This window comes from Thalassophryne amazonica, chromosome 17 (assembly GCF_902500255.1).
Source record: "Thalassophryne amazonica chromosome 17, fThaAma1.1, whole genome shotgun sequence".
Taxonomy (NCBI): Eukaryota; Metazoa; Chordata; class Actinopteri; order Batrachoidiformes; family Batrachoididae; genus Thalassophryne; species Thalassophryne amazonica.
Window position 1 is genome coordinate 9,632,780 of NC_047119.1, and position 288,358 is coordinate 9,921,137.

The following is a 288,358-nucleotide window of genomic DNA, read 5'->3' on the forward strand; positions in this document are numbered from 1 at the left end:
TCCATTCCTCTTTGCAGCATCTCAAGCTTCATCAGGTTGGATAGGGAGCATCGGTGCTCAGACATTTTCAGATCTCTCCAGAGATGTTCAGTCGGATTCAGGTCTGGGCTCTGGCTGGGCCACTCAAGAACATTCACAGAGTTGTCCTGAAGCCACTCCTTTGATATCTTGGCTGTGTGCTTAGGGTCATTGTCCTGCTGAAAGATGAACCGTCGCCCCAGTCTGAGGTCAAGAGCTCTCTGGAGCAGGTTTTTATCCAGGTTGTCTCTGTACATTGCTGCATTCATCTTTCCCTCAATCCTGACTAGTCTCCCAGTTCCTGCTGCTGAAAAACATCATCACAGCATGATGCTGCCACCACCATGCTTCACTGTAGGGGTGGTGCATGGTTTCCTCCAAACATGACGTCTGGCGTTCACACCAAAGATTTCAATCTTTGTCTCATTAGACCAAAGAATTTTGTTTCTCATGGTCCGAGAGTCCTTCAGGTGTGCTTTGGCAAACTCCAGACAGGCTGCCATGTGCCTTTTACTAAGGAGTGGCTTCCGTCTGGCCACTCTGCCATACAGGCCTGATTGGTGGATTGCTGCAGAGATAGTTCTCCTTCTGGTAGGTTCTCCTCTCTCCACAGAGGAATGCTGGAGCTCTGACAGAGCAACCATCGGGTTCTTCCATTTACAGATGATGGAGGCCACTGTGCTCATTTGGGACCTTCAAAGCAGCAGAAATGTTTCTGTACCCTTCCCCATATTTGTGCCTCGAGACAATTCTGTCTCTGAGGTCTACAGACAATTCCTTTGACTTCATGCTTGGTTTGTGCTCTGACATACACTGTCAACTGTGGGACCTTATATGTAGACAGGTGTGTGTCTTTCCAGCTCATGTCCAATCAGCTGAATTTACCCCATGTGCTGTCCAATTAAGCTGTAGAAACATCTCAAGGATGATCAATGAAAACAGGATGCACCTGAGCTCAATTTTGAACTTCATGGCAAAAGCTGTGAATACTTATGTACATGTGATTTCTTTGTTTTAATTTTTAATAAAGTTGCAAAAATCTCAAAAGAAACTTTTTTCACATTGTTGTTATGGGGTATTTATATGTAGAATTTCGAGGAAATAATTATTTCATCCATTGTTGAATAAGGCTGTGTTGCAGATATATTGTAAAACAATGTTTAATTAAATATTAAATTTAATTACATACATCAAAAGGGCACCACCTGCATACCACAGGAACCTGATCATGTTATAATCGATATTAACTAGTCTTTGATCTGAAAGTCATAAGCTCTGGATACAACTGATTAAACATCTGTCTTCAACTGGACACAAGATTGTTTAGCACAGGCTTCAAACTGAAATAGAACCCACACAACTGATTCCAATCAGATAAAGAATTTATTGCCAAAAGTAACGGAGGTTAGGTGGATTGGAATCTTTAAATTGGCCATAGGTGTGCGTGCGGGTGTGAATGTGTTTGTTTGTGTATATGTGGCCCTGCGACAGACTGGCGTCCTGTCCAGGGTGGACCCCGCCTCACGTCCTATAAGTGCTGGGATTGGCTCCCGCCCTCCTCGACCCTCAATTGGAGTAAGCGGTTGAAGATGAGTGAGTGAGTGAGTTTTATTACTGAGACAGTGTGTTGATGATGAGATGTGAAATCCAAGATAATTAAAAGAATGAAATATAGCACAAAATATAGAAATTAATAGGAATGGTTGTAATTTAACAGTAAATTTTGGGTTAAGGTATTGTTAGTTTAAGAAAGTTACGGAACAAAAAGAAACACAATGAAACAAAAGCCACGAACTACGACTAAGGTCTTAGAGAGGATTGAAGAGAGTGTAAAAGCATGGAAGAGAGAGAGAGCCCCAGAGAAAAAAAGAGTTTCTCAGGGTCATTTTAAAGAGGCTATGCACATGGTCATAAGCGCTGCCCACTTGGTGTCAGGTTTCCCCCCAAAAGAAAATTATTTGAAAAACATATATGTTTTTCAAATAATTCAGAGGACGCTGTATCTGATAGATCAGATACAACGTCATTTTAACAAGAACCAAGAGTTATAAAAGGAATACTCATAATGTCACATGAAAGAAATGTGTAACCAAATAAATTGGAATATAAATTTTGTTTTTGGTTAACTATAACAACAAGTAAAGGAATTAGAATTTCTTTCTTTTGTTAAAAGAAGGTATATTCACATATTGAAGGGTCCGTGTTCTTCCTCATGGTGTCACTGTGGTTCCTTTCCAATGTTGGTCATCTTTATGACCTTTGATCTTTTGTCATCTGGCTGGTTGGAATTGTAGGTTTATTAAGCTGTTATTTGTAGGGAGAACCCTGTTGGTGTCTGGATGTCCTCTAAATTTGGACAGGTTTCAATAAACTGAATGTAGGCCACAAATGGGCCCATTGCTTACCCTAAAATACGAGGTCTGTCCATAAAGTATCGTACCTTTTTATTTTTTTTAAAACTATATGGATTTGATTCATATGTTTTCACGTCAGACAAGCTTGAACCCTTGTACGCATGCGTGAGTTTTTCCACGCCTGTCGGTGACGTCATTCGCCTGTGAGCACACCTTGTGGAAGGAGTGGTCCCGCCCCGTCATTGGATTTTCATTGTCTGGAAATGGCGGAATGATTTGGGGTTTTTTTCCATCAGAATTTTTTCAGAAGCTGTTAGAGACTGGCACCTGGAAACTATTCGAAAAATTTATCTGGCTTTCGGTGAAAATTTTACGGGCTTCACAGAGAATAAGGTCTGTTAGTACAGCTTTATGGACCCCTTTAAGGACGCTCAGTGCACCGCACTCCGAGCTGCGACGACACGGCACAAGCCACCAGACCGTTTCTGAGCTGATGGCTCTGTGGATACGAGACCGTCGTGTGCTCTTTCTCTGGTTATCACAAGAGCTGGACATCAGCCATTTTCCGGCAGATTTCACTTTTAACAAGAGATTTTGTCATGGAAAGCTGCGCGGAGGCTTTGCGCGTCACGACCAATTCGCTTTGGAAGCGAGACAAAGGAACACCTCCGTTTCGGCGTGTCAGAGGACAAGTTTGGACATGTCTATCTCGGCTTTCAATGCTTACCAGTCCAGTAAGTATCAGTGAAATTGTGGAGAGCTGGACATGTCCAAACTGTCCAACTGACATGTCCATAAAGCTGTACTAACAGACCTTATTCTCTGTGAAGCCCGTAAAATTTTCACCGAAAGCCAGATACATTTTTCGAATAGTTTCCAGGTGCCAGGCTCTAACAGCTTCTGAAAAAATTCTGATGGAAAAAAAACCCAAATCATTCCGCCATTTCCAGACAATGAAAATCCGACGACGGGGCGGGACCACTCCTTCCACAAGGCGTGCTCACAGGCAAATGATGTCACCGACAGGCGTGGAAAAACTCACGCATGCGCACGAGGGTTCAAGCTTGTCTGACGTAAAAACATATTAATCAAATCCATATAGTTTAAAAAAAAATAAAAAGGTACGATACTTTATGGACAGACCTCGTAAACCTTCTTAGTTAAACCTTTTGGTACCCTTGATAAAGGATACCAAGTTTCTTAGCTTTAGTTTCCTAATCTGGTCAGGTTCCAAGATAAAGGAACCCAAAAACCTCTGCCTCAGTCTACCCCATGCTGGACACTGGCCCAATAAATGGAGCGACATCTCAGTTGGAAAAGTGCTATAGAAAGTCCATTTGCCATTTTTATCAGGATTATTCTGAAAACAAAACTTTTTCCAGAGGATGATACATAAACATTTTCAAGTCACATTTTCAAAATCATTACATATGTCTTTGACTTCATTTACATAAATCATTAAGAAAAACATACAATATGACACTATATGGTGAATCTGTCTGGAGTAGGAACTTCTCAAAAAGGTCCAAGAAGGAGGTGAGGGAAGCCATCAAGACACAAGCATGGCAACTCTGAAGGAGTTATAGATGTCAGTGGCTGTGACTGGAGAAACTGTGTACAATGCAACTTTTGCCTGTTACACCACCAGCTATAGCTTCATGGTGGAGAGGCACAGACAAGGGTTGTCATACAAGAAAACAGGTCAGTTCTATAGTCTTGAGTTTCCCATGTGCCTTAAGTGGGGCTTGAATTTCAAATATTCTTTAAAAAAAATGAGCACAAAAAAATACATCATGCATGCTACTCTACCATGATGCTGAATATTGGTAATACAACAGGCAATAGTTGCACTGTGAATTGTTTCTCGTCAAAGCCCCTTCAGAGTTGTCATGGGTGTCTTGATGACTTCCCTCACTGCTTTCCATCTTTCATTGTCATTGGAGAACTGACTACTCCAGAGAGATTTATCATACAGTACCATACTGTTTGTATTTCTTGATGAAATAAATGGACTGATGAAATAAAGTCCAACACATTCAGTGACGGAAATGTTTGCTTATTCATCCCCTGACATTTGCAAAGAAAACTGGCCGTAATACTTCCTATATTTAGTTTGTCCAATTACTATAAGGACCATAAAAAGGACTCCATGAAAGTTCAAAAATCCCAAACACATTTGATCTCATGTATCATGAATTTATAGACGACTTCAGGGTCCCACGATCCTTTGCCCACATGGAAGGGTTCTGGTTGCGCGGTAACATGGTATCGTAAGGAGATCCATTGTTTCCTCGTGGTTATCTGGAAATTAAGAACCTTCTGGAAAGGGAATATCAATAGCATGTAACCTGGATGTGATTCATCCTGGGATTTGAAAAAAACAAACAAACCAAAACTATATATACATGAAGGTACATTTGAGTTCCTTTGGTGACCACAGTTCATGCTGGTTTGCATTTCTTTTCATGATGAGCAGTGATGCTATTTTTGTTATTTACAACTGGCTAGTGCAGCTGGAACCACTCCAGGCGCACCGATGATTATGGGACCCTGAAAGACTCTATTGATCAAATTGATAGTGATCATAGAGTTATCTATATATTAAAAACCAAGTGGCCTCTGTGTACATGTGTGCGTGTGTATGGCTCCAATCACAGAGAAACTGGGGAGAGCTGACAGTTGCCATTTGGTATGGTTATGTATTTTGGGTCAAGGATGAATGCCACCAAAACTGACGTTGATAAGGCTTATGTTTTTGGAGAAGCTACGGATATTAGCTAACAACAGTGAACAATGGACGTTGATTATTACAATCTGAATTTACACGCCATTCCAACTCATTATAAAACCTTTGCATAATTTATTCTAATCCAATTACATTTGTTCCAGAAATCTGATTGGTTGATCATGTGAGATTTCTGACCATAAAATATCACATTGACGGTAGCAAAATATTCGACCGTTTCACATTTCATGTATTACTCGGAGCCCTGACCAAGTTGCTACGCAGATGTCAGTAATGCCGCTGTCAGTTGAGAGCGAGAGAAACTAGTGCAGCAATGACGATGCTGAAATGGGTGAATTTAATCTGTCATAGGAAAATACGAGTATTGATGTGGATTCTGGTACAGAATTACTCAATGCAGTTGACGAGATGGAGAAATCTGTGGGTCTGCTCACAGAATTTCCAGTTTGGCATGAAGATGCTGTTGCTACGGTAAGATTTTATGAGCCGACTACACTGTTTGACGATTCGAAAAGTGGCCAGGTGGAGAGGCATCTCGTCCATGCTGAAATACTTAAAAGAAAAATAAACTGTGCAAATGATGGAACTGGATTAGAATGCAAATATCCGTCGCAAATATCCATTTTACCGGCGACGCGTTAGCCGGTAAAACTCAATTTGCGACCGTAAAAATCCAGCATTAACGTGCGCAAATCATCAGACACAACAGGGTTACTCCATAATTACCACCCTTGAAAAATATCAGCTACCTACTTTATAAACACTACCCATTCTGGAGCCCGTGGATGATACTAGTGCACTGGCCGCTTTTTCCTTAAAGTCTGCACTCGGGGCAAAATGAACCTCGCGCTTTACACTTACGTCACTTCCGCCCTCCTCTCTCTCTCGCTTCCATTTTGCACTCGCATGTGTCCGCTGTTAGTTTACAGGTCAGTGAGGAGCTTTAAATACGTTCTTCTCTTCACTGTTTTCTTCGATCCGACGGCAAGAGGTAAACGAAAGCTTTTTGAGACTAGATGGCCGAACTGTGGCGGGATTTGAAGCTAACAGTACTGACGGAGCATGAGAGTCTGCGAGTGACAGGCCGTCCAGTCTCTTAGCACAGGAGCTAAAGTTAGCCTCCGAGTGTCGGTACAAAAAGAAAAGAAAAAACACAAACCGCACCTTGTTTGGTTTGGCAGAATTAACCGACGGACGGTAACTTAACTTATACTAACGTGGCGTTACTGTTATGGCTTTATCTAAATTTTTGTTTCATTTGTGACGTCACTTGAGTCGGTTTGTGCCTCTTGTTGAAAACGAACACAAACTTGCAGGTTGGAATTCCTGTTCAATGACTCGGGAAAGCGTTCACAACTCCAGCTCTTACACCGTAAACGCTATCCAGCATGTCACGCTGAGGTTTAAAAAATAAAAAGACTTTGAGATATAATGGTAAATTGTGATTTAATTGGCAGCATGCTGGCTTCGTGGTTAGCACTGTTGCCTCACAGCAAGACGGTCATGGGATCGATCCCCACCTGTGGAGTTTGCATGTTCTCTCTGTGTTTGCGTGGGTTTTCTCTGGGTGCTCCGGCTTCCTCCCACATCCAAAGACATGCAGGTTAAACTTGGTTCACATGGCAGGATTTTAGAATTGTCTGTAGGTTTCCAAAACCTGAGAGACCATACACGTGGAGATAAAAAAAAAAAAAAAAATCATAGATCTAACAGGTTTGGTCATACAGTGTGTGGTGTGCAGCCACACGGTAAAAACAAAACACCACACACGAACAGATTTCACACACGAACATTCCCGGGTCAGACAGGAAATCTCACAAAATCTCTTCAGATTAAATGTGACTTCAGAGTAAACAAGTGGAGATACTTTGTGGATTATTTACAACAGAGAGAAAAAAAAATACAAAAAGAAAAGGTGTTCTTTAAAAGGAGTGAAGTCAGCGCAACAACCAGACTTCTGGTAAGCCATAACAGCTGTTTTGATTTTAGATTTCACTCCATGCGTCCGTCACCTCGCTTTCTGATTGGCTACACGCCACATTCAGCAAGTGGTGTTCTTGTTTGTAGTCGGGAGACGCCACACACACTGCGATATCGGGCCAAGACAATCCAACATGTTGAATATCCCTGATTTGTGATCGGAGTGCTCCTGACGTCCTTCCGAGCAGATCAGAGTGCTCTTAACGCACCACCCATGGCAGGAATATCTGATAAGATTATCTTTAGCGTCATCACGATTGTCAGGGTGTCCTTAAGATTGTCGGAAGGGGAAGACCGGGTCCGATATCGGCCTAATTATCTTGCTGCGTGAACCAGGCTTTAGGTGAATTGGAAACTTTATAATAGGAGGTTGCGGGCTTTACCCGAGTGCCCTCAGGTGGCCATTTTTGGCTGCTGAAAACATTGACGAACTCGATACAAATGCATGCAATTTGGTCACTTTTCAATAGAATCAGACTTGTCAGTAAAGTCAGTTTAATGTACAATGGTTCATGTTAGCTTGATCTATATATGTCATTGTTCCAGGCAATGATAGCTAATAGCTGGCTGTGAGAAGCAAGTTAGAGACAAAACCAAACCAGCTGATTGTAGTCGACAATCAATACCGCCCGAGCATGTTTTCGGCAGCCAGACGGTAGCGGAAATACGAATTCTCCCCTTCGGATTTGCCATTTTGCCGGAACTGATGTGTACCCACGCCCGTCTATTGTTCAGGTGTCCCTTGTAAAAGAGATCTCGATCTTAGTGGGACTAACCTGGTTGAAATAAAGGTTACGTTAAAAACAATTAAATGTAACTACCCACTTGTGAGACATTGAATGCAGGGTAAAAGGTCATCGATATAAAAGCTATGTGACAGCAGGCAGTTTTCTATTTAAAAAAAAAACATTGCACAATTTGAAGTAGTCAGTTGAAGATATGCTTAATGGAAATGCATGTATTTTGCAAAAAGTTGTAAATCTTGCCAAATACGTTTTTGGGCATTTTGGTACTGTGATGAAATATGGGTGTTGATTTAATATATTACACTAGACTGTTTGGTAGCAGGGGTGGTGGCCAAGTGGTTAATGTGCTTGGTTTCAGTTCAGAAGGTTCCGGGTTCAAATCCCACCCCTGCCACATTTCTCCATGTAATGTGGAGTTGTGTCAGGAAGGGCATCCGGCGTAAAACTTGTGCCAATTCAACATGCAGATCCACCTTGGATTTGCTGTGGCGACCCCAAGTGCAAACAAGGGAGCAGCCGAAGGGACTTACTTACACTAGACTGTTTGGTGGACGCACATTGAATACTCTGCAAGTCGCTCATGTAGAACACGCCTTGGGAGAGCAAAGCGTTTTAATGTGGACATGCTTGCTCTGTGTAACTACATGGACATGGCTGAATATATGGATAACGCTGCAGCACGTTTCTAAAGGTGCTTTGACGCTTTCATGAATTTGATCCACACATCTGCTGTGCCTGAGAGTAAACTCAGGCACAGTTGAATAATACTGTAAATATCTTTTAAAAAAATGCACATCAAATTTTCTGATTTTGTTTTTCCAAGTGCATCATGCAGCTGCATATTTGATAAATAAATACCATTGTATTATTGTAATAATAAGTAAAGGGCTGCATAAACCTAATTTTAAAATGTGGCATCCATCTGTTGCTCCTCATCAGTTAGTGCCATCATAAAATAAAGTTTTGATAATGAAAGCTTCACAGCAGAGATGTGAGCCTATTTTTCACTGTGCTACATGGAAGAAGGTATTTGCAGAAAAAAATTAGAAAATTTAATTTTGATGTGTTTTGCATTCTCTGAAATGGTTTTATTCACTGTCCTATCCAGGCTTCATTAGCTTGTGGCTGCTTGAGGTTGTTTGGCTAATAGGGTTGCCACAAACGTCTATTTTGATAGTCGACTAGTCAACGATTATTTTTGCAATTAGTCGACTAGTCGGATCATACGTAATTTCCTAAATTTAAGGCCTGCAGCATTTTCCGAGAAACGTCAGGGGATGAAAACATGAACATTTCCAAATCAGTGACTATTTCTTAGACTTCATTTACATCAACCATTCAGAAATACAAACAGTGTGGTACTTTATAGGAAATCTGTGTCAGGTAGGCAGTTCTCAAAAACTGAATGTCCATTCTGGAAGGAGACAAGTGAGGGAAGCCACCAAGACACAACTCTGGAAGAACTTTTGGCTTCTGTGAGTGGAGAAACTGGTAATAGTGCAACATTTTAATTTTATCTTCATTTTACATATAGTCTCAGCTTTTTCTGATTTGTGGTTGTTTCTGTTGCATTTCTAAAATTACAGAACTGCTTTAAAGAAAAGTGTGAACATTTTATTGTGTTTTAACTTTGTGGAGCAAATGCAAACACCAAACTCTTAGAAAGAAGGAAAAAAATACACAGATGTGCAGGCAAACTTTGATATAAACTGAACAGAACAATGTAGGCTGATTTGACTCCCCATATTTTTTGTATAAATAAGTCAGAATAAAATAAGAGGTAACTCACTTTGAAATAATTAAAACATATAGCTGCAGCTTATAATAACTTGAAAAATAACAAAAATCAGCAGCTTGTATTTTTATTCTGACTCCAGTTCATTTAAGTGTGATGAAGTCATTTTTAAAAGTAATGTTTTTCTCCTTATCAGTCATGTGTTGTGCTTGAACACTACATTAAGCTTAAGATTGAACAAATAAATAGCTTTGGAAAATAACAGCTGTTAAAGTTCAGAGTTCTCACCTGCTTTATGTGATCTGTGCATCTGAACATCACTGCAGCTTCTCCACAGCAGGGTTTTTTACCCGTGTATGTGTAATTTTTGCTCCGTTCATGTAAGGATATTTAACTGTTTATTTCATCTCATGATCTCATAAATTCAGTGTACGATGCGTACATGGTGTGAACAGGACGGTGCCATCAGAACCGCACGAGTAGAGAAAGTGCAGAGAAACGTAAAGGCAGCTCCACGGTTTGGCTCGGTATTTTTTATTTTTTTAAACATGTTCACTTGGGTTAAAATCCTCTTTCTCTGCTCCGCGCTCGCTGTCTCACGTGCACTGATGGTTCTCAGCAGAATGTAATGTCTCGTGCCTCAGTTCAGGAATCTTCCTCGCTCCCTCGCAGTCTACAATCAGTTGACTCCGCGCGCGCACACACACACACACACACACCCCGACAGCTCCTCCGGTAAACTGCGCATTTTAAACAGCTTTGAACAAGACGGCCACTGTTTTAATTGGCCGTCTTATCCAAATTTGAATGTCCAAATGACGGCAGGACGGCTCGCTGCCCAAAACTATGAATGGAGAGAAAAACAAAGACTTAAATAAAATAAACGACTCGTTGACTACTAAATTAGTTAGATGGTTTCAGTAGTCCACGTAGTCGTGACTAGTCAACTGGTTGTGGCAGCCCTATTGGCTAATTACATTTTCAACTGTGGATGGTTCAGCCTCATTGGTGGCATTATCACAATACAACACCTCTCTACGTGGCAAAGTTTACACACCAGTTCAGTTGTAGCTAAAGCCGCGTTCACAGATATGCATCTTATGCCTGGTTTACACGGCAAGATAATTACGCCGATTTTGGACCCGGTCTTCCCCTTCCGACAATCTTAAGGAAGCCCCAACTATCATGATGGCTTTAAAGATAATCTTATCAAATATTTTTGCCGTGTGCGGTGTGTTAAGAGTGCTCTAGTCTGCTCGGAAGGATGTCGGGGCCGCTCAGACTGCAAATTGTGGATATTCAGCATGTTGGATTGTCTTGGCCCGATATCCCAGCGTGTGTGGTCTCCCCCGACTGCAAACAAGCACGCAGCCTGCTGAATGTGATGTGTAGCCAATCAGAAAGCAAGGTGACGGATGCACCGAGCAGAATCCAAAATCAAAACGGCTGTTATGGCTTACCAGAAAGTCCATTGGTCGCGCTGTCTCAACTCCTTTAAACAACTCTTTTCTTTTTGTATTGTTTTTTTTTTCTCCATCAGAAATAGTCCACAAACTATTTCCGTTGTGTCTGTCCACCATGTTTGTTTACTCTGAAGACGCATTTAATCTCGAGAGATTTTGCAAGATTTCCTGTCTGACCTGGCGATGTTCGTGTGTAAAATTTGTGTAAATTTGTGTGTGGTATGTTGTCTTTGCTGTGTAGCTGCACATCACATACTGTACGACCAAAACTGTCAGATGTATTATTATTATTTTTTTTTTTAATCTCCGTATGTGGCCTCTCAGGTATTGGAAACCTACAGGCAATTTTAAAATCTTGCCATGTGAACCAGGCTTTAGTAACTCATCAGCAGTAAGCCTGAAGTAAGCAAAGTTTAATGATGTAATAAGCTGGTTTAGTGAATAGTGTTATGATCCCCGGGCGCCAAAAAAAGGCGACCTCTGCTCCTAACTGGCAATTAGGATGGGTAAAAATGCAGTGAACACATTTCATTGTGCAGGGAACATGTTCCTATGTGCATATGACAATAAACTTCTTTTAAATCCTTGAATCCTTGAATGATGGGATGCACCAGGTTTATAGTATACGACGTGCAAAAGTAATCATAGCACAACAGACACTTGACGTAATGGACACCTTAGCGCAAGTGGAAGTCCTCCAGGTGACATTATGGCACATGCAATAGTAATGTTACAGGCTGTCCAGAAATGCAAGGGATTACCAAATTAGGTCAAAGGTCATGATGGGGGTGTGGGGATGGTAACCTTTTTTAAAATTCAGTCATAGTTGAAAAGACTTGAAAGACTATGGCACAGTGAAGCAGTATTTCTGTTCACCGCAGACGCCCAGTGACACATGACCAAGAAATGCCGTGTAAAGCATGTAGTGACATGCATCCTGGGAGATCTTCATGAGAATAGCTTTTACACATGACCAGGAAATGCAGAGTAAAGACACAAAGTGTTTCCATCTTTTAGATTTAAAAAATGAGGGTGCAGGCTGTAACACTGTAGTCGTCCATCCATGATTGTTTTCTTGCGTTGGTTTCAATTAAATCACTTGAGATTGAGTCGAGAAAAAAAAAATGCATTGCACCCTCACCCTCTGCTGGACTAAAAATGGCAACATTTTCTCACCTTGCTTTTTAACAGTTGTCATTCTTTGCACACAGTCCATATGTTCTTGTTTTGTACCCTTCCTTTGCATTTGATTTTCCAACAGCATGAGATTGGAGTGTCTCATTACCATATTAAAAGTGTCCCTTAGACTAAATGTGACATTTGCTATAAACCATGAGCCTGACGTGGTTGAGTGTTAGACATCAGCAGTCCAGCTCACACCATCATCTGCTCTCAGCTGTTGATACATCACAGTTTGTGTTAAGATGGAATATTGTAGCTTTGCTGTTGTGTATAACTTTTAGTTATTATTACAGCAGAGTTCTCGATCATATTTTGGAATGCATTATTTTACTTTGTTGACTCAACAAAAATATAAACGCAACACTTTTGGTTTTGCTCCCATTTTGTATGAGATGAACTCAAAGATCTAAATCTTTTTTCCACATACACAATATCACCATTTCTCTCAAATATTGTTCACAAACCAGTCTAAATCTGTGATAGTGAGCACTTCTCCTTTGCTGAGATAATCCATCCCACCTCACAGGTGTGCCATATCAAGATGCTGATTAGACACCATGATTAGTGCACAGGTGTGCCTTAGACTGCCCACAATAAAAGGCCACTCTGAAAGGTGCAGTTTTATCACACAGCACAATGCCACAGATGTCGCAAGATTTGAGGGAGCGTGCAATTGGCATGCTGACAGCAGGAATGTCAACCAGAGCTGTTGCTCGTGTATTGAATGTTCATGTCTCTACCATAAGCCGTCTCCAAAGTCGTTTCAGAGAATTTGGCAGTACATCCAACCAGCCTCACAACCGCAGACCACGTGTAACCACACCAGCCCAGGACCTCCACATCCAGCATGTTCACCTCCAAGATCGTCTGAGACCAGCCACTCGGACAGCTGCTGAAACAATCGGTTTGCATAACCAAAGAATTTCTGCACAAACTGTCAGAAACCATCTCAGGGAAGCTCATCTGCATGCTCGTCGTCCTCATCGGGGTCTCGACCTGACTCCAGTTCGTCGTCGTAACCGACTTGAGTGGGCAAATGCTCACATTCACTGGCGTTTGGCACATTGGAGAGGTGTTCTCTTCACGGATGATGTGAAGGAGATGTGTTGCACTGCATGAGGCAAATGGTGGTCACACTAGATACTGACTGGTATCCCCCCCCAATAAAACAAAACTGCACCTTTCAGAGTGGCCTTTTATTGTGGGCAGTCTAAGGCACACCTGTGCACTAATCATGGTGTCTAATCAGCATCTTGATATGGCACACCTGTGAGGTGGGATGGATTATCTCAGCAAAGGAGAAGTGCTCACTATCACAGATTTAGACTGGTTTGTGAACAATATTTGAGGGAAATGGTGATATTGTGTATGTGGAAAAAGTTTTAGATCTTTGAGTTCATCTCATACAAAATGGGAGCAAAACCAAAAGTGTTGCGTTTATATTTTTGTTGAGTATAATACTGTTTTTAGAACTGGTGTGTTGCAGTTGCTTATAATCCCTTATTATACAGGGTTATAGACTTTTTCAATAGTGCTGACTAAATTGTACAGTATACCTAAGATGACAATCCAGTTTCTTTCTAGTTTCCACTCCTATACTGAATATGTCTTGCATGATAATGTTTAGTTTGTGAAAGTGTATATTATAGTGTCACCGGATTTTTAAAAGGGCTATTCTTGTATAATATTTGTCTTGATTGCGCTTGTACAAAAGCATTATCGTAAAACAGTTCTATGCTTTAAAATACCCCAAAATGTGACAAAATGGATCTAATTTTTCAGACAATTACCCCTCCCTGGACCCCTCTCTTACGTTGGATGCTCAGTCCTCAGATGAATGCTTGGTGACCATGTTGACCCATCCACCTTGTGCCAACCACTAAAATGTTCAGTCAAAAATATTTGTTTACACCAGCACCCATGACAAAGCTGTTCACTTCAGGTGAACTGGGACACAGCTGCTTTGGTCTTTAACGGCTTTAGAAGTTTTAATATTTACGCGTACAAGTTCCTTAAGTTCAACATGACTGTCATTAACCATACGATCATCGTAGTTACATATGGTGTTTTGATTTCTTTATTTATTTTTTTGGTCTGAGTTCAGTCAGTAAACTGGTAAGCATAGACATCACAAACAACAATTTTGCTACTTGATTTAAAGTCCTGTGTTCACAGCACAGCTGTCCCATTGAGGCCGCTAACCCGCCACAGTGTCCTCTCCAGCCTTCATTGGCATACTCATTTAAAAACTGGACGCGATAGAGAGAATTCACCTTTTAATCTGTTTTCAGATATACTGAAATAAAATGGTTGGTGAGAAGTATTATCTTATTATTTCAACGGTAAATGTGTGTGTAAAAGATTAGAATGTGCTAAATCCAGAGTCTGATTGTCAGTGATATCAGTTGTACCTGTGACAGTCTTAATGTGTGTTGTCTATTTCTTTTCTTTTTCCCCCCAGATGAAAGAGATAACTATGAATCAGGAAAAACTTGCTAAGCTACAGGCACAAGTCCGCATCGGTGGAAAGGTAAATGACACAATCACTGCATTAGTGCTGCATGATGGAACACCTTTGTGATGTGTGCATGTGCAATAGTCTGATGCACGGTCAAGACACATTAAATTACACGTCTTCCTATATTTTTTGTTTACAAAAAAACAAACTTGCACAGTTCTTCTGTCATTCTATGAGAGGTCTGATAAAACCTAATTTACTTGGACAAAAGTGTTGGATATATGCGGTTTGTTTCTAGTGAGTGATGTAAACCACAAGCAGTGTATTCAGATGCTTGTCTCTGCCTGTTAGTGGTAAACTCTGGGGAAACAGGTTTCTGGAAACAGGACTTGTATGCCAACCAGTCCACACCATTAACTTCAAAAGTATAATCTCGTAAGCTGTTTTACTAAGTTGTCCCCAAGTTCCTGCATGATAGTGGTATATGTTTTGGACTTTTATTGTGAAAAATTAGAATGATGGTTGTCCTTTTCAGTTGCTCCCGATTTTGGTTTGAGATCGCCAGAGTGGATACAGCCAGATCCGCATTGGTATTTGGCACAAGTTTTACGATGGATGTCCTTCTTGACACAAGTCTAGTTTTACCTGGAGAAACACACACAGCCCCTGGTGTTCCAAAGAGGTCTCCCATCCAAGTACTCACCAGGACCCACCCTGCTTTGTTTCTGAAATCTGACAGGATCAGGCTTACACAGAGCAGACTGGCTGCAGTGAAAGATCAGAATGGAAGGAGTGTATATTTTCTTTGCAGTGTATATACAGTGCATCCAGAAAGTATTCACAGCACTTCACTTTGTCCACGTTTTATGTTACAGCCTTATTACAAAACGGAGTAAATTAATTTTTTCCCCTCAAAATTCTACATACAATACCCCATAATGACAACATGAAAAAGGTGTTTTTTTATGGAAAAAAGAAATCGCATGTACATAAGTATTCACACCCTTTGCTCAATACTTTGTTGATGCAGCAATTAATTCAAGTCTTCTTGAATATGACGCCTCAAGCTTGGTGCACCTATCTTTGGGCAGTTTGGTCCATTCCTCTTTGCAGCACCTCTCAAGCTTCATCAGGTTGGATGGGACGTGTCGGTGCACAGACATTTTCAGATCTCTCCAGAGATGTTCAATCAGATTCAGGTCTGGGCTCTGGCTGGGTCACTCAAGAACATTCACAGAGTTGTCCTGAAGCCACTCCTTTGATATCTTGGCTGTGTGCTTACGGTCATTGTCTTGCTGAAAGATGAACTGTCGCCCCAGTCTGAGGTTAAGAGCGCTCTGGTGGAGCAGGTTTTCATCCAGGATGTCTCTGCACATTGCTGTATTCATCTTTCCCTCAATCCTGACTAGTCTCCCAGTTCCTGCTGCTGAAAAACATCCCCATAGCATGATGTTGCCACCACCATGCTTCACTGTAGGGATGGTGCCTGGTTTCCTCCAAACATGACGCCTGGCATTCACACCAAAGAGTTCAATCTTTGTGTCATCAGACCAGAGAATTTTATTTCTCATGGTCTGAGAGTCCTTCAGGTGCCTTTTGTCAAACTCCAGGTGGGCTGCCATGCGCCTTTTACTAAGGAGTGACTTCTGTCTGGTCACTCTACCATACAGGCCTGACTGGTGGATTGCTGCAGAGATGGTTGTCCTCTCTCCACAGAGGAATGCTGGAGCTCTGACAGAGTGACCATCGGGTTCTTGGTCACCTCCCTGACTAAGGTCCTTCTCACCAGATCGCTCAGTTTCGACGGGTGGCCAGCTCTGGGAAGAGTCCTGGTGGATCTGAATGTCTTCCATTTACAGATGATGGAGGCCACTGTTCCTGTTGAGACCTTCACAGCAGCAGAAATGGTTTTGTACCCTTCCCCAGATTTATACCTCGAGACATTCCTGTCTCAGAGGTCTACAGACAACATGGTTGTTTGTGCTCTGACTGTCAGCTGTGGGACCTTATATGTAGACAGGTGTGTGTGTGTGTGTGTGTGTGTGTGTGTGTGTGTGTGTGTGTGTGTGTGTGTGTGTGTGTGTGTGTGTGTGTGTGTGTGTGTGTCTTTCCAGATCATGTCCACTCAACTGAATTTACCCCAGGTGGACTCCAATTAAGCTGTAGAAACATCTCAAGGGTGATCAGTGGACACAGGATGCACCCGAGTATGAGTTTTATTGAGATTTATTTTTTAACAACTCTCATGCTCACAGTAATAAAACACAACTACCATGGGAAAATTACACATCTGTCCATAGTTTTACTTTATATTTGCTGTAATTTTTCTGTACCACATGGAAGAATCAGCTTTTGGCCCATTTAAACACTTTTGTCAGGTTATTCTAGTGAGCTGGATAAAGAAAATTATGCTTTACAAGAAACTGGTCTTCAACAGATCCATCTTTATTTCTCTTACAGGGAACTGCTCGTAGAAAGAAGAAGGTTGTACACAGAACGTCGAGTGCAGACGACAAGAAACTCCAGTTCTCCTTAAAGAAACTCGGCGTCAACAATATCTCCGGTATTGAAGAGGTAGGCAAAGACTTTTGTCATACTTATTTCCTGTGTTGATGCAGTGACAGTTGTTTTCTGGATTTTGAGTGTGTTTTGTCCTGGAAAGATGACGTGGTCGTGCATTTAATCAACGCCACCTGTAAATCCCACACACCTATATTCATGTCGGCTTTGTGTGAGGTTTTCATGCTCACAATGTTCGAGGATAAGAAAAAGATCTGCCCTGCTTCATTGTTGATGGAGAAGATGGTGGCCTTCATGCATTGCCATGTTTTAGAAGAGTAGCTGATCGATTTGATCATCCCTCCAAACACACTGTGGTCACATGGAGAATGCTGTCAGAATAGTGCTGAGTGCAAGTCACTTTGACAGCTGGTGAGCAGTCACAGACAGGAGCTCTGAGTCTGGTCAGTGTTTCACTTTTCGAACTTAGAAGATAATTTGTTAATAAAAGCTGTGAAACGTTAACTCCAGCAGCTGCTCTTATCACTGTGTGATGCTAATGTTGGCTTGTTTAGGCTGTGTGTGTGTGAAGCTCAGAGTTATGTGCAATATTGTTGAACATCTTGTGCAGATGTTTCGGTACTCTGGCAAGATAATTTCCTTCGGGATGAATAAAGTTGATCTTATTCATGTGATGTAGTAATTCTACTTCCGGGGACAGCCCCATTATCACCCAGTCACCCGTCTGTCCCCATCAGAAACACGGCGCTTTGAGTTTTTGGGTCAATTACACAGCAAACAAAGCAAAAATGCAAAGAAAAAGTGAAGATTTGGTGGAAAGTAGATGTGTTGTGGTTTGATTACGACCCAGAGCTCAAACATGTTGAGGCAATTGTGCAACCGTCAGTGAGAGACCTCAGCTACTCTGTCAAGGTGTGTATGTATCTCTTAACACTTACTGACACAACCTCTTCCATTTACTTCGTCTTCTCTTCTCCACCGGGAACTGAAAAAAATTTTCACTTTTTGCGACTGCTTCGGTGATTGCAGCCGAAAATAAAACGGTACACCATTTTTCTGTTAGAAGTGATAGTGTTTGTGCAGGCTGTCCCCGGAAGTGGTCAAATCCTGTGATATCACGCAGGGGTTCAAACAAGACTGCGCTGCCCCATTACTGTGGTAAATTGTTTTTCCTCCAGTACTGCATGTTATTTTCAGCTTGTGCTCTGTTACAGGTTAATATGTTTACAAATCAAGGGACAGTGATCCACTTCAACAATCCCAAAGTGCAGGCCTCCCTCGCAGCCAACACCTTCACCATAACCGGCCACGCCGAGACCAAGCAGCTAACCGAGATGCTGCCAGGCATTCTGAACCAGCTGGGAGCCGACAGCCTGACGAGCCTCAGGAGACTCGCCGAGGCGTTGCCCAAACAGGGTCGGTCACTTATATCACATGTTGCGAGAACACAATAGATTGTCTGCATTTTCTGTTTAGCAAATTTTTTGGGGGGGGGGACTTGAGTTTCCAGGATGTGGCATTGATCGAATCATTTATTTACAAGAACTAGATGTCTAAACTGCTCTTGTAGCTTCTCACAGACCATTTCTGCTCCTGCAGCCATAGATGGAAAAGCTCCAATTGCAGCAGTAGAAGAGGAAGATGACGATGTTCCAGGTGAGTCTCATTTACCCTTAAATCCAACTGTCCATGCTGACCTATTTGAATTAGAATCCGTTTCCGATGTTCATTATATCAGATTCGTTGGCAGTCTTTTGAGTGGAAACATGCTTTTTTTGTAGCTCTTCATTTAACAAACCACAAGCATCTTTGTTCACACACGTGCCTCAGCAGCCTACATGTATAAGTCAACATTGCATTAGACTCTGAAATCGGAATGCACCTGGGAAGAGCTAAAGGAGTGATGAAGTTGTTGGACGTTTCCAAGTCTTTGGCGTCCTCGTGGTTCCTGTCCTGTATTGTTGTGAGAATTGGATGGTAACGAGTGACCGAAGGTGGCGACTGGGTGTCTTTGGTACTCGGTCTCTTTAGAGGATCCTTGGGTACCACTGGAATGACTTTGTATGAAAGGAGAGCTTATTTAGGGAGTATTACACGCATTGTGAGGGTAACGTCAGCTTTGTCATTTTGGCCGTGTGGCTCATGTCCTTGGATGTGATCCAGCACGTAGATGCCTGAGTGTTGAGGATCGTAGTGAGTGAGTGCAGGATAAATATGGTGTCATGCAAGCATTCATGTCAGTGGCTCCACCCTTTTTGCTTGAGGGGGGTACAGTGAGCTGGATCTGATTGGACAAACGTTTTACACCAAATGCCCTTTCTGAAGCAACTCCAGGTGTGTATGGAGGATGGGGCACAGGTGCTCTTGAACCAGGAACTTGTTGTGGAAGCATAGACTCGAGCTACTTGCAGTTCCATTAAAAGCCAGTATATTCACCTTTACATGAGAATGGTTCTTTACATCTGCCCTACATTTGGGCATGAAATTGGACAAATGTGTTTAATTTGGGGTTTTCCCAGGATTTCAGTGCCTGAACCTTCAGGTTTCACTAATGTAGCAAAATGACTACATACGTACTCAGCGTGACCTGATGACACAGAGTGAGCAGCCGTTGCCATCATGTTGTTGTTGGCGTTAAGTTTCCCTTTTGTCCTCCTACTGAAGGAACATGTTTATCCAGTCCTTTTGGATTGTTTCCATTTTAACCCTTGAGCCTTTGAGGCAAAATTTTGGAAGGCAGATTTCTCGCATTTCATGGAGTAATTGAAACCATCTTTTGATGTTCTCCACCATCATTTTGACAGCTGCTTTCAGTGGTTGAAAGGGTCCTCAATGTCAAGCACCTCTCAGATTTTGTGGGAGTGGGAAAGATGAGCAAAGACTTTAGATTGCACCTGGTATCACATTCCAGATAAACACACTTTTCCTGAACTGTGCTCTGGCACTTCAGAGGGTCATTTGTGCAGATGGTCGTGTTTTTCTCCCCTACTCAATCTGTTGACTCTTACTTATGTCTTTTGTTGTTGCAGATCTGGTGGAGAATTTTGATGAAGCCTCGAAGGATGAGGCTAACTAAAGGAAATGGGACTGACGCGTCAAAACTTGACAGGACCATGTGGGCCACAAGATGGTTCTTCGTCAACTTAGAAATTGCAGAAACTTGCAACAAACTCAAAGTACCCGAGAAGACGAATACTCATTCAATCACATTTTGGCTGTGACCATCTTCTAATATCTGTGACATCTAGACGAAGTATTTGCACATCAGTGATTTAACTCATTTTCTGTACAACTCTTGTACTAATAATTAGGGAAGCCGCTTTATTATTAAGTAGGGTGTTCATTCCAGCACGTTTGTCACCAGGCTCTGCAAATGCTCTTTGTGCTCTGTATGACTAGTTAGGGAGTGTGCAAAATGTGTTTATTGCTACTGTTGTGCATCTGTTGCCATGTTACTGAACCCAAGACCTTGTGGCCTCGCTGAACCCACCGTATCTGGAATAAACCTTTGCTACTGTTAAGAAGTTGTTGGAATGTAACTTCTTCAACCTTAAAAGTTGCCCCTTTAGATTTTTATCCATCTGCATGGAATTAAATGTATCTTGGTGTTCCAGATAGAAGCTGTAGGGTTAAGTATTGTTAGTAGTACTCTTAGGTTCTTCAGCAAAAATACTTGTTACTGGTTGAAGATGTCTTTATAAGTTTAGGCCTTGGCTTGTGTGTATAAAAGAAATGGGCCCTCCCATTCCACTTACAACTCAACCATGAATGGTATTACCTTGTAAAAACCCAACTAAAAAGGGCATGTAATGAGGAAAAACTGAATGTAAAACTTGCCTAAATTTGCATCAGATCATTTTGGGTGGCAAAAAAGCAAAAAAAAAATTGTCAATGCAATGTAGTAGAGTTGGAACAACTGATTGTAATTGTGCTGTGACAAGCTAGTACCCGACAACTTGACTGATTGTCGTAGTCGATTAGCCTGTTAATTCAAATGGTGTACATTCCCACAGTTTAAGGGTAAGTCTAACAAAAGTACTAATTCAAGTACCTATTTTTATTGCTTTAATGTTCAGTTTAGATACTAATAATTTCCAGTGGTTGATATACAATACCCCCTGATTTCATCATAATTTGGTTGTTTTTGCTACTGCACTTGAGGACATTTTCAAAGTTATTGAGTGACCATGTCTTGAATTAATGGTGTATGGTGTAGCGGCTGTTCTCCCTCTCCAATCTGCATTGTTTCTGTTGTGACTCCCACTCGTTATCCTCAAGATGCAAACACATGATCTTCGGCGTGGGAGGCAGATGCTTTGACCAGTGGGCGCTGGTGTTGAGTGGTCACCTGATTTTTCAGTAAATGGTGCACCACAGTACAAGTCATAGGGCCTCCCAAACTAGTAAAAAAAAAAAAAAAAAACTCATACTCTTCAATGTCACAGCAGTCTCCCTGAGGTGAGGAAAATTCTTTTGGTTGATATATACGGACAGAATCCTGGGCGTGGGTTTGTTTAATGTGGGAATGTCATTACACTCCAACAAACAGGTGGCTCTGGACAGATACTTAGCCAGGTCTGATGGCTGGGAAATCCCAGACGATGGGGGTCTGAGGACCTGCTGCAGCCTTCATGTACCTTCACAGCGGTTGGGTTACAAGCCATCACCTCCTCTGCCTGATATGCTGTTGGACTTCTTGTTTCACCAGAGGCCCGTTAGCTGTCTCTTGTTCAGGGTTCCTGTTGGGCCTTTGTGGCTACTAGAGCAGCCATAGTGCACACAAGGTCCCCAATATATTTCACCCCAACAGGCGATCCTCTACTTGATCTGTTACTCAGGTGCCACGATGTGAACGAGGGGTTGGATTTTGTCACCCTCTGGAAAATACTGTACTCTTGCTTAATGGAATCCATGACTAATGAAAACCAACTAGCTAAGTACCATTAGTTATCATCCATTACCAGGTGTACGACTCAGTAAGCCTACTGTGATGGTCAGAGTCAGCTTGACTGCAGTTCCGACTGATTATTCTTCATAGATTTACACAAACTGCAAAACATTACATACAGTCTAGACAAGCATTTTCTGTCTGCAGCAGCTAGAAAAACCTTTAATCCTTTCACACAGATGAACTGGAGAAAAAAAATGCTTCATTTGCAATTATAAACAGTTTGTCATTTTCAGTTTATAATCACAAATTCTGTACGCAGCAATAATCATTGATACTGAGGTTGACAAGTTATTACAAGATGGTATAAAACACAAGCACCCTTGTACAGTGGCAAACTACACATCGTAAAACATTTGAGATCTTTAAATTAAAAAAACACGACATGAAAATCACAAAGAAAACTGTGTCCACGAAATATTAAAGATCTGTCAAAGTAAATGAGCAGCTTTGTTGGCATAAGGAAAAAAAAAAAGATTCAGTCTCTAGTCACGTTTTACTTTGCCGACTGCACTGCACATGACTGAGGCTTAGAAATGTTAACTACAAAATGTTTTACCGACCTCAACTCCTACATTTCTGACCAACTGCTAAAATACAATCTAGATGTAATCTTGCCAGATAATGTTCCAATGGGAATCTTAAGGATAGTTTGCCAGACTTTAATTTTAAAAGATTACTTTTTGCAGTAAAACAAATGACTACAAATGTCATTCTTTTTATGCTTCTTACATTGAGGTCATATACTTTAAAGAAAGGCAAACATACAGTCGGCATTGTACATCAGGTGGAGTGCAAAATGGGTTTTTAGCAAGTGTCAGTTTCAGCCAAATTACAATTACTGTCAAACAAATTGACGTGGATAACTTTCATGCTTTACTCTCATTCTTAAAACAAAGCAAAACTGCTTAAAAGAGCACAATGAACATTAAAATTCACACAGTTTAACACTTTCTTAGCATCTTGACCACGAACGTAGGTAAGGTGCGCCGCTGAATGGGAGATAATGCTTTAGTGGGCAGGCCACATGACCGTCCGGAGCCCAGACTCCAGTGGGTTTGAGCTCACTCTCTGATTCCCATTAGTAACTTCAGTAAGTGTGCCTCCATCACCTGTTGAACTAAAAAAAAACAAAACAGCAATTTAATGGGGAAAGTCTGATGGCTGAGCGGTCCAGTCTCTCATCATACCATGCTGTAATAATCAGATAAAAAGACTTAGCACTGATTTCACTCTGAGGTCCAAAGATGTGTTGGTGACAGTGAAGGAGCAGTGGTGTGGCCAGATCTATTTGACTAAAAACAAAACAACCTTTAAGTTGAAGGCTGATGAGCTATAAGTTGTCAAGAGTGATGATAAAATCAGCCTCTTTCTAAGGAGGCTAAGTGGATAACCAAAATGACATCATGACTTGCACCTTTAAGACTCCGCAAATAGCCAGCCAGTTTACAATACTGAGGGTGGCACATCAGTTTCAGGGGAGGCCCGTGCCATCCTGTAAAAATATAATTTCCACTATTTGAATGTGATGTATTGTGCTTCTTCTGAAATAATATCTAAATTTGTAATGTGTCTTTTACCTTTATTGAAAAGATTGTTTTGTGTGCATGTTCACTGGTTTAAAATAAAAACAATTACATGGCTGAAAAATATGTTTTTACAACACTACTGAAAAGTGTTCCTTTAAGATTTAAAAACAAAAAAGAGCAGAAGGAGCAACAGCTGACATACTGGATGAGGCAGTGCTCTGAGAAGTAGACTGTAGCACTTCTTGTTATTCTGGTACTTGTATTTACTGTTGTACTCAAAATAGCAGTGTGTTTAAAAAAGTAAGTAAAGCTCAAAATCTTTACAATAGCTTTTATTTTCATACATGTAAAGGCATTGGGGACACTGCACAGTCTACTCCAAATCAGAACATGGAGAACAGTTGATTAAATGTGTTACGACTCTACAGAATGTGAAGAATAGCAGTCTACATTTTAATTTACAAACTTTTACTATATGAAGTGAAAAATGCTTTTAAGATTTATCTTTCCTGTGAATCAGTGAACTAATATTTACGTAGTTGTATAACCAGTGTTTCTAAGAACTGCTTCATATCTGTGGTGCATTTTACAACTGCTCTCCATTTTTTGGTTTCACTCCACACGTTTTCTACTGGATTAAGGTTTGAGGATTGGGCTTGCCACTCCATAACGTTAATCTTGTTGGTCTGGAATCAAGATTCTCCTCACTTCCTGGTGTGTTTTGCGGTCGTCTTGTTGAAACACCCATTTCAAGGGCATTTCCTCTTCGGCATAAGGCAGCATGAATTCTTCAAATATTTTGACATATTCAAACTGATCCATGATCCCTGGTATGTGATAAATAGGTCCAACACCACAGTGTGAGAAACATCCCCATATCCTGATGTTTGCGCCACCATGCTTCATAGTGTACTGTGACTCGAATTCACTTTTGGGGGGTCATCTGACAAACTCTGCAGCCTCTAGACCCAAAAAGAACAATCTTGCTTTCATCAGTCCACAAAATGTTGTGCCATTTCTCTTTAGGCCAGTCAACGTGTTCTTTGGCAAATTCTAATCTCTTCAGCACACTGTTTTTTCAACAATAGGACTTTGTGGGGGCTTCTTGCCGATAGTTTGGCTTCACATAGGCATCTTCTAATTGTTACAGTACTCACAGGTAACTTTAAACCTCCTTTGATCACCCTGGAGCTGATCATTGACTGAGTACTGCCATTCTGGTTCTTCTTCGATCCATTTGAACAGTGGTTTTCCATTTTCTTCCACATTCTTCTAGTTTTTCTTGCCATTTTAAAGCATTTGAGATCATTTTAGCTGAGCAGCCTATCACTTACTGCAGTTCTTTATGTTTTCGCCTCCCAGTTGACTTTATAATCAAGGTACGCTGTTCTTCAGAACAATGTCTGGAACGACCCATTTTACTCCGATTTTCAGAAAGAAATGCACAACAACCAGCATGTACAACATTTTCTGCCTTCGTCCTTAAATAAGGGCCACTTGTTATGGTCACTGAAAGAAAAATGCAGACACTGCTTTTTTTTTTTTTTTTTAAGTACTGCCTAATATTCCTTTTTCTTCACTTTCTATAAACTAATAACAAATTTGATTAAATTTTCTTCATGTTCTGATTTGGAATAGTGTTCCCAACGCATTTGCGTGTATGAAAATAACAGCTATTATAAGGACGTAAAGTTTTTACTCACTTATTTAAACACACTGCAATTAATTTGAACACAGCGGTACATTTATGCATTTACCAGGAGCACCGTGGAACTGCAGATCGGACCTTCAGTCAGGATGCTATTTGAAACTAATGGAATTCACCTACAATGAAAATCCTACCTCTTAAATTTATTCAAAAATTGTATTTGTAACAACAATCTGTTTCTTCACCATATATGTAAGTTTATTTATACACACCATTCCGATGGCCCATAGCCACAGCCATGTCCATCGCATTGAAGCCAGAATCTGACTCAATGGTCGGGTCAGCCCCGTTTTCTGTGAGGGTAGATATTTGTATTAGACAAATGCATAATATTGCTTGAATCATTACATACACACTGTAATTTTACCTCAAGATTTGAACAAAAGATACGGCCTCACCTAATAAAATTTCAACACAGCGTACGTGGTTCCCATGGACAGCGTAGAGTAAAGGCGCTCCCCCATTCTGAAAACCACAAGGGGAGCAATATAAGAGGCCACATAGTAGAAACCAAAGCCTGTATGTCTTCACCCAATACCAAGACCAATGGTGCACTTCCAGTTAAAGACCTTCTGTTCTTACCCAGTCATATTCATTGACATCCACACCACAATCAATGAGCATCTTCACAATATCCGTGTACCCCTTACTGCAGGCCAGTGACAGCGCACTTTCCCTGCCCTTGGCCAGGAGGTTGGGGTCAGCACCCTAAAAAGAATGATGTTGAATACCATGAAGATAATAAAGAGCGTGTTTAAAGAGATCTGACTTAAAAGCTTGACTTAATATTTATTCCTACATTTTGGAGCAGAAACTCAACAATGGCTATTTGTCCATGTGCAGCTGCCCACATCAAGGGGGTAAAGCCTTCTTCATCTTGAAGATTGATCACAGTCTCTATGACATATAAAAAGAAAAGTCAGTCATTGCTTAGATCAGCAACTAAAGCAGCCAACAAAATTAAAAACTGAATACCATTTGATGTAGAATTTGTTTCAGCACATGAATCAAGTAGAGCAAATTTACTTCACCAACTGATCAATTATTTGATCAACAACAAAATAATGAACTCTTTATAACTGGAAAATCACTTGTAAAAAATTTAAGAAAAATGGCATTGGTCGAGCAAAATGTAGAACATTAAACCGTCAGCTTTGGCTTTAGAAAATTCCAAGGATAGTTTTTGATTAAACATTTTTAGACATTTAATAGATGATGTGGTAACATTTACAGCAGGGGTGCACTGATTGACAGTGAGTTAACCGTTTAGTCATCATTTGTTAATGTGTTCATATTAATAAGGTAATAAGCATTAACTAACAGTGAATTAAGATTTAACAGTTTAGTAATCATTTGTTAAAGTGTTCATGTTATTTAATACAGTAATAAGCATGAACAAACAGTGAATTACAAGTTAACTGTTTAGTCATAATTGTTAACATGTTCATGTTATTTAATGCAGTAATAAGCATTAACCAACAGTGAAATAAGAGTTTACTGTGTTCAGTAAATATTTATTAATGCTATTCAGTATCTTTACAAATAAGTAAATAATGTATAAATTAATACCTTTGTTAACACACCATTAATAAATGTTTACCCAGCAGGTAACTCTCAGCTAACTCTCCCCTGCCTCCATGTCAGCTCCATTAAGGACAGACAGACAGAGGGCCCTTGGGTGTCTTGGGTCTCTGACTGATTCCATACGTTACATTCACCAGTGAGGTGATGATGTCCTTCCAGCTTGTCTGTCAGTGGGACATTTCAAAAGGACAAGAGCAGTTCTTAATGAAATTTGGTGGAGAAGTAGGCCTTGGGTCAAGGTAGAGTTAATATATTTTTTTGAGTCGGCTCAGATGTTTAAGGGTCTTTATCTCCTAGTTGCTCCTGGTGTGCAGTAGAGCACCAGTTCATGGCAGCACTCTGCCATCTGTGTGAGTGTGTTTGTGAATGAGTGAGCATTACTGTAGTTTTTTGACTGTCTGCTTCTAACGGAAAAGCACTATATAAATGCAGTATCAATAATCAGGTATTGACCTTTAATCCTGATCACAGAACTAATCTGTAATCCTGATTAAAGGATCAAAGAAAAACAGACAGACCCATGGACCCAGTAGAGGTTCAAAGATTTCAGAGCAGGATCATAGATTTGATGAAAGATGAGGGCACAGCATCAAAGATCAGTTATCAGGAACAAAGCTCAGGATCAAAGATAAGGATTGGTTTCATGGGTCAGTAATCAGAAACAAAGGTGAGTGATCACCTTTGACCATGTTAACAGCTGGATCTTGACTGAGATATGCACTCTTCTACCTTTGGGTTTTAGACAAGGCTCTGGGAAATTATGATGAACATTTTTTAATAGTTATAACAATCAACTAAAATTCATATTTTGAGTTGCTTTACTAAAACATGACAATAACAATTACTCATTACCTGGAAAAGTTGCCTACCTTGTTCGATCCTGCTAGCTAGAAACACCATTTCTCCTTGGGCTGCTAGTTGGTGAATTGACAGTGCTGAAAAGGAAAACATGACTCTTTCAACAAATCCAGTGAACGAATGACGCCAAAACATTTTAATTTCAAACATCTATGGTACTTACAGTGCACCAGAAGGGGTGTGGAGGAAACCTCGTTGCCTCTGTGTTTATTGGTGAGTGTGGTGGACTGCTTGATGGGGGAGAAATGTTTGGTGGTAGATGGGGTGTAGACATGGCGCACCTGTATACCAGGTGAGGGCGAGGTCTGGATATTACACTCAGCTGAAAGAGAAACGGTGGTATGAACGCTCTTATCTTCTTAGTTACACCATCATAAGTAATTACCTCAGTACAACATCATAATGGAGTTGGAACACTGAAGATGTGCTCATAGTGTCGACTTTCAGATTTAATTCTGGAGTTTTACAAAAATATCTCAATCTGTATTAGTCTTTTTTATTCACAGTATCTCCATTTTTAGAGCTCATACGTAACTGGACAAATCAAATATAATGATTATTCATATAAATAGTCACTTTTACATCCAGTTCTTGTTAAACAGAAGGATTTCCAAATCACTGAATACATTTTGGACTTTATTTACATCAATTCTTGAGAAATACAAATAATATTGTACTATATGGTAAATCTCTGGAGGAGGGAGTTCTCAACTATTTCAAAAAGAGAATAGTGAGGAAGCCACCAAGACACTGAGACAACGGTGATAAAAAGCCTCCATGGCTGTGACTGGAGAAATTGTACATTGTGCATCTTTTGTATGTTGCATCACCAGTTATGAAGCTTCATAGTGGAGTGATTTTCTTAAAAAAAAAAAAAAAGAAGACATGAAATTTCAGCCATAGCACACAGAAGACTCGAGCCTAGATTCAATCCATTTTCTTGAATGAAAGTTCTTCTCCATGTATGAAGCTGTGACTGGTGATGCAACAGACAAAAGTTGTATGATGCAAAATTTCCTCTGATTATAGCCACAGAGGCCTGCCACTCCTTCACATCTGTCATGGCGTTTTGGTGGCTTCCCTCACTCATCTCCTTCTTGCATGGTCAGTGAACCTTTGTTTACTGTCTACTGGAGACAGACTTACCATGAAGTACCATACTGTTGGGCTGGAATGATACATCATATATCGTGATAATCGTATAGTGGGTCTTGTTTTGAACTGAATCCTTTTTTGAAGTGAGTTTCGTGATACCACGAAAAGTCCAGTACTGCATTCACCCTACTGAGGTTTCAAATCCCGCAAAATTTAAGAGTTCGCCGCTCTGGGAGATCTCAATAACATTGAGAAATGCATTGAGTCGGTCTGTTAAGGCTGCACTTTAACCGCTGCACATAGACAACAGCATTAACATCGCAACATAAAACTCTGTATATTGTGCCTAAAACTCTCTTGAATATATTATCTGGGTTTTTAGATGTTGTTGTGTTTGTTTATGTAAACATGCGAGAAGCCCAGGTTGTTTTTCCGTTACTTTCAATGGGAATCGCTGTGAGCAGCAATCGCTTCCTGTTCATGTCATTCTGGGGGAAAGTGAAGTTTGCTCTTTAACGCCCTGCTTATTGTCCTTTACAACACTATTTGTCCTGTTTGTTCCAGAGTAATATATATGTCTGAAATTTGGTTAAACGCAAGTTTAATGCAGCAGACGTGGAATATGTGGAATATTTGTTTTACCAAGTTTTCAGGGTCTCATACATTCAGTCTCTTATAAATGTTATGAAAGGCATAAAACAATTACATTTTGGTAGTATAATGTTTGCAATTGTTGTCATGTGGTTTCCCCATGTTGTTTAGACTGCAGCGACTCTGTGGTGTGCAAGGGATTATGGGATATCTCAATAAAGGGTTTTCAATCACGTGACCGATTTGCTGCAGGACGGGTGCTGTCTCCATTCTGGATTACAAGGAGGCTGGCGCGTGACAGAAAAATGGAGAGAATGTACGGTTATTACGATATTACTATTTATCATGACAGATGTGTAGCAGTTGGTTCAGTGGATCCGTATCTTATACCAGATAGTGAATTTAGTGGTGATGTAACGAACTGGCCGACAGTGTCACACTGCAATATTGTGAACTAGGAAGCTGCCGACCAGGTCAGCCTTGCCGGCCTCCTGCAGAGCATCACAGCGGAGCTCTGAAAGCGGAGGTCGTCTTGAAGTCCTGAGCGATTTCTCTCACCAGGCGCTAGAAGGGCAGCTTGCAGATCAGCATCTCGGTGCTCGGGGACCACAATATAAATAAACATCCGTATTGGAAGCATTCTTGTGTTATCCTCGGCTGTATTTTTATGTATTCTTATATCATTTTATTGCCGAATAAAATAAAATAAAATTCTGGTAGCAGTGGATTTCTGTTAGCAGCGGCTCTCTCTCAGCGCCACGGTGCTGTGAGGCTTCTTCACACCGACGTTGAAGCTTCTGCAATTGTTCACCAAATGCACGTAGCATATCACAGCGGCCACCGCGTCGTAATCCAGAATGAGTGCGGGACACAAAATGACGTGACTGATACGTCACATGAAAACCCTCTATAGGGCGAATGGAAGAAGTAATGATGTCTTGCAGAAAAATCATCAATGATTTATATAATACACAAACAGGAAACAGACAACAGGTTTGTTTCTTTAAAGTCAAACATTCACTACAGATTACTTTCTACATAATTATTGTGAACAGCCAGCGATGTAATTATGTATCATGATACGAGGGCTGTCAATAAAGTAACGGTCCTTTTTATTTTTTTCAAAAACTATATGGATTTCATTCATATGTTTTTACGTCAGACATGCTTGAACCCTCGTGCGCATGCGTGAGTTTTTCCACGCCTGTCGGTGACGTCATTCGCCTGTGAGCACTCCTTGTGGGAGGAGTCGTCTAGCCCCTCGTCAGAATTCCTTTGTCTGAGAAGTTGCTGAGAGACTGGCGCTTTGTTTGATGAAAATTTTTTCTAAACCTGTGAGACACATCGAAGTGGACACGGTTCGAAAAATTAAGCTGGTTTTCAGTGAAAATTTTAACGGCTGATGAGAGATTTTGAGGTGATTCTGTCGCTTTAAGGACTTCCCACGGTGCGAGACGTCGCTCAGCGCTCTCAGCCGCCGTCGTCAGCCTGTTCAAGCTGAAAACCTCCACATTTCAGACTCTATTGATCCAGGACGTCGTGAGAGAACAGAGAAGTTTCAGAAGAAGTCGGTTTCAGCATTTTATCCGGATATTCCACTGTTAAAGGAGATTTTTTTAATGAAAGACGTGCGGATGGGTCCGCGCGTCGGGACGCAGCCACCGCGACGCTCCGCCACAGGAAAAACACCTCTGTTGGAAGCCTTAAGGACAAGTTGGAACATGTCCTGCTGTTAAACAATTTCTCATATACTCACTCAACTGAAAGCCACCAAAAGCCGCCTGGATTTTACAAATGGTTATCAACACGGAGGTGTTTTTTTTTCCTGTGCCGTCCGCACGTCTTTCATTAAAAAAATCTCCTTTAACAGTGGAATATCCGGATAAAATGCTGAAACCGACTTCTTCTGAAACTTCAATAGAGCCTGAAATGTGGAGGTTTTCAGCTTGAACAGGCTGACGACGGCGGCTGAGAGCGCTGAGCGACGTCTCGCACCGTGGGAAGTCCTTAAAGCAACAGAATCACCTCAAAATCTCTCATCAGCCGTTAAAATTTTCACTGAAAACCAGCTTAATTTTTCGAACCGTGTCCACTTCGATGTGTCTCACAGGTTTAGAAAAAATTTTGATCAAACAACACGCCAGTCTCTCAGCAACTTCTCAGACAAAGGAATTCCGACGAGGGGCTGGACGACTCCTCCCACAAGGAGTGCTCACAGGCGAATGACGTCACCGACAGGCGTGGAAAAACTCACGCATGCGCACGAGGGTTCAAGCATGTCTGACGTAAAAACATATGAATGAAATCCATATAGTTTTTGAAAAAAATAAAAAGGCCCGTTACTTTATTGACAGCCCTCGTAAGTATCACATCATGGAGCTAGTGTATCATTTCCACCCTTGTGGTGGTTTGTCACTATCCAGACACTTAGGGATATGACCGTAGGTCTCCTCACCTTTGAACAAAACAGAAGCCACCTCCAGATCAGAGTTGACCTGGTCTTGGATGTTCTTGCTGTCCTCCTCGTTGAGCGATTTGACAAATCTTGAGCAAACATTCATGTCAAAGCGGTTGGGGAGGATGAACTTGATGCCCATGGCCACATTTTGAGCAGTTGCATCCTCCGGGTTGGCACCGACTGCCTGCTCGGTCTTGATGGCACTGATGTCAGACATGACACAGATCCTGTTCATGTCCTCAGAGACCAGGGTACAGTCTCCTGTCCTGTCTGAAGCCGAGTCCATCCTGCTCACCCAGCTGCCACACTCACATTAAACTGCACTCACACAACGGCCGAGCGAGAGGAATTATTTTTAGATGACAACGTCACAAATAAACCTTCACTTCATATATCATATTACCGACCTTACCTACGGCTAACAGCCACTTAGCAGGCTAGCTGTGTTAGCTTACACGGCGAGGTCAGCAAGAGATACTAACAAAACGGAGTTAATACATACATACATTATTCCGAAACAAAACGGCAAACGTCTTTCTCGAAAAGGCATTTTAACCCCGTTAAGTTATATCATCATACACACATCTCCCCTTTTTTTTTTTGCGGTGTTTTGCTACATTTGCGCACGCGCAGCTTGAAAACGGTCTTCAAAGCGTTCCGTCTCCCAAGAACGTCCCCAAGTTTAGGTCCGGAACCATTAATAATAATAATAATAATAATAATAATAATAATAATAATAATAATAATAATAATAATAATAAAGTATACACGGCGTTTATTAATTAACAAAAGTGATCCAAAAAAATTGTAATCTTTTTTTTAAGTCTCATAAACAAAATTACATACTTTTAAAACAATTATTATTACAGGCGGGAAAAAAAATGTATTTTCTGATTTTTTTTTTTTTTAATTTTCTGAAGTAATGAAAGTATTCCAACAAAATCTTTATGTTGAAGAAAAAAATGTTTATCCACAGTATGAATTAATTGGAGATTATTGTAAACAACGTCAACAGCAACAATAATAACAATAATTTAACTTGTATAGCACCTTTACAACATAAGTGCTGCACAGTATATATTCAGTAAAACAAGAATAAATAAGCAAATACTTAAAATAATTAAAAGAACAACAACGCTAATAATAATGGTCCAAGGTAATTATAATAATAAATGGTCCAAGGAGAAACCTTTGTGGAACACCACAAAGTACTTGATCTTCACATCAAGTCTGGGAGCATGCGCTGGTGCTGCGCTTTGATGCATCCACCCCATGGAACCACCTTGGATCCTGGATGGCAACCACTCAAGCAGACAATCAGTCCATTCCCACACCTCTAAAATAAGCAACTATCAGCCACAGCCAGGTGAAAAGTGGGTATCCCCTTTGACATCTCCAACTACTGTGGTCCTCAACACTCAGGCACCTGCATGCTGGTTCATGCACAGAGAATCAGGCCATGTGGATAAAGTGTTGTTGCTGATGCTCCCTCACAATGCAAGTGAAACTCCTCATCCTAGTCTCCCTTATTAGCCACCTGTTTGATACAAAGTCATTACAGCAGCACTCAAGGATCCCTCAAAGACTCCTTGTACTAAAGACATCCAGTCATTGCCTTCGGTCACTGTTAGCATCCAAGTCTCACAACCATACAGCAAGACAGGCAGCACCAGGAGCCTAAAGACTTGCACCTTTGTCCGCCTGCAAATATATTGGTATTGCCAGTCACCTGTGTCCAGTGACCTCATGACTCCATAAGCTCTTTCCAGATGTCTCTCGATCTCAAAGACCAAAGACCAAGAGACATGTATGTCACTGCGGAGATAAGCGAATCTCTCTACAAGTTCAACTCTTTCACCACATACAGATACACTTTTGATGGCTGAGTCCAGTCATTAAAAGCCTGAATCTTAGTCTCGATCCAGGACAATCTCAAACCCAGACAATCTGACTCCTCACTCAGCTTCTCAAGTGCTGCTATCAGAGCATACATTGATTCTGCAAACATCACAGCATTGTCTGTGAAGTCAAGGTCAGTAAACCTTTCCTGGCCAACAAAAGCACCCAAGTCACTGGATTCCACAACCCTACTTAACACCTAGTACCCAGTTCATGCAAGCACTGAACAGTGTAGGAGCCAGAACAGAGAACACCCCCCGATGAATACCACTTTTCACTGGGAAAAACTCAGAGTCACTGCCTCCACTCTGCACAGCACTCACAGTATCTGTGTATGCTAGCTATGATGTCCAGTAGCTTTGTTGGGCATCCCACAACTTCTCAGAATGTCAACAGTTCACTTCTTGGGTGTGAAGCTGGACTGTTCCAGTCACTGAGCTGCAAGTAGGTGAAACTGAATCCTATTAATAATGATCCTTGCAAGCACCTTCCCTGGCACAGACAGCAGATACCCCTATACTTGTTACAACCCATATGATCACCCTTTCCTTTTCAGAATAGGGCAACAAGTCCTAGTTCCAATCTGTAGAGATGATACCTCTCTCCCAGATTAAAACAAAACTTGTTTGCAATGCCAGGAGGAGAACAGTATCTCCATCCGCCTGGAGGAGCTCAGCTCCAGTGCCACAAATCCCTGGGGCTTTCCTCACCCTCAATTGGTTCACCAAGGTTTATGTGGTTCACAATTCATTGAAGAATCAGCCACAAGAACCCTGGTGCCAGAAATGTCAAACATCCCAACAGGAGGATCAGCTTTGCGCAACTGTTCAAAGTAGGTGGACCAATGTGACAGTACAGCAGAGGCATCCGTCAGCACTGAACCATCTCCTGCCATAACCTCAGTGGGATGAGGTGTAGGTGTGGAGGAACAAAGTGCTTTGATTCCTCTGTAAGCAGGTCGAGGGTCACTAGACCACAGATGGTGTGTCACCTGATCTCAGATTTCTCTAACAAATGCCCCCTTGTCCATTCTCAGGACCATCACAGCCCACTTTGTCAGCTCCCTGTACATCCTAAGATTTCCATCAAGCCGTACACTACAACTTCTCCTGGTGATATTTTGAGTGTCCTCAGAAATGAAACACCTCCTCCTGTGGACACTGGCAGCTCCAATACAATCTTCAGCAACTTGCAAGAAATCCCACAATTTATTCGGATCAACGGTTGTTTCCATGTCTGACACTCATCCAGCCAAAATGCTTCTATGCCACTTTTTGTGGACGTGTAGATAATGCCAGATACAATACAAAAACAGTATTGCAACATTTAAAAAAAAAGGCTACAAAACTGAAACATTTTGATGTGGTTTTTCTTCCGTTTACCAAATTAATGTCACATTATTCATGAAGCTGTTAACGTCATTGTTCAGTTGCAACACATGAAGTTAATTGGATTTAGAGTTTACTGCAAATAATTCCTTGCAATCTGCTAAATCCCTCATTTGAAAGGCATAAACATTTGTCTTTTTGTTTCATTGATTTGTTGTTTTCTTTCTCACCATCGCTTTTATGGCCTTCAGAAACAATTAGAAGTTACATCAATGCATGCATGCATATATATATATATCTATATGGTAAAATTTAACACATCACATTTTTCTCACTATAGAGGTGCTATTGTTGTGAAATTTTCATTAGATGTTGTTAACAACCCAAGTAATCCACACATACAAAATAAATAAATAAATAAATAAATCAAACCATAGATGTCCATAAATTATGTGTAATATTGTGAAATGACACAAGGGAAAAGTGTTTAACACCTGAAAAAAGGAGGTGCAAAAAGACATGGAAAACCAAGACACCAAAGAAGTAAAGATCAGAGTCATAGAAGAGGTCCACGGAACCATCAAGATGTGAAGACTGTTTGTGGAGAAGAATGGACCAAAATCACACCTGAGCAATGCATGTGACTAGTTTCTCCATACAGGAGTCATCTTCAAGTTGTCATTACCAACAAAGGTTTTTGTACAAAGTATTAAATAATTTACAGTAAGCATGTTCAATATTTTTTCCTGTGTCATTTCGCATTATTACACATAACTTAGTTTCTCTACATATTTGTTTTGATGACTTTGCATGTGTGGATTATGCGGGTTGTTACTGACATCTGGTGAAAATTTCATGTCAATAGCACCTTTAGAAATATATTGACTGAGAAAAATGGTGATATGTTCAATGCTTATTTTACCTGCTGTATATAATGTGTTGGTGCATGCGGTGTTTTTAGTTCACTGTAAATTAAATGCTGCAGCAAGTGTCACTTTTGCATGAAATGTGAAGCGTGTTGTTGGTTGTTGTGGAGTTTGTGCAAAAAGCTTTACTAATGTGCTTCGGTGCACATTTTAAAGCACAATGTGGTAAGACTTTGGAAAAAGTGGACAAGTTTTGACTGCAAAAAACAACCCCCTCCCAAACAACTGTAATATGTCATAAGACAAGAGGAGGAAGTACTGAGAACTGGGCATTTTGTGAGAAGAAAAATAATCCATCAATAAAGAACATCAACAGAATTTAAAGTGTTCCTTTGTGCGAATGCATAGGAGTTGTGCTCTAAAATTTAAACCCCTCTGTGTGAATTTACAGCTGCTTTTCTGTGTTCATTTGAAAGGTTATGCTTTCTAAGGCCAGTTTGTTCAAGTAAAAATTACGACACTGCCATTCAGAAGCTGTTGTTTTTGGACCATGTGCGGAATGTCTTTCCAGGACCAGACCAAAGCCGTCTGAAAGGGTCGGAGGTTGGCTGTGGTGAAACAAAGCCACATTGAGCTAAACCCTTCTCGCTGCAGAATAATGGCGCTTTATCTGTGATTTGTGCGTTTCGTCATTTTGTGCTCCATCACACCGCCGGGCAGTGAGATAATAGTGTTTGTTCACTCAGCATTACATTTTGAGTCTGTAAGGGTCGTGACCCAGCCGGGGTGTTTCAGGGGGAAAGAAGCTCCAAGGCCGGTCGCCTTTCTAGATCATGTGGAACCGTATCATTGGACGCTTTTGTTTAAATTGCAACTCAAATGTGTGATGAGATTGTCCTCAGCACAAAACACAGCTGGATCACATCTATACTGCACATTCGATAAGGAAATATTAGACTAAACCAATTTCCTTCCTGATGAGGGTACTGCGTCTTCCTTCCTTGGCCACCAGGTGGCACTATACGCTCACTTTATTGTTCATGTAATTTGGGCCTTTGTTGATATTTTCAACATAACATAACATAACACTGTCCTTTCCACGGAAACCAAACTACATTTAACTCCAAAGTGCTGGCTGCCTTCAAGTAAGCTGAATTCACACTTTTAACCTTTTGCTCATTAGCAGTTGCAGAAAGAGTGGAAAAATCCTCATTTAACATCCGAGAACTGACACATTTTTTTAAAAAATTTTAAATCCACCAGCAAAACATTAGCACATCCAAACACATGTTTGCCAAAGTGACAATTAATATTTCATGGCAGATACTATCTACTTTAAAAAAGTAATTTACACTTGACACTTTCTTAGAAATAGAAGAACTTTACCACAGGCTATAAAATAACTACATTACCAGAAATTGTGATGCAGAAATCTCAAATAATTCATCACTATGTTGCAAAATGCTGCAAATTTTTATTTGTGTTGTGGAAATACTCACTGTTATTGAGTTACACAGTGACGCATTATGACGTCACTCGTGAAGGAAGTAAAAAAAAAAACTCATGGGACATAGAGTCGGAATATTTTCTACTTTTTTGTATGAATGACGTTGAAATAATAATAATAATAATTATATATATATATATATATATATATATATATATGTGTGTGTGTGTGTGTGTGTGTGTGTGTCTGCATTTTGGAAATTTCTTTTTTACATATATAAATGTAGATGCAAACACAACAAAGATATAATATGAATATTTTAAAATATTCCGTTTTTACAGTATGTTTTTGTAAAAAACAAAAACAAATTGTTTTCAGTATATTCTGATCAAAACAGTCAGTTTTACAACACATTTAAATTATTTATGACCCTTTGCAAAATAAATAAATGAATAAAATAAAGCCATGAATTATTTATATTTATCAGTGAACAATATACAGAGATTGCAACTAGAAAAAAATGTTTAAATGATGTGCACTGTAAAATAATATATTCACATTTTTGTTATTTTAGCATATTATTATAAATCATAACACAAAAAATACTCCACTTTAGCAAAACTGTAATTACATAAGAAATGATAAATTGAAAATCCACATCCAACTGAATTAGTAATGTTTGACAACTTGAATTTGGAGGCCGTGTGTGGATTAAAACAGGCGCATTCTTATGTTTCTGTGTCTGCTGTTGAAGGGCATCTTGGGAATTGGCGATCATCAATGACAGGTTCGCTGGCTACGCAATCAGATTTGTCTCAACATATTCAAACAAAATTAGCATTTAAATAAACTACACTGAGTTCATTCAATGCGCCAGTTTCGTTTGAAGTAATATTTTGTCGTGTCTGTGTTTTTGTTGATGTAACATAAAATTTAAAAGCAGCTGTTAACGTTACATTTTTAAGTTCACACAACAAGTTTTATTTTAGTGTGCTCAACCTTTGCTGCAGCGTCTGTTCTCCCACTCCAGCCCACTCTCACGACAGCTCGTGATGCTTTACAAAAATTACATTAATCCATGGGTTAGTGACGGGGGCATGAAACGTGGGCGCTTTTCGTGAAGGGGGCAAGAAATGCATGGTGACGGGTGGGGGGATGTCTGGGGGGGTTATGGAGTTAGGAGAAGAGGGAGGATTATAAAGTAAAATACAAAAAACCCACATCATGAAAATGGGGTGCTTTTCGTGATGGGGGCACGAATCGAAAGTGTGAGACTGGGTTGTCCCAGTCACACGTGTGCATTCTTTGTTCAGGAATTCAGCTGGAAATTTGTTCCAAACATCTTGAAGCACTCACCACAGTTCTGCAAATTTAGGTTGTCTCACTTGCTTCTGTCTGTTCGGGAAAATTCCAGACCGACTTATTGATGTCCACACTGGTTCTGTGTTGTTGCTGCACAGTGAATTTGAGGTCAATCAGATGCCTCCCTGCACTTCTCAGCACCGAGAAGACCTTATAATTATGACATAATCCTCAAATCTGTTTGCACATATTCAACCATAATCTGCAAGGAACGGTTGTCTGCAGACACTCGTCTTTTTCTGCAGTGAGTCTAATAAGTGTTTGGGGCCAATTTCCCCCAAATGTGTGTGCATGTAGGGTGACTCCAGAATTGGCCCTGAGGTGTTTCTGTTTGAAAAGGTCAAAATCATTGAGGTTGAAGGTCTAATTTTGGTTTATCTCTCTGTTTGCTCCCCTACTCCTCTCATGTCCTTCAAATGTGGATGATGGTCAACCCCAGAACTGACCTTGAAGGGTTTATTTAAGCAAAGGTCAAACTTATTGGGATCCAAGGTCAACATTATGATTTCTCAAAACTTGGCCGACATACTGTATATACAGAAGGTAAGTTCAAACTTACCAAAGGTCGGTTATCATAAGGAGATCAATTTGATCAAAGGTAAAAATTTAATAAAATTTCACTCCAATTTGCACCAAATGTGGGACACACATAAAAGTAGGTTCTGGAAGTGCCTAGGCAAGATCAGATTTACCTAAGGTAAATGGATGTTTGCCAGCAGTTTCACAGACAAAATATCAAGAAGGCTCCAGGACCTGATGGTGTCTCTCCCTCATGTGTGAGAGCCTATACTGACCAGTTGACCCCCATCTTCACCTGGATTTTCAACAGATCTCTGGAGCTGTGCGTGGTCCCCTCCTGCTTTAAACGCTCCACTATTATCCCAGTCGCCTCCAAAACAGGACTAAATGACTACAGGCCCATCACCCTGACATCTGTAGTCATGAAGTCTTTTGAATGGGTGGTGCTGAGCCACCTGAAGAACATCACAGGACCCCTGCTGGATCCCCTGTAGTTTGCCTACCGAGCAAATTGAAACAAACAGTTGAGGATGCAGTCAACATGGGACTGCATTACATCTTGCAGCACCTGGTCTCTGCAGGATCCTGTTTGTGGACTTGAGCTCAGTGTTCAACACAATCATCCCCAACATTCTTTACCAAAATCTCTCCAACCTCTCTGTGCCAGCTCCCACCTGTCAGTCGATCTCCAACTTCATGACTGACAGGACACAACAGGTGAAGTTGGCGAGCATCACATCCAGCGCATGGACAATCATAGCGCCCCACAGGGGTGTTTGCTCTCCCCACTGCTCTTCTACCTCTATACAAACGACTGCATCTCAGGGGACCCCGCTGTTAAACTCCTTAAGTTTGTGGACAACAACACCATCACTGGTCTCATTCACGATGGTGATGAGGCAGGTGGAACAGTTGGTCCTCTGGTGTGGTCAGAACAACCTGGAGCTGAACCCGGTCAAGACTGTGAAGATGACAGTAGATGTCAGGAGAAACCCCTATCACTCCCCGCTCCTCTCAACACTGTGTCTACTGTGGACACTTTCCAGTTCCTGGAATCCACCATCTCCCAAGATCTGAAGTGGATCTCCCACATAGACTCCATCAGGAAAAAGGCACAGCAGAGGATGTACTTCCTCAGACCGCTCAGGAAGTTCACCCTGCACCAGGAACTGCTCATCATCTTTTACACATCCATCATCCAGTCTGTCCTGAGGGAAGCCACCAAGATGTCCATGACAATTCTGAAGGAATTATCAGCTTCTGTGGCTGTGATTGGAGATGCTGCACGTCTTATTTCTGTCGCACCAGCAGTCAAAACTTCAGAGTAGGGTGGAGCATAGAAAAAAAAAACAAAAACAAAAAAACAACAGATTAAATCTAGGCTTGTGTCTCCCTGGCAAACTTTAGATGAAACTTCACATCTTTTTATGAAAATCCTTCTCTGTTCCAAGTTGTATTATTGGTGATGGCCACAGACAAAATGTTGCACCAGGCAGTTTTGAACATTTTGGTGGCTCCCTTCACCAGGTGGCTTCCTGCACTCGGACTCATGTTTTTTTTTTTTGAGAACCAGCCACTCAAAACAGCTTTACCCCACAGTTTATGATTGATATAAATCAAGTTTTTTAAAATTATTATCGATGTCCTTCCATGTTTTTTTTTTTTCTTGTCGTCGTGCTCGTGCAGCCCGGCGTGCGCGTGAGGAGGCTGGACGGAGCAGGAGGCAGCGACACCTGCAAACTACCGCCCACAAACACCACAAACACACACACACACACACACGGCCGAGCGTCCGTTGAAGCCAAAAACATTCAGCAACTTTTACCGCGGAAAGGAAGCAAACGTGGATTTTTGTGTTGAGGACAGACGGCTAACCAGACGACAGCAGGTAATGGCAGCTTGTTAGCAAAGAGAACTTCTTCAAATTACGTGATGAAAAACACGTTATGATTATTATTATTATTATTATTATTATATTAAAAAAAAAGACTGGACAGCGACAGTCTTGTTATCGCAACAGACGATATAAATTCTTCATTTGAAAGACGAAAATAGTGGTGCGTTCACGTGTAAAACGTAAAAACGGATCGTCACTTTGCGTCTCTTAGTGAAACTCATTTCATTCTCCATTCTGTTGCCATCTTTACTGTTTATCAAATTGCATTTTTTTTCTCCCCTGCTGCATTTATTTACATTTTATATGCAGTTGTTTTATTTCCCAGTGAAATTATTAGGGGAGACCAGGACTGTTGTAACGCGTTCTACAGCACAACTGCTGATAAAAAAAAAAAAAAAAAAAAAAGTTCCAGTGCCCCATTAAAATAAATAAATAAAATTCCACAACATATATTGAGAGACAGAGAGGAAGACAGACAATTCTGCTTTGGTTACATTCATACAAAATCTTTCTGCAGGGTTGCGTTGATGTGTGATCATGTTATTTGAGTTCACTGTGAAACCATCAGAAGATAACCGTTTATTTGTTTGATTTCGGAAATTTCGGAAAAGATTTCCCCCACTGCGTACCCAGCTCCACCATTTTTCACTCTCTTTATCTGTGCAGCTAAATTCATAGGACACCCCCCCCCCCCCCCCCCACTGAGTCATGTGAAGGTATGATCGTGTTATTGGAATGTAAGAGCATAACCACTGTAAAAATAAAAAAATGAACAGTTTACATCTCTGATTTGGGTCATTTCTATTCAGAAACTGGTCTGTCACTCTCACCGACAACCACACATCCACTAAACATCCAGCAGGTGGCACACATGTTAGTGCACTGTTAGGTAGGTAAAACAAACATGGTTTTTCAGTTGATCTGGTGCATTAAGGTTCACCATATGTGAAGGAGTTTGTCCTCAATATATAACCTTTCAATCCGGTGAGTTGCAAGATGTTGACATTGATTGTTTTTGAGTTACCTGATAAACACACGGAAGGGGATGGACTCATTTATCTAAATATACACTCACTGCACTCTGGAGGGTATTCATTATACAAATAATGAATGTTTATGAGTTCAGTGGTATGAATATTTAATGAGGTGAAAGCTGGAACATACCATTCAATGAGGTGAAGCCGAGTTGAATGGTTTGTTCCAGGTTTCACCTCATTAAATATTTGTTCCATTGAAAGAATATGAAAATATTCATTATTTGTTTTATATAACAGCTAAAATAGATCCTTGTCATTTAATATTTTATTAATTTGTAAACAACAGAAAAAGGACTTACATTTTGGTGTTCCACTGCTGCTAAAGTCCAAATTGTGACGTGTCGTCTGGTGATGCAGTGCACTGACTTTAGACTTCAATAAAAAAAAAAGACTGTTCCTCAGTCCAGCCAAAAATCACATCAGCTTTTCATCTGAACAGCTCTTCATGCATACAAACGGCTTACAGCGGAGTGGATTTTGTGTGTATGTGTGTGTTACAAGAATAAGCAGCGTCAGTTGGCTCAGTCAAATCATCGTCTTGATAGAATCATCCCCCGCGCACACATGCAACCAGGTCGGGGCTTGTGCACACGTGTACTACCAAAAAAACTGTATACATCCTCAGTGCAATAAAAAAAAAATCACATCAGAAATTAGTCCAGCTTTTCATTCTGACTTCCTGCTAACATCCTCCAGACAGTGCAGTGGATTTGTTTTGTGTGTGCATTGTGTGTGTGTGTGTGTGTGCGCGCGCGCGCGTGTGCAGAGTGCAATGGTACCAAACATATGGAACCAAATTTGCACTCTAAATGGAACCAAACTGCACTGTAAATGCAATGCAACACAAATGGGACAAATAATCCATGTCATGTGACATTCAAAGCACCAATCAAGTGACAAGGATCCATTCAGCCATTATATAATTGTAAATAAAAGATTATCTTCCTATCTGAATAAATTCAGCCTTGGTAGATCTCTAGACTACAGTGAATGTTCTTTATTTTTAATTTTGCACTCTAGAATCAGCTTTACTCATGTTTAATTGTGCCCCACCAAACATTTATGTCCCTGCTAAGTGTCCATGGCCCACACTTTGAAAAACCACTTTCTTGTACTAACACTGATGTGCAATATAGCAGTCTACATCTGAGCAGTGTTGAAAATCCATTCAAAATGTATCTTCAGTATGAAAAAATGACTTTTTATTGCAAATCTGCTTGCAGAAACAAGCTAACAAAAGTGCACATGTCATATAGTTCATAGCTCGATGGCTTGTCATGTGTGAGAAATGAAATTATTCAATCATGCATCACCTAAAAAACCAAAGGACAACAGGATCAGCATGTTCACATCTTAAAATATTTGTGTCACATGCACAGATGCCAAAATGAGTTCCCAAATGCTTCTGACAGCATGCGTTCTCTCATTACGTCTAATCTCTGTTTCTCACGCTCTGTTCAGCATACGTGGCCGTCATCCAGGGCAGGTTTCTTATTCGCACAAACCTCGGACATGTCGGAGTCTAAGTCAGGCGGAGCACAACAAAAACTCAGCAAGACGAGAAAATCTTTCTCCCATCTACAAATTTGACACCCGTCCTTTACTACTGTGATATTTTATTCTCTTTTGAATGAATTTGTGGATTTTTTAAAAGGTACTTACCCCGGTCAGATCTTGATCTTTTCTATGTGTGGCTTCAGAATTTGTCAGCAATCGTAAGTATAGATTTATAGCCACATTTTAAACCCAATGAGGTGCATGCTGCACGCATAATTAACTCTGTTTTTTTTCTGATTGTGGTGGTGTAGACCCACATATGAGCAGGATTTCAAAACAAACACACGCCCAGCCCAGGCCTGTGGCATCGTGTTCTTCCTATTGATAAGCTGTCCCATGGACACATTATTACAAACACGCAAAGGTAATAGCGATATTATTGTTTGACAAACCCTAAGGACATCATTCAGTGTGTAATAATGGACTGGACCTGCTGTTTAGACACTGAATATTTGTTGTAGTTTTCTGCTGTGTCATTTTTACAGGCTTATTTTCTAGCATATAAATCTTGGTTTCAGCCTAAATTCACTGGTCCCGGTCACCTGGAGCTACTAGAATCTTAAAAGAAACCAGCTCTCTGCCACAGCCAGGTGAAGCGGACATCCCCTTGGTCTTCTCCAGCCAGTGATGCACCTGCCTATTGGATCATACACAGAGAAAGCGCCACATGGCCTAAATGTGGGAGCTGATGTGCCCTCACCATGCAAGAGATATCTAATAGTCCTACTTCAGCCACTGGTTAGCAACCAAGTCTCACAGCAAGTACTGAAACCCTGAAGACTTGGACCTTTTGATCTTCTGCAAACCATCCTGCAGATGTATGGACTATGGTCAATCTGCTGTCTGTTTATTATCCCATTTCATTTATAGAAAGTAGTGCCAGAGGATGTAGTTAACACACCCATCTGCCAGTGGATGCAAACTGACCAGACTTGACACATGGGATGGTCCCATTGGGGGGAAACAAACACCATAGCAACAAGGATCTGATTTGCATATTAATTAGGCTGCAGTGTTGCGATAGTCCCATAGAGACTATATTACCTGAGGTAGGCACACAAAATTGTGACACAGCCTGCAACTAATTCCAAAACACCTGATGGTACCACATGACCTTATGATTTATGTCATGAGGTCATCTAGTGAAGAATTTCATTCCAAGCTGTTTGTACAATTTGCTGGTTCATGACTTTATGGTTGTATCTGGAACAAACTGCAAACTGGAAAATGATTTGCTGATTGCATTTTTTTAACATGGAAACAGTGGTTTAGTAATGTTGAAAGCAACCCAACGCAGATGTTTTGATGCAGCCTGAAACATTTGAGGCCATTATTTAGTATCTGTAGACCAATTTAAAGCTCTAATTCTAAGAAGGAAAAGTTGAGAGGAATATTTCTGGACATTTTAATTGCTATACACAAATTATTCACATTTACTTCTTTAAAACTGGGTGACTCAGTCTGTCTTTCCTCTTTGTTAAAAATTAAACACCCAGTTTGTACTTTTTCCTGCGGTAAGCACCAAAAGTTGAAATTTTCCAACTCAGTGGTACAACTTTGCTGTGCTCACAGCCAGAAGTGGGACAATTTTTCCGTCAACCTCTTACTGAAAACAATGAAACATTTATTATCTTCTTCTTATAGAGAGCATGTGAATGCAGCATGACCTTTTACTTTGAACAAATTAGGCCACAAGCAAAATTAATAATTGGCAAATTGATATCATTGGTTTTATTGGGTTTTTAGATCAATTAGTACCCAAAATATGGCAACGTTTTTATTTATTTACAGTTCAGGCAAACATACTTTTCTGCCACTTGCCCAAACTATCATGTGTCTAGCTCCATGTGGATTTTTTTCAATATACTGTAGCTTGACACAGTGCCCTCCAAAAGTATTGGAATACTTGGCATTTCAGACATTTTAATTTGTTTGTGTCATTTCAAATACAAAAATAAAAAATTCTAAAATTATCTTCCTTAAACTCAAACTGAAAGCAAATCTCTACAACTTGATATAAATGAATTAACACCTGAGGTAAGACTGCTGTTTATAACAGCCTGTTTATAATAACATCACCTGAAATATATGTTGTAAAGTAATAAAATATATAATGTAATGTAATAAAATGCACATTAACAGTAGTGGTGTAACGGGCGATACTTCAGGGATTTTCCGTGGACTAATTGGAAAGTTTACATCATACTATGAAATACAGATTTATTGTCGGCAAAAAATAAATACATAAATTAATAAATATGAAGTAATATTGCATAAATCTTGCTGCCATTATGTGTTACATGATTTGAAGTATGTTAAAACACTGCGGGATCCCACATGGAAGAATCCCTCAGGAATATCAGGAGCTGAGAATGGTGTCTGCGCTGTGTTATCCCAGTGCCTCCCTGAAAAAACCCCACTTGACGTAAAAGTAAAACCGTGATCCGATCAAACCATGAATTTTGTGATCTGTTGTACCCCTAATAACATGCAGTTTTGAGGCTCCCAGAAACACACTTGAATAAATGTATGTATTTATTTATTTGTTGCTACCCATGTAATAACAATTTTTTGAAAACACGATTGATCGCACACGACCCAGCAGTCAAAGATGTGTGGAGCACTCAGGGGCTTGAATATGAACAATCATTAAAAATGACTAAAGCTGGACATACACCTGGAGATTTGAGTCCCATTTAAAGCCAAATTCTGAGCCACACAACACTCCCCCCATCCAATTTTCAAATTCAGATTTCAATTTTGTCATGTGTTTTGTCATGCAGTGTACAGGGGATAATGAGAGGAGATTAACTCCATCGGCACTCAGATGGTCAGAATTTCGGACAACCTTGAGAGTATTGCACAGTTGAAGCAGAGCCATGACCCGATTAGTCTTTTTTCTTCTGACGCTGCATGAAGGGAAAAAAGAACTGAAAACACGGCTACACAGCATTTGGATTGGACAGAAGTGAGGGAGTCTAGGGGTGAAAGTAAGATTTGGTTCTTACCTCGACGCTCTTTTCTGACTTTGATATTCTTAATTCTGTGCAAGTCCTTGAGTGCATGATGTATGATGTTAGGCACGTAACATAATTTATGGCAAAAACATTTATTGTCAGGTAAAGTGCAAATATCATTTTTTGGGGGGAAATAACATTGGAACAACCGACCGCAACAGAACAACTTCAACATTATTGAACAATGCAATAATCTATTTTTATGAAAATAACAGGAGAAAGGGAAAATGCTCTGCCCCCTGCTGGTGGCACAGAGTAATGCTAGTGCAGGATTTTGATTGCTTCTGGGGTCCTGCAGCCAGCGCACTAAAATCTACTTCTTCAACACATCACGGGCGCACATTCTGTTTCTGATTTTCACGTATTCATCAAATTTGCCCTTACTTTGGATAAATTTGCATGAAAATGAAAAGGTCGGGTGTTGTTGTGCAGGGGTGAAAGTTGCTCTTCTGAGGCATAGAGGATGACAGGTGTCACAGTCTCAGTGCTCCCCAGTCTGAGTGATCCCATTTACAAGTGCATATGGTGTACCGCTGCATTCCAGCTGCAGAAGACTGTACATTTCTTCCTCGTATGGTTTACCGCTGGGTTCCGGCCTACTTCACCCCAGGCTGGTTGACCTGTAGCAGCAGCATGCAAGCCTCTTCAGTGGGTCCTCTGTAGCCTATCATGACAGAAATGCTGGAGAAAAAAGTTAATGATTTTGTTCAGATTACCTGAAGTTTTATATCTTGTAAATTAGTGTGTCCTGTGAAATTTCTACACAGTTCAGGGGGCACAACATGTTTATTTCACATGTACAGTGAGTAAAATAAGTATCTGAACACCCTGCGGTTTTGCAAGTTCTCCCACTTAGAAATCATGGAGGGGTCTGAAATTTTCATCTTCGGTGCATGTCCACTGTGAGAGACATAATCTAAAAAAAAAAAAATCTGGAAATCACAGTGTATGATTTTTTTTTTTATAATTTATTTGTATGTTACTGCTGCAAATAAGTATTTGAACACCTACCAACCAGCAAGAATTCTGGCTCACACAGACCTGTTAATTTTTCTTTAAGAAGCCCTCTTATCTGCACTCTTTACCTGTATTAATTGCACCTGTTTGAACTTGTTACCTGTATAAAAGACACCTGTTCACACACTCAATCAGTCACACTCCAACCTGTCCACCATAGCCAAGACCAAAGAGCTGTCTAAGGACACAGGGACAAAACTGTAGACCTGCACAAGGCTGGGATGGACTACAGGACAACAGGCAAGCAGCTTGGTAGAAGACAAAAACTGTTATGATTATTTATTAGAAAGTGGAAGAAACACAAGATGACTCATCTCCCTCGGTCTGGATTCCATGCAAGATCTCACTTTGTGGGGTAAGGATGATTCTGAGAAAGCTCAGATCTACACAGGAGGACCTGGTCAATGACCTGAAGAGAGCTGGGACCACAGTCACAAAGATTACATTAGTAACACATGATGCTGTCATGGTTTAAAATCCTGCAGGGCAGCAAGGTCCCCTGCTCAAGTCAGCACATGTCCAGGCCCGTTTGAAGTTCACCAGTGACCATCTGGATGATCCAGAGGAGGCATGGGAGAAGGTCATGTGTCGGATGAGAACCAGACTAGAGTTTTTTGGAATCAACTCCACTTACCATGTTTAGAGGATGATAACCCCAAGAAAACCATCCCAACCATGAAGCATGGGGTGGAAACATCATACTCTGGGGGTGCTCTTCTGCAAAGGGACAGGACGACTGCACCATATTGAAGGGAGGATGGATGGGGTCATGTATTGCGAGAGTTTGGTAAACAACCTCCTTCCCTCAGTAAGAACATTGAAGATGGGTCGCGGCTGGGTCTTCCAGCATGACAATGACCCCAAACCACAGCAGGGCAACTAAGGAGGGGCTCCGTAAGAAGTATTTCAAGTTCCTGGAGTGGCCTGGCCAGTCTCCAGACTTGAACTCAATACAAATCTTTGAAGGGAGCTGAAAACTCCAAACCTGAAAGATATGGAGAAGATCTGTATGGAGGAGTGGACCAAAATCCCTGCTGCAGTGTGGTGCAACCTGGTGAAAAACTACAGGAAACGTTTGACCTCTGTAATGCAAACAAAGGCTACTGTACCAAATATTAACATTGATTTCACAGGTGTTCAAATACTTATTGGCAGCAGTAACACACAAATAAATTATTAAAAAATCATACATTATATTTCCGGATTTTTTTTTTTTTTTTTTAGATTATGTCTCTCACAGTGGACATGCAGCTAAGATGAAAATTTCAGATCCCTCCATGATTTCTAAGTGAGAGAACTTGCAAAATTGCAGGGTGTTCAAATACTTATTTTCCTCACGACCGTCACAACCGTAACCGTACAAGCTTTGGTTTTCCATGACGTGATTTACGCTTACATTTAGAGTAGTAATTTAAACAAAAAAATGCTGAAATTGCACAGCATATACCCAGTTTAAAGTCATAAAAAAGTGAATTTGTCCCTTAATCTCAGTGCTCTGCAGTCTTTGAGCAGAGCGGCCGGTGTTGCTGCCAGTTATCGGTTGTATGTGACAGTGTTGTTCTGTGCAGCATCACATTGTTCCTCTTGTCTCTGCCACACAGCATGATGTTCAGTTTGAAGACAAACTGTCCCGTACTTCACGGACAGCTCATTTCTGTTGTATGCTCCAAACACGGCAGTAACATGACGAATCTCTCCCCAGGTGTCAGTTGGATGGGTGTGAAAATGGAGGATAGCAGACGAGAGGCGCCTCTATACGTAAGTGTTTTGTGCGATTTGCTGTAATCTTGTGTGTCTGGTGTCTTGGTGGTCTGGTAAAGGGCAGTTTTGGTATTTTTTTCAGGGAGTGGCTTGTTTCATCCGTGAGCTCAGGAGTCTCCCACGTTTCATCTTTTTGTCACCTAAACTTGAGTACTTTAATCTGAGCCCCCCTTTTACGGCCTCCTCCAGCCACACCTTTCCTCTTTCAGTCTCTCTGTGTGCAGTTGTGCTCTGGGAGCTTTGTGTCAATATCGCAGGTGAAATCCAAGCCAGGTGGGTATCGGTCCTCAGGGAAACCAGGCCTGCTGACCAAATGGCACTCTGAAAGCATGGCTTCCACAGTCAGTCATGGCAGCCAGAAGGAACTCGAGAATATTCCAACTTGTTTTTTGGGGCTGGAAGAACTGCATGTGCACACACTGTGGCCCTAATCTTTCACCCAGGAACACAAGTGTCATCCAAGAGTCGTTTACACTAAGTTCCAACCTCCGGTACTGAAAAATGAAGCCAACACGGAAGTGCCAAATCTTGCAGTACCCTCTATGGCTACTTGAGTCAGGAATGTGGTCAGTTCCCATAGAAATCCCACATTAAATTCTCTAATTTTACAAAAACAAAAAACAAACAAAAAAAACATGGTTTTGTTCTCCAAAGCTTGTTCATGACTAACACAAAACGGAATTGAAAAAGTAAATTAATGAAACTAAAAACTAAGGAAAAATATAAAAATTTATAACTTTAATAAATTTAACAACTTACTGTAAGTTGGCTGGTGGACAGCACCAACAAATCAACCTGAACAGGATGATGTTCAGTTTGTACATGGGGCCTAGACTTTAAACTGGTTTGAAATGAAAGCCTAGAATGCTGATAATACATTAAGAAGGATAACAACTCCGTACTTTTATACAAAAACACAGTACACGCACGAATCACATTCGAAATGAAAAAAGGAACCTCGCTCACTTCCATGTCTGCATCAGGGCACAGTGCAGACAACACAGAATTTTCCATTTAATCAGAGTGTACAGTTTTTAATCTTACCTTTGAAAATGCTGCAGGCGGCACATCTTGGTGTGGAATCTTCATTCATTTACCAGTTTGTATGTGAGGACCCTCTCAGAAGCACCTAAGTGTATGGCGCATGGACTGATGGTGGTCAGTAAAGCATTCTGCAATATTGAGAATGAATTTTCACACATGGCAGTGAATGCAACAAGTGTTAATCCAAGTGTCATTGCAGTCACAATACTTGGCATGTCTTCTATATGATATTTTGGTTGAGAGTTTTTGTGATAGCCACTGCTACTGTGTCTGCTCATGTGCTTTGTGGGTGCAAATTAATTTCTTAAACAGAAAACCTCTCACTTCTGAGTGCATCCTTTGAATAGCAATGTGGGATGGACATTAAAGGGGGTGGGTTGTATCGGGTTGTGTCTAAAACACACCCTTGATTAGATAGTTGACTGAAACCAGTAGGGATGAGCGAATACACTACTATCTGTATTTGTATCTGTTCAACCATCTAAATGATCTGGATCCATATCTGTACTCGTAGTGCGGGCCTAAACCGGAAGTGGGTGTAGTTTAACCCGGAATGGGTGGGGCTTAAATGAGTACATTATTTTAAGTCTGAAATTGATATGGATTGATCAGAAGTTGCTATATTTATTGTTTATTTGAAAACTATTTACAGAACAGCCTCAAAATTGAGTTTCAAATCAATATTTTTGATCACAAAAGTAAGAGAACTATTTACAGAACAAGTTTTTATGAACTCAGAACAGGAATATTCTTAAGTGTATGAATGAATATTTACAGAACAGCCTCAGACTTGAGATTCAATGTTTTTGGTCACAATAGTAAAGGAACTATTTTACAGAACAAGTTTTTTATAACTCAGAACACGAATGTTCTTAAGTGTATGAATGAATAACAGAACAGCCTCAGAATTGACATTCAGTGTTGTAGGAAATTATGAACTACTAAGTATGCATGAACAACAGTTGTCATACTTAACACAAATTTCTTTTTTTTTTAATTTTTGATCAAACTTGTTTTTTCCAATTATTTATTTATTTTTACTACCTAACGTTCATGGCATTTTTTCACACAAAGTTAAACAATATTGATTAAGGTGTGTGTGTCTGTGTGTGCATGTGTGTGTGACTGTGTGAGAGGTTGATAGAGAGGTTGTTAAACTGACCAATTTTATTTTTATGAACTGCGGTGAGAAAGTGTCAGATACTGCATGCAGCCATATTCAATAAAAATATTAATATAGTCTGCTTTGTGTGTTCAGCTATATGTGTGTAAGTGGTCTGTTTAGACTGTTTATTTTTTAATGATCTGTGTGAACTTGGTGATTCATGCAAACATTCAGTGATGGCAAACAGGGAAATAATATGTCAGCCTTGTTCACTGTATTCTCAAAAGCACCGCGTTCAGTACGAGCAAAGTTTTCCAACTGACTTTATATCACCAGCCAAACTCAGAGCAAACAAACGGTAAAAAAAAAAAAACCCCGACCAGAGTGAAGGCAGTGACTGACGCGGCACAAGCCGTTTTCAGCTCTGTGTTGTCAAATGCAAAGCGTACGATACAAAACAAGTTCACCAAATAACTTTAAATATCATACAAACCGAAAACGTGGCGAGCTGAAAAAACTTAAGGAGTACTGAGAGAGCAACGTGAGGTAGAATCAAGCCAAGCAGAGAGAGATGTGGCGTAGACCATGTGCAAGCAATTCTTAAGTCCCATGGCCTCCAACATGCTCTAAACCCCAAGTCTAACATGTCTAATATGCATTTAAAATGTGATATTTTTCAATTTATTTTCATTTATATAGTACCAAATCACAACAAAGTTGCCACAAGGTGTTTCACACAAGTAAGGTCTAACCTTACCAACCCCTAGAAATGACCGGAAGGTAGCCTGGGCAGCCTGACTACCTTCAGGAAGTCCAGCCCACCATGCTACAAGTCCTTTCTGTATGAGTATGACATTGGTGGGACAGGCCCAGCCAAAATCGCAAAAGTAGCCCCAACTCCCCTGCTAATGCCAGCAGCATGTGAGCCACCTTAACCCCCAGGAAGACACACCTGGCAGTGCTCCTCTGATTGCTAGGAGAGCCCACAGTAAACAATTCAACACTGCAGGCGGGAATCCAGTGGAATCTCTACCACTCCGCACCCCCCAGTGGTTCATGGGAGCCCTGCCAGGGATCAGACAGGAGAGGCAGGGAGACAATGCAACCAGTTAAACCATCCAGCTCCCATCCAACCAGCATAACCCCCATACAGGCAAACAGAACCTTGCTCACAGACGTATGTGCCCAACACTGACCGCCAGACAGCGCAGCCCTGACATCAGTGTTATACCCTGCAAGAATAACAGCGGCACATAGAAGCGATCCAAGCCCAGCTCTTATCCACGTTGCCAGTGGGACACAAGCATTACCCATCGTTTCAAACCAGTAGCCCCAGTCTGATAACGCACCTGTGGTGTGGTGCCTGGTCAAGAACAAACAAAGAGGGGCCATGCTGCAGACCCTGGGGGACCCTCATTCCTACCAGTAAATTACTTTAAATATTCTAATCAGTTTTCTGTTCATGTTGTTAAGTTAACTGAGTAACTGATTAATTGTTTCAGCATTGAAATGCAGATTTTGTGTTGGAAGCACATTGGTGTGCAGATACATTTACTGCTGCCACCATCTGATGTCCTCTCTGTTGTATCATATCCACCATCTCACCAACTCTCTTGCTCCTGTTCTCAGTATATTTTCTATGCTTGGATGGGCCAGTCGCTGAAGTGTTGCCAGATTATTTTTTTTTCAGTAAGCAGAGTGTCTGCTTGTTCTGCTGTGTCACCACATTCAGAGGGGCGAGGGGGCTTGTTGAAAAATCTAAACCTGTCTTGCTACAGAGCCTGATTGAGGACCAATGTTAAACCCAGCTATGTGAATCATTACAGGCCCTTACACTTACACATTAAAAGGAAGTGCAGTCTCCACCCACGAAGGTCACAACTCGACATGAGCAGCTCTCACTGCTGAATGAGATCCAGATTTCAATGCTGGGCTTTGTGAAGCCGAGCTGCAGCACGCTGCTGTGATATAAAGCCCGTTATTAACACGCCTAGTAAAGTTTTATTGCAGACCTCCACGCATACAACAGTGTCAGGCTAAACCACGAACTGCAGGTCTGCTCGGTGGATAAATGGGTGCATTTAGGTGCAGGCAACGAGATCAGGACTTTGTGTTTTAGATTTTCTTAACTGGATCCCACATAAACAGAGAAGAGTGCGTGGCCATGATTTGGACCAGCTTGAATGTGGGAAATCCAAATCGATAATAAAATGTGTTTTTGTATTTTGCTTGATTGTAGCTCTTATCTCGACACATTTCCAAGTTTTTGCAAATGGACATTGATTAGTGATAACCGTACTGCACTGTTTATCCAATAACCAGTACAGTGTGAGAGTGCTGCTTATCAAGGTGCTGTTTGTTATCTTTAATGTGAGGTAGATGTGTTTACTATGCTTTTTACATGTCAAACCAACAGAAACCTTCACCTTGCATTTCTTTTGTTATGCATGATAAAACAGTGAACAAAAAAATCTTTGAAATATGACAGCTCACTCAGATATTACCGTCCTCAAATATTAACATAAAACCAAAGCAGAGTCTCAGTGAGAAGGACACCTGGCAATGCCCAATGGGCCAATTTCTCTGTTAGTCCCACTAATAGTCTATCTGGTGATGTCCTAGTATTTGAGGGTATGGTCATAGTTAAAAAAAATCATGTTAAAATTATAAAACGATTATTGTATGAAAATGGGCATAAAAAATTATCTTATTGTTGGTGGTTGTTACATCCAAGTTACTGGTTTTCATGTTCCCCCCCACATACTTTTTGTTCTCCAAATACATTTTGTCTTCCATTATAGGTTGAATTAAAACAAGTAAATTGCATATAAGGGGAAGGGACACAGCTGTAAGTTGATTTTTGGCTGTCAGTCCATCTTATTTTCACCAAGGTTTTTCAAATCAGTCAGTCACAGTCAGTCAGAGCTGCGTGTCGTCAGAGCGAGCTGCAAAAAGTTTGTACCTGAGTTTTCAGAGGTGGTGTTTGTAGTTGCCATCTGCCAGAGGGGCTGGACGACTCCTCCCCAAGGAGTGCTCACAGGCGAATGACGTCCCGACAGGCGTGGAAAAAACTCACGCATGCGCACGAGGGTTCAAGCATGTCTGACGTAAAAACATATGAATGAAATCCATATAGTTTTGAAAAAAATAAAAAGGCCCGTTACTTTTGACAGCCTCGTAAGTATCACATCATGGAGCTAGTGTATCATTTCCACCCTTGTGGTGGTTTGTCACTATCCAGACACTTAGGGATATGACCGTAGGTCTCCTCACCTTTGAACAAAACAGAAGCCACCTCCAGATCAGAGTTGACCTGGTCTTGGATGTTCTTGCTGTCCTCCTCGTTGAGCGATTTGACAAATCTTGAGCAAACATTCATGTCAAAGCGGTTGGGGAGGATGAACTTGATGCCCATGGCCACATTTTGAGCAGTTGCATCCTCCGGGTTGGCACCGACTGCCTGCTCGGTCTTGATGGCACTGATGTCAGACATGACACAGATCCTGTTCATGTCCTCAGAGACCAGGGTACAGTCTCCTGTCCTGTCTGAAGCCGAGTCCATCCTGCTCACCCAGCTGCCACACTCACATTAAACTGCACTCACACAACGGCCGAGCGAGAGGAATTATTTTAGATGACAACGTCACAAATAAACCTTCACTTCATATATCATATACCGACCTTACCTACGGCTAACAGCCACTTAGCAGGCTAGCTGGTTAGCTTACACGGCGAGGTCAGCAAGAGATACTAACAAAACGGAGTTAATACATCATACATTATTCCGAAACAAAACGGCAAACGTCTTTCTCGAAAAGGCATTTTAACCCCGTTAAGTTATATCATCATACACACATCTCCCCTTTTTTTTTTTGCGGTGTTTTGCTACATTTGCGCACGCGCAGCTTGAAAACGGTCTTCAAGCGTTCCGTCTCCCAAGAACGTCCCCAAGTTTAGGTCCGGAACCATTAATAATAATAATAATAATAATAATAATAATAATAATAATAATAATAATAATAATTAATAAAGTATACACGGCGTTTATTAATTAACAAAAGTGATCCAAAAAAATTGTAATCTTTTTTTTAAGTCTCATAAACAAAATTACATACTTTTAAAACAATTATTATACAGGCGGGAAAAAAATGTATTTTCTGATTTTTTTTTTTTTTTAATTTTCTGAAGTAATGAAGTATTCCAACAAAATCTTTATGTTGAAGAAAAAAATGTTTATCCACGTATGAATTAATTGGAGATTATTGTAAACAACGTCAACAGCAACTAATAACAATAATTTAACTTGTATAGCACCTTTACAACATAAGTGCTGCACAGTATATATTCAGTAAAACAAGAATAAATAAGCAAATACTTAAATAATTAAAAGAACACAACGCTAATAATAATGGTCCAAGGTAATTATAATAATAAATGGTCCAAGAGAAACCTTGTGGAACACCACAAAGTACTTGATCTTCACATCAAGTCTGGGAGCATGCGCTGGTGCTGCGCTTTGATGCATCCACCCCATGGAACCACCTTGGATCCTGGATGGCAACCACTCAAGCAGACAATCAGTCCATTCCCACACCTCTAAAATAAGCAACTATCAGCCCAGCCAGGTGAAAAGTGGGTATCCCCTTTGACATCTCCAACTACTGTGGTCCTCAACACTCAGGCACCTGCATGCTGGTTCATGCACAGAGAATCAGGCCATGTGGATAAAGTGTTGTTGCTGATGCTCCCTCACAATGCAAGTGAAACTCCTCATCCTAGTCTCCCTTATTAGCCACCTGTTTGATACAAAGTCATTACAGCAGCACTCAAGGATCCCTCAAAACTCCTTGTACTAAAGACATCCAGTCATTGCCTTCGGTCACTGTTAGCATCCAAGTCTCACAACCATACAGCAAGACAGGCAGCACCAGGAGCCTAAAGACTTGCACCTTTGTCCGCCTGCAAATATATTGGTATTGCCAGTCACCTGTGTCCAGTGACCTCATGACTCCATAAGCTCTTTCCAGATGTCTCTCGATCTCAAAGACCAAAGACCAAGAGACATGTATGTCACTGCGGAGATAAGCGAATCTCTCTACAAGTTCAACTCTTTCACCACAGATACACTTTTGATGGCTGAGTCCAGTCATTAAAAGCCTGAATCTTAGTCTCGATCCAGGACAATCTCAAACCCAGACAATCTGACTCCTCACTCAGCTTCTCAAGTGCTGCTATCAGAGCATACATTGATTCTGCAAACATCACAGCATTGTCTGTGAAGTCAAGGTCAGTAAACCTTTCCTGGCCAACAAAAGCACCCAAGTCACTGGATTCCACAACCCTACTTAACACCTAGTACCCAGTTCATGCAAGCACTGAACAGTGTAGGAGCCAGAACAGAGAACACCCCCCGATGAATACCACTTTTCACTGGGAAAAACTCAGAGTCACTGCCTCCACTCTGCACAGCACTCACAGTATCTGTGTATGCTAGCTATGATGTCCAGTAGCTTTGTGGCATCCCACAACTTCTCAGAATGTCAACAGTTCACTTCTTGGGTGTGAAGCTGGACTGTTCCAGTCACTGAGCTGCAAGTAGGTGAACTGAATCCTATTAATAATGATCCTTGCAAGCACCTTCCCTGGCACAGACAGCAGATACCCCTATACTTGTTACAACCCATATGATCACCCTTTCCTTTTCAGAATAGGGCAACAAGTCCTAGTTCCAATCTGTAGAGATGATACCTCTCTCCCAGATTAAAACAAAACTTGTTTGCAATGCCAGGAGGAGAACAGTATCTCCATCCGCCTGGAGGAGCTCAGCTCCAGTGCCACAAATCCCTGGGGCTTTCCTCACCCTCAATTGGTTCACCAAGGTTATGTGGTTCACAATTCATTGAAGAATCAGCCACAAGACCCTGGTGCCAGAAATGTCAAACATCCCAACAGGAGGATCAGCTTTGCGCAACTGTTCAAAGTAGGTGGACCAATGTGACAGTACAGCAAGGCATCCGTCAGCACTGAACCATCTCCTGCCATAACCTCAGTGGGATGAGGTGTAGGTGTGGAGGAACAAAGTGCTTTGATTCCTCTGTAAGCAGGTCGAGGGTCACTAGACCACAGATGGTGTGTCACCTGATCTCAGATTTCTCTAACAAATGCCCCCTTGTCCATTCTCAGGACCATCACAGCCCACTTTGTCAGCTCCCTGTACATCCTAAGATTTCCATCAAGCCGTACACTACAACTTCTCCTGGTGATATTTTGAGTGTCCTCAGAAATGAAACACCTCCTCCTGTGGACACTGGCAGCTCCAATACAATCTTCAGCAACTTGCAAGAAATCCCACAATTTATTCGGATCAACGGTTGTTTCCATGTCTGACACTCATCCAGCCAAAATGCTTCTATGCCACTTTTTGTGGACGTGTAGATAATGCCAGATACAATACAAAAACAGTATTGCAACATTTAAAAAAAAAGGCTACAAAACTGAAACATTTTGATGTGGTTTTTCTTCCGTTTACCAAATTATGTCACATTATTCATGAAGCTGTTAACGTCATTGTTCAGTTGCAACACATGAAGTTAATTGGATTTAGAGTTTACTGCAAATACCTTGCAATCTGCTAAATCCCTCATTTGAAAGGCATAAACATTTGTCTTTTTGTTTCATTGATTTGTTGTTTTCTTTCTCACCATCGCTTTTATGGCCTTCAGAAACAGTTAGAAGTTACATCAATGCAGCATGCATATATATATATATCTATATGGTAAAATTTAACACATCACATTTTTCTCACTATAGAGGTGCTATTGTTGTGAAATTTTCATTAGATGTTGTTAACAACCCAAGTAATCCACACACAAAATAAATAAATAAATAAATCAAACCATAGATGTCCATAAATTATGTGTAATATTGTGAAATGACACAAGGGAAAAGTGTTTAACACCTGAAAAAAGGAGGTGCAAAAAGACATGGAAAACCAAGACACCAAAGAAGTAAAGATCAGAGTCATAGAAGAGGTCCACGGAACCATCGATGTGAAGACTGTTTGTGGAGAAGAATGGACCAAAATCACACCTGAGCAATGCATGTGACTAGTTTCTCCATACAGGAGTCATCTTCAAGTTGTCATTACCAACAAAGGTTTTTGTACAAAGTATTAAATAATTTACAGTAAGCATGTTCAATATTTTTTCCTGTGTCATTTCGCATTATTACACATAACTTAGGTTCTCTACATATTTGTTTTGATGACTTTGCATGTGTGGATTATGCGGGTTGTTACTGACATCTGGTGAAAATTTCATGTCAATAGCACCTTTAGAATATATTGACTGAGAAAAATGGTGATATGTTCAATGCTTATTTACCTGCTGTATATAATGTGTTGGTGCATGCGGTGTTTTTAGTTCACTGTAAATTAAATGCTGCAGCAAGTGTCACTTTTGCATGAAATGTGAAGCGTGTTGTTGGTTGTTGTGGAGTTTGTGCAAAAAGCTTTACTAATGTGCTTCGGTGCACATTTTAAAGCACAATGTGGTAGACTTTGGAAAAAGTGGACAAGTTTTGACTGCAAAAAACCCCCCTCCCAAACACTGTAATATGTCATAAGACAAGAGGAGGAAGTACTGAGAACTGGGCATTTTGTGAGAAGAAAAATAATCCATCAATAAAGAACATCAACAGAATTTAAAGTGTTCCTTTGTGCGAATGCATAGGAGTTGTGCTCTAAAATTTAAACCCCTCTGTGTGAATTTACAGCTGCTTTTCTGTGTTCATTTGAAAGGTTATGCTTTCTAAGGCCAGTTTGTTCAAGTAAAAATTACGACACTGCCATTCAGAAGCTGTTGTTTTTGGACCATGTGCGGAATGTCTTTCCAGGACCAGACCAAAGCCGTCTGAAAGGGTCGGAGGTTGGCTGTGGTGAAACAAAGCCACATTGAGCTAAACCCTTCTCGCTGCAGAATAATGGCGCTTTATCTGTGATTTGTGCGTTTCGTCATTTTGTGCTCCATCACACCGCCGGGCAGTGAGATAATAGTTTGTTCACTCAGCATTACATTTTGAGTCTGTAAGGGTCGTGACCCAGCCGGGTGTTTCAGGGGGAAAGAAGCTCCAAGGCCGGTCGCCTTTCTAGATCATGTGGAACGTATCATTGGACGCTTTTGTTTAAATTGCAACTCAAATGTGTTATGAGATTGTCCTCAGCACAAAACACAGCTGGATCACATCTATACTGCACATTCGATAAGGAAATATAGACTAAACCAATTTCCTTCCTGATGAGGGTACTGCGTCTTCCTTCCTTGGCCACCAGGTGGCACATACGCTCACTTTATTGTTCATGTAATTTGGGCCTTTGTTGATATTTTCAACATAACATAACATAACACTGTCCTTTCCACAGGAAACCAAACTACATTTAACTCCAAAGTGCTGGCTGCCTTCAAGTAAGCTGAATTCACACTTTTAACCTTTTGCTCATTAGCAGTTGCGAAAGAGTGGAAAATCCTCATTTAACATCCGAGAACTGACACATTTTTTAAAAAATTTTAAATCCACCAGCAAACATTAGCACATCCAAAACACATGTTTGCCAAAGTGACAATTAATATTTCATGGCAGATACTATCTACTTTAAAAAGTAATTTACACTTGACACTTTCTTAGAAATAGAAGAACTTTACCACAGGCTATAAAATAACTACATTACCAGAAATTGTGATGCAGAAAATCTCAAATAATTCATCACTATGTTGCAAAATGCTGCAAATTTTTATTTGTGTTGTGGAAATACTCACTGTTATTGAGTTACACAGTGACGCATTATGACGTCACTCGTGAAGGAAGTAAAAAAAAAAACTCATGGGACATAGAGTCGGAATATTTTCTACTTTTTTGTAGGAATGACGTTGAAATAATAATAATAATAATTATATATATATATATATATATATATATATTATGTGTGGTGTTGTGTGTGTTGTGTGTGTCTGCATTTTGGAAATTTCTTTTTTACATATATAATGTAGTGCAAACACAACAAAGATATAATATGAATATTTAAAATATTCCGTTTTTACAGTATGTTTTTGTTAAAAAACAAAACAAATTGTTTTCAGTATATTCTGATCAAAACAGTCAGTTTTACAACACATTTAAATTATTTATGACCCTTTGCAAAATAAATAAATGAATAAAAATAAAGCCATGAATTATTTATATTTATCAGTGACAATATACAGAGATTGCAACTAGAAAAAATGTTTAAATGATGTGCACTGTAAATAATATATTCACATTTTTTGTTATTTTAGCATATTATATAAATCATAACACAAAAAATACTCCACTTTAGCAAAAACTGTAATTACATAAGAAATGATAAATTGAAAATCCACATCCAACTGAATTAGTAATGTTTGACAACTTGAATTGGAGGCCGTGTGTGGATTAAAACAGGCGCATTCTTATGTTCTTGTGTCTGCTGTTGAAGGGCATCTTGGGAATTGGCGATCATCAATGACAGGTTCGCTGGCTACGCAATCAGATTTGTCTCAACATATTCAAACAAAATTAGCATTTAAATAAACTACACTGAGTTCATTCAATGCGCCAGTTTCGTTTGAAGTAATATTTTGTCGTGTCTGTGTTTTGTTGATGTAACATAAAATTTAAAAGCAGCTGTTAACGTTACATTTTTAAGTTCACACAACAAGTTTTATTTTAGTGTGCTCAACCTTTGCTGCAGCGTCTGTTCTCCCACTCCAGCCCACTCTCACGACAGCTCGTGATGCTTTACAAAAATTACATTAATCCATGGGTTAGTGACGGGGGCATGAAACGTGGGCGCTTTTCGTGAAGGGGGCACGAAATGCATGGTGACGGGTGGGGGGATGTCTGGGGGGGTTATGGAGTTAGGAGAAGAGGAGGATTATAAAGTAAAATACAAAAAACCCACATCATGAAAATGGGGTGCTTTTCGTGATGGGGGCACGAATCGAAGTGTGAGACTGGGTTGTCCCAGTCACACGTGTGCATTCTTTGTTCAGGAATTCAGCTGGAAATTGTTCCAAACATCTTGAAGCACTCACCACAGTTCTGCAAATTTAGGTTGTCTCACTTGCTTCTGTCTGTTCGGGAAAATTCCAGACCGACTTATTGATGTCCACACTGGTTCTGTGTTGTTGCTGCACAGTGAATTTGAGGTCAATCAGATGCCTCCCTGCACTTCTCAGCACCGAGAAGACCTTATAATTATGACATAATCCTCAAATCTGTTTGCACATATTCAACCATAATCTGCAAGGAACGGTTGTCTGCAGACACTCGTCTTTTCTGCAGTGAGTCTAATAAGTGTTTGGGGCCAATTTCCCCCAAATGTGTGTGCATGTAGGGTGACTCCAGAATTGGCCCTGAGGTGTTTCTGTTTGAAAAGGTCAAAATCATTGAGGTTGAAGGTCTAATTTTGGTTTATCTCTCTGTTTGCTCCCCTACTCCTCTCATGTCCTTCAAATGTGGATGATGGTCAACCCCAGAACTGACCTTGAAGGGTTTATTTAAGCAAAGGTCAAACTTATTGGGATCCAAGGTCAACATTATGATTTCTCAAAACTTGGCCGACATACTGTATATACAGAAGGTAAGTTCAAACTTACCAAAGGTCGGTTATCATAAGGAGATCAATTTGATCAAAGGTAAAAATTTAATAAAATTTCACTCCAATTTGCACCAAATGTGGGACACACATAAAAGTAGGTTCTGGAAGTGCCTAGGCAAGATCAGATTTACCTAAGGTAAATGGATGTTTGCCAGCAGTTTCACAGACAAAATATCAAGAAGGCTCCAGGACCTGATGGTGTCTCTCCCTCATGTGTGAGAGCCTGTACTGACCAGTTGACCCCCATCTTCACCTGGATTTTCAACAGATCTCTGGAGCTGTGCGTGGTCCCCTCCTGCTTTAAACGCTCCACTATTATCCCAGTCGCCTCCAAAACAGGACTAAATGACTACAGGCCCATCACCCTGACATCTGTAGTCATGAAGTCTTTTGAATGGGTGGTGCTGAGCCACCTGAAGAACATCACAGGACCCCTGCTGGATCCCCTGTAGTTTGCCTACCGAGCAAATTGAAACAAACAGTTGAGGATGCAGTCAACATGGGACTGCATTACATCTTGCAGCACCTGGTCTCTGCAGGATCCTGTTTGTGGACTTGAGCTCAGTGTTCAACACAATCATCCCCAACATTCTTTACCAAAATCTCTCCAACCTCTCTGTGCCAGCTCCCACCTGTCAGTCGATCTCCAACTTCATGACTGACAGGACACAACAGGTGAAGTTGGCGAGCATCACATCCAGCGCATGGACAATCATAGCGCCCCACAGGGGTGTTTGCTCTCCCCACTGCTCTTCTACCTCTATACAAACGACTGCATCTCAGGGGACCCCGCTGTTAAACTCCTTAAGTTTGTGGACAACAACACCATCACTGGTCTCATTCACGATGGTGATGAGGCAGGTGGAACAGTTGGTCCTCTGGTGTGGTCAGAACAACCTGGAGCTGAACCCGGTCAAGACTGTGAAGATGACAGTAGATGTCAGGAGAAACCCCTATCACTCCCCGCTCCTCTCAACACTGTGTCTACTGTGGACACTTTCCAGTTCCTGGAATCCACCATCTCCCAAGATCTGAAGTGGATCTCCCACATAGACTCCATCAGGAAAAAGGCACAGCAGAGGATGTACTTCCTCAGACCGCTCAGGAAGTTCACCCTGCACCAGGAACTGCTCATCATCTTTTACACATCCATCATCCAGTCTGTCCTGAGGGAAGCCACCAAGATGTCCATGACAATTCTGAAGGAATTATCAGCTTCTGTGGCTGTGATTGGAGATGCTGCACGTCTTATTTCTGTCGCACCAGCAGTCAAAACTTCAGAGTAGGGTGGAGCATAGAAAAAAAAACAAAAACAAAAAAACAACAGATTAAATCTAGGCTTGTGTCTCCCTGGCAAACTTTAGATGAAACTTCACATCTTTTTATGAAAATCCTTCTCTGTTCCAAGTTGTATTATTGGTGATGGCCACAGACAAAATGTTGCACCAGGCAGTTTTGAACATTTTGGTGGCTCCCTTCACCAGGTGGCTTCCTGCACTCGGACTCATGTTTTTTTTTTTTTGAGAACCAGCCACTCAAAACAGCTTTACCCCACAGTTTATGATTGATATAAATCAAGTTTTTTAAAATTATTATCGATGTCCTTCCATGTTTTTTTTTTTCTTGTCGTCGTGCTCGTGCAGCCCGGCGTGCGCGTGAGGAGGCTGGACGGAGCAGGAGGCAGCGACACCTGCAAACTACCGCCCACAAACACCACAAACACACACACACACACACACACACGGCCGAGCGTCCGTTGAAGCCAAAAACATTCAGCAACTTTTACCGCGGAAAGGAAGCAAACGTGGATTTTTGTGTTGAGGACAGACGGCTAACCAGACGACAGCAGGTAATGGCAGCTTGTTAGCAAAGAGAACTTCTTCAAATTACGTGATGAAAAACACGTTATGATTATTATTATTATTATTATTATTATTATATTAAAAAAAAAGACTGGACAGCGACAGTCTTGTTATCGCAACAGACGATATAAATTCTTCATTTGAAAGACGAAAATAGTGGTGCGTTCACGTGTAAAACGTAAAAACGGATCGTCACTTTGCGTCTCTTAGTGAAACTCATTTCATTCTCCATTCTGTTGCCATCTTTACTGTTTATCAAATTGCATTTTTTTCTCCCCTGCTGCATTTATTTACATTTTATATGCAGTTGTTTTATTTCCCAGTGAAATTATTAGGGGAGACCAGGACTGTTGTAACGCGTTCTACAGCACAACTGCTGATAAAAAAAAAAAAAAAAAAAAAAAGTTCCAGTGCCCCATTAAAATAAATAAATAAAATTCCACAACATATATTGAGAGACAGAGAGGAAGACAGACAATTCTGCTTTGGTTACATTCATACAAAATCTTTCTGCAGGGTTGCGTTGATGTGTGATCATGTTATTTGAGTTCACTGTGAAACCATCAGAAGATAACCGTTTATTTGTTTGATTTCGGAAATTTCGGAAAAGATTTCCCCCACTGCGTACCCAGCTCCACCATTTTTCACTCTCTTTATCTGTGCAGCTAAATTCATAGGACACCCCCCCCCCCCCCCCCCCACTGAGTCATGTGAAGGTATGATCGTGTTATTGGAATGTAAGAGCATAACCACTGTAAAAATAAAAAAAATGAACAGTTTACATCTCTGATTTGGGTCATTTCTATTCAGAACTGGTCTGTCACTCTCACCGACAACCACACATCCACTAAACATCCAGCAGGTGGCACACATGTTAGTGCACTGTTAGGTAGGTAAAACAAACATGGTTTTTCAGTTGATCTGGTGCATTAAGGTTCACCATATGTGAAGGAGTTTGTCCTCAATATATAACCTTTCAATCCGGTGAGTTGCAAGATGTTGACATTGATTGTTTTTGAGTTACCTGATAAACACACGGAAGGGGATGGACTCATTTATCTAAATATACACTCACTGCACTCTGGAGGGTATTCATTATACAAATAATGAATGTTTATGAGTTCAGTGGTATGAATATTTAATGAGGTGAAAGCTGGAACATACCATTCAATGAGGTGAAGCCGAGTTGAATGGTTTGTTCCAGGTTTCACCTCATTAAATATTTGTTCCATTGAAAGAATATGAAAATATTCATTATTTGTTTTATATAACAGCTAAAATAGATCCTTGTCATTTAATATTTTATTAATTTGTAAACAACAGAAAAAGGACTTACATTTTGGTGTTCCACTGCTGCTAAAGTCCAAATTGTGACGTGTCGTCTGGTGATGCAGTGCACTGACTTTAGACTTCAATAAAAAAAAAAGACTGTTCCTCAGTCCAGCCAAAAATCACATCAGCTTTTCATCTGAACAGCTCTTCATGCATACAAACGGCTTACAGCGGAGTGGATTTTGTGTGTATGTGTGTGTTACAAGAATAAGCAGCGTCAGTTGGCTCAGTCAAATCATCGTCTTGATAGAATCATCCCCCGCGCACACATGCAACCAGGTCGGGGCTTGTGCACACGTGTACTACCAAAAAAAACTGTATACATCCTCAGTGCAATAAAAAAAAAATCACATCAGAAATTAGTCCAGCTTTTCATTCTGACTTCCTGCTAACATCCTCCAGACAGTGCAGTGGATTTGTTTTGTGTGTGCATTGTGTGTGTGTGTGTGTGTGCGCGCGCGCGCGTGTGCAGAGTGCAATGGTACCAAACATATGGAACCAAATTTGCACTCTAAATGGAACCAAACTGCACTGTAAATGCAATGCAACACAAATGGGACAAATAATCCATGTCATGTGACATTCAAAGCACCAATCAAGTGACAAGGATCCATTCAGCCATTATATAATTGTAAATAAAAGATTATCTTCCTATCTGAATAAATTCAGCCTTGGTAGATCTCTAGACTACAGTGAATGTTCTTTATTTTAATTTTGCACTCTAGAATCAGCTTTACTCATGTTTAATTGTGCCCCACCAAACATTTATGTCCCTGCTAAGTGTCCATGGCCCACACTTTGAAAAACCACTTTCTTGTACTAACACTGATGTGCAATATAGCAGTCTACATCTGAGCAGTGTTGAAAATCCATTCAAAATGTATCTTCAGTATGAAAAAATGACTTTTTATTGCAAATCTGCTTGCAGAAACAAGCTAACAAAAGTGCACATGTCATATAGTTCATAGCTCGATGGCTTGTCATGTGTGAGAAATGAAATTATTCAATCATGCATCACCTAAAAAACCAAAGGACAACAGGATCAGCATGTTCACATCTTAAAATATTTGTGTCACATGCACAGATGCCAAAATGAGTTTCCCAAATGCTTCTGACAGCATGCGTTCTCTCATTACGTCTAATCTCTTTTCTCACGCTCTGTTCAGCATACGTGGCCGTCATCCAGGGCAGGTTTCTTATTCGCACAAACCTCGGACATGTCGGAGTCTAAAGTCAGGCGGAGCACAACAAAAACTCAGCAAAGACGAGAAAATCTTTCTCCCATCTACAAATTTGACACCCGTCCTTTACTACTGTGATATTTTATTCTCTTTTGAATGAATTTTGTGGATTTTTTAAAAGGTACTTACCCCGGTCGATCTTGATCTTTTCTATGTGTGGCTTCAGAATTTGTCAGCAATCGTAAGTATAGATTTATAGCCACATTTTAACCCAATGAGGTGCATGCTGCACGCATAATTAACTCTGTTTTTTTTTCTGATTGTGGTGGTGTAGACCCACATATGAGCAGGATTTCAAAACAAACACACGCCCAGCCCAGGCCTGTGGCATCGTGTTCTCCTATTGATAAGCTGTCCCATGGACACATTATTACAAACACGCAAAGGTAATAGCGATATTATTGTTTGACAAACCCTAAGGACATCATTCAGTGTGTAATAATGGGACTGGACCTGCTGTTTAGACACTGAATCTTTGTTGTAGTTTTTCTGCTGTGTCATTTTACAGGCTTATTTTCTAGCATATAATAATCTTGGTTTCAGCCTAAATTCACTGGTCACGGTCACCTGGAGCTACTAGAATCTTAAAAGAAACCAGCTCTCTGCCACAGCCAGGTGAAGCGGAACATCCCCTTGGTCTTCTCCAGCCAGTGAGGCACCTGCCTATTGGATCATACACAGAGAAATGCGCCACATGGCCTAAATGTGGGAGCTGATGTGCCCTCACCATGCAAGAGATATCTAATAGTCTACTTCAGCCACTGGTTAGCAACCAAGTCTCACAGCAAGTACTGAAACCCTGAAGACTTGGACCTTTGATCTTCTGCAAACATCCTGCAGATGTATGGACTATGGTCAATCTGCTGTCTGTTTATTATCCCATTTTCATTTATAGAAAGTAGTGCCAGAGGATGTAGTTAACACACCCATCTGCCAGTGGATGCAAACTGACCAGACTTGACACATGGGATGGTCCCATTGGGGGGAAACAAACACCATAGCAACAAGGATCTGATTTGCATATTAATTAGGCTGCAGTGTTGCGATAGTCCCATAGAGACTATATTACCTGAGGTAGGCACACAAAATTGTGACACAGCCTGCAACTAATTCCAAAACACCTGATGGTACCACATGACCTTATGATTTATGTCATGAGGTCATCTAGTGAAGAATTTCATTCCAAGCTGTTTGTACAATTTGCTGGTTCATGACTTTATGGTTGTATCTGGAACACAACTGCAAACTGGAAAATGATTTTGCTGATTGCATTTTTTTAACATGGAAACAGTGGTTTAGTAATGTTGAAAGCAACCCAACGCAGATGTTTTGATGCAGCCTGAAACATTTGAGGCCATTTATTTAGTAGCTGTAGACCAATTTAAAGCTCTAATTCTAAGAAGGAAAAGTTTGAGAGGAAATATTTCTGGACATTTTAATTGCTATACACAAATTATTCACATTTACTTCTTTAAAACTGGGTGACTCAGTCTGTCTTTCCTCTTTGTTAAAAATTAAACACCCAGTTTGTACTTTTTCCTGCGGTAAGCACCAAAAGTTGAAATTTTCCAACTCAGTGGTACAACTTTGCTGTGCTCACAGCCAGAAGTGGGACAATTTTTCCGTCAACCTCTTACTGAAAACAATGAAACATTTATTATCTTCTTCTTATAGAGAGCATGTGAATGCAGCATGACCTTTTACTTTGAACAAATTAGGCCACAAGCAAAATTAATAATTGGCAAATTGATATCATTGGTTTTAATTGGGTTTTTAGATCAATTAGTACCCAAAATATGGCAACGTTTTTATTTATTTACAGTTCAGGCAAACATACTTTTCTGCCACTTGCCCAAACTATCATGTGTCTAGCTCCATGTGGATTTTTTTCAATATACTGTAGCTTGACACAGTGCCCTCCAAAAGTATTGGAATACTTGGCATTTCAGACATTTTAATTTGTTTGTGTCATTTCAAATACAAAAAATAAAAAATTCTAAAATTATCTTCCTTAAACTCAAACTGAAAGCAAATCTCTACAACTTGATATAAATGAATTAACACCTGAGGTAAGACTGCTGTTTATAACAGCCTGTTTATAATAACATCACCTGAAATATATGTTGTAAGTAATAAAATATATAATGTAATGTAATAAAATGCACATTAACAAGTAGTGGTGTAACGGGCGATACTTTCAGGGATTTTCCGTGGACTAATTGGAAAGTTTACATCATACTATGAAATACAGATTTATTGTCGGCAAAAAATAAATACATAAATTAATAAATATGAAGTAATAATTGCATAAATCTTGCTGCCATTATGTGTTCACATGATTTGAAGTATGTTAAAACACTGCGGGATCCCAACATGGAAAGAATCCCTCAGGAATATCAGGAGCTGAGAATGGTGTCTGCGCTGTGTTATCCCAGTGCCTCCCTGAAAAAACCCCACTTGACGTAAAAGTAAAACCGTGATCCGATCAAAACCATGAATTTTGTGATCTGTTGTACCCCTAATAACATGCAGTTTTGAGGCTCCCAGAAACACACTTGAATAAATGTATGTATTTATTTATTTGTTGCTACCCATGTAATAACAATTTTTTGAAAACACGATTGATCGCACACGACCCAGCAGTCAAAGATGTGTGGAGCACTCAGGGGCTTGAATATGAACAATCATTAAAAATGACTAAAGCTGGACATACACCTGGAGATTTGAGTCCCATTTAAAGCCAAATTCTGAGCCACACAACACTCCCCCCATCCAATTTTTCAAATTCAGATTTCAATTTTGTCATGTGTTTTGTCATGCAGTGTACAGGGGATAATGAGAGGAGATTAACTCCATCGGCACTCAGATGGTCAGAATTTCGGACAACCTTGAGAGTATTGCACAGTTGAAGCAGAGCCATGACCCGATTAGTCTTTTTTCTTCTGACGCTGCATGAAGGGAAAAAAGAACTGAAAACACGGCTACACAGCATTTGGATTGGACAGAAGTGAGGGAGTCTAGGGGTGAAAGTAAGATTTGGTTCTTACCTCGACTGCTCTTTTCTGACTTTGATATTCTTAAATTCTGTGCAAGTCCTTGAGTGCATGATGTATGATGTTAGGCACGTAACATAATTTATGGCAAAACATTTATTGTCAGGTAAAGTGCAAATATCATTTTTTGGGGGGAAATAACATTGGAACAACCGACCGCAACAGAACAACTTCAACATTATTGAACAATGCAATAATCTATTTTTTATGAAAATAACAGAGAAAGGGAAAATGCTCTGCCCCCTGCTGGTGGCACAGAGTAATGCTAGTGCAGGATTTTGATTGCTTCTGGGGTCCTGCAGCCAGCGCACTAAAATCTACTTCTTCAACACATCACGGGCGGCACATTCTGTTTCTGATTTTCACGTATTCATCAAATTTGCCCTTACTTTGGATAAATTTGCATGAAAATGAAAAGGTCGGGTGTTGTGTGCAGGGGTGAAAGTTGCTCTTCTGAGGCATAGAGGATGACAGGTGTCACAGTCTCAGTGCTCCCCCAGTCTGAGTGATCCCATTTACAAGTGCATATGGTGTACCGCTGCATTCCAGCTGCAGAAGACTGTACATTTCTTCCTCGTATGGTTTACCGCTGGGTTCCGGCCTACTTTCACCCCAGGCTGGTTGACCTGTAGCAGCAGCATGCAAGCCTCTTCAGTGGGTCCTCTGTAGCCTATCATGACAGAAATGCTGGAGAAAAAAGTTAATGATTTTGTTCAGATTACCTGAAGTTTTATATCTTGTAAATTAGTGTGTCCTGTGAAATTTCTACACAGTTCAGGGGGCACAACATGTTTATTTCACATGTACAGTGAGTAAAATAAGTATCTGAACACCCTGCGGTTTTGCAAGTTCTCCCACTTAGAAATCATGGAGGGGTCTGAAATTTTCATCTTCGGTGCATGTCCACTGTGAGAGACATAATCTAAAAAAAAAAAAAATCTGGAAATCACAGTGTATGATTTTTTTTTTATAATTTATTTGTATGTTACTGCTGCAAATAAGTATTTGAACACCTACCAACCAGCAAGAATTCTGGCTCACACAGACCTGTTAATTTTTCTTTAAGAAGCCCTCTTATTCTGCACTCTTTACCTGTATTAATTGCACCTGTTTGAACTTGTTACCTGTATAAAAGACACCTGTTCACACACTCAATCAGTCACACTCCAACCTGTCCACCATAGCCAAGACCAAAGAGCTGTCTAAGGACACCAGGGACAAAACTGTAGACCTGCACAAGGCTGGGATGGACTACAGGACAACAGGCAAGCAGCTTGGTAGAAGACAAAAACTGTTATGATTATTTATTAGAAAGTGGAAGAAACACAAGATGACTCAATCTCCCTCGGTCTGGGATTCCATGCAAGATCTCACTTTGTGGGGTAAGGATGATTCTGAGAAAGCTCAGATCTACACAGGAGGACCTGGTCAATGACCTGAAGAGAGCTGGGACCACAGTCACAAAGATTACATTAGTAACACATGATGCTGTCATGGTTTAAAATCCTGCAGGGCAGCAAGGTCCCCCTGCTCAAGTCAGCACATGTCCAGGCCCGTTTGAAGTTCACCAGTGACCATCTGGATGATCCAGAGGAGGCATGGGAGAAGGTCATGTGGTCGGATGAGACCAGACTAGAGTTTTTTGGAATCAACTCCACTTACCATGTTTAGAGGATGATAACCCCAAGAAAACCATCCCAACCATGAAGCATGGGGGTGGAAACATCATACTCTGGGGGTGCTCTTCTGCAAAGGGGACAGGACGACTGCACCATATTGAAGGGAGGATGGATGGGGTCATGTATTGCGAGAGTTTGGTAAACAACCTCCTTCCCTCAGTAAGAACATTGAAGATGGGTCGCGGCTGGGTCTTCCAGCATGACAATGACCCCAAACACACAGCCAGGGCAACTAAGGAGGGGCTCCGTAAGAAGTATTTCAAGGTCCTGGAGTGGCCTGGCCAGTCTCCAGACTTGAACTCAATACAAAATCTTTGAAGGGAGCTGAAACTCCAAACCTGAAAGATATGGAGAAGATCTGTATGGAGGAGTGGACCAAAATCCCTGCTGCAGTGTGTGCAAACCTGGTGAAAAACTACAGGAAACGTTTGACCTCTGTAATTGCAAACAAAGGCTACTGTACCAAATATTAACATTGATTTTCACAGGTGTTCAAATACTTATTTGCAGCAGTAACACACAAATAAATTATTAAAAAATCATACATTATGATTTCCGGATTTTTTTTTTTTTTTTTTTAGATTATGTCTCTCACAGTGGACATGCAGCTAAGATGAAAATTTCAGATCCCTCCATGATTTCTAAGTGAGAGAACTTGCAAAATTGCAGGGTGTTCAAATACTTATTTTCCTCACGACCGTCACACCGTAACCGTACAAGCTTTGGTTTTCCATGACGTGATTTACGCTTACATTTAGAGTAGTAATTTAACAAAAAAAATGCTGAAATTGCACAGCATATACCCAGTTTAAAGTCATAAAAAAGTGAATTTGTCCCTTAATCTCAGTGCTCTGCAGTCTTTGAGCAGAGCGGCCGGTGTTGCTGCCAGTTATCGGTTGTATGTGACAGTTTGTTCTGTGCAGCATCACATTGTTCCTCTTGTCTCTGCCACACAGCAGGATGTTCAGTTTGAAGACAAAACTGTCCCGTACTTCACGGACAGCTCATTTCTGTTGTATTCTCCAAACACGGCAGTAACATGACGAATCTCTCCCCAGGTGTCAGTTGGATGGGTGTGAAAATGGAGGAGAGCAGACGAGAGGCGCCTCTATACGTAAGTGTTTGTGCGATTTGCTGTAATCTGTGTGTGTCTGGTGTCTTGGTGGTCTGGTAAAGGGGCAGTTTTGGTATTTTTTTCAGGGAGTGGCTTGTTCATCCGTGAGCTCAGGAGTCTCCCACGTTCATCTTTTTGTCACCTAAACTTGAGTACTTTAATCTGAGCCCCCCTTTTACGGCCTCCTCCAGCCACACCTTTCCTCTTTCAGTCTCTCTGTGTGCAGTTGTGCTCTGGGAGCTTTGTGTCAATATCGCAGGTGAAATCCAAGCCAGGTGGGTATCGGTCCTCAGGGAAACCAGGCCTGCTGACCAAATGGCACTCTGAAAGCATGGCTTCCACAGTCAGCATGGCAGCCAGAAGGAAATCGAGAATATTCCAACTTGTTTTTTGGGGCTGGAAGAACTGCATGTGCACACACTGTGGCCCTAATCTTTCACCCAGGAACACAAGTGTCATCCAAGAGTCGTTTACACTAAGTTCCAACCTCCGGTACTGAAAAATGAAGCCAACACGGAAGTGCCAAATCTTGCAGTACCCTCTATGGCTACTTGAGTCAGAATGTGTCAGTTCCCATAGAAATCCCACATTAAATTCTCTAATTTTACAAAACAAAAAACAAACAAAAAAAACATGGTTTTGTTCTCCAAAGCTTGTTCATGACTAACACAAAACGGAATTGAAAAAAGTAAATTAATGAAACTAAAAACTAAGGAAAAATATAAAAATTTAATAACTTTAATAAATTTAACAACTTACTGTAAGTTGGCTGGTGGACAGCACCAACAAATCAACCTGAACAGGATGATGTTCAGTTTGTACATGGGGCCTAGACTTTAAACATGGTTTGAAATGAAAGCCTAGAATGCTGATAATACATTAAGAAGGATAACAACTCCGTACTTTTATACAAAACACAGTACACGCACGAATCACATTCGAAATGAAAAAAGGAACCTCGCTCACTCCATGTCTGCATCAGGGCACAGTGCAGACAACACAGAATTTTCCATTTAATCAGAGTGTACAGTTTTTATCTTACCTTTGAAAATGCTGCAGGCGGCACATCTTGGTGTGGAATCTTTCATTCATTTACCAGTTTGTATGTGAGGACCCTCTCAGAAGCACCTAAAGTGTATGGCGCATGGACTGATGGTGGTCAGTAAAGACATTCTGCAATATTGAGAATGAATTTTCACACATGGCAGTGAATGCAACAAGTGTTAATCCAAGTGTCATTGCAGTCACAATACTTGGCATGTCTTCTATATGATATTTTGGTTGGAGTTTTTGTGATAGCCACTGCCTACTGTGTCTGCTCATGTGCTTTGTGGGTGCAAATTAATTTCTTAAACAGAAAACCTCTCACTTCTGAGTGCATCCTTTGAATAGCAATGCTGGGATGACATTAAAGGGGGTGGGGTTGTATCGTGTTGTGTCTAAAACACACCCTTGATTAGATAGTTGACTGAAACCAGTAGGGATGAGCGAATACACTACTATCTGTATTTGTATCTGTTCAACCATCTAAATGATCTGTATCCATATCTGTACTCGTAGTGCGGGGCCTAAACCGGAAGTGGGTGTAGTTTAACCCGGAATGGGTGGGGCTTAAATGAGTACATTATTTTAAGTCTGAAATTGATATGGATTGATCAGAAGTTGCTATATTTATTGTTTATTTGAAAACTATTTACAGAACAGCCTCAAAATTGAGTTTCAAATCAATATTTTTGATCACAAAAGTAAGAGAACTATTTACAGAACAAGTTTTTTATGAACTCAGAACAGGAATATTCTTAAGTGTATGAATGAATATTTACAGAACAGCCTCAGACTTGAGATTCAATGTTTTTGGTCACAATAGTAAAGGAACTATTTTACAGAACAAGTTTTTTATAACTCAGAACACGAATGTTCTTAAGTGTATGAATGAATAACAGAACAGCCTCAGAATTGACATTCAGTGTTGTAGGAAATTATGAACTACTAAGTATGCATGAACAACAGTTGTCATACTTAACACAAATTTCTTTTTTTTTTAATTTTATGATCAAACTTGTTTTTTCCAATTATTTATTTATTTTTACTACCTAACGTTCATGGCATTTTTTTCACACAAAGTTAAACAATATTGATTAAGGTGTGTGTGTCTGTGTGTGCATGTGTGTGTGACTGTGTGAGAGGTTGATAGAGAGGTTGTTAAACTGACCAATTTTATTTTTATGAACTGCGGTGAGAAAGTGTCAGATACTGCATGCAGCCATATTCAATAAAAATATTAATATAGTCTGCTTTGTGTGTTCAGCTATATGTGTGTAAGTGGTCTGTTTAGACTGTTTATTTTTTAATGATCTGTGTGAACTTGGTGATTCATGCAAACATTCAGTGATGGCAAACAGGGAAATAATATGTCAGCCTTGTTCACTGTATTCTCAAAAGCACCGCGTTCAGTACGAGCAAAGTTTTCCAACTGACTTTATATCACCAGCCAAACTCAGAGCAAACAAACGGTAAAAAAAAAAAAACCCCGACCAGAGTGAAGGCAGTGACTGACGCGGCACAAGCCGTTTTCAGCTCTGTGTTGTCAAATGCAAAGCGTACGATACAAAACAAGTTCACCAAATAACTTTAAATATCATACAAACCGAAAACGTGGCGAGCTGAAGAAAACTTAAGGAGTACTGAGAGAGCAACGTGAGGTAGAATCAAGCCAAGCAGAGAGAGAGATGTGGCGTAGACCATGTGCAAGCAATTCTTAAGTCCCATGGCCTCCAACATGCTCTAAACCCCAAGTCTAACATGTCTAATATGCATTTAAAATGTGATATTTTTCAATTTATTTTCATTTATATAGTACCAAATCACAACAAAGTTGCCACAAGGTGTTTCACACAAGTAAGGTCTAACCTTACCAACCCCTAGAAATGACCGGAAGGTAGCCTGGGCAGCCTGACTACCTTCAGGAAGTCCAGCCCACCATGCTACAAGTCCTTTCTGTATGAGTATGACATTGGTGGGACAGGCCCAGCCAAAATCGCAAAAGTAGCCCCAACTCCCCTGCTAATGCCAGCAGCATGTGAGCCACCTTAACCCCCAGGAAGACACACCTGGCAGTGCTCCTCTGATTGCTAGGAGAGCCCACAGTAAACAATTCAACACTGCAGGCGGGAATCCAGTGGAATCTCTACCACTCCGCACCCCCCAGTGGTTCATGGGAGCCCTGCCAGGGATCAGACAGGAGAGGCAGGGAGACAATGCAACCAGTTAAACCATCCAGCTCCCATCCAACCAGCATAACCCCCATACAGGCAAACAGAACCTTGCTCACAGACGTATGTGCCCAACACTGACCGCCAGACAGCGCAGCCCTGACATCAGTGTTATACCCTGCAAGAATAACAGCGGCACATAGAAGCGATCCAAGCCCAGCTCTTATCCACGTTGCCCAGTGGGACACAAGCATTACCCATCGTTTCAAACCAGTAGCCCCAGTCTGATAACGCACCTGTGGTGTGGTGCCTGGTCAAGAACAAACAAAGAGGGGCCATGCTGCAGACCCTGGGGGCACCCTCATTCCTACCAGTAAATTACTTTAAATATTCTAATCAGTTTTCTGTTCATGTTGTTAAGTTAACTGAGTAACTGATTAATTGTTTCAGCATTGAAATGCAGATTTTGTGTTGGAAGCACATTGGTGTGCAGATACATTTACTGCTGCCACCATCTGATGTCCTCTCTGTTGTATCATATCCACCATCTCACCAACTCTCTTGCTCCTGTTCTCAGTATATGTTTCTATGCTTGGATGGGCCAGTCGCTGAAGTGTTGCCAGATTATTTTTTTTTTCAGTAAGCAGAGTGTCTGCTTGTTCTGCTGTGTCACCACATTCAGAGGGGCGAGGGGGCTTGTTGAAAAATCTAAACCTGTCTTGCTACAGAGCCTGATTGAGGACCAATGTTAAACCCAGCTATGTGAATCATTACAGGCCCTTACACTTACACATTAAAAGGAAGTGCAGTCTCCACCCACGAAGGTCACAACTCGACATGAGCAGCTCTCACTGCTGAATGAGATCCAGATTTCAATGCTGGGCTTTGTGAAGCCGAGCTGCAGCACGCTGCTGTGATATAAAGCCCGTTATTGTAACACGCCTAGTAAAGTTTTATTGCAGACCTCCACGCATACAACAGTGTCAGGCTAAACCACGAACTGCAGGTCTGCTCGGTGGATAAATGGGTGCATTTAGGTGCAGGCAACGAGATCAGGACTTTGTGTTTTAGATTTTCTTAACTGGATCCCACATAAACAGAGAAGAGTGCGTGGCCATGATTTGGACCAGCTTGAATGTGGGAAATCCAAATCGATAATAAAATGTGTTTTTGTATTTTGCTTGATTGTAGCTCTTATCTCGACACATTTCCAAGTTTTTGCAAATGGACATTGATTAGTGATAACCGTACTGCACTGTTTATCCAATAACCAGTACAGTGTGAGAGTGCTGCTTATCAAGGTGCTGTTTGTTATCTTTAATGTGAGGTAGATGTGTTTACTATGCTTTTTACATGTCAAACCAACAGAAACCTTCACCTTGCATTTCTTTTGTTATGCATGATAAAACAGTGAACAAAAAAATCTTTGAAATATGACAGCTCACTCAGATATTACCGTCCTCAAATATTAACATAAAACCAAAGCAGAGTCTCAGTGAGAAGGACACCTGGCAATGCCCAATGGGCCAATTTATCTCTGTTAGTCCCACTAATAGTCTATCTGGTGATGTCCTAGTATTTGAGGGTATGGTCATAGTTAAAAAAAATCATGTTAAAATTATAAAACGATTATTGTATGAAAATGGGCATAAAAAATTATTCTTATTGTTGGTGGTTGTTACATCCAAGTTACTGGTTTTCATGTTCCCCCCCACATACTTTTTGTTCTCCAAATACATTTTGTCTTCCATTATAGGTTGAATTAAAACAAGTAAATTGCATATAAGGGGAAGGGACACAGCTGTAAGTTGATTTTTGGCTGTCAGTCCATCTTATTTTCACCAAAGGTTTTTCAAATCAGTCAGTCACAGTCAGTCAGAGCTGCGTGTCGTCAGAGCGAGCTGCAAAAAGTTTGTACCTGAGTTTTCAGAGGTGGTGTTTGTAGTTGCCATCTGCCACGCCGGTGTTTGCCAACCCGGACAGTGGGAATACCACCTCAACCGGCAACTTAGCCCCGCGACTGGACAGCAACAACGTCCGAGGCCCAACGTGGTGAATTCACTGAGGCCGCGCGCTGCGTCATTAGAGCCGCGCGTCACGAGTGCCGCTTCCCCGAGGCCTCGTGCAGCCACCGCGCATCCATCAGCGCGGAAACACCGAGGCCGCGCGGCACCAGCGCAGTGCAGATCCATCCCGGTGACAAACAACGCAGGCTGTTAACATCGGCGATCGACAAGCTGCTCATAAGCCGACCATGGGGCCTAAGAAGGTTCTGACAGCGGAGGAAGGTGACGATATTAAAAAATCTCTGGACTTTTTATCAGAGGAGATTTCTGTTGTGAAGCAGCAACAGAAATCAATCATGGATCTGGTGGAGGAGGTGAAGGCATTACGGCTCCAGAATGCCGAGAAAGACCGGCATCTGGTGCAGCTGGAAAATAGAGTGGCTGAATTGGAGCAGTACACCAGAATCAACGACGTCATCATCACAGGTCTTCACATCAAACCACGGTCCTACGCACGGGCGGTAACAGATGAGAGCGGAGGGGAGCCCAGTGAACAGGAGGTCAGCTCTGTGGAAAAACAGGTTGCTGATTTCCTCCTATCTAAAGGTATAGAAATGGATTTAAATAACATTGAAGCGTGCCACCCTCTGCCCCGGAGAAATGACGGTGATAAACGAACCGTCATCATGAGATTCATCAACAGAAAACACAAAACAGCACTGTTAAAACAAGGAAGAAAACTGAAAGGGACAAACGTATTCATCAATGAACATCTCACCAAACGGAATGCCGACATCGCCAGGAAAGCACGCTTCTTGAAGAAACAGGGAAAAATCCAGCACACATGGACTTCAAACTGTAAAATATTCATCAAACTGAACGGATCACCAGAACAAGCAAAAGTCATGGCAATAAGGAACATCGAGGAGCTGGACAAATATGAACAATAGTGTTTCTTAAAGCGAGGATCTGGACAGATATGACCAATAAGGTATGAGGACACAAACACATCACAACACCATGACACAGACCAGAGGAACCTATTCATCTACTACCTATTCATCTACATCTGGAGACAAGAAGGATATAACTCAAAGGATTGCTGATCATGGAAAAGTAGAACTGAGAACATTTAAATACACAGACCACAATGTACTGGACTTGGAGCACGATATAGACCCGGACAATAATTTCTTCTCAAATATCAATGACAGTTGTTGCTATTATACAGATGAACAGTTTAATCGGATCATTAAAACGGATAACAAATTATCAATAATCCATTTCAACAGCAGAAGTCTATATGCAAACTTTAACAACATTAAAGAATATTTAAGTCAGTTTAAAAAAATATTTAACATAATTGCTATATCAGAAACATGGATCAATGAAGATAAAGGAATGGATTTTGAACTGGATGGATATGAATTTAATTGTGTAAACAGAAAAAATAAGAGTGGAGGAGGAGTGGCTGTGTATGTGGATAAGAACATGGATTATAAAATAGTAGACAATATGACAACTGTGATTGATAACTTATTAGAATGTATAACTATTGAAATATGTGAAGAAAAAAGCAAAAATGTATTAGTCAGCTGTATATATAGAGCACCAGGATCTAGTATTGAAACATTCACTGACTGTATGGGAAAAATGTTCTCAAAAACTAATCAAAAAACTGTGTTCATTTGTGGTGACTTAAATATTGATCTGCTCAATCCAAATAAGCATAAAATAACAGATGAATTTATCAGTATAATGTACAGTATGAGTTTATATCCAAAAATCACCAGGCCAAGCAGAATTACATCCCATAGTGCCACCTTAATTGATAATATATTCAGCAATGATATTGAGAATAACACTGTGAGTGGATTATTAATCAATGACATTAGTGATCATCTACCAGTTTTCATCGTTTATAATAGAAACCATCGGCGGAATCAGCCAGAGGAGAAAATAAAATACAGGCGAGTGCGGACAGAGGAAAACATGAACACACTAAAGAAGGATTTACAGGAGCAAAACTGGGAAAAGGTATACAGTGAAAGTGATGTTGATAGTGCATATGAAACTTTTTTACAAATATTTACATCATTATATGATAAAAATTGTCCAATTAAACAAGACTACAGAAAACAAAAAATCCAAGCTCGACCATGGATGACGAAAGGGTTACGAAATGCATGTAATAAGAAAAATACACTGTATAGAGAATTCATAAAACTAAAGACTAAAGAGGCAGAAAATAGATATAAGAAATACAAAAATAGATTAACTAATATTATACGGGTATGTAGGAAGGAATATTATAGTAACATATTATATAATAACAAAAACAATATTAAAGGAATATGGGATATATTAAATAGCATTATCAAAAATGGTAATAAAAAACAGAGTTACCCTCAGTATTTCATTGATAATAATGTCAAGAAGGAAAATAAGGATGAGGTAGTCAACGGTTTTAATAATTTTTTTGTAAATATTGGACCAAGCTTGGCAGAAAAAATTCCCGATTCCCAACCTGAGGATTGGGATAATAATCTCATAGAAAGAAATCCCTGTTCAATGTTCCTCACAGCAGTGGATGGAAATGAAATTATAGACATTGTGAATAATTGTAAATATAAAACATCTACCGATTTAAATGAAATTGATATGGTGGTGGTAAAACAGGTCATTGAATGGATTGTAGAACCATTAACATACATCTGTAACTTATCATTTCAAACCGGTAAATTTCCCAATCAAATGAAAATAGCTAAGGTTGTGCCGCTGTATAAGACTGGGGATAGACACCACTTCACAAATTATAGACCTGTTTCTTTGCTTCCACAATTTTCCAAATTATTAGAAAAGTTATTCAATAATAGATTAGACAAATTCATAAATAAACATAAATTACTTACTGATAGTCAATATGGATTCAGAGCACATAGTTCAACATCACTTGCATTAATAGAATCAGTTGAGGAGATTACAAACGCCATAGACCACAAATTACATTCAGTTGGAATATTTATAGACCTTAAAAGGCTTTTGATACAATCAATCATGACATATTAATCAGTAAACTTGAACAGTATGGGATTAGGGGGTTGGTGTTGCACTGGGTGAGAAGCTACTTAAGTAACAGAAAACAGTTTGTGAAGTTGGGGGAATATACATCATCATGCTTGGACAATGCTTGTGGCGTCCCACAGGGGTCAGTATTGGGTCCAAAACTGTTTCTAATTTATATAAATGATATTGTCAATGTTTCCAAAATATTAAAATTAGTATTATTTGCAGATGACACAAGCATTTTTTGTTCAGGGGGGGATTTGCAGGAGTTATTGAGGAGGATCAGTATAGAAATGGGAAAATTGAAAATATGGTTTGACAGAAATAAATTATCATTAAACTTAAGTAAAACAAAATACATGTTATTTGGCTATTGTAATACAGACATACAGGTTCAGTTACAAGTCGAGGGGGTAGATATTGAAAGGGTACATGAAAATAAGTTTCTGGGGGTGATAATAGATGATAAGATAAACTGGAAGACTCATATAAAACATATACAAAGTAAACTGTCAAGAAGCATTTCAGTTCTAAACAAAGCGAAACATATTCTGGACCACAACTCACTCCGCATTCTTTACTGCTCACTGGTTTTACCATATTTACAGTACTGTGCAGAGGTATGGGGTAATACTTATAAAGGTACAACACAATCACTATCAGTAATGCAGAAAAGAGCTATAAGAATTATTCATAATACTGGCTATAGAGATCATACAAATCCACTATTTTTACAATCCAAATTATTAAAATTCACAGACTTGGTTCATTTTCAAACAGTACAAATTGTGTATAAAGCAATAAACAATTTACTTCCAGCAAATATTAAAAATATGTTTTTTAACAGATCAGGGGATTACAGTCTGAGGGGGAAATTTAATTTAAAGCATCAGTGGGCACGAACAACATTAAAAGGTTTCTGTATTTCTGTCTGTGGGGTGAGGATGTGGAACAGATTGGGAGTGGGGCTCAAGCAATGTCCAAGCATGAACCAGTTCAAACAGCGGTACAAAAATATGTTTTTTTCTGGGTATAGGGAGGAGGAAGGGTAATGAGGGTTAGGGTGTTTTTGTTGTTTGCTTCGGCTTGTAAATATATAGTATTTTGTATGTAAGTAGGTATGTGTAGGTGTATATTTATGTTTGTGTATATATACGTGTATATACGTGTATGTGTATATATGTGTATGTTGATGTGTATATGTATGTGTGTGTATATATATGTATATATATATATATTGATATCGGTTTAGGTGTGTAGGAATTTATGTGTATATGTGGCAAAGGGTATTACTGGTTGTGGGGAAGAAGGGGTAGGGATAAATAAGCTGATGCTTCACCCTACCCCTTTTCGGACATGTTGGGTACACAGTAGGAACTTTTTTGTTGTTGTCTTTACTGATCTATCTTGTAATTGTTGTTGTATCAAATGTTCGAAATAAACAGTTTAAAAAAAAAAAAAAAAAAAAAAAAAAAGAAAATACGCACACCGGTAAAGCCCCCAAAATCTTTAATTGACCAAAAGCAACGTTTCGACCCTGAGGTCTTCTTCAAATCAAATCAAATCAATTTTATTTATATAGCACCAAATCACAACAAACAGTTGCCCCAAGGCGCCTTATATTGTAAGGCAAGGCCATACAATAATTACTGAAAAACCCCAACGGTCAAAACGACCCCCTGTGAGCAAGCATTTGGCAACAGTGGGAAGGAAAAACTCCCTTTTAACAGGAAGAAACCTCCAGCAGAACCAGGCTCAGGGAGGGGCAGTCTTCTGGTGGGACTGGTTGGGGCTGAGGGAGAGAACCAGGAAAAAGACATGCTGTGGAGGGGAGCAGAGATCAATCACTAATGATTAAAAGCAGAGTGGTGCATACAGAGCAAAAAGAGAAAGAAACACTCAGTGCATCATGGGAACCCCCCAGCAGTCTAAGTCTATAGCAGCATAACTAAGGGATGGTTCAGGGTCACCTGATCCAGCCCTAACTATAAGCTTTAGCAAAAAGGAAAGTTTTAAGCCTAATCTTAAAAGTAGAGAGGGTGTCTGTCTCCCTGATCTGAATTGGGAGCTGGTTCCACAGGAGAGGAGCCTGAAAGCTGAAGGCTCTGCCTCCCATTGTACTCTTACAAACCCTAGGAACTACAAGTAAGCCTGCAGTCTGAGAGCGAAGCGCTCTATTGGGGTGATATGGTACTATGAGGTCCCTAAGATAAGATGGGACCTGATTATTCAAAACCTTATAAGAAGAAGAAGAATTTTAAATTCTATTCTAGAATTAACAGGAAGCCAATGAAGAGAGGCCAATATGGGCAACTAGTTGTTAGTTGATAGTTGACTGACTCATATGACTGACAACGCAACCAGGAAGTGGGCTTTACTCTCACGAACTGAAATGAAATAATGTGTTGGAACGCATTTAAATGCGTAGTGACAGGCACTTGCATACTCTGACTCTGATCAAACCATACTTACGTCGCATTTCTTAATTATGTTGTTTTATTAATATTAATAATAATTAATATTAATATTTTGAGGGGGTGGCACCTTACTACCCTGTGAGAAACTGTCTAAAAATCCAGCAGCAGCACTAATGGGCCTCAGAACCTGTATAGGATGTATTTCTGCTTCGTGAGTAATCCTGGTGACAATGCAGCCAACCAGCATGGATGAAAACATTACCTCTATGACAGGTGTAATAATCATTTTGCACTAATCCAGTCACATCTGTATCATTATGCAACAAGGAATCCTTACTTTGGGGTCGCCATTCTTTGAAGTGTTTCTGGTACTGTGTCAGTTCTGCTGACAGCCTTTCTGACATTCAGCCTCATTATTAGGGTCTCATTTGCACACCAGATTTAATCAGAGGTATGTGCTTCAGATGAGTATGAGAAAACATCTACTGTGGCTGTCACCCTCAAGACTCCCGTGAGATTTTGAAGTAGTTCAGATGTGCACAGATATGTCACTGTGGGATTATGTGACTGGGAAAAATGTTAACTATTTTCACATTTTTACATTGTGTTGAGTTCATAAAAGAGGCTTGCTTAATGTCACAAGTTTAAATATTAAGTAAAGAGATGTTGGTGCAATGGTCTAAATTGGTGTTTTTCCTTGGTAAGTCCTCTGTTGGTATCAGAGCAAGGCAAAATCACTGAGAAATTATGTTTTTATACATTTTTACAAACTTCAGTGTGAACAAATGTGCGGTTGTACTTTTTTCACCTGACAAAATGAGTATTTGCTGTGTGGCTAATCCCGTGTCATCTTTTCATCGACATGTAAATTGTCCCTAACGGTAAGAGACACAACTATAAATTGATTTTTGGCTGTCATCCTATCTTATTTTCACCAAACATTAACTTCTCAAATTAATAAACAAGCAGCTTTTGTCGCCATCTAGTGGGCAATGGGAACATTTCAAGGCTTCTGCTCCATTTCTTACTTGAATCCCAAAATTCAGTATATAAAAAAAGAGGCATTTATAAATGTCAGAAATGCATAATTTTTTTTGGCAGGTAGAGCGTTCATCTCCCACTATTAATGAATAAAATGTTGATTTTTGAGAGTTTTACAATTCTTGAGTTTAGGACATGGAAAGTTTTGTAGCATGGACGGAAGGACAGCAATTTCTCTTGTGAAAAAGGACTTCTGACATGATTTTGGGTTAACCTTTTCACTCAGAACAAAAGGATTTTAATCAGTCCAGTGTTTAGTTTTAACGTTAAAACCGTCACAGGCTACACAAGTATACAGTGTAAGTGTGCAAGCCAAGCTGAAAACATCCAGAAAAACACTCCTCGTCACCACCGAATGCCATAAAATATTACATATGCTGGGAAGCAGGAAGTGGATCCTTACAGCGTGTTACGTCAGTAAATGTAAAGAACATTTTTAAAACTTTTTTAAGGTTTTACTGTTGACTTATAAAATTGTTCACGGATTGGCACCTTGCTACCTGGCCGATTTGGTGAAACCCTACGTACTGGCCCGGGCTCTGGGTTCACAAGGTGCAGGACTACTTTATGTTCTTAGGGTGAAGAAAAAGTCAGCGGGTTAAAGAGCTTTCTCTTATCATGCCCCTGCTCTGTGGAACAGTCTCCCTGTGTCAGTGAGTTAGTCAGATTCTGTGGACACTTTTAAGTCTCAACTCAAAATGCATTTATTCTTCCATGCCTATGAATAGCATTTTATGGCATTATTTTTATTGTGTTAATTGCTTTTTATTTCTTTATTTTTTATTTTAAATTGTGATTTTTAATATTTTAATTCATTTTAATTTGTTTTTGAATTGTTTTTGTGTGAGGCACCTTGAGACAACGTTGTTGTGAGTCGGCGCGATATAAATTGAATAAATTGAAATTAAACAGATATGAAATGCAGCTACTTAGCATTCTTCTGTAGTGAAGTTTGTTTACAAAGACGTGACGACTGATTGAGATCATTTTGAACGTACGGAAGAGCCATTTGAATTTGATGGCTGTCCATATTTATTTGAACTTGATACGGACAAACAGCTGAACAAGTACATTGTTGTCTTCAGGTAACATGCAGATTTTAGTCTGTTGTTAAAGTCATTAATAGCATGCAATATGCAGTTTGCCACTCATTTTTTTTACAACCTAAATATGAAAGAATTTAAAGAATTAATTGCTATCTTTTTACAGCAGAAAGAGACCATTAGTAATATAAAGAAAACATGTTTCCCCATTATTTCGTTTTCTGAACTTGGGGTAGCACATTACAACATGTACCTCTGGGTATTATATACCAGTAATTACGGTAAATAATAAATAATAAATATCACAGTGGCTTAGTGGTTAGTACTGGTGCCTCACAGCAAGAAGGTCGTGGGATCACTTCCTGCCCTTTCTGTGTGGAGTTTGCATGTTCTCCCCGTGTCTGTGTGGGTTTCCTCTGGTTTGTTCCCGCAATCAAAAACATGTTAATTTAGGGTCTGCTCCTTTCTCTACCCCCTGACCAAGGCAGCGTCTCTACATCTGGAGTTGGTCCCCGAGCGCCGGACTGTAGCTGCTCACTGCTCCTAGTGGTTGTGTCTAATTGTAAAAAGAAACAGAGGACTAATTTTGTTGTCCATATGTACAATGACAATATAGGCTCTATTCTATTCTAAAATCTTGTGTAAGAGAACTATCACTTATTTTGACTGTTGTTCTTGTTTTAAAGTTCCAACTAAACCCTGGATTAATTAAAACAGTCTTTGTTCCAAGTGAAAACTAGAACCCAAAAACATTTAACCACAGGCCTCAGGTTAGAAAATGTTGAGTTTCCCTTTAAGAGAGCGGTCTGCTACTGGAGGTGTTATTGTTGTTGCAGTAGGTAACTTGGTCCCTTGACGTCACCTACGTGTTGCACACAGGAGATCATGGCAAAGAGCTGAAGTGTTGATGACTGCTGGTTTCCTGGCGACCACACGTGATGTTCTCCACTGACTGGGCAACATGTGTGGATTATAAAGCCTTGTTTACTGCTAGTGGTTTGTCATGACATTTGGTGTTATTATTATAACCACTACTATTGTCCACTAATATTTCAGCCATAGTAATCCTACACAGCACAGCTGCCGTTTAGATTTTTACAGTGCATGTGTATATTCCACAATTAAAAAGTTATGACTGACCTGAGACCTGCCCATATGGGACGCATGAGGTGAAACTTCAAGGTGTTGAATATTTTATTGTCACAGGATCAGGTTGTGTCAGAGACATTCTGTCAGAGGCCATAGATCACATCGTTGCAATGTTTTCTCACCGCCCAGACGTCTTGCTTCTGTTACCCGAGGCAGACGACACACACAGAGATACAGTTAGGATCAAACAAATTTTGCCTGATCAAATTGTTCCTGTGGAAAGCAATATTTCTGCTACTGCTGCTGCTGATGGTGGTTATTACAATCACAGCAGGAACCGCATCCACTGTGCAGAAGTGAAAATAGACCTAAAGGATATTATGAGTAACTGTTCACATCTGTTCTTGTGTCTCCCTTAAATCTTTAAATCAAATAGCTGGAAGATCATATAAAAAAAATCATCAAACTAAGTCAAACACCAAAGAAAGACAAGTTACATGTATTACATGTAACGTGAAAATGTGTTTCACCTGAAAGTCTGTGGCATTTATAGGTTGGCTGAGCATGGTGGAGCATGGGGAAGTATGATGAACCAAACCCGGATAACCCCCCCTCCCCCCAATCTTGCTTTTTACCAAAAAACCCTTTGTTTTATTAACCCTCTGGGGCCGACGCCGTTGTATACGACGGCTAAGACCAAGCTTTACTAAATTATAAATAACTTTTTAATGATATGAGATAGAAACTTACTTTTTTTTTGCTGAAAAGTTAACTCCGCAGACTTTCCAGCCAGCCATCGGTCATCTTTGTACTCCTCATAGAAGCTGTGTGATGATGTGCGCAATGTGAGTGTCCAATCGGAATTGGTTCACTGTCACATGGTTTTCCAAAATCCAATTGTAGGGCAGATTTACCTCACGTGAAAAGCCAAAGATCGTTTTCAGGTGTGATATGTTACTAGTTGGCCTGGTTGAATAGCCCCCTGGGTGCTCCAATTAATACATACTATTCGAGTGCACCCTGCACCATTACGCAGAGCGAAAGTGAAAGCAGACGGAGCAGACGGAGAGCCTCTGATGACAATCTCACGTGCTCAAACAAAGAAAGTGTAGCCATCAGGATTGCTCCACTCGTTTGCATGTGAATGTTACTGGATAACTCTGTTGCTTTCTCTGCGTAAAGCACTGTTTACCATATCAAAATAACAAAACGCATAGATCATTTTGTATATATTGCTCAAAATGTGCATTTGTATTTATTGTTTGAACTTTTTTGTTGTACAGTCTTTCACACAAGACCTCAAATCACCTTTATAAAGTGTCAAAACAGTTGTTTATTAGATTTTGCTGTGTGTTTTGAATATATGTGTGTGGAAAATTATTTTTTGCTTTATTTTTTCATTTCTTTTTCTGATTTTAAACCTTTATTACACTTATAAAACACAACAAAAACATATATGTTCTCAAAGCACAGGTTGTCCTGAAAAAAGAGACATAAAACTTGATTGAGGGATGCAGGGAGAGCTGTTAACAGCAATAATAAAACATTTATGCCAGGCGAGTGAACTGTCCAAAAAATGCCCTCGGACCCCAGAGGGTTAATGCATATTGTTGTGGACTGGGTGGTGGTTTCATATTGGGTGGTTTAGGTGTGTACAAAGGTTGGTTGACATCCTGACTCAGTAACTGTTCCACTATTAGTGAAGCTAATATCACCAAGCTACCTGCTAATTAGGGCTATCTTACAAATTCAATGATAGGAAATTTTCACATTGACGGTTGTCAAAATGCAGTCAAGTTCACCATAGTGTGGGTCCCCAGCTATTGGGGCCTCAAATCATCTTGCAAGCACCCACTACCTGTCACTCAGAGCTTCCACTTATTCATACCTTTGTGGTTTAAAATTGCTTAAACTGATGAGTTATTTAAAAAATGGGCAAACTAGCTTAAAGTGATAAAAAACATTTTTTGTACGTGTTTATTTCTGCTGTAAAATTGGGGATTTTAACATTGTATTATATGGGGAATGACTCGTTTTGCTAGCCACCAAGTGGCACATCAAGGAACTGCAAGATTTGGCAGTTGGCTTCATTTTGTAGCACTGGAGGTTGTTACTTGCTAAATTTGAATGAATGAAATTCCCATTTTCCTGTGTAGTGCATGGGACTGGAAACTGGACCTTGACATTTTGATTGGTGACTGATCTCAATCACAATCAAATCGCTTCTTCCCATCTGTAGGCTCATTGTTTCTGCAAGACTGGATAAAATCAGATTATGCACATTTTTATCTTGTGAGCATAGATGCATCCGTACAAACACAGGTACATACAGTACAAACATACTTAAAAAACAGACCAAAGCAGTCACAAGAGTGCATGTCTACAGCAGTGTCACTAAAAATAATAAAACTTCTGGATTTGCATTTGGATACTTTGGAGTTGGATGAGTTTGCATCCAGAGGTTTGAGGTCACCTTACAGAGGCTGCAGTTGCAGATGGTGCAGTCGTCATGTTGATAGTGAGTTTTGTTGTACACAAACACAAAATCCCGGCATTACATTTGGTTTAGTTATTAACCACTGATGCCCGCTTAGAGCACCTTTGTGAGAAATCAGGAAGACCGAATTAACCACGAGCTGAGATCTTATCTTTTTGTGGGAAAACAAACAGTGATAACAGTAACAGTGGTAGCTATGTACTAACCTTGTGGAGCAAACCTGTTAGCGCACACAAGGAGTCACACCTCTATTATCAGCCTAAACCGAATGAAGTGAGATTCGGCATTTTTTAAATTTCCTCCCGTATCCAAAGACGTGCAAGTTAGGTGAATTGGAAACCTTTAAATTGACTGTAGGTGTGAATGTGTTTGTTTATATGTGGCCCTGCGACAGACTGGAGCCCTGTCCAGGGTGCACCCCGCCTCACACCCTATACCTTCCCATGCCCTTTCCATCAAATGTGGAATGGTTTGTTTTGGAAAAGATCAAGGTTGTTGTGGTCAAAGGTCAATTTATATTTTCACTCTTATGCCCACCAAGCTTGGATCACAGATGTAGGTGGATTCTGAAACGGAAGGGCAAGGTCATATTTGGCAAACGGCAATCGTAGGGGCCAAGTCTTATCTGTCTGTCTGTTTGTTCCAGGTCCTTTTACTAATTTTTACCAAATGTGGTATGCCAAGTGTACTGTGTGTGTGTGTGTATATATAGTAAAACGTGCCTAAACTGTCATCATATGTACTGGATATTAGCACTCACCGGACAAAAGCAAAAGTCCCAATGCTTTTGTATGGTTTTCTATGTAATAAACACCATAATGGATTTTGTATAACGGAATTTCACTCACATTGGACAAAACGTCCTGTACCATCACAGTGCATTTTCAGTTAAAAACCCTTCTCATGTACCGGACAGTGCAGTCTGGATGTGCCCAGTAACAGAGGTATGAAATTAAGTTACGCATTGACACGAGCCGATTATAGGAAAGTGAGCACTGTAATTCCGTGATTAAAAGTCCGGCCGTATATTTTTTCAAACTGCTCAGACAGGGGACCTAAACGAGGAAGGCTGTAATTCAAGGCCGGTGATTATTAACAAAATGCTGCTTGTTGCCTGTACTGAAATATGGTGTTAAATTTCACACACATCCCTGGGTGTGACAAACCAAAATGCTTTAGATCAGAGCCCTCTGTGGGGCTGCGAACCTGTGCACCTGCTGAATCGGAGACCACAAAGGGCTGCGATATGTCACTTTTACATTTTTCCTCTCCCATCATATTTTAAAAGCTTTTACAGTTCGCACGCTGATTACATATCGATCATGGATCAAATGCATTTGGCAGAAAAGTCCGCAAATATGACCAAGTTTACAACATGGAGTCAGAAAAAGATGGTCAAATGACCCGCAATTCATGGAGGAAATTGTACATACCTTACTGTTGGTTGTTAAGTTGATTGTATAAAGAAGTAAAGCTTGTTGAGGGACAAATTAATCCAGAAAAAGCCACTGTTCCTGTGGCAAATTGACACGACAGAGAACTTTAAAAGGGTTACGTGCGCATCGATGTCACTGCATGGCCACACAGAGTTGCAGAAGCATAAATCAGGCTTAGCGGACTTAGAAAAAAGAGTGACTTATGCAAATATAATCTTTTTAATGCACGTAATGTCCGGCGCTTATTTTTTTTAGATGAAGTTTTGACCCGGTTATTTAATGAGGCAGTTCCCATTTGGGACCTGCCTCAGGATTCATTTGGCGCCTCCTGACTGTAACTAATCTGTTACATACATATTTATATGTATAAAGGATTTTGTAAATTTTCTGCATGTAATGGATTTTGTCCGTTTTATACGTATAACTGATTTCCATTATAACGGACAAAATTCTCTGGTCCACCTGAATTCATTATATGCGAGTTTTAGTGTGTGTGTTTGTGTGTGTGTGTGTGTGTGTGTGTGTGTGTGTGTGTGTGTGTATGTATATATATATATATATATATATATATATATATATATATATCACATCATCATCAGTTAAATAACACTGTTATAACCACAAGTGAATAGATTTATCTTTTCTCATTCCAGGGACAAGTGGAGTCTCGAAAAATGTTACAAGCTGGAGACCACACTCCTGAAGATGCAGAGTTTTATGTAGTTGTACAAGGTTCAAGACTTACACATGTGACTACAGCAAACAGAGGAAGTGATGGACGCACTCTTTGTTTCACTGTTCCTGGTAGGTCCTTCAGTCAAACTTTAACCTCATTTGAAATTCTGTTATTGGGGCAGTTTTGTGATTATGAGTTCCGCTGTTTGCATTTACCTTTACTATAGTCTAGCAATGGAGGAAATCATTAGCAGCATTAGTGGGAAATATGATATGATCACTTTTATAATCCACACCGGCTGCAGAATTTGGGTAATGTGTATTTGGGAAGTTGTCGCTTAATTGATCATTAATGAGATGAACGGGCACTTTACCTTCACCCAGCCCTTTTGGAAATGGCTGTAGGTACGTGACTAAAAAAAAGCAAGTGTGCTTATGAATCCTTACATACAGTATAACTTTGTTCAGGCTGTCACTTCAAATCAGATTTATTGCATATCTGATTGAAATCTGATCTCACTGAATGACTGTCCACGTTATATAGCAAGTAACCAGATCTGATCTGTGTCCATGTGCTAATCCACATTTTCTGTCTTACTCACTTTGCTTGCAATAGTGACAAATTAACGTCCAGCAGAGCACGTAGGCGGAGTGTGGAGCAGCATGTTCGTGGGGAAAAAGTGGCAGTGGCTGTGGGGGGAGAGAAGAGTTCTCCCATACAGCTCCCCCCTGAGGGTGGTGTGAAAAGTCACAGATGTACACAACACACCCAGAATCTGATCTGAGTGTTCAGACCAAAGTGGATTTGCAAAAATGCAGTTTGAATCATTTTTCAAACCACCTACAACTGAGGCTTGAAACAATTAAGAAAGAACTAGCGTGTTGCCCGTGGAGATCCACGGGCTCGAGATTGGGTAGTGTTTATATCATAGTTAGCTGACATTTTTCAAAAGTGGTAATAAATTAAGCAAAGCTTGTATAATGAGTTGGAATGGCTTGTGAGTCCAGAATGCTTTTAGAACCTTAGACCTCAACAATTTTTATAAGAGGAACTAAACCCTTTTATTTCCTATTAATTATGTAATTTTTTTAGTGTTAATTTACTGTCTTAATGTAGTTATAAATTGGGTTCTTGTTATCATATACACACTATTTTTATATTATTATTATTATTATTATTATAATATTTTATTTTTACTTCTGTTTTGTCATTTGATTTTTAAATGGCCCACAATGGAAATAAGTGTTTTCACTTTCTTGTGTTATCCATGTATTTTTAACATATTTACAATTACATTATGTACTTACATTGAACTTACTAAATAACATTACGCAGGCATGCTTTTAATATAAAAATGATTTACCGGCCCTTGCTGGAATGGCATGTTAGGCCAGAATGTAATTAGCAACTTTAGCTAATATCTGTAGTTTCTCCAAAAATATTAGTCCAGTCAGTGTTCCATTTTGGTGCTGTTCATGCTTGACCCAATACTTAAGCATACCAAACGGCAAATGTCAGCTCACCCCAGTCACACGTATGCAGAGGTTTTTTTTTTTCTGCATTCTGCTGCAAGCAGGTGCTTTTAATTTTTACACACACCCAAACAGAGACCTGGTGGAAGACATCAAAAGCAGTACTCTTTTCACTCATGGTAACGACAACATGACACATAACTAAACTGACGAAACCAACTGAACTACAAAAACACAATAAATCAATAACAGTAACAACACTGTTAAACTAAAATGAACCACAATAACAACATTTAAAACCCCCAAACCCCAAACTCCCATGGTTCATTGCAGCACAGTGTCCATTGTTTACTGGTTAGCTACAATTGCTAAAATATTAGTTCTGTCAACTTTCTGTTTTTGCAGTTTTCATCCTTGACCCAAAATACATAACCATACCAAACAGCAAATCTCGACTCTACCATTTCTGTGTGATTAAAGCCGCACGCATACACGCACATGCGCACCAAGAGGCCACTTGGCTATTATAAGATTAGATGTATATCATGCGGAGTTTACATGTTCACACCGTGTTTTTTTGTGGGTTCCCTCTGGGTGCTCTGGCTTCCTCTCACATCCAAAGAGACGCAGATTAAGTAGGGGGATTGAAAACTTTAAATTGTCCGTAGATGTGAGTGCGAGTGTGAATGTGTCTGTTTATCTATATGTTGCCCTGCGTCAGACTGGTGCCTTGTCCAGGGTGTATGCCACCTTACGCCCTTATGACTGTTGGGACAGGCTCCAGCCCCTTGCAACCCGATCTTGGATAAGCGGTTAAAGATGAGTGTGTGTGTGTGTGCATATTATGCGATTTTTGACCATTCAGATTTGCAACATAGAATCAGATTAAATTGGATATTCACATAAATTAGATTTTTACTGGCAGTCTGAGCAAGGCCAAAGACCTACAAGAACTCTTCAAGTTTCCTTCTTTGCCTGACATTATAAACAGTAGTTCTCTTCACATCCTGAGCCAAGACATGATTTTCTTTGCTTCCCACAGGTCATGATCGTGCAGAAGTTGTTGCTGTTACTTCCTACTTCCACACAGAGGACCAAATTGTGTCATGCGGGATTGAAGAATCTCTTGAGTATATCAGAGATGTTGCCCAGGAAGCAGCAGAGTACCTGAGTGTAAACAGCGACCAGTTTGGCCCCAAGAGCTACCTAGAAGTCCTGAAGAGGTTTTCCACATGTATACAGGAAACAGATGATGAGCTTTCTGGTGGACACTTTGATGGTGATGAGGATGAGCAGCTCAGACTAAAGGCCAGAGACAAGACTGGTCTCAGGCATCTGGATGAGAAGATTACTCAGGCAGTGGCAAACATGGATTACCCTCAGCAGTGGAAAACGACTGATAATCAGTCTAGAGAAGGTAGGAAGTGAGAGGTTTTACAGGGCCACAGGATTTGTGTACACAAATGCTTGCTTCCTTTATTCTGGGGCCATTCTAACAGTCCTGCTTCTGCACATTGTGTTGTAGTAAGTAGGAATACAGCTTTAAAACTTCAAGAAATAAACCAGCTGAAACACATCAGCAGAATAAACAAGAGCCATTTATATAAATTTCATTTAGTAATACAGAATTGTTAAGAATGTTTTGACACAAATCCAAAAGGTTTTTGTCAACTCTGCTCAGGCAAAACATTAGAGGATTGGAGAAAACCTCACAGAAACAGAGAATGTCTGCAGCTTGTCAAGTTCAGGGCAATTCATTTGTTTAATACATTTTTATTGTTGCAGTTCAATGCAAGCAAGAGATAGACTCTCATAGCTTAACAGCGTACTGTGGGTTCATATCAGTTTATGTTCTGTATGTCAGGCCAGGTTTGGGAACATGTACTGATGCTGTGCAATGGCATATCCACTGCACTACATAACCACTGCCCAAGTAGAGATCTGCTTCATTCTCAGCTTGTGAACGTTGACATTTATCCGGTGCAACCAGGTGATATGTGCCATCCCTTTGGCCTCTTGCAGTTGCTGTGGTCCTCAACAATGAGGCACCTGCATGCTGGATAATGCCCAGAGAAACGGACCACGTGGCCAAAATGTTGTAGGAAACTTTCCCTCATGATGCAAGTAGTACATCTCATCTGAGTCTCCCTAAGTAACCATATGTTTGACACAAAATTATTCCAGCGGTACTCAGCAGTTTTCTCTGAAGAAACCTGGTGTCAAATGTGTCCATCATTGCCATCATTGGCTGTATGGTTGTGAGTTTCCAAAGCTCACAACCATAGTCAGTCTAGAAGCTACACGACCCTGAAGACTTGGACATTTATTTTGGAAGATATTGGCATCACCAAACAGCTGTGTCCAGTGGCGTCATGAGTCTATAAGCTCTAGTACAGGGGTATTAAACTCCAGTCACAGATGTACACTGGTCCTGCAACTTTTAGATGTGTCTCTGCTTCAACACACCTGAGGTCAATTAATGAGGTCATTAGCACCACTCTGGAGAACTTGACTGCATACTGAGGAGGTAATTCAGCCAGTTTCTTCCGGTGTGTTGGAGCAGGGACATCTAAAAGTTGCAGGACACCGGCCCTTTGGGACTGGAGTTGAATACCCCTGCTCTAGTAGGTTTCAAACCAAATAAGCTACACGACCTTGAAGACTTGGACATTTATTTTGGAAGATATTGGCATCGCCAAACAGTTGTGTCCAGTGACGTCATGAGTCCATAAGCTCTAGTACAGGGGTATTCAACTGCAGTCACAGATGTACACTGGTCCTGCAACTTTTATATGTGTCTCTACTTCAACACACCTGAGGTCAATTAATGAGGTCATTAGCAGCACTTTGGAGAACTTGACTGCATACTGAGGAGGTAATTCAGCCAGTTTATTCAGGTGTGTTGGAGCAGGGACATGTAAAAGTTGCAGGACATCAGCCCTTGGGGACTGGAGTTGAATACCCCTGCTCTAGTAGGTTTCAAACCAAATAAGCTACACGACCTTGAAGACTTGGACATTTATTTTGGAAGATATTGGCATCGCCAGACAGTTGTGTCCAGTGACGTCATGAGTCCATAAGCTCTAGTACAGGGGTATTCAACTGCAGTCACAGATGTACACTGGTCCTGCAACTTTTATATGTGTCTCTGCTTCAACACACCTGAGGTCAATTAATGAGGTCATTAGCAGCACTTTGGAGAACTTGACTGCATACTGAGGAGGTAATTCAGCCAGTTTATTCAGGTGTGTTGGACCGGGGACATCTAAAAGTTGCAGGACACCGGCCCTTGGGGACTGGAGTTGAATATCCCTGCTCTACTATAAGATAGACCTCGCATGATCTGCAGAATCATCCAACCTGCCGGGCAGAGTCGCTGGGCTCTAAAGCTGAAGCAGTTAATGCTGTTATACCTCTTCAGTCAGTTTAGAGTCGTCACGCAGATCTGTGTATCTATTAAATCACTTCCCACAATCCTCCTCTTCAGCACACTCCTACTTCTTTTTACAACAGCTGTGTTTGAGTTGTTTCTGGCATCCCACCTCAGATCTTCTTGAGGATTTTTCTTCATTTCAAAATTGTGCAATCAAGAAATTAGATACATTTTCATGTTTCCAGTGAGATGAATTAGGAATTCATCACACACTTCGTTGTCACTTGACATTTCCAGATTTTGTTCTGCTTTGAAATTACTCAAAAAGGGAACCAAGACATATTGGCGAGCGCAACAAATTCACATCCTGTTCAACATTTTTTTGTCAGTCACCTACCACCTGAGTTTGAAAGTATTATGTGTGTACATGTGTACCACTTTGAAAAGGGAAATATTCATGCAAAACATGAGTGGATACAAATGCAAAACAGTTGTCCCCATTCCTGAGAAATATGACAAGGGCATTCTTGTCTGTTGAGCTTTGCATGAAAAATATGTTCTTTATTCACTCTTAGTAACTGGGTCATAATTAACGGTGCCATTGTGGAGCTGACGGAGTGTTTCAGTTCAACTCAGAATGCCTGCAGCAAATTGGAGGGAAAAGAGAAAATAACAGTTGAATTCTTCTGCACATTGTTTTCAGACTGGAGAGATGGTACCATGGCAACTTTCAGCTCTCACCCACACTTACAGAGTAGGCCTGAAGGTAGAGTAGATCCGATCTGCTATGAAACAGTCTTTCATCTGGTGCTTACAAAACATCCACCTGTTGGATGTGCCAAGACGATACTAAGATGTTCCCACATACTGGGACTCGACTCTTAGGTCTTTTGTGCATATGAACGCAACATTCAAAGCCACAGGCAGCCGTGAGTTAAGACTAGCAAGGAATTGTTTTGAGTCGTTCGTACTTCTTGTTTATACTGTCTTCTGCTTGAGTACACATGAGGCAGGATGCATCAACAGTCCTTGGCAGGTGTTGGCGCAGTGAGAAATCCTGTTTTTCGAGATAATATTTTGATATACAACAGGATATAATGTAATAGTGGATGTAATTCTTTCATTCGTGTGTATGTTGTGTGCATACAAGTACAGTAGTTTGTCTGTAGGGAGGCACATACAACACATGTGGATCAAAGGATGAATGCTTTCATACAGTGAATGTAAAGAAAATGTTACTGTTGTTTTTAATGTGAAACTGCACTCACTGATGTGGTCCTAAATAGGCCTGTCATGGTAGTTTCTATATCAAATTATTGTACATTTTGTGGACATGACGTGAGAATTTTTGTCTGTTGTGTTTACACATGTGTACGTAAAAATACCATCACCACAATTCCAGAATAAATAGCACGGTTTTCACATACTGTATGCTAATCTAAATCTGAGCAGGTGGAGCAGGAGCTGGGCCTGCCAATCTGTAGATTAGATTAGATTAGATAGAATTTTAGGAATCCCTTGGGAAGACTCCCTCAGGGAAATTGAGTTTCCAGCAGCATTGTATAGCAGCACACAGGGTAAGAAGCACACAGAGTATCAAAAGTGAAAGTAAAAAACAATTTATAAATATAAATACCAGAAATACTGCTTGTGCAGTCAGATCTCAGAAGCTAAGCATTGCGGGGCGTGGTTAGTACTTGCATGCGAGACCTCTTTGGAACACCAGCTGTGTGTGTTTCTCCAGGTTGCACTGGAGTTGTATCATGAAGGGCATCCGGCGTAAAACTTGTGCCAACTACCAATGCGGATCTGACTGTATCCGCTGTGGTGACCACAAACACAAAACAGGAGCACCTGAATGGACAACAGTAACCAGACATACTGCTTGCTAGTGGTTTACTGGCTACTACTGTTCCTCTCCTTCCCGTCCTCTGTCTTCCTGTTACTTACTTACTCCTCCCAATGAGTGAGGAGTTGTACAGTCTGATGGCCTGAGGGACAAATGAGTTTTTCAATCTGTTGGTCCTGCACTTGGGAAGGAGCAGTCTGTGGCTGAAGAGGCTCCTCTGGTTGCTGATGACAGTGTGCAGACTGGCATCGTCCATAATGTCCAGCAGTTTGTCCAGTGTTCTCTTCTCTGCCACCGTTACCAGAGAGTCCAGCTTGTAGCGCTGTGTTTGAATCCTGGTCATGCTATCTGTCTGTGTCCTTAGACAAGACACTTAATCTGCAATCTGCATTGCTGGGGAAGTAACCTGCATCAGACTGGCATCCTATCCAGGGGGAGTCACAGGCTATGGGATCCAGGGATCCAGAGCATAGGCACTGATGGGCCTCTTGGCCTATACAGGACTCATTTAATCTAATCTGAATGGAAAACTAACCTTACATGGAGACATCTCTGTCATTTTGGCCGTGCTGTTACTGTTGTTGTCTTTTCTCTGTGTCTGAGTTTCACAGCAAATAGTTACACGCACAGAGTTACAGTGAAGCAGGTGAAGATAATGAAGTCTTACTTTGAAATTGTGTAATTAAATCATTGGTTGCGTAAAACACTCTTAAAATGGCGATAATCACTTTTATCGAAATTAATTAAATAGTTACTGTGATCTGTTTCTTCTTAAAATGGGCTCGCCAGGAGATAACGTGTTAGTTGTACATGATGACAAGGACGGTGTTCATTTCAGTCAGTAACACAGCAGCATTATATATCTTTAACCAGTGATGCCGGTAACGCATTACTCTAATGTAACCACTTTTTTCAGTAACAAACAATCTAACGCATTAATCTTTCCAAATCAGTAATCAGATTAAAGTTACTTCTCCAAGTCACTGTGCGTTACTATTGTTTTTGCATTGCGGGTCGATAGCAGCATTAAACTTGGTCCGTGGGCAGGGGGTCGGGGTTCGACTGAACTGCCCACTTTAAGCGAGCTGTGAGCTTTTCATCCGCGGTTTTCTGCAGTAGCTCGTCCTCACCTCTTAAAGCGCGGTGACAACAGCACACCTGCACTGAGCTTTACAAAGACATTTTTATGCTTTTTTTTCTCCTTTATTTGGAATTCTGAGCTGAGCTGCTCCATATCTGCTGCTAAAAACAGCTGATCCTCCGCGACGTGTCAACAACTAACACTATTTTCCACTCAAATGCACCTAAACTCTCTTTCTGAGGACCACATGATGTGAAAACGCAATAAAACTTTCTTACCTGTAAATCTGGTCCTGTTTTCTGCATAAATAAATGTTATCCATTCTTTGTGCTCAATCGCCAAAGCAGGGGCGAATCCAGATGGAATGGGGGCGTGGGGCAAGGATGTGCCCCCCCACAACACCCCTAGATTAAAGGTCCAGTTTTGAAGCCTTTTTTTTTACTACAACTACTAATACTACTTATAATAATAATAATTTTGACAAGTAAAATGTTTAGAGAGAATTTAAATGTTAGAAAAATGTTAGAAAGAATTTATTAGTTACATTCATAAACAATGTAGGTTAGAAATTGCAAGTTTTACTGTTACAGTGCTGTCAACAGTTAAATATGAGGTCAAGAAAGAGGTCTTTATTTTACTTTTTATAAAAAAAAGTATTTATTTTCATTGAAGTCAAGAAAGCGTGACTATAAAGTGATTTTTGGCACAACAAGTATCACTGTCATGTTGAGGTGGCAGAGGGTTGTCGGCAGCTGGGGAACGTAACTAAAAAAGTAACTAGTAATCTACGTTTACAGTTGAGTAATCAGTAAAGTAACTAAGTTACTTTTTCAAGGAGTAATCAGTAATTGGATTACTTTTTCAAAGTAACTGTGGCAACACTGTCTTTAACAAAACAAGACATTAAGTAGAAAGGAACACACAGCACATTTAGCACAGTGGTGACCAATATTGGATCTCCACAAGTAGGGCCTGTCCCGTCCCCCCCACCCCCCCACCCCCCCACCTTTATTTGTACCCTGTAGATCCTGGACTTCAAGTACCTGTTACCTACAGAAGTTCTGCAATGACTGTGGTTGTTGGAGGCAGCAGAGGTCAATGTCAGCTTTATTTATATAGCACATATACACAGCCAAAGGTGTCCCAAAGTGGTTCACAGTAAAATAGGCGCAACAATAAAAACAATAAAATCAACAACAATAATACAGTGGAATGAAACTGATAAAAGACCTAATAAAAGTGGTTTTACTCAGCCAAAGGCCAAGGTGAACAGGTGAGACTTAAGAAGCTTTTTAAAATGGGAAAGGCTATTGGCAGTCCGTAGCATGAAAGGTAGTGCGTTCCACAATGTCGGAGCCACTCGATCTCCTCTAGTTTTTAGGACGGAACATCGATAAGCGTCCATCTGATTCACCGATCAAAGGTGAGGATGTGTCACTGTAGAAGGTGGTGCACAGGTTTGTGGACTGCTGGGAGTGGAACCACCTGCAGCTCAGTACCAGCAAAGTGAAACACCTAGTGGTGAACTTTAGGAAATCCAGAACTCCAGCTACTTGGCTTCCATCCAGGGGGAGACGGTGAAACTAGTGCAAGATACAGATACCTGGTAGTTTATTTGAGCATTAAATTGGGCTGGACCAAATCTCTGCTGCTGTGTAATGAAAGGGAGAAGTCGCTGTTTTTCCTGTTCAGGCTCTTTTTCATGTTCAGGATCTGTGGTTCCATGGTACAGATATCTTATGAGTCGGTGGTGGCCACTGCCATTATCTACTAGCCTGATGACAATGGACACCAAGAACCTTAATAAACTCATTCAAAACACGATTCACTCCCAGGGATGTAGCTGGACTTTCTAAATGTAGTTGTGGGTAGGAAGATGTTGTCAAAACTCCTCCCTCTTGTGGACAACACTTTTCTACCCTGTACATAATGTTCTGGCTGGACAGACGAGCATGTTTAGCCAGAGACTCAGAATGATTAAGTGTTCCACTAACACCACAGGAGGTCTTTCCTTCCTGCAGCCAACCAGTTATATTTCCCTCATCCTTCACTTTCTGTTGGATTGAACAATTTTTACAAGTTCTAATCACTGCCATGACTAAGAAGTGACATAAATGCAGAACATAAATATTCTCAGTCATTATTTTCCAAATTTAATGTCTGTTTTCCTTTATATCTTCACTGTAGCTGCTGATCATCAACCCAAAGAGACTCTCCTTCATCTTGCGGTGCGTTTGGGTTTGGTCCATCTGTCTCGTTTTCTAATACATCAACCAAAAGGGCAACGGGACTTGACCTTAACCAATCAAGAGGGAAATACACCACTGCAGCTTGCTTTAAAATATGGAGAACTTGGAATCTTCAGGCTTCTGGCAACGTGAGATTTTATGTTCTGGTTAATGTTTTAGTCAAATAAATTTTTAACTTGTGAGTCTGCTTCTAGTAATCATTCCTAAGCAGGTACACATAACCTGTAGAATAATGTGAACATGGGAATAGTTTCACTATAAAACACTGTACTGAAGTTCTGTTAAAAGTACAGGTTGATCCAAAAAAAAAGACACAGAACCCATAAAAATTGTATTAAATCCTACAACAGTCCAGTAAATTCCTTGAAATTTGCTGCAGATCTTGCAGGAGTCCCATTGTTGGTAATCTGCACACAACATAATGAAACACTTTTTGGGTTACCGGCCGCTAAACCTATGTCATGGTGCAGCGGCCGTTGTAGTCATCAGCATTGCCGTCTATTGTGATATCTCAAAAACTGATACAACCCCTGGCAAAAATTATGGAATCACCTGCCTCGGAGGATGTTCATTCAGTTGTTTAATTTTGTAGAAAAAAAGCAGATCACAGACATGACACAAACCTAAAGTAATTTCAAATGGCAACTTTCTGGCTTTAAGAAACACTATAAGAAATCAAGAAAAAAAATTGTGGCAGTCAGTAACGGTTACTTTTTTAGACCAAGCAGAGGGAAAAAAATATGGACTCACTCAATTCTGAGGAATAAATTATGTAATCACCCTGTAAATTTTCATCCCCAAAACTAATACCTGCATCAAATCAGATCTGCTCGTTAGTTTGCATCTAAAAAGGAGTGATCACACCTTGGAGAGCTGTTGCACCAAGTGGACTGACATGAATCATGGCTCCAACACGAGAGATGTCAATTGAAACAAAGGAGAGGATTATCAAACTCTTAAAAGAGGGTAAATCATCACGCAATGTTGCAAAAGATGTTGGTTGTTCACAGTCAGCTGTGTCTAAACTCTGGACCAAATACAAACAACATGGGAAGGTTGTTAAAGGCAAACATACTGGTAGACCAAGGAAGACATCAAAGCGTCAAGACATAAAACTTAAAGCAGTATGTCTCAAAAATCGAAAATGCACAACAAAACAAATGATGAACGAATGGGAGGAAACTGGAGTCAACGTCTGTGACCGAACTGTAAGAAACCGCCTAAAGGAAATGGGATTTACATACAGAAAAGCTAAACGAAAGCCATCGTTAACACCTAAACAGAAAAAAACTGTTATGTGTCGAACGCGGTCGGACCACCGACCCAGCGTTTGACAGGACCCAGCATGAAATAAGCAGAGCACGGTTCAAAAGATAACAGAATTTAATAATTATAATGAGTGCAGTGATAAACAACCAAAAATGTCCACGGTCTGGTGAGGTGAAAACACGGCGCGCTCTCAGCAGCGCAAACGGTCCGGAGCCACAGCAGTTCCGACCCAGGGACCCCGCCGACACCCCCCAGGTGGCCGCGACAAACCGAGTCTCAGGAAGTGTGCTGAAGAGCGTGAGACCTCACCCAATCCTCCTTCACAGACTGTGGCGTCAAACCTGGAGCGGTCTCTGCGTCCGTAATGGTGAGATTGTTCTCCTGACGTCGATCTCACACGTCTGCTCACAAGGTCGAGTCTCTGGCAATCACACACTGTGCATTCAAGGTTTAAGTGCAGCAATCTCTGATCAAGACAGAATACACCACAGCTGTGAGCCCTGATGACCTGCATGTGAAAACAAGCCTCAGGTGTTCAGGGTGAGGTCCTAATACTCAGCCACTCAGTCCTGAATGCATACCACCTGGTGGGAGAAACAGAAAACAAAAACCAAGCCAGCCAAACACCCCAGCACACAACAAAAACAAGGTTACAATGGGCTAAGGAAAAGCAATCGTGGACTGTGGATGACTGGATGAAAGTCATAGTCAGTGATGAATCTCAAATCTGCATTGGGCAAGGTGATGATGCTGGAACTTTTGTTTGGTGCCGTTCCAATGAGATTTATAAAGATGACTGCCTGAAGAGAACATGTAAATTTCCACAGTCATTGATGATATGGGGCTGCATGTCAGGTAAAGGCACTGGGGAGATGGCTGTCATTACATCATCAATAAATGCACAAGTTTACGTTGATATTTTGGACACTTTTCTTATCCCATCAATTGAAAGGATGTTTTGGGATGATGAAATCATTTTTCAAGATGATAATGCATCTTGCCATAGAGCAAAAACTGTGAAAACATTCCTTGCAAAAAGACACATAGGGTCAATGTCATGGCCTGCAAATAGTCCGGATCTTAATCCAATTGAAAATCTTTGGTGGAAGTTGAAGAAAATGGTCCATGACAAGGCTCCAACCTGCAAAGCTGATCTGGCAACAGCAATCAGAGAAAGTTGGAGCCAGATTGATGAAGAGTACTGTTTGTCACTCATTAAGTCCATGCCTCAGAGCAGGGGTGGGCAACCTGTTCCAGAAAGAGCCATGAGGGTGCAGGTTTTCTTTGCAGCCACTGACTCCACCAGGTGATTTCACTGATTAACTGATTCCATCTGCTCAAAGTGATATTAATCAGTAAAATCACCTGGTGGAGTCAGTGGCTGCAAAGAAAACCTGCACCCTCATGGCTCTTTCTGGAACAGGTTGCCCACCCCTGCCTCAGAGACTGCAAGCTGTTATAAAAGCCAGAGGTGGTGCAACAAAATACTAGTGATGTGTTGGAGCGTTCTTTTGTTTTTCATGATTCCATAATGTTTTCCTCAGAATTGAGTGATTCCATATTTTTTTCCCTCTGCTTTGTCTAAAAAAGTAACCGTTACTGACTGCCACAATTTTTTTTCCTGATTTCTTATAGTGTTTCTTAAAGCCAGAAAGTTGCCATTTGAAATGACTTTAGTTTTGTGTCATGTCTGTGATCTGCTTTTTTTCTACAAAATTAAAACAACTGAATGAACATCCTCCGAGGCCGGTGATTCCATCATTTTTGCCAGGGGTTGTAAGTTTTTTTCTAATTTGGCAGGGATGTAATACGGGTCATTGACATTGTTCCCATTTAAAAATCATATTCATAGATCGTTTGGAAATGGTGGCCCTTTTTATAATGAAAATAGCCATTTTGAGCACTTAAAGGCAATTTTCTGGAAAACTGATTTGTCAAGGGCATAATATGGGTCCTTGACATATTTCTGGTCAAAACATTATAGTCATAGAGTCACTTGTTTGGAAATGGCGACCATTTTTATGCTGAAAACAGCCAATCTGGGTATTTGGACTCAATTTTCTCAAAAACTGTCATAACTTTTCTTTTAATTTAATAAGGGCACAATATTGTTCATTGACATTGTTCTTGTCTCAAAATTATTTGGCTAGATTCGTTCATTTGCAAACAGCAGCCATTTTTGCCACAAAAATGGCCATTTTTGCCTTGGGTTTAATTGAGTCGGTTACCCACAAGGCCCTTGGCACTCTAGTTTTAGAAGCTGCTGAGAACTGCTTCCATATATATGATTAACCATTATTTGTAAGGAAAAGCCACTTAAACTAATAGTATATTGTTTAGAGACTCAAACTGTGTTTGTGTTAGAGTTCGTCTTAAAGATGCACGTTAATAAAACACATCCATAAATCAAATTAAAAAATCAAAGAAAGTGACCACAAATGACAATCATCAGGCTTAAGAGATCATATTTCACACTTAAATACATGGATATTTTTGCCAAATGCTCTTGCATACAGTTACATGCAAATGTTTGATACAGATTAATTTAAAAATTAAGCACAAAGCTTAAGCTTAATTTAAAACTTAAAACACAACCAAATCAGCATTTACTTCCAATGTATATGTGCATTGCAGCTAAAGTATGCACAGACTGAGCCTGAGAACGTCACAGAAAATACAAGAGAAAGGGGCAGACAAAGCACACAAATGACTTAAGAAAAAATAATCATGATGAGTGATGATAACGCTGAATCACTCCTTTCTGCCCTCATTAAATTTGCTCTACGTTGACATTTCACATCCTCTATGATTTATTTTTGCACTCTGCTTCAGTCCTCCAGGTCTCACAGCTGGTCCGGTTCCATGCGTGTGGTCCAACACTTCCCACATGCTGAGATTTTGTCCTGGGACGGACTCCCTGACCCTCACGCTGCAGCAGGCTCCCGGCGGCAACCCTCAGGACAGCATCACGGTCTTGCGAGACAAACTAAGAGACATTAGCATCGTCAAATTGGTGAGCGCAGACAACCAGTGATATCTTGAGTGCAAATCTTTATTATTATGGTGTCTGTCGCTGAAGGCCAGACATGCTTAAGAAATATTCCCATATATCTCTGTTTGTGATGTAATGTGTTGTTGCTGTCACGATAAGGGCCATTTACAGGTTTTGCCTGGGCTTGTATAAACATGAAACCCTTAACTCTCACACGCTCAACATGATAAGAGTCGGGCAAGTAACAGTCAGAGGGCATGCAGGCTAGACATAAAAAAGGCATGCTGCTCAAATTCTAAACTTGCATGATGCTGTTGCATCACTGCACTTTTATTTGCTGTAAGATAAAATAATTTCATCTCCCGCTGTAAGTTGTTTGGATGTTCTAATGTGCCATTAATACTCACAAAAGAATGCAACCCATTTTTTTCATGCATTTTGCCAAGATAATCCATCCACATGGCTGGTGTGGCACATCCCTTAATGAAGGGAAATAAATATTTCTTTTATGGGCTACATTTCCGCAGTTAACGAGCCACCTGCATGCTCCCTTACAACCTGTGACATCCTTGATTCTGATTGGCACTTTCATGATTTGCCCTGAGTTGTGACACTGCTTTCATAGATTACATGTGCTCCAATTAGTGCAGCGCATAACTGAATAAATCGTTCAAATGGTGATGCAAGCACCGAATTTGGCAGAAATACACCTTAAACATTACCATTTTGAAAAAACAGAGTGTCCACTTGAATTTTTAATAGGCAGCCAGGTAGGGGTCAATTAAAGAATTACACAGGGGTCAAAATTAAAAGATGCTCCAATCATATTGACAACTATCCCACATTATTTGTCTGATCTCAGAGATTCCGAAAAGGTATAGTTTGGACTATCTGTGACTGAATGCAATGAAGTTATGGGGTAAAAACAGTGAGAATGGAGAAAAAGGTCAATTTCAGTTTGTACAGGGGTCAAAGGTTAAAGTTCCTTATGTCTGTCAGGTCAAGTATAAAAGTGTTGGGAAAATTCAAACAGTTTTATTTGCATGTATACAGAACAAAATAATGGCAATAAGTGGAGAAATAACTAAATGACTGACTGTGGAAATATAAAGTGCAAGAACTGAATAAATTATGTAGAAGGGTGCTCAGGGGACGTAGACCCATGTAAAGGCAAATAGTCCTTTCTGTTATGATATTCCTTTCTAGGCCTATTTTTCACAGTGAAGTGACTGAATTAAGATATTACGAAACAAAAATGAGAGAGGGGAGACTGACATTGTTTCGGTATATGCAGAGGAGGGATGTGGGGTATATAGGGAGAAGGATATTGACGATGAAGCTGCAACGCAGGAGGAGAAGATGCCCAAGGAGGTTTATGGATGTGTTGAGAGAGGACATGCAGGTGGTTGGGGTGGCAGAGAAAACACAAATTTACTCTCTCCACCCAAGTTCATAATTTATTATTAATTTCAGTTATTTATACGAGGGTAGGCTGAAAAGTTCTAAGGCTCACTATGATGCAGTTAATGCATTACTCCTTCATGGGGAGCCTTAGAACTTTTCAGCCTACCCTCGTACCCTGTTGTGATGACTATTGACTATGACTGTTGTGTGACTGAGCTTTATTTTTTCAGATCACTATGCTCAGAGCTGATACTGAAGTATTAAAGGGTGACGATGAAAACATCTTACTTGATGAAGGTAAGATGAGTCACACAACAAACATTAAATACGAGTACTTTAGCTAACATTCATGCTAATAGCGCCTGATGTATTCCATTACAATGGCTGGAAGTACTTTTTTCCTGATGTTGCTTAAATTACAAGAGTGTGTTTACCCACAATATGACGTGATGAAGAGATTAGCTCCGTCCTGACGGCTGCATCAGCCGTGTTTTGTGTCTTTGTCATGCGGCCGCGTGAGCGCAGTGTGTTACATGAACCGGGAAAAACAAAACGTCACACACACGCAAAGAAATGAGTGTAAACACACAGGCAGCAGAGGTGGACACAGGATCACATGCGCTTTGGACAAATCTGCATGTGCACAGATGCGTGTGTCATCGCTGACAGGAAGAGCTCAGTGTTTACGGTTTGTGCAAAATAAGCCGACATAAAATCACTCAGCAAACATGTGAGCGGTCAAACATTTGTTACTTGCGACAGCTGAACTTTCTTGATTACTGCCATCGTTTCCTCCTTCTCTCTCGCTCACACTCATTATTTATCTCTCACTTAACCTGTTTACGGTAACCATAGAGACGGCAGGCGATATCGACTCGGAGCAGGAAGTGTACCTCAGTATTGACCTTAACTCCGTCCTAACTTCAGCAAACGTCTGTTAAGCTTCTCAAAATAACAACCTCACAGTAGGGAGAATGTGCTCCTCCTCTTGCTGTGGACGTGCACATCATCTCACTGGCCAGCTTCCCATTCCTGGATAGCAAAGTCATATCTGAAAGACCTGATTTCATGCCATCGAGATGACTCTTCCTGTGAGCCTGATGGTGTTTGCGCATCACACAGCATCTTCTAGTTAAGTATTTTTACTTTGTGCAGGCTTGAGCATGGAGCTCAGTGGAGAAGAGCACACGTTGTTGGACAATGTGAGTACACGCAAATGCATGTTTGAGTGTGTTACAGTGAATGTGTGGTGTGAGCATTTATGTTTTAGGGATGTACCATGTCATGTTTTCATGAAAATTTAGTAAGGTATGTCTTCGATAATACATTCTAATTCTAAGGTAGAACTCTACTAGTGCATACGAAGGTATATATCAAAAAAAGAAGAGTAGAATAGAAGAGTAGAATAGAGTAGAGTGAAGCCACTTAGGTGCCTGGTTTTGAGAACCAGGGATGGTTATGTCCAATATAATACCGATACTGGACTCTTCAGTATCTGCCGATACTGATACAATATGGTTCTTCCTATCTTAAAACAACTACGTAGTCTGTTAAAAAAAAAAAATAATAATTTGTCTGGATATACTTTGCTAACTTAGATATGTAACAAAACATCAACTCAGACTGTGAAACAAATATCCTCCTTCCCTAAAAGAAAAAGTGATTCAAATGTGCAATGGAATCAGATAGGATTTTTTTAATTTCTGATATCCAATCCAGAATTTTGGCGAATATCAGACAAATACCGGTCCAAAATATCAGATTGGTGCACTCTAAATATTTTTGCCCATTTAGCTTGTTGCTGTTTCTTGTGCACACATCTTTCAGTCTTTGTTGTTTGTATCTGGACAGTGATGCAATTTGTTTTTTTTTACATCACCACAGTGGAGTTGAAATGAAAGAACCAAGATGTGCTGATGTAGACTGCTAGTTTTAATTCAAGAATTCAAAAAAAAAAATGCATTGGTCAATTACAATGGTTATTACAACCAGTTGTACACACAGTCCTTCCATTGTAATAAGTAATTGAACAAAGTAAATATGAGGATGATTGTTACTAGGGTTGAGTCGGATACTCTTTCAGACGAGTATCTGGTACGGATAAAGCATTTTTGATGAGTATGAGCATGATCCGAATAAAACTCATCAATATCTGTGCTCGTGCTGAAGGAAAATTCTCATTGGCTAACTGGCTGTCTTCACGCTCTGTGATTGGCCAATCACACACAGGGACCGCCCTTCCCTACACAGACATGTCTGTCTGCAGCTTCTCTCTCACACACAAACACACACAGACAGGATCTCTCTCTGTGCTTGGCTTGATTTTACCTAAGTTTTCTTCAGCTCACCTCTTTTTTGGCTTGTATGGTGAACTTGTTTCGTATCGTATGTGGTGCATTTGACAAGACAGAGCTGAAAACGGCTCGAGTTGCGTCGGTCACTGCCTCCACTGCGGTCGGGTTTTTTTTTTTTGTAAGCATTTGTTTGCTCTTAGTTTGGCTGGTGATATGAAGTCAGTTGGAAAACTTTGCTCGTACTGAACGTGGTGCTTTTGAGAAGAATACAGTGAACAAGGCTGACATATTATTTCCCTGTTTACCATCACTGGATGTTTGCATGAATCACCAAGTTTACACAGATCATTAAAAAATAAACAGTCTTACAGACCACTTACACACATACACACATATAGCTGAACACACAAAGTAGCCTATATTAATATTTTTTATTGAATATGGCTGCATGCAGTATCTGACACTTTCTCACTGCAGTTCATAAAAATAAATTTGTCTGTCGAACAACCTCTCTCACACACACACACACACACACACACACACACACACACACACACACACACACACACACACACACACACACACACACACACACACACACACACACACACGCCTTAATCAATATTGTGTAACTGTGTGAAAAAATGCCAAGAACATTAGGTAGTAAAAATAAATAAATCATTGAAAGAAAAAATCAGTTTGATCAAAAAAAATAAATAAATAAATAAATAAATTAAAAGTTGTGTTGATTATGACAACTCTTGTTCATGTATAACTCTTAAACAAGTTCTGAGTTTATATAAAAAAACTTGTTCTGTAAAATAGTTCCTTTACTATTGTGTTCAAAAACATTGAATCTCAATTCTGAGACTGTTCTATAAATATTCATTCATAGACTTAAGAATATTCATGTTCTGAGTTCGTAAAAACTTGTTCTGTAAATAGTTCTCTTACATTTGTGATCAAAAACAATGTTCTGATTAAAGGCTGTTTTGTAAATAGTTTTCAAATAAACAATAAATATAGCAACTTCTGATCAATCCATATCAATTTCAGACTAAATTTCAGGCTTAAAATAATGCACTGATTTAAGCCCTAGCCATTTCGGGGTAAACCACGCCCACTTTCAGTTTAGACCACGCTCACTACGAGCACAGATACGGATACAGATCATTTAGATGGTTGAACAGATACAGATACAGATAGTGGTGTACTCACTCATCCCTAATTGTTACCAGAAGTCATCCTGAGTTTTCAAAAACAGAGTTCCACCAGGTAAGTCTTTTATTGTATGATCAAGTCTTTGGGTAATTTGGGACTTTTGTAGTGTACTTTTATTATCGGCATTTATTATTTTATGATTGAAGTTTTGCTTATTGTTGTGATTCTTGGGAAAGCCCTATATACATAGTTATAAATATTATTGTTAATAACAAATGTGTGATTTCCATTCTATAATTGGCACCATAAATTTAAATCACAGGGCCTCCTAAACTAGTAAAAAAAAAACCTTGACTTGTACTCTGGAAAATACGGTATGTCTTGGACTGCATTTACATCAGTCATTAATAAATACAAACATGGCAGTGTATGGTAAATATAGTACTCCTGGAATAGGCAGTTCTCAAATCTGAATAACCCTGAAAGAACGAGATCAGTGAGGGAAGCCACCAAGACACCCATTACAACTCTGTAGTTTTTATCTGTTGCATCACTAGTTATACAGCTTCAGGGTGGAGTGGCACAGAGAAGGATTTTTTTAAGAAGATGTCCTCCAGAAAGCACATGAGATACTCAAACCTACAGTCGAGTAGATCTGTTTGCTTGTATGAAAATGCTTCTCGTTCTCTCCAGTATCTTCAATCATAGCCACATAACATTATAACTCCTTCAGAGTTGTCATGGATGTCTTGGTGGCTTCTCTCACAAGTCTTCTTCTTGCATGACTTTAGCAAGGAATTGTTTTAATCTGCCTTACGTACCAGATATTGGACATATGCAGGCTCCCAGTATAAATAGGATTAACAGTAAGCCTTATATTTAGTTTGTTCAGTTACCAAAAGTCTCTGACAGTCAAAGGCCTACGTACAAAAATGGCTGTAATTCCAAAATGGTGTGATATATTTGTTAACCCTCTTGAATTAATGCTGAAAATCTACACTACAAGCACCACTTGATTATTTAATTCTGGTTCCACTGCAGTTGTGTACAGAAGCAAAATTGACAAAATTGTGTTTCTGCCCATGTACTTCTGTACTGACTGTATAAATGGTAAACACGTTTAACTAAAAGCTTAAGGTTTTTCCTTGTTTGTTTTAAGGTTCTTGAAGAACAGCTTGTTCTCTCTTTGGATGAAGACGAAGAAGAACACTCATCCTCCACTGGTAATTCTCTTCATGATCATTCTCATCTATCTTGAGGTTTCCAGTTATTTGCTTCAGATACTGGCTCAGTAATCACAAGAGCACTTTATCCATGAAAAACCTTTTTTTCCAATTTTATTACATTAGGCCAATAATGCTCTGGAATATAATGCAGAAACAAAAACACAGAGCACATGTGTGGCTGCACGGAGCAGTGCTGAATAAACCTTCAGGAGTGGCAGAGCTCTGGGGGAATTTCTCCTGTTCTGCTTATCCTGACACAGAGTTGGATTTTCCCTTCCTTCAGACTTTCAAGACTTTTTTCACTTCAAAAGGTGGGCTGAAGAGCTTCACCCTTTCTGTTTCATGACTGAGGTCAAATACTCTGATCATACCAGATTCCATGAACAGCAGCGGTGGAGTTTGTTTCATTGCAGACCTACCTTCACACACAGTACATTTTCTGCCTCATCTTCTCCCCCACCTGGCACGCACCAGCGCACAACACAGCAAGTGTCATTGCTAGTTTCCAACTAACGTTTTTCCTTACCACTGTTGCCTGTGTTCTTGCTCTGGGGGTTAGTAAGGTTAGACCTTACTTGTGTGAAGCGCCTTGAGGCATCTGTGTTGTGATTTGGCGCTATATAAATGAAAATAATTTGAAATTTAAATTGTTTTGTGTTGCAAAACCTGTGCAATAACCCTGCATGTTTTGTGACATGATAGTGAAATACACAATTACACTGAACAACAACTTGCAGTGATTTATGGTATATTATCCCAAGTAAGGTGTGAGAAGGTTATATTTTTGTCAGTCACATAAAAAGAGAGGAGGGGAGCTTGTTTTCCGTGTGGGTAATTCCCAATCCAAGGCCAACTCTATCCATTCACCATGTAATGTGGAGTTGCACCAGGACGGGCATCCAGCTTTGAATTTGTGCCAAATCAACATTCAGATCCACTTTGGATCTGCTGTGGTGACCCCGAGTGAAACAAGGGAGAAACTGAAGGAACTTACTTACTTACATAAAAAGACAGAAGGTGAAAATCGGCTTATGATAGCCTATGCTATCATGTCATGATAGCATAGGTTAGGGTACTCACTGGAAAAATAAAAATGTGGAGACCTGATATCTACTGTAAATGAACCACTGACATAGCATTAAAAACCTACTAAGTTCCATATTCCTCTTTTGTCCATGTTTTGGGGAGTTGTTGTACTTAGTACCACTCGGCCTGAAAAAAAATTAAAAGGGAATCACTGGAATCATATCAGCAGTGGTGGTGATTCATGTATGATGGCTGATGTGCAGCCCTTTAAGAGGCAGGGTTGCTCCCTTTTTGTGCCAGTCACACTGTGCAGAGCTCTGTTCCTAATCACATTGTAGGAAATCAATGCACTTATTGGTACACAGATGCAGAAAAGGATTCACATCTGCCTAAGCTTCAGGTGCCAATTTCTTTGATCTCCTGGGTATATCATTGTCTTGATGTCTGTCTTTGGGCAGTGTGGTACAGTTTTTACCCACTACCTCCCACAATGACCTAGTCTGTCCAGAAACCTGCCCTCTCACTGGAACAAAGACAAGAATGGGGTCAGGCTTGTCCCACTCGAACCCTTTCTGAGCTGGGAGATGCTCCCCTCTTGTTGTCCCTTTGCTGCCTCCTCCCTTGCCTCCTCTTTGTACAGTCACTGGATCTCTGTACTCAAATTTAGAGAGGGAATGTTAACAAGTTCAAAAGTTGTAGGCTTGCCAAAGCTGAAATTTTGGGTCAGCCATATCCTGCAAACGTAGTGTACTGCTTCGCAAATACAAGGAGTCACTGCTAGTAAACACTTTGAGGAGGATGCTAAAATGTTTCCTTAGTTGCCATAGTCACTGTGACTGCTGCTTTCCTGTGTGGTGTTGTGGAAGAAACTAACGTTTGTTGTAAACTCCACACAGACTGGACTCTTGTGTATGTAGCCCATAAAATTTGACCGTAAACTGTAGTGTTTACACATGATAACAGGAGTGAGAGTGAATCCAGTGATAATCAATGGCACAGTTCCAATAATTGTTAAATTTCTCAGGTTTCACTGCTATGACTCAGGAGTTTACATGTTGTTGTACAAATCATCATCTTCATGCTGTTCAATCAGCGACCAGGCCTGATTAATAGACGCTGACAATTGCAAAATGAAACAAGTTGTGAGAAGACCGGCAGAGTCAAAAAGAAAACCAGTGAAATCCAAAGAGTGGACATGAGTAGTTGGCTTTGTAAGTCTGAGTTCTGTGGTTATGTCGCTGTGTGAGAGCAGCAGAGAGGAAATGCCTCTGTGATGCCCAGGATTTCCCTTACATTAGTGTAGGCATGGCTGCTCCAGACTTCAAAGTCTGGGTGGAAAATCTGCAGAATGCTCTGTAAATGGCACATAATAAGGAAGGCAGTTTTTCCAAACTGGAAATTCCATCCTCTTGTATAGCAAAAGTAAAACAATTGTACAGTGAGTAAAATAAGTATGTAACACATTACCATTTTCTTAGTAAATATATTTCTAAGAGGTTCTATTGACATGAAATTTTCATCAGATGTCATTAACAACCCAAGTAATTCACACTTACAAAGAAATCAAACCATATATGTCCAGAAATTAAATTATGTGTAATAATGGGAAATGACACAGGGAAAAAGTGTTTAAACCAAGGAGGTGAAAAATATATGGAAAACCAAGACACCAGCTGAAATCTATTAGTAATTAGAAAGCAATCCTGCCACTTATCAGTGCAAATTAATATCTGCTAACTGGTGGCTTATAAAAAGCTGTCTCACAAGATGTCACACAAGAAACATCTCATGAGGAGTAAAAGCAAAGAGGTCTCTCAAGATCTTTGCAACCTTATTGTTGCAAAACATACTGAAGGATACAGAAGGATTCCTAAACTTCTGAATGTTCCAGTGAGTGCTGTTAAGACCATAATCTGAAAGTGGAAAGAACATCATTTCACCATAAACTGGCCATGACCAACAATAGCTCCTCGCAGGATTTCTGAGAGAGGGGTGAAAATAATTATGAGAAGAGTTGTCTAAGAGCTAACGACCACTTGTGGAGAGTTTCATAAAGACCTGGAATTAGCACAGTTGTTTCAAAGAAAGCAATAAGTAATGCACTTAACCACCATGGCCTGTCTACACGGTAACCATGCAAGACTCCATTGCTAAAGAAAAAGCATGTTGAAGCTTGTTTAAAGTTTGCTGGACAACATTTAGACAAGCCTGTGAAATACTGAGAGAATATAGTCGGGCCAGATGAGATCAAAACTGAACTCTTTGGATGCCATAATACACACCATAAATGGCACTGCCCATCAGCCTAAAAACACCACACCAACAGTGAAGTTTGGAGGTGGGGGCATCATGGTGTGGGGCTGTTTTTCAGCATACGGCACTGGCAAACTTCATATAATTGAAGGACCGATGAATTAAAAATGTGCAGAGACATTTTTGATAAAAATTCCAGGATACCAGAATGATGAAGATGAAATGAGGCTGGACATTTCAGCACGACAGTCATCCCAAACACACTGCCAAGGAACCTCTCGGTTGGTTTCAGAGAAAGAAGATAAAGCTGCTAGAATGGCCCAACCAATCACCTGACTTGAATCCAATAATCTATAGAAAGAAGTAAAGATCAGAGTTCATAGAAGAGGTCCACCGAACCTTCATGATTCGAAGGCTTGTTTGTGTAGAAGAATGGACCTGAATCATACTTGAACAATGCATGTGACTACTTTCTCCATACAGGAGGCATCTTGAAACCATCATTAACCAACAAAGCTTTTGTATGAAGTATAAAATAAATTTCAGTAATTTCTGGGCTTATTCGTTTTGGTTTCTTTGCATCTATGGATTACTTGGGTTGTTATAGGCATCTGGTGAAAATTTCATGTCAATAGCACCTTTAGAAATATACAGTGCATCCCGAAAACATTCAATCAATCAATTTTATTTATATAGCGCCAAATCACAACAAACAGTTGCCCCAAGGCGCTTTATATTGTAAGGCAAGGCCATACAATAATTACGTAAAAACCCCAACGGTCAAGCCCGTGCTTGTGTGAAGCGCATTGAGGCAGCTTTGTTGTGATTTGGCGCTATATAAATTAAATTAATTAAATTAAATTAAACCTGCTCCAGAGCACTCTTAACCTCAGACTGGGGCGATGGTTCATCTTTCACCAGAACAGTGACCTGAAGCACACAGCCAAGATATCAAAGGAGTGGCTTCAGGACAGCTCTGTGAATGTCCTTGAGTGGTCCAGCCAGAGTCTAGACTGAATCTGATTGAACATCTGTGGAGAGATCTGAAAATGCACTTATTGCTCCCCATCCAGCCTGATGGAGCTTGAGAGGTGCTGCAAAGAGGAATGGACCAAACTGCCCAAAGATACGTGCACCAACCCTGTGGCATCATATTCAAGAAGACTTGAGGCAGCAATTGCTGCCAAAGGTGCATCAACAAAGTATTGCACACTTTTTACATGTGATTTCTTAGTTTTTTAGTTTTTATAAATTTGCAAAAAAAAAAAATCTATTGTTTTCTTTATGTTGTCATTATGGAGTATTGTGAGTAGAATTTTGAGAGAAAAAATGGAGAAAAAGTGAAAGGCTGTGAATACTTTCTGGATGCACTGTATGCGTATACAACCCCTGGCAATAATTATGGAATCACCGGCCTCGGAGGATGTTCATTCAGTTGTTTAATTTTTTAGAAAAAAAGCAGATCACAGACATGACACAAAACTAAAGTCATTTCAAATGGCAACTTTCTGGCTCTAAGAAACACTATAAGAAATCATGAAAAAAAAATTGTGGCAGTCAGTAAGTAACTGTTACTTTTTTAGACCAAGCAGAGGGAAACAAATATGGACTCACTCAATTCTGAGGAAAAAATTATGGAATCACCCTGTAAATTTTCATCCCCAAAACTAACACCTGCATCAAATCAGATCTGCTCGTTAGTCTACATCTAAAAAGGAGTGATCACACCTTGGAGAGCTGTTGCACCAAGTGGACTGACATGAATCATGGCTCCAACATGAGAGATGTCAATTGAAACAAAGGAGAGGATTATCAAACTCTTAAAAGAGGGTAAATCATCACGCAATGTTGCAAAAGATGTTGGTTGTTCACAGTCAGCTGTGTCTAAACTCTGGACCAAATACAAACAACATGGGAAGGTTGTTAAAGGCAAACATACTGGTAGACCAAGGAAGACATCAAAGCGTCAAGACAGAAAACTTAAAGCAATGTCTCAAAAATCGAAAATGCACAACAAAACAAATGAACGAATGGGAGGAAACTAGAGTCAACGTCTGTGACCGAACTGTAAGAAACCGCCTAAAGGAAATGGGATTTACATACAGAAAAGCTAAACGAAAGCCATCATTAACACCTAAACAGAAAAAACAAGGTTACAATGGGCTAAGGAAAAGCAATTGTGGACTGTGGATGACTGGATGAAAGTCATATTCAGTGATGAATCTCGAATCTGCATTGGGCAAGGTGATGATGCTGGATCTTTTGTTTGGTGCCGTTCCAATGAGATTTATAAAGATGACTGCCTGAAGAGAACATGTAAATTTCCACAGTCATTGATGATATGGGGCTGCATGTCAGGTAAAGGCACTGGGGAGATGGCTGTCATTACATCATCAATAAGTGCACAAGTTTACATTGATATTTTGGACACTTTTCTTATCCCATCAATTGAAAGGATGTTTGGGGATGATGAAATCATTTTTCAAAATGATAATGCATCTTGCCATAGAGCAAAAACTGTGAAAACATTCCTTGCAAAAAGACACATAGGGTCAATGTCATGGCCTGCAAATAGTCGGATCTTAATCCAATTGAAAATCTTCGGTGGAAGTTGAAGAAAATGGTCCATGACAAGGCTCCAACCTGCAAAGCTGATCTGGCAACAGCAATCAGAGAAAGTTGGAGCCAGATTGATGAAGAGTACTGTTTGTCACTCATTAAGTCCATGCCTCAGAGACTGCAAGCTGTTATAAAAGCCAGAGGTGGTGCAACACAATACTAGTGATGTGTTGGAGCGTTCTTTTGTTTTTCATGATTCCATAATTTTTTCCTCAGAATTGAGTGATTCCATATTTTTTCCCTCTGCTTGGTCTAAAAAAGTAACCGTTACTGCCTGCCACAATTTTTTTTCCTGATTTCTTATAGTGTTTCTTAAAGCCAGAAAGTTATCATTTGAAATGACTTTAGTTTTGTGTCATGTCTGTGATCTGCTTTTTTTCTACAAAATTAAACAACTGAATGAACATCCTCAGAGGCCGGTGATTCCATAATTTTTGCCAGGGGTTGTATATATAATATGTGTGTGGATGTATATCTTCTAAAATGATCTGCTTGTACACTGTTATTTTTGCACATACGAGGTCTGTCCGTAAAGTATCGTACCTTTTTATTTTTTTCAAAAACTATATGGATTTCATTCATATGTTTTTACGTCAGACATGCTTGAACCCTTGTGCGCATGCGTGAGTTTTTCCACGCCTGTCGGTGACGTCATTCGCCTGTGAGCACGCCTTGTGGAAGGAGTGGTCCCGCCCCCTCATCGGCGTGTTAGAGGACAAGTTGGGACATGTCTATCTCGGCTTTCAGTGCTTACCAGTCAAGTGAGTATAAAAGAACTTGCGGAGAGCTGGACATGTCCCAACTTGTCCTCTAACACGCCGAAACGGAGGTGTTCCTTTGTCTCGCTTCATCAGCGAATCGGTCGTGACGCGCGAAGCCTCCGCGCGGCTTTCCATGACAAAATCTCTTGTTAAAAGTGAAATCTGCCGGAAAATGGCTGATGTCCAGCTCTTGTGATAACCAGAGAAAGAGCACACGACGGTCTCATATCCACAGAGCCATCAGTTTAGAAATGATCCAGTGGTTTGTGCCGCATCGTCGCAGCTCGCAGCGCGGCGCACCGACCGTCCTTTAAAGGGGTCCTTAAACCTGTAGTTAAAGTCCTTATTCTCTGTGAAGCCCGTAAAATTTTCACTGAAAGCCAGATAAATTTTTCGAATGGTTTCCAGGTGCCAGTCTCTAACAGCTTCTGAAAAAATTCTGATGGAAAAAAAGTCCTTTTCATTCCGCCATTTCCAGACAATGAAAATCTGACGAGGGGGCGGGATCACTCCTTCCACAAGGCGTGCTCACAGGCGAATGACGTCACCGACAGGCGTGGAAAAACTCACGCATGCGCACGAGGGTTCAAGCATGTCTGACGTAAAAACATATGAATGAAATCCATATAGTTTTTGAAAAAAATGAAAAGGTACGATACTTTACGGACAGACCTCGTACAGTAGATCCATTTTCTTGTAAAAAAAAAAAAAAAAAAAAGGTCAGTCAGGCAGTGCTCGGGTGAAGCATTCCCGGCTCTGTAAGTGACAGATGACAGTCTGATTGGTTTAATTTACATTTTGCCCAGTGCACACCTGTGAATAACAGTCTCAATAGAACCTCTTCCTGACCAGATTACATCCTGTGTAAAAAAAAAAAAAGCCAAGGTAAAAAGCCACGCGGAACTGCATATGCCCCAAATGCACTTGTATGGGCTTTAGACCATTCTTAATGTAAGCCTATTGATGTTTTTGCCTGCTCTGTCTTTTCAAATACTTTATTTAGTTTACTTTTTTCTCCATTTAATTTCATCCTGTTGATAGTTTGCTTCACTAGCAATGATAAAATTCGAGCTGCAAATGTAACATTTCACATCAGTGTGGACCTTCCATCTGTTACCTATAAATTAAACTAGTGTGTTGTCCATGGGGATGCACATGCTGTAGATTGGGTAGTATTTATAAAATAGATAGCTGCCCTGTCATTAGGAGGTTGCTTACTAGAGCACAATAGGTGCTAATTAGAGCTATTGTTTAGTCACTAGCCTATAGCAGTCGGCTTCTCGGTAGGAGGGGTCTGGTTAGGTTTAAAAACTCCAGCTTTTGTTGGCTTCTGATTATTCTTCTCTACAAGAGTCAAGACAGAAGTCAGACTACCAGAGCAAGAATTTTAGCTGAGGAAGCTTCTGTGATTTGAAGTGAAACGTCCTCACGTCAAGCAACCCAGTCCAGTCGAAGATTCAAGCTTCTCTACTATTGTTAACTGTTGTTAGCGATTATTGCTGATTTCTCCAAAAATATTAGTCCTATCAACTTTCCATTTTTGCAGCGTTCATCCTTGACCCAAAATACTTAAGCATACAAAATGGGAAAATATCAGCTCTCCCCAGTTTCTCCATGATTGAAGCCGCACGCACACTGAGGCCATTTGGCTGTTATAATATAGGCGATAAGGGAGTAGCAAACACATGGTTAACAGAACAGCAGCCAGTAATTCACTTACTTTTGGACCGTTAAAAATGGGTGGCCAGCCCCCCTCCTTCCAAAAAAAGAACAAAAAAGATAAATCAAGCAAATATCCTCAAATAAAAGCTGACAATTCTGTATTTGTGCTCATATTCATTCAACTATAGACTAAATACTGCTTTACTAGTGTCCAAATATTTATGGTCTGTGTATATTAGGATTCTAAATAACAGGGTATTTGCTTATGATACTCACCATTTTGAGAGTTTAAAAAAAATTCTGTGTGGCTGCGTTTATGATGAATATCCATATACAGGCATAGTCATTGACATTTTGTGACTAAATTTAAGACAGAAAGTCAGTGTTTTTCCAGGAAACAGATGGCCCATCCTGTAAGAATTGTATGTGAAGGTCTGTGTGAAAACAAACCTTTAAAGGTCAAACAGGGAGTAGGTATGCAGTGTCTCATCACATTTTCCTTTCTTCAGTCTAAGCCTTGACATTTAAGTGCTGAAAGATCAATGAATTACACCCTGGGTGGAGCACAGCAGACAGCCTGTCAAAGCTAAATTAAATACAACTGAATGTTCTGATCAAATGACATGCTCTGTATTTACTTCTCTTTTGCAGCACAGTATATCGACTGGCTGTTTACTGATGTTAACAGATGTGCTTTGGTTATGCTGTGTCAAACAGTGAAATTGTTTTTTTTTAAATCCTTAGTTGATGGATGTCTTTTGTATTTCTGTTCCTGGGAACAGAGAGAGAAGACCCAATGGAAAAAGCCTGTTTACATTATTTAATGCTCTATTGCATTTATGATTGTTTGTTCATATATGATCAATCTATCTTTATTAGTTGGCTATGTACCACAGGCTTTTAAGGTGGCAGTAATTAAACCATTACTTAAAAAGCCATCACTTGATCCAGCTATCTTAGCTAATTATAGGCCAATCTCCAACCTTCCTTTTCTCTCAAAAATTCTTGAAAGGGTAGTTGTAAAACAGCTAACTGATCATCTGCAGAGGAATGGTCTCTTTGAAGAGTTTCAGTCAGGTTTTAGAATTCATCATAGTACAGAAACAGCATTAGTGAAGGTTACAAATGATCTTCTTATGGCCTCAGACATTGGACTCATCTCTGTGCTTGTTCTGTTAGACCTCAGTGCTGCTTTTGATACTGTTGACCATAAAATTTTATTACAGAGATTAGAGCATGCCATAGGTATTAAAGGCACTGCGCTGCGGTGGTTTGAATCATATTTATCTAATAGATTACAATTTGTTCATGTAAATGGGGAATCTTCTTCACAGACTAAGGTTAATTATGGAGTTCCACAAGGTTCTGTGCTAGGACCAATTTTATTCACTTTATACATGCTTCCCTTAGGCAGTATTATTAGAAAGCTTTGCTTTAATTTTCATTGTTACGCAGATGATACCCAGCTTTATCTATCCATGAAGCCAGAGGACACACACCAATTAGTTAAACTTCAGGAATGTCTTACAGACATAAAGACATGGATGACCTCTAATTTCCTGCTTTTAAATTCAGATAAAACTGAAGTTATTGTACTTGGCCCCCCAAATCTTAGAAACATGGTGTCTTACCAGATCCTTGGACATGCACTGTCAACTGTGGGACCTTATAAGTGGACAGGTGTGCACCTTTCCAAATCATGTCCACCAAACTGAATTTACTCCAATTAAGCTGTAGAAACATCTCAAGGATAACTGTGTAAACAGGATGCAGCTGAGTTCAGTTTTGAGCTTCATGGCAACGGCTGTGAATACTTATGTGCATGTTGTTTCTTAGTTTTAAATTTTTAATAGATTTGCAAACATCTCAAAACTTTTTCACATTGTCATTATTTCATCCATTTTGCAATAAGGCTGTAACATAACAAAATGTGGAAAAAGCGTTAATGTGAAAAGTGTTAAACCGTTGTTAAACTGAAAAGCCTTCAGTTAATTCAAAATGCTGCAGCTAGAGTACTAACGGGGACTAGAAGGAGAGAGCATATTTCACCCATATTGGCCTCTCTTCATTGGCTTCCTGTTAATTCTAGAATAGAATTTAAAATTCTTCTTCTTACTTATAAGGTTTTGAATAATCAGGTCCCATCTTATCTTAGGGACCTCATAGTACCATATCACCCCAATAGAGCGCTTCGCTCTCAGACTGCAGGCTTACTTGTAGTTCCTAGGGTTTGTAAGAGTAGAATGGGAGGCAGAGCCTTCAGCTTTCAGGCTCCTCTCCTGTGGAACCAGCTCCCAATTCAGATCAGGGAGACAGACACCCTCTCTACTTTTAAGATTAGGCTTAAAACTTTCCTTTTTGCTAAAGCTTATAGTTAGGGCTGGATCAGGTGACCCTGAACCATCCCTTAGTTATGCTGCTATAGACTTAGACTGCTGGGGGGTTCCCATGATGCACTGAGTGTTTCTTTCTCTTTTTGCTCTGTATGCACCACTCTGCATTTAATCATTAGTGATGGATCTCTGCTCCCCTCCACAGCATGTCTTTTTCCTGATTCTCTCCCTTCAGCCCCAACCAGTCCCAGCAGAAGACTGCCCCTCCCTGAGCCTGGTTCTGCTGGAGGTTTCTTCCTGTTAAAAGGGAGTTTTTCCTTCCCACTGTCGCCAAGTGCTTGCTCACAGGGGGTCGTTTTGACCGTTGGGGTTTTTCTGTAATTATTGTATGGCTTTTGCCTTGCAGTATAGAGCGCCTTGGGGCAACTGTTGTTGTGATTTGGCGCTATATAAATAAAATTGATTTGATTTGATTTGATTTGAGTTGAGTTGAAGTGGCTGGTTGTGTATTGAAGCTTTTCTTGGACCTAAAGGATTACTTTGTCAGATGAATTTTATCTACCGATATATGTCAGGTTCAGCTAATGAGGAGCAACTGAACAGAACTCTGAGCATTGATTGATATGAGTTGAACTTGACTTTGCAGATGATGTGTGATTTTCTGGTATCAGTTGATGCCCTGATTGCACCAATTGAGAAGCCGAATACGGAATCAAAACATCTGGGTTTGCGATTATCTTGGATTAAGTCTAAGATCCAGGCTTTCAGTGAGTTCCTGGACTCTGCCATCAGAGGTTTATCAGTATGTGGTGAAATTGTATCACTTGCATTGTGAAGAAATGTAAGGTACAACATTGTGGCCATGTGGTGTGTTTCTGATTTGTTTGTATAGCCATAGCACATGGCCACAATACTGTAAAAACTGATATCTAAGAAAGTAAAGAAAAGACTTGTTTAAAGAAAATTTGACTTAATTTTTGTTTAAAGAGAAAAAATAATCTTGTCAAGTATTTTTGCATAACAAAAAATGTCTTATTTTGGGAAAATGTATCTTACTTTTTCTTAATAAGTTTTTTCCAGCTCATATCAAGCTGTATTTAACCAGTAACAAGGAAAGACAAATCATCCAAGCAAAGGAACAAGATTGTTTTCCTTATTTTAAGACAGAGAATAATCTTTAAAATAAGTATTCTGTCTAGTTTTAGGCACATTTTGATTATTCAGTGCATAGATATTTTGCTTGTTTTGAGAATTCTAATCAAGTAATTTTTTTTTTACCACATTGGCAGATTTCTTTTTTTTTTTTCTTTTTTTTTTTGCTCAATGCAAGACAATTTGGCTAGATTTTGGATTATTTGTCTTATGTTGAGAGGGAGAGTTTTTTCCAGTGAAGTTTGAGGTTATTACCTATAATCAAAAAAATGCTCATTTTTTCTATACTGCTCTGAGACTGTACTGTGTTTTTGTCATAGTAAATGGACGTTTCATGTCATCCAGCATCAACCAAAACCACGTCACCCATCGCCCTGGTCTGTGCTCCATGATCCACAGCGATGATCAAACCGTCCCACAGCAGGCACAGGTTGTGGCTCCACTCGCTTCAAACAAAGAATTATCATTTAATAATTTTGACTTCATAGTTGCTAGTATTTTCTTTTTTTTTTGCTTCTATCTCTATTTGCTGTGTTTTTGTATCAGGTGGATGATATTGACATGATGTGCAGCATCTGGGGAGTGACGACTGACAGCACAGGGACAGAGAGCGGGTTATGGGACACTGTAGACTCTCTGGATCTCCTCCCGGCCACTGACACACCGCCGCCTTATTCAGGAAATTCTGAAGCCTCCTTCCTCCCGTGTTCACCTGCTGACCAGGCTCTCACCAGGCTAAGCCACCCCATCTCCTCTGAGCTGATGAATCAGAGAGACAGCCCACCCATAGAGGAATATGACCTCAGGTATTAACATTTATAGTCTGAAACAACTAAAAGGCAGGGATCTTGGTGCCAGTGTGTGTTTGTGGGTAACTTGTTAATTGCTACAGTCCCAGTCTGGTGGCCCTGGAAATGGACAGTGAGGAGGACAGCCCTGATCCGCAGTCATCAATTTCAACCAAATCACCAGATAGTGATAAAAATGAAGAAAAAATGGAAAACTTTGGTTCTTCTCTTGACCTTACCTGCACCCGCAGCCAGTCTACCTCATCAGCCTGTGACCCCACCCTAAAGGTAAGTAACCATCAATGATTTGTAAATGGTTCCACTTCACTTTATGATTATGATTATGTTTTTGATTTCAATGATTTTTTTTTCGTCTAGGAATTGGGTGACCCTGGGATACGACTTCGCTCCTACTCCTACTCCACACCCAAAATCAGTTTTCGTCCTCGTTTTTCCAGGGAAAATGCAACTCCTGATATCAGCACTGGTTGGTAACTCTGGACCTGTCGGCCTCTTCACACTGACAGGAAAAAATCTATTCTATCTAATGCAAAACTAACATGTTTTTTTTTCTAATATTTATTTCATTCATTTAAAAGAAGAAAACAGTAAAGCAGAAATAACAAAACATTACAAACCACTGAATGAAAAGGAGCAGATTGGAAGAACAAGTCTTATAATTTTCTGCCCCTTTTTTTACAATACAATCTTGCAATATCAAGCATCATTAATCGACATAATTTTAACAGATTACATTTCTATGACTTTGTCACATGCCACCGACTTATTTCATAATCTTAACCTTTATGTAGAAGATTACATCCCTAACAGATTACATTTTAAACTTCAAACATTCTAAACATTATTAACAGATTACATTTTTGGCTTTGTCACAGCCCATTGACTTATTTCATAGTTTCATACTTACTAAATACATCTAGTTTAATACGTTTTTTAAATAATTTAAGCGACCTTGATTCTTTGATTTCTTTATTGAGCTTGTTCCAATAAAATAATGTTTTAGAATATTACCTCTGCCAGGATGATTATGTTTTAGGTGCAGGTTTGATTGAAGGTACTATTTTCCTAATGGATTGCAGAGCTGCTTAATTGTTAAGTAGAAGTATACAGTACAAGTATAAAATACACGTCTTATGTATTGGAAGCTAAACAATATCAAATCACTCCGATTGGACTTGCGGCCTAAAAAAAAAACCCTTAATCAAGACATCCCTAATGTATAATTCTTATTATTACAAGAGAGGATGTGTTATCATAAGTTGTTTTCACAAAACATGCTGAAAACATTGGACTTTGTTTGGAATATGATGGGTGAATCTGAATAATCTGACGCAATGTTTTCAGAAATATGGATGAAATGCTTGAGTTTCACCTGAAATCGAAACTTGTTTTAGGGTGAATCAGAAAAAAAACAGCAGTGATCTTATTATTGTTATTTATTTATTTATTTATTTATTTTTCAACGTGGGAATGTTTTGGGACTTGGTAGAGGCAATACACTCTAATAATCAAATTTGATTAGTGTGTCACTATATCTAATAGGGGAAAGATTGGCTGGTGTAATAGCATATTGTTTTTACATTCTGTTCATTTTAAACTGGCTTCCTCTGTAACAAGTCTTTCTACTAATATACAGTACATTCAACTCCCACCGAGCTCACGCATTGTGTTTAAAATTTGGAAGATTTTGTTGCCATTTTCATGCAGTCATAATGAACCTGTAAAATGATGCGTTTTGTGGCATTTTTCTACAGCGCTCTGAGGTTGGAGTTGACTGTATGTAGAGATACTTTGCACCCTCTGTAGTTGATGTGTTCACTGTGCCCTGTAGATGCCGCCCTCCAGAGCATCAGCTACAGCCGATCTCTCCTTCAGGCCCTCTCTCTGTCTAAATCTCTGTCTCTGCTTCACCCTGGTAGTAAGTACTGGACACATGCAGCCGTCACACAAGACCCAGCATCGCTGGCATGTTCCTGTCAGTGCATGTGTGTGCCAAGGTTATTATTGGCAATGGCAATTCCAAATTGATGCAAAGAATAAAACAACATTATTGCTTTTAGAATAGCAGGGTTTGCCCAAATACAGTGGGGTAAAAAAGTATTTATTCAGTCCCTGATTGTGTAAGTTCTCCTACTTAGAAAGATGATGAGAGAGGTCTGTAATTTTCATCATAGGTACACTTCAACTGTGAGAGACAAAATGAGGAAAAAAAATCTAGGAAATCACATTGTAGGATTTTTAAAGAATTTACTTGTAAATTATGGTGGAAAATAAGTATTTGGTCAATCACAAACAAGCAAGATTTCTGGCTCTCACAGACCTGTAACTTCTTCTTTAAGAAGTTCTTTTGTCCTCCACCTGTTACCTGTATTAATGGCATCTGTTGGAACTCGTTATCTGTATAAAAGACACCTGTGCACAGCCTCAAACAGTCAGACTCCAAACTCAACCATGGCCAAGACCAAAGAGCTGTCAAAGGACACCAGGAAGAAAACTGGACAATAAAGGACAATAGTCAAGCAGGTTGGTGTGAATAATTCAACTGTGGGAGCAACTGTAAGAAAATGGAAGACATACAAGACCATTGATAATCTCCCTCGATCTGGGGCTCCACGCAAGATGTCATCCCGTGGGGTTAAAATGATCATGAGAACGGTGAACAAAAATCCAAGAACTACACAGAGGGACCTGATGAATGACCTGCAGAGAGCTGGGACCAAAGTAACAAAGGCTACACACTACGCAGAGAGGGACTCAAATCCTGCAGTGCTAGGCGTGTCCCCCTGCTTAAGCCAGTACGTGTCCAGGCCCGTCTGAAGTTTGCCAGAGAGCATATGTACGATCCAGAAGAGGATTGGGAGAATATCATGTGGTCAGATGAAACCAAAATAGAACATTTTGGTAAAAACTCAACTAGTCATGTTTGGAGAAAGAAGAATGCTGAGTTGCATTCCAAGAACACCATATCTACTGTGAAGCATGCGGGTGGAAACATCATGCTTTGGGGCTGTTTTTCTGCAAAGGGGACAGGACAACTGATCTGTGTTAAGGGAAGAATGAACGGTGGTTCATTCACTGGTGGTTGGCTCTCACTGCGGTATTGTATCACTTCCTGTTCCGGAGCACAGCGGTGTTTTTCTGTATCTGTTAGCTGTTTAATCTGCGCAGTTAGATTGATCTAGTTATCTAGATTACGATTTGTTTCCCAGTGTAATCTTTACGTGCCTTAACTAAAGCACTCCTTCTGCTGAATCACCTCTAAATTATTTACACATTATTCACTTTGCGTGTTTTTAGGAATCCGCTAGCTTAGCGTAGCTACTAGCTCTTAGCCGGTTTAGCATGGCGGCTTCTCCTGTCTCTCCCGCACTTTTCTGCTCTGGGTGTGAAATGTTTAGTTATTCCTCGGCCTCCTTTAGCAGTAACGGTACTTGTAATAAGTGTAGCTTATTCGTAGCTTTGGAGGCCAGGCTGGGCGAATTGGAGACTCGGCTCCGCACCGTGGAAAATTCTACAGCTAGCCAGGCCCCTGTAGTCGGTGCGGACCAAGGTAGCTTAGCCGCCGTTAGTTACCCCCTGGCAGATCCCGAGCAGCCGGGAAAGCAGGCTGACTGGGTGACTGTGAGGAGGAAGCGTAGCCCTAAACAGAAGCCCCGTGTACACCGCCAACCCGTTCACATCACTAACCGTTTTTCCCCACTCGACGACACACCCGCCGAGGATCAAACTCTGGTTATTGGCGACTCTGTTTTGAGAAATGTGAAGTTAGCGACACCAGCAACCATAGTCAATTGTCTTCCGGGGGCCAGAGCAGGCGACATTGAAGGAAATTTGAAACTGCTGGCTAAGGCTAAGCGTAAATTTGGTAAGATTGTAATTCACGTCGGCAGTAATGACACCCGGTTACGCCAATCGGAGGTCACTAAAATTAACATTAAATCGGTGTGTAACTTTGCAAAAACAATGTCGGACTCTGTAGTTTTCTCTGGGCCCCTCCCCAATCAGACCGGGAGTGACATATTTAGCCGCATGTTCTCCTTGAATTGCTGGCTGTCTGAGTGGTGTCCAAAAAATGAGGTGGGCTTCATAGATAATTGGCAAAGCTTCTGGGGAAAACCTGGTCTTGTTAGGAGAGACGGCATCCATCCCACTTTGGATGGAGCAGCTCTCATTTCTAGAAATCTGGCCAATTTTCTTAAATCCTCCAAACCGTGACTATCCAGGGTTGGGACCAGGAAGCAGAGTTGTAGTCTTACACACCTCTCTGCAGCTTCTCTCCCCCTGCCATCCCCTCATTACCCCATCCCCGTAGAGACGGTGCCTGCTCCCAGACTACCAATAACCAGCAAAAATCTATTTAAGCATAAAAATTCAAAAAGAAAAAATAATATAGCACCTTCAACTGCACCACAGACTAAAACAGTTAAATGTGGTCTATTAAACATTAGGTCTCTCTCTTCTAAGTCCCTGTTGGTAAATGATATAATAATTGATCAACATATTGATTTATTCTGCCTTACAGAAACCTGGTTACAGCAGGATGAATATGTTAGTTTAAATGAGTCAACACCCCCGAGTCACACTAACTGTCAGAATGCTTGTAGCACGGGCCGGGGCGGAGGATTAGCAGCAATCTTCCATTCCAGCTTATTAATTAATCAAAAACCCAGACAGAGCTTTAATTCATTTGAAAGCTTGACTCTTAGTCTTGTCCATCCAAATTGGAAGTCCCAAAAACCAGTTTTATTTGTTATTATCTATCGTCCACCTGGTCATTACTGTGAGTTTCTCTGTGAATTTTCAGACCTTTTGTCTGACTTAGTGCTTAGGTCAAATAAGATAATTATAGTGGGCGATTTTAACATCCACACAGATGCTGAGAATGACAGCCTCAACACTGCATTTAATCTATTGTTAGACTCTATTGGCTTTGCTCAAAAAGTAAATGAGTCCACCCACCACTTTAATCATATCTTAGATCTTGTTCTGACTTATGGTATGGAAATAGAAGACTTAACAGTATTCCCTGAAAACTCCCTTCTGTCTGATCATTTCTTAATAACATTTACATTTACTCTGATGGACTACCCAGCAGTGGGGAATAAGTTTCATTACACTAGAAGTCTTTCAGAAAGCGCTGTAACTAGGTTTAAGGATATGATTCCTTCTTTATGTTCTCTAATGCCATATACCAACACAGTGCAGAGTAGCTACCTAAACTCTGTAAGTGAGATAGAGTATCTCGTCAATAGTTTTACATCCGCATTGAAGACAACTTTGGATGCTGTAGCTCCTCTAAAAAAGAGAGCTTTAAATCAGAAGTGCCTGACTCCGTGGTATAACTCACAAACTCGTAGCTTAAAGCAGATAACCCGTAAGTTGGAGAGGAAATGGCGTCTCACTAATTTAGAAGATCTTCACTTAGCCTGGAAAAAGAGTCTGTTGCTCTATAAAAAAGCCCTCCGTAAAGCTAGGACATCTTTCTACTCATCACTAATTGAAGAAAATAAGAACAACCCCAGGTTTCTTTTCAGCACTGTAGCCAGGCTGACAAAGAGTCAGAGCTCTATTGAGCTGAGTATTCCATTAACTTTAACTAGTAATGACTTCATGACTTTCTTTGCTAACAAAATTTTAACTATTAGAGAAAAAATTACTCATAACCATCCCAAAGACGTATCGTTATCTTTGGCTGCTTTCAGTGATGCCTGTATTTGGTTAGACTCTTTCTCTCCGATTGTTCTGTCTGAGTTATTTTCATTAGTTACTTCATCCAAACCATCAACATGTTTATTAGACCCCATTCCTACCAGGCTGCTCAAGGAAGCCCTACCATTATTTAATGCTTCGATCTTAAATATGATCAATCTATCTTTGTTAGTTGGCTATGTACCACAGGCTTTTAAGGTGGCAGTAATTAAACCATTACTTAAAAAGCCATCACTTGACCCAGCTATCTTAGCTAATTATAGGCCAATCTCCAACCTTCCTTTTCTCTCAAAAATTCTTGAAAGGGTAGTTGTAAAACAGCTAACTGATCATCTGCAGAGGAATGGTCTATTTGAAGAGTTTCAGTCAGGTTTTAGAATTCATCATAGTACAGAAACAGCATTAGTGAAGGTTACAAATGATCTTCTTATGGCCTTGGACAGTGGACTCATCTCTGTGCTTGTTCTGTTAGACCTCAGTGCTGCTTTTGATACTGTTGACCATAAAATTTTATTACAGAGATTAGAGCATGCCATAGGTATTAAAGGTACTGCGCTGCGGTGGTTTGAATCATATTTGTCTAATAGATTACAATTTGTTCATGTAAATGGGGAATCTTCTTCACAGACTAAAGTTAATTATGGAGTTCCACAAGGTTCTGTGCTAGGACCAATTTTATTCACTTTATACATGCTTCCCTTAGGCAGTATTATTAGACGGTATTGCTTAAATTTTCATTGTTACGCAGATGATACCCAGCTTTATCTATCCATGAAGCCAGAGGACACACACCAATTAGCTAAACTGCAGGATTGTCTTACAGACATAAAGACATGGATGACCTCTAATTTCCTGCTTTTAAACTCAGATAAAACTGAAGTTATTGTACTTGGCCCCACAAATCTTAGAAACATGGTGTCTAACCAGATCCTTACTGTGGATGGCATTACCCTGACCTCTAGTAATACTGTGAGAAATCTTGGAGTCATTTTTGATCAGGATATGTCATTCAAAGCGCATATTAAACAAATATGTAGGACTGCTTTTTTGCATTTACGCAATATCTCTAAAATCAGAAAGGTCTTGTCTCAGAGTGATGCTGAAAAACTAATTCATGCATTTATTTCCTCTAGGCTGGACTATTGTAATTCATTATTATCAGGTTGTCCTAAAAGTTCCCTAAAAAGCCTTCAGTTAATTCAAAATGCTGCAGCTAGAGTACTGACGGGGACTAGAAGGAGAGAGCATATCTCACCCATATTGGCCTCTCTTCATTGGCTTCCTGTTAATTCTAGAATAGAATTTAAAATTCTTCTTCTTACTTATAAGGTTTTGAATAATCAGGTCCCATCTTATCTTAGGGACCTTGTAGTACCATATCACCCCAATAGAGCGCTTCGCTCTCAGACTGCAGGCTTACTTGTAGTTCCTAGGGTTTGTAAGAGTAGAATGGGAGGCAGAGCCTTCAGCTTTCAGGCTCCTCTCCTGTGGAACCAGCTCCCAATTCAGATCAGGGAGACAGACACCCTCTCTACTTTTAAGATTAGGCTTAAAACTTTCCTTTTTGCTAAAGCTTATAGTTAGGGCTGGATCAGGTGACCCTGAACCATCCCTTAGTTATGCTGCTATAGACGTAGACTGCTGGGGGGTTCCCATGATGCACTGTTTCTTTCTCTTTTTGCTCTGTATGCACCACTCTGCATTTAATCATTAGTGATCGATCTCTGCTCCCCTCCACAGCATGTCTTTTTCCTGGTTCTCTCCCTCAGCCCCAACCAGTCCCAGCAGAAGACTGCCCCTCCCTGAGCCTGGTTCTGCTGGAGGTTTCTTCCTGTTAAAAGGGAGTTTTTCCTTCCCACTGTAGCCAAGTGCTTGCTCACAGGGGGTCGTTTTGACCGTTGGGGTTTTACATAATTATTGTATGGCCTTGCCTTACAATATAAAGCGCCTTGGGGCAACTGTTTGTTGTGATTTGGCGCTATATAAAAAAATTGATTGATTGATTGATTGAACGGGGCCATGTATCGTGAGATTTTAAGCCAAAACCTCCTTCCATCAGTGAGAGCATTGAAGATGCAATATGGCTGGGTCTTCCAGCATGACAATGATCCCAAACACACCACTCGGGCAACGAAGGAGTGGCTCCATAGAAAACATTTCAAGGTCCTGGAGTGGCCTAGCCAGTCTCCAGACCTCAACCCCATAGAAAATTTGTTGAGGGAGTTGAAAGTCCATGTTGCCCAGCGACAGCCCCAAAACATCACTGCTCTAGAGGAGATCTACATGGAGGAATGGGCCAAAATACCAGCTACAGTGTGTGCAAACCTGGTGAAGACTTACAGGAAATGTTTGACCTCTGTCATTGCCAACAAAGATTATGTTACAAAGTATTGAGTTAAAGTTTTGTTATTGACCAAATACTTATTTTCCACCATAATTTACAAATACATTATTTAAAAAAATCCTACAATGTGATTTCCTGGATTTTTTTTCTCATTTTGTCTCTCATAGTTGAAGAGTACCTATGATGAAAATGAGACCTCTCTCATCTTTCTATGTAGGAGAACTTGCACAATCAAGGGACTGACTAAATACTTTTTTACCCCACTGTACAAAGTATTACAAATGAAATGTGGTGCTGTAATAATGTTGGTCACCACCTGCTTCACCTTAACGGGAAATTACCCAAAGAAAAATTATTACATCATTTGCACTGAATTAGAAACTATACACTAAAATGATAAAACTGTGATAACCCTACTTTGATGTGTGTTGCATGTGTCTTGTGCACGAGCTTGGCAAACTTTCTTGGTTTTTAACAACGTGCAAGTGTCTGCTTGCGATCCATCATAGACTAGAAATGGGTTCTGCCTGAAAGTTCTGGGGTTGTATTCAAAGCAGTACCTTGTCTAACCACTAGGGGTTCTGTGAATTTACACTGAAGCTGCAGAGAGTGTTTTTTAATCAGGAAAAGAGGGAACACTGAGGCAAATTTTTCTTCCTTATTATGTCTTCTTTTATGTATGTTATGCTGCACTTCTAAGTTTCAGTATTTTTTTGTGATTTGGCATTATTTGTGAATGTGTTTGTTTACCTGTTGTAATAGTTGAGTAATGTTGAGAGACATGCATTCTCTGCAGTTGAATTGTAGCCTCTGTCTTCTTCCCAGTGTAGCTGGGCATTTGTTAGGGATGCATTGTGTTCTACTCCTGTTTAATGCTTGTGTAGAATGGGTGACAGGTAAGGTGCAGTCCAGCAGCTATGGTGCCTTTGTTGGTGAGGAACAGTTTACTGACCTTGACTTTGTGGAAGATGCTGTGATTGATGCAGAATCAATGGTCACCACGTCGTCTCCACGACTCACAATGTGCACAGCACGTGAGACAACTTGTGAGGAGTTGACACACACTTTTCATTTTGTATGATTGGAGATGAATAGCTCTTCTGGAAGCAGCTGAACACTCCAGCAGCCTCCAGCCATCCCTGCTCTGCAGCCGGCTGGCACTCATCCGGCGTGCACACGTGTGAGTGAGCGGGGTTTGCCCTGTCCACCCACAGACGAGCTGCGTGGAGTAGATTTATTGTGTTTATTTATTTATTTATTTTTCTGAGGAAAGAAGTGGATTTATGTTTAATTCTCCTGCTCTGCACACACCTCACGTGCATGGGGCTAGACACGACCTGTCCAGCCTTGAACGACCTGTACAAACCGAATTTATTGTTTATTTATTTATTATTCCGAGGACAGAAGTGGATTTAAGTTTAATGCTCCCGGTCAGCACACACTTGCTGTGCACGCGTGCACACTGTTCTGGAAGGACAAAGTCAGCACTCTGACTTTGTTCTTTTATTTTACCTTATCAGAGCACTTCCACCTGTCCTGCCACAGCAGAGCTGTGTCATCTAATGGAACTCAGTTTTATGCGTGGCCCGGCTGTGAACACAGTCGGGCTACACAGGCACGCTTTACGCATCGTGCCCGGCCAAGAACCACATTTTCTTTTTATTTATTTATTTTTCGGAGGACTGTAGTCTAATGCTGAGGGCTGGGGCATGGATAGTGGACTTCACCAGTGTGGAGAAAATGGACACCACGATCCAGATTTATTGTTTTATTTTCAGTGACTGTGTTCAGTGGAACCTGAAATACTCAGTTCAGTGGACATCAGCTGACATTTTTTTGTAATCCTAACCTTAATTTAAAAAAAACAGTCCTCATTTACTAATACAAATAATAATAGAAGGGAAACTCTGTTTGATCCTTCTCCTCTCCATGTCCATGATCCTTCCATTTTCTGAAATATTTCAGCAAGCTCATCTATAGGCATGTGAGAGGCAAATAAAGAAAAGTGCTTAAAATGGCTGGAGGTCAAGAGGGCCTTGGTTGGGGGTCTGGAGGGGCGAAGCCCCCAGAAGTTGAAGGGTTTTAGTCATGCTAATGCTTCCCAGAACCATTTTCTGCAGTGAATTTGCAAAGATAGTGAGGGAGGATGGAGGCAGCTGTTTATCCAACTCTTTACAAGCTCTGGACAAAATCTGGCATATGATATTTTTTTTTCCTCTCACTTGAAAGCAGTTAATGTATTCTTTTTTATAGACAATAAAAGGATAATGTTAAAATTTGGTAACTCAAAACCATATTTTTCACCATACCAGTTTTTCATAAAGTTTTAATTAGCTGTTAAGAATATTATTTAACTAATTTATTTACGAAACAAATACATTTAAAGGAAAATTTCTCAAAGTCATGCAATTGGGGGGGGGGGGGGGGTGATTGGGATAAGCTTATGGAAGCACTTGGGTTACAGTTGTCTTCATATGCTAGCGGCTTCTGTGCCGTGTGAATCTTCTCCAAAACTGGAGAAAAGGAACAGACTCGAGCCTAACACCACTAAAACGATCTTGTTTTTAATATTAAATTTGATCAAATGCTTCAAACACTGAACCATTTCAATACAATTGCTTCATATTGATTCAGTGGTTCAAAATGCTTCAGTTTCTCTGTCAATAATAATTATCAATAAAATGCATCAGCAACCAGACGTTTTCAGCGCATGTGCACATATAGACTTACAATCATGAATACTTGCTAGCCAGGACATTAAATAATGCATGATATGTCCTTTAAATTATCTAGTTTGCAACTAGTTGAAGTCTGTAGACTACGGTCTCAACACACAAGTCAACTGATTAGGCTACGTCTGTATTGACAAGGGACCCAATTTTATTAGACAATAGATTATTCAATTTGTTAGGCTAGTTATCGGCTTACTATGTCATCCAAAAAGTGTCCGACTCAAAAATAAGATCTGAAGCTATGCTCGAACTCTCTGAACTCGCGCAGCTGACATTTCAGGTGACGAGTTTTCAACGAATCAGCGATCAGAGAATTCTGCAGTGAGAACATTGTAAGTCTTATCTAGTCATCAACAAAATGCGTGAGAGTTGGCAACCCTGCCTAAATTCATGGGAATTTTCACATAATAACTATGTAGTAGTCCAGATCCATCCTGAGCACTGTGTGCGCAAACGTGTGGTCATCTTAGTCATGGAAGTGACACTAAACATCCCTGATAGTGCCGCGTAGTATTCACACACAAATCCTTGCACCATGCACCTGCAAAGGCCGCACCAGTGCAGCTCAACTTTTGTGTGCGTGCTGCGCGGCATGTCAGTGGCTCTCAAGTGGTATGTATATCCAGACAGCATTCAGTGGCCACCATGCACGCACGTGTCGGGAGGACCAATTCAGTGAGATTCCACATGAGAAAGTTATTGCTTTTTCACCTGTTTTCACTAGATGTTGTATCTCCGCCTCCGCTCCACCAGTCGTGTGTCAATGAGATATTACACCTAAGAGTCTGTGTAGTCATGAAGTCCCTGGACAAAGGTATTTGGCAATGTAGATACCTTTATACAAGAACAAAGGTCCAAGTCTTTTGGGTCCCTGTACGTCCTGACTTACTGTATGGTTGGGTGACTTGGCCACTAATCAGTAAAAAATGGCAACAACTAATTGTCATTGGTTTTATTAAAATATTGATCTGCCCTGTTCACTGTGCCACCATGAAAATGAATCCAAATAAAGAAGTCATTAACTTATTACAGTTTTGTTTTTCTAAAACTGTGACAAAATACTTGATTAGATGCTGCAAACATGACTGATCTTGAGCAGGTCTTTGTGACGTCAGAGTCCTTTGTTACGTCATACGTCTTACAAAAGTAAATTTCACTTACTTTGTGAGTTTCTTTGAGGAGCTAAACGACTGGAATATTGATGCAAGGATTGACACGCCTTCTCTTTTTGGAGTGTCTCCTAAATCGGTGTAGAAATAAAAAAAAAATTTCAACCGAAGCTCTATATTAAGAGATTTTGGGGGGATCATCTTTTCACTTAAGTCCAAGCTGAAATTAATCAGCGTGCTGGGCTAACCGACTGATTAATCTCAAGCTAAAAACACCCTGTAAACCTCTTCCTGTTGCCAATGAATATGCAAAAATGTCATTAGAAAGTGTCTGGTAGCACAAAAAGGATCCCTGCTGAGGTAAACCTCCATATTTACCTAACTAAAAGTTTTTAAGATAACCAATTAAACAGCTAGTCACTTAATGTAGCCTGGCTGTCTTTTACATGGCACTGCTGTTCTCAATTAAAAAATTAGTAGTCAATGATGGACAAGTTATGCAAGACACATGAACAATACACGTGAACAATAACGAACCACATTAATCTGCACTTTTCAAAGTTTCTTGTGCAATATCTGTACCCATGTGCTGTATTTTCCAGTGCAATATCATTCCACAGTTGTACATAATTTCTCGTTTTACATTTTATATTTTGTCCACATTTTATTTTTATATATTTAGATAATTTATTTTGTTAAATTTTATTATCTTTTATTTGGCTAATAATTACTTGCACCTTGTATAAGCACCTTTGGAGTTGCACTCGAATCTTGTTGCAATGTAAATTATAATCAATCAATCAATCAACTTTTTTCTTATATAGCGCCAAATCACAACAAACAGTTGCCCCAAGGCGCTTTATATTGTAAGGCAAGGCCATACAATAATTATGAAAAACCCCAACGGTCAAAACGACCCCCTATGAGCAAGCACTTGGCTACAGTGGGAAGGAAAAACTCCCTTTTAACAGGAAGAAACCTCCAGCAGAACCAGGCTCAGGGAGGGGCAGTCTTCTGCTGAGACTGGTTGGGGCTGAGGGAAAGAACCAGGAAAAAGACATGCTGTGAAGGGGGGCAGAGATCGATCACTAATGATTAAATGCAGAGTGATGCATACGGAGCAAAAAGAGAAAGAAACAGTGCATCATGGGAACCCCCCCACAGTCTACGTCTAAAGCAGCATAACCAAGGGATGGTCCAGGGTCACCTAATCCAGCCCTAACTATAAGCCTTAGCGAAAAGGAAAGTTTTAAGCCTAATCTTAAAAGTAGAGAGGGTATCTGTCTCCCTGATCTGAATTGGGAGCTGGTTCCACAGGAGAGGAGCCTGAAAGCTGAAGGCTCTGCCTCCCATTCTACTCTTACAAACCCTAGGAACTACAAGTAAGCCTGCAGTCTGAGAGCAAAGCGCTCTAATGGGGTAATATGGTACTACGAGGTCCCTAAGATAAGATGGGACCTGATTATTCAAAACCTTATAAGTAAGAAGAAGAATTTTTAATTCTATTCTAGAATTAACAGGAAGCCAATGAAGAGAGGCCAACACGGGTGAGATATGCTCTCTCCTGCTAGTCCCCGTCAGTACTCTAGCTGCAGCATTCTGAACCAACTGAAGGCTTTTTAGGGAACTTTTAGGACAACCTGATAATAATGAATTACAATAGTCCAGCCTAGAGGAAATAAATGCATGAATTAATTTTTCAGCATCACTCTGAGACAAGACCTTTCTGATTTTAGAGATATTGCGTAAATGCAAAAAGGCAGTCCTACATATTTGTTTAATATGCGCTTTGAATGACATATCCTGATCAAAAATGACTCCAAGATTTCTCACAGTATTACTAGAGATCAGGGAAATGCCATCCAGAGTAACGATCTGGTTAGACACCATGCTTCTAAGATTTGTGGGGCCAAGTACAATAACTTCAGTTTTATCTGAGTTTAAAAGCAGGAAATTAGAGGTCATCCATGTCTTTATGTCTGTAAGACAATCCTGCAGTTTAGCTAATTGGTGTGTATCCTCTGGCTTCATGGATAGATAAAGCTGGGTATCATCTGCGTAACAATGAAAATTTAAGCAATACCGTCTAATAATACCGCCTAAGGGAAGCATGTATAAAGTGAATAAAATTGGTCCTAGCACAGAACCTTGTGGAACTCCATAATTAACTTTAGTCTGTGAAGAAGATTCCCCATTTACATGAACAAACTGTAATCTATTAGACAAATATGATTCAAACCACCGCAGGGCAGTGCCTTTAATACCTATGACATGCTCTAATCTCTGTAATAAAATTTTATGGTCAACAGTATCAAAAGCAGCACTGAGGTCCAACAAAACAAGCACAGAGATAAGTCCACTGTCCGAAGCCATAAGAAGATAATTTGTAACCTTCACTAATGCTGTTTCTGTACTATGATGAATTCTAAAACCTGACTGAAACTCTTCAAATAGACCATTCCTCTGCAGATGATCAGTTAGCTAACAAAGATAGATTGATCATATTTAAGATTGAAGCATTGAATAATGGTAGGACTTCCTTGAGCAGCCTGGCAGGAATGGGGTCTAATAAACATGTTGATGGTTTGGATGAAGTAACTAATGAAAATAACTCAGACAGAACAATCGGAGAGAAAGAGTCTAACCAAATACCGGCATCACTGAAAGCAGCCAAAGATAACGATACATCTTTGGGATGGTTATGAGTAATTTTTTCTCTAATAGTCAAAATTTTGTTAGCAAAGAAAGTCATGAAGTCATTACTAGTTAAAGTTAATGGAATACTCAGCTCAATAGAGCTCTGACTCTTTGTCAGCCTGGCTACAGTGCTGAAAAGAAACCTGGGGTTGTTCTTATTTTCTTCAATTAGTGATGAGTAGAAAGATGTCCTAGCTTTACGGAGGGCTTTTTTATAGAGCAACAAACTCTTTTTCCAGGCTAAGTGAAGATCTTCTAAATTAGTGAGACGCCATTTCCTCTCCAACTTACGGGTTATCTGCTTTAAGCTACGAGTTTGTGAGTTATACCACGGAGTCAGACACTTCTGATTTAAAGCTCTCTTTTTCAGAGGAGCTACATCATCCAAGGTTGTCTTCAATGAGGATGTAAAACTATTGACGAGATACTCTAACTCCCTTACAGAGTTTAGGTAGCTACTCTGCTCTGTGTTGGTATATGACATTAGAGAACATAAAGAAGGAATCATATCCTTAAACCTAGTTACAGCGCTTTCTGAAAGACTTCTAGTGTAATGAAACTTATTCCCCACTGCAGGGTAGTCCATCAGGGTAAATGTAAATGTTATTAAAAAATGATCAGACAGAAGGGAGTTTTCAGGGAATACTGTTAAGTCTTCTATTTCCATACCATAAGTCAGAACAAGATCTAAGATATGATTAAAGTGGTGGGTGGACTCATTTACTTTTTGAGCAAAGCCAATAGAGTCTAATAATAGATTAAATGCAGTGTTGAGGCTGTCATTCTCAGCATCTGTGTGGATGTTAAAATCGCCCACTATAATTATCTTATCTGAGCTAAGCACTAAGTCAGACAAAAGGTCTGAAAATTCACAGAGAAACTCACAGTAACGACCAGGTGGACGATAGATAATAACAAATAAAACTGGTTTTTGAGACTTCCAATTTGGATGGACAAGACTAAGAGACAAGCTTTCAAATGAATTAAAGCTCTGTCTGGGTTTTTGATTAATTAATAAGCTGGAATGGAAGATTGCTGCTAATCCTCCGCCTCGGCCCGTGCTGCAAGCATTCTGACAGTTAGTGTGACTCGGGGGTGTTGACTCATTTAAACTAACATATTCATCCTGCTGTAACCAGGTTTCTGTAAGGCAGAATAAATCAATACGTTGATCAATTATTATATCATTTACCAACAGGGACTTAGAAGAGAGAGACCTAATGTTTAATAGACCACATTTAACTGTTTTAGTCTGTGGTGCAATTGAAGGTGCTATATTATTTTTTCTTTTTGAATTTTTATGCTTAAATAGATTTTTGCTGATTATTGGAGGCCTGGGAGCAGGCCTTTATTGTCATAATGACAATAAAGGCGATTCTGATTGTGATTCTGACACATCCCTTCTTTGGTACCAGTTTAGGCAAAACTGTACCAGGATTAAAGCTGTTCAGTAACTTACACAATAAAAAATTGCAATGCCTTTTTTTACTTCTCTGCTTCCGTTTCCTGCTAATCATCATTTCCTGCAGCCTGATTTGAAATCCCTGGCTTAACATTTCTTTCTGTGCTTCAAATCCTGATCACAGCAGAGAGTGATCAGGATTTGATCTGTGATTGCTTTGCAGCCTGGTGATAGGAATGAAGAGTGAGTCAGTTTTCTGTCTGCATTTTGAATTAGGGTTTTTTCTTTTAAACCAGGATTATGTCCGTCACTTTGAGTGTCACTCACAGATTGATTCATATTGTTTCATATGAATCTGTTCAGACGCTGAGAACTTCCTCTGGTGTCAATCAAATTGAAATGGTTGACAGCTAAGAATTAAATGCTTAAAAGTAATATATATGTGTGTGTGTGTGTGTGTGTGTGTGTGTGTGTGTGTGTGTGTGTGTGTGTGTGTGTGTGTGTGTGTGTGTGTGTGTGTGTGTGTGAGAGTGTGAATTTACTACATGCACATATCAGTATAATTAGTTCAGCAGCTTGTCCTTGTTCTTTATGTTCACAGAGCAAAGAGCCACCAGCGTATCAGAGCACTCGTATGAGAAAAGGTATTCACTCTTTACATTTGGCCTAATTCTCAAACTTTTGTATTCATCAAGCCTGTTTCTGTCAAATACACATCATTGGTTCTCTGTCTTCATCGCAGATTTGATCAACATGTTGTAACCATGATTACCATGTTGCCTGATGCCACGAGGCAGTGAACTTTGTTCTTTACATATGATCTGATGCCTTTTTGAAACACAGCTTATATGTTTGTTTTTTGTTGTTGTTTTTATCGTTTTTGTTCTTTGTCCCTTGTGTCTTATGTCCATCTACATTCACAGTGACATAATGTCATCGTGTTTGCATCTATCTGTGTCTTTTTCTCTGTGGTTGGACATTGCTGTCAACATGATAACTTTTTAATAGTACTTAAATCTCTTCCCTTCATATTTTTAGCACAGGTACCTCTTGGAGTGTAGATAAGCTGATTCAATTTTGGAAATATCTCAGCATAAACCAGTCCCAGCAGAAGACTGCCCCTCCCTGAACCTGGTTCTGCTGGAGGTTTCTTCCTGTTAAAAGGGAGTTTTTCCTTCCCACTGTCGCCAAGTGCTTGCTCATAGGGGGTCGTTTTGACCGTTGGGGTTTTTCTGTAATTATTGTATGGCTTTTGCCTTACAATATAAAGTGCCTTGGGGCAACTGTTTGTTGTGATTTGGCGCTATATAAATAAAATTGATTTGATTTGATAAATTTAACGAGGATCAAGTGATTTCTCTTGTGATTACAATAAATAAAAAACAAATCATGCTCTGCACATCATAATTGTCAGGCCTCTATTTAATTTAGGGGCACTCAGTGCATACATTTGCATATTTGTGACAACAAAACCATTCCTCTTGTGAAAATGCCAGCTGATTAACACTTCTGACTTGCCTGATCATTTCTTCATAATTGCCCCCTAGAAGGTAGATATGCCAATTCCGTTTTAATTTTGATTGAGTTATATATCCGCATATGAATGAGGATGAGGCAATTTGTCTTGTAAACATTGCAACACTAAAGACACTTTGTAGACACTTTATACTTACACCATTGATAGTCTCTGGGAGTTTATAAACTGATTATTGACATAATGTAATGCACCTAAAAGTATTGTATACATTATGTTAGCCATGCAGATGTTATATCTTTCCTAGATATATTAGTTGCAAGTTGCTAAATGGTGGTGGGACCTGAGACAATTCAAGTGCTTGTTGTTTCCAGTGACAGCAGCATCAATCACTGGTTGAATAACAGAGTTAGCAAGGGTTCCCTGTACCGCTGTCTTGGCTTGGTGGCCTGATGGGCTCAAGCTGGGCAAAAAAAACTTTCAAAAGTAAAATTTCAAAATGGATAAAACTAAACGATGGATAAGATGGATGAAATTAAACGAAGAGCCACTGTGCGTTGTTTGTTTTGCTGCAGAGGGGAAGTGAAATGCGTAAAGCTCAATGTTGATATCTCAAACATTGAAGAGTCATCCTTTGTTTTTATGGGCCAAGGCCATTGAATGGTTTGCTTCACATGTTAATGGTAGAAAACCATCATTCTGGACTTCAGCAGCTGCAGGAAGCAGATGGTGAAGTGACAGTATTTTTTTTTCTTCAGTATTTATGAGATAGTCACTAACTTATTTAAAGCTAGAGTGTGTAGATTGAGAGGTATTTAATAGCAGAAATAGGATATAACATTATACAAATAATGAATGTTTTTGAGTGCAGTGTAAAGAATATTTCATGAGGTGAAAGATGGAATCGCCTCTTTGAATAGACCATTCCATCTTTCACCAAATGGAGTTGGAGGTTCTGAAGGTTATGGAGGAGGATCTGTGTGTATTGATGACCTTACAATGAGCCCTTTGCATCAACATGGAAGCAGGCCGCCTCATGGAGGCTGCCATTTTGAGGCACCATGGTGATACGGTAGCCCAAAATGGACATATTAAAAACAGGAATCAGTGGTCGCTCCCTGATACACAGTCTGCTGGTTACTCATGCAGACTACAAGGTTGGAAATAGAATTGTGAAATGGAGGATCATACACTTTTCTTATCACAATAGAAGGCAGTCGAGTATCAATCCTCATGCCTAATGCAGTCTGCAATGGCACCACTAGATGGCACTAAATTCTACACACTGGGTTTTTAACTGAAAGATCCAACAGTTTTCTCATTTTGTACCCTATAGTTTAGCAAGGCATTTGAACGCTGAGGGTTGCTTAAAAGTTTTTTAGTGAGATTACAGCTTAATTTCTCTCTATAATACACAAATAAATCACATTTTTACATGATTAAAACCACTGGATAGGCCGCCTCTCGCTGCATGTTGTTCACCATCGTTCAAAATAAAACAATATCCGGTTTGTCCTTGTTGTTGCGGTTGAGTTGAAAATTTTAAGCTTTTGATGGTAAATCCTGTTGTGGTTTGTTGATGTCACGCTCACAGTCATCTGTGGAGGAATTTTCCATCATCCTCTTACTGAAAGCAGCGGAACATCCAGCAAATGCAGCATGAGACTGTATTTTCTAAAATCATGCAGCATATTTTAAACGGTTGCTTTGATCTAATGTGTATCTATAATTTTATTTCACCCGTTTCCTAATTTTTGCACAAGTTGTTGCATAACTTCTGTGATAGAAATACTGCAGAGAATACACTGTGGAAAATTTCAGACAGACTGATATTTTAGAACTGTGGGACCTGTAATTGAACTGAGCAATTTGAACTTTATTTTCAGATGAAGGCTGTGTCCCTGAACTTTATTTTCTTCTTATCAAAGTAAAAAATAAATAAAAAAATGAGTGTGTCCTTCTTGTTTTGTTTCAGGGAGATTAGTCTCCTTAAGCGCACACAGTCTGCTGATGATGAGGAAAGTGTCGATCTGACAGAGTCCCTCCAGCATCTCACTTTGTCCGAGTTCCTCAAAGAGTATGTGGAGGGTTGATGTCCATTTGCCTGTTTGAGTTTCTTTAAACACCCAGTACAAACTAAATAACCCTAAAAATCCTACAGTTAATCAACCAAAATGCAGTAAACCACACTGATCCGTAACTTTCCTTCCCTCCTACTTATTGCCATTTAACAAGAACTATTTTTTGCATGTCAAGCATGACATTTATACTAACTTTGATTCACCTTCACAGATTTGCACAGTAGGAAGGATCTCCGACCAGAACCTGAATAATAACTTTCCTTAACCAACATTCTTTTTAAGTAAAATTACAAACTACGACCGTTTGAATTAGCATGAACCGTGTATGACAAACGTACAGCCGTTCATTTCGTCTTCACTAACATGAGCTTCTTCTTTGTGTTGCCTGCGGGCGCCGAAGAAAGTCCAGAAAAGACAACTAACTACAAACCAACGCTGAATAAACAAACCAGCGCTGAATAACTTTAAATGCAAAATGTTCAACGGTCAAATTATGTTAACAGCTGGCATTATTTCAACATTTCTTCTACAGAATTGAAGAAGAAGAGCTGGATAAGTATAATATACCAACTAAGGTGGAGTCGGATAAATACAAAGTCATTCGGACCTTCAGTTTCCTGAAGAGCAGAATGTCAAGTACACGCAACAAGACAAAGGTAAACCACTAACACTGCCCGCATCTGCTGTCAAACTCATTAAAAAGTAGAAGGGCGCTCAGGGAGTGTAACACTCGCACCGTGTTTAAGACCAGCCCATTCTTTGTGATTCAGTCTTAACACAATACGAGTTCTGCGTGAGTTTGATGTTTGATCACTTTCTGAGTGTCCATTTGGAGATTGCTGAAATGCAAGTCTGTTGACACACACACACACACACACACACACACACACACACACACACACACACACACACACACACACACACACACACACACACACACACACACACACACACACACACACACACACACACACACACACACACACACACACACACACACACACACACACACACATATGATATAGTGTGGCATGTACGTTCCTCAAGGTCAGGTCCTCTACCAGAGGCCTGGGAGTTTGAGAGTTGGCTTTTCCTAGAACTGCACTCTTGATGTTTTGCCTGGAATCTGCTGGAGTCACTCTTCCAGTTTGGGGTGTACATCTCCTAACGTTCCTCTTATCACTTTGTACTTTACCTTCCACATCTACTTCAGTTGTTCTTTCAGCCCTTGGTACTTCTTGATTTTCTCATGCTCCTTCTTTCTGATGTTGCTGTTGGCTGGGATTGCCACATCAATCACAACTACAGTCTGCTTTCCCTTGTTACCAGCTGGAATAGGCTCCCCCCATGATTGTTGATTGGAGTAAGCAGATATTGAAAATGAACCGGGTTGGACCCCCTTTTGTCTTCAGACCTGCTTTAATTCTTCATGGCATAGATTCAACACCGTATTGGAAACGTTCCTCAGAGATGTTGCTCCATACTGACATGATAGCATCACACAGTTCAACCAGCCTGCCCATTCTCCTCTGACCTCTGACATCAACAAAGCATTTTCATCCACACACTCCCCGGATATCTTCTCTTTTTCAGAAGATTTTCTGTAAAACCTAGAGATGGTTGAGTGAAAATTCCAGTAGATCAGCAGTTTTGGAATTATTCAAACCAGCCCTTCTGGCGCCAACAACTTTGGCACATTCAAAGTCACTTGAATCCTCTTTCTTCCCCATTCTGATGCTCGGTTTGAACTTCAGCAAGTCGTCTGCACCACGTCTAGATGCCTAAATGCATTGAGTTGCTGCCATGTGATTGGCTGGTTAGGTAGTATTTGTGTTAACAAGCAATTGAAGAGGTTGACCTTGGGCTGATCACTTACTCACACACAGAGACAGAGAAGGTCTCTAAGAAGGCCCCCACATGCAAAACTGTTAGTTACACAAGGGTTCTGTTAAACACTAAAACTGGGAAATTTGGAAAGTTAACTTAAGTCAGAATCCTCATTGCACCTTCTGCACATCCAAGTTAGTCATACAAACAGCCAACTGAGAAATTTATGGCGTTCTATAGTAATACAGCAGCTTTCAACTCTGTAAGATGGCCATGGCCTTCATAGCCTCCGTTTTTCTGCTCTGTGGGAGACACAACCATAAAATGTTTCTGTAAATAATTCAAGGTCAGTGTGACAGACCAGGCTTGCTTTTCTTTTACTGATTAATCCCTTCTTGGTGAGTCAGCACACAGAGTGGAAACCCTTCCTCCCCTTGCCTCGGTTGTTTACGCTACGCTCCATTTCCTTGTCAGTGGACGTTTTTATAGTTTGGAAAAAGATGGGCATTTCACCTCACTGAATAAATGGACTGAAATGTTAGCATGTGCAATCTGTAAATAAAATCTGGACAGGAATTTTTTAATTCAGCTTTTTAAAGCACTTGTTTTGCACACCTGTCATATTTTGTGTCTGTATAGTGTTTGTTGTTCTTACGCTTACCTGGTTTTCCAAGGGAAAAGGGAAGGACAGGGAGACGAAGGACAGGGAGACAAAGGACAGGCAGGTGAACGGGCATCGCTTTTCTACAGGCTCCTGTTTGGGTTCCACCGTGTGTGGGGTGTGTGATAAACCTGCATCTGGAAAGGACCTTCTGCATTGCTCATGTAAGTAGCACATCTTTAACCACAACTAAATATACTGTATCGCTTCAGTTTAAGAAGCTAGCACGGATGTCCTGACCACATTCTCTCTGCCCTCCCACTTAATGCTGAGTCTCAACTGATACTGATCCCGATACCAATAGTTTATTTGAATTTTTTTTAATGTGATATATTTTAATTGTTTTTCTTGGTTTGCATGACAGACATCCACACCCGTTAAAATCACAGTGTACTGATTTAAATATGTTGCACTGTTGAGTAATATCAGCGTAAAAAATATAATATCACATTGGGTTAGTTTTATGGTTTCCACTCAAGATTCCTCTTGACGTGTATTATGAAGGTTTTTACACATTAAATCACTTTTTAATCCCTACACGTGAAAGGGTTGCAATGTCACCCAAAAAATGAGGTATTTGCAGACTTCCTCAGTTATCTATAACCTGTGTACTGTTCTCACTGTAAAGGAACTAGGTTGGATTTTGAGGGAAAATCTTTTTGCTTGCAAAATCTGTGAATTTAAAATTACATTATCTTCATTCATTAATTAACATTAATTCATTGGCTCACATTTATGCACTCTCCTGAGTATCTTGTCCTGGACATCTTAGCCGGAGAGGATTGTTATATGTATTCTGGACAGCTGGTCCATTCGCATGTCTTGAAAGTAACCATCTATCTGCTCCAGCTTGGTCAAACGGTTTACTGACCTTCACTTCATAGACGACGCATTGATCTTTGCAGAATCAATGGCTACCCTGATTGCAGCACTTGAGAAGCTGAGTGAGGAATTGTATTTGGGTTGGATGGATCCAAACTAATGGCCACGCTTTTAGTGGTTTCCTGAACTCCACTATCAGAAATGTACCTGTATGAGGTGATGGTGCCGAACTTGCAGAGACGTACTTTTTTCTCAGAAGAGACATTCAAGTCTCTAGATCCTCAGAATTGAGGTTAAGAGATGTCTGGTAAAAGCTTATGAAGTCATGCGGTTGCTGGACAGAAGATGTATTTAGTGATCCTGATACCTTTCCAGGGCAACTGAGGCTTAAAAAACAAAACTAGGGGAGGTGATGGTCTAGTGGTTAAGGTGTTGGGCTTGAGTCCAGAAGATCATGGGTTCAAATCCCCACCTGACTGGAAAATCACTAAGGGCCCTTGGGCAAGGCCTTTAATCCCCTATTGCTCCCGGTGTGTAGTGAGCGCCTTGTATGGCAGCACCCTGACATCGGAGTGAATGTGAGGCATTATTGTAAAGTGCTTTGAGCGTCTGATGCAGATGGAAAAGCGCTATATAAATGCAGTCCATTTACCAAAACAAAACTTTTTATATGTTGAAGCCTGTTAGGCCAAATGAGAATAAGTTCAGCATTGCTGGAAAACACATCAACATGGGCAAGGCGTTTGTGAAAAATGGAGGGAACTACATTTGGTTTGGTGGATCAAAATCTACCCCAACTTGGCTTTCATCCTACTGGATAGGTAAGCTAACATTACTGAAAAGCATCAGTATAGTGTGAAATTGTGTGTCCATTGGGTCCTCTTAGATAACATTGGTAGGTTGTTTGTTGTGCTGCATTGCTCGCTAATGCCAAGCAGTTGCTAACCAGTTTGGTAGGTTAGCAACTGCGTGTCTTATGTTGTACATCTTAGCCAGTCAGCCTTGCTTGTCTTCAATATTTAACATCTCTATTCCAGCTATGTAAAAATGCTCATTCAATCATGAGTGCACGTGCCTTGGAGCTCGCTTGGAAAGGGACGGGTGAAGCTTGGTTGCAATCTTTGAAACCTCACTGCAAGATGTGGCTGAAAATTCTATAATGCACCTTTAATTTTTTCGCAAAGGATTTTTGCCTCTATCCAAATTTAAACAAAACTCAGCTTCCAAAGCTTCCCAAAGAGCCTGACAGTGTTCTTTTGATCTGAAATGAAAGCGGCGGCAGTAACACGGCTGACTTACTGCATCTGACTTACTGGTGAGTTGTGTGAAAGAGCAGAGAAGAGATGAAACAAGTGGTTTATGAATGGTGGATTAAATAGAAGAATGTTGATCAAGATTTATTGAACCAATCGCGATCATTCATGAAATGTCGTGGTTTGGGCCTGTCTAAAAGTTGGCATTTGTGCCTAGAGTAAAAAAAAACTAATAACAAGATTGGTCTTTTTTTGTATACATTTCTCTTTCTCAGGTTGCACTGTAATCATTCATAAGAGCTGTAAGGAGTCTGCCCCTCCATGTTTGAAGGTAGGCCTCACTCATCTGCTGATTTCACTGGCACATGTATCATATATTCCAGACTATAACTCACAACTGGAGTATTAGTCGTAGCTGTCCAAAAATATGTCACAAAGAGAAAAAAAAGGGTCTTTAAGTCGCATTTTAAATTTTTAAAAACCGGTGCTATCGCTTCATGCATGAAAAAGCAAAATGAATTTAATGGGCGCATTATATGTTTATAAAGCAAGCACTGCAATAGCAAGTAGATGCTAACAAGCTAATTGATGTTATTGTACGAGGCACAAAACGTGAGTAAAGTGCTTCATGTCGCCACTGAACAGATAATCATAGGTGAGGGAAGCATGCTATGAAATGAAATGTTTGAAAACTTGGCACATTATTTATAACACAAACACTGTTAGCGATCAGAGGCTTGCATGATAATTAATGTTATTGTGTTATACGCAAAGAACTTGAGTAAACTGCTCTGTTTGGCCACTGAATAGACAGTCATAGGATGAGGCAAACGTGCAATGTAATGAAGTGTTTGAAAACCCAGCTCATTATTTATTTATAATGCAAATAATTACCTTAGATTTGGCTTGTTGACCTGCCATTCTTGTTGTTTCACATTCACCAAATACGTATGTAAAAGTATGCAAAAGTTTGGGCACCCCTGATGATTTCCATGATTTTCCTTTATAAATCATTGGTTGTTTGGATCAGCAATTTCAGTTAAATATATCATATAGCAGACAAACACAGTGATACTTGAGAAGTGAAATGAAGTTTGTAGGATTTACAGAAAGTGTGCAATAATTCTTTAAACAAAATTTAAACTGAAATTTCTAATCCAGACAACCAGTGATTTATCAGGGGTGCCCAAACTTTTGCATGAAACTGTAAGTGTTGTTCCAGTAAGTATTAAAGTCATATTCTCTCGTTGCATTTCAGAATGTGCTCTTTCAGTTTGAGAGTATTTGTTCTCTAAGTCACAGAATGTCTCTTTCATTCAGATCGTTGTCTTCTTCTTGTTTTACAGCAAATGGTGCGTTACAGTATACATAGCAGCCTGCCATGCGTGTAGATGCTGCCTTCTTGTGGCCATAGATGACAGTGCAGTATTTTTCATATATAAGTCACTTCAGAATACAAGTTGCAGGATCTCCCAAACTCCTTAAAGCAAGAAAACAAAATGTGATTTTATAATCTGGAAAATGCAATATGCTAGCGTACCAAATCAAACAGAATAAATTCAACGGAAGCTTTAACTAACCATTTTCATTTATATTTCTTAGAAACTTCATGATAAGTACAGCATTACTGCTGTGAAGAATCGGACAGCATCTCTTCCACAGAGTGAGTTTACAGCACCAAGTGCATCAGTCACCACAGTTTAAACTCTTCAATACATAAAAGTTACATAAACGATATGAAATGCACAAAATATACACAGATATACATAGGTGCAGGTATATTAAATGTGTAATTACATTAAACTTCACATAGTCCCAGTACTGTAGTACGTATGTGGAGTATTGCACACACGTGTTTAAAACTCGCTGTTAAATTTTAGCAACATAAAGCTTTGCACACAAATCATATTTAAAGATGTTTAGGTTAATTGTGATGTATTTTTATGGCAGATTTCACAGTGAGGGACAGTTCTGCTCCAAGTGTGGTCTCCATCACTACTGCTCTTCCTCCCACGACCTTGAAAGAGAAGATGGAGACCATGACCAGTACATGCCCCAACTCTGGCAGTCCTTTACCAAACAGTGACAGGTCAAATCACTATGTGTATCTGGGGACATATATATTTATATGTACAATACACTATATGTGCTATTTGTTTTATAGTGGGGCCAGTGAGAGCCCAGAGGCAGAAACAGATGCATGGAGGGTAATGAGCCAGTCAGAGGAGATCCTGCCGTCTCCAGTGTGCTCCACCTCCACTGACTCTTCCTTTGCAGAAGGTATGAGATGAATGGAGGTCTTTCTTTTATTTCATTGTTTTAGTTTAAAAACATGCACAGTATGTGTGGCTTCAGGACATTACATCCGACACCATCAAGAGCAGCACAGGGGCACCATAGGGGGACGGTCCTGTCTCCTTTCCTGTTCACACTCTACACCTCAGACTTGAGGTTCTGGTCACAGCCCTGCCACCTACAGACGTGTTTGGACGACTCCACCGTTGTGGGCTGCATCGGCAGTTACCAGGAGGCTGAGGACAGGTGTGTGGTGGACAGTGTTTGTGGACTCAACCATCTGCAGCTCAATGTGTTGAAGACAAAGGAGCTGGTGGTGAACTTCAGAAGATGGAAAACCTGCCCAAACCCAATTACCATCAGTGGAACAGAGGTGGACGTTGTGGACTCCTACAAGTAGTCCACAACTGGGGGGAGGTGATGGTTTAGTGGTTAAGGCATTGGGCTTGAGACCAGAAGATCCTTGGTTCAAATCCCAGCCTGACTGAAGGTCCTTAATCCCCTAGTTGCACCCGGTGTGTAGTGGGCGCCTTGTATGGCAGCACCCTGACATCGGGGTGAATGTGAGGCATTATTGTAAAGTGCTTTGAGTGTCTGATGCAGATGGAAAAGCAGTATATAAATGCAGTCCATTTACCATTTAAATTTGTTGCAGATGTTTTTAATCCCTCGGTGGTCTCCAGCATCACCTTCTATGGATGTAGTTTGCTGAGGCAGCAGGCTGAAGGCAGCTGACATGAAGAGACTCAGCAAGCTCATCAGTAGAGCTGGCTCTGTTCTGGGGGTTGAGCTCAAGTCTGTTGTGGAGGTGTCAGAGAAGATGATGCTGAGGAAGCTGCTCACCATCATGGACAGCACCTCCCACCCCCTGCATGCCACACTGACATCTAGTCAGAGCACCTTCAGTCATAGGCTGAGACCACTGAGGTGCACCACAGAACGCCGCAGGAGGTCTTTCCTACCTGTGGCAATCGGACTGTATGACTCCTCCCCCTTCTGCAGGATGAATACATAACGTAAAAGTTATTCAGTTATTCAGAGTTACGTGCAGTATTGTCAAACATCTTGTGCAATATATTTTTCCAGTCATTTCACATAAATTTGTTGTACCTGTTGTTAAAAAAATTGATTGATTTCTGTTTAATACTAACACTTTATGTAATTGTGCTTTCAACTAACCATTGTTTACTGTTTCTGTACTCTGGCAAAATAACTTTGTTCGGGATAAATAAAGTCGATCTTTATCTTTATCTTGGCTTTTCTTCAAAGATTTAAAACTGCTTTTCAGATTGCCCCCTTCCCCTGAAAGAATGAAAGTGAATACCAGCATTTGTAATTACAAGTAGTTTATCCTCCTCTGTTTAGATTGTGTGGATGCAATTATCCACAGCGACATCATGGCCGATGCCGTGGATTACGAGGCTGAGTCATGGAGTCTAACAGTAGAGCACAAATTCTGCAAGAAGCAGGACAAACGAGCCGTCAAAAGGCAGGACGTTATCTATGGTAAACTGTTTCCTAAAACCTTTTGCTGCTGTCGCACTGTGGGCTATTCTAAATGTGAATCACTTCTTACATGTTGGGTGCAGAGCTGATGCTGACAGAGCTTCACCACCTACAAACTCTGCACATCATGGCTGAGATTTTCCGCCGAGGGATGAGGGAAGAAGTGCAGCTAGATGCAGAAACGGTAGAGCGGGTCTTTCCCTGTCTGGACCAGCTGCTTCTCTTCCACCACAACTATTTCAGTGCCATGAGGGAACGGCGGCACGGCTCAGCCCAACCCCAGGGACACAGGAACTACCTCATTCAGCAAATAGGAGACATCCTGCTCCAACAGGTAAAATGGTCCCCTGGGAGTCAAACTTAAGGTCCACAGGCTAAATACAACTTTAAATCAAGCTCTCAACATAACTCGCTTTATTTATGATGGTCCAGTTTTAACAGATTGAGTTGGCCCAGCAGGTGGAACAAAACAATGTGTTCTCATAGTGATATCACACAAAAACTTAAAGCACAATATTTTGTGTATATTTCTACAAATTTCCACACATTAGTGCATTAGGGTTCAGGTTATGGTTAGATTACGGTAAGAATAACGGATTTCTGACTTTTCCAGGTGAAAATTACACCATCTTGTGACTTCATCACAGCCTTGTGGCTGATGAAGACATGGGACATGTATGACTTTTTGGCATTACTTTTGGTTCATTGGAATAAATTAAATGGTTTCAATTCAATTTAATCAGCTTATAATGCACCAGATCACAACAAAAGCCGTCTCAAGGCGCCTCACACAGAACAATTCAACATAAAAAAATAAATTGATAATTAAAAATGAATAAAAAAAAAATCAAATACATAATTAAAAACAGAAGTAAAAGAATAAAACAGATAAAAAATAAAAACTATTCATAAGAAAGAGAATAAAAATGGGCGTTAAGTCATGACTTAAAAATGTCCATGGACTCCGACTGCCTCACGGTCGCTGGAAGACCGTTCTGGTTTGTGAGGATAACCTGCACAAATCAAGCAAACGAGCACTGTCAGAGTTTTTATTGTTCAAATATATATAAGCTTTGATCATGTTGCAGATTTGGAGAACACGACGGGTCAAGTGTTAATATCCTTGTCCAATAGTGAGAAGGTCCCTGTTTGACGATCACCTGTGCATCTGGAGCTGCATCAGGAAGGACATTTGATAAAATTATCTTGTTGTAATGACAATGATAATAAAAGCTATCCATCCATCCACATGTTGGGAACTATGGATATACAGTATGTAATTGTAATAAACCATGAGTAACACGTAGGAGAATTAATCTGTCTTATTGAACCCTCTCATTCACACGCGCATCGCTTCCTCGCACACTTTTTATTTTGCTCTGTTTTCTTTCCATCTCTCCTGTCTCTGTATTCCTGGTGAACATGACTTTGTCAACAGCTATTTGTAGTCTGAGTGTGCAGTCATAAGTCAGGTTCTAGACATTTGTTGCCCATAAGATGTAGAAGAACAGATCATGTTGCACTTCATTACCCACAGAGGTGGTAAGAAATTTGAGATCCAGAGAAAAGATCCAGAGCTGCGTGTCGTCAGAGCGAGCTGCAAAAAGTTTGTACCTGAGTTTTCAGAGGTGGTGTTTGTAGTTGCCATCTGCCACGCCGGTGTTTGCCAACCCGGACAGTGGGAATACCACCTCAACTGGCAACTTAGCCCCGCGACTGGACAGCAACAACGTCCGAGGCCCGCCCAACGTGGTGAATTCACTGAGGCCGCGCGCTGCGTCATTAGAGCCGCGCGTCACGAGTGCCGCTTCCCCGAGGCCTCGTGCAGCCACCGCGGATCCATCAGCGCGGAAACACCGAGGCCGCGCGGCACCAGCGCAGTGCAGATCCATCCCGGTGACAAACAACGCAGGCTGTTAACATCGGCGATCGACAAGCTGCTCATAAGCCGACCATGGGGTCTAAGAAGGTTCTGACAGCGGAGGAAGGTGACGATATTAAAAAATCTCTGGACTTTCTATCAGAGGAGATTTCTGTTGTGAAGCAGCAACAGAAATCAATCATGGATCTGGTGGAGGAGGTGAAGGCATTACGGCTCCAGAATGCCGAGAAAGACCGGCATCTGGTGCAGCTGGAAAATAGAGTGGCTGAATTGGAGCAGTACACCAGAATTAACGACGTCATCATCACAGGTCTTCACATCAAACCACGGTCCTACGCACGGGCGGTAACAGATGAGAGCAGAGGGGAGCCCAGTGAACAGGAGGTCAGCTCTGTGGAAAAACAGGTTGCTGATTTCCTCCTATCTAAAGGTATAGAAATGGATTTAAATAACATTGAAGCGTGCCACCCTCTGCCCCGGAGAAATGACGGTGATAAACGAACCGTCATCATGAGATTCATCAACAGAAAACACAAAACAGCACTGTTAAAACAAGGAAGAAAACTGAAAGGGACAAACGTATTCATCAATGAACATCTCACCAAACGGAATGCCGACATCGCCAGGAAAGCACGCTTCTTGAAGAAACAGGGAAAAATCCAGCACACATGGACTTCAAACTGTAAAATATTCATCAAACTGAACGGATCACCAGAACAAGCAAAAGTCATGGCAATAAGGAACATCGAGGAGCTGGACAAATATGAACAATAGTGTTTCTTAAAGCGAGGATCTGGACAAATATGACCAATAAGGTATGAGGACACAAACACATCACAACACCATGACACAGACCAGAGGAACCTATTCATCTACTACCTATTCATCTACATCTGGAGACAAGAAGGATATAACTCAAAGGATTGCTGATCATGGAAAAGTAGAACTGAGAACATTTAAATACACAGACCACAATGTACTGGACTTGGAGCACGATATAGACCCGGACAATAATTTCTTCTCAAATATCAATGACAGTTGTTGCTATTATTGTTGTTGCTAAAACTGAAGTTATTGTACTTGGCCCCACAAATCTTAGAAACATGGTGTCTAACCAAATCCTTACTCTGGATGGCATTACCCTGACCTCTAGTAATACTGTGAGAAATCTTGGAGTCATTTTTGATCAGGATATGTCATTCAAAGCGCATATTAAACAAATATGTAGGACTGCTTTTTTGCATTTACGCAATATCTCTAAAATCAGAAAGGTCTTGTCTCAGAGTGATGCTGAAAAACTAATTCATGCATTTATTTCCTCTAGGCTGGACTATTGTAATTCATTATTATCAGGTTGTCCTAAAAGTTCCCTAAAAAGCCTTCAGTTAATTCAAAATGCTGCAGCTAGAGTACTGACGGGGACTAGAAGGAGAGAGCATATCTCACCCATATTGGCCTCTCTTCATTGGCTTCCTGTTAATTCTAGAATAGAATTTAAAATTCTTCTTCTTACTTATAAGGTTTTGAATAATCAGGTCCCATCTTATCTTAGGGACCTCGTAGTACCATATCACCCCAATAGAGTGCTTCGCTCTCAGACTGCAGGCTTACTTGTAGTTCCTAGGGTTTGTAAGAGTAGAATGGGAGGCAGAGCCTTCAGCTTTCAGGCTCCTCTCCTGTGGAACCAGCTCCCAATTCAGATCAGGGAGACAGACACCCTCTCTACTTTTAAGATTAGGCTTAAAACTTTCCTTTTTGCTAAAGCTTATGGTTAGGGCTGGATCAGGTGACCCTGAACCATCCCTTAGTTATGCTGCTATAGACGTAGACTGCTGGGGGGTTCCCATGATGCACTGTTTCTTTCTCTTTTTGCTCTGTATGCACCACTCTGCATTTAATCATTAGTGATCGATCTCTGCTCCCCTCCACAGCATGTCTTTTTCCTGGTTCTCTCCCTCAGCCCCAACCAGTCCCAGCAGAAGACTGCCCCTCCCTGAGCCTGGTTCTGCTGGAGGTTTCTTCCTGTTAAAAGGGAGTTTTTCCTTCCCACTGTAGCCAAGTGCTTGCTCACAGGGGGTCGTTTTGACCGTTGGGGTTTTACATAATTATTGTATGGCCTTGCCTTACAATATAAAGCGCCTTGGGGCAACTGTTTGTTGTGATTTGGCGCTATATAAAAAAATTGATTGATTGATTATACAGATGAACAGTTTAATCGGATCATTAAAACGGATAACAAATTAGCAATAATCCATTTCAACAGCAGAAGTCTATATGCAAACTTTAACAACATTAAAGAATATTTAAGTCAGTTTAAAAAAATATTTAACATAATTGCTATATCAGAAACATGGATCAATGAAGATAAAGGAATGGATTTTGAACTGGATGGATATGAATTTAACTGTGTAAACAGAAAAAATAAGAGTGGAGGAGGAGTGGCTGTGTATGTGGATAAGAACATGGATTATAAAATAGTAGACAATATGACAACTGTGATTGATAACTTATTAGAATGTATAACTATTGAAATATGTGAAGAAAAAAGCAAAAATGTATTAGTCAGCTGTATATATAGAGCACCAGGATCTAGTATTGAAACATTCACTGACTGTATGGGAAAAATGTTCTCAAAAACTAATCAAAAAACTGTGTTCATTTGTGGTGACTTAAATATTGATCTGCTCAATCCAAATAAGCATAAAATAACAGATGAATTTATCAGTATAATGTACAGTATGAGTTTATATCCAAAAATCACCAGGCCAAGCAGAATTACATCTCATAGTGCCACCTTAATTGATAATATATTCAGCAATGATATTGAGAATAACACTGTGAGTGGATTATTAATCAATGACATTAGTGATCATCTACCAGTTTTCATCGTTTATAATAGAAACCATCGGCGGAATCAGCCAGAGGAGAAAATAAAATACAGGCGAGTGCGGACAGAGGAAAACATGAACACACTAAAGAAGGATTTACAGGAGCAAAACTGGGAAAAGGTATACAGTGAAAGTGATGTTGATAGTGCATATGAAACTTTTTTACAAATATTTACATCATTATATGATAAAAATTGACTAAGAAAACAAAAAATCCAAGCTCGACTATGGATGATGAAAGGGTTACGAAATGCATGTAATAAGAAAAATACACTGTATAGAGAATTCATAAAACTAAAGACTAAAGAGGCAGAAAATAGATATAAGAAATACAAAAATAGATTAACTAATATTATACGGGTATGTAGGAAGGAATATTATAGTAACATATTATAATAACAAAAACAATATTAAAGGAATATGGGATATATTAAATAGCATTATCAAAAATGGTAATAAAAAACAGAGTTACCCTCAGTATTTCATTGATAATAATGTCAAGAAGGAAAATAAGGATGAGGTAGTCAACGGTTTTAATAATTTTTTTGTAAATATTGGACCAAGCTTGGCAGAAAAAATTCCCGATTCCCAACCTGAGGATTGGGATAATAATCTCATAGAAAGAAATCCCTGTTCAATGTTCCTCACAGCAGTGGATGGAAATGAAATTATAGACATTGTGAATAATTGTAAATATAAAACATCTACCGATTTAAATGAAATTGATATGGTGGTGGTAAAACAGGTCATTGAATGGATTGTAGAACCATTAACATACATCTGTAACTTATCATTTCAAACCGGTAAATTTCCCAATCAAATGAAAATAGCTAAGGTTGTGCCGCTGTATAAGACTGGGGATAGACACCACTTCACAAATTATAGACCTGTTTCTTTGCTTCCACAATTTTCCAAATTATTAGAAAAGTTATTCAATAATAGATTAGACAAATTCATAAATAAACATAAATTACTTACTGATAGTCAATATGGATTCAGAGCACATAGTTCAACATCACTTGCATTAATAGAATCAGTTGAGGAGATTACAAATGCCATAGACCACAAATTACATTCAGTTGGAATATTTATAGACCTTAAAAAGGCTTTTGATACAATTAATCATGACATATTAATCAATAAACTTGAACAGTATGGGATTAGGGGGTTGGTGTTGCACTGGGTGAGAAGCTACTTAAGTAACAGAAAACAGTTTGTGAAGTTGGGGGAATATACATCATCATGCTTGGACAATGCTTGTGGCGTACTGGGTCCAAAACTGTTTCTAATTTATATAAATGATATTGTCAATGTTTCCAAAATATTAAAATTAGTATTATTTGCAGATGACACAAGCATTTTTTGTTCAGGGGGGGATTTGCAGGAGTTACTGAGGAAGATCAGTATAGAAATGGGAAAATTGAAAATATGGTTTGACAGAAACAAATTATCATTAAACTTAAGTAAACAAAATACATGTTATTTGGCTATTGTAATACAGACATACAGGTTCAGTTACAAGTCGAGGGGGTAGATATTGAAAGGGTACATGAAAATAAGTTTCTGGGGGTGATAATAGATGATAAGATAAACTGGAAGACTCATATAAAACATATACAAAGTAAACTGTCAAGAAGCATTTCAGTTCTAAACAAAGCGAAACATATTCTGGACCACAACTCACTCCGCATTCTTTACTGCTCACTGGTTTTACCATATTTACAGTACTGTGCAGAGGTATGGGGTAATACTTATAAAGGTACAACACAATCACTATCAGTAATGCAGAAAAGAGCTATAAGAATTATTCATAATACTGGCTATAGAGATCATACAAATCCACTATTTTTACAATCCAAATTCTTAAAATTCACAGACTTGGTTCATTTTCAAACAGTACAAATTGTGTATAAAGCAATAAACAATTTACTTCCAGCAAATATTAAAAATATGTTTTTTAACAGATCAGGGGATTACAGTCTGAGGGGGAAATTTAATTTAAAGCATCAGTGGGCACGAACAACATTAAAAGGTTTCTGTATTTCTGTCTGTGGGGTGAGGATGTGGAACAGATTGGGAGTGGGGCTCAAGCAATGTCCAAGCATGAACCAGTTCAAACAGCGGTACAAAAATATGTTTTTTTCTGGGTATAGGGAGGAGGAAGGGTAATGAGGGTTAGGGTGTTTTTGTTTTTTGCTTCGGCTTGTAAATATATAGTATTTTGTATGTAAGTAGGTATGTGTAGGTGTATATTTGTTTGTGTATATATATGTGTATATATATATATTGATATCGGTTTAGGTGTGTAGAAATCTATGTGTATATGTGGCAAAGGGTATTACTGGTTGTGGGGAAGAAGGGGTAGGGATAAATAAGCTGATGCTTCACCCTACCCCTTTTCGGACATGTTGGGTACACAGTAGGAACTTTTTTGTTGTTGTCTTTACTGATCTATCTTGTAATTGTTGTTGTATCAAATGTTCGAAATAAACAGTTTTCATTCATTCATTCATTCATTCATTCATTCATTCATTCAAAAGGGATGAAGGATTTGAGTAATCTAGGTAGCTAGTGTGATGCTAGGCCTTCCAGTAATGGCAAACATGTCAGTATATGGAATGAGTCTAATCATCTCCACCACCCATTTTGCAAAGCTTTCAAGACCTTATTTGCTGAAGCAGCACACATCCGCTATAGCTGAGAAACAGTGGTTGGAATGTATTTGTATGAAAAGTCAATTTGGGGTCTTGTTCTAAGTCGGGAGTAGCACTCAGTTTTTTTCCTCTTGGTACTGTTTTGGCCCTTCCTGACAAAATGCAGTGGAAATCCAGAAAATGTTCCAGGAGAGGTTAAGCTTTAAAGTAAAACAGACTGTAAAAGCCGTGCTTATGATGTGAGCAGGATTAACATATCCTGGAGCTTTTCCAGGGGTAACACCCACACCCACTCTGTGTTACATAGACAGAAACGTTGCTTTACCAAAGGCCGGTTTCAGTATGAGAATGCTCAGGTACTCAATGCTTCCTCACTCAGGTTTTCCACAATCTCGAAAGATTGCAGCGTTGTTCAGTGATATCACGCTGCTCCCAGAAAACAACACTTCCCCCACATCTAGTGCAGCAGATAACTGACACAGTCATGCAAATAAGCACCAAAGTTGGCACAAATACTCCCTAGACATTTCTAATAGGATTATTAAATGGAATAGTTTTGATTGTGTTGAGTGTTTGGTCTCCAAAGTAAAGGTCAAACAAGGTCAGCGTCCACTGGATTTGAACATGTGACATATATTACCCCATAACATGATAACTAAGCATGATACATGGTCCTTTTTAAAACACCGTTAACTCAACTAATAATTTGTATCATTTTTTTCCAAAATTGGTGCAACTTTAACTTTTGACCCCTTTGTGACCATTTTTGCTGTTTTTACCCCATAACTCCTGATCATTCAGTCATAGATAGTCCAAACTATTTTTTGGAATCTTTACGATCAGACAAATAATGTGGTGTCGTTTTCAAAATGATTTGAGCATTTCTAATTTTGACCCCTGTGTGACTCTTCATTTGACCCCTCCCTACCTGGCCACCTATTGAAAAGTCAAGTGGCCAGTCGGCTTTTTCAAAAGAGCAATGTTAATGTCTAAGGAGTATTTGTGTCAACTTTGGTGCTTGTATCACTATTTGCATGAGTTTGCTCTAAATATTCTCTTAGCTGCTGCACTAATCTGACTTTGCCAGTTGTGAGTACAGCAGTAAGATATTCATTCACTGAGTTGGTACATAATGCTCATGATGACACATCATAGTAATGTAATATGTTTGACCTAAGTGTGTGTGGGATAGTTCTACAGGGCTTGAGGGTGCTGTCATTGAACGTGTTTGGTCACACAGTCTTCCGCAATGTTTGTTGCAAAGGTGTGATTTACCAACCAAACAGTTGATGTTGTGAAGAAACTGAACTTCATCTTTTTTTAGCATCTTGGTGTACAGTCAGGCTGAGTTTTAATTGAAGTGATGAGTACGTATGACCTTGTGTGCTCCTTTGTGTGGTTGAATTTGACACCTCCTCTGTACTGTTGCAAATGTAAACGTGTGTAGGAGTTATTCATCTGGACATAACTCTTCTACAGTTTTCAGGTGAGAATGGAGAGAAAATGAAGCAGATTTATGGAGACTTTTGCAGTCGGCACAATGAAGCGGTTAGCTTCTTCAAAGACCTTCAACAGCATAACAAGAGATTTCAGAGCTTCATTAAGGTACCTAAACTTTTGACAGCATTTTTTTGTTTTGTAGATTGCCTTAAAGGTGTCCTGTTTTGCAGTAGCTGTATTTTCAGGATCAAAACAATTCTTGCCTTCTCAGCCACTCCTCTCCAACCCTACCTTCTTTGCATTGAACAGAAGAAACATCAGTTGGAGTCTTATAACAGGTCTAATGGCTGTCTGTGTGGGAAAAGCTGTACATATGTGGGTTGTAGTCTGACCATGTTCTTATCCAGAGGCAATTTTAGCCTCTGAATGTGCTTTTTTTTAAGTGTTTCTGTAAAGTCACTGCTGTCTGCAGTCTTGCACTGTTTTGCAGTAACTAGTGAGTACCATATTTCCTTGATTTAAAGCCCAGGTGTTTATTTTTTTTCAAACTGTGCTCAGACTCTGCACCTAAATGAGGCAGGCCTTTATTCAAGGCTAGCGATTATTAACAAAATGCTGGTTGCTGCCTGCACTGTAATATGGTGTTAAGTTTCACACACATCCCTGGGTGTGGTGAACCAAAAACAACCACTTCAGAGCAGAGCCGTCTTTGTCACTGCGTACCCTCTCCAAGCCCTGTCGAAACAATGGAGACCACAAGGCCTGTGATTGGTCACTTTTCCAGTTTCACTCCTTCCTCTCCCTTCATATTTGAAAAGTTTTTGCAGTGCGCATGTTGATTACAGTTCAATCGTAGATCAAATAGAGGAACGTTTGGCAGAAATGTCCACAAACATAACTGACTTTACAACATGGAGTTGAAAAACTACAAAGACATTCAACTGACCCACAATTCATGGAGGGAAATGACACGTGCTGTAATGTTGGTTTGGAGGGTGATGATTGTATGAAGAAGCGGAGCTTGTTGAGAGAGACAGACTGGTCCAGAAAAAGGGGGACAAAAACAACCAGAAACCATAAAACTGTACAGGAACAGTGGCAGTGCAGGTGGAAAGAAAGTCCTGCCTTATTCTTCACGTCGCGCCCCCTACTATTCCGGCAGTAAATTGCCCCATTCAGTCCTTGTTCAAACAAGTCAGTTAGTGGTTATATTGTTTTCTTATTTTATTTTATTTATTTATTTTTTTTTTCAAGTAATGCAATCCCACTCAAACATGTTGGGGAAACTACCTGCTTCACTGGATGAAAGAAGAGATCAAATGCTATATGCCCATCAAATATTAGTGTATTTTTAACCTTTTCAACCTTATTTATTTTATTAACTTAGACTTTGACAGAAACAATTTAAAAAGAACTTTGGTATTACAAATGTTACAACATAAATGTCATTTTTTTTTTGTCTATTATTCTTGCTTTCAGTGCATCTAAAACCACTCAAAATGGATAAAATAGGGTTTACCAATAACATTTTAGAGGTATAAACTCCCAGTCGTGAGCCGCGATCATGTAATTTACCCGGCACTAAAATGGTACTAGCTAGAACCCTGTTCAAGACACCTTTAAATAGTGACAAAACTGCTGTCCTGATCACAGAGCTGCAGCATAATCTTTTATGTTTCTTATTCAAGCAACAAGGTAATAATTCCATGGTGAGACGCAGGGAGATCCCCGAATGCATCTTGCTGGTAACCCAAAGGATTACAAAGTACCCAGTGCTGCTGGAGAGAATTCTGCAATATACCCAAGGTCGGTCTTCTGCTGCCACCTGCTGGCAAGGTCATATATTGCAGCATTATACAAATAGTGACTGGTTTATCTGGCAGCGCTCCCCGATAAACCAGTCACCATCTGTTTTATTATACATCTGTGTAGTTAATAAATTTATCTTTACAATTGTGTGAAACATTTGCCAAGTCATTTTTTATTCTTTTTATTTTTGGTTATTTTTACTATAAACAAATAATTTAAATTTACTAGAAACAAATAATTTATTTAAATTTCTAATTTTGGTTATTTTTACTAGAAACTCAGGATTCCCCATAATGTCAATACCCTTATCCTTAAGGTACCTGGATATCCCGTACCGTAGTGAGTTCATGGTACTGTGTTTCAGCCTCTGGCCAGACTTAGAGCGCACTGATGCATAGAACTGTCCCAGTTCATGGTGGAGTGTGGCAGTGGGAAGCTTCTCGAACTCGTCGGGTGAAACACCATGCAAATTTTTCCCGTCGTCCTTCGCTAAAAACTCCTTGAACAGTGCGGAACTTTTCTTGATACTTTTCACGGTACTCTCACTGTCTTTCTTGGATAGAAGAGCATTGATCCCATCAGTATCCACGGACGCAAACCTTCTGCTGTCCGCCATGATGTCGTCTGCGACGCATCACCCCTGCGCATGCATGAAACATTGTTGCCCTGTTTTGACAAAATCAGTCCGCAATCACTCATAAGTCAGTAATGTGGCTATTGTTAACTTTGGATGATTTATTGTGAAAAGTATTGCAATTATTACACGTGAATCAGCCAATCATAACAAAGGATTTCAGTCAGATGTATAATAAATGAGCTTATGATCCTTTCAGCAAATAGAAACAGACATTTTCAGTCTTTAAATCTGTCTTTATGTATCTGTCAGTGGACACAGAGGAACATAAAGACCTGTCAAAAGCATTGGCCCACATTCGGGAGGTGATAACAGCTGTAGACCTGAAGGTCAGCGAATACGAGCGACATCAACGCCTGCAGGAACTGTGGAACCGCATGGAGAATCGCAGCGCTGCAAAGCTGAAGAACGGGCATATATTCCGCAAACAGGACATGATGAGACCGGGACAAATACTCAACCATCAGGGCGTGCTCCTGTGGAAGACTGCCACGGGTCGACTAAAAGGTGAGACAGTCAGGATGGTTAAAGAATATGTTATTTATCCATCCATTGATGGAAATATTTCAAGTCGCAGTCTGTAATTGGAGTGTGTCCAGTTTGGTGACATCAGAATTGTATCTTTGCTTTTTTGCGGATGATGTGCTTCTGTTGGCTTCATCAGACAGTGACCTCCAGGGTACACTGGGAAGGTTTGAGGTTGAGTGTGAAGCGACTGGGATGAGGATCAGCATGTACAAATTTGAGACCGTGGTTCTCGGTGGGAGAAAAAAGCAGGACCCCCTGTTGGACAGGGAAGGGTTGTTGCCCCGAAGCGGAGGAGTTCAAGTATCTTGAGGTCTTTGTTCACAAGTGGGGGTATGATGGAGCGTGTGATCGATGAAGGCATCTGGTGAGGATGCCCTCTGGTTGTCTCCCTAAAGAGGTCTTCCATGTGCAACCAACTGGACGATGCCCCAGGGAAGACCCAGGACACACTGGAGGGGTCATATTCTGCAGTTGGCTTGAGAATGCCTCGGAATCCCCCAAGAAGTGTTGGAGGACTTAAACAAATGTGGGATGAGCTGCTTGGTCTGCTGCCACCGTGACCTGAAACTGGATAGAATGAATAAATGAATGGATGATGTGAATATACTCTATGATCATGCTGGTGATGTTTTCCTGCTTGTCGTTGCTTCCACAGATGTCATGGCCCTCCTCCTCACAGACACGCTCATCTTCCTACAGGAGAAAGACCAGAAGTACACATTTGCGGCTGTGGTACGCAAACCGCTCATCACGTCAGACTGATATCAGTTATGTCACTGTGATCAGCGATGTTGTTTATAATCTGTTACCCGTGTTATGTTCGGCCATTATGTACCTGTATGCACCACTCTGCATTTAATCATTAGTGATTGATCTCTGCTCCCCTCCACAGCATGTCTTTTTCCTGGTTCTCTCCCTCAGCCCCAACCAGTCCCAGCAGAAGACTGCCCCTCCCTGAGCCTGGTTCTGCTGGAGGTTTCTTCCTGTTAAAAGGGAGTTTTTCCTTCCCACTGTTCCCAAGTGCTTGCTCACAGGGGTCGTTTTGACCATTGGGGTTTTTCCGTAATTATTGTATGGCCTTGCCTTACAATATAAGGCGCCTTGGGGCAACTGTTTGTTGTGATTTGGCGCTATATAAATAAAATTGATTTGATTTGATTATCATGTTACGTATCACCATAGTCTCCTTGCTTTGAATGTGCTGCAGGACCAGAAGCCACCAGTAATCATGCTGCAAAAATTAATTGTGCGAGAAGTAGCAAATGAGGAGAGAGGGATGTTTTTGATCAGTGCATCAACTGCTGGCCCGGAAATGTACGAGGTTCACACGTCCTCCAAAGATGAACGGAACATGTGGATGCGGCTCATCAGAGACGCTGTAGAGAGGTGTGTTTGTGATTTTTGGGTCCGTTTGAACTGAGAATGACAAAGCTTTATACATTTTTGAACAGTTAGAGCCCCAGATTTGCAAAACCTCCTCACATAGAGCAAGTGACTTGATGGAATAAGAGTTAGATGACCAGTAGGCCAGGGTTCAATTCCAGGTCTATACTTCACATTTATCTGCATTATCCCACTCCACCCAGCTGTAAACAACAACAACATCATGCAAAAGATCATTTCAGTTGCCCTGCCTGGTAACTACACGTATTTATAATGTCAGATTTATTTTGTGTTGTAATTTACACTACTTAAGCTGTCCGGAGGAAGAGGAAGAATACACAAGTGAATCTGAAGAGGAGAGGCGTGCTGCAGATGCTCGTGTTCAGAAGATCCATAAATTACAAGGTTTGTTTGTTTTTCATCACACTGTCATACTCGCTGTTCTACAGTGATTTAATCCTTGACCTCTTGAATAAACTCAGAGAGCCTAATGAGTCAGGACCAGCAGATCTGCTCCAGCCTGGAGGAGAAGCTGCAGATCTACACAGAGCTCGCAGCTCTGAGTGGGAGAATGGAAGCTCAGCCTCTCGAACCACAACTTCTTGTCCAGCCGCACGTACAGGAGCCGCCCCAAGCTACTGCGCTGCTCGCTGCAGCTTTGCAAGAAGGTGAGACACCTAAATGCACCTAAATGTAGTGTTCAGAATAATAGTAGTAGCTATGTGACTAAAAAGATTAATCCAGGTTTTGAGTATATTTCTTATTGTTACATGGGAAACAAGATACCAGTAGATTCAGTAGATTCTCACAAATCCAACAAGACCAAGCATTCATGATATGCACACTCTTAAGGCTATGAAATTGGGCTATTAGTAAAAAAAAGTAGAAAAGGGGGTGTTCACAATAATAGTAGCATCTGCTGTTGACGCTACAAACTCAAAACTATTACGTTCAAACTGCTTTTTTAGCAATCCTGTGAATCACTAAACTAGTATTTAGTTGTATAACCACAGTTTTTTATGATTTCTTCACATCTGCAAGGTATTAATTTTGTTGGTTTGGAACCAAGATTTTGCTTTTTGTTTACTAGTGTGCTTGGGGTCATTGTCTTGTTGAAACACCCATTTCAAGGGCATGTCCTCTTCAGCATAAGGCAACATGACCTCTTCAAGTATTTTGACATAACCAAACTGATCCATGATACCTGGTATGCGATATATAGGCCCAACATCATAGTAGGAGAAACATGCCCATATCATGATGCTTGCACCACCATGCTTCACTGTCTTCACTGTGAACTGTGGCTTGAATTCAGAGTTTGGGGGTCGTCTCACAAACTGCCTGCGGCCCTTGGACCCAAAAAGAACAATTTTACTCTCATCAGTCCACAAAATATTCCTCCATTTCTCTTTAGGCCAGTTGATGTGTTTTTTGGCAAATTGTAACCTCTTCTGCACACGTCTTTTATTTAACAGAGGGACTTTGTGGGGGATTCTTGCAAATAAATTAGCTTCACACAGGCGTCTTCTAACTGTCACAGCACTTACAGGTAACTCCAGACTGTCTTTGATCATCCTGGAGCTGATCAATGTGTGAGCCTTTGCCATTATGGTTATTCTTCTATCCATTTTGATGGTTGTTTTCTGTTTTCTTCCATGCGTCTCTGTTTTTTTGTCCATTTTAAAGCATTGGAGATCATTGTAGATGAACAGCCTATAATTTTTTACACCTGCGTATAAGTTTTCCCCTCTCCAATCAACTTTTTAATCAAACTACACTGTTCTTCTGAACAATGTCTTGAACGTCCCATTTTCCTCAGGCTTTCAAAGAGAAAAGCATGTTCAACAGGTGCTGGCTTCATCCTTAAATAGGGGACACCTGATTCACACCTGTTTGTTCCACAAAATTGACGAACTCACAGATTGAATGCCACACTACTATTATTGTGAACACCCCCTTTTCTACTTTTTTTTACTAATAGCCCAATTTCATAGTCTTAAGAGTGTGCATATCATGAATGCTTGGTCTTGTTGGATTTGTGAGAATCTACTGAATCTACTGGTACCTTGTTTCCCATGTAACAATAAGAAATATACTCAAAACCTGGATTAATTTTTTTAGTCACATAGCACTACTATTATTCTGAACACTACTGTAGATGTGCACAGTGATATGTTGCATAATACTGTAATATAGTATACTGTAATATACTGTAGTTGTGTTCTGTAATGTACTGAAAGTTATCGCTTCTTGTAAATCGAAGAAATCTTTGTGAAACTTATATGAAACTTAGTAAACAGAGTCTCAAATTTTAGGCATGAGGAAACCTGAAAACTGTAGAGCGTGCAGGAATACATGTATATGTCCATAATTATGTCACAGCATGAAATCAGAAGATTATGTCATCAGTCGTAGTATATTGTCTAACACCACTGAACAAAAACAGCTATTATAAAGTAAAATCCCATTTTATTTGTTGTATTGTTTTTGTTTTTTAGTTGAGAACCTAAAAGCCACTCTGTCCAGCCTCAGTCCGGACTCCGATACAGACTCGGTGTCTTCTGTCAGTCCTCTGACACCTTTGCAGACACCCTCAGACTCTGATAACTCGCCTGTAGACCCTGAGGCCAATGAGGAGAGCTGGTCTGGGCCCTTTATACTTTCACCGCTGCCTCACCTACAAACACCAGACACGAATGACATCAACTGCAAGGTACAACACAGAAGCTGGTCTTTAAAAAGCATTTTGCTTGCAGGAGGTTGAACTACACATTTCAACACTTTAGTCGAGTGTACTATTAAATTATATGCATTTTCCCTTTAGGAGTTAGAGGTATTACTCCTGCATCTGAATATCACATCTTTCTGTTTCTCCACATATGTGTTGCATTAAGAGTTTAAATAATTTAGGACACTATGTCAGAAGTATAACTCTGTTGTATTGTGATGAATCATTGATAAGCTTATTATCAAGGAAGAAGCCCGTTTAGTTCCCAAAGGTGCTGCTCCATTAAACATTGATGCAGAGATTCATTCATCCAATTACCGTATCACATTTGTGCTGCCGTTTGCAGCTTTTTGTGACCTGTGGGTTAAATGACACATACCAGAGAATAATTCTCTCACTCCCTGGGTCTGATTTCATTTTAAACAGTGTGAACATACACTGTGCCACCTCAAGGGGGTGCACATGTTACATGATTGCAACTCCACCTTTTGACTCCCTGCTGTTGTACTGTGGATTTCAGACCAGTGTGAGTGGATTGTGCATGACAAACAGTGTAGTTGAACACCACTTTGTTATTTTTTTATGTAAAAACGTTCAAATTGAGCTTGAAAAATATAAAAGGCTTCTTAAGTTGTATGTTTTGTGTGATTTCTGTCTGATACCAGGTCACTCAGAGTGTCCAAAGCCTGACCCGGTTACTCTACAGCCTGCAGGTGAGCACATTGTGGTAAAATAATTCTCATTTTGGCCAAACAAACAAATAAACAAACCTCTTTTATCACTGAGAGCAGGTACCCAGAGCTGGTGTCATAGTTGCCCTTAATAAAGACTTATTCTCTGCCTTCAAGCTGCATGGAGGAGAATGCTCAGCTGTTTAAACCCAAAGGCAGCGAGCTACCAGAGAAAGGATCTGACTGATCTTTTCATTACCGAGTAACTTAGGAGGGTCTTTTGTTTCCCCCGCCAACAATATCCTGTAATGTGTTCTCCTGCATCTTTTTGTCGGTTTGTGGTTTGACAGCAGGACGCCTCAAAATATATTCAGGCAGTATCATTAAATGTAGTAAAAACAAGAAAGTTGGACGTGGTCTGGAATAGAAACAAAAACTAGCTTTTGGATAGGATTCATAAATAATAAAAGAATGTTGTTGTGATTGCAGTGGAAGGTCTTTATTGTGAAACCAAAAAAATATTGTCAGTGTCATTCAGGGTTCAGTAAATTTATGTGACATTAGTCTTCACTGTTGCCCACTTACGGAGTATCTTATCTGGTGACTTTGGGGGACTTTGCTTAAAGGGGTTGTAGCTTTCAAAATCAGTTTTTAATCTGCATTTTGCAGTTAAATATGACTGACTTCCTGTTAATCAGCCTCAAAATCCTACAGTTTGAGACATACTCCTTCAACTCGTTTTAGACTCTTGTTTTAGACTCTTTTAGACTCATCTGTCAATGAAATCTATATCTGGAAAACGTACTCTTGGGAGATGCGTCCACTGGGCCAGTCTGTGTTGGGTGTCACACAGAACAAGAGAAAAAGACAAACAGAATTGACGAGTAAAAGCATGGTTTCACGTTTTTGTGCATTTTTGAAGGACAAGGCGCTGTGTTGCTCACTGCCTTGCAGAGAAGCCTTTGGTACCTGCCCATTGATTGGCTCAGCAGCAAAAGCTCCAGTTAGTTTCAGAAGCGAACACACAGTTTGGACTGCTTCAAATATTAAAACCATTCACATACTGAGTAAATGTAAAGTCTTAATCTGACCTGTTAGGTCGTTTCAGTCAGATTCAACATCACAGCCCAACAATAAGACAGTTTTGTTTTGTAAGATGACGTCTGGGAAATATTTGAATTCGTTATCATGCATATTACTGAAAAACACAGCATTTTTAAAGAAATCCATCAAAGTTTTTTTGCTCTGGGTGCGTTTCTCAGCCTGAGCCAGTGAACTCCAGCGCGTTGTCCCGTCAACAAGAAAAGTTATTATTTAAGTTGAAATATATTCCTGCCAGCATTCAGCCATCTGACATATCTTCAGTGTTGTTGTCGTGACAAAAAAAAATGCTATTTGATTCATCAAGACACACACACACACACACACATACAAAAAAGGCAAAATGCAGTGTTTTTAAAGACGTCCCTTGATGTTTGTCTGCTCCGGGTGTATTTTTCAGTGGAACATGGGATGTCAGCACTTTGTCCCGCGGAATTGAACCTCACCAGATTGTCGTTATCTTCTTCTGTCGAGTTTATTGGCGGTTTGCGAACCAACACAGTGCATTACCGCCACCATGTGGGAGCATTAATGAAGTCTGATGTCCTCACCGGACATTGCAAATGGAAATCTTTTCAAGGACAAAAAAATAACGATATTAACTGGTTACCATTATTTTAAATAAATGGCTGTGTTCCGGAACATAAAAAATATATAAAGTTTCTTATGTTTGTTTTTGTTCCATGAACTGGTTCATGTCAGATGAACGGTAACTAAGGGAAACTCACACGAGATGTATCACTTGAGTTGTAAAGGAACATTAGCTACAACATGACGAGGGATGGGTATTGAGAACCGGTTCTTTTCGAGAATCGTTAAGGAATAATTAAATCCATCGACATCAATAGCCTTTTTGCTTAACGATTCCCTTATCGGTACTTCAGAGCAGCCGTTGTTTTTGAGGGTGTTTGCCAGGAAATTGATCATTTATCTACGTTGATTGCAGACCCTGCAGCGGGTTTGTAATCACTCTGCTTGAAGCTTGAACCAATGAAGCAGTGCTCTGATCCGCTGCTTCATTGGTTCTCTGCTTCGCTGCTTTTCAGAAGCGGCAAGTCCGCTTCTTAACCCCTCCCAAAGCCATTTAAAGATGTCAATTGTGAGTCACTTTTGTGTGGATTAAAGTCACTAACTGGGACTCTGGTCTTGTTGCAGTCAAGAAACGAGAATCGTCCTCCGTTCCGTTTGCACAGCTCCAAACACTGTGCTGCTGTCTGCCGAGTCAAGTTAGAGTCCGCTCTGAATTAATATCTTCAAAGAGAATCACCGTTTTAAATCAAATGACACCTCTTTCCAAACCTTGTAATACAAACAATAAACTACAATCGACCAAAATGTTTTTTCCTCCAAAACTGAGACGTCCTGCATTCTTTTTGAATTACATCCTGACTTGCAGCACAGTTGGCTGAACTCAGCTCAGAGGCTATGTATGGAGTGACCTTTGTGCCATTAATGTCTGAAAGGAAATACATTTGACAAAAACTACAGATTTTGTTTATTTCTATTAATGTCCAGTGATCAAGGATCCAGTGACCAATTTCATATTTATTTAGTTAAAGACTCAATAGAATGTTGTTGACATAGGTGACAAGAGGTATCGATAATGGCATCGATATCGATAAAACCTTATCAATACCCATCCCTAAACATTACCATGTTGTGTGTTTCTCTGGGCATGATCCAGCACACAGGTGCCTCTGTATTAAGGACCCCAACCAACTAGAAGAGACCACGGTCACAACCATGTTTCATCTGGTTGCAACAGATACGAGGTCTATTAGAAAAGAAACAGACAGTTTTATTTAAAAAAAAAACTATATGGATTTGAATCACGTGTGATTACATCAGCCAAGCCACATCTGCATGCGTGAGTTTTTTCACGCCTGTTGGTGACGTCATTCGCCTGTGAGCACGCGTTGTGGAAGGAGTGGTCCAGCCCCCTCGTCGGATTTTTATTGTCTGAGAAATTGCTGATAGACTGGCGCTGTGCTTGATCAAACTTTTTTCAAAAGCTGTGAGGCACATCCGAGTGGACATCATTCGAGAAATTCAGCTGGTTTTCGGTGTAAATTTTAATGGCTGATGAGAGATTTTGGATTGTTTCTATCGCTGTAAGGACTTCCCACGGAGCGGGACGTCGCGCAGCGCTCCGAGGCGACGTCGTCATCCTGTTTCAAGCTGAAAACCTCCAAATTTAAGCCTCTGTTGACCCAGGACGTCGTGAGAGAACAGAGAAGTTTCAGAAGAGCTCGGAATCAGCAGTTTATCTGGACATTCCACTGTTAAAGGAGATTTTTTTAATGAAAGACGTACTGACGACCGCCACAGGAAAAACACCTCCGTGTTGATAACCATTTGTAAAATCCAGGCGGCTTTTGGTGGCTTTCAGTTGAGTGAGTATCTGAGAAATTGTTTAACAGCAGGGCATGTTCCAGCTTGTCCTTAAGGCTTCCAACGGAGGTGTTTTTCCTGTGGTGGGCGCACGGCGCCGGCTGCGAGCCAACGCGCCAATCCGTCCGCAAGTCCTTACAGCGATAGAAACAATCCAAAATCTCTCATCAGCCATTAAAAGTTTCACCAAAAACCAGCTGAATTTCTCGAATGGTGTCCACTCGGATGTGCCTCACAGTTTTTGAAAAAATTTTGATCAAGCACGGCGCCAGTCTCTCAGCAATTTCTCAGACAAAGGAATTCTGACGAGGGGGCTGGACCACTCCTTCCACAAGGCGTGCTCACAGGCGAATGACGTCACCAACAGGCGTGAAAAAACTCTCGCATGCCCACGAGGGTTCAAGCTTGGCTGATGTAATCACACGTGATTCAAATCCATATGGTTTTTAAAAAAAAAATAAGGTCGGATACTTTTCTCACAGACCTCGTACATGAAATTTGAGAGGTGGGACCAACTGGTTGTCTGACTGGGTGGTTTCCATCCTGAACCCCATTCATTTCCATAGTGTGGTACATGCAGAAACATGATAGTACCCTCTACTCCCAGACCTGACCTGATCTAATGCATATAGCAGTTTATTTACAGCCATGTCCAAAGTGCTAAGATCCACAGTTGGCATCAGCCAGCATGTGTGAGGTGAACCTGCAAAGTGAAACCATATTAATCCATGCCACCACCACCACCACCACCATACTGTAAATCCCACCACTTGCACCCAGCTTTGCACCCAGTTCATGCACCCTCTTGTGAGCAAATCAAACATGGACACGCTCCCAAAATAATTTCTCCCATTCTACACCTGATGTCAAGATAGGACCTAGCTTGTTTGCTTCTGTTGCTTCTTGCGTCTTCTTTTTCCTGCTTTCATGTGAACCATAGCACTGCAGTCCACCAGTGGCAGGTGGATCTTTTTACATGTCAGTTTGTGGTATTTTTGCACACAGTGGACCCTTGTGATGATTTCCATCACATTTTGACTTTCAAATCAGCTTCTGCCTGTGTGATTCGGGTGATGGCTGAGCAGCTAAGTTCATTTGCATAAACCTGTTTCTCTGCCTTTCCGTCTCACTGCCAGGCCGCAGTGACCATCCAGGACAGCTGCTATGAAGTCCAGAGGATCCTCCTCCAGGAGACAGAACGGCTGTCTCCCCGTGCCCAGCGACCACACCCTTCGAGCATCAGGGGCAACACCCTACAAGAACAGGAGAAACAACGTAACCTGGAGAAGCAGAAGGAGGAGTTGGCGGAGGCACAGCGCCTTCAGGATCAACTGCGCTTGGAGAAAGAACGCTGGGAGAAGGAGTGCCACACCAGGCGGAACCAGCAGGGGGAACAGGAGAGCAAGCTGGAGGAGAGGGAGAGGCAGTGCCACCTGGAGGCGGAGAGGCTGAGGCGTGAGAGGGAAGAGCTGGAGGAACAGCTTGAAGAATACCAGCAGAACCTGGAGCGGCTCAGGGAAAGCCAGAGGAGTGTGGAGAGGGAGCGTGAGAGGCTGGCGACCCAGCAAAAGCTGCTCCAGAGCTGGAGGCACAGCCGGCAGAGGAGCCTGCCCTCCGTGATCCCTCGCATGTTCATTCACCTCGATCCTCAGCAGGTATACACCACCATCATCTGAGGTGTACCAGGCCAACTTCTTGACCTTTACATTAGCATGAGGGAGATATACAGCGTTTATGGACTATACCTTAGCTAAAGCTATTTTATTTTATTTCTTTATTTATTTCATTTAAAAGGCAAATGCAACAACAGCATTCATCATGAATGAAAAGGAGCAGAAAGAAGCAACAGCTTATCATATCTGCCCCCTTTTAACACAAAATCAACAGCTCCAGTTTATCTGAGCTGCTCACAGACATCTAATCAGCTGCAGAAGATTACAACACGCAAATAATATGATGAATAATCATAACAATAATAAAACAGTAAATAATAATAAACAACAATACTACTCTGCAGAGTTATATTTTTGCAACAGAAAGACTTCAAAAAAATTTTAAATACATAAATGGACTTGGAAGTTTTAATTTTACAATCGTGACTGTTCCATAAACTGACAACTTTGATTGAAATAAATCATTTCTTTAAAGTTGTTCTAAATCTGGGTTTGGTAAAAACCTCAGTTCCTTTTAGTTGATATTTACTTTCTCTTTTAGCAAATTTGTTTTGCAAATTGTCTGGTAATTTTTATTTATGAGCTTTATACATAACTTTTAGAAGGTTGTATTCAACCAATTCATTAAATTTCAAGGTCTTTAATTCTTTAGATAAGCGATTTGTTGGGTCTCTGTGTCCACTTCCACTAATGACTCTAATGGCCCTTTTCTGTAAAAGGAAAAGTGGATTAACGTAGGTTTTACATGAACTTCCCCACACTTCAATACAATAGATCAGATATGGATCAGTATACAATAGAAACAGTGCACTTTTATTTAGAGAATCTTTAACTTTATGTAACACAGCTATAATTTGGGATATCTTTACTTTGACATTATCAATGTGGAATTTCCATGACAAGTGTTCATGGATCATAACAGCTAAAAACTTTATCTCGTGGTCTTTCAATCGCTGATCCTTGAGCCAATAATGATGCATCAATTTCTTTCTTTTTATTACAAAAAAATCATAAACTTAGTTTTACTAATATCTAAAGACGAACTATTAGTATAAACCATTTCATAGTTTTCTGAAATTCTTTCTCTACTATTTGCATTACAGCTTTTATATTTTCTCCACAATAAAATAAAGTGGTATCATCTGCAAACAGAATACACTTAAGTAATTTTGAGACAGACATGATATCATTTACATAAAGCAGACAAAGTATTGGCCCAAGGACTAATCCTTCGGCCAAGACGGCGGTCTGAGAGAAGCGGGAAGAAGCTTCTCTCAAACCGCCGTCAGCCTGACGTGCGCCGGCTGACTCCTTTACACCGAGCAGCTCAATCTCCTGGTGATGTATGACCTGCAATGATGAGAGCAATTTCACCATCATTTGTCTTAGTGCTCCAGCAGCTCCACTCACCAATAAACATCTCCAATGATTGATGATAATTAACGCACAGGCAAATAAAAGCTCCGACAAAATAATTAAAACCAGAGGCACGCAGCTCTAGAACCCAATCAATCAGTTCCAAATGGACTTAAATCATCAACAATTTATTTGAAACGCTTTGCGGTGAAATGTCACCCGCAGCCGGAGGGTGTGCGGCGCAAGGATAAAGGGAACGCTGTTCTACTTGCCCCTTTAATCGCAGGGAGGCTCACATGGAAAAACAAGAGGCGGGGGGGGGGGGGGGGGGGGGGTCGCAACAATGTTGAAAATGATACAGCACATGGTTTATATGAACGTGAGCCTCCGCTGGGCTCTTTGTGTTCCTCAGATCAGCAGGTGCGACTGTCCAAACGACACAGAGAGCACCTGAATGGACAGACAAATGAGCAGGCTCCTGTTACTATATTCCCTCTCGCCCTCATCAATTTATAAAAACCTCCTAAGGCTTTTACAGGCTAGACATGATGAAGCTCCCTTGCCATTTTTCAGCCTTACTTATTCATGCTTGTCTATTTTAGTCACCGCGTGAACAACGGCAGTCTGACAAAAGGAGGCAGTGCAGCTCCTGAAGTTCCATGCTAATGTTTGAGCCAAAGGCTGGAGTTCAGAGGGTCAGGGAGAGATTGGATGACGTGCACCACACTTCGTGCACCTCAATAACGTTAGCGGTGATACCTGCACTCAGCAGAGGACAGGCTGATGTGAAGCTGGAACGGGAGGGAGAGGACGTAAAGACGACACGGGACGAGAGGCTGCAGCTGATCAGGCTGTAGAAGTTACTAAACATACACTGAAGTCTACATGTTTTTGGACAGTGATGCAATTTTTGTGTGTGTTTTTTTAATATTAATTTATTCATTTGCTACACTCGTTTACGCCAATCAATCCAGCCATTTTTTAACATGGCAGTTTCAGAGGCCACAAGTGAACATAAAGAATATTATGAAGATAAATCATCACTTTTACAGCCAGCTTTATTTTGCAAGTCAGGTGATGGATATCTGAACATTTCTAAGTCACTGAATCTGTATTGGATTTCATTTACATCCATCATTAAGAAATACAACAAAATTAGTCTGGAGTTCTCCACAACCAGGTGGCTGTGCGAGAAGATTAAGGAGGAAAGCCACCCTGGCACCCGTGCCAACTCTCAGTACACACTGCAAGACTTCATGCTCAAATCAAATGAATAAATTGTCTGTCTGTCTGTCTGTCTGTTAGCAGGATTACGTCAAAACTACTGCACAGATTAAATTTTCACCACAGATACATATTAGGCCATGGAAGAACCCATTAAATTTAGGAGGTGATCCAGATCCGGTGTCACAAACGGAACGGTCCGCCCCCCAAAAAACGGTCCGCCTTTTGCATTAGTGCATGCGTCACTTTGGACCACAGCAAAAGAGTCTCTTCACCCAAAGCAATCAAATGGATTTATGAGATTATTAACCATCAGATGATAAAGGTCAAACCTCTTAAATCATTCTAAAGTCAGTTTTAAGCAGAAATGAGGCCGTTTTAAGCAGAAACTCCATGATGCATTGAAATGTCCAACGCGCAGTGAACGCACCAGCTAGCAGCTTGTTTAGCCGCGATGCTCTGATCACTTTTGCTGCCTTTTATGATAAAATAATGCTGAATTTATGTGGAAATGACTGTTGTAGAAAAGCTTCAGATATCTGTCGCTGAGATCGATGATGAGTGGAGTGCAGTTTGAAGCTGAGACAAGGTGTTAACCCGTGAATTGCGTCATGAACTGCATCATCGGGGGGACGGAGTTTTAGGGGGACTGTTTGGTCGGCAACACCAGACTCTGGAACAAGTTTCACTTTACATAGGCTTTGAAGGATTACTGTTAGTACTGTTAGCAGGATTACATCAAAACTACTTCATAGATTCTCACCAAATTTGCACTACAGATAGATATTAGGACATGGAAGACTCCACTGAATTTTGGACATGATCTGGATTGGCTGACGTCAGAAATCTCGGATTACTCTTGTTCTTTTTAATATGGCCAATATCAAATTCCAGTGTGAGCTGTTCACTGTCCTGAACTGACCTGCATACACTAAACACAACAAAGATGCCACACACACACACAAAGTGGCACGTAACCTCATCTCTCCCTCCGTCTCATTCCACATCACATTCCAGTATGGTACTGGACCCGGTCACGCCATGTGTGTGTGCATATGTGAGAACGGGATGTCGGACACGTGTGCCTGCAGCAGTTATGCATGAGCGGTGCTGGCTGCGCTACTGCACTGCTCTTTCTGCATCTTTTGTCATTGTGACTTACTATTCACCATTGTATATTCTGTGATTGTTTTTTAGATATTTACAGTGGACATTGAGTTTGGGTGTCATCAACCAAACAGTCTCCCCTAAAAATCGGTCCGCCCTACTTTCACTGCGCATGTGTCATTTTGGAGCATCAGCAGCAGTTCACAGATTATCGCCTCATTTCTGCTTCAGACTGCATTCAGGTCATCATCTATCTCAGCGACAGATATCTGAAGCTTTTGTACAACAATCATTTCCAAGTAAATTCAGCATTTTTTAAAAATAAAAGACGAGGGAGCAATCAGAGCGCGACACCAGCTGAGTCTGACTCTCTACACCCAAAGCGATCAAAGGGAGTAATGTGATTATTCACCACCAGATGACAAAATAAAACCTCTTAAATCATTCTAAAGTCAGTTTTAAGCAGACACAAGGCCATAATCAGTGAATCGCTGTTGACGCGCCGAAATGATGCATGCGCAGCAACACATCAAACAAGAGATAGATACAATTTGAAATCTTATTTCAGCCGTTTGTAGGGTTTTAATTTTGCATTTTAGAACAAACACACAAAATCCTTTATAGAAAGTAACAAAATGTAGAAAAATTCTCCATTTCAACACAACAATACAGAAATACTGCAAATAAAATCCAAAGACCCCTTTAACTGTTGGAATGTAGCTTTAGACATTGTCATTCACAATTGTTATCCACTTGAGCCAATAGAACTAACAAAATAACAGTGTAAATACATTTTTAAAGAAGTATTTCACTGTTGGAAACAATGGTATTGAGATGACTGAGTCCACTTGCCTCCTTTTACAATTGGCCGTGCACTTCATGGATACAGTCCAAAGATCACCTTACATAGAAGAGTAACAGGTTACACATTTAGTGGAGTGCTTCCAGCACACATTCTGTGAACATTCTTTGCACATTGTGTGTGTTTTCCTTCCTGTCAGACTCACAAGGATACAGGTAGCACCTCCTCCTCTTTGCTGGTGGCTGATCTGCCTGATATTTGTTCGAATTAGCCATCAAAGATATCTAAATGATCGAAAGTTGGTTTCTTGGTATGAAAGGGTTAATTGGAGAAAACTGATTCTAGAATGAACATAAGTAAATATATAAACTCTCAAAATTGCTTGAGGAACATATAAGGTGATTAACCCAAACTTCCTCATTTGTCAGACCGGCGGGTCCAGTGGATCAACAACGTCCTGAATAGGGTTAACCCACCACCCGATTCATTAATACGAGGCAGGACGATCCACGCTTTCAAGTTGTTGGCTCCAAATTGTGATGCTTCCATCCGAAGGAGGCAGCAGAAATCATGATTCTTCGAACCAGGGTTAGGGTTAAAATTAAAATTCTATTGTCCAATTGTGGTCTTATTTATTTATTTTTATTTACCTTTATTTTACCAGGAAAGTCCCGTTGAGATTAAAAACCTCTTTTTCAAGGGAGTCCTGGCCAAGAGGCAGCAAAATTTAAATTTACATAATTGCAAATATAAAAATTGTAAAAAACATTTACATTGTGACGAAGTGGTCTCAAGTGCTCTCAGTTTGGACTTAAAGGCATTCAATGAAATAAATTCTGTTAATTTCCAGTCCTTTTGCAACATGTTCCGAGTAGAAGGAGCAGAATAAACAAACGCCCTCTTTCCAATTTTGTTGCGGGCAAATGGGACCGTCAACAAGAAATGATCATTTGAATGCAATGAATAAGATTCATTACTCCTCTGTGTGATTAAAGTACAAATGTAGGAGGGTAGCAGTCCGAGCATGGCCTTGTAAATAAAAGTATACCAATGTCCCAGTCTTCTGGTGGACAAAGAAGGCCATCCCACTCGACAGTACAGTTCACAGTGATGAGTCAAGGCTCTACAGTTGGTAATGAACCTCAGAGAAGCATGATAAACAGAGTCAATCTTATGAAGACATTGAGCTGAAGGGTTCATATACAACAGGTCTCCATAATCTAAAACTGATAAAAATGTTGCAGTGACAAGCTGCTTTTTCACTTCAAAAGTAGAGCCCGACCGATATATCGGCTGGCCGATATTATTGGCTGATATAAGCCCTTTTCAAAGTACTCACTATCGGCCGAAATTTTGCCGATAGAACGCAGATAATTTCTCATAAACAGAACAGTTACTGAAATAATGTTTGTGTCGGCAATGTAAAATGTCCTTGCATAGTTTGTCCAGTAGATGGAGCTCTGACTCCATTCAACTGAGATCTGCTTACACCCCTGCTTTTGTTCATCACCGCCCCGTAGTTCGCTGTCACACTGCACTGATCGGCTGACAAAAGCATACAAGTAAGTTTATAAGGATCTTTATCCTTATCCTGAACCTATATCTAAGTTGCAGCAACAAGAGGTACAAGATCAGATGTATTTCACAACTCTTTTTAAGGATATGTATTTGCTAATTTCACGAAGGTTTAATTCTTGATTGCATTTTTTTAACTTGTTAATTCTTCTCAGTTATAAAGTTAATCAATATGAGACAAAGCTTCAGCTTTTAGCTCATACCTTTTTTGTTAAGGGTCCAAAAATGAAAATTTTATTCATTGATTTATCGGCTATTGGCAAATCAGCCCATTTATTGATTATTGGCATTTTTTTCATCCAAATATCGTTATCACCATCGGCCTCAAAAAGGATGGATCACCACTTTGTGAATAACTGCGTGAAAAAATAGTTCAACAGTTTTAGAACAATGTTTCTCAACGTTCAATTGCAAGGAATTTAGGGATTCCATCATCTACAGTCCATAATATAATCAGAAGATTCAGAGAATCTGGGGAACTTTCTGCACGTAAGCGGCAAGGCCGAAAACCAACACTGAATGCCCGTGACCTTCAATCCCTCAGGTGGCACTGTATTAAAAGCAGACATCATTGTGTAAAGGATCTTACCGCGTGTTCTGTTTTTATTTACATTTTACACAACGTCCCAACTTCATTGGAATTGGGGTTGTATCAGTTCAAACCAGTCTAGCCATTTTTCTCTGACCTCTGCCATCACTATGGCATTTTTCATCAGAGAATTGCTGCTGAGTGGACGTTTCTTCTTTTTTAAGGCAATTTTCATGAGACCTGACAGATGGTTGTGAGAAAAAATCCCAGTAGATCAGCAGTTTTTGAAATACTCAAAGTAGTCCCTGTGGCATCAACATCTATGCCACTTTCAAACTCACTTAAATCACGTTTTACCCCCATTCAGATGTTTGGTTTGAACTTCATCACGTCCTCTTGATAATGTCTACAGTATACACCTAAATGTATTCTGTCCCTGCCACGATTGCTTGATTAGAATGTATGTTCACAGCGCTCTTGAACTTCCTCCTTCAGAACTGTTATTGAAAATAACTCGTCATTACTTGTTCCCTTAGGGCTCACCAACAAGTCAATCCAGAGTCCTCGCCACCAACGGCTCCGTGTATTTGAACGAGGCTACGTTTGCTGGCCCCAGCATCAACAACTGCCACCACAAAGGAAATGATCCCAGCACACATAATTGTCTTAACACCCTGCTCATGAGATCTAACAGCAGACAGTCCTCCAGTCCCAAGACCCCCCACCCACATGTAGACTCAGAAAGATGGGCGGCAGGGACAGGATATCTCAACACACCTGCAGGGAGGATGAAACAGGAGCACACAGGCAGTGGTGAGTTGAACAAGCAAGATCACGTGTTTAACAATAATAATAATAATAATAATAATAATGCTTATTTATATAGATTTAAAGAAAAGCATTTTCAATTCAATTTCAGTTCAATTTAATCAGCTTATAAAGCACCAAATCACAAAAAAAGCCGTCTCGAGGCACCTCACACAGAACAGTTCAACATAAAAATTCATATAAATAAATAAAAATTAAAAAAATTCAAGTACATAATTAAAAACAGTAAAAGAATAAAATAGATAAAAAAAAATAAAAACTATTCATAAGAAAGAGAATAAAAACATGTTAACAAAGTGCTTTCCATGTCATACATCACAATGAAGACAAAAAAATATGACACAGATGTTTCCTCTGTGTCAAAATTGGACAAAAGAGAGATATGTAAAAGTATAATAAATACGTACAAAGTCAATATGTAATGCATGCACAAGTGCACGTACAGACCCTGTGCTGATTGTAGCCTTGAATATTTTAAAACATTTGTTACTGGATGCTGGATGAATTTTCTGAAATTAGGAATAGTTTATATATATATATATATATATATATATATATATATATATATATATATATTTTTTATTTTATTTTTTTTTTTTATTTAACCTTTATCTAACCAGAGTAGTCCCATTGAGATCAAGACCTCTTCTGCAAGAGAGACCTGGACAGTTATAAAGTTTCCAGTTCACCTAACCTGCATGTCTCCAAATGTTGGAGGAAACCGGAGTCCCCGGAGGAAACCCACGCAAACACGGGGAGAACATGCAAACTCCACACAGAAAGGCCACAGCTGGGAATCGATCTCATGACCTTTTTGCTGTGAGGCAACAGTGCTAACCACTAAGCCACCATGCTGCCACGGTTAGCTGTGGTTGTAGTAGTTGGGGTACCACTTGCTGAACACTGGACATGTTTGGTTATCGGTGCCCTTCGCCCACTGCCTTCATGTAGCATTAGCTAGCAAGTTAAGCTAGCAACCACAAGGAAAACATTTGTTTTGGTGACTGAACGAGGCCCCACTGAGCACAGCACATGAGGTTTTACTTTTGATCGAGTCTGGAACAACATAGGTGTTGCAAAGCTTGTTCCAAGTTTGCAAACAAAAGGTTTATGCATCATCTCCAGTCACGCTTTCTGTCAAATTCTTAATTCCAGTTTACTTTCCCGTTCTGTTGAATATTTCTTTCTATATTTGCCCATCTAGTCTGCATCGTGTTTCTCCGTGTGGTTGCTAGGCACTGATCACGAAAAGTGTGTGGAGTGCACCGATGAGCATGCAACATGTACAGTGTTTGTCAGCGGGTGGCTGACAAACTCCTACTTCATATTCATTCATTTATTTTCTATACCTTCTTACTGCAATCAAGGGTCACAGGAGCTGGTTGGGGGGATTGGAGCCTATCCCACTCATAGGACGTAAGGCAGTGTACACCCTGGACAGTGTTAGATATCAGAACTTCCAAACAAATAACACAAATACTTAATAGCTAACATGAAACAAAGAATTAGCACAGATATTATCTAACAACAGGATGGCAGTCTATTACAGGGCCACATATAGACAGACAAACACATTCACATGCACACACACACCTGTGGTCAATTTAGAGCAGGGGTGGGCAACGAGGGCCAAGACAGTGCAGGTTTTCCTTCCAACCAATCACCTGATGAGCTTCTCCCCTGAACATCAATGAAAATCACCTGCTGAGGTGATTGGTAGAAAGGTAAACCTGCAGTGTCTTGGCCCTTCGTGGCACATGATTGCCCACCCCTGATTTAGAGTCACCAGTTTGCCTCAGTCGCATGTCTTTGTAAGTCATGAACTCATAAGCTCTTCCCAGGCATCTCTTGATCTCAAAGGCTGACGATCAGGATAAGCTAATGCCGCCACAAGTTCAACACTTTTGCCACAGACAGATACACTTCTAATGGCCATGTCCCGTAAGTCATTGAAAGGCTGGATCTTAGTCTTGATCCAAGACATTCCCAAACCCAGACTCTCTGACTCCTCACTCAGCTTCGGAAGGGGTACAGTCAGTTGACTCATTGATTCCACAAATATTACAGCATTGCCCACCAAGTTCAAGTCCGTAAACGTTTCCTCTCCAACAAAGGCACCTAAACCGCTGCTCTCCACAGCCGTACCCAATAGCAACGTCGGTACCCAGAACACATCCCTGATGATCACCAGTTTTCACTGAGAAAAATTCAGAGATTCTGCTCCCACTCCGTACAGCAATCATGACTCGAGCAGAGAGTGTGTTTGCTTTCTCATAGGTTTCTCGTTTTGGAGAGACCATATCTGTGTATAGGCTGGTTATGATGTCCAGCAACTTCCCGCAGATCTCAGGAGTATTTTAAAGTGAAATGTAAATCATTTTTTATTTTTATTTTTTTTTAAATTGCATTATTTTCTCCCCTAATGTGGATGGACACACATCTACACTTTCAGATACCGTTTGTGAAGGTAAGTTAGCAACGTCTGCTAAACTAGCTCAAACGCTGCCTCACTTTTCATGGGTTATGTTTACTACTCTGCGTCTTACGTTAGAGCTATTCGTGTTGGACGTTAGGCAGATAAGTTAGTTTGGTATGCAGCTGACTGTCTCTCCAAAACGCGAAACCTTTGAGAAAGTAAACACACCCTCCGCTCGCAGTGTTTTCCCCAGCATCGCCACGTAACTCTGCACAGTCTGCTTCCAAGGCTGCCTCCGCGGCGAGGCCTTGTCAGTCCTTCCTGGCAGTTAATCAGTGTCGCCTGACAAAGAAACCTTCCCCCTCACCCCACCCACCGCCCGCTAGAGGAAGAGAAAATCAATGGTTTCTCTATCTATCGAGCTGCAGACAACAGCCTGTGAATCACAGTCCACAGGCGATGGCTCACTGATTGGGACATCGATCTAAAAAAATCTTTACAAAACTCATTACAGCACAACTCGTCATGGCGTCCGGTGGGGGGTCAGAGAAACAGACGCGTATTAATCTGTGTTCTGCTTCCGAGGTGTCGGCTGCCTTCTCACTCCTAAACGGTGTGCGTGACACTCATTCAGATATTTTCAGTAAAGGGGAAAAACGACGGGTTTGTTCATCTAAAAACAGGTTCAGTGTTGCTGGAAAAGGTTCCGCTGTTACTTACAACCGCAATCGCACCTTCATCAATCGTTTTATTAACCTGTTCTCATTACCGAGCGCACACAATGCCCCAGTGAGACCTGAGTCACTTGTTAACAAGCATGGGTGGAGACGCGACTGCAGTCTGCAGCACAGGGTGCATTCTCATTCATGTCTACCCACAATGCATGCCTTCGTGGATCCCACGAGAGCCTGTGATGAAATTCTGTTCCACAAGCAATGAAAGTCCAAGAGCTCCACATAATTCCTCCTCGTAAAAAAAGAGTCATTTTCTCATTTCATGCCTATCTCTTGAATTCAAAGCTGCTTGGTGACTTCAAGCCAGAGAGAAAGGATCTACATGCACATGTGGAATGGAAATGAAAAATGTCTGCTTTGCACAGTTATGCACACAGGTCACAAATATGATCTCACTGCTCATCCTCAGCTGAGGTTATCAGGATTTTGTTCCCACACACACCTTCCTCGTTTACGCGGCGTGTTACTGCACAGTGTCATCTGGAGTAACCAGTTTGGATGGAATTTTTGCAGAAATGACATCTGGGTTGATGAATGAGATTTTTGTTGGTCACCTTTTCATGCTCAGGATGTGAGCATCATGACTAGGCTGAGGAATAAAAGAGAGATCAGATGGCTGCACGGGAAACACTGTCAATGAATGTGCACCTTTGTTTTTATAATAACCACTCATAATATGTGAAGTACTTTCGGTGGGAACCAAACCTGCTCTATTACCTTTTAGTGAAGCGGAAACTGGCAAAATGACAGTGATGATTTGTTTTGTTTATGAAATTAAGGTCAGCAGTTTGAATGCAATGCAGGACTAACAGATAACTACAAGTGCAAACTGGAAGGGCACTTGGTAAAGTGCAAGGCCCAGTTCCAAGCCAAATAAAAAAAATCCTTAGTCCACTCTGGTGGACCATCTGTCTGAAAATACATTTTGGTCTGACAAATTATTGTCTGAATTAGTCCCACAATATGTCATTGATAGTTTTCTCATGAATATTGCTGCATTCATTTGACTGAAATTGAGCATAACATCAAAAAACACCTTATATCACAATATTCATGATAGTGGTAAAAAAAAAAAAAGATCTAGATTTGTATTTGTATTGGTAAATGGGTAACATCCTTGGCTGGGGAAGTGACCTGCAATGGACTGGCATCCTGTCCATGAGAGTCATAGACTCTCATCTGCTATATAGGTCTTACCTTGTTCTGCCCCCCCCCCTTGGTCCATACGCCACCATCACCGAGTTTCATATACATATAACCTCCTTCTGACCTGGCACTTTCTGTGTAGAATTTGCATGGAACAGGCTCCAGCCCCCCCAACCCTTCATGGATGTCTATATATATATATATATATATATATATATATATATATATATATATATATATATATATATATATAATGCCTAATTTCTCATATTGCCAAGGGACATTCAGACTGTGAAACACTTGTGCCTTCCATGTTTGACTCAAGGTCATGCAAACTAGTTATTTATGCTTCACTAAGAAACTGAAGTATTATAAAGACCCTGAAGCCCATCAAACTGGTGCTTATCTGTTAGGAAAACCAGAAATAAACAGTTGGACTCAAATACTATGAATCAGGTTATGAGTAAAATGACAAGTGTGTTATTTAAATGTGCAAACTGGAACCAGGGTTGAGGCACGGAAAGAGGTCGAAGCACTGGGTCAGGGTGTGGATCGATAGCTGCCATCAGTGGAATCATGTTAATGGGTAAAACAGGTTAATGTAGTCAACTTGACCGCTCGGGAGATGTGAATACTGTGGCAAGGATGTGTTGAAAGTCCAGGACTAATATACTGCCAGGTTGATTAATTGCAGGTGTGGAGTTACCACAGGTGTTCCTAATTACAGCTCCACTCATGAGGTAGAGAGAGCAAACATGCAGGAATCACAACATTATTCCCAGATATCGCAGCATGAAACGGCTGAGAGTCTATGGTTCCCCTTGGGCGCGATGCCATTGCATTGATTCCATTGAAGGTTCCTCCCCAGCCAAGGACGGTACCCATTTACAGCCGAGTGGATGAGCACACAGCCTTCCCTCCGTGTTTATTTCATATATGCTCTAAATAAGGAATTCTTTCATTTTAAAACAAAAACTAAAAAGAACACACAGCCACATAATTTACAACAGGCACCCAAATTTCTGATGGTAAACTAACCATATTCTTGTGAGAATACTTAAAATTTTAAAAAATAATAGAAAACAAGAAACACCAATCAATCCTGGATCCATAATTTTTAACACATTCAGCTGTAAGACACTGGCAGAGGTTGCAACTGCACTTGTTTGGGGAATATTTTGTCCACTCATGCCTGAATATCTTTGAGCTTTGGTCATTAACTAAAATGTACAGTTTCAGCATTATAGTTTAAGACATATTTTGAGGAAATGTCCTATTTGGCTGCATTCTGTTGTCTCATCTTTCAGAGGACAGGACTGTATGGTGGCTAACTGAGCCACTCCAACAGACTCTTATATAATTAATCAAACGGAGACACTTTCCTACAGGGACACAATGAGGCAATTTATAGTTCATGCCATCTGTTACCATGACAGCACACCTGCCCTAATGGAAGACAGCACTCACCATGCACACAACTGTGCAAATAAAAGCACACACATGCATTCTACACGACATAAGCCTGACAAAAAACAAAACAAACATTCACTTTCAGATCACTTTTAATTCATTCATTGATCTTCAGAGTGAACATTCATCATTATGATAACAGGTTTGTCTCTAAGGAAACTCTGTCTTGTGTTGTCTGTCCTTCAGTAAGTCTTCACTAAGATCCCTCTTCATTAGATAACGTGCACAACAACTCGAAATGCAACCGCAAAGAAAGATACTAATCTTGAGTTGCACTAAAACTCTATAACCATCTACATACATACATGTTATGTAAAGATTAAAACTCAGCAATCCTCTTAATATTTTCAGCACTTTGATTCCTAGTCATCAACTGCTTAGTCCAATCAAGGGTCGCGGGGGGGCTGGAGCCTATCCCAGCAGTCCTCGTCATCAAACCAAGATATATAAATTCTACTTCTGGATCAACACCATCAAACTTGGACTTGTTTCCTGGAGCCACAAATTCATCTATGCAGGTTCCTTTCTTGGGAAGGAAAGGGTTACTGAGCTGGACTTCACAGACAATAGTGTGACCTTTGCAGAATCAGTGGATGCCCCAATAATGACAGCTCTTGAGAAGTTGAGTCCAGGTTTGCCATTGTCCTGGATCAAGACTACAGCAAACGCTTTCAGTGATGCGCGACGAATGTGTCAAACAGTTTGAGGCATTCAGTTATCTCTGTAGTGCCGTTCACACCTCTTATTCCTCAACCTTTGGGATCAAGAGACACCTAAGGGCTAATGGAGCCAGGAGGTCACCGGATAGAGGTGTTTGTTGAGGTTGATATCTTTGCAGGAGAATGAAGTACCAGTCTTGAAGATCCTGGTGCTTACTGTCTTCCTGTATGGTTGCAAGACTTGGACGATAACCAATGACTTAAGGCGGCAACAGGAAAAATGTTGACTGGCTTTGAGTTGTGGGACTCCCCAGAGGGCTGAGGGCTCTTTGACTGCTATGAAAACAAACAAATGCGTGTCAGCCAATATGGAAAGTAATAAAGTCAGTCTCAGGACTGTGGGTTTCATAGCCCACATCAACAGACAATTTAACCTTGGGAAAACATTATTACAAGGGATGGTAGAAAGGAAGGGAGAGGCAGACCAGCCAGACCCAAAGATACCACAACAATTGCCAACAACTGGTGTTCAACATGAAGTAACCTCATGTCAACCACACCGACTCATTTATAGTCTTACAGTGACCTGAAAAGTATTGGAACACTTGTTATTTCACATATTTTAATTTGTTTGTCATTTCAAATACATTCAATAAGAAAAAAACTTCTAAAATTATCCTCCTTAAACTCAAAGTGAAAGCAAATCTCTACAACTTGATATAAATTAATTACAAATATAAAAGCCAAGATGATGGAATTTTCTTTCACCAAAACATCAAATCCAGGCTTGCATCTCAAATGTACCTTCTGGCAAATTGTAGCTGAACTTTCAGGTCTTCTTTTTAAGAAAATCCTCCTCTATACCATTTCATCATGAAAATGTACAAAATGTAAAACATGCACTGTGCACAATTTCTTAAATCACAGCCAGAGAAGCTTATAACTTTTTCTGGGTTGTCTGGGTGGCTTTCCTCACTCTTCTCCTTCTCACACAGTCACTCAGTTTTTGAGAACTGTCCACTCCACACAGATTTAGCATAAAGTGCCATACTGTTTGTATTCCTTCATATTTGATGTAAATACAGTCCAAGACATATTCAGTGACTTGGAAATGTTCGTGTATCCATCCCTTGATTTGAATAACAAAGCGTTCCATTACTTTTGCAACCCATCATCTTAGCTTTTATATTTTTAAATAGCATGTTGCTCATGGGAATCCACAGACGCTAGATTGGGTAGTGTTTATAAAATAGGTAGCTTACATTTTTTCAAGGGAGGTAATAAATTGTACAAAGTTCCTGCAATGAGATGGAATGGTGTGTGAGTCCAGATTGTTTTTAGAACTTTAGACCTTAGACCTCAACAGTTTTTAGTAGAACTCCACCCTTTCATTTCCTGCTAATTACATATTTTTTTAATGTTAATTTACTGTCTTAATGTATTTATAAATTGTTTAGATTCTTATCATATATGCACATATTATTATTATTATTATTATTATTATATTTTTACTTTGCCATTTGAAATGGACCACAATGGAAATAAGTTTTACTTTCTTATGTAATCCATGTATTTTTTTAACAAATTTACATTTACAATTATATTGTGTAGTTATATTGAGCTTACTAAATGAAATCACGCACACACTCACGCTATCATGCTTTTAATATATAGATGTATACTATATAGATGATATAGTTGTATACACACTATGATAATTATCATTATTATTATCATTTTATTTTGACTTCTATTTTGTCATTTGATTTTTAAATGAACCACAATGGAAATAAGTGTTTTCACTTTCTTGTGTCATCCATGTATTTTTAATGTATTTACAATTGTATTATGTACTTACATTGAATTTACTAAATAAAATCACGCACACACACACGCACTCATGCTTTTAATATGTGGATGATTTACCACCCCCTGCTGGATTGGCATGTAAGTCCAGAATGTAAATATCAATGTCTGTTGTTCAGTGTTGTCAGCTAATATATGTAGCTTCTCTAAAAATATAAGTACTATCAACATTTGATTTTGGTGCCGTTCATCCTTGGCCCAATATACATAAACATTCCAAATGGAAAATGTCAGCTGTCCCGAGTTTGTGTGTGATCAGAATTATATGCACGCATGCAAAGCTTTTTTTCTGCATTCTGATGTAAGCAGGTGCTTTTAATTTGACAACAGAGACTGTGGCGGAAGACATCAAAAGCACTACACTTTTCACATGGTACCGGGAGCATGACACTTAAGTCACTCATGGTAACAGCAGCATAACACTTAACTAAACCGACTAAATCAACTGAACTACAAAAACACAATAAATCAGTAACAGTAACAACACTGTTAACACAATAACAACATTTAAAACCCCCAAACCCTGAACTCCCAAGGTGCACTGCAGCTCAGTGTCCATTGTTTACTGGTTAGCTAAAATTGCTAATTTTAAAAAAAAATGTCGTATCAACTTTCCGTTTTTGCACGCATCCTTGATCCAAAATACATAAGCATACCAAACAGCTAATATCAGTGCTACCCGAGTTTGCTGTGATCGAAGCCATACGAGTACACATGCACGTGCACAGAGGTCACATGGCTGTTATAAATGTTAATTTATATTCATTTATATCAAGTTGTAGAGATTTGCTATGAGTTTGAGTTTAAGGAAGATCATTTTAGAAATTTTTATTTTATTTTATTTTTTTGTATTTGAAATGGCAAAAACAAATTAAAATGTGTGAAAGGAGAGAATTCATCATTCTATTGTTCCCAGTCCTGAGTTTCCCAGATTTGTCTCAGCAATCATCAAATGTGTGGAGGCAGGAATCATTGAACAGTGATGACTCATGGTGTTGATGATGATACGACTGACATTTGTGTGCAGAGGAGAAATGCGGTGAATATCAACTGCTCCAGCTGATCAATATGCTATCAGTGACTCAACACGCGACCTCAACAGTTGGAGTGAGGTCACGAACAAAAACAAGTGGATCCCATCCAACAGATTATTCATGGTTCTAGTTAAATGTTCTTTTACAAGAATTTATCCCAAGACACCGGATTATTTTCACTGTAAAAATGTTATTTTCTCTGTTTAGGTTAATGAAACTGATATTTTGTTTTTTTTTTCTCACCCTTGTGTTTTGTATCCACACAGATCTGAACACCCACAATTACATCAGGGAAGTCTGGTCATCAACAGCAACTGCAGCTCACTCGTATCCGGTACACACGAATCCCTGTGGCCCTCAGCTGGACCTCGATATGCTGGTTTCTTTGGAAACAGAGAGCAGTGGTGAACAAGGGAGCGAGGAAACCATTGTGTACATCTGACCAGAGATACATTTCAACACTCTAGAATGTCAGCCCAGGACTTTGAGAATAGACTTTCTACTGTCACACCCAGAGTGGGTTTCAAGGATTTCATATGTTTATCTATCGAGAGAAAGAATTCTCGATATAAACAGAGGAAAAGCAAAACCCTGCACCATGGCACATATTCAACTATAAATATCAAATCCAAAATAATACAAAGTGGAAATGTGGACACCCCTTAGTATAATGCACCTAAATAATCACTTTTACAGCCAATGTTCTTTCAATAAGTCGAGATGGAAGCATGAGCGTTTCACTGAATATCACGTCACTGAACATTGATCACTGGACTTCATTTACAGCAATGATGACGAAAAACAACAGAAAATAGTATGGTAGTCTCTTATAAATGGTTTTAGATTAGAGTGAGTTTGCAAGAAGGAGACGACTCATGAGGGAAGCTACCGAGACATCCATGAAGACGACTCTGAAGGTGTTAAAGTCATCTGTGATGGCGGTAAAAGGGACTGTGCACGGTGAACGTGCCGTCTGTTGCATCACCACTTACACAACTTCATGGCAGAGTGCAACAGAGAAGGATTTTCTCTAAAAAGGAATTTCAGCAGCAGTTTGCCAGAAGGCACATGGGACAGTCTGGGTGTTTTTTTTAATGTAATTCCTTCTGTGTTCTACTCTGCCTCAAAGCGGTGACTGTTGATGCAACAGCTTAAAAGTGTTCACAGTGTTCATAATCCCTTGAAAGTTGTCACAGGTGTCTTGGTGTTTGTTTGTATATATATATATATATATATATATATATATATACGAGGTCTGTCCATAAAGTATCGTACCTTTTTATTTATTTTTTTTAAACTATATGGATTTGATTCATATGTTTTCACGTCAGACAAGCTTGAACCCTTGTGCGCATGCGTGAGTTTTTCCACGCCTGTCAGTGACATCATTCGCCTGTGAGCATGCCTTGTGGAAGGAGTGGTCCCGCCCCGTCGTCGGATTTTCATTGTCTGAAAATGATGGAATGATTTGGGGGTTTTTTCCATCAGAATTTTTTCAGAAGCTGTTAGAGACTGGCACCTGGAAACTATTCGAAAAATGTATCTGGCTTTCGGTGAAAATTTTACGGGCTTCACAGAGAATAAAGTCTGGTAGTACAGTTTTAAGGACCCCTTTAAGGACGCTCAGTGCGCCGCGCTCCGAGCTGCGACGACGCAGCACAAGCCACTGGACCATTTCTGAGCTGATGGCTCTGTGGATACGAGACCGTCGTGTGCTCTTTCTCTGGTTATCACAAGAGCTGGACATCAGCCATTTTCCGGCAGATTTCACTTTTAACAAGAGATTTTGTCATGGAAAGCCGTGCGGAGGCTTCACGCGTCACGACCGATTCGCTTTGGAAGCGAGACAAAGGAACACCTCCGTTTCGGCGTGTCAGAGGACAAGTTTGGACATGTCCAGCTCTCCACAATTTCACTGATACTTACTGGACTGGTAAGCATTGAAAGCCGAGATAGACATGTGCCGCATCGTCGCTCTCAGAGCGCGGTGCGCTGAGCGTCCTTAAAGGGGTCCTTAAAGCTGTACTAACAGACCTTATTCTCTGTGAAGGCCGTAAAATTTTCACCGAAAGCCAGATACATTTTTCGAATAGTTTCCAGGTGCCAGTCTCTAACAGCTTCTGAAAAAATTCTGATGGAAAAAAAACCCAAATCATTCCATCATTTTCAGACAATGAAAATCCGATGACGGGGCGGGACCACTCCTTCCACAAGGCGCGCTCACAGGCGAATGACGTCACCGACAGGCGTGGAAAAACTCACGCATGCGCACAAGGGTTCAAGCTTGTCTGATGTGAAAACATATGAATCAAATCCATATACACTCAACAAAAATATAAATGCAACACTTTTGGTTTTGCTCGCATTTTGTATGAGATTAACTCAAAGATCTAAAACTTTTTCCACATACACAATATCACCATTTTCCTCAAATATTGTTCACAAACCAGTCTAAATCTGTGATAGTGAGCACTTCTCCTTTGCTGAGATAATCCATCCCACCTCACAGGTGTGCCATATCAAGATGCTGATTAGACACCATGATTAGTGCACAGGTGTGCCTTAGACTGCCCACAATAAAAGGCCACTCTGAAAGGTGCAGTTTTGTTTTATTGGGGGGATACCAGTCAGTATCTGGTGTGACCACCATTTGCCTCATGCAGTGCAGCACATCTCCTTTGCATAGAGTTGATCAGGTTGTCAATTGTGGCCTGTGGAATGTTGGTCCACTCCTCTTCAATGGCTGTGCGAAGTTACTGGATATTGGCAGGAACTGGTACACGCTGTCGTATACGCCGGTCCAGAGCATCCCAAACATGCTCAATGGGTGACATGTCCGGTGAGTATGAACTGGGACATTTTCAGCTTCCAAGAATTGTGTACAGATCCTTGCAACATGGGGCTGTGCATTATCCTGCTGCAACATGAGGTGATGTTCTTGGATGTATGGCACAACAATGGGCCTCATGATCTCGTCACGGTATCTCTGTGCATTCAAAATGCCATCAATAAAATGCACCTGTGTTCTTCGTCCATAACAGACGCCTGCCCATACCATAACCCCACCGCCACCATGGGCCACTCGATCCACAACATTGACATCAGAAAACCGCGCACCCACACGACGCCACACATGCTGTCTGCCATCTGCCCTGAACAGTGTGAACCGGGATTCATCCGTGAAGAGAACACCTCTCCAACGTGCCAAACGCCAGCGAATGTGAGCATTTGCCCACTCAGGTCAGTTACGACGACGAACTGGAGTCAGGTCGAGACCCCGATGAGGACGACGAGCATGCAGATGAGCTTCCCTGAGACGGTTTCTGACAGTTTGTGCAGAAATTCTTTGGTTATGCAAACCGATTGTTTCAGCAGCTGTCCGAGTGGCTGGTCTCAGACGATCTTGGAGGTGAACATGCTGGATGTGGAGGTCCTGGGCTGGTGTGGTTACACGTGGTCTGCGGTTGTGAGGCTGGTTGGATGTACTGCCAAATTATCTGAAACGCCTTTGGAGACGGCTTATGGTAGAGAAATGAACATTCAATACACGAGCAACAGCTCTGGTTGACATTCCTGCTGTCAGCATGCCAATTGCACACTCCTTCAAATCTTGCGACATCTGTGGCATTGTGCTGTGTGATAAAACTGCACCTTTCGGAGTGGCCTTTTATTGTGGGCAGTCTAAGGCACACCTGTGCACTAATCATGGTGTCTAATCAGCATCTTGATATGGCACACCTGTGAGGTGGGATGGATTATCTCAGCAAAGAAGTGCTCACTATCACAGATTTAGACTGGTTTGTGAACAATATTTGAGGGAAATGGTGATATTGTGTATGTGGAAAAAGTTTTAGATCTTTGAGTTCATCTCATACAAAATAGGAGCAAAACCAAAACTGTTGCGTTTATATTTTTGTTGAGTGTAGTTTAAAAAAAAAAAAAAAATGTACGATACTTTATGGACAGACCTCGTATATATGTATATATATATATATATATATATATATATATATATATATATATATATATATATATATATATATATATATATAAAATCATGTTGGCTTTACTCTAAAGTACAGAAATACTGGAAACAAAGACACAGAGGTGAACTCAGAATCACATCATGAAACACATTTCCTCGAGGCACCACAGGGTGCTCCATTTTTTATTTTTATTTTTTTATATATATATTTTAGTGTGTGTATGACTGGGTGCCTGCAGTCAACCACCCCCCTCCCCCCTTTTAACTCCCCGCACAGTGCTCCCCCCCATCACCCCACTGCCTCCCTTTCTCAGGTCTCCACATATTTCTTGCCACTGGGTCCAAATTTATTAGGTTTACCAGAGGGGAAAGCGAATTCTCAATATCAGCAAAAACACTGGATTAGCCTGCCAAAAACTAAATTGCTTCTTTGTCCTTTATCAGACAGATTCTCTTTATTTTCCAGATGAATGTATCATGAGGGAAGGAGCATTAGGAATAAACTGGATCAGTCCAGTGTTTCTCAGATTCGCTCTCTCTGGTCTTCATTAGTTATTGTGTGAAATGTGTTTTTCTTGTTGAAGAAACACAGAGATGTGATTTAAGAAGGACATTGCGACTGCGCGCTGATGTGCGTCACGAGCGTCCGACATTGAAAGGGAAATTTTTTTCCATAGGAATATGAACATTTGGAAACATCTTCAGTCAAACTAATGTAAACACCAGCATGAATTCAAGGGTTTTTTTTTATGTGAAATCTAATCCTGCAAAAAAAAAAAAAAAAAGTAAAATGTGATTGGTGTCCACCATTGGGAAAATAAAAAAAAAATCCCAAATTCCTTAGGTAATAATGCATAATTTCATTATTTTTTTTATTTAATGAGGTTTTTACTTTTTTTAAACAGCTGAGTGACTGACTACATTTGTGTTGTGGGTATTTTACCTACTTTTTAATGATGTGTGTAACTCGTTAGCTGATGTGTTTTATTGAATTTTGATTTTTGTTGGTGTATACACACACACACACATACATATATATATATATATATATATGGATACATTATCCTTACTTTGAGTCACTCAAAAATAAAATGTTCAACACATTTGTAACATAATTCTAAGATGCTTGAAATCTTTTTAAATACTGTACATTTTCCCTTTTGTGTTTCACTGTAATTTTCTGTTTCAGTTCTTTTCCAACAACTACCGTTCCGATATTATCCGCTACAGTTATTCTTAACACACTGATTATTACATGTAAATATTTATATTGCATATTTGTATGCAGCCTGATCCATAAGTATTTGGACAATTACTATTTTTGTTGTTTTGTCTCTGTACACAACCACAATGTAGTTAAAATGAAACAATTAAGATGTACTTGTGATGTAGACTTTAGTTTTAATTCAACAGGTTAACAAATATACAGTGCATGAATGCTTAAATGTTTCCAAGTCACTGACTATGTCTTGGTGTTCAGTTCCGTTAGTCATTCAGAAATACAAACAGTTTGGGTACTGTATGATGAAGTCATGCAAGTAGTTCTCAAAAACTGAGTGACCATGTGAAATGGAGACACGTGAGGGAAGCCACTAAAGACACTGAGACATTTTGAAAGACGTTATAGGCTTCTGTGGTTGTGTTTGTCCATTGCATCACCACTTATAGAGCTTCACAGTAGAGTTGCACTGTGTTTGAGTTGTTTGGGCATCTTGGTAGTTGCCCTAATTTGTTTCCTTGTTTGAGTTTTGATGACCTGCTGACTGCAGACAGATTTACAGTACACCACCAAACTGTTCTTCATGATTGATGTATATGAAGTCCAAAACATATTCTTTCACCTGTAGATGTTCATGTATATATTTTATGAGTTAACTAAAGAAAACTGGCTGCAAAAGTGATTATTACCCTCCATCGAACAGTGTAGAATCAACAGAATATAGAATTGTGATTCTATATTCTAGGACAAATTGTTGCTGTCCAATTACTTCTGGATCTGACTGTATCACTTGTGAACTTAAAAAAGTTTATATATATGTATACACACAGCTTTTAATCCTCTCCTGTGCCAATACTTTAGGTGTCTAGAAGTTCTTACAGTCCCATTAAAAGATGACGGTTGTTAAAGTAACACTGACTTTACTGATGTAGTTTCCTAAAGGGGCATTAAGGCACTGGCAGTATTTTGTTTATTCTGTTTGGGATTTTTTTTTTAATCATGTATATGTTCATGCCTTTATTTATGAATTGCATTAAAAAGTTTTTTGTTTTCTACATTTGACAGTGCTTTGTTACATGTTTTACTGTTCACTGGATTGTACCTGTGCATACAGAGAGACAGCTGTACGTCCACACGCCCTTGTTACTGACATCATCTTTCAGCAGTGCCCCCCCATGGCTATTAAAAAGGGCGTGGCACTCTGTGAGGGCGTTAATACAATAAAGCAGCAAACTGTGTGAAACACGTTTTGCCATAATTGTACCGAAACGCAAGTCCTATTGTAAGGTGTGCAGAGGACATGCGTTGTGAATGTGCGTCTTGGTCAACAAAGGAGTCCGGGTATGTCCAAAACTTCTGCGATGCAGCAGTTGGCTTATTCCTCTTACTATAATGTGCATTGCATTTTGGTGTTACGTAGGTGCGCACATACATTTGCACTCAAGCAAAACGTGAGCATCCAAAAATTTAATAAAAGTATCACAGGGATGATGCATATCCTGACACCATTAATGACATACACAAGTAAATATACATACAGTGCATCCGGAAAGTGAAAATAGTATTGTTGTATGGCTGGGGGTGCCTGGCTGCCTTTTGTTTCTGTTTTCTGTTCTGTCTTTTGTTTTTCCTTCCAGGTGGCTTGCGTTCAGGACTGAGTGGCTGTGTGGCTGAGCTATTAGGACCTCACCCTGATCACCTAAGGCTGGTCATGTGCAGCTCGTCAGGACTCACAGCTGTGGTGCATCTACATGGATTGGGGCATGGTGGCATTTAAGTCTGGAGTACACAGTGTGTATTTGCCAGAGACTCGACCTTGTGACTAGACGGGTGAGATCGTCGTCTTGAGAGCCATCTCATCATCATGGATGCAGAGACCGTCCAGGTTTGATGCCATGGTCTGTGAAAGAGGAGGGGGTGAGGTCTCACGCTCGTCAGCACACTTCCTGAGGTACTTTAGGTTTTGTGACTAACATTAGTACAGTCAGTAAATGTGGTGTCCCTCACACTTTATTATATTGAGCTGTTATGTTAGTCGTTTAATCAGCTTCCACTGCAGTTGAGAATGTGAACTGGGTGTTCCATGCCTGCAGGGTGGGAAGCTGATTAGTGATTAAGCCAGGAAGTGTTTGCTGTTTATGTACACCTTTGAGTGGTCTCTCTGTGTGTGGAGTGTGGACTCACATGATGGTTTCTTCTTTCACAGACTTGGTTGTCGCGGCCACCTGGGGGGTGTCGGCGGGGTCCTTGGGTCCGAACTGTTTCTGGCTCCGGACCGTTTGTGCTGCTGGGAGCGCACCGTCATTCCACCACGCCAGACCGCGCACTCATTTGTTATATTGTAGCACATCACTGTTATGTTATTAAATTCAGTTATCCTTTGTACCGTGCTCTGCTTATTTTATACTGGGTCCTTCAAACGCTGGTCGGTTCTCCGTCCTGCGTCCGACACATAAGTATCCTGCTATCGGCACGTTGCTGATGCACAGGATAACTTTGACACCTCCACCTGTGGCCAAAGTCCACTGGATTTCCATGAAGACTTGTGAAATAAAGAGATGCGTGTTTCTGTTGTTGAAATCCCAAATACGTATTACAAAAAAATAAAGAAGAAGCTGCACATCATTAAAGGACCTGATGTCCAAAGTATGCACCGTGTACACAGACTGTTAGAGAGGACAAAACAGAAAAATGATGTGTATTCAAAATTTTATTGAGTACACATGACATATCTATTTCTATGATTTGGTTAATTTGTGCGCACAAAGCAGAACTCTCAAGTAGAGATAATCTCGAGTTATTTTCCGCCGAATCTTGTCTTGCAGGTCCTAGTGGTGAAATGTTGGACAATGTCATGCATTAGCATAAGAGCGTGGCAACATGTTGAGTCTCACGCCGAATGCTTGAGACCTGACAGGACCGCTTTAAAGCGTGAGTCTCACTCTGAATGAGTGAGACTTGAGAGCTCTGATAAAGTAAGTGCTTCAATAATTTTGGTTGCACATGTGGTCATTGGAAAAGGTGAGGTGCTGACTCACATGATGCACCTTTTTCTCAGCACAGACAAATCTTTGCTTATTAAATGTATTTCCATGTTTGTTATTATCCGCATGCACCCAAAAATAACATCGCTCATACAAAGTCTTATTTCAGATTTCTCTGTGTCTCTGTGCGCATTTGGCAATTTGGCATTGTGCAGACTGCACAGGAACTAATCAAACGTGGAACATAGTTGCATCTTTTATGCACAGTTGTATCTTTTTATTTCTCTCCCACAGCGGAGCTCAGCATCAGTTACAGATGGAGTAATGTGTGGAGCGCTGTGCACAGTGCGCACCTCCTGCTCATGCTTCGCTGCATGGATACAGGTGTGCACGGTAATGTGTGTACGGTAGTTTTTCTAAAATACTCTTCTGCATTGTGTCGATACGGTACTGCATTACTTTGATAAAGCACCAGCGCATCATATGATCATGTAGCAAGTGGGTGGAGTAACAATGAGCTCAAAATTCTCAGGAGGCACTCTAATTAATGCTTCACCTCATGTTCGAGTGCTAGCTAGCAGTGATATTTGCACTGTGCTGTGCGCTGCCTTGCACTGGGTATAAGATGGCGAGGTTTACAGCTTTCTGTCATTTATTTGACATCAGGACACAAGTTTTCTTTTGTTTCATTTCACATTGTAACATATTCTCATAGCACATTTTGTATAAGAAAGATGAGTTAACAGGGTTTTAAAAAGGAATAGTTTGCACCATGTGTCATGCTTAGTTATGTTACGGGGTAACATATGTCACATGTCATAGAATCCAATGGACGTTGACATTGTTTGACCTTTACTTTGGAGACCAAACATTCAACACAATCAAAACTATTCCATTTATTAATCCTATTAGCTCAACCAATAATTTGCATCACTTTTTACCAAAATTGGAGCAACTTTAACTTTTGACCCCTGTACAAACTGAAACTGACCTTTGTCACCATTTTTGCTGTTTTTACCCCATAACTCCTGATCATTCAGTCATAGATAGTACAAACTATACCTTTTTGGAATCTTTACTATCAGACTAATAATGTGGTGTAGTTTTCAAAATGATTTAAGCACTTTTCATTCTGACCCCTGTGTAATTCTTCAATTGACCCCTACCTGGCCGCCTATTGAAAATTCAAGTGGCCAGTCGGTTTTTTCAAAAGAGTAATGTCTAAGGGCCCTGTCCCACTGGCGTTTAGGAGGATTTGCATATGGATTGTGCACAAAATTGGCTCATATTCCATTAACATCCACAATATGCGTGAAACATGCTTGTATGAGTCGGACGACACCCGCACACGTCCGCAATTATCCGCAGAGGCACGTTTTTCCGTTTCCAGGATTTTTGAGCTGCATAAAATTTGGGCTGCGGATGACATCCACCTTACATACTCCATACATACTCCATACATACACAAACATACTCAATCTATGTGCTGTATATTTGCCATCATCTGCTGATATCCGCAACTGACAGGGATTTGCGGCTTGGCAGCGGACTGGGACAGTGTGTAAAATGGATATTTTGCGTGCCCATCATGTCCACATCACAAAGTAAAATAAGTTGTAGCGACTGCATACAGACTGAAAACGAATAAAGCATTTTTATTACGTCTGCTTTGCATCTGATTTGCGGTGGATGCAAATCAGATGTGCTGTGTTCACAGCTGGGTGCCGTTCTTTGTTCTACCGGCTGCCACACGCTCTGTGCCTGACGCTGTGTATACAACCCCTGGCAAAAATTATGGAATCACCGGCCTCGGAGGATGTTCATTCAGTTGTTTAATTTTGTAGAAAAAAAGCAGATCACAGACATGACACAAAACTAAAGTCATTTCAAATGGCAACTTTCTGGCTTTAAGAAACACTATAAGAAATCAAGAAAAAAAGTTTGTGGCAGTCAGTAACAGTTACTTTTTTAGACCAAGCAGAGGAAAAAAATATGGAATCACTCAATTCTGAGGAAAAAATTATGGAATTACCCTGTAAATTTTCATCCCCAAAACTAACACCTGCATCATATCAGATCTGCTCGTTAGTCTGCATCTAAAAAGGAGTGAACACACCTTGGAGAGCTGTTGCACCAAGTGGACTGACATGAATCATGGCTCCAACATGAGAGATGTCAATTGAAACAAAGGAGAGGATTATCAAACTCTTAAAAGAGGGTAAATCATCACGCAATGTTGCAAAAGATGTTGGTTGTTCACAGTCAGCTGTGTCTAAACTCTGGACCAAATACAAACAACATGGGAAGGTTGTTAAAGGCAAACATACTGGTAGACCAAGGAAGACATCAAAGCGTCAAGACAGAAAACTTAAAGCAATATGTCTCAAAAATTGAAAAATGTACAACAAAACAAATGAGGAACGAATGGGAGGAAACTGGAGTCAACGTCTGTGACCGAACTGTAAGAAACCGCCTGAGTGCGCTTCATTTATGACCACGTGCGCGATGCATCATAATACACCTGTAATACTGTCGTGATAATCTCAATGCGTTGGATCTGTTTTCTTACTACATGCGTTATACAACCATGATTGTTCATCATATATTCGCTGTATATTATTAATATATCCGTAATTCATACTGGGACATTTGTCATTTTTGGCCATTTTTGTTGTGGACGACAATGAATGCCCGTAATTTGTATACTCAATTCATGCGCAATTAATCCTCTCCCCAGTGGGACAGGGCCCTAAGGAGTATTTGTGCCAACGTCGGTGCTTGTATCACCATTTGCACGACTGTTTCAGTTATCTGCTGCACTATAGCATTTTGGCTAAGGTTCTTCGGATTAGAATAACCAATTAATAAGGAAAAGACGACTTGTCATGTTTTATTTTCACTCACATAAACCTTTATCATCAACAGTTGTCCTTGTAACATCTGCAGGAAATATGAGGGATATGTACAAAATCCACACAGAAAATACAGATGAATTTTTGTACATCTTTTCAGACTTTTTGCAAAATTTATTTTACACTTTATGATGACAAAGAATTAATGGGGGTGGGGGGGGATTGACTTCCTCACCTCTCATTTGTCAGTTGATGGTCGTAGGCATGCGCTCTGCAAGTGCACCTTCCAGTTGCATTGGTTTCAAAGCTAACCATAAAGATGCAACAAACCCCCCCCATCACTGTGTGGCTTTCCCTGACAGCAGTAATGTGTTTCACACGCCTCATCTGTGTCACTGTCAGACAGCTGAGCAGATGACTCGGATTTGTGCTTTAATTACCACATGTAAAACTGATTTTTGGGATTTAATTAAAAGGTCAAAACATCAAGTCTTATTGGATTATCACCCGCTAACCTGATTTTAGTGAATTATGTTGGACTGAAATGGAACTGCTCTTTTTAATAAGCTTTACTCCTGCCGATAACAAATGGTCTTCTGTTGGCATTTTGAAGATTTTGGCTGTTCGACTGAAATCATTTAATACTCCTAAATAATGAGGTTAAGAGCCCACAGTTCTACCAGAAGACTCTATGGGTTAAAGAAAATGATTTATTACATAAATCCATTAAATGTATAAAATGGACAAAATCCATTATACGTATGAAGTGGATTAGTTACAGAACGATCTATGGGGAATCCTGAATTTGGACCTTCCTCATTTAATTGCTGCGTCAAACATAGTCTAAAAAAATAATAAAACGCCTGCTTTAAATGAATGCTGGAAATTATGTGCATTAAAAGGATACATTTAGTCGAGCTACTCTTTTTTTCTAAGTCTGCTGTGGAGTGGTACCTTAAAATCCTAAAGCCGCTTTCACAGCAGACCTGTGTAGAGTTGCATTGTGCTGTGTATCTATTACGCAGGAATGATGCTGCGTGCAGGGGGGAAGTGTTGGCTTGTCTCTTCTTCTTCTGTGGTTTTGAAGCTTCACTGCCAGCAAAGTTCAGCAGAGTCCAGCGGGATGAATCAAATCTAGCAATGCAGAAATGTACTAATAAAAAACCTAAAAGGATTTTGTACACTAGCACAGTGCTGCGTAGACTTGCATATTGTAGTGGAGCGTTGCATAGACTTGCGTGTAGCGCTGCGTTTGTGCTTTACACCGAATGTCCGCGAAAAAATAAAACTTTAATTTTTTTGCATCCCTCAGTGCATTGCCACGTAGAGCTGCATAAGCTCAGCGTAGTCGGTATGGTGCATTACGCAACTCTACACTGGCCCGGTGTGAAAGGGGTGTAAAGCCTGATTTATGCTTCTGCAGCTCTGCAATTCTGTGGCCATCAGTGTTGGGGAAAGTAACTTTGGAAAGTTACTTCATTAGTTAATCTATACAGTTATATTTTACAGTTACTTCTTACATTTACTTCATTAGCAGCTGCGGACACCTTGTCGGCAGCTGCTGAATGTAATGAATAAAGTTACTCATAATCTAATTTGGTTATTTTTAAGATTTAGTACTCAGAAAAGTAACTATTAGTTACTTTGCTGATTAGTTACTTTTCTAATTGCTCAATCTTACAAGTAACCAAGTTAGATTACTCGTTACCTTATTAGTTACATTACTTATTAGTTGCAAGTTTTCTGCAGATTCTAATAAAGTAATTGCATAAAGCTGCTAATGAAGTAACTGCATAAAGCACATGTATAAAGCAACTAAAAAAGTAACTAAAAAAGTAACTTGTAAAAGTAACTTTCCACAACACTGGTGGCCATGCAATCAATCAATCAATCAACTTTTTTCTTATATAGCGCCAAATCACAACAAAGAGTTGCCCCAAGGCGCTCCATATTGCAAGGCAAGGCCATACAATAACCATGAAAAACCCCAACGGTCAAAACGACCCCCTATGAGCAAGCACTTGGCCACAGTGGGAAGGAAAAACTCCCTTTTAACAGGAAGAAACCTCCAGCAGAACCAGGCTCAGGGAGGGGCAGTCTTCTGCTGAGACTGGTTGGGGCTGAGGGAAAGAACCAGGAGAAAGACATGCCGAGAAGGGGGGCAGAGATCGATCACTAATGATTAAATGCAGAGTGATGCACACGGAGCAAAAAAAGAAAGAAACAGTGCATCATGGGAACCCCCCCACAGTCTACGTCTAAAGCAACATAACCAAGGGATGGTCCAGGGTCACCCGATCCAGCCCTAACTATAAGCCTTAGCGAAAAGGAAAGTTTAAGCCTAATCTTAAAAGTAGAGAGGGTATCTGTCTCCCTGATCTGAATTGGGAGCTGGTTCCACAGGAGAGGAGCCTGAAAGCTGAAGGCTCTGCCTCCCATTCTACTCTTACAAACCTAGGAACTACAAGTAAGCCTGCAGTCTGAGAGCGAAGCGCTCTATTGGGGTGATATGGTACTACGAGGTCCCTAAGATAAGATGGGACCTGATTATTCAAAACCTTATAAGTAGAAGAAGAATTTTAAATTCTATTCTAGAATTAACAGGAAGCCAATGAAGAGAGGCCAACACGGGTGAGATATGCTCTCTCCTGCTAGTCCCCGTCAGTACTCTAGCTGCAGCATTCTGAACCAACTGAAGGCTTTTTAGGGAAACTTTTAGGACAACCTGATAATAATGAATTACAATAGTCCAGCCTAGAGGAAATAAATGCATGAATTAGTTTTTCAGCATCACTCTGAGACAAGACCTTTCTGATTTTAGAGATATTGCGTAAATGCAAAAAGGCAGTCCTACATATTTGTTTAATATGCGCTTTGAATGACATATCCTGATCAAAAATAACTCCAAGATTTCTCACAGTATTACTAGAGATCAGGGAAATGCCATCCAGAGTAACGATCTGGTAAGACACCATGCTTCTAAGATTTGTGGGGCCAAGTACAATAACTTCAGTTTTATCTGAGTTTAAAAGCAGGAAATTAGAGGTCATCCATGTCTTTATGTCTGCCCACATGCAATGATGTTGACATGCGCGTTACTCTTACAAAGTTCTCCATTGCATCTTTATGCAATTTGCTGCAGGAACAGTGGCTTTTTCTGGATTAATTTGTCCCTCAAAGAGCTTCTTTATACAATCATCAATTTCCAAACCCAAGGATAAGGTATACAATTTCCCTCCTTGAATTGCCAATCGTTTGATAATATTTTTCTGAGTCCATATTGTGAAGTTGGTCATATTTGTGGACTTTTCTGCCAAATGTATTTGATTCAATCAATCAATCAATTTTATTTATATAGCGCCAAATCACAACAAACAGTTGCCCCAAGGCGCTTTATATTGTAAGGCAAGGCCATATAATAATTACGTAAAAACCCCAACGGTCAAAACGACCCCCTGTGAGCAGCACTTGGCGACAGTGGGAAGGAAAAACTCCCTTTTAACAGGAAGAAACCTCCAGCAGAACCAGGCTCAGGGAGGGGCAGTCTTCTGCTGGGACTGGTTGGGGCTGAGGGAGAGAACCAGGAAAAAGACATGCTGTGGAGGGGAGCAGAGATCAATCACTAATGATTAAATGCAGAGTGGTGCATACAGAGCAAAAAGAGAAGAAACACTCAGTGCATCATGGGAACCCCCCCAGCAGTCTAAGTCTATAGCAGCATAACTAAGGGATGGTTCAGGTGACCCTGAACCATCCCTAACTATAAGCCTAATCTTAAAAGTAGAGAGGGTGTCTGTCTCCCTGATCTGAATTGGGAGCTGGTTCCACAGGAGAGGAGCCTGAAAGCTGAAGGCTCTGCCTCCCATTCTACTCTTACAAACCCTAGGAACTACAAGTAAGCCCGCAGTCTGAGAGCGAAGCGCTCTATTGGGGTGATATGGTACTATGAGGTCCCTAAGATAAGATGGGACCTGATTATTCAAAACCTTATAAGTAAGAAGAAGAATTTTAAATTCTATTCTAGAATTAACAGGAAGCCATGAGAGAGGCCAATATGGGTGAGATATGCTCTCTCCTTCTAGTCCCCGTTAGTACTCTAGCTGCAGCATTTTGAATTAACTGAAGGCTTTTCAGGGAACTTTTAGGACAACCTGATAATAATGAATTACAATAGTCCAGCCTAGAGGAAATAAATGCATGAATTAGTTTTTCAGCATCACTCTGAGACAAGACCTTTCTAATTTTAGAGATATTGCGCAAGTGCAAAAAAGCAGTCCTACATATTTGTTTAATATGTGCACTGAATGACATATCCTGATCAAAAATGACTCCAAGATTTCTCACAGTATTACTAGAGGTCAGGGTAATGCCATCCAGAGTAAGGATCTGGTTAGACACCATGTTTCTAAGATTTGTGGGGCCAAGTACAATAACTTCAGTTTTATCTGAGTTTAAAAGCAGGAAATTAGAGGTCATCCATGTCTTTATGTCTGTAAGACAATCCTGCAGTTTAGCTAATTGGTGTGTGTCCTCTGGCTTCATGGATAGATAAAGCTGGGTATCATCTGCGTAACAATGAAAATTTAAGCAATGCCGTCTAATAATACTGCCTAAGGGAAACATGTATAAAGTGAATAAAATTGGTCCTAGCACAGAACCTTGTGGAACTCCATAATTAACCTTAGTCTGTGAAGAAGATTCCACATTTACATGAACAAATTGTAATCTATTAGATAAATATGATTCAAACCACCGCAGCGCAGTGCCTTTAATACCTATGGCATGCTCTAATCTCTGTAATAAAATTTTATGGTCAACAGTATCAAAAGCAGCACTGAGGTCTAACAGAACAAGCACAGAGATGAGTCCACTGTCTGAGGCCATAAGAAGATCATTTGTAACCTTCACTAATGCTGTTTCTGTACTATGATGAATTCTAAAACCTGACTGAAACTCTTCAAATAGACCATTCCTCTGCAGATGATCAGTTAGCTGTTTTACAACTACCCTTTCAAGAATTTTTGAGAGAAAAGGAAGGTTGGAGATTGGCCTATAATTAGCTAAGATAGCTGGGTCAAGTGATGGCTTTTTAAGTAATGGTTTAATTACTGCCACCTTAAAAGCTTGTGGTACATAGCCAACTAATAAAGATAGATTGATCATATTTAAGATCGAAGCATTAAATAATGGTAGGGCTTCCTTGAGCAGCCTGGTAGGAATGGGGTCTAATAGACTGTGATGGTTTGGATGAAGTAACTAATGAAAATACTCAGACAGAACAATCTGAGAGAAAGAGCTAACCAATACCACGGCATCACTGAAAGCAGCCAAAGATAATGATACGTCTTTGGATGGTTATGAGTAATTTTTTCTCTAATAGTTAAATTTATTAGCAAAGAAAGTCATGAAGTCATTACTAGTTAAAGTTAAAGGATACTCGGCTCAATAGAGCTCTGACTCTTGTCAGCCTGGCTACAGTGCTGAAAAGAAACCTTGGGTTGTTCTTATTTTCTTCAATTAGTGATGAGTAGTAAGATGTCCTAGCTTTACGGAGGGCTTTTTTATAGAGCAACAGACTCTTTTTCCAGGCTAAGTGAAGATCTTCTAAATTAGTGAGACGCCATTTCCTCTCCAACTTACGGATTATCTGCTTTAAGCTGCGAGTTTGTGAGCTATACCACGGAGTCAGGCACTTCTGATTTAAAGCTCTCTTTTTCAGAGGAGCTACAGCATCCAAAGTTGTCTTCAATGAGGATGTAAAACTATTGACGAGATACTCTATCTCACTTACAGAGTTTAGGTAGCTACTCTGCACTGTGTTGGTATATGGCATTAGAGAACATAAAGAAGGAATCATATCCTTAATCCTAGTTACAGCACTTTCTGAAAGTCTTCTAGTGTAATGAAACTTATTCCCCACTGCTGGGTAGTCCATCAGAGTAAATGTAAATGTTATTAAGAAATGATCAGACAGAAGGGAGTTTTCAGGGAATACTGTTAAGTCTTCAATTTCCATACCATAAGTCAGAACAAGATCTAAGATATGATTAAAATGGTGGGTGGACTCATTTACATTTTGAGCAAAGCCAGTTGAGTCTAATAATAGATTAAATGCAGTGTTGCGGCTGTCATTCTCAGCATCTGTGTGGATGTTAAAATTGCCCACTATAATTATCTTATCTGAGCTAAGCACTAAGTCAGACAAAAGGTCTGAAAATTCACAGAGAAACTCACAGTAACGACCAGGTGGACGATAGATAACAACAAATAAAACTGGTTTTTGGGACTTCTAATTTGGATGGACAAGACTAAGAGTCAAGTTTTCAAATGAATTAAAGCTCTGTCTGGGTTTTGGATTAATTAATAAGATGGAGTGGAAGATTGCTGCTAATCCTCCGCCTCGGCCCGTGCTACGAGCATTCTGGCAGTTAGTGTGACTCGGGGGTGTTGACTCATTTAAACTAACATATTCATCCTGCTGTAACCAGGTTTCTGTAAGGCAGAATAAATCAATATGTTGATCAATTATTATATCATTTACTAACAGGGACTTAGAAGAGAGAGACCTAATGTTTAATAGACCACATTTAACTGTTTTAGTCTGTGGTGCAGTTGAAGGTGCTATATTATTTTTTCTTTTTGAATTTTTATGCTTAAATAGATTTTTGCTGGTTATTGGTGGTCTGGGAGCAGACACCGTCTCTACGGGGATGGGGTAATGAGGGGATGGCAGGCATTTGATTCAGGATCGAAATGAAATCAGTGCGCACACTGCAAAAACCTTTCAAATATGACAGGAGAGAATGGAGTGAAAGCAGAAATGTGACAGATCACAGACCTTTGCGGTGTCTGATTTAGCAGGTGCGTCACACTCCAGAGAGCTAGGCAGAAGGCTGTGATCTAAAGCACTTTGGTTCGTCACAACCAGGGATATGTGTGAAACTTAATACCATATTACAGTACATGCAACAAGGTCCCGTGTCTGAGCATGGTTTGAAAAACAATAAACGGCCAATCTTTAATCATGGAAATTACGGTGCCCACTTTCCTCAAATCGGCTAGTGTCAGTGGTGTAACTAAATTCGTACCTCTGTTACTGGTACATCCAGACTATTCTATCTGGTATATGCAAAGGTTTTTTCTTTTTTTAAGAGAATATGGTGTAAAACTTGCCAATTCAACATGCAGATCCGCCTCGGATTTGCTGTGGCGACCCGAGTGCAAACAAGGAAGCAACTGAAGGGACTGACATGGAAAACCATGCAAACAAAAACATTGGAGTTTTGCTGTTGTCCGGTGAGTGCAAATTCCGGCTTATACGATGACGGTTTAGGGGCGTTGGACTTATTGTCTTACCACAACTACTCCTCCTATACTTGAAATGACTCAGCAACACAATGTGTGGCCAGAGGTTGCATTGGCCCTCCAAAGAATTTATTCTGTTTGTTTCTGTTGGTGTGCTAGCATACTGGTATTTTCTGGACTATAAATCATATCTTTTAACTTGTGTTGAGTTATGTATATGTCAAATGGAGTAATACAAGAAGAAAAAGACACAGCTCTGAATGTGAAGGTCGTGCCAGGTCTTACAGAATTAGTAAAATTAATAAAGCATGCTCTCAAACTGAATGTCCATCCTTTTGAATTAAAAGATGAAATGTAACCTTCATACCACTACTCACTTTACTTGTTTGGATTGTGTTGGGCTAAAGAACAGTAATGAGCAGGCCAGCTAAGCTAATGTAGCAGTTATGTTTGCAACACTGTTGCCACAGTTTTAGTTTTAGTTTAGTTGTCTGCAGCTGCTGATGTAACTAATAAGTACTAGGAATCTAACTTCGGTACTTTTAAAATTGAGTAAGCAGTAAAGTAATAAGTTACTTGTCAAGGAGTAATCAGTAATTCCAATTACTTTTCATAGTAACTGTGGCAACACGGGCTTTCAAAATACATATGCGTTTTTAAATGAATGAATGACTTTTTTCAAAACATTAATTATATTAGTGAGGGTAAACGTGCACAAATGTAGTTTTGAAGAGATGTTTGTGTCTGTGTCAGAGATAAATGTCAGGTCTGAGAGCATACACCCCATTACAAAAGTATCTTCCATTCTGGGTGGCAACCATCCATGCAGACAAACGGGTCCATCCCCACCTCAGAAGTAACCACTATCTGAAATGAAATGTTTTTATTGTTTGCATGTTTTCCCAAATTTTCCAAATGTGCATTTGTGCTCTGTCAGAAGGTGGAATACTTTTTTTTAAATACATTTGCTGTTGTTAATTCTGTTTGTTGTGTATTATATTTGATACATGAATGTAACAGACACTTGAAATTTCATTTAAAATGTATACTTATGCTTTTACCACAAATTGGAACATTCATTCATTTATTTCTGCTGCTTATCCAAGTCCAGGTTTTGGCGGCATCAGACTAAGCAGCTGATCCCACACTTCCCTATCCTTGAGCAAGTCCTGTAACTCTTCCCAGAGGATCCCGAGGCATTCCCAAGACAGCTGGGAAATATAATCCCTCCAGTGTGTCCTGATCTTCCTCAGGGCCACCTCCCAGTTGGACGTGCCTGGAAGAGCTCCCTAGGGAGATGATCGTCACCTTGTCATCATGGAGGGGTGCTCCAGTGATCCTGGGAGCTGTGTTGCCCTGAGCATTAAGTGTAGCATTTGCCACTCTTGGCAGATTGGAAACAGGTGAGGAGACTGCCAAAGGGCAATTCAAAAAGGCCTAAGCAGAGGGTCACCCCTTTGGGTCTGGTCTGCTTGAGGTTTCTTCCTCAATATCATCAGAGGGAGTTTTTCCTTACCATTGTCGCCTGTGTTCTTGCTCTAGGGGTTGGTAAGGTTAGACCTTACTTGTGTGAAGCGCCTTGAGGCAGTTTTGCTGTGATTTGGCGCTATGCAAATGAAATAAACTAAATTAGACCTGTTATGGTAAAAAAAAAAGTAGGTAACCCTAACCATCTCGCCCAGATTAGGGTGACCGGTGCCTCCTCCTGGATCACCCTGCGGATGGAGGGTAGCTTGCAGAGAGTGTATTGGGTCGAGTGGACTGTTTTTCGTGCAGTGGACGGGGCAAATGCCCACATAAAATTTGTATCATGCCATTACTAAATAAGCATACCCTCACCTAGCACCCCCAGGAGAAGAACAGCACTTGTATTTTCAAATGATCCCAGTGGAAGATAGCCAATAATGGCAAAGCGAAAACTGATAAAAGCGGAAAAATATTATTGCTGAGTCATCTGCCAAGGTGAAACACACATTACTGCCCCACTTTTCCCAAGGGGAAGCACAATGATTTCTGTAGGCACAGGGAATAAATCTGCCCAGTCCAAATATAAATAACAGCCATTAAAACTTATCCCATGTGAAATACCTTTATGAGAATCCTGAACAATATATAGCATATACACAGGTTATTAGATTTCTCTGGGGTGAAATATGGTGACAGGATAGACTCGGTCTACAGGTTATTTGTAACAATGTCCAACAGAAAAACTCGAAGGTGACCGTGGGTCCTTTTCAAGACTTTAACAGGCTTCAGCTTTCCACTGTGCGGTAAAATAACAGGTACAATAACTTTAAAAAAGTATTCAACTCCTCCACCCCCAGACGTTTACATGGATTATTGTTTTATAATTTAATTAAATATATAAAACACAAAAATAGCAGATTGCACATACACACACTCTCTTTCGATTTAATTAGATACAACTTTATTGATCCCTTGGGAAGACTCCCTCAGGGAACCTTAGGGAGGTTCCAGCAGCACTGTATAGCAGCACACAGGGTAAGAAGCACACAGAGTATCAACGGTGAAAGTAAAAAATAAAAACAGTTTGCAAATATAAATACCAGACATACTGATTAATACTGGTTTACTGCACAGTATATTTTGCTGAGTAAAATTTACTCTGCTGAGATAACTTTTGTTTTCATGGCTTAACTTCGCTAACGAAGATTAGGAAGGAAGGGACTGTCCACGTCGGATACAGGCTCGTTGGTGACTCACGAGTCTGATATGTGACAGGCAGACTCGACCACAGCGGCTTCAAATACGTTTGACCTTGGATTTTAATTGGTTTCTCTCATCATGTCCCTGTAAAGTCATGGCCATGTCCTGCAGCTGTGCCAAGTAAAACGCTGTTTACCCCTAAATAAATGTTAATTACAGCACACATACATGAGCCAGCTTCAAAGTCACAGCCTCAAAGACAAAAGGAAGCCCTGTGGGCCATATGGAAGAGCGGATGCAAACCTGCTGGAATGTTTGTCCGAAGGTCTATAAATTTAATCCTTGCGTACTTCACAGCTTAGACTGGTTTATACATTTGTGTATTTCCAGTTGACTCGATGCAATCAAGTGCTACATTACAATACAAGGAAAGTTTGGTTCACTTAATAAGGGTATTGGTAGATCAGATTAGGTCTGGGATTATGCACTGGTGCAGGTGCTGCGAGTCATCACATGCACCACACTATGAGTAACCAGTCGACCAGCCCATCCCCACCTCCTGAAAGTAGCCATCTGTCAAACCCAGGTCTTAGATGGGCGCCCCCTTGGTCTTTTCCAGTTGCTGGGGTCCTCAGAACTCAGGCACTGTGCAATGTACCATGCTTTGGGAAGCACGCCACATGAATGTTGTGTATTGGGCAGGTCCGGGCGGTGGTCTTGTAGCACAGCCCACACTCTGTATCTGATTGGACACCCCATTTAGTGGCCACTGCCCCGACTGCAAAAGGATACTCTGGCCAGTCAGACCAGAGGCCAGAGATCGTGAGTGGGATCGAGTGGGAGGAGTCACAGCAGAAACACAATGCAGAGCGAGCCACTACATGTGCTCATAACAAATGTCGCCCCCTCTGTAAATCAGTGCCCATCTAGGGCAACTCCAGTCAAACAAGTTTGGACATGCAGTACGTCGGATTGTAGCTGACGTTTCTTCAAAATTCTAGTGGTACAGCTCAAGTAAGTTTCCCTAATTAGCCACATATTTGACACAAAGTCGCTGTGATACCCAAGCATCCTCCAGAACAACCAAGTACCAAAGACATCTGTCATCTTACATCACTGGTCCAGGTCTCACGACTATACAGTAAGACTGGAAGCACCAGGAACGTAAGAATAAGCCTGAGAAACCAAACTGCATTAGCATAATGGAATATATGATTGTGAGCTACATACAGATGTATGCAGCAAGATCATGTTGTAGGTCTTTGGAGCAGGTCTGTGGGTTGACTATGACTGTTCTCACCATCCTTCACTTCAGCTTATCTGAGATTTTTCTTGGACTGCCACTTCGGGCCTTAACTAGTACTGTGCCTGTGGCCTTTCATTTCCTCACTATGTTCCTCACAGTGGAAACGGACAGCTGAAATCTCTGAGATAGCTTTTTGTATCCTTCCCCTAAACCAGGATGTTGAACAATCTTTGTTTTCAGGTCATTTGAGAGTTGTTTAGAGGCTCCCATGTTGCCACTCATTAGAAGAGATGCAAAGAGGGGAAACATTTGCAAATGGCCACCTTAAATACCCTTTGTCATGATTGGATTCACCTGTGTAAGGAGGTCAAGGGTCAGTGAGTTTACCAAACCAATTTTGTGTTCCAATAATTAGTGCTAAATGTATTCAAATCAATAAAATGACAAGGGTGCCCAAATTTATGCAGCTGCCTAATTTTGTTTAAATAATTATTGCACACTTTGTCTAAATACTAGAAACTTAATTTTACTTCTCAAATATCAGTGAGTTCGTCTGCTAGATGATATATTTAACTGAAATGTCTGATTCAGACAACCAATGATTTATAAAGGAAAATCATGAAATTATCAGGGATGCCCAAACCTTTGCATGCAAGTGTATTATGGGTTTAAGTCCCTTCTAGATTTGACTTTACTGGTGGCAGCATTGATACTGTGAAATACTCACCCAATCGGAAATCACATGAGCTCAGGTACTGGTGGTGTGGTGTTTAGGATGTGGCAATGTGCTGCTAAAGGCGGATGACCTCGTCTGTGGCTTTAGCACCAATTAAATTTTCTTACAGATGGATACTGTGCAAAAGAAACTCATTAAAATTTCAAGGTTTGTTAAACACATTGTATTAACGTACTACTGTTCATATGGCATTAACTTTCCCTTTTCAGTTAATAATTCGCGTGCTGTCAGTCACCTGCAGTCTACAGTTAATTACGTCTGCCAACTGACAGAACAGAGCGGGGATTCTCACCGCTGTCTGTCTGCACAAGATCTAAAAAATAATAGGGTTTTGACAACATTTTTCACGAAATGAACCTACAGTCAAGCAAGAGGTGGTTAAAATTCCACCTTATTATGTCATAAAACATGATGGATACCTTTCCTTTTTAAATTGCCGAAGATTTTACTGGTTTTGGATATTGTTCCATTGGTAGCAGTATGCATTCTCCAAGTGCCATTCAAGTTGTCAGTTTATTTGATTTAATTTCATGTTTACAGTTGCTCAAACCTCTAAGTTCACTAACTGCCTCTGTCCCCTCAACAGGTATCGTACCAACAACACACCGAGCAGGTTAGGAAGCTGCACACGTATTGCTCAAGTTGTCAGTGTAGAAGCACACCTGAAATCTTCTAAGTCCCTGTTAGTAAATGATATAATAATTGATCAACATATTGATTTATTCTGCCTTACAGAAACCTGGTTACAGCAGGATGAATATGTTAGTTTAAATGAGTCAACACCCCCGAGTCACACTAACTGCCAGAATGCTCGTAGCACGGGCTGAGGTGGAGGATTAGCAGCAATCTTCCATTCCAGCTTATTAATTAATCAAAAACCCAGACAGAGCTTTAATTAATTTGAAAGCTTGACTCTTAGTCTTGTCCATCCAAATTGGAAGTCCCAAAAAACAGTTTTATTTGTTATTATCTATCGTCCTCCTGGTCGTTACTGTGAGTTTCTCTGTGAATTTTCAGACCTTTTGTCTGACTTAGTGCTTAGCTCAGATAAGATAATTATAGTGGGCGATTTTAACATCCACACAGATGCTGAGAATGACAGCCTCAACACTGCATTTAATCTATTATTAGACTCTATTGGCTTTGCTCAAAATGTAAATGAGTCGGCTATGTACCACAGGCTTTTAAGGTGGCAGTAATTAAACCATTACTTAAAAAGCCATCACTTGACCCAGCTATCTTAGCTAATTATAGGCCAATCTCCAACCTTCCTTTTCTCTCAAAAATTCTTGAAAGGGTAGTTGTAAAACAGCTAACTGATCATCTGCAGAGGAATGGTCTATTTGAAGAGTTTCAGTCAGGTTTTAGAATTCATCATAGTACAGAAACAGCATTAGTGAAGGTTACAAATGATCTTCTTATGGCCTCAGACAGTGGACTCATCTCTGTGCTTGTTCTGTTGGACCTCAGTGCTGCTTTTGATACTGTTGACCATAATATTTTATTACAGAGATTAGAGCATGCCATAGGTATTAAAGGCACTGCGCTGCGGTGGTTTGAATCATATTTATCTAATAGATTACAATTTGTTCATGTAAATGGGGAATCTTCTTCACAGACTAAGGTTAATTATGGAGTTCCACAAGGTTCTGTGTTAGGACAAATTTTATTCACTTTATACATGCTTCCCTTAGGCAGTATTATTAGACAGCATTGCTTAAATTTTCATTGTTACGCAGATGATACCCAGCTTTATCTATCCATGAAGCCAGAGGACACACACCAATTAGCTAAACTGCAGGATTGTCTTACAGACATAAAGACATGGATGACCTCTAATTTCCTGCTTTTAAACTCAGATAAAACTGAAGTTATTGTGCTTGGCCCCACAAATCTTAGAAACATGGTGTCTAACCAGATCCTTACTCTGGATGGCATTACCCTGACCTCTAGTAATACTGTGAGAAATCTTGGAGTCATTTTTGATCAGGATATGTCATTCAAAGCGCATATTAAACAAATATGTAGGACTGCTTTTTTGCATTTATGCAATATCTCTAAAATTAGAAAGGTCTTGTCTCAGAGTGATGCTGAAAAACTAATTCATGCATTTATTTCCTCTAGGCTGGACTATTGTAATTCATTATTATCAGGTTGTCCTAAAAGTTCCCTGAAAAGCCTTCAGTTAATTCAAAATGCTGCAGCTAGAGTACTGACAGGGACTAGAAGGAGAGAGCATATCTCACCCATATTGGCCTCTCTTCATTGGCTTCCTGTTAATTCTAGAATAGAATTTAAAATTCTTCTTCTTACTTATAAGGTTTTGAATAATCAGGTCCCATCTTATCTTAGGGACCTCATAGTACCATATCACCCCAATAGAGAGCTTCGCTCTCAGACTGCAGGCTTACTTGTAGTTCCTAAGGTTTGTAAGAGTAGAATGGGAGGCAGAGCCTTCAGCTTTCAGGCTCCTCTCCTGTGGAATCAGCTCCCAATTCGGATCAGGGAGACAGACACCCTCTCTACTTTTAAGATTAGGCTTAAAACCTTCCTTTTTGCTAAAGCTTATAGTTAGGGATGGATCAGGTGACCCTGAACCATCCCTTAGTTATGCTGCTATAGACTTAGACTGCTGGGGGGTTCCCATGATGCATTGAGTGTTTCTTTCTCTTTTTGCTCTGTATGCACCACTCTGCATTTAATCATTAGTGATTGATCTCTGCTCCCCTCCACTGCATGTCTTTTTCCTGGTTCTCTCCCTCAGCCCCAACCAGTCCCAGCAGAAGACTGCCCCTCCCTGAGCCTGGTTCTGCTGGAGGTTTCGTCCTGTTAAAAGGGAGTTTTTCCTTGCCACTGTCGCCAAGTGCTTGCTCACAGGGGGTCGTTTTGACCATTGGGGTTTTTACGTAATTATTGTATGGCCTTGCCTTACAATATAAAGCGCCTTGGGGCAACTGTTTGTTGTGATTTGGCACTATATAAATAAAATTGATTGATTGATTGATTGAAATTAATATTTCTATACTACAAATACTTTACCCATTTAAATGTAAGCATAAAACCATTGTACTTTCTTCTAATTTCAGGGTTTTTTTCCAGTTCATTTGGTATTTGATTAGAATATATCCATCCATCCATTTTCTTCCGCTTTATCCGGAGTCGGGTCGTGGGGGCAGCAGCTCAAGCAAAAGCCGCCCAGACCCTCCCGATCCACACACACCTCCCCAGCTCCTCCGGGGAACCCCAAGGCGTTCCCAAGCCAGCCGAGAGATGTAATCCTTCCAGCGTGTCCTGGGTCTTCCCCGGGGCCTCCTCCCAATGGGACGTGTCCGGAACTCCTCTCCAGCAAGGCGTCCAGGGGGCATCCGGAAAAGATGCCCGAGCCACCTCAACTGACTCCTTTCGACGTGGAGGAGCAGCGGCTCAACTCCAAGTTCCTCCCGAGTGACCGAGCTCCTCAACCTATCTCTAAGGGAGCGCCCAGCCACCCTGCGGAGGAAACTCATCTCGGCCGCTTGTACCCACGATCTCATTCTTTCGGTCATGAGCCAAATCTCATGACCATAGGTGAGGATCGGAACGTAGATCAATTGGTAAATCGAGAGCTTTGCCCCCCTACTCAGCTCTCTCTTCACCACGACGGTCCGATACAGCGACCACATCACTGCAGACGCTGCACCGATCCGTCTGTCGATCTCACGCTCCATCCGTCCCTCACTCGTGAACAAGACCCTGAGATACTTAAACTCCTCCACTTGAGGCAAGGACACTCCACCGACCTGAAGAGGGCAAAGCACCTTTTTCCGGTCGAGAACCATGACCTCGGATTTGGAGGTGCTGATCTTCATCCCGGACGCCTCACACTCGGCTGCAAACCGCCCCAGTGCACGCTGAAGGTCCTGATTTGACGAAGCCAACAGAACCACATCATCTGCAAACAGCAGAGACAAGATTCTGTGGTTCCCAAACCAGACCCCCTCTACACCCTGGCTGCGCCTAGAAATTTTGTCCATAAAAATAATGAACAGAACTGGTGACAAAGGGCAGCCCTGGTGGAGGCCAACGTGCACTGGAAACAGGTTTGACTTACTACCGGCAATGCGAACCAATCTCCTGCTGCGGTCGTACAGGGACCGGATAGCCCTTAGCAAAGGACCCCGGACCCCATACTCCCGGAGCACTCCCCACAGGGTGCCCCGAGGGACACGGTCAAACGCCTTCTCCAGATCCACAAAACACATGTGGACTGGTTGGGCGAACTCCCATGAACCCTCGAACACCCGATGGAGCGTGTAGAGCTGGTCCAGTGTGCTGCAACCAGGATGAAAACCAGGACCAGGATTAGACCACTGATTAGACCAGGACCACTGATTAGAATATATTATTTGCTAAATTTCTGAGTCGGGTACATAGACTCGGTCACAGATACCACGGTCTTTGTTGTGTTTGATGCACCCTGGGAAGGCAAGGGGCATACTGCTAGTGCATTACAAACATTATTCCATATATACAGTGGGGTAAAAAGTATTTAGTCAGTCCTTGATTGTGCAAGTTCTCCTACTTAGAAAGATGAGAGAGGTCTGTAATTTTCATCATAGGTACACTTCAAATATGAGAGACAAAATGAGAAAAAAAAAAAAAAAAATCCAGGAATTTATTTATTGAACTTGCAAAATCAGGGACTGACTAAATACTTTTTTACCCCACTGTAGGTGCTTAAACACAACATAATTTTTTTTAGTTTTGGCATAAAATATAAATTTTAAAAAAAAAATTGTTTTCATATCTCAAAAACGTGATGCAATTGGCAAAAACTAAGACCAGATTCGGATTCACTGTCCCCAAATTACCCAAAGTCCGCTGAAAAACTCCATGCAAGAAAAATCGTGTTGACCAGTGTAATTTAAAGACTGACCAAACAACCACAGAATATATTAGTGCAGAAATGACAACTCCATTCCAACACTAGAATCTTTGCATCTCATATCTTTTCTTCACAGCATAATTGCTGTACCAAAAATATGCACTAGCACATTGCCTGTGGAGATCCACAGGCTCTAGATTGGGTAGTGTTTGTAAAATAGGACCTTAGACCTCAACAGTTTTTAGAAGAAGAACTCAACTCTTGTTAATTGTGTCATTTTTTAATGTAAATTTAAATCAAATCAAAATCAAATCAATTTTATTTATATAGTGCCAAATCACAACAAACAGTTGCCCCAAGGTGCCTTATATTGTAAGGCAAAGCCATACAATAATTACGGAAAAACCCCAACGGTCAAAACGACCCCCTGTGAGCAAGCACTTGGCGACAGTGGGAAGGGAAAAAACTCCCTTTTACACAGGAAGAAACCTCCAGCAGAACAGGCTCCAAGTCTATAGCAGCTAACTAAGGGATGGTTCAGGGTCACCTGATCCAGCCCTAACTATAAGCTTTAGCAAAAAGGAAAGTTTTAAGCCTAATCTTGAAAGTAGAGAGGGTGTCTGTCTCCCTGATCTGAATTGGGAGCTGGTTCCACAGGAGAGGAGCCTGAAAGCTGAAGGCTCTGCCTCCCATTCTACTCTTACAAACCCTAGGAACTACAAGTAAGCCTGCAGTCTGAGAGCGAAGCACTCTATTGGGGTGATATGGTACTATGAGGTCCATAAGATAAGATGGGACCTGATTATTCAAAACCTTATAAGTAAGAAGAAGAATTTTAAATTCTATTCTAGAATTAACAGGAAGCCAATGAAGAGAGGCCAATATGGGTGAGATATGCTCTCTCCTTCTAGTCCCCGTTAGTACTCCCCCGTTAGTATTTTGAATTAACTGAAGGCTTTTCAGGGAACTTTTAGGACAACCTGATAATAATGAATTACAATAGTCCAGCCTAGAGGAAATAAATGCATGAATTAGTTTTTCAGCATCACTCTGAGACAAGACCTTTCTAATTTAGAAGATATTGCGCAAATGCAAAAAAGCAGTCCTACATATTGTTTAATATGCGCATTGAATGACATCCTGATCAAAAATAACTCCAAGATTTCTCACAGTATTACTAGAGGTCAGGGTAATGTCATCCAGAGTAAGGATCTGGTTAGACACCATGTTTCTAAGATTTGTGGGGCAAGTACAATAACTTATTACTTTTATCTGAGTTTAAAAGCAGGAAATTAGAGGTCATCCATGTCTTTATGTCTGTAAGACAATCCTGCAGTTTTAGCTAATTGGTGTGTGTCCTCTGGCTTCATGGATAGATCAAGCTGGGTATCATCTGCGTAACAATGAAAATTTAAGCAATGCCGTCTAATAATACTGCCTAAGGGAAACATGTATAAAGTGAATAAAATTGGTCCTAGCACAGAACCTTGTGGAACTCCATAATTAACCTTAGGCTGTGAAGAAGATTCCCCATTTACATGAACAAATTATAATCTATTAGATAAATATGATTCAAACCACTGCAGTGCAGTGCCTTTAATACCTATGGCATGCTCTAATCTCTGTAATAAACTTTTATGGTCAACAGTATCAAAAGCAGCACTGAGGTCTAACAGAACAAGCACAGAGATGAGTCCACTGTCTGAGGCCATAAGAAGATCATTTGTAACCTTCACTAATGCTGTTTCTGTACTATGATGAATTCTAAAACCTGACTGAAAATCTTCAAATAGACCATTCCTTGTAGACCATTGTTTTTAATTTACTCTATTAATGTTTTTAGAAATTGTTTAGGTTCTTATCATATACACACTATTATAATTATCATTATCATTTTATTTTTACTTCTATTTTGTCATTTGATTTTTTTAAATGAACCACAATGGAAATAAGTGTTTTCACTTTCTTGTGTCATCCATGTATTTTTAACGTATTTACTATATGTACTTACATTGAACTTACTAAATAAAATCACGCATGCACGCACACACACACACACACACACACACACACACACACACACACACACACACACACACCACACACACACAACACACACACACACACACACACACACACACACACACACGCATGGAGTCATACTTTTAATATGTAGAATATTTACTGCCTCCTGCTGGATTACTGTGTGAGTCCAGAATGTAAACATCAATGTCTTTTGTTCAGCTATTATATGTAGCTTCTCTAAAATATTAGTCTTGTCAACATTCGGTTTTGGTGCCGTTCATCCTTGACCCATAATACATAGCATACCAAACCCTAACGGCAAATGTCAGCTGTACCCGGTTTGTGCTTGATCAAACTTGCACGTGTGCATGCACACATGCATGCACGCAGAGCTTTTTGACTTTTCTGCTGCTTTTAATTTGACAAACGGAGATTGTGGCAGAACATTTTTTTTAATTTTCATTTAGGTCACTCATGGTAACAACAACATAACACTTAACTGAACTGACTAAACCAATTGCACTACAAAACCACAATAAATCAATAACACTAACAACACTTTTAAACTAACACGAACCACAATAACATTTTTTTTATTTCTTTTCATTTATATAGTGCCAAATCACAACAGAGTTGCCTCAAGGCACTTCACACAAGTAAGGTCTAACCTTAATTTTAAACCCCAAAACCTCCCATGGTACATTGCAGCACAATGTCCGTTGTTTGCTGTTAGCTAAAATTGCAGATTTCTCAAAAGACATTTCTCTGATCAACTTTCCATTTTCGCAGTGTTCATCCTTGACACAAAATACATAAGCATACCAAGCGACAAATGTCAGCTTACCCCGGTTTCAGCGTGATTGGAGCCATACACGCATGCACACATGCACACAGAGGCCGCTTGGCTATTATAATATACATTCTCACCTACTGTATGATTACTGTTGCATAACTCTCTTTGTATCACCTCAGACCAGTGGTGGGCACAGATAACCAAAAAAATAACTTCGATAACAGATAATCAGATAACTGAAAAGTTATCTTCGATAATTATCTGTTATCGGGTTATCGGAAGTGTGCCCACCACTGCCTCAGACTAACAAAATGTTATCACTCTGACAGTAACTGACTCATGAAGACTGTGCAGCGCATCTGTCAGGCCCCACGTTGGAGGGCTTCCATCTAGGATTCCATATCGTTTTTCATGACATGCTGTTTCTGCAGAAGTGTGTTCACCGTCTGCCATCCTGTCAGCACCGTTTCATTCTTCCTGTCATCAGTGTCATCACTCTGTCCCGTGATACGGTTGGCATGGTGAATTGTGTGTATGTGTGTGTGTTGCAGTATGCACAGGAGAAAAGTACATCTGAGTATGTGTAAAGTGTAGAAATGACAGAGCATCAGCCGTGTGTACCAGAACATTTTGAGTAATTCATAAAAAAAAAGGCAGTCTAATGGGAGCAGGGAGGTGCTTCTATCGTGGCGTGACACACTGTGGACATTTTTAATTGTCTCATTTAACTGCTGTCTTCGGGGTTTTGCACAGGGAGGTGTACTGACTCACGTCTAAGGCCTGGACCTGTCAGCACGAGATGTGTGTGTGTGTGGTATATTTTTGTGATGCTGTTCGTGCGAGCTCTTTGCTGTGATCGTGCACCGTGACCACGGGGTGATTCCACTTCCCGGCACATCAACACAACCCTCATTTTCAGGCTTTGTCCTTTGAAATTGGACAGAAGTGTCAGGCGCTCGTTTTGGTGTGAGTGAGAAGAAAAGCATGTGGTGATGCAGAATGACGCCTTTGTTCTGTCGTGTCAACATAACTGAGGATGTGGTCACATTCTCTGAATGTCTTCTAACACCCAGCAACTTTGATTCACTCTGAGGTGGAATTACTGAAGAAAAATATGTTTGAGGTAGCATGGTGGCTTAGTGGTTAGCACTGTTGCCATCACAGCGAGGAGGTCGTGGGTTCAATTCCCGTGGCCTTTCTGTGTGGAGTTTGCATGTTCTCCCCATGTTTGCGTGGGTTTCCTCCGGGTGCTCCGGTTTCCTCCCACATCCAAAGACGTGGGTTAGGTGGATTGGAATCTTTAAAATTGTCCGTAGGTGTGTGTGTCTGTGTTTGTTTGTCTATTTGTGGCCCTGCGACAGACTGGCGTCCTGTCCTGGGTGTACCCCGCCTCGCGCTGTATGACTGCTGGTATAGGCTCCAGCCCCCCGCGACCTTTAATTGGACTAAGCGGTAGAAGATGAACGAATGAATGAAATGTGTTTGATATTTTATTCTATTCTGCCAAAATTTTAATGGATTTTGTTTTTGTTTTGCAATAAATAAATCAGCTGTGAAATTTAAAGCAGTTTAATTGTACAAAATCCTTTTTTAAATCCACCTTCGAGGGTTAAATGTGGGTGTCACATTAACATCCTTTCAGTCCCAAATCTTTACACTCAGGTCCATAAGTATTTGAACAGTGACACAATTTTTGTAAAATGTGCTTATACTGTAAACCTCCAGGTTTAATTCAAAAACTTTAACAAAAATGTTACAAAAATAACCATTTAGTATTACACACATTTTAACACACAGTATCTCCATTTTCAAAGCCCCCCACGCAATTGGACTGACTAAATATGAGGATTATTGTTCACACAAATCAACACTTTTACAGCCAGTTTTTTTTTTTTTGAGAGGACAGGGGATGGATACGTGAACATTTCCAAGTTGCTGTATACGGTGCATCCGGAAAGTATTCACAGCGCTTCAATTTTTCCACGTTGTTATGTTACAGCCTTATTTCAAAATGGATGAAATTAATTTTTTTCCTCAAAATTCTACACACACCATCCTGGTCTTTTATCTTTTCTGATCTTTTCTACTACAACTCAAACTTAATGCTGTGGCTGATCAGTTTAATACCTCTGTAGTTAGTGCAACTCTGCACATCACCCTTGTTCTTAAAATAGGAACCAGCACATCCTCAGGCATCCCTCACTTTCTAAGATTTTATTAAACAATCTAGTTAGAAACTCTACTGCCATCTCTCCTAGACATTTCCTTGCCTCCACTGGAATGTCATCTGGACCAACTGCCTTTCCACTCTTCATCCTCTTTATAGCTGCCCTCACTTCATCTTTACTAATCTCTTGCACTTCCTGGTTTACTCTCTCCACATCATGCAGCCTTTTCTCACTCTCATTTTCTTCATTCATCAGCTCCTCAAAATATTCCCTCCACCTTCTCAATACACTCTCTTTGCTTGTCAGCACATTACCATCTGTATCTTTTACCACCCTAACCTGCTGCACATCCTTTCCAGCTTGGTGCCATTGTCTGGCCAGTCGGTACAAGTCCTTTTCTCCTTCCTTAATAATCAACTTCTTGTACAGCTCATTATATGCCTTTACCTTAGCTTTGGCCTCTTCTCTTTTTGCCTTACACTGCATCTCCTTGTACTCCTGTCTACTTTCTTTATCTCTCTGACTATCCCAATTCTTTTACACAATCTTCTTTCTCCTCATGCTTTCCTGAACATCTTCGTTCCACCACCAAGTCTCCTTGTCTTCCTTCCACTGTCCAGATGTCACACTCAGTATCTTCCTATAGTGTCTCTGTCTCTCACCACATCTGCAGTACATTCCAGTTGTCACAAATTGCTTCCCCTCATCCAGTGCCTCTCTCACCTGCTCACTGAATTTCACACAACAGTCTTCCTCCTTCAGCTTCCACCATCTGATCCTTTGTTGAGTTCTCACTCTCGTCCTCTTCTTCACCTCTAAAGTCATCCTACAAACCATCATCCTATTCTGTCTAGCTACACTCTCTCCTGACACCACCTTACAGTCTCCATTTTTTTTTTAGCTTTTATCTCCTACAAAGAATGTAGTCCACCTGGGTGCACCTTCCCACACTCTTATTTGTCACCCTGTGCTCCTACATTTTCCTAAAGCAGGTGTTCACCACAGCCATTTCCATCCTTTTTGCACACTCATCACCCTGTCAGACACTCGCTTAATGTCCAGCACACTCTTAACATACTCTTCCTCTAAAATGACCCCAACACCATTTCCCTTCCTATCCTCACCTTGATGCAATTACTTGAGCCCACCTCCTATGCTCCTGCTCTTACTTCCCTTCCACTTGTCTCTTGCACACACAATATATCCACCGTTCTCCTCTCCATCATGTCAGTCAGCGCTCTCCCTTTACCAGTCATTCTGCCAACATTCAAAGTCCTGACTCACTTCCATCCTTCTAGTTTTCCTCTTCTCCCGCTGTCTTTGGACACATTCTCCTCCTCTTCTTCTCTACCACCCCGCAAGTAGCCCAATTTCTGCCAGCACGCTGTTGGGCAACGGTACCGGTGGCAGTCATTGTTGACCTGCACCTCGATCGATCTGGCTTGGAACTTCAATTTGCACTCTGCATCTTTATTTTGGCTTGTTTTACGTCAGATGCCCTGCCTGAATGTAACCCTCCTCATTTATTCAGGCTTGGTGACCAGCACTCAGAAGGTACTGGCTGCACACCCCGTGTGGCTGAGTTAATAACAACAACAACAATAATAATAATAATAATTATTATTATTTTACTGATGTATTGTTTTTATAAATATTTAAATTATTATTATTGAAATATCATTTCTGGACTTCTTTTAAAAGAGGCTGCAAAATAATAAAGTATCATTAATGAATAGATTTTGTGAAAATCTGTATAACCTCTTGACAACAGAGTTTCAAAATAAATCTCTTTTGCAAGAGACACAAAACCTCTGACATTAAAAAGCACACATTCCAGTGAGGACAGAAGACAGCCTCAAGGTTTACACATCGTGAAAATGTTGAGGCTGCCTTCCGTCCTTGGTCTGTGTCAGCAGTCTTGGTCTCAACTTGTCTTTTATGTGAAACTGTCTCGTGCGTGCTGAACCACGAGGTTTCATGTATCTCGGTATCCTTTTCTCTTCACTGGACTGTGTGCTCTTTAATGTCAATCCTTCCTTTGATAATGACCTTCCTGGGATCAGAGGAAGCACATTTAAAAGACTGCATGCTGGCCTTGCCTACAGTAGCACTCGTTCATTAGAACAGGTGAAAGCAAGGTCAGTCCATCCACCCCTCCATGGAGCTGTGCACAAAACTGAACTGCCAATTATCACTCTGAGGGGTCATTTGTTATTCAGGAGCACTGCAGCCTGACTCCTGATCTGTGATCGTTGGACAAGAAGATGTGGCGATGCTCCTTATTTCACCTGGCACACTGCACGGTTTGGATGCTAGTAGCTGACCTTTGAACCAGCAGTCATCCTCAGGTTAAAAGTACACAGAAACAGCTGGCTGTCAGTACTTTTGATATGTTTATGCGGCATCACACATTCATACTGAACATAACAGAAAATCAGTATGTCTTAGTGACAGTCATAGAACAGCCTGTGCACATCTGGTAACAAATTTCAAAAACAGTTGAACTGATGAATGTAAGATAGATTTGTGCAAACTATGATGTTACAATGACCACAACTGGAAAGAGTCTCATACTGGTGGCCAGGAGCTGTGTGTATGCATCATCAGCCTGCACGCACAGAGGCGGGTTTCCATACCGCAGTGGAGGAATTGTGGTCATTCCTGAGAACTGAGGAGGACATCTGTCCACAGGAGGACGTCACTTGAAATACGTGTGTGACTGCATCAACCAAGACATCTTTGATGGCGTGGGCCACTGGACATTATGTATTTCATTCTGCGGGAAAACGTTCTAAAATTGGGTGAGTGCCCTGTTCAGTTTTCTTCCTGTTGTATTTTTTTCTCCTCAGTGTAGAAAAAAGGTTTTGTTCTTCTTATTATTTATTTTAGTTTATTATTATCAGTCAGGGGAATGTCCACAGTGTCTAGTCACATGGATAATCTTCTGATAATACCAGCTGAGCACTTTGTGCGCAACATGTTGTTTGTACCACTTCAGTGAGATATCAACTGCGAATCTTGTCGTTCATTTGCATGTTTGATCGCTAATCTCAAACTACTCTCCAACAATCATGCCCATCTCACTGGGTTGGGACAGTTTTCGAACGGCATCCCAGAGGGAATTTGTTCAGTTTCGTTCACCGTTCACCGCCGTTCGCCATCCCATCTCCTGAGTCGTGGAGCAGTGGCTGTGTCGCTTGATTTTTGAACAGATCAAAAAAATTCTCGCCAGATAGTCAACATGTATCTTGTACCCCTCTCCATGTGCTCTCTATGACTCCATGAATGTGCACAACATGTGAGACAATTTCTGAGGGGCTGACACATACTTTTCCTTTTATATGATTGGAGAGGAACAGCGCTTCTGGAAGTGGCTGAGTGAATCCAACCGGCTGCACACCCAGCTGGCAGACACGCGTCTTGTCCATCCACAGAGGAGCTGCAACATCCAGTGGAACTAATCAATCAATCAATCAATCAATCAATCAATCAACATTTATTTCTGTAGAACTTTACAGCAGCCAGATGGTGTCCAAAGTGTTTTATAGTAAAATCAAAGATCAAGAATTCACAAAAATAAAACAAACCTACAATAGAGTCAAAAAGACACATAAAAACAAAACAAGTCACAGCACCACCGGGTGTTAAAAGCCAGTTTAAATAAATCTTGAGCTTTTATTTTAAAAAGCGCTGGGTCAGAAATAGTAAATCAGGAGGTAACTTGTTCCAGTGTGGGTTCAGCTACCGCAAAAACACGATCTCCCCAGAGTTTGTATTTTGACCTCGGAACATCTAATTAAAGCTGATCAGCTGATCCTAATGTCCTACTGTAAGTGCAACAGAGTTTATCTGTTGATCAAACCTCAAACAGCTGTCAAATATCACTCCCACATTCATGACAGCTGGTTTTACATAATTAGCCAGAACACCAAAGTTTCAGAATGTCCAAACACAATGGTGTCTGTTTTACTATCATTCAGGAAAAAGGATGTTTTGGGACAACCACTGCTTTACATCATGGATACAATTAAATAACGAAGTCAATGCATCACTTAAACTAGTCCTTATAGGTAGATAGATTTGGACCAAATATAGTTAAATGACTGAGGGTCACGCAGTCATCCAACTGGGATATCAAATGGTTAACAGTCAAGGTCATGTTCCAAGGTCAAAATTTTGGCCTGATGTTTAAATAGAGCAGATATTTAGAAAAGATATTTCAATAAATTGCTTACAGATTCACCTGTGGTTGCTGTTAAATACTCATATGAAATCATATATTATCTTTCTACTGGTTATGTGACCTGTGCCCTTGGGTGACCTTTAATTTTTCTATTTCAATTTATTTTCATTTATATAGCAACAAATCACAACAGAGTTGCCTCAAGGTGCTTCACACAAGTAAGGTCAAACCTTACTAACCCCCAGAGCAACAATGGTGAGGACAAACTCCCTCTGAGGAAGAAACATCAAGCAGACCAGACTCAAAGGGGTGACCCTCTGCTTGGGCCATGATACAGACACAAATTACAGAACAATTCACAAAACGAATATACAGGAAATGCTGTTGGTGCACAGGACAGGAGGGTCTCCAGCACAAATACCACACCCATCTCTGGATGGAGCTGCACCTTAACCCTCTGGGGCTGATGCCGTCGTATACGATGGCTGGGACCAAGTTTTACTGAATTCTAAATAACCTTTTAATGATATGAGATAGAAACTTACGTTTTTTTTGTTGAAAAGTTAACTCCGTGGACTTTCGAGCCAGCCATCGGCCATCTTTGTACTCCTCATAGAAGCTGTGTGATGACGTGCGCAATGTGAGTGTCCAATCGGAATTGGTTGACCATCACATGGTTTTCCAAAATCCAATCATGGGGCAGATTTACATCATGTGAAAAGCCAAAGATCGTTTTCAGGAGTGATATGTTACTAGCTGGCCCATTTGAATAGCCCCCTGGGTGCGCCAATGAGTACATAGTATTAGTACATACTCAGTGCGCCCTGCGCCATTACGCACAGCGATCAGTGAAAGCAGGAGCTCATGGAGAGCCTCTGATGACAATCTCACATGCTCAAACAAAGAGTGTGTAACTATCAGGATTGCTCCACTAGTTAGCATGTGAATGTTACTGGATAACTCTGTTGCTTTCTCTGCGTAAAGCACTGTTTACCGTATCAATGGACAACAAAACGCATAGACCATTTTGTATATATTGTTCAAAATGTGCATTTGTGTTTATTGTTTGTACCTTTCTGTTGTACAGTCTTTCACACAAGACCTCAAATTACCTTCATAAAGTGTCAAAATATCAATCAATCAGTTTTATTTATATAGCGCCAAATCACAACAAACAGTTGCCCCAAGGCGCCTTATATTGTAAGGCAAGGCCATACAATATAAGCTGTTTATTATAGTTTGCTGTGTGTTTTGAATAAATGTGTGTGGAAAATTATTTTTCGCTTTATTTTTTCCTTGCCTTTTTTTGATTGTAAACCTTTATTACCCTTATAAACACAACAAAAACATATATATTCTGAAAGCACAGGTTGTCCTGAAAAAAAGAGACATAAAACTTGATTGTGGGATGCAGGGAGAGCTGTTAAGAGCAATAATAAAACATTCATGCCAGGTGAGTGAACTGTCCAAAAAATGCCCTCGGACCCTAGAGGGTTTTAAACAGAGAGAAAAAAACAGAATCAACCATCATAAAGACAAGAAATACTGTATAATTTGTAAGCATTAAACAACAAGAAAAACAGGAAATACTAAGAAATACTAAAGCTCAAATTCGTTGTTGAACTCAAACTATACTCAACAAAAATATAAACGCAACACTTTTGGTTTTGCTCCCGTTTTGTATGAGATGAACTCAAAGATCTAAAACTTTTTCCACATACACAATATCACCATTTCCCTCAAATATTGTTCACAAACCAGTCTAAATCTGTGATAGTGAGCACTTCTCCTTTGCTGAGATAATCCATCCCACCTCACAGGTGTGCTATATCAAGATGCTGATTAGACACCATGATTAGTGCACAGGTGTGCCTTAGACTGCCCACAATAAATGTGCACTAATCATGGTGTCTAATCAGCATCTTGATATAGCACACCTGTGAGGTGGGATGGATTATCTCAGCAAAGGAGAAGTGCTCACTATCACAGATTTAGACTGGTTTGTGAACAATATTTGAGGGAAATGGTGATATTGTGTATGTGGAAAAAGTTTTAGATCTTTGAGTTCATCTCATACAAAACGGGAGCAAAACCAAAAGTGTTGCGTTTATATTTTTGTTGAGTGTAATTGGAGCCACTGTATGTTAGTCACTGATAAACATGTTCAGTGTTTATCAGTGTGATAGAAGTGATCAGATGTAAAGGCCACACAGAATCAGGAATTATGAGATCACTGAAGAATTAATTTGCATGGGTCGGTATCAAATGTGTAAGGATCAGGCATTGTACTCTATTCTTCTTCTTCTTAATATTATTATTATTATTATAACTCCTTATTAACTACATCTTTAACCACGCTGCAGAAAATATGCATCAGTTTAATTGCTGCCTTTCTTTTGACTCCAGTTTTAATTATATCATGAGGGATTATTGCGGTTCTCTACTGTTGTGATGGAAAATTATATCACACTGTTTATTCTGACTAACTGCATCTAATGCACCGTAAAACATCTTAATCCTTCCCAAACTGTGTGTTTATCAGAATGACAGTATTCCTCTCTACTGAGTCCAAAGCGCTCGTTATTTCAGGCACACTGGATGAATTTGTTTAGTGAGTTCATGTGTTTGGCTCATACCAATTTTACACACACACACACACACACACACACACACACACACACACACACACACACACACACACACACACACACACACACACACACACACACACACACACACACACACACCACACACACACACACACACACAGTTTCCTTCAGCTCTTTGATCTCCAAAGTCAAACGTGCACAGCGATTTGACGGAAACGTTAAGACTTTAATGAAACAAAATGTTGTGTTACTGTGCTGTGAAAATACAGTCCTGGAACAGTCGGAGAAAATCGTGAGAGGAGAAGGGAATGAATCAATGAAGGGAAAAGTAGATTTTATGATGCTTTGCTTTGTTTTGTTAGTAGGTAAAGTGCCAAGATAAACAATTATTTCAACTGTTTCTTTCAAGAAGCAGCTGAACGACAAACAGGAAGTGAACAATAATGTGCTAACCCAAGACCTGAACGCACCAGCAGATGTACAGTAGGTGTCTCAGATGGAAAATAGCCAATAACGCTCATAAGCAGCGTCGTGAAATCCCACAGATATTGTAACCATGCCAGTAAGTGGAAAATACTCAATTCACCTGAAACAATAATTGCAGTGGTCCAAGCAGTAAACTTTGATTTTGGGAGGTCATGTTTTAAATGTCTATTTACATCCAAAGATTTTTTTTTTTTGTCTCACTTGGAAATACATGTCAAACAATGTACTGTCTTATATTCAGGGTTTAGACCTTTACATATCATTTATAATCACAATGGCACAACTGAAATGATTGAAGCGACTTGCTGCTCTAGCTTACAATGCTCCATGATGGAGAGACACAGTGGCTGTCCTGAAGAGAGATCATCTCAAAAAGACAGGTCAGTTAACCAGCAACTGAGGAGACGTTATGATGCAGACTGTAAGCTTGTGTTGGTAAATGCAGCAAGGTCATCAAGCAACTCTCAAGCAGCCAAAAAATACCGAGTGAGTGTGTCATGTTAGAGGATGGCAACAACAATGAGACTTAAAGATGGTAATTGCCAGATAATCTTACAGTGGTCCTAAGTGGTGTGTGTGTGTGTGTGTGTGTGTGTGTGTGTGTGTGTGTGTGTGTGTGTGTGTGTGTGTGTGTGTGTGTGTGTGTGTGTGTGTGTGTGTGTGTGTGTGTGTGTGTGTGTGTGTGTGTGTGTGTGTCAGTACATAGGTAGAAAATATACAAAGGATGCCAATAAATTGTGATTTTATTGGCATTATTTTCAAATGAAAGCATTTTATTTATACAAATAAGATTTTGTCTTCAGAAAGCCTTTTTACAAAAATTTCTCTTGGGGATGGTTGGGGGGAGTCACCTTATATTCAGGGTCATCTACTTTTTGGAACAAGCTGGTAATTACAAGGGCTGTGTGAAGTTAAAGATTTGAGCTTATGGTCTGTATCTCAAACCACAGAGATTAAAATGACTAGAGGGGACCTGACCATTCGCTTGAAGCAGCCAGTCACGACAGCATGGCCCGCCATCTTGGGGAGAAGGAATGAATGACATCACACAATAGAAAGAAACCAACATGCTCACTGCTTTAATGTGTGAACCTATTCTGTACTAATGAATGACATCACACAATAGAAAGAAACCAACATGCTCACTGCTTTAATGTGTGAACCTATTCTGTACTAAAATAACAAAAGTTTGTTTTTTAAACAAGTTTATTGGAGTTTTTTTTTTTTTTTTTTTTTGGTTAAGTTTTAAAGAAGAAGAAGAAGATCCTTAACCACTCTGGCACCCTGGAACCAACTCCACATGTAGAGATGCTGCCTCGGTCAGGGGCAGAGAAAGAAACAGACCTTAAAAACATCATCGTGTGGTCAAGTGGTTAAGTGTGCTTGTTTCAGAGAGTGAAAGGTTCTTGGTTCAAGGTCACCTCTGCCCATTCCCCATGTTAAATTGTGCCAAATCAAAATGCCAATCCACCTCCCATCTGGTGTGGTGATCCTGAGTGAAACAAGGGAGAAGCCACAGGGAATTACTACTTTAATCAATGAATATCCATAACGCTGTTTATATTTAAATTACTGTATTTGTTGTCTTTTTTGTACAGTAATTGGGCCCAAGTGGACATTGTTAGCCCAACTCCCGTCCCACTGAACTACCTGTTCTGCCATTGCAATATTGCTATAATCTTAATGGATGTACTTCCGTTTATTTTTCTTTTTTTTACACTAAATATAGGACACGCTATTAGGGTGTTAGACTACTGTATCAACCTTCACCTCCATTATCAGTGTTTGCTCATTTCTATTAGAGTGGATGCATTTCTGTGGGATTCGTTAATGTGCTGGGAATTCATCCCGAGTCACGTCGATGCATGGCCACCACCAAATCCTAGTTTCATACATTTTCATTACAGAGAGCAAAACCAATGATTTGTGAATTCAGACACCTTGCAGCAATTACCCAGCCAACAGCAGTTTCAGGGGCCCAATTATTTGCAGGGAGAACATCATAGAATTCATCCATGATGCCATACTTTTTCTTAACTAAATGCGAAAAAGCTTGTAACTTCAGGCAATTAATTTGACTCTTTAAAATATGCATTTGAATATTTTTAATTGCGTCTTTCCTCACTTTTATCTCATAAAAGTAGAAGTCAGGATGCTTAATGAGTTTTAACAGCAGTGAGCTAAGATTCTAAATACATGTTTACTACACAAAGTTCTGTAATACTGTTACTGCTACATGATGGAAACCTCCCAGCATGACTCAGTTTAATGACAACTAATGAGGGGAAAACATTTAACACTCACTAGATCCTCCTAAAATACAATAAATGAAGCTTTGATGTCCAACTTGCAGGCACTTAAGCTTTTTATATAAAAGGAGTCTCAAGCTCCCATTTGGTCTGGTGGCTTGCAAGTGGCTGTTTGACCTTTTGAAAAAGGAAATAGCACACAAAGAAGATTAACAGATCATGGTTCAGGGTTTGGACTCAAAACAGACTTGTGGACTAGGGTGGTAAAAGGTTTAAGCCTTGGCAAGCAAAGACCGACAGCAAGAAGGCGGCCAAAGCAGGGAAACAAATTTAAGGGTTTAGCAACAACATCAGAATTACACCAGTTGAAACCAGGTAACGGAATGGCAACAGATCAGCCAAGTTGGGTCTGAGATCATGTGCTAGTGCATTGTGTGTTTGTATCCACTACTTTTTGGACCAGAAACAGCCAGATCTTCCCAAAGTAATTATCCATCTGCCACACACGGATAATACATGGGTGTCCCTTAGGCAATGTGCAAGTCATTGGGGTCACCAAAGACTTGGAACTGTGATGTTGGAGTATGGTCAGGAAAATGTTCAACTTGACAATAGTGTTGCAGCAGATGTGCCTAATGGTACAAGACCAGCACCCCATTGGTGAATTGATAAGGTTTTATTGATACCAATGCCATTTTTATCCATTGGATTCTATATCAATTGCTGATCAGTTTTCTGTTTGAAAAACGTAGGGCTGCAGGTTTTCAGTGTCTGAGCACAGTATTCATGGTTTTAGAGTATCCCAGAATCCTTTGCACACTGGGGAGGGAGGCTTGATAATGGCTCAGCCTAATGCTAACTTTAACATTGAAAATGCCATAGACATGCTAACGCGCTATAATTTTTACCTTTTACCTTAATAGCCTTGAACCCCAATAGCTGAGCTTTGGAAAATCAGACAACTCCAGAACCTTACATATGCATGTGTGCCGAGTGTGGTTGACATTGCAGTGGAAAACAAACATCCATCCATCCATTTTCTTCCGCTTATCCGAAGTCGGGTTGCGGGGGCAGCAGCTCAACCAAAGCTGCCCAGACCTCCCGATCCACACACACCTCCCCTAGCACCTCCAGGGGGAACCTCAAGGCGTTTCCAAGCTAGCTGAGAGACATAGTCCCTCCAGCGTGATCTGGGTCTTCCCCGGGGCCTCCTCCTGATGGGACGTGCCCGGAACACCTCTCCAGCGAGGCGTCCAGGGGGCATCTGGAAAAGATGCCCGAGCCACCTCAGCTGGCTCCTTTCGACGTGGAGGAGCAGCGGCTCGACTCCGAGCTCCTCCCGAGTGACCGGGCTCCTCATGCTATCTATAAGGGAGCACCCAGCCACTCTGCAGAGGAAACTCATCTCGGCCGCTTGTACTCGTGATCTTGTTCTTTCTGTCATGAGCCAAATCTCATGACCATAGGTGAGGGTCGCAACATAGATCGATCGGTAAATCGAGAGCTTTGCCCCCCTTCTCAGCGCTCTCTTCCCCACGACGGTCCGATACAGCGACCGCATCACTGCAGACACTGCACCGATCTGTCTATCGATCTCACGCTCCATCCGTCCCTCACTCGTGAACAAGACCCCGAGATACTTAAACTCCTCCACCTGAGGCAAGGACAAAGAAAAAAAAAATCATTATTGTGACCTTTGACCCAATAACCTTGACCTTTGCCAAAGCTAATCCCTTTGGAGGAGTAGAGGAGGAGTAGTGGAACAAACAATCAGACAAACATTTCTTGTAAGACCTGATGAAATGGTGAGAATACGAGTGATGACTGTATCGATGCTGAACTGAAGCCTGAATGGTCACTTTTATTTTTTGTTTGTTTGTTTTGGAGTTGATTATGTGTTTGAAAGCAGAGTTGAGGTGTGTTGTTTGGACCACAACAGACCATCTGAATTTCATTATGCAAAGACAGGAATGGAGGCTGTGTGCATACTTCTCTGTGTGTGCGTGTGCAGACACACAAAAACCTGGCATGCATTATACGCATGTGCTGTTTGTGCCCATTAAGAAAAATAGCAAACAGTCAGTAGTTTGCCAGCACGGAAAGTGTGTCCTCTGGATGCGCTCTGTATTCCTGTGTCTCCATTAAGGCTTTCTTCATTCTAAAAATTTTTATTTTTTTTTAACTCTGGGGTACTCTGCACACCGCTGTGCTGGAAACCAAATGTATTCATGAATAACATAATAATCAGGCCAGAAAAAGGAATGCACGTTCTTGCTGCATGGTGGCGTGCTGCTGTGAGGACGTGTTGTCAGTAAACGAGGCGACTGACAGCTTCTGTCTGTACGCACGTTTCATTTGCACGCCGAGCAGGCCTGCACTGATAACCTGTGCGATAACGCGGCGCGGAGAGGTGTTTAATAGTGACTCACCTGATGGTCACTCATCAGCCGAGAGGCCTGCTCATATTAAAGAACAGGCCTGCTGCTGATGGATTGTGGGTAATGAGACTGTAAGACGTCCACGTGTCCTACAAGTCATCCGTCCGTATCCCGTCTCCCTTGCGTTGTTGAATCACCTCCTCGTGTGGAGGGAGGAGGAAATCAGATGAAGAAAGATTGGATTTGTGGCTGAGATGGTAGCGTGTGATCCATCAGCTGGAGTAAACGTCTTCCTGCAAACCGAGACCGAGTGCCAGATGAAGCTTGTGACTCAATACACTGGGGGCGTCATGTCTGGGAATGCTTGTTGCTCTCATAAGATCTCAGCCACATTAAAAACCACATTAAGGATCAGAAGTTCTAGTGTTTCCTCCTCCCAAGGCGTCCACCTAAAGATGCTTCTGACATGCCGTCACTGTTGCAGGCGATGTTACATGTCTGTGGGGATGCTTGGGTCTGTGGCATTTACAGGAAATTTTTTGTTACCCTTTTTATTTCTTTAATACCATTCTGGTTATTGCCAGGGTCCAGTTTATGGTTTATGATAGTGCTTGTGACATTTACGACACTTTCACATGGATTTCTGCTCACGTCCAAATCAAAAATACCTTGTAGACTCAATAGCAATGAAACGGCAAACGTGTGTCCATGTTAACGGCCAAAACGGCCATTTTGGTGGTTAACAGCCCATGCGGGCATCCTGGGATGGCACGAGGCTGAAATAGATTGGGGGGAGCTGAGATTATTTCAGCAAAAGGGACCTTAAATGTCAATTCTGTTCTAATGAAAGAAGCCTGAACACACCTCTATCTTTAACTCCACAGACTAACCTCAGTTCGGGTGTTTAATAAATCATATTTTTTGGGGACTGCGTGGTGATTCACATAATGATTTGTTTTGGTGTGAGCATTAAAAATTGCGAGCTGTTTATTTTCTCAGTAATCGTGCATTAACTGGACCTTCACGGATCAAGTTACCAGTAGGTGCTAAAGGTGCCCCCCCCCCCCCCCCCAATTAACATGCAATTAGATGAGTAAATAAGATGAGAATTTCACATCTTAGATGATCCGTTAGGACATTTCAAAGTGCAAAACCTGCACACTGCACAATTTCTTCAGTCACAGCTACAGAAAGTCTATAAGTTCTTCAGAGTTGTTTGGGTGTCTTGGTGGCTTTCCTCACTAGTCTCCTTCTTATATAGTCGAGGAGGAGGAGGAGGAGTAATAGGAAGATAGAAAATGGGAAGGAGAGGAACAGTAGCAGCCAGTCTAGTATTTATTTTTGTGTATTCATATTTATATTTGCAAACTGTTTAAACTTTCACTTTTGATGCTCTGTGTGCTTCTTACCCTGTGTGCTGGAACCTCAGTTTCCCCAAGGAGTCTCCCCAGGGGATCAATAAAGTTCAATCTAACCTCATCTAATCTCAGCTTTTGACAACGATCTGCTCCATACAGATTTACCACAGAGTGCCACACTGTTTGTATTTTTTCATAGCTGATCTAAATGCTGACTTGTCTGAATAAGACTGAATGTAAAAGTAATGGTTTATATGTGTTTTAAAAAAGGGGACACTTACTTATTCACACCATCATTTTGGCTTTTACTGTGAGTTTAAAGGGCATAATTTTTTTATTTTAATATAAAAATCCTGAATTTTGTTTCTGATGTCCTAAAAAATTCAAATATGTAAAAGCGCAACTAACTATTTCACAGAGCTGCATATGCTTGCTGGTTATATCGATCCATTTCTAAACCTGCCGAGTGTCTTTTCATTATTAAAGCTGGAATATTGCCAATCTTCAATAGATAAAATATAGTCTGAAGTTTAATATATGTAAACTACATATTTAGAACCCATTAAATTTTGGGGGGGAATTTTTAATTTGTGGGAACATACAGTAGTGTTCAGAATAATAGTAGTGCTATGTGACTAAAAAGATTAATCCAGGTTTTGAGTATATTTCTTATTGTTACATGGGAAACAAGGTACCAGTAGATTCAGTAGATTCTCACAAATCCAACAAGACCAAGCATTCATGATATGCACACTCTTAAGGCTATGAAATTGGGCTATTAGTAAAAAAAAAGTAGAAAAGGGGGTGTTCACAATAATAGTAGTGTGGCATTCAGTCAGTGAATTCTTCAGTTTTGTGGATCAAACAGGTGTGAATCAGGTGTCCCCTATTTAAGGATGAAGCCAGCACCTGTTGAACATGCTTTTCTCTTTGAAAGCCTGAGGAAAATGGGACGTTCAAGACATTGTTCAGAAGAACAGCATAGTTTGATTAAAAAGTTGATTGGAGAGGGGAAAATTTATACACAGGTGCAAAAAGTTATAGGCTGTTCATCTACAATGATCTCCAATGCTTTAAAATGGACAAAAAACAGAGACACGTGGAAGAAAACAGAAAACAACCATCAAAATGGGTAGAAGAATAACCAGAATGGCAAAGGCTCACCCATTGATCAGCTCCAGGATGATCAAAGACAGTCTGGAGTTACCTGTGCTGTGACAGTTAGAAGACGCCTGTGTGAAGCTAATTTATTTGCAAGAATCCCCCACAAAGTCCCTTTGTTAAATAAAGACATGTGCAGAAGAGGTACAATTTGCCAAAGAACACATCAACTGGCCTAAAGAGAAATGGAGGAATATTTTGTGGATTGATGAGAGTAAAATTGTTCTTTTTGGGTCCAAGGGCCGCAGACAGTTTGTGAGACGACCCCCAAACTCTGAATTCAAGCCACAGTTCACAGTGAAGACAGTGAAGCATGGTGATGCAAGCATCATGATATGGGCATGTTTCTCCTACTATGGTGTTGGGCCTATATATCGCATACCAGGTATCATGGATCAGTTTGGATATGTCAAAATACTTGAAGAGGTCATGTGCCTTATGCTGAAGAGGACATGCCCTTGAAATGGGTGTTTCACAAGACAATGACGCCAAGCACACTAGTAAACAAGCAAAATCTTGGTTCCAACCAACAAAATTAATGCCTCGCAGATGTGAAGAAATCATGAAAAACTGTGGTTATACAACTAAATACTAGTTTAGTGATTCACAGGATTGCTAAAAAAGCAGTTTGAACATAATAGTTTTGAGTTTGTAGCGTCAACAGCAGATGCTACTATTATTGTGAACACCCCCTTTTCTACTTTTTTTACTAATAGCCCAATTTCATAGCCTTAAGAGTGTGCATATCATGAATGCTTGGTCTTGTTGGATTTGTGAGAATCTACTGAATCTACTGGTACCTTGTTTCCCATGTACCAATAAAAAATATACTCAAAACCTGGATTAATCTTTTTAGTCACATAGCACTACTATTATTCTGAACACTACTGTACATAATTTGAGGGAAATCCATAGCGTATTTCGCCCCAGAGAATGGCAAAACCTGCAGACGAATTCAAGCCGGAAGTACGTCTGCGCTTGTGCAACCTGACTGAAAAATCAGCTGAAAAATCATTGTTTCATAGACCTAGATATCAGATAATAACCATAACTGTACACCGTCAGACACCAGTCACCAGGCACCTCACCTGTCCAAAAGCAGCGCTGCAAAATCCTCGTGAGTTCGATCGCAGTCTTCTGTTGCAGTTGCTCCCAATGATCTCTCACCGTCGTTGATCTTCTCTTTTTCTCTCACTCCAAATGACGTCTTTTCTTCGCACTTTCTGTGTATATTGCCGGTTTTCCTCGCTTTCTTCCACTTCTGCTGTCTCTCTCCTCCATCTTGCCTTCTTCAGTTTTAAATTTCTACCAGCATGCATCGCAGCCGCGGTGAAAACCCCCCCACGTACCTGTGACGTCACCCCCCCAATGGCGTCCTGGCTTTTGCATTTTTTGGCAGTGTCAGTAATTCAGAACTTGCTTCGATACGTACGAATTTAATCACGTTTCAGACGAATATTTTGGGAATCCTTTCTATTCACACTAACGAGCAAATTACTTTGGTCCCATCAAAATTCTAAAAATCATCTCAATTTCAATATGCTTCCTGCACTCCAGCTTAAAGTAATAATTGCCCATATTCTAAATTTACGTTTACACTGAGTTGTTCCATGTGAAGTATTACCACTTCAAGTACGAAATAAAAATTATTAATTGGTGGATTCAATTATTTTTAAAACTTCCCAAAAATTCCCCAGACTATTCACACAACAAATCACTTACAGTGTGATTTTTACATCATATTGTATCCTGATGTTCTGTACCAACAGAAAACGAGAGTTTGACTTTGGGAGACTCATATGAGGAGTATTACTTATACTGTCAGCTGAGACATTTTGGACATGTGGTTCGTTTCTCTGTGCTACATGCGTGCACATCATTTAGGAGAGAATATCTCAACTGTTCTAGACTAATATGACCCAATGAACAACTTGGCATATCTGCCAAAATCTCTATCCAGGACAAACAGCTGTATTTTCTAAAATGCAGCAGCTACAGATTTTCCAATGTACTCAATATGTTCAGAATGACCAGTGTATGTTTAAAAGGATCATAGAAGGGTGGAAAATTTCTCATTTTGATATTTTAAGAGAAAACCACAAGAAAACATGAGGTCAAACCACCTACATACAGTCCTGAATCTCTTTCTAGGCTATTGGCTGTTGGGAAATTTTCCTGATAATCTTTAAAACATTTAAGCTCTCTAGATACTGCAGTCTGCTAAGAAACAAGTTTTGTATTTTTCATTTTAATCAATATTCCACTGATAACAGTTGACTGAAAATAAAATTCTTTATATTTGGCAAATGTTTGTTTCTTTTGATGTACAGTAACAATAAGTTGACCTGCTTATTTGAGCAATTTTCACTTAAAATATCAAAATAGAAGTTTTACACTCTTCTATGACCCTCCCAAACCTGTATTGGTTATTCTGAACATTTTGAACACCTTGGAAAAAAACTATAGTTGCTGCAGTTTAGGAAATAGAGCAGCATTTGAAGTAGTTTTTGTGTTCATGTTAAGGTTTTTCTTGATATCTGTTTTGCTTGGTGTTTCCTGACTGCACTCTCTTGTCTGGTGGTTGGGATCTGTAGGTGTGTCTTGTCCCTTTTGTTCGCCACGCCCTCTTCCTTGGTTATGATCCCTCATCTGTGTCCTTATTTCACTAATCACTCTCTTGTTATTTAAACCCTGTGACTTTTCCCCTTGCCAGTTCGTTATTACTTAGTATCTTTGTTCCAGCTCTTTTGCCATAGTTCTTGATCTTGTGTTTTACCTTGCCGAGTACTGAACCTGTTGCCTGTTTTTGACCTCGACCTTGTCTCATGTGTTGGATACTGTTGCTGACTTTGGCTTGCTTACCTGTGTACTGACCTTTTTCTGGCTCTTCAGTAACCCCCCCCCCCCTTTTTTTTAACACTACGCTCTTGTCAGTCTCGCATTTGTGTCCAGCCTTTTTGGGTCCAGGTCCCTGACACAGACTTAATTTATGGTATTTTCAAAACTCTTAACTTCTGCCTTTATGTCAAAATGACTTTATCATGATGTACATTCATGAGAAAACCGAAAACTTTAAAAGCAACAAACTCTGCACTGAGATGCTTCACCAAAAACATAAGTTCTACACCATCTGATGGGGTGGGGGCTGCATTTTAATGGTGGGGTGCATGGAGACCACAGTGCAGTACATCGCTGTGATCTGATGGGTAGAAATAGTTAATGAGATTGAATCAGGCGTATTTTGTGTACTCCTCCTCACCTGAGTGTGAACATGACAGTGGATTGAACATTTAAACAAACTTCTTTCATTCCTCTCCTCATTGCTGAGATAGATGTTGGGCAGTTGTGTAATGAAGGGAGCTGGAGGGAGGAGGAGGAGGCACCATGTGATCAATCACATCAGGCGCACATAAGGAGGGGACGGCGGGCCATCATCACTTCTGCAGTGTCATAGCAGCACACTTAATGAGATGCAGACACAGGACGGGAGACAGCGTGTCTGTCGCTCTGGACAGATGTCAATCAATTTCAATCTCATATTTTTTTTTTTTTTGTTGCAAGTGCGCTCTCCCAGAGCCACTTCCTTCCACACCAGTAACACTCAAAAATTCCTGTACTGTCATTATAAGGAAACTTTGCAACTCCACGACACATCCAGTGGAGTTTGTGTCATGAGCACTGTGAAAGAAGCGGTGATGATTATTTCCTATGAGAATTAGTTGCAGTATACTATTAAAGGTGATTAAGCCAAAACTGTAATGTAACAGTGGAGTGCTATAAATGGCAATCATTAAACCACTATGCAATACAAATATAGTAATTTGGACCTGTTAGCTCCTATATTTCTCAACAGAATGGATTTTGTTATTGCTCTTCAATTCAAATTATTTTATTGTATAGCACCAAATCACAACAAGCTGCCTCAAGGCACCTCACACCACCAGTCTAACCTTACAACCCCTAGAGCAAGCACACAGACGACAGTGGCAAGGAAAAACTCCGGAAGAAACCTCAAGCAGACCAGCTCAAGGGGTGACCCACTGCTTAGGTTATTCTAACAGTTACAAGGTTTTTACAAAGTTTTTACCAACTTATATTGCCATAATTTTAATGTAAAGGAAAAATGGTAGTTGTGCACACATCCAGTCCTGTATTAGGTCAGGTGCAGGATAATCAAGAATTGCAGACAAAAAGAGAGAAAATCCGCACACTGGTATAAAGCTCCCAAACTCTATTTATGACTAAAAAGCAACATTTCGATCACGTGGTCTTCTTCAGGCAACTGTAGAATTTTAATGTGACATTAGGTGGGAAAGTGCAATGTAAAAACTAAAAACCTAACTAAATTGTTTTCAAGTGATATCACATGGAAGTATCTGCATTAGTCCAATGTAATTAAAGGTGGACTTTAACATTTTTCAACCTGGGCTCTATTTAGATGTTTTGGAGTTAATTTTTCATTCAGGTCAAAACAAAAACTAATCAGACTGTGCCATCAGACTGAACAACGTAACAGGCAGACAGGGGACGGGAACGGAGAGCAGTAGTAGCCAATAAGACAGTAGTGAGCAGTATTTCTGGTATTTATATTTGTATTTACATTTTGCAAATTGTTTTTTACTTTTGATACTCTGTGTGCCTTTCTTACTGCTTACCTGCTATACAATGCTGTTGGAACCTCAATTTCCCCTGAGGGGTCTTCCCAAAGGGGATTAATAAAGTTCTATCTAATCTAATCAGTGCGACAGTGATGAGAATGCAAACACGGCTTACAGGGTACAGGCTAACATACAGGTTACTGTATGCAAAATAAATGCTTCTTGCACCACTAAACAGGTGAAAAATGACATTAGAAGTGTCTGTATCTAAAAAAGAAAATATGGCTCACTAAATGGTGATAAACCTTTCATAAAAGATCACGGATTTGTTCCAATTCACCCACTTAAAACCAGCTGATTCTCATTACTTCAACTCTTCAGGCAGGTCGATGAGCTAATCATTGAAATCAACCTGTTTTAGGTGCACAGAAGGAGCAGTCGGGTTGGACGTTTATACTCACTTAAGCCACTTTTTCCACCTCTTCAAGTGGGCTACTGATGATGTCATTAGTAAGACAGAGCTCCTCATCGGCCGGCAACTTGTAATGACTCAGTGGAGCGCGGCAGTGCAAAATGGACTGCAGGTTAAGGTAAGCAGCTTTACGACATAATCGTAGCTGAAGTTTATTTAGATTTAGTTAAGCAAACTTGCACACAATACCTCCATAGGGATCCTCTCTGTGCGACCAGAAACCTAATGACATGTTCACCACTGTTAAGTGGCACCAACCAATAGTTTACACCATACAACGACACTAGCAGCTGTAGCCCAGAGGATTGCCTGTCAAAAATACATATTGCACCAAATTATTAATTTTCATCCCATGTGAAAGGAACAACATCTACGAATACTGTAAATATTAAGTATTACCAATTGAGGCACTTTTTCAAGTTGTCCAACACTGTTTTTTTTCAGCATATGGTTACTTTTAAACACGTCCATGCAGAGACACGAGGACGTAACGTAGTTCGAGCACTGTGGCCTTGAGGAAGTTGACTTATTGAAGCCCTTTTATTAAAACAGAGGGGGAATAAGGAGTAAATTACAAGAATGTGGAGCCCTTTAGACAGTCTTGTGCGGTTTGGGTAATGTGATCCTGCACACTCGTGTCTGTTTTAGAAGCAGAAAATGACTTGTTTGAGTCTTGTTTTTACCTTCATATGTGACAGACGTGACAGACAAAAAGAAATCAGTAATTGCATTTTTTTTCTCTCGCTCCTCTCTCACCTCCAGTTTGTGTTTTAGCAGAAATATACGAGTGTGCTTGTTGTGTGAAGAGTAGTTGGAGGTAGATGTGTCAGCCAATTTAGTCCTGCAGAAGTGGACGTGTCCCTCCAGGACCTGAGGTTAGAGTCGGAATATGTTTCCTCAAATAACAAAGAAGATTTTATATTTTATCCCCCCACCCCAGCATCTTTTTTATGCTCCCGTCTCAACACTTACTGTGTTATCAACAGAGGTACGCAAAGTTCTGTGGAGGCTAAATATAAAGGCTCCTTCACACTTAGTGCGAAGTTTGGATGACGTTTGGACAAATACGACAAAACAGCGCGAAACAGTTCGAATTTGCACACCATGAAAGATCACGCCGACGGGGAGGTGTTGAGCTCGTGCACGTGACAGTGTCTTTTGGGCAGGAACAGTGCGAGGTGCACCACATCGTGCTGCTTATGTGGAATAAAAAAAAAAAACAGCCTGTACCTGTGGGACCACATCGCGCCATGTGGAATAAAAAAAAGAAAAACACACATCATCCACTGGACACGAACCCGCACCTTCCAAAAGCTCTGATTACCAGTCAGCAACTTTTCCACTGAGCTATGGAGCTGTTCTTTGAAAGCTGTTGGAATCTGCCTCACATCAGGAAGGACATGGAAGTATTACAAAAAAAAACCCCAGACCATATAAAAACACCGCATTTATCAAGCGAGCAATACAATATGATCCGTCTGTTCCTCTGTAAACGACCCTTGGTCACAGACATACAGTCATGAAATGACATGAATGAGAAGCAGTGTGCTCTGATCATGTCCACATCTACTGGTCTGGTGTGTCCAGTTGACCGCACGCATGTTCTGCCCAACACGCGTGCCTTGTGGACGGAAAGTGGCAGCACAGACACTGCATCATGTGGAACAGAGCTCATGTGGGTGATGTGACGGTCAGATCGCCTGCTGCGTGTTCTGATCTGACGGTCCGTTTCAACCTGGCAGCTGTGTCCGCTCAGTGCGTGTACTTGCTCGCTGCAGCGTGTTGCCACGGTGATATATGTTTTTATTTATGTCCGCGTAAGGACAGCAATCAGACACATGCACCTCACAGTGGACAGTTGTTAGTCCATGTCTGTCCAAACGCAGTAGATGTTGTCCAGCTGGGATGTCCAGAATGACAGATCACCACAGCTGCTTCTGTCATAGCCACACCTCCTGTCAGTTCTCAGCGTGCACCAAAGCCACACTTGTGGGGAACTTGGACAAATTTCTCTGCAAGTACAACAGTGGTTGTCTACAGTCTGTTGTCGTGACAAGATTGCGACTGGCCACACATTTTCTAAGTGCCATGCAAGCGGTGTTAGATGTTTGTGCATGTCACCTGGAAATTGGCCAACACCTGCAGCGAGAAAGTGCAATGGGTTCACGCAGTGCACATTCTGTCTTTCAGCTGCTGGTGTGCGCAAATACTTGTAGGAACAGGTGTACGAAGTGTTAGAGGCAGGGACGATTTCACACGGTTTGCACATGATTCCTGTGTCATGCGCACTAAGTGCACACTTCATCCAAACTATGCACTATGTGTGAAGGGGCCCTTAAGGAAAGCAGCAGGCCTGGACAATATCCCAGGGTGTATGCTTAAGAGCTGCTCAGCAGAGCTGGCTGATGTGCTAGCGAACATATTCAACCTGTCCCTGATTCAAGCCCCTGTGCCTTTCTGCTTCAAGTCCACATTGCCCCCCTTCCCAAAAAAGTCTTGTGCTATCTGAATGACTACACCCTGTAGCACTCACCTCGATTGTAATGAAGTGCTTTGAGAGAAGGACTGTGAAACAGTTACATTCTGTGAAACAGTTACATTCTGTTTCACAGAATATGACTTTTTAACCTCTTAAAATAGTAGAGAAGCTTGAATCTTCGACTGAACTGGGTTGCTTGACGTGAGGATGTTTCGCTTCAAATCACAGAAGCTTCCTCAGCTAAAATTCTTGCTCTGGTAGTCTGACTTCTGTCTTGACTCTTGTAGAGAAGAATAAACCAGAAGCCAACAAAAGCTGGAGTTTTTTAACCAAACCAGACCCCACCTACCGAGAGGCTGACTGCTATAGGCTAGCGACTAAACAATAGCTCTAATTAGCATCTATTGTGGTCTAGTTAGCACTCTCCTAATGACAGGACGGAAGCCTCCCCTGATGGCTCCCTTGACGACTCTCTCCTGATGACGTGAATGACTCATTACCATGAACAAAAGACTGAAACTGCTTTGACCTGAGTACCACATTGTAAACAGGGGACAAAGCATGTCTGAGACCCACTCCGTGGTTAAGGCTGGGTTTCAACTGTTTTACAAAGAATGCTTCCTTGACACCTCTCTCAAACCATTTCTTCTCTCTGGCTAAGATTTTAACTTCCTTGTCCTCAGACGTGTGGTTAGTGTCTTTAAGACTGAGGTCCACTGGTGCCCTCTCTGCGGTGCTGGTATAGCCTCTTGTGTAAAAGTTGCTTCGTCTCACCTATGTAGTGTTCATTACAGTTTTCCTGACATCTGATATGATACACTACATTGCTCTGTTTGTAACTAGGGATCCTGTCCTTAGGGTGAACTAATTTCTGTCTCAAGGTGTTGACTGGTTTAAAGTAAACTGGGATTTTGTGCTGTCTGAAGATCCTCTGTAGTTTTTCCCCTACTCCTGCTAAATAAGGGAGAGACACTGGGACTTCTGCACTTTGTCCAGGGACCAACGTGGGTACCCACATACTGTGAGGGCTTTCCGTACAAGTTGTTGCTCTTTAGCCCTTCCTTCTGCAGTTGTGGGCACCTGTAGGGCTTAAAATAGGTAGGGCTCTTAAAATAGGTCAAGGTTAGCCATTTTTGAACTTGTCCAAGGTCTGTGTCCCAATAATGTTCCCTGTGAATTCCAGCACTGTGGAAGTAATAGGACTGGACGTATGCAAACACAGACAGGTGAGTAGACCGATGGACAGATGCAAAACCTTTGCAATACCCAATGGCCACATTTGTTGGCCTCAGGTAAAAATGAGATGAAAGTGGCCATAAAATCAGCAGACTTTACCTTTCTGAGTCGGGTACATAGACTCGGTCACAGATACCACGGTCTTTGTTGTGTTTGATGCACCCTGGGAAGGCAAGGGGCATACTGCTAGTGCATTACAAACATTATTCCATATATACAGTGGGGTAAAAAGTATTTAGTCAGTCCTTGATTGTGCAAGTTCTCCTACTTAGAAAGATGAGAGAGGTCTGTAATTTTCATCATAGGTACACTTCAAATATGAGAGACAAAATGAGAAAAAAAAAAAAAAAAAAATCCAGGAATTTATTTATTGAACTTGCAAAATCAGGGACTGACTAAATACTTTTTTACCCCACTGTAGGTGCTTAAACACAACATAATTTTTTTTAGTTTTGGCATAAAATATAAATTTTTTAAAAAAAAAATTGTTTTCATATCTCAAAAACGTGATGCAATTGGCAAAAACTAAGACCAGATTCGGATTCACTGTCCCCAAATTACCCAAAGTCCGCTGAAAAACTCCATGCAAGAAAAATCGTGTTGACCAGTGTAATTTAAAGACTGACCAAACAACCACAGAATATATTAGTGCAGAAATGACAACTCCATTCCAACACTAGAATCTTTGCATCTCATATCTTTTCTTCACAGCATAATTGCTGTACCAAAATATGCACTAGCATTGCCTGTGGATCTCCACAGGCTCTAGATTGGGTAGTGTTTGTAAAATAGGACCTTAGACCTCAACAGTTTTTAGAAGAAGAACTCAACTCTTGTTAATTGTGTCATTTTTTAATGTAAATTTAAATCAAATCAAAATCAAATCAATTTTATTTATATAGTGCCAAATCACAACAAACAGTTGCCCCAAGGTGCCTTATATTGTAAGGCAAAGCCATACAATAATTACGGAAAAACCCCAACGGTCAAAACGACCCCCTGTGAGCAAGCACTTGGCGACAGTGGGAAGGAAAAACTCCCTTTTAACAGGAAGAAACCTCCAGCAGAACCAGGCTCCAAGTCTATAGCAGCATAACTAAGGGATGGTTCAGGGTCACCTGATCCAGCCCTAACTATAAGCTTTAGCAAAAAGGAAAGTTTTAAGCCTAATCTTGAAAGTAGAGAGGGTGTCTGTCTCCCTGATCTGAATTGGGAGCTGGTTCCACAGGAGAGGAGCCTGAAAGCTGAAGGCTCTGCCTCCCATTCTACTCTTACAAACCCTAGGAACTACAAGTAAGCCTGCAGTCTGAGAGCGAAGCACTCTATTGGGGTGATATGGTACTATGAGGTCCATAAGATAAGATGGGACCTGATTATTCAAAACCTTATAAGTAAGAAGAAGAATTTTAAATTCTATTCTAGAATTAACAGGAAGCCAATGAAGAGAGGCCAATATGGGTGAGATATGCTCTCTCCTTCTAGTCCCCGTTAGTACTCCCCCGTTAGTATTTTGAATTAACTGAAGGCTTTTCAGGGAACTTTTAGGACAACCTGATAATAATGAATTACAATAGTCCAGCCTAGAGGAAATAAATGCATGAATTAGTTTTTCAGCATCACTCTGAGACAAGACCTTTCTAATTTTAGAGATATTGCGCAAATGCAAAAAAGCAGTCCTACATATTTGTTTAATATGCGCATTGAATGACATCCTGATCAAAAATAACTCCAAGATTTCTCACAGTATTACTAGAGGTCAGGGTAATGTCATCCAGAGTAAGGATCTGGTTAGACACCATGTTTCTAAGATTTGTGGGGCCAAGTACAATAACTTATTACTTTTATCTGAGTTTAAAAGCAGGAAATTAGAGGTCATCCATGTCTTTATGTCTGTAAGACAATCCTGCAGTTTAGCTAATTGGTGTGTGTCCTCTGGCTTCATGGATAGATAAAGCTGGGTATCATCTGCGTAACAATGAAAATTTAAGCAATGCCGTCTAATAATACTGCCTAAGGGAAACATGTATAAAGTGAATAAAATTGGTCCTAGCACAGAACCTTGTGGAACTCCATAATTAACCTTAGGCTGTGAAGAAGATTCCCCATTTACATGAACAAATTATAATCTATTAGATAAATATGATTCAAACCACTGCAGTGCAGTGCCTTTAATACCTATGGCATGCTCTAATCTCTGTAATAAACTTTTATGGTCAACAGTATCAAAAGCAGCACTGAGGTCTAACAGAACAAGCACAGAGATGAGTCCACTGTCTGAGGCCATAAGAAGATCATTTGTAACCTTCACTAATGCTGTTTCTGTACTATGATGAATTCTAAAACCTGACTGAAAATCTTCAAATAGACCATTCCTTGTAGACCATTGTTTTTAATTTACTCTATTAATGTTTTTAGAAATTGTTTAGGTTCTTATCATATACACACTATATAATTATCATTATCATTTTATTTTTACTTCTATTTTGTCATTTGATTTTTTTAAATGAACCACAATGGAATAAGTGTTTTCACTTTCTTGTGTCATCCATGTATTTTTAACGTATTTACTATATGTACTTACATTGAACTTACTAAATAAAATCACGCATGCACGCACACACACACACACACACACACACACACACACACACACACACACACACACACACACACACACACACACACACACACACACACACACACACACACACACACACGCATGGAGTCATACTTTTAATATGTAGAATATTTACTGCCTCCTGCTGGATTACTGTGTGAGTCCAGAATGTAAACATCAATGTCTTTTGTTCAGCTATTATATGTAGCTTCTCTAAAAATATTAGTCTTGTCAACATTCGGTTTTGGTGCCGTTCATCCTTGACCCATAATACATAAGCATACCAAACCCTAACGGCAAATGTCAGCTGTACCCGGTTTGTGCTTGATCAAACTTGCACGTGTGCATGCACACATGCATGCACGCAGAGCTTTTTGACTTTTCTGCTGCTTTTAATTTGACAAACGGAGATTGTGGCAGAACATTTTTTTTAATTTTCATTTAGGTCACTCATGGTAACAACAACATAACACTTAACTGAACTGACTAAACCAATTGCACTACAAAACCACAATAAATCAATAACACTAACAACACTTTTAAACTAACACGAACCACAATAACATTTTTTTTATTTCTTTTCATTTATATAGTGCCAAATCACAACAGAGTTGCCTCAAGGCACTTCACACAAGTAAGGTCTAACCTTAATTTTAAACCCCAAAACCTCCCATGGTACATTGCAGCACAATGTCCGTTGTTTGCTGTTAGCTAAAATTGCAGATTTCTCAAAAGACATTTCTCTGATCAACTTTCCATTTTCGCAGTGTTCATCCTTGACACAAAATACATAAGCATACCAAGCGACAAATGTCAGCTTACCCCGGTTTCAGCGTGATTGGAGCCATACACGCATGCACACATGCACACAGAGGCCGCTTGGCTATTTAATATACCTCACCTACTGTATGATTACTGTTGCATAACTCTTTGTATCACCTCAGACCAGTGGTGGGCACAGATAACCAAAAAAATAACTTCGATAACAGATAATCAGATAACTGAAAAGTTATCTTCGATAATTATCTGTTATCGGGTTATCGGAAGTGTGCCCACCACTGCCTCAGACTAACAAAATGTTATCACTCTGACAGTAACTGACTCATGAAGACTGTGCAGCGCATCTGTCAGGCCCCACGTTGGAGGGCTTCCATCTAGGATTCCATATCGTTTTTCATGACATGCTGTTTCTGCAGAAGTGTGTTCACCGTCTGCCATCCTGTCAGCACCGTTTCATTCTTCCTGTCATCAGTGTCATCACTCTGTCCCGTGATACGGTTGGCATGGTGAATTGTGTGTATGTGTGTGTGTTGCAGTATGCACAGGAGAAAAGTACATCTGAGTATGTGTAAAGTGTAGAAATGACAGAGCATCAGCCGTGTGTACCAGAACATTTTGAGTAATTCATAAAAAAAAAGGCAGTCTAATGGGAGCAGGGAGGTGCTTCTATCGTGGCGTGACACACTGTGGACATTTTTAATTGTCTCATTTAACTGCTGTCTTCGGGGTTTTGCACAGGGAGGTGTACTGACTCACGTCTAAGGCCTGGACCTGTCAGCACGAGATGGTGTGTGTGTGGTATATTTGTGATGCTGTTCGTGCGAGCTCTTTGCTGTGATCGTGCACCGTGACCACGGGGTGATTCCACTTCCCGGCACATCAACACAACCCTCATTTTCAGGCTTTGTCCTTTGAAATTGGACAGAAGTGTCAGGCGCTCGTTTTGGTGTGAGTGAGAAGAAAAGCATGTGGTGATGCAGAATGACGCCTTTGTTCTGTCGTGTCAACATAACTGAGGATGTGGTCACATTCTCTGAATGTCTTCTAACACCCAGCAACTTTGATTCACTCTGAGGTGGAATTACTGAAGAAAAATATGTTTGAGGTAGCATGGTGGCTTAGTGGTTAGCACTGTTGCCTCACAGCGAGGAGGTCGTGGGTTCAATTCCCGTGGCCTTTCTGTGTGGAGTTTGCATGTTCTCCCCATGTTTGCGTGGGTTTCCTCCGGGTGCTCCGGTTTCCTCCCACATCCAAAGACGTGGGTTAGGTGGATTGGAATCTTTAAAATTGTCCGTAGGTGTGTGTGTCTGTGTTTGTTTGTCTATTTGTGGCCCTGCGACAGACTGGCGTCCTGTCCTGGGTGTACCCCGCCTCGCGCTGTATGACTGCTGGTATAGGCTCCAGCCCCCCGCGACCTTTAATTGGACTAAGCGGTAGAAGATGAACGAATGAATGAAATGTGTTTGATATTTTATTCTATTCTGCCAAAATTTTAATGGATTTTGTTTTTGTTTTGCAATAAATAAATCAGCTGTGAAATTTAAAGCAGTTTAATTGTACAAAATCCTTTTTTAAATCCACCTTCGAGGGTTAAATGTGGGTGTCACATTAAACATCCTTTCAGTCCCAAATCTTTACACTCAGGTCCATAAGTATTTGAACAGTGACACAATTTTTGTAAAATGTGCTTATACTGTAAACCTCCAGGTTTAATTCAAAAACTTTAACAAAAATGTTACAAAAATAACCATTTAGTATTACACACATTTTAACACACAGTATCTCCATTTTCAAAGCCCCCCACGCAATTGGACTGACTAAATATGAGGATTATTGTTCACACAAATCAACACTTTTACAGCCAGTTTTTTTTTTTTGAGAGGACAGGGGATGGATACGTGAACATTTCCAAGTTGCTGTATACGGTGCATCCGGAAAGTATTCACAGCGCTTCAATTTTTCCACGTTGTTATGTTACAGCCTTATTTCAAAATGGATGAAATTAATTTTTTTCCTCAAAATTCTACACACACCATCCTGGTCTTTTATCTTTTCTGATCTTTTCTACTACAACTCAAACTTAATGCTGTGGCTGATCAGTTTAATACCTCTGTAGTTAGTGCAACTCTGCACATCACCCTTGTTCTTAAAAATAGGAACCAGCACATCCTCAGGCATCCCCTCACTTTCTAAGATTTTATTAAACAATCTAGTTAGAAACTCTACTGCCATCTCTCCTAGACATTTCCTTGCCTCCACTGGAATGTCATCTGGACCAACTGCCTTTCCACTCTTCATCCTCTTTATAGCTGCCCTCACTTCATCTTTACTAATCTCTTGCACTTCCTGGTTTACTCTCTCCACATCATGCAGCCTTTTCTCACTCTCATTTTCTTCATTCATCAGCTCCTCAAAATATTCCCTCCACCTTCTCAATACACTCTCTTTGCTTGTCAGCACATTACCATCTGTATCTTTTACCACCCTAACCTGCTGCACATCCTTTCCAGCTTGGTGCCATTGTCTGGCCAGTCGGTACAAGTCCTTTTCTCCTTCCTTAATAATCAACTTCTTGTACAGCTCATTATATGCCTTTACCTTAGCTTTGGCCTCTTCTCTTTTGCCTTACACTGCATCTCCTTGTACTCCTGTCTACTTTCTTTATCTCTCTGACTATCCCAATTCTTTTACACAATCTTCTTTCTCCTCATGCTTTCCTGAACATCTTCGTTCCACCACCAAGTCTCCTTGTCTTCCTTCCACTGTCCAGATGTCACACTCAGTATCTTCCTATAGTGTCTCTGTCTCTCACCACATCTGCAGTACATTCCAGTTGTCACAAATTGCTTCCCCTCATCCAGTGCTCTCACCTGCTCACTGAATTTCACACAACAGTCTTCCTCCTTCAGCTTCCACCATCTGATCCTTTGTTGAGTTCTCACTCTCGTCCTCTTCTTCACCTCTAAAGTCATCCTACAAACCATCATCCTATTCTGTCTAGCTACACTCTCTCCTGACACCACCTTACAGTCTCCATTTTTTTTTTAGCTTTTATCTCCTACAAAGAATGTAGTCCACCTGGGTGCACCTTCCCACACTCTTATTTGTCACCCTGTGCTCCTACGTTTTCCTAAAGCAGGTGTTCACCACAGCCATTTCCATCCTTTTTGCACACTCATCACCCTGTCAGACACTCGCTTAATGTCCAGCACACTCTTAACATACTCTTCCTCTAAAATGACCCCAACACCATTTCCCTTCCTATCCTCACCTTGATGCAATTACTTGAGCCCACCTCCTATGCTCCTGCTCTTACTTCCCTTCCACTTGTCTCTTGCACACACAATATATCCACCGTTCTCCTCTCCATCATGTCAGTCAGCGCTCTCCCTTTACCAGTCATTCTGCCAACATTCAAAGTCCTGACTCACTTCCATCCTTCTAGTTTTCCTCTTCTCCCGCTGTCTTTGGACACATTCTCCTCCTCTTCTTCTCTACCACCCCGCAAGTAGCCCAATTTCTGCCAGCACGCTGTTGGGCAACGGTACCGGTGGCAGTCATTGTTGACCTGCACCTCGATCGAGCTGGCTTGGAACTTCAATTTGCACTCTGCATCTTTATTTTGGCTTGTTTTACGTCAGATGCCCTCCCTGAATGTAACCCTCCTCATTTATTCAGGCTTGGTGACCAGCACTCAGAAGGTACTGGCTGCACACCCCGTGTGGCTGAGTTAATAACAACAACAACAATAATAATAATAATTATTATTATTATTTTACTGATGTATTGTTTTTATAAATATTTAAATTATTATTATTGAAATATCATTTCTGGACTTCTTTTAAAAGAGGCTGCAAAATAATAAAGTATCATTAATGAATAGATTTTGTGAAAATCTGTATAACCTCTTGACAACAGAGTTTCAAAATAAATCTCTTTTGCAAGAGACACAAAACCTCTGACATTAAAAAGCACACATTCCAGTGAGGACAGAAGACAGCCTCAAGGTTTACACATCGTGAAAATGTTGAGGCTGCCTTCCGTCCTTGGTCTGTGTCAGCAGTCTTGGTCTCAACTTGTCTTTTATGTGAAACTGTCTCGTGCGTGCTGAACCACGAGGTTTCATGTATCTCGGTATCCTTTTCTCTTCACTGGACTGTGTGCTCTTTAATGTCAATCCTTCCTTTGATAATGACCTTCCTGGGATCAGAGGAAGCACATTTAAAAGACTGCATGCTGGCCTTGCCTACAGTAGCACTCGTTCATTAGAACAGGTGAAAGCAAGGTCAGTCCATCCACCCCTCCATGGAGCTGTGCACAAAACTGAACTGCCAATTATCACTCTGAGGGGTCATTTGTTATTCAGGAGCACTGCAGCCTGACTCCTGATCTGTGATCGTTGGACAAGAAGATGTGGCGATGCTCCTTATTTCACCTGGCACACTGCACGGTTTGGATGCTAGTAGCTGACCTTTGAACCAGCAGTCATCCTCAGGTTAAAAGTACACAGAAACAGCTGGCTGTCAGTACTTTTGATATGTTTATGCGGCATCACACATTCATACTGAACATAACAGAAAATCAGTATGTCTTAGTGACAGTCATAGAACAGCCTGTGCACATCTGGTAACAAATTTCAAAAACAGTTGAACTGATGAATGTAAGATAGATTTGTGCAAACTATGATGTTACAATGACCACAACTGGAAAGAGTCTCATACTGGTGGCCAGGAGCTGTGTGTATGCATCATCAGCCTGCACGCACAGAGGCGGGTTTCCATACCGCAGTGGAGGAATTGTGGTCATTCCTGAGAACTGAGGAGGACATCTGTCCACAGGAGGACGTCACTTGAAATACGTGTGTGACTGCATCAACCAAGACATCTTTGATGGCGTGGGCCACTGGACATTATGTATTTCATTCTGCGGGAAAACGTTCTAAAATTGGGTGAGTGCCCTGTTCAGTTTTCTTCCTGTTGTATTTTTTTCTCCTCAGTGTAGAAAAAAGGTTTTGTTCTTCTTATTATTTATTTTAGTTTATTATTATCAGTCAGGGGAATGTCCACAGTGTCTAGTCACATGGATAATCTTCTGATAATACCAGCTGAGCACTTTGTGCGCAACATGTTGTTTGTACCACTTCAGTGAGATATCAACTGCGAATCTTGTCGTTCATTTGCATGTTTGATCGCTAATCTCAAACTACTCTCCAACAATCATGCCCATCTCACTGGGTTGGGACAGTTTTCGAACGGCATCCCAGAGGGAATTTGTTCAGTTTCGTTCACCGTTCACCGCCGTTCGCCATCCCATCTCCTGAGTCGTGGAGCAGTGGCTGTGTCGCTTGATTTTTGAACAGATCAAAAAATTCTCGCCAGATAGTCAACATGTATCTTGTACCCCTCTCCATGTGCTCTCTATGACTCCATGAATGTGCACAACATGTGAGACAATTTCTGAGGGGCTGACACATACTTTTCCTTTTATATGATTGGAGAGGAACAGCGCTTCTGGAAGTGGCTGAGTGAATCCAACCGGCTGCACACCCAGCTGGCAGACACGCGTCTTGTCCATCCACAGAGGAGCTGCAACATCCAGTGGAACTAATCAATCAATCAATCAATCAATCAATCAACATTTATTTCTGTAGAACTTTACAGCAGCCAGATGGTGTCCAAAGTGTTTTATAGTAAAATCAAAGATCACGAATTCACAAAAATAAAACAAACCTACAATAGAGTCAAAAAGACACATAAAAACAAAACAAGTCACAGCACCACCGGGTGTTAAAAGCCAGTTTAAATAAATCTTGAGCTTTTATTTTAAAAAGCGCTGGGTCAGAAATAGTAAATCAGGAGGTAACTTGTTCCAGTGTGGGTTCAGCTACCGCAAAAACACGATCTCCCCAGAGTTTGTATTTTGACCTCGGAACATCTAATTAAAGCTGATCAGCTGATCCTAATGTCCTACTGTAAGTGCAACAGAGTTTATCTGTTGATCAAACCTCAAACAGCTGTCAAATATCACTCCCACATTCATGACAGCTGGTTTTACATAATTAGCCAGAACACCAAAGTTTCAGAATGTCCAAACACAATGGTGTCTGTTTTACTATCATTCAGGAAAAAGGATGTTTTGGGACAACCACTGCTTTACATCATGGATACAATTAAATAACGAAGTCAATGCATCACTTAAACTAGTCCTTATAGGTAGATAGATTTGGACCAAATATAGTTAAATGACTGAGGGTCACGCAGTCATCCAACTGGGATATCAAATGGTTAACAGTCAAGGTCATGTTCCAAGGTCAAAATTTTGGCCTGATGTTAAATAGAGCAGACATTTAGAAAAGATATTTCAATAAATTGCTTACAGATTCACCTGTGGTTGCTGTTAAATACTCATATGAAATCATATATTATCTTTCTACTGGTTATGTGACCTGTGCCCTTGGGTGACCTTTAATTTTTCTATTTCAATTTATTTTCATTTATATAGCAACAAATCACAACAGAGTTGCCTCAAGGTGCTTCACACAAGTAAGGTCAAACCTTACTAACCCCCAGAGCAACAATGGTGAGGACAAACTCCCTCTGAGGAAGAAACATCAAGCAGACCAGACTCAAAGGGGTGACCCTCTGCTTGGGCCATGATACAGACACAAATTACAGAACAATTCACAAAACGAATATACAGGAAATGCTGTTGGTGCACAGGACAGGAGGGTCTCCAGCACAAATACCACACCCATCTCTGGATGGAGCTGCACCTTAACCCTCTGGGGCTGATGCCGTCGTATACGATGGCTGGGACCAAGTTTTACTGAATTCTAAATAACCTTTTAATGATATGAGATAGAAACTTACGTTTTTTTGTTGAAAAGTTAACTCCGTGGACTTTCGAGCCAGCCATCGGCCATCTTTGTACTCCTCATAGAAGCTGTGTGATGACGTGCGCAATGTGAGTGTCCAATCGGAATTGGTTGACCATCACATGGTTTTCCAAAATCCAATCATGGGGCAGATTTACATCATGTGAAAAGCCAAAGATCGTTTTCAGGAGTGATATGTTACTAGCTGGCCCATTTGAATAGCCCCCTGGGTGCGCCAATGAGTACATAGTATTAGTACATACTCAGTGCGCCCTGCGCCATTACGCACAGCGATCAGTGAAAGCAGGAGCTCATGGAGAGCCTCTGATGACAATCTCACATGCTCAAACAAAGAGTGTGTAACTATCAGGATTGCTCCACTAGTTAGCATGTGAATGTTACTGGATAACTCTGTTGCTTTCTCTGCGTAAAGCACTGTTTACCGTATCAATGGACAACAAAACGCATAGACCATTTTGTATATTGTTCAAAATGTGCATTTGTGTTATTGTTTGTACCTTTCTGTTGTACAGTCTTTCACACAAGACCTCAAATTACCTTCATAAAGTGTCAAAATATCAATCAATCAGTTTTATTTATATAGCGCCAAATCACAACAAACAGTTGCCCCAAGGCGCCTTATATTGTAAGGCAAGGCCATACAATATAAGCTGTTATTATAGTTTGCTGGTGTTTTGAATAAATGTGTGTGAAAATTTTCGCTTTATTTTTGATTGTAAACCTTTATTACCCTTATAAACACAACAAAACATATATATTCTGAAAGCACAGGTTGTCCTGAAAAAAGAGACAAAAACTTGATTGTGGGATGCAGGGAGAGCTGTTAAGAGCAATAATAAAACATTCATGCCAGGTGAGTGAACTGTCCAAAAAATGCCCTCGGACCCTAGAGGGTTTTAAACAGAGAGAAAAAAACAGAATCAACCATCATAAAGACAAGAAATACTGTATAATTTGTAAGCATTAAACAACAAGAAAAACAGGAAATACTAAGAAATACTAAAGCTCAAATTCGTTGTTGAACTCAAACTATACTCAACAAAAATATAAATGCAACACTTTTGGTTTTGCTCCCATTTTGTATGAGATGAACTCAAAGATCTAAAACTTTTTCCACATACACAATATCACCATTTCCCTCAAATATTGTTCACAAACCAGTCTAAATCTGTGATAGTGAGCACTTCTCCTTTGCTGAGATAATCCATCCCACCTCACAGGTGTGCTATATCAAGATGCTGATTAGACACCATGATTAGTGCACAGGTGTGCCTTAGACTGTGCACTAATCATGGTGTCTAATCAGCATCTTGATATAGCACACCTGTGAGGTGGGATGGATTATCTCAGCAAAGGAGAAGTGCTCACTATCACAGATTTAGACTGGTTTGTGAACAATATTTGAGGGAAATGGTGATATTGTGTATGTGGAAAAAGTTTTAGATCTTTGAGTTCATCTCATACAAAACGGGAGCAAAACCAAAAGTGTTGTTTATATTTTTGTTGAGTGTAATTGGAGCCACTGTATGTTAGTCACTGATAAACATGTTCAGTGTTTATCAGTGTGATAGAAGTGATCAGATGTAAAGGCCACACAGAATCAGGAATTATGAGATCACTGAAGAATTAATTTGCATGGGTCGGTATCAAATGTGTAAGGATCAGGCATTGTACTCTATTCTTCTTCTTCTTAATATTATTATTATTATAACTCCTTATTAACTACATATTTAACCACGCTGCAGAAAATATGCATCAGTTTAATTGCTGCCTTTCTTTTGACTCCAGTTTTAATTATATCATGAGGGATTATTGCGGTTCTCTACTGTTGTGATGGAAAATTATATCACACTGTTTATTCTGACTAACTGCATCTAATGCACCGTAAAACATCTTAATCCTTCCCAAACTGTGTGTTTATCAGAATGACAGTATTCCTCTCTACTGAGTCCAAAGCGCTCGTTATTTCAGGCACACTGGATGAATTTGTTTAGTGAGTTCATGTGTTTGGCTCATACCAATTTTACACACACACACACACACACACACACACACACACACACACACACACACACACACACACACACACACACACACACACACACACACACACACACACACACACACACACACACACACACACACACACAGTTTCCTTCAGCTCTTTGATCTCCAAAGTCAAACGTGCACAGCGATTTGACGGAAACGTTAAGACTTTAATGAAAACAAAATGTTGTGTTACTGTGCTGTGAAAATACAGTCCTGGAACAGTCGGAGAAAATCGTGAGAGGAGAAGGGAATGAATCAATGAAGGGAAAAGTAGATTTTATGATGCTTTGCTTTGTTTTGTTAGTAGGTAAAGTGCCAAGATAAACAATTATTTCAACTGTTTCTTTCAAGAAGCAGCTGAACGACAAACAGGAAGTGAACAATAATGTGCTAACCCAAGACCTGAACGCACCAGCAGATGTACAGTAGGTGTCTCAGATGGAAAATAGCCAATAACGCTCATAAGCAGCGTCGTGAAATCCCACAGATATTGTAACCATGCCAGTAAGTGGAAAATACTCAATTCACCTGAAACAATAATTGCAGTGGTCCAAGCAGTAAACTTTGATTTTGGGAGGTCATGTTTTAAATGTCTATTTACATCCAAAGATTTTTTTTTTTTTGTCTCACTTGGAAATACATGTCAAACAATGTACTGTCTTATATTCAGGGTTTAGACCTTTACATATCATTTATAATCACAATGGCACAACTGAAATGATTGAAGCGACTTGCTGCTCTAGCTTACAATGCTCCATGATGGAGAGACACAGTGGCTGTCCTGAAGAGAGATCATCTCAAAAAGACAGGTCAGTTAACCAGCAACTGAGGAGACGTTATGATGCAGACTGTAAGCTTGTGTTGGTAAATGCAGCAAGGTCATCAAGCAACTCTCAAGCAGCCAAAAAATACCGAGTGAGTGTGTCATGTTAGAGGATGGCAACAACAATGAGACTTAAAGATGGTAATTGCCAGATAATCTTACAGTGGTCCTAAGTGGTGTGTGGTGTGGTGTGTGTGGGTGGTGTGGTGTTTGGGTGGGTGGTGTGTGTGTGGGTGTGTGTGGGGTGTGTGTGTGTGTGTGTGTGTGTGTGTGTGTGTGTGTGTCAGTACATAGGTAGAAAATATACAAAGGATGCCAATAAATTGTGATTTTATTGGCATTATTTTCAAATGAAAGCATTTATTTATACAAATAAGATTTTGTCTTCAGAAAGCCTTTTTACAAAAATTTCTCTTGGGGATGGTTGGGGGGAGTCACCTTATATTCAGGGTCATCTACTTTTGGAACAAGCTGGTAATTACAAGGGCTGTGTGAAGTTAAAGATTTGAGCTTATGGTCTGTATCTCAAACCACAGAGATTAAAATGACTAGAGGGGACCTGACCATTCGCTTGAAGCAGCCAGTCACGACAGCATGGCCCGCCATCTTGGGGAGAAGGAATGAATGACATCACACAATAGAAAGAAACCAACATGCTCACTGCTTTAATGTGTGAACCTATTCTGTACTAATGAATGACATCACACAATAGAAAGAAACCAACATGCTCACTGCTTTAATGTGTGAACCTATTCTGTACTAAAATAACAAAAGTTTGTTTTTTAAACAAGTTTATTGGAGTTTTTTTTTTTTTTTTTTGGTTAAGTTTAAAGAGAGAAGAAGAAGATCCTTAACCACTCTGGCACCCTGGAACCAACTCCACATGTAGAGATGCTGCCTCGGTCAGGGGCAGAGAAAGAAACAGACCTTAAAAACATCATCGTGTGGTCAAGTGGTTAAGTGTGCTTGTTTCAGAGAGTGAAAGGTTCTTGGTTCAAGGTCACCTCTGCCCATTCCCCATGTTAAATTGTGCCAAATCAAAATGCCAATCCACCTCCCATCTGGTGTGGTGATCCTGAGTGAAACAAGGGAGAAGCCACAGGGAATTACTACTTTAATCAATGAATATCCATAACGCTGTTTATATTTAAATTACTGTATTTGTTGTCTTTTTTGTACAGTAATTGGGCCCAAGTGGACATTGTTAGCCCAACTCCCGTCCCACTGAACTACCTGTTCTGCCATTGCAATATTGCTAATCTTAATGGATGTACTTCCGTTTATTTTTCTTTTTTTTACACTAAATATAGGACACGCTATTAGGGTGTTAGACTACTGTATCAACCTTCACCTCCATTATCAGTGTTTGATTTCTATTAGAGTGGATGCATTTCTGTGGGATTCGTTAATGTGCTGGGAATTCATCCCGAGTCACGTCGATGCATGGCCACCACCAAATCCTAGTTTCATACATTTTCATTACAGAGAGCAAAACCAATGATTTGTGAATTCAGACACCTTGCAGCAATTACCCAGCCAACAGCAGTTTCAGGGGCCCAATTATTTGCAGGGAGAACATCATAGAATTCATCCATGATGCCATACTTTTTCTTAACTAAATGCGAAAAAGCTTGTAACTTCAGGCAATTAATTTGACTCTTTAAAATATGCATTTGAATATTTTTAATTGCGTCTTTCCTCACTTTTATCTCATAAAAGTAGAAGTCAGGATGCTTAATGAGTTTTAACAGCAGTGAGCTAAGATTCTAAATACATGTTTACTACACAAAGTTCTGTAATACTGTTACTGCTACATGATGGAAACCTCCCAGCATGACTCAGTTTAATGACAACTAATGAGGGGAAAACATTTAACACTCACTAGATCCTCCTAAAATACAATAAATGAAGCTTTGATGTCCAACTTGCAGGCACTTAAGCTTTTTATATAAAAGGAGTCTCAAGCTCCCATTTGGTCTGGTGGCTTGCAAGTGGCTGTTTGACCTTTTGAAAAAGGAAATAGCACACAAAGAAGATTAACAGATCATGGTTCAGGGTTTGGACTCAAAAAGACTTGTGGACTAGGGTGGTAAAAGGTTTAAGCCTTGGCAAGCAAAGACCGACAGCAAGAAGGCGGCCAAAGCAGGGAAACAAATTTAAGGGTTTAGCAACAACATCAGACACCAGTTGAAACCAGGTAACGGAATGGCAACAGATCAGCCAAGTTGGGTCTGAGATCATGTGCTAGTGCATTGTGTGTTTGTATCCACTACTTTTGGACCAGAAACAGCCAGATCTTCCCAAAGTAATTATCCATCTGCCACACACGGATAATACATGGGTGTCCCTTAGGCAATGTGCAAGTCATTGGGGTCACCAAAGACTTGGAACTGTGATGTTGGAGTATGGTCAGGAAAATGTTCAACTTGACAATAGTGTTGCAGCAGATGTGCCTAATGGTACAAGACCAGCACCCCATTGGTGAATTGATAAGGTTTTATTGATACCAATGCCATTTTTATCCATTGGATTCTATATCAATTGCTGATCAGTTTTCTGTTTGAAAAACGTAGGGCTGCAGGTTTTCAGTGTCTGAGCACAGTATTCATGGTTTTAGAGTATCCCAGAATCCTTTGCACACTGGGGAGGGAGGCTTGATAATGGCTCAGCCTAATGCTAACTTTAACATTGAAAATGCCATAGACATGCTAACGCGCTATAATTTTTACCTTTTACCTTAATAGCCTTGAACCCCAATAGCTGAGCTTTGGAAAATCAGACAACTCCAGAACCTTACATATGCATGTGTGCCGAGTGTGGTTGACATTGCAGTGGAAAACAAACATCCATCCATCCATTTCTTCCGCTTATCCGAAGTCGGGTTGCGGGGGCAGCAGCTCAACCAAAGCTGCCCAGACCTCCCGATCCACACACACTCCCCTAGCATCCAGGGGGAACCTCAAGGCGTTTCCAAGCTAGCTGAGAGACATAGTCCCTCCAGCGTGATCTGGGTCTTCCCCGGGGCCTCCTCCTGATGGGACGTGCCCGGAACACCTCTCCAGCGAGGCGTCCAGGGGGCATCTGGAAAAGATGCCCGAGCCACCTCAGCTGGCTCCTTTCGACGTGGAGGAGCAGCGGCTCGACTCCGAGCTCCTCCCGAGTGACCGGGCTCCTCATGCTATCTATAAGGGAGCACCCAGCCACTCTGCAGAGGAAACTCATCTCGGCCGCTTGTACTCGTGATCTTGTTCTTTCTGTCATGAGCCAAATCTCATGACCATAGGTGAGGGTCGCAACATAGATCGATCGGTAAATCGAGAGCTTTCCTCCCCTTCTCAGCGCTCTCTTCCCCACGACGGTCCGATACAGCGACCGCATCACTGCAGACACTGCACCGATCTGTCTATCGATCTAACGCTCCATCCGTCCCTCACTCGTGAACAAGACCCCGAGATACTTAAACTCCTCCACCTGAGGCAAGGACAAAGAAAAAAAAAACATTATTGTGACCTTTGACCCAATAACCTTGACCTTTGCCAAAGCTAATCCCTTTGGAGGAGTAGAGGAGGAGTAGTGGAACAAACAATCAGACAAACATTTCTTGTAAGACCTGATGAAATGGTGAGAATACGAGTGATGACTGTATCGATGCTGAACTGAAGCCTGAATGGTCACTTTTATTTTTGTTTGTTTGTTTTGGAGTTGATTATGTGTTTGAAAGCAGAGTTGAGGTGTGTTGTTTGGACCACAACAGACCATCTGAATTTCATTATGCAAAGACAGGAATGGAGGCTGTGTGCATACTTCTCTGTGTGTGCGTGTGCAGACACACAAAAACCTGGCATGCATTATACGCATGTGCTGTTGTGCCCATTAAGAAAAATAGCAAACAGTCAGTAGTTTGCCAGCACGGAAAGTGTGTCCTCTGGATGCGCTCTGTATTCCTGTGTCTCCATTAAGGCTTTCTTCATTCTAAAAATTTTTATTTTTTTTTTAACTCTGGGGTACTCTGCACACCGCTGTGCTGGAAACCAAATGTATTCATGAATAACATAATAATCAGGCCAGAAAAAGGAATGCACGTTCTTGCTGCATGGTGGCGTGCTGCTGTGAGGACGTGTTGTCAGTAAACGAGGCGACTGACAGCTTCTGTCTGTACGCACGTTTCATTTGCACACCGAGCAGGCCTGCACTGATAACCTGTGCGATAACGCGGCGCGGAGAGGTGTTTAATAGTGACTCACCTGATGGTCACTCATCAGCCGAGAGGCCTGCTCATATTAAAGAACAGGCCTGCTGCTGATGGATTGGGTAATGAGACTGTAAGACGTCCACGTGTCCTACAAGTCATCCGTCCGTCTCCCTTGCGTTGTTGAATCACCTCCTCGTGTGGAGGGAGGAGGAAATCAGATGAAGAAAGATTGGATTTGTGGCTGAGATGGTAGCGTGTGATCCATCAGCTGGAGTAAACGTCTTCCTGCAAACCGAGACCGAGTGCCAGATGAAGCTTGTGACTCAATACACTGGGGGCGTCATGTCTGGGAATGCTTGTTGCTCTCATAAGATCTCAGCCACATTAAAAACCACATTAAGGATCAGAAGTTCTAGTGTTTCCTCCTCCCAAGGCGTCCACCTAAAGATGCTTCTGACATGCCGTCACTGTTGCAGGCGATGTTACATGTCTGTGGGGATGCTTGGGTCTGTGGCATTTACAGGAATTTTTTGTTACCCTTTTTTATTTCTTTAATACCATTCTGGTTATTGCCAGGGTCCAGTTTATGGTTTATGATAGTGCTTGTGACATTTACGACACTTTCACATGGATTTCTGCTCACGTCCAAATCAAAAATACCTTGTAGACTCAATAGCAATGAAACGGCAAACGTGTGTCCATGTTAACGGCCAAAACGCCCATTTTGGTGGTTAACAGCCCATGCGGGCATCCTGGGATGGCACGAGGCTGAAATAGATTGGGGGGAGCTGAGATTATTTCAGCAAAAGGGACCTTAAATGTCAATTCTGTTCTAATGAAAGAAGCCTGAACACACCTCTATCTTTAACTCCACAGACTAACCTCAGTTCGGGTGTTTAATAAATCATATTTTTGGGGACTGCGTGGTGATTCACATAATGATTTGTTTTTGTGTGAGCATTAAAAATTGCGAGCTGTTTATTTCTCAGTAATCATGCATTAACTGGACCTTCACGGATCAAGTTACCAGTAGGTGCTAAAGGTGCCCCCCCCCCCCCCCCAATTAACATGCAATTAGATGAGTAAATAAGATGAGAATTTCACATCTTAGATGATCCGTTAGGACATTTCAAAGTGCAAAACCTGCACACTGCACAATTTCTTCAGTCACAGCTACAGAAAGTCTATAAGTTCTTCAGAGTTGTTTGGGTGTTGGTGGCTTTCCTCACTAGTCTCCTTTTATATAGTCGAGGAGGAGGAGGAGGAGTAATAGGAAGATAGAAAATGGGAAGGAGAGGAACAGTAGCAGCCAGTCTAGTATTTATTTTTGTGTATTCATATTTATATTTGCAAACTGTTTAAACTTTCACTTTTGATGCTCTGTGTGCTTCTTACCCTGTGTGCTGGAACCTCAGTTTCCCCAAGGAGTCTCCCCAGGGGATCAAAAAGTTCAATCTAACCTCATCTAATCTCAGCTTTTGACAACGATCTGCTCCATACAGATTTACCACAGAGTGCCACACTGTTTGTATTTTTTCATAGCTGATCTAAATGCTGACTTGTCTGAATAAGACTGAATGTAAAAGTAATGGTTTATATGTGTTTTAAAAAAGGGGACACTTACTTATTCACACCATCATTTTGGCTTTTACTGTGAGTTTAAAGGGCATAATTTTTTTATTTTAATATAAAAATCCTGAATTTTGTTTCTGATGTCCTAAAAAATTTCAAATATGTAAAAGCGCAACTAACTATTTCACAGAGCTGCATATGCTTGCTGGTTATATCGATCCATTTCTAAACCTGCCGAGTGTCTTTTCATTATTAAAGCTGGAATATTGCCAATCTTCAATAGATAAAATATAGTCTGAAGTTTAATATATGTAAACTACATATTTAGAACCCATTAAATTTTGGGGGGGAATTTTTAATTTGTGGGAACATACAGTAGTGTTCAGAATAATAGTAGTGCTATGTGACTAAAAAGATTAATCCAGGTTTTGAGTATATTTCTTATTGTTACATGGGAAACAAGGTACCAGTAGATTCAGTAGATTCTCACAAATCCAACAAGACCAAGCATTCATGATATGCACACTCTTAAGGCTATGAAATTGGGGCTATTAGTAAAAAAAAAAGTAGAAAAGGGGGTGTTCACAATAATAGTAGTGTGGCATTCAGTCAGTGAATTCTTCAGTTTTGTTGGATCAAACAGGTGTGAATCAGGTGTCCCCTATTTAGGATGAAGCCAGCACCTGTTGAACATGCTTTTCTCTTTGAAAGCCTGAGGAAAATGGGACGTTCAAGACATTGTTCAGAAGAACAGCATAGTTTGATTAAAAAGTTGATTGGAGAGGGGAAAATTATACACAGGTGCAAAAAGTTATAGGCTTTCATCTACAATGATCTCCAATGCTTTAAAATGGACAAAAAACAGAGACACGTGGAAGAAAACAGAAAACAACCATCAAAATGGGTAGAAGAATAACCAGAATGGCAAAGGCTCACCCATTGATCAGCTCCAGGATGATCAAAGACAGTCTGGAGTTACCTGTGCTGTGACAGTTAGAAGACGCCTGTGTGAAGCTAATTTATTTGCAAGAATCCCCCACAAAGTCCCTTTGTTAAATAAAAGACATGTGCAGAAAGAGGTTACAATTTGCCAAGAACACATCAACTGGCCTAAAGAGAAATGGAGGAGTATTTTGTGGATTGATGAGAGTAAAATTGTTCTTTTTGGGTCCAAGGGCCGCAGACAGTTTGTGAGACGACCCCCAAACTCTGAATTCAAGCCACAGTTCACAGTGAAGACAGTGAAGCAGGTGATGCAAGCATCATGATAGGGCCTGTTTCTCCTACTATGGTGTTGGGCTATATCGCATACCAGGTATCATGGATCAGTTTGGATATGTCAAAATACTTGAAGAGGTCATGTTGCCTTATGCTGAAGAGGACATGCCCTTGAAATGGGTGTTTCAACAAGACATGACGCCAAGCACACTAGTACAACAAGCAAAATCTTGGTTCCAAACCAACAAAATTAATGCCTCGCAGATGTGAAGAAATCATGAAAAACTGTGGTTATACAACTAAATACTAGTTTAGTGATTCACAGGATTGCTAAAAAGCAGTTGAACATAATAGTTTGAGTTTGTAGCGTCAACAGCAGATGCTCCTATTATTGTGAACACCCCCTTTTCTACTTTTTTTACTAATAGCCCAATTTCATAGCCTTAAGAGTGTGCATATCATGAATGCTTGGTCTTGTTGGATTTGTGAGAATCTACTGAATCTACTGGTACCTTGTTTCCCATGTACCAATAAAAAATATACTCAAAACCTGATTAATCTTTTTAGTCACATAGCACTACTATTATTCTGAAACACTACTGTACATAATTTGAGGGAAATCCATAGCGTATTTCGCCCCAGAGAATGGCAAACCTGCCAGACGAAGTCAAGCCGGAAGTACGTCTGCGCTTGTGCAACCTGATTGAAAAATCAGCTGAAAAATCATTGTTTCATAGACCTAGATATCAGATAATAACCATAACTGTACACCGTCAGACACCAGTCACCAGGCACCTCACCTGTCCAAAAGCAGCGCTGCAAAATCCTCGTGAGTTCGATCGCCAGTCTTCTGTTGCAGTTGCTCCCAATGATCTCTCACCGTCGTTGATCTTCTCTTTTTCTCTACATCCAAATGACGTCTTTCTTCGCACTTTCTGTGTATTATTGCCGGTTTTCCTCGCTTTCTTCCACTTCTGCTGTCTCTCTCCTCCATCTTGCCTTCTTCAGTTTAAATTTCTACCCAGCATGCATCGCAGCTCGCGGTGAAACCCCCCACGTGACCTGTGACGTCACCCCAATGGCGTCCTGGCTTTGCATTTTGGCCCGTGTCAGTAATTCAGAACTTGCTTCGATACGTACGAATTTTAATCACGTTCAGACGAATATTTTGGAATCCTTATATCACACTAACGAGCAAAATTACTTGGGTCCCCATCAAAATTCTAAAAATCATCCAATTTCCAATATGCTTCCTGGCACTCCAGCTTTAAAGTAATAATGACCATATTCTAAATTTACGTTACACTGAGTTTCCAGTGAAAGTATTACACTTCAAGTAACGAAATAAAACTTATTAATTGGTGGATTCACTTATTTTAAACTTCCCAAAATTCCCCCAGACTATTCACACAACAAAATCACTTACAGTGTTGATTTTACATCATATTGTACTGATTGTTCTGTACCAACAGAAACGAGAGTTTGACTTTGGGAGACTATAATGAGGAGTATTACTTATACTGTCAGCTGCGACATTTTGGACATGTGGTTCGTTTCTCTGTGCTACATGCGTGCACATCATTTAGGAGAGAATATTCAACTGTTCTAGACTAATATGACCCAATGAACAACTGGCATATCTGCCCAAACTCTCTATCCAGGACAAACAGCTGTATTTTCTAAAATGCAGCAGCTACAGATTTTCCAATGACTCAATATGTTCAGAATGACCAGTGTATGTTTAAAAGGATCATAGAAGGGTGGAAAATTTCTCATTTGATATTTAAGAGAAAACCACAAGAAAACATGAGGTCAAACCCCTACATACAGCCTGAATCTCTTTTCTAGGCTATGGCTGTTGGGAAATTTTCCTGATAATCTTTAAAACATTTAAGCTCTCTAGATACTGCAGTCTGCTAAAGAAACAGTTTTGTATTTTTCATTTTAAATCAATATTCCACTGATAACAGTATGACTGAAAATAAAATTTTCTTTATATTGGCAAAGTTTGTTTTCTTTTGAGTACAGTAACAATAAGTTGACCTGCTTATTTGAGCAATTTTCACTTAAAATATCAAATAGAAGTTTTACACTCTTCTATGACCCTCCCAAACCTGTATGGTTATTCTGAACATTTTTGAACACCTTGGAAAAACTATAGTTGCTGCAGTTAGGAAATAGAGCAGCATTTGAAGTATGTTTTTGTGTTCATGTTAAGGTTTTCTTGATATCTGTTTTGCTTGGTGTTTTCCTGACTGCACTCTCTTGTCTGGTGGTTGGGATCTGTAGGTGTGTCTTGTCCCTTTTGTTCGCCACGCCCTCTTCCTGGTTATGCTCCCTCATCTGTGTCTTATTTCACTAATCACTCTTGTATTAAACCCTGTGCTTTTCCCCTTTGCCAGTTCGTTATTCCTTAGTATCTTTGTTCCAGCTCTTTTTGCCATAGTTCTTGATCTTGTGTTTTACCTTGCCGAGTACTGAACCTGTTGCCTGTTTTTGACCTCGACCTTGTCTCATGTGTTGGATACTGTTGCTGACTTTGGCTTGCTTACCTGTGTACTGACCTTTTTCTGGCTCTTCAGTAACCCCCCCCCCCCCTTTTTTTAACACTACGCTCTTGTGTCAGTCTCGCATTTGTGTCCAGCCTTTTTGGGTCCAGGTCCCTGACACAGACTTAATTTATGGTATTTTCAAAACTCTTAACTTCTGCCTTTATGTCAAAATGACTTTATCATGATGTACATTCATGAGAAAACCGAAAACTTTAAAAGCAACAAACTCTGCACTGAGATGCTTCACCAAAATAACATAAGTTCTACACCATCTGATGGGGTGGGGGGCTGCATTTTAATGGTGGGGTGCATGGAGACCACAGTGCAGTACATCGCTGTGATCTGATGGGTAGAAATAGTTAATGAGATTGAATCAGGCGTATTTTGTGTACTCCTCCTCACCTGAGTGTGAACATGACAGTGGATTGAACATTTAAAACAAACTTCTTTCATTCCTCCTCCTCATTGCTGAGATAGATGTTGGGCAGTTGTGTAATGAAAGGGAGCTTGAGGGAGGAGGAGGAGGACCATGTGATCAATCACATCAGGCGCACATAAGGAGGGGACGGCGGTGCCATCCATCACTTCTGCAGTGTCATAGCAGCACACTTAATGAGATGCAGACACAGGACGGAGACAGCGTGTCTGTCGCTCTGGACAGATGTCAATCAATTTCAATCTCATTTTTTTTTTTTTTTTGTTGCAAGTGCGCTCATCCAGAGCCACTTCCTTCCACACCAGTAACACTCAAACATTCCTGTACTGTCATTATAAGGAAACTTTTGCACCTCCACGACACATCCAGTGGAGTTTGTGTCATGAGCACTGTGAAAGAAGCGGTTGATGGATTATTTCCTATGAGAATTTAGTTGCAGTATACTATTAAAGGTGAATTAAGCCAAAACTGTAATGTAACAGTGGAGTGCTATAAATGGCAATCATTAAACCACTATGCAATACAAATATAGTAATTTGGACCTGTTAGCTCCTATATTTCTCAACAGAATGGATTTTGTTATTGCTCTTCAATTCAAATTATTTTATTTGTATAGCACCAAATCACAACAAAGCTGCCTCAAGGCACCTCACACCACCAGTCTAACCTTACAAACCCCTAGAGCAAGCACACAGACGACAGTGGCAAGGAAAAACTCCGGAAGAAACCTCAAGCAGACCAGACTCAAAGGGGTGACCCACTGCTTAGGTTATTCTAACAGTTACAAGGTTTTTACAAAGTTTTTACCAACTTATATTGCCATAATTTTAATGTAAAGGAAAAATGGTAGTTGTGCACACATCCAGTCCTGTATTAGGTCAGGTGCAGGATAATCAAGAATTGCAGACAAAAAAGAGAGAAAAATCCGCACACTGGTATAAAGCTCCCAAACTCTATTTATTGACTAAAAAAGCAACATTTCGATCACGTGGTCTTCTTCAGGCAACTGTAGAATTTTAATGTGTACATTAGGTGGGAAGTGCAATGTAAAAAATAAAAACCTAACTAAATTGTTTCAAGTGATATCAATGGAAGTATCTGCATTAGTCCAAATGTAAATTAAGGTGGACTTTAACATTTTTCAACCTGGGCTTCTATTTTAGATGTTTTGGAGTTAATTTTTCATTCAGGTCAAAAACAAAACTAATCAGACTGTGCCATCAGACTGAACAACTGTAACAGGAAGACAGGGGACGGGAACGAGAGGAGCAGTAGTAGCCAATAAGACAGTAGTGAGCAGTATTTCTGGTATTTATATTTGTATTTACATTTTGCAAATTGTTTTTTACTTTTGATACTCTGTGTGCTTCTTACTGCTTACTGCTATACAATGCTGTTGGAACCTCAATTTCCCTGAGGGAGTCTTCCCAAAGGGATTAATAAAGTTCTATCTAATCTAATCAGTGCGACAGTGATTGAGAATGCAAACACTGTTACAGGGTAACAGGCTACATACATGTTACTGTATGCAAAATAAATTGCTTCTTGTCACCACTAAACAGGTGAAAATGACATTAGAAGTGTCTGTTATCTAAAAAAGAAAATATGGCTCACTAAATGTTGATAAACCTTTCATAAAAGATCACGTATTTGTTCCATTCACCCACTAAACCAGCTGATTCTCATTACTTCAACTCTTCAGGCAGGTCGATGAGCTAATCATTGAAATCACCTGTTTTAGGTGCACAAGAAGGAGCAGTACGTGGTTGGACGTTTACTCACTTAAGCCACTTTTCCACCTCTTCAAGTGGGCTACTGATGATGTCATTTAGTAAGACAGAGCTCCTCATCGGCCGGCAACTTGTAATGACTCAGTGGAGCGCGGCAGTGCAAAATGGACTGCAGGTTAAGGTAAGCAGCTTACTACATAATCGATAGTCTGAAGTTTATTTAGATTTAGTTAAGCAAACTTGCACACAAATACCTCCATAGGGATCCTCTCTGTGCGACCAGAAACCTTAATGACATGTTCACCTGTTAAGTGGCACCAACCAATAGGTTTACACCATACAACGACACTATGCAGCTGTTAGCCCATGAGGATTGCCTGTCAAAAATACATATTGCACCAAATTATTTAATTTTCATCCCATGTGAAAGGAACAACATCTACGAATACTGTAAATATTAAGTATTACCAATTGAGGCACTTTTTCAAGTTGGTCCAACACTGTTTTTTTCAGCATATGGTTACTTTTAAACACGTCCATGCAGAGACACGAGGACGTAACGTAGTTCGAGCACTGTGGCCTTGAGGAAGTTGACTTATTGAAGCCCTTTTATTAAAACAGAGGGGGAATAAGGAGTAAATTACAAGAATGTGGAGCCCTTTAGACAGTCTTGTGCGGTTTGGGTAATGTGATCCTGCACACTCGTGTCTGTTTTAGAAGCAGAAAATGACTTGTTTGAGTCTTGTTTTTACCTTCATATGTGACAGACGTGACAGACAAAAGAAATCAGTAATTGCATTTTTTTTCTCTCGCTCCTCTCTCACCTCCAGTTTGTGTTTTAGCAGAAATATACGAGTGTGCTTGTTGTGTGAAGAGTAGTTGGAGGTAGATGTGTCAGCCAATTTAGTCCTGCAGAAGTGGACGTGTCCCTCCAGGACCTGAGGTTAGAGTCGGAATATGTTTCCTCAAATAACAAAGAAGATTTTATATTTTTATCCCCCCACCCCAGCATCTTTTTTATGCTCCCGTCTCAACACTTACTGTGTTATCAACAGAGGTACGCAAAGTTCTGTGGAGGCTAAATATAAAGGCTCCTTCACACTTAGTGCGAAGTTTGGATGACGTTTGGACAAATACGACAAAACAGCGCGAAACAGTTCGAATTTGCACACCATGAAAGATCACGCCGACGGGGAGGTGTTGAGCTCGTGCACGTGACAGTGTCTTTTGGGCAGGAACAGTGCGAGGTGCACCACATCGTGCTGCTTATGTGGAATAAAAAAAAAAAAACAGCCTGTACCTGTGGGACCACATCGCGCCATGTGGAATAAAAAAAAGAAAAACACACATCATCCACTGGACACGAACCCGCACCTTCCAAAAGCTCTGATTACCAGTCAGCAACTTTTCCACTGAGCTATGGAGCTGTTCTTTGAAAGCTGTTGGAATCTGCCTCACATCAGGAAGGACATGGAAGTATTACAAAAAAAAACCCCAGACCATATAAAAACACCGCATTTATCAAGCGAGCAATACAAATATGATCCGTCTGTTCCTCTGTAAACGACCCTTGGTCACAGACATACAGTCATGAAATGACATGAATGAGAAACAGTGTGCTCTGATCATGTCCACATCTACTGGTCTGGTGTGTCCAGTTGACCGCACGCATGTTCTGCCCAACACGCGTGCCTTGTGGACGGAAAGTGGCAGCACAGACACTGCATCATGTGGAACAGAGCTCATGTGGGTGATGTGACGGTCAGATCGCCTGCTGCGTGTTCTGATCTGACGGTCCGTTTCAACCTGGCAGCTGTGTCCGCTCAGTGCGTGTACTTGCTCGCTGCAGCGTGTTGCCACGGTGATATATGTTTTTATTTATGTCCGCGTAAGGACAGCAATCAGACACATGCACCTCACAGTGGACAGTTGTTAGTCCATGTCTGTCCAAACGCAGTAGATGTTGTCCAGCTGGGATGTCCAGAATGACAGATCACCACAGCTGCTTCTGTCATAGCCACACCTCCTGTCAGTTCTCAGCGTGCACACCAAAGCCACACTTGTGGGGAACTTGGACAAATTTCTCTGCAAGTACAACAGTGGTTGTCTGCAGTCTGTTGTCGTGACAAGATTGCGACTGGCCACACATTTTCTAAGTGCCATGCAAGCGGTGTTAGATGTTTGTGCATGTCACCTGGAAATTGGCCAACACCTGCAGCGAGAAAGTGCAATGGGTTCACGCAGTGCACATTCTGTCTTTCAGCTGCTGGTGTGCGCAAATACTTGTAGGAACAGGTGTACGAAGTGTTAGAGGCAGGGACGATTTCACACGGTTTGCACATGATTCCTGTGTCATGCGCACTAAGTGCACACTTCATCCAAACTATGCACTATGTGTGAAGGGGCCCTTAAGGAAAGCAGCAGGCCTGGACAATATCCCAGGGTGTATGCTTAAGAGCTGCTCAGCAGAGCTGGCTGATGTGCTAGCGAACATATTCAACCTGTCCCTGATTCAAGCCCCTGTGCCTTTCTGCTTCAAGTCCACATTGCCCCCCTTCCCAAAAAAGTCTTGTGCTATCTGAATGACTACACCCTGTAGCACTCACCTCGATTGTAATGAAGTGCTTTGAGAGAAGGACTGTGAAACAGTTACATTCTGTGAAACAGTTACATTCTGTTTCACAGAATATGACTTTTTAACCTCTTAAAATAGTAGAGAAGCTTGAATCTTCGACTGAACTGGGTTGCTTGACGTGAGGATGTTTCGCTTCAAATCACAGAAGCTTCCTCAGCTAAATTCTTGCTCTGGTAGTCTGACTTCTGTCTTGACTCTTGTAGAGAAGAATAAACCAGAAGCCAACAAAAGCTGGAGTTTTTTAACCAAACCAGACCCCACCTACCGAGAGGCTGACTGCTATAGGCTAGCGACTAAACAATAGCTCTAATTAGCATCTATTGTGGTCTAGTTAGCACTCTCCTAATGACAGGACGGAAGCCTCCCCTGATGGCTCCCTTGACGACTCTCTCCTGATGACGTGAATGACTCATTACCATGAACAAAAGACTGAAACTGCTTTGACCTGAGTACCACATTGTAAACAGGGGACAAAGCATGTCTGAGACCCACTCCGTGGTTAAGGCTGGGTTTCAACTGTTTTACAAAGAATGCTTCCTTGACACCTCTCTCAAACCATTTCTTCTCTCTGGCTAAGATTTTAACTTCCTTGTCCTCAGACGTGTGGTTAGTGTCTTTAAGACTGAGGTCCACTGGTGCCCTCTCTGCGGTGCTGGTATAGCCTCTTGTGTAAAAGTTGCTTCGTCTCACCTATGTAGTGTTCATTACAGTTTTCCTGACATCTGATATGATACACTACATTGCTCTGTTTGTAACTAGGGATCCTGTCCTTAGGGTGAACTAATTTCTGTCTCAAGGTGTTGACTGGTTTAAAGTAAACTGGGATTTTGTGCTGTCTGAAGATCCTCTGTAGTTTTTCCCCTACTCCTGCTAAATAAGGGAGAGACACTGGGACTTCTGCACTTTGTCCAGGGACCAACGTGGGTACCCACATACTGTGAGGGCTTTCCGTACAAGTTGTTGCTCTTTAGCCCTTCCTTCTGCAGTTGTGGGCACCTGTAGGGCTTAAAATAGGTAGGGCTCTTAAAATAGGTCAAGGTTAGCCATTTTTGAACTTGTCCAAGGTCTGTGTCCCAATAATGTTCCCTGTGAATTCCAGCACTGTGGAAGTAATAGGACTGGACGTATGCAAAACACAGACAGGTGAGTAGACCGATGGACAGATGCAAAACCTTTGCAATACCCAATGGCCACATTTGTTGGCCTCAGGTAAAAATGAGATGAAAGTGGCCATAAAATCAGCAGACTTTACCAGATAACTACAATCATCACTTACTTGTGCCTGGTGACCAAGAAGGTCCTTGTGTGTGAACTTGTGCCACCTTCAGGATGTTAATGTACCTAAAGGCTTGTGTAGCATATGACTGGCAGGAATCAACATTCTTGCCAGTGCAAATCAGGCACCTGCATCCAATGTACTGCTGCACTAACACTGGATAGTAGATACCCAACCATTACTGTAGTATATACTACATGGACGAGGAGTTGGATTTTGAAACCCACTTCTTGGGTGTCAGAAATCAATTATTGGGGTGATTTTCGGTGGGGACTTTGTGTACCTCACAGCCACTACTGTAACCATGAAGGCCCAACAGGAACCCTGATTAGGTGACAACTAACAAGGCTTTGGTGAAACAAGAAGTCCTCAGTGGAAGATCAGGAAGAGGAGGAGGCGACGGCTTGTAACCCAACAGCTGTGAAGTTGGTTGAAGGCTGCATCAGGTCCTCAGACCCTAATCGACTGGATTTCCCAGCCATCGGACCAGGCTAAGGATCTGTCAAGAACCATCTGTTTGTCATCGTGCAACACAAACCCTCACACTGGCAGTGCTAGATTGACTCTTGATGTAGATATCCCATCCGGGAATCCATTTTTGCTCACCAAAGCATACTAGAAGTAAGCGAGCGAGTAGGAGGCACAGAATTTGGATGCACCACACCACCACCATCTTACCTGTCCTTGAAAACTACAGAAACAGTTTTATTAAAGTTTCTTTTTCCAGAAAAGAAAGAAAAAATCTGCACAGATCATTTTGAACAGAGACAGATGGTTTCATATGTTTTGCTTCTTTTTTAATAAAGGGCTGAAGTGTAGCAATATGAGAGCGGTCAAACTGTCTCAGTGAAATCAGCCTGCTTGCTTTTGTTGAAATCGTGTTATTATCCTGTGTAGTCTTTTGTCCGCATCACTGCGCTTTTGAAGACGTTCCATAAATAACTGTGTGAGGGATGACATGGATGCACTGACACATTAAAGGTGTAAGTCACTGATTTAGAGATAAACCCATTTCATTTGCGCAGCTTGTTGACTTGATGAGATATGGTTTATTGCCCCGCTCTCTGCCTGAGTGTTTGTGCCCACTTCAGCTGCTGTAAATCATCATGGACATTACAAAAATCACAGCAGAGTATCAGATTCATTCCAATTCCTCACTAAATTTATCTGCTCTGCAGAAATTCTCTTTATAACTCACGCTGTCATGTATTAATATCAATCTTGAGCAATCATCTCTGACAGTTTTTCTCCTGGACCCTCATTTATCAACTTTGCATACAAACAGAAATGTGTGTAAACCGTGCATGCATTTCTTTCTAAGCAACGTGTGACATTCATCATTTTGTACTTATACTTAAAGAGCAACCATACAGCAGCTTGAGGTAAAAAAAAAAAATCTTCAATGATTAGTTCTGAAAAAAATGAAGCCAGTAGGAGAAGTGGACAAACTCTTGCAGTTTCTTCAGTGGCCACTTGAGCCCAGGCTCCAAACTTAAGTCATTCCTAAAGTCCAAAATCTGGAGATCTGTCCAAACAGTCCAAAATGTACCACAGGGATTGACAAACTAGGTGGCGAGGCTGGGTGCAGCTGGCAGAGGAGGTGCATGAATGAACTACCAAGGAGCGGATGAATGAGCCGATCTTTTAAACTGCAATGGAATAGATGATTGATTGCAGGTGAGAAAGGCAAACAGGTCAGCCACGCCCAGCCTATGAGTCACAAGACAACCAGAAAAATGTCAAATCCTCATAAGATAAGCAGAAAAATTTCAGGTCCTCACAACAACAGTACAAGGGTGAATTATTATTTCTATAACCCATTGGTTTAAGATATTTTAAACAAATTGGGAATAATTTGGGACATGATCACTTTCACACAGCTCATATTATATCATTTATATGTTAGCACCAGTTTAGCATCAATTAGCAGGTGGCTTAGTGGTTAACATTGTTGCCTCACAGCAGGAAGGTTGTGGGATCCCTTGCTGCCTGTTCCTTTCTGAGTGGAATTTTCATGTTCTCCCCATGTTCCTGGGGGTTCCCTCCGGGTGCTTCCTCCAGGTGATTCCACCCATGCCCAGTTTTCTTTCTGACTGGTGTTTGCAGGTTGTCCTCGAGGTGTCGTGTGTTTCGTCTTGGCACTTTCATCAAAACTCAAACCTATTAGGTTCATGATCCTTTCACTATCCTTGATTAAGACGTTGTCACTCGACCTTGAATTAGTCCCTGGACCCCGGATTGTGGCTACCCACTGCTCAAAGTGGTTGGATCACATCTAACTATAATTTGGGTTGCTTTAATCCAAAGCATATTTTTTTGTTGTATGGACAATGACAATGGGTTTTCCTTCTTAATATCAAGTGAACAGAAGGACCTCAGCAAATGAATTCTGACCTGTGCCCATGTTTCTGAGATTGTTTTAAAATCTGGAGTACATGCTGCGCTTTTAACTGGTCTTTTTTCAAGCTGGACCTTTTTATTGTGGAACGCTTCAAGAAACTATAGAGGCAAGAGCAGCGTGAAAACTACAATGTAGCATCAGCGAACACTTCCCAAAACAAAGCACATGCTGCCTTTAAAGAAAAGGAGAGAAACACACACACACACACACACACACACACACACACACACACACACACACACACACACACACACACACACACACACACACACACACACACACACACACACACACACACACCAGGAAGCCTCCCCACTGGGCTCACTGGGACTCAGTTCTGAAGAAAACATAAGAAATATCTGGATGTTACATCGCAGCAGTTCTCAATTGTTTACTGTAATTCTCTTTCTTACTTAAAGTTTGTAACAATACACTAGACTATTGAATAAAACATAAAAGACTTAAAAGCCTTCAGGCAAGCGGATCTCAAAATGCGCACAGTCGACTCGTACGTGTTCTGAGATCCGTTTGTAAAGCCTGTGCTGCTTCAAAAGTCAGCACGTAAAGTCAGACCTGGCGGGCTGGAATACAGATGTTGATACTGCCGGCGGCTCTGTGCCCCGACCAGGAATGTCCTGTACCTGAACTGGAACTGGATTGCTCAGGTATACCAGCCCGACTCTGCTGTCTGCTTTCCGGCACGTTCCAAAAGGAATAAAATGCCAAACCCCTGATGTCAGATCTTTAAAACACCTTCTTTGCTCCTTTACACATTATTTTGCATTTTCAACACACAAAATGGGCTAAAAATCAAAAACTGTGTGCTTTATGGATAATAACTAATTTGTTTCTGCTCCTTCTTTGCTTGAGGTCACCACAGTTGATTCGTTGTGGATCCACATGTTGATGTGGTGTGTTGTTATATCGGATGCCCTTCCTGACAGAACATCACATGAGGAATAACCCATCTTGAACCCAAAATGATTGCACAATTGCTACACGTGCCACCTCACTAAAATTTGTCTTTCATGCATGAAAACAGCCATGTATGAAGTCCAAATCCAGCACAACAAATTGCAATTAGAACTAAGAGGCATTCAGAGAGTGTATACCTCCACCAAAATATGTTCTGGATCAAATACAAAATAAAATTCATCATTTCTTTAAGGACATGCTCACCAAAAGTGCATCAAATATCACAAGCTTGAATTAATTACTGCTATGTGCCAAATATTTTTTTTCTGGATCTCAGTTCCAGAATATTTTCCACATCAACCAAAATTCAGTCACTTATTTCCTGGAATATCATCTATCTGCTCAATAAATTTAACTGACATTTGTTCATTACTTTTTGAGTAATCCTGCCAAGGTAGTGAATATGAATTATATACCTCTGCAAGGCTTAAAAATCTGCCATCATATATATATATATATATATATATATATATATATATATATATATACTCAACAAAAATATAAACGCAACACTTTTGGTTTTGCTCCCATTTTGTATGAGATGAACTCAAAGATCTAAAACTTTTTCCACATACACAATATCACCATTTCCCTCAAATATTGTTCACAAACCAGTCTAAATCTGTGATAGTGAGCACTTCTCCTTTGCTGAGATAATCCATCCCACATCACAGGTGTGCCATATCAAGATGCTGATTAGACACCATGATTAGTGCACAGGTGTGCCTTAGACTGGAATGGAAAATTCTCCTCACAATACCCCATAATGACAACATGAAAAAAATAACTTTTTTTAATTTTTGAAAATTTATTAAACATAAAATATTAGGCAGGGGTGGTGGCCAAGTGCCTGGTGTGCTTGGCTTCAGTGCAGAACGTTCCTGGTTCAAACTTCTTGCCACATTTCTCCATGTAATGTGGAGTTGCATCAGGAAGGGCATCCGGTGTAAAACTTGCACTAGATCAACATGCAGATCTGCCTGTGGTGACCTCGACTGAAAACAAGGAAGCAGCCAAAGGGACTTAATTTATTAAAACTAAGAAGTCATATGTACATAAATATTCATGCTGACTGAAAACAAGGAAGCAGCCAAAGGGTGTTTTTGTGGAGCAAAATGATTGACCAACAAGCATTTTAACAGGAGAGGAAAAAAAAAACTCCCCCAAAACAATAAAGACCCAAAACAATCTAGGATTGTGTTCAACAGGCTCCAAAAGACATTCCTGTGTAAATCTACGTTATTGTTTCTGAGATCTGCTCTGAGCTCTATGGACTTTCCCACTGGATTGTGTGATGTCAGTCTAATGAATGCTGTCAAATCAAAGCCTTTCTCTCATGGCACTGGTCTTGGATAATTTAAATGCCATTTCGGAACAACCAGTCCCTCTTAATTAATAAACTAAGTGTGGTTATATACGTAATTGTGGATGCACATTTTTTTGTTCCTGTGTGTATAATCATGGCCCTGCAAATCTAATAATAATTACAGTGTTTTAGAGTTGGCCACACATTTTCACCACATTTCAAAGGAGCTGCTTTCTCACTAAATGAGAAGGTGCAGTTGGAAAACACAAACATCCACCGGGGGACAAAACATGTCCAGTGTTAGCTGGACATGCTGCATGCATGGCATGATGCTGTCTTAGATTATAAGCATGCACTACTGGCTACAAACTGTGCTTATTATTCTGATTTGATCAATAAAAACAAGCATAATTCAAAGTTTTTGTTTGAAACTGTAGCATTTCTCATTCATGGACAGCCACCTGTTATTCACTCTCCCTTTTCAGCACAGGACTTCTTGGACTATTTCGAGAAGAAAACCTAGGATATTAGTTTGAGCATATCTCAGCAGGCTTTGGTCCAGCCACCGCATACTGCTATGGAGGTGGATGCGCCCACTGAGGTGTTACCCAGATTTACAGATTTTGATGGTATCTCGTTAGGCACGCTGATGCAGCTCATGACGTCTACTAAAAGTACAACCTGTTTATTTGATCCTATACCAACAAAACTGTTTAAGGACCTGTGGCCCATTCTTGGACCGACTGTACTGGAAATGATAAATCTCTCATTAACTTCTGGATCTGTTCCTAAATGTTTCAAGTCTGCAGTGATTAACCTCGTAGGGCCTGGCATCCACATATGTGGACATGACATTTTTGGTTATCTAGTCCATAAACTGTTTTATTTTATGAGAACCTCCGGGTCTTAGGTGGTTAAACCATTACTTAAGAAATCCAATCTAGACCCTAGTGTATTGAAATATTATAGACCGATATCAAATCTATCATTTTGTTCTAAAATCCTGGAAAAAGTGGTTTCACGACAGCTCGTGGACTACCTCACTGAGAATAATCTTTTTGAGCCACTGCAGTCTGCTTTTAGAAAATATCACTCCACAGAGACAGCACTTACTAAAGTAGTGAATTACCTTTTGCGAGCAATGGACTCAGATACCACTACAGTCTTGGTGCTGTTGGATCTTAGTGCTGCGTTTAATACTGTGGATCATCATATTTTACTCAATAGGCTGGAGAATCACTTTGGGATAACTGGAACTGCTCTTGCATGGTTGACGTCATACCTGTCCAGTCATTCTTACTGTGTATTGTGTAATGGCACCTCTTCTGATCATAGGGACATGAAGTTTGGGGTTCTGCAGGGATCTGTTTTAGGCCCCCTGCTTTATTCCCTTTATGTAGCACCCCTTGTGTTGTATGGCTGGGGGGCCTGGCTGCCTTTTTGTTTCTGTCTTTTGTTTTTCCTTCCAGGTGGCTTGCATTTGGGACTGAGTGGCTGTGTTGCTGAGGTTATCAGGACCTCACCCTGATCACCTGCGGCTCGTCAGGACTCACAGCTGAGGTGCATCTATATGGATTGGAACATGGTGGCATTTAAGACTGGAGTATACAGTGTGTATTTGCCAGAGACTCGACCTTGTGACCAGACGGGTGAGATCGTCGTCTCAGGAGCCATCTCATCATCAGTGGATGCAGAGAACGTCCAGGGTTTGATGCACGGTCTGTGAAAGAGGAGGGGGTGAGGTCTCACGCTCGTCAGCACACTTCCTGAGGTACGTTAGATTTTGTGACTAACATTTATACAGTCAGTAAATGTGGTGTCCCTCACACCTTTATTATATTGAGCTGTATGTTAGTCATGTATCGGCTTCCACTGCAGTGGAGTTTTGTGAACTGGATGTTCCATGCCTGCAGGTTGGGAAGCTGATTAGTAATTAAGCCAGGAAGTGTTTGCTGTTTGTACACCTTTAAGTGTTCTCTCTGTGTGTAGAGTGTGGACTCGCATAATGGTTCCTTCTTTCACAGACTCGGTTTGTTGCGGCCACCTGGAGGGTGTCGGCGGGGTCCTTGGGTCCGAACAGCTTCTGGCTCTGGACCGTTAGCGCTGCTGGGAGCGCACCACGCCAGACCGCACTTTCTTTTGTTGTATTTTGTATCACTGTTATGTATTAAATTCAGTTAGCCTTTGTACCGTGCTCTGCTTATTTCATACTGGGTAACTTCAAACGCTGGTCGGTTCTCCGAGCTGCGTCCGACACATAACACCTTGGGCATATGCTGCGGCACTTTGGGATTCCCTTTCATTTGCTATGCTGATAACACTCAATTGTACATGCCAATAACTGCTGGTAATCTCATTTACATAAAATCTTTGGAAGATTGCCTTGTATCAGTAAGAAGTTGGATGTCTAGTAACTTCCTACTTTTAAATTCTGATAAGACTGAAGTTATGGTTCTTGGTCCAGCATCAATTTGATCAGCTAGCACTTAGTTTTGGTTTGTGTGTTATACATCATACGGATAAAATGAGGAACCTTGGAGTAATTTTTGATCCTACGTTGTCCTTTGATCTCCACATTAGAGACATTACGAGGACTGCTTTCTTCCATTTGCGAAATATAGCGAAGATTCGTCCTATTCTGTCTATGGCTGATGCTGAGACTTTGATTCATGCATTTGTCTCTTCTAGATTGGACTATTGTAATGCTCTATTTTCTGGCTTACCGCAGTCCAGGATTAGGGGTCTTCAACTGGTTCAAAACGCTGCTGCCAGACTTTTGACACAAAGCAGAAAGTTTGACCACATTACGCCCGTTTTGGCATCCCTGCACTGGCTTCCAGTTGCTGCAAGATCAGATTTTAAAGTACTGTTATTAGTTTATAAAATTGTTCATGGACTTGCACCTCCCTATCTGGCTGACCTGATAAACCCCTATGTACCAGCTCGGGCCCTGCGTTCTCAGGGTGCAGGACTTCTGTGTTCCCAGGGTGAATAAAAAGTCTGCCGGTCACAGAGCTTTCTGCTACTGTGCTCCAGCTCTGTGGAACGATCTCCCGGCACACATTCAGCAGTCTGACACTGTGGAGACTTTTAAGTCACGCTTAAAGACTCATTTGTTTTCCGTTTTATCATTAGTTTTATGATGTGTTTATATTCTTGTATGGTCATCTTTTTATTGTGTTTTAAATTTTTAATTCAGTTTTTTGTTGTTTTATGTTGTGTGAAGCGCCTTGAGACGATTTCATCGTGAACTGGTGCTATATAAATTAATAAATTTGATTTGATTCTGGATCATGCCCACAGAATGGGCCATATGTTGTAGCTGACATTCCCTCAAAATGCAAGTGATACTCCTCATCTGAGTCTCCACATGTCACGACTCATTTGGCACAAAGTCATCCCATTGGTACCTCAGGATCATTTAAAGAGACCTGGCACCAAAGACATCTAGTCATTGCCTTAGGTCAATGGTTAGTGTCAAAGACTCACAACCAGTAAGACAGGAAGCACCAGGGGCCTCATTTACAAAAACTTGCATGAATTTCATATTGAAACATGGTGTACGCCAAAACCCAGAAACTGTCATATGCACAAAAATATTCAGATGTATCAAAAGTGTGCGTACGCATGGATCCAAGCACATTCCTGTTCTACATTCTAGTCAACGTGGAATTGAGCACACATGCAGAAGTACCAAACTCCACCCTGTCCACGCCTCCATCTGAATATGCAAATTTATTTAAATAGTTTGGTTGTGTCATGTTGATGGTACCATACGTGTGAAGGGTAGTGTGTTTGATGATGTCCACCGTTGTCCCGGTGTTGTCGCATGTAAAAATGAAAGCACTGGTATAGGCAAAGTGCAGAATAAACAAAAGCTATGGCTTGGTCTTCCTTGTCCCACACAGCTCAGCGCAATGTGAAACAAAAAGGAAATGAGTGTGTGAGGCTATCTAAGTCCTGAATCTCAGGCCAGTGCACACACACTGAAATATGAAAAAAATGGTTCAATGGAGGATTTTAAAGGAGGGGACAGAGTGGAGGAATCAAAAAGTGGAGGGTCAAAAAAGTGACCGCGATAGTTGGTCACACAGCTCTCGTTGGATTGCCAAATGCCCATGAAAGTGACATGGATCACCAGCCCCGCTGGCCCCAGCATCTCCACGCCAGCTGCTGATGCCTGCCTGACTGGCCATGTCCAGATTGCCCCTCCACTACTGTCTGAGTGTGGAAATGGAGTTCATTGTACGGCCTCTCTTGGTTGGTGCTGGGGCTCATTCTGCAGCTCTGGTTTCACCAGCAAACCACAAAACAAATGCAAATAAATAAATAAAAACATATTTGAATGCAAACATGCCCAAATATGCCCACGCTGGTTTTCATTAGGGACAATTAAATGAATAAAGCAGCCACCCATTGCACACCATACCAGCCTCTAGCCTGTTCCCAACCCAATGTATTTATGTGTTACATGATTTGAACATTGATGGAATGAAATTTTTCCTATTAACAAAAACAAATTCATCATGTGATGGCATCTTTATAGCAATATGTGTGCAGTCAATAACTCCAATTACAATAGAGAAACCAGCTCTTGCTGCAAATTGTGCTTTAATGTTGGAATGTGATGTACCTGGATGACATTCGGATGATTGCCTTCCACACAGCTGTCATGGCTTGGCGCAAGGGTGACTGGTAGCCTCCTGAGCGATCGGCCAGCTCCTGCTGGAATGCCCCTGTTGCCAGGATGCCCAGCGTGGTCAGCACCTGTGTGGGCAGAAGACAACCCCTGGCTCCTCGCCGTATTGTGCTCTGGGCTGGCCGTAGTTTTGCGTGCAGCTCCAGTGACAGTGGCCTTGGTGAATGAAATTGGCTTATGTGCCAATAATCGTCAAGAATTTTCCTCATCATTTTGCACGTGCTTTTACATCCACCCATATAATTGCAGAGACGTGGGAGTGTTAATTGTTCATAAGTGTGTCTCTGATGTGCACATCACTCTGATGACTTCTTGTTTTCACAGTGTTAACGGTTTCCAGCATCACCTCTATGTGGAACAATAGCTGTAAAAAGTGTACACTTTTGTGCATAGCTAACCATGAGTCCCCTGGACTCTCGAGACGGACCTTTTGTTGTCCTACAAAGGCATTGGCGTCAGCAAAGAACTCCAGCAACGTCATATCTCCATAACGTCTTCCTAGCTGTCTCTCGAGCTCCAAGACCAAGGAGCCAGACACAAATATGTCACTACTAAGATAAGTGAGTTTCTATAAGCTTGTAAAGTAACTGCAGTAATGACTTTAGACTCACAGTTAGGTCCCAAAAGTGTAATTAATTTTGATGATTGTAGGCTCATATGCTTGTGATTTCATCTGTGTAAAAATCCATATGCTACAGCAGACAAAGCTCCTTGGTAAACAAACGTAAGACATAAACTTCAAAACGTACACTTCTGTTTGCTTTTCACAAAATGCACAATGTTTGTGACACATGAACAATTCAAAGACACAAAATGCAGAATTTGAATGGAACAAAAGCTGCGAGTTTCAACCAGAAACCTTGGATAAAACAATAAGCCCTATCATAATTAGCAGGCTTTTTTTCACTGTGTGTCACGAGTGTCATGCGGTACTGTTCTGCGAGCTCTTATGTGCAACGGAATGCTGAGCGACTACAAAGAGGCATTAGAGCTGATAATCAGTAGGCATTCAGCTGGAACATATTCTGCTATTGTCACAGCTTGAATGTTCATTATCTCCTACGAAGCCAAACAGAAAGCTGTCAGTATGATTGCTCAAAGTCACTCTGGCTTTGACGTAAAGAAATGTGACGGGTATTGTTTGGAGAAATCGCAAAGCCATAAACTGCACTTGCATATTCAGATTCGCTGCTTTAAACAACAATAACCACCCACACAGGTCTGTACCAGCCAAGGACAAAGAAGCGACGGAATGTGTGTCTGGCTCACTGTGAAACTGTTTTTGTTTTTTGTTATAATTAAGCCTCAGAATGAATGTACAAAACCACTGTTCCTCAGAGGAGAAACACACCAAATGTATTCACAAATATTAGAGCAGTACAGTAGCTTATCCTCACAAATGGTAAAGGCATTACAGCTGTGGTTCAAACTATTATGGACCTTTATGGTGCAGGGAGTATCTCAGAGTACCTGGAATTAAAGCCCCGTTTACACATAGACGGTAAGAGCTCCCGGAAGCGTCCCGGAAGAGTTTTTGGCCGTCTTAAGGATCACACTCCGTTGTTGACGCCGGCACTAGGGGGCGTGGCTTAGTTCAGGCTTTATCGGGAATCGTCGAAAAAATTATTCAACATGTGTAATAATTCCGGGAGTGCTCCCGGAGAATTCGCGTGATGACGGAGACAACGTGAACAACGGTGTTTGATACTTTTTAATCGCCGTTTCATCCTGCCCCTTCCTGTAGTGCCGCAGTTTACACCGCCGTAATTGGCGGCCGGCGTTGTATCCCTAACCAACGGCGTGTAAAACGGTGATAGAGCCCACATCGGCGTCCTCAAAGGCGTTTTAACCGGCGACAGAGGAAGACAAAACGGCGGTGATAGTGGACAGTACGCCGTTCTAAACGCCACCTCCCGGTTAACGTCGTTCCAAACGGCCGATAGGCGGCAGTCAGTATAAAAACGCTAGCGCGCTGCATGCAGGCCTCTCACTCACGGCCAGCTCCAGATATTTTTGCAGAGAAGCTCCAGTATGCCTCCTAAAAGAAAATTGGCAGCGGCAAGGACTTACCAAGAGGTCTGGTTCAGAAGCAGAGGAGAGGCCTGTGGTGGAGACGAGCAACACGTTGAGGAGGGGAAAAGGAGAAGAAAAGAAAAGGCTGAGGATGAGCTCCCTCCCCCTGCAGTGACAGCTGCTTCAGCCTATTATACTCTGGGGGCGGTGCCTATATGCAAAAGTTCCTGGAGTAACGCAGGATTTGCCTGGATAAATCCAGCGGTACACAGGGCATTATCGGCGGAAGCAGAACACCGTCGTTCTCAAGCTCGTCTTAACCTGCAATTGTAAAGGATAGAACTGGGTATTAACCCCTGTTGCCTGACGTGTGCCGGATGCTACGGCGTCAAAACGTCGCTTTATTTGGCGGATATAGCCGCGTTTTATCCGCATATTTGCGGCTAGTATGGCACTCAAAACGCCGTAGAAATGCTCCGCCCCTTTCCACCGTGAAAACAGCTGGAACTACCGCGAACTTCGGTCTACGTACTACCCGCTGACAAAACCGTCTATGTGTAACCTGGGCTTAAGGAATAACCCTGTTGTATCTGATGATGGGTTATCCTGTTGAACATATCCCGATATGTCCGCCCATCATCAGACACAACAGGGTTATTCCCATTCTAATCCAATTCCATCATTTGCATGGTTTATTTTTCTGTAGGTAATTCATCTTACCCTGAAGCAGTGATCATCTCTCCAACAGCGGTTAGGGGATGGAGTAATTCATTGAATGTGAAAATCCATCACACATGAAATGGTAATTCTGTATCATAATCCACATCAATACTTTTGTACGGTAGCTTAAATTCACCCATTTTGGTGCCGGCACACAACTTTATCTCACTCTGAGCTAACAGTGTTAACAGCGCTAACAGCTAACAGCGCACACAGCTGGTGTTCTGAAGAATTGTGTGTCTTGAAAGTTCCGCATCCCGACAATACTGCGCATGAATGCGCAGGTGAGGATAGGAACGTAAATTGACTGGTAAGTTGAGAGCCTCGCCTTCTGGCTCATCTCCATTTTTAACACGACAGTCCGGTACAACCTCTCTAAAGTTTCCCCAATCTACTTATTGATCTCTCACTCCAATTTACCCCCACTCGTGAACAAGACCCCGACATACTTAAACTCCTCCACTTGGGGCAGTAACTCTCTCCTGACCCAGAGGGGACAATCCACCATTTTCGGACAGAGCACCACGATGTCAGATTTGGAGGTGCTGATTCTCATCCCAGTCACTTCACAAACTTTCACCTCAAACCTGCTCAGTGTACATCAGTGGTCACCACCTCATAAAGACAACAGAACCACATCATCTACAAAAAGCAGAAATACAAATGTGACGTCACCAAACTGGACACCCTCTGGTCTCTGACTGCACCTTGAAATCCATGAACATC

General features: G+C 40.6%; 3 protein-coding genes across 7 annotated transcripts; 2 read left to right on the forward strand and 1 right to left on the reverse strand.

The window, feature by feature from the left end:
- Positions 1–5,984: 5,984 nt before the first annotated feature.
- btf3 (basic transcription factor 3) lies at positions 5,985–20,723 on the forward strand. 2 transcript variants are annotated; one of them, XM_034191639.1, is made up of 6 exons: positions 5,985–6,047; positions 14,686–14,754; positions 17,143–17,256; positions 18,417–18,618; positions 18,802–18,858; positions 20,232–20,723. In XM_034191639.1, the coding sequence occupies exons 2-6, from the start codon at positions 14,686–14,688 to the stop codon at positions 20,276–20,278; spliced, it is 489 nt and encodes a 162-aa protein (XP_034047530.1). In that variant the 5' UTR covers positions 5,985–6,047; the 3' UTR covers positions 20,279–20,723. The 2 variants fall into 2 exon arrangements, with proteins under 2 accessions (XP_034047530.1, XP_034047529.1); XM_034191638.1 differs by having other exon boundaries at positions 5,994–6,109.
- On the reverse strand, positions 20,492–32,581 carry ankra2 (ankyrin repeat, family A (RFXANK-like), 2). The gene is made up of 8 exons (XM_034191637.1): positions 31,971–32,581; positions 27,993–28,151; positions 27,841–27,906; positions 26,187–26,284; positions 25,970–26,095; positions 25,786–25,852; positions 25,600–25,680; positions 20,492–23,270 (listed from the first exon to the last, which is right to left on the reverse strand). Exons 1-8 carry the CDS (start codon positions 32,257–32,259, stop codon positions 23,215–23,217), a joined length of 942 nt encoding a protein of 313 aa, XP_034047528.1. The 5' UTR covers positions 32,260–32,581; the 3' UTR covers positions 20,492–23,214.
- Positions 32,582–64,225: 31,644 nt separating this feature from the next.
- arhgef28a (Rho guanine nucleotide exchange factor (GEF) 28a) lies at positions 64,226–191,976 on the forward strand. Of its 4 annotated transcripts, XM_034192392.1 has the most exons (36): positions 64,226–64,350; positions 72,727–72,782; positions 91,243–91,393; positions 93,780–94,154; positions 101,228–101,417; positions 105,391–105,571; positions 107,185–107,251; positions 108,110–108,156; positions 111,569–111,632; positions 123,762–123,871; positions 123,988–124,247; positions 124,334–124,517; positions 124,608–124,716; positions 126,082–126,168; positions 140,845–140,887; positions 143,693–143,794; positions 144,331–144,454; positions 146,300–146,450; positions 148,637–148,692; positions 149,964–150,024; positions 150,312–150,450; positions 150,526–150,641; positions 152,022–152,162; positions 152,246–152,496; positions 161,066–161,191; positions 162,715–162,832; positions 163,722–163,976; positions 164,653–164,729; positions 165,205–165,383; positions 165,694–165,785; positions 165,863–166,048; positions 167,879–168,093; positions 168,774–168,821; positions 173,408–173,926; positions 181,074–181,350; positions 190,957–191,976. In XM_034192392.1, exons 2-36 carry the CDS (start codon positions 72,738–72,740, stop codon positions 191,130–191,132), a joined length of 5,322 nt encoding a protein of 1,773 aa, XP_034048283.1. In that variant the 5' UTR covers positions 64,226–64,350; positions 72,727–72,737; the 3' UTR covers positions 191,133–191,976. The 4 variants fall into 4 exon arrangements, with proteins under 4 accessions (XP_034048283.1, XP_034048285.1, XP_034048284.1 ...); XM_034192394.1 differs by lacking the exon at positions 143,693–143,794; XM_034192393.1 differs by lacking the exon at positions 126,082–126,168.
- Positions 191,977–288,358: the final 96,382 nt, after the last annotated feature.

Coding starts and splice junctions, on each gene's coding strand:
- arhgef28a (XM_034192392.1), top strand. CDS start 72,738: ATGGGTGTGAAAATGGAGGAGAGCAGACGAGAGGCGCCTCTATAC. Junction 124,717..126,081: donor AACTCCTGATATCAGCACTG/GTTGGTAACTCT, acceptor TGTGCCCTGTAG/ATGCCGCCCTCCAGAGCATC. Junction 168,094..168,773: donor CGAATGACATCAACTGCAAG/GTACAACACAGA, acceptor GTCTGATACCAG/GTCACTCAGAGTGTCCAAAG.
- ankra2 (XM_034191637.1), bottom strand. CDS start 32,259: ATGGACTCGGCTTCAGACAGGACAGGAGACTGTACCCTGGTCTCTGAG. Junction 27,907..27,992: donor CACACCCCTTCTGGTGCACT/GTAAGTACCATA, acceptor TTTCCTTTTCAG/CACTGTCAATTCACCAACTA. Junction 26,096..26,186: donor TTGAGTTTCTGCTCCAAAAT/GTAGGAATAAAT, acceptor CATTCTTTTTAG/GGTGCTGACCCCAACCTCCT.
- btf3 (XM_034191639.1), top strand. CDS start 14,686: ATGAAAGAGATAACTATGAATCAGGAAAAACTTGCTAAGCTACAGGCA. Junction 14,755..17,142: donor AAGTCCGCATCGGTGGAAAG/GTAAATGACACA, acceptor TTTCTCTTACAG/GGAACTGCTCGTAGAAAGAA. Junction 18,619..18,801: donor CGAGGCGTTGCCCAAACAGG/GTCGGTCACTTA, acceptor CTGCTCCTGCAG/CCATAGATGGAAAAGCTCCA.